Here is a 228,912-nt window from a genome sequence, read left to right as displayed (position 1 = left end):
GTGAGCGCGGTGTGGAGACGCCAGAGGTATTCTGTCCTGCCGCGGTATTGACGGCGGGCACCTGAGCGCCCCAATTGCCTTCCGTCCCCTCCACCCCCGCCAAGGAGCGGGCTCCTAGCGGGGCCTTCAGCTCCCAGCGCCTCCGCGGCCCTCGAGGGCCCGGGCGGCCGCCGGCCTGTGCCAGCTGCGGGGAGCGGTGCCCGCCGCGGTGCCGTCGGGCTCAGGGCCCTGCCCCGGGACCCCACCAGAGAGAGGGGCCGTGAGGGCAGTGCCCCCGGACCGCCCCTCGCAGCAGCGCGGGCGGTGCGCGCCTTTCCCCGGCCGCCTCTTCCCCGGCGGCGGGGCCGGGGCGCCGCACGCGTCCCCCCGCGCAGCACCCGCTCCTCTCCGCCTCCCGCGGGCCCCTCCGCGGCGCCGTGAGGGCTGTCCCGGAGCCCTGCCCGGGGCTTCCCGCACCCTAAATAACCCACGGCGAGCTCCCGACCCTCCTTCCCCGCTCTCGGCCAGCAAAAGCCGCCCCTGCTCCCCCGGCCGCCGCCAGTCAGAGGGAGCGGCCCGAGGCACCGCGGCGTTCCCGCCCGCGTCCCCTCTGCTGCCGCCGGGCCGGGGCTGCTCCCGCCGGGCAGTCACCCCGGACACACCGCTCGCTCTTCAGGGAGCCGCAGCCAGGTTTTATTTAGCGGGGGGTATCCAGCGGGTCTGGAATAAATACGTAACGTGTGACAGGTCTGAACAAAATTCTTTCCTGTGCGTGAGTGGCTGATGTTATTCCATAACTATTTCGACAGGATAATTCCATAACTATTTGTGCAAGAGACTGGAAGAGATAAGGGCTGCAGAAGTTAAACAGGCTATTTCCTGTCGGTAGGTTACTTTATTACTAATATAATTTTTTAGAATAACAATTTTAGAGGGGCACCTGTATGTCTGCTAAACATATGTTTACCAACCCGTTAAATTGTTTGCGTTCACTGAGGAGCGAATGCGCGGGTTTTGACCCGACATGTTTAAAATGAAGCGTGTGCAGTTTAGTTGAAGCAAAGCCCCGTGTATGAATTTGTTAGAACAGCAATTAATTGCACGAATTTTATGTGTAGTTTGTATTATTATTCCAGGCATGTTGAATGGGTTTTAATTTAATTATTGTGTAAAATGATCTATTCAATTTCCCTCCCTTTATTTAATATAACACAAAATCAAGCTTCAATCTGTAGAAAGTAATTCAAAGTTCCTATTGGTAATACTTTCTGTGATGTTTCACATTAATACTATATCAAATGTAATACAGTGATTTACTCTCTACAGATTTTGCACGAGTACGCTATGCATATTTGATGACACATTGCATATTTTAACAAGGTTTTTAATGACTGATTGAAATGTTTGCTAAGATATTTTTTAAGAGCTGGAGGAGAAATGGTTGTGGAAAATGTGTGTAATAGAATAGTGATAAGGATGGGAGGGTTTTGATTGACAGTATGAGGAAGCAGATGGATGACTAGGTAGGTCAGAGGTAAAGATGCCTTTGACAGCTTTTTAAGTTCCTTTGGCCATTTTGGTCCAATGAATCATGCAAAACATGTGTACATTACCAAACTGATGTCTCTGCATCGTTTACTGTTGGAATCCTCATCTTTTCAAACCCACCCTAACCTTCTTTCATCACCACTTGACGTGCTATGTCTAAACTAGATTGCAAGATCCTAAGAAGGCAAGAATCTGTCTTGTATTACTTGTCAGCATAAAAAAAAGAAAAAAGAAAAAAAAAAGAAAAAAAATTAGGGAAAAAAATCATGTAAACCTATGGAGCTAGAAGAACAACTGAGACAGATTGGCAGAATAGGCGTAAGGTGGGACACGTTCTTCTTGATTTTCACTGTCTGGTCATCACTTCCCTCCTCTAGGTAGTGCTGAAGGGAGATGTGGTGAACAATGATTTTTCTTTTTTTTTTCCCCCCCAAATGGCATAGTCTGAATTTTCATAAGTCTGATAAGAGACCTAATTGCATAATTTTCCTTTTAACATTATGCAGTGAGTGCTGTTGCTATAGTTAAAATGGTTTTCATTGCAGTCTGTTTTTTCAGGTGCTTTGCATGGCCCTCACAAATTACTTTGTCAACTGGAAATGCTCTGATTTTTCCCTGTAAAAAAGGTTACTGTTTTTGGAAATCTTATTTAAATTGCATAAGACAATTTTAAAATCTCCGTGATGCAAAAAAAGAATGTGTGTGTATTGGGAAAAGCAGAAAGAAAGGATTTTGCATGGAAGTACACTTTCCAGGTACTTTCTGTGCAGAATGGACACAGGTTTTCATTCCAAGTATTAAAACTTGTCATAAATGTGGTTTTCAGTAGGAAATGTGTCACTTGCTAAGATATGGGGGCAAAGTCAAAGAAAAAATATTGAAACAGCAGAGTGATAAGTAGAGGGAAGGCAGCAGACTGTTTGCATTCAGTACCCAGCTCTTTCCAGATAATATATTTGTGGTAGGTCTGGAGAGCCACACAGCTTACTGGTAACGTTTAATGCTTTTATCAGAATGGGTATTAATCTGGAAATGCAAACAAAAGCTTCGCTTATTTCAGAGCATGGTCCCTTGAAGCCCATTTGTTCAAATATTTATGCCTGAAAAAGTCACATATTGTTTGAAATATATATATATTTAACTCTAAATTTTTGAGCATATGTAATATTTTACTTCTTGGATGTAGGATAATTATGAATCTATTAGAAGCCAAGGCTGCCATTGCTGATTAGGTGTATTTTGATCTTATAAAATATATTACACAATAAAACCAGCGATGTTTTATTCATGCTATCACTGTGATTTTTCATAGTTGGAGTGTTTCTAATTCTAAGGGGCTGATATGAGTATAAATGATCTTCTTGGTCTTAAGATGACTTTTTAGGCCAATTTTTTTTTTTTAAATTTTGAAACCGAAGGCAAAAAGGATGAAAAACTTCAGATACTTCTGTGTAAAACTGTCTATACTAGTACATGGATATTAAGCTTTAAATAAGAAACAGCTGGTAATGACTTTGAATCTGTTTTAAGAGACATTTTAGGTAAAATGTTGATAGCTTGTAAATGTGTATTTCTGCTTTAGTCTCTGATCGTGCATACGAGTTCATATGTGTGAACAACGTAAAGTAAGAGGTCAGTCCTACAAAGACTATTCACTTGTCTAAAAATTCACAGACATAAATGTTTTCAGGATCAAGGCCTTTTTCAATAATTGTGATAGTCGTGTACCTTGAAGTGACTGACTGATTCAGGATACACTTAATAATTTGATTTTTTTTTAATATAGTAGAAACATTGATGAGTTACCAAAGCACATCATCCAAGCTCCCACTTCAGTCATTTGAAATATAATTTTTTGGCTTGTTAGAGTAATTTTTTTTAAACTGATGGCACTGGCACATAAATTAAACTTTCTAAAAGCCATGTCAATTTCTGTGGGCCATGCTATGAAATTCAGTTCTGCAAGTAAGCTTCTTTCTTTAACCATATTTGGTTACACATTGGCTGCTTTTGTTTATCCAGAAAGCAGATAGTGGCCTGGGACTGAAGGGTGAAAGAGCAACACGGATATTTTGAGTTGAGAGAAATTTTATGCTGCTGAAAGGTGTCCTAGTTTAGATGAAGACACCCACCCACCCACTAAGAATTAAACTGAAATCATAAATGTAAGCTAAAAGATGTATTTTATGATTGATCAACACCCCAATTAAAGCTTATTTCCCTTTGTGGAAATGTTTGCTCTCACATTTTTGACTTCCAACTCAAAAATATCGGAGTTGCTCTCTCACCCTGCAGTCCCAGACCTCCTGCTGGAGACACTGCAGGGATATGGCGGCTGCTCTCCTCTCTGGCCCTGGGGAAAGCTGTGGCTCACCCTGCATGGTCTGGGAAGTGCACTCGAGGGCCTGGCAGGAGCAGCTGCTGTTGCTCTGTGGTCGGTGGTGCCTGCACATCACAGCTGAGTGACAGAGACAGAGCGGCTCCTCCTCGCCCTGCAGCCCCCTCGCAAACCCTCGGGGCATCTCCCCACGTTCCCACTGCTTCCCCACTGTGCCTTCAAAGCATGAGGGTCTTGTACATAGGTGTTACTCTAAGCTTTGTGTGAACCCTCTCCTGGAAGCTCAGTTTGCTCTTACATTAGGGGAAGGAACCTTTCCCTTGAATCAGATGCAGGCTATTGAGGAAGAGGGAAAGGGCTTTGCTTTCTATTATTGGTTCCTGACTTTCCTATGGAACCTATCATGCATGAATGATGAGGGTAGGGACATTTTCAAAAACCTCCAAGTGGTTTAGTCACCCGTGTTTAGAAATAATGAAAATCTCACTGAAAAATCTCCAGTGCTTGTGGTTCTAAATGGCTGTTCTTGGGCACATCATTGAGCAGCTATTTCAGCTATGCATTTGTTGCAGAGTTAGGGTCAGAATAGCATGGATTAAATCCTCATCTGGTGCATAGTTATGTTCCTTCATGGGCTTCAGTTGTTCAATACTGCTTTGTATTGAAACAATCTGATTGTCTCCTCTTGTGGTTTAAGTACTAACCTAAGCAGGTGCTGCTTGATGGAAAGAATAGGACCAAGTACTAATTGATAAACAACCTGATATACAAATTTGTTTCTCCCGTGGTAACACAATTATGAAATCATCAACAGATATCTTACTCTACTTACATTTTTGTTTTTCACTGTTTAGATTGTAAGAATAATTGAAGCTTCCTTTCTGCTTATTGTCAAGGTCGATTCTGATGATTTAATTGTCTTAATGATTGAATCAAAAGCAAATTGTTTGGTGTGTATAATACAAGAACTTGCCTCCTTTTGGGGACAATATTTAGGTCAGCTATATTCTTTTAATTTAAAAGTGTTGCTCAGAAATTGAGTGGAAAAGAGTTAACCAGATATTTCAATTCTTCTTCTAAGTGTTTAGGATTTTGTAATGCCCAAATCCTTTTCACCTTCTTTGAAGTGCTATCTAGTGTAGCTCATTTTTGCTTTGTGTTTAATACTAAAAATCTTCTGATGTTAACATTTATCATTGTATTTTTAAATATTTCAGTGTTTCAGTTGCTGTATTTCTACATACTGTTCACTTATAACTTCTTTCTCATCACTATATAAATAAAAATTATTTAAAAATAATTAAAAAAAATTGCAAATGGGTTCATTTGTATAAGCTGATATAAACTGAAGTAATGTAAAATGTAATGGCAGAAATGAAATATGGGCCTATAAAAAATGAATGTAATTAATTTTAATGGCATGTGGAGGGAAGATTTCTTCAGGACTATATTGCCCCTTAAGCCATTTGGTCAGACGTACCCTAAAAGGCCAAACCCCAAAGCAGTCCATTACTGATATTTTTCAAATACACTGTAACTGGAGAAGCAACACAAATGATTGTCCTGTAACAGTGTAAAGTTTAGTGTATATGTGCACATAAGTTTTTGTAGGATCAGGGCCCGAGTCTCTTCTGCTTTGGCAGTACTCTCTGTTGTGGGTTTTGGGGCTTTTTTTTCCTCCCGGTAATTAAAATGCAGTTCTGTCACTGCGGTCACATTTCCCAGTTATAGAGGGACAAGGGCAATGCCTGTGCTAAATACACAATGTGCTAAAGAGTAGCTATATTTAATTTTGACTTTGTTTTAATATCTACAGTTGCCTCAGGATAAGGATCTAGGAGATTTCAAGTGTAGTTCTGTGTACTCAACCCTTTTCACGAGGGTTGTTTTGCTGTCAGCTCAGCTCTCTGAAGTCACTTGGATGGTGACGGTGCTATTGCATGGAAAGGCTGCCAGGCTGGTGGGTGCAAGGGCAGGACAGCAGGAAGCTGGTGATCCCTTTCACAGGCAGGTAGGAGACGGGCTTGTCGCTAACCCCAAACCTGCTCTCCAGAGCTGCTCAGGATAATGCATGCGGGCGCTGAGCTCCTGCGCGGGGAAGCAGCACAGCTCCAAGCTGATGCACTACACCAGTAGTCCCCAGGCAGCCTCTGGTCTCTTCCCCTGCTCGATCTCCGAAGCTTCCCAGGAGCTCCAGACCCTGCCTTTCTCCCCACCACCCTTTTCCTTACTGGGGGCACTGCACTGGCTCTTCCATGCTTGCTGTGTTTAGAACCAGGGCGTGCAGACGAGTGCTTTCTCCTGCAACTCCTTCTGTGGAGGATGCTCAAACCAGGAAAGCCTTGCTCAGGATTACTGAAGAGGAGGAGATCCATGCAAGGCTGCTTTCTTTTGCACCCAAACTTCTAAATTTGCATTTACATACATTTATTTTGTGATTGTAAAGGGTTTACCTCATATAAGACATTTAACATGACATGTTTAATAAGAATCTACAATGTAAAACATTTTTAGCATTTTCAGTTGTATTATCAATGTCCGTTTCTGGGTTTTTTCTTCAGCAGCATGTTACAGGTGAATTCCTAGTTTTATGGGTGTTGCATTGTAATTTATGGGGCCTCTGCTGATCTAACTTTGATTTGTAATAGCTTTTTGACTAAAAAAAAAAATTAGAATTTTAACACCATTTTCAAAAAGGTTACTGGCAAGAGAATATCTTAAAATAACCTACTTAAAATTTATTATTTTATAAAAATGTTTAAACTTGTGAAAAATTGTCATCCGCTCTGTAATTGCAAGAAAAGTGTGTCATGTTAAGCCAATACAGAACCAATCTATAGGATTAAATATTGTCTCAAATAATATTATTTCTGAATGATAGAAGAACATTCTATCACTATTATGCATATTTTTTTGGTTACACATATGTGCTGTTTTGCCTGAGAAACACTGAGGTTCATGTTTTTTGGTTATTTTTTTTTTTTTCCATAGAAAAACAGCATAAAGCAGCTTCTTCTTCTGTATTTTTCCCAACTTGTTGTCCTCTTATTATTCATCAGAGATTTAGGAGCAACTCAGCTAGTGCTTTTATTCCATGCCATCATATTTTTCTTCCTTTTTATTTTGTGCAAGATTAGGTTGCTATTATTATATTTGCAATGTCCTTTGCAGAGTTTAATCTTGTATTACAATGCCTGCAATGACAAACCACAGCTAGTCTGAGACTGGGAATATTTTTCTTGAGTGTCTCCACCATCAGTCTATGGTGTGTGTATGTCAGTTTTACCGAAAGCTTGGATAGGGTATCAGCTGTCACTGAATCTTGTCTAGATTTATATTCTAGCTGTAAACCTCACAACTGTGTGAAGACTAGCCTCTGCAATCTAGGCGATGAAAATTCGAAATTCTTCCTCGCGGCTGTTACTAGTGGCTTTGTTTCTGACAGCTTCTAATTTTCTGTACATAATAAAATCAATTATTTTGCATGTATATGCTAAAGCTAGAGGCTGTTTTTTGACTGTGCATGCTACAATTAGTTATGTAAATAGCAGCATATGCTACAAGTTTTCAGTGCTCACCCTGTCTTTACAGAAGTGTTGGCTCAGGCTCTGCTTCGAAGTTAGTTGGCAGAGGTGTTTGGTTCTCCATGGCTCAGGCTTTGAAGACATTGCTTTCTTCGGCAGCTCCCTCTCATGTTTAGTGTTTCAGTCTATAGTACCTGTGTGTGCACCAAAGCCAAGCATGCCTTGAATGCACGAGGGATTTTGGTACTCAGACTTTTAAGCTTCCCCATATTTTCCTTAATTCATAATAGAGGTGGGCTGGTAATTGTGTGCTATTGAACATCTCCTGTTTGTGTACATCCATCTTCTCCCTGTCTCACTTAGACTATTTCTTCAAGTTTGAACTTACGTTTCTGCTTAATGATTTCTAAACCAGACCTTTCCAGAGATTCTGGGGTATTTAATGAAGTTAAATTATAATTTATTCCCATAATAAACTCTTATTATTGCTGTCTTTTCAATATCATCAAACATTTTTGTTTATATTTGCAAAATACTTCATCTGCAGAGTACAGTCCAAAAGGCAGGTTGCTCTCTACAGCTGCTTGAAAGGAGGTGGTAGTGAGATGGGGGTTGGCCTCTTTTGTCATGTCCCAAGCAAAAGGATGAGTGGAAATGGCCTTCCTTTGCACTGGAGAAAGTCCAGATTACATATTGGAAAAGAAAAAATCACTGAAAGAGTGGTTAGGCATTGGATTAAGTTTCCCAGAGAGGTGGTGGAATTCTTTTTGGAAACGTTCAAGGGGATTCTGGATGTGGGATATGTTTGAGGGGTGATTACGGTGGTGCTGGGTTGGTGGTTGCAGCAGATAATCTTGAAGGTATCTTACAAGCTTGATGATTCTGTGATTCTGTAGAGCAGGATGTTCCAAGTGGTGTTTAAAACATGCTCACATGCAATTGGCTTTCTCTGGAAGATTCTTCTGGAGCACTGATGAAGCACCCAGTGTGGAGCAGGTTTTGACCTCTGAATCTTAAATTAGAGACTTTATGAGTATGAGAAAACCAGACAAGTTTGTTAAAGTCTATTGTCTACCACTTTTCTGGTAGCTCCTTGTATAGGGGCGATACTATTTAAAGACAATTTAGGTTAAGAGTTTATGTTGTGGCACCTACTAATAGCGGATATTTGTTAGATAGGCACATTCCTCCAGAATTCATTATAAGGTCAACTTCTCTCTTAAGTTACAAGTTAGCACAAGTTAGCTCTGTGCTAGGACTTTTGAGAATTATGTATCTTTTGCATTTATGTGATAACACCTTACTGCTGAGGGCATATGACAGTAAATCCACTCTGCAATAGTAAACAGGAGCTTCATGGCTGGTGTCAGACTGAATTTAGGTGCTGTGAAAAGCCTCTGAAAAAATAATTCCATCAAGATGTGGGAGAAGCCAAGCCCCTACTGTGGATTGACCAAAGAAGTCATTAGATATTTTGAAGACTAATTGATATGCTCATATCTAAGGAGTAAATTATTCAGAGTCTGCTGGGGGTGTAAGACTGAAATTATGCTGAGTCAATATATCTCATCATAGGTGAGGAAAGATCCTAAATCTAACACAGCAAAATAATAAATTTTTTTTTCTAATAAAAGGAGCTGGCATAGTCTGAAATGTGAGAAAGAAAATGCTATAGCACAGTTTAATTGATGAGCTGGGTTAGTAGAATTGCAAAAGGAGAGACCAATCATAACCAGTACTAGCCACTGTCTTCCATCAAAATCCTTCATCTGCTGTCTTCTACCAGGGACATCAGCTAATGATTGTGGCATGGGGCCTCATATTTTAGAGAAAGACAAGGGTTACTCCTTGAGCTGAAGATTTTAATTCCTGCAAACTGCTAAACTGTTGCATTTCTCTCTTCTTTGAGGGAGGGTTTGTTAGCACACGCCTTCTACTTTGTCATATGTAAAGTATTCACATCTTTCTATTTCTGAATGTGTATGGTGGGTTTTGAAAGAGGAAATTCCAGTGACAAAGTGATCTGTTGGTCTAATAGCAGCTACTTACAAATCACAGAACCATAGAATATCCTCAGATGGAGGGGACCCACAACAACTCTTGAGCCCAAATCCTGAACCCAAATCCCAAATCCAGGGCAATCCCAAAACACACATCATTTAATTAAGATGTTGATAACTACACTTCTTAAAACTCCTTTTTTAGCCCTTTGTTCAACTTAAATTTATCTTTTAAAACCCATACCATTAAACATGAGCAACATCTATGCATGTGCAAATAGTTAGAAACCAACTATAATTATGTTAATTATAATATTGATAAGGTAAATGATAAATGTAGAAGTCAGTACATTAATTTGGTCTGATAAATGGCTTGAAATGCTGCTTTTGTAAGTATTTTTCTTCTCTGAAAGCAAACCTATTCTCCAAATGTATTTAAAATGTTAATAAACTATTAAATGAACAAGTAACACTATATTCAACATTTTTACACCATTTCTACAGTGGGTAAAATTGTAGTATAAAGTTGGTGTATACTCGATAACAATTTACATGTTTATTTTACCATCTGGTAAATGTGTAAACGATATTTTGAGAAGCACATTTCAAATTCACTTTAACAACTTATCCCCGACAATATGTATCCTATCTCATGTACTGACTGGAAGGATTTTGAAAACCTCTCAGAGAGAAATGCAGTAACAAAACATTTATTTTTTTTAGTGATGAGTAAGATCAAGCTTAGCATCAAGTTGGAGGTCTTTCAATATTTAGGAAGGATTTTAGTGCATTACTGGTGTCAAAGAGAGATTTCAGACTGTTTTACACACTATGGTATAAAGATATCATATCATCTTCCCTAAAGAAACCATAGGGTGCATAGGTAGTAATAACAAAACAAATACAGTTTGCTATGTTGTTGTATAACTGTATTGTATCCTTTCCAGGGGGTTTGAATTTGCTATCTCTTGTGTCTAAATATGGGAAGCTCATTATTAGAAGTGTTACATTGAACCCCAAGTGAATTGCTTTTCTCATGTACTTTAACAGCACTTTGACACTGCAGCCTTCTGCCTTTTTATTTTAGTCTTCTGTTTATTGGTCTCTCTGGATTAAATTGCAAGCACTTTCTTAAATACACCAAACTAGAGAATATACTGTTGTAGCTCAGATTTTATTCACCCTTTCCTAGCTGTTACTAATCTTAACTGAAAAACAAAAACTCAACAACCCTCCCCCCCAAATGAAAAAAAATCCAAACCCCAAAAAAGATTTCCTTTTCTGCTTCCCCAACCCCCTCCAAAATTTAAAAAACCCTGCCCTGAAAGCAAGTCTGCCTGGAGAACACCTCCACACTAATGACCATCTGGCCAATCTGCAAATGAGGTTTGAGAGCAGATTTCAAATGTAGGCACCAGCTAGTCTGTGCCTTGCATTAGTCCATTAGAATTTAAAAGATTTGAAAGCATTTATGCAGCTAGAGAGCAGGCAGGTACCCTAACTTTGGGAAATCAAATCAGGCACCTCTTTGTTCCTTCCAGGGCCTAAATGCCTGGTACCTGATCAGCAATGCTCCTTCAGAGTTTGTGGCAGCCCACGTTATAATGGGCAGCAGTCTTTGAAAAGCACTGGTGAAAAAACCCATAAAAATTATTTGTACAATTTCTAATTAACTTCTGTACCAAAGTTAATGAATTACAACTGTCATATATTTTTATTTATGTGTTATTAAAAATCCTGAATAGTGCAGTCTAATCCAGTCCTGGTCTTGAGTAATCTGAGAAACCTGTGAGCTGCTCTGATTTTATGTATGCTCCTAAAGTCAGGTTTTAGCCCAATAATAATAATAAAACCAGGTTGTCATTAAACAACAACTTTAAACTTGAAAAGATGTTTCTATTTTTGAGGTTTATTAAGCCCACTAAATTTAACATTACTGTTTTGTTTCATTTGGTATTAAATATTTCACTAATGAATTTTAGGCTTAACATTTTTCTCTTTTTGCTTGCAGATATTAGACAGGACCTTTACCATTTGTAAATGAGCACAATCAAAGATAATCTACTTCTTAGCAGACTGTTAAAGAAATATTTTTACTGTTTACCTCTCTTCCCTTTGCTGGCTTCTTGTTTTGTCTCAGCTCTTTGATAAGTGCTGTCAACCTTATGTAAAGAATAATTTGTTATTGTGTTTCCAATGATAAAAAAATGGATCCACAAACCCTTTAAAGAAAAGAGCAGTGGTTGTTAAGGACACCTACTGCTACAAAAGAAGTTACTACAGGAGCTAATTATTCGATAGGTAAAGCCTGAGCTGAGAGCACCTGGAAACATGCAGAACTGAATCTGGGGTTTGTAGGACCAATAGAAGTTTTAAATATGTACTGAATTTGTCTTTCTTTTAAGATTGGCTGCTGGTGTCTATATTGCAGAAGCAGGTGTTCACAGAATTACTCAGATGCTTAAAATGGTGCATAACTGGAATCACCTGGAAAAAATGAACAACACTTGGAAAATCTACTTGACAGAGATCTGGAGAAGCATCCTGAAATGATACAGGTTTGAAGGTAGGCAGTAAATAGACAAAGCTTTGAATAGTGGGTAACATTGCTTCTATTGTTCTCTATTAGAATTTTAATATTGCAAGTTGTAAAATGGAAAGTAGTTTAGTCGGTAGCTATTTGCTGTCAAACATGGTGCTTGCAGCCAGGAGTGCCAACACTAGCAAGGAATCTGCCCCTTATCCCATCATCACACTTATCATGGTGCATTTCAAGAAAAAGGTCTCCTGGCTTGCAAAATGTAAGCTGTTTCCCTTTAAGTGAAAAAATATCCAGGCCAATAAAAAATGACCTTTTAAAAAAGTAAGTTAAAATTAATATTTAGTTCTTGTATTGTTAATATCTGGTATTCGTTTGCCTCAGATAATCCCCTTTCCCATGCTTTTCTATGTGTCTGCTTATTTAAAAAAATTGCAAATATCAAACTATATATTCGGTTCTCAAACTCTTTTAATTACAATTTTAAAATTAAATGTGACATTTTATAGATTTTGATATTGACTAAAATGGACCTTTTAAAGTGACATAAATACATAAATTGAGATTGATAAATTTATTTCAGACTACCATATGGGAAGGCTGATTACAAGGGCATGTGGAGCACAAAGCCAATTAAAGATATTCTTATTTCTTACTGTGGACCATTGCTGCCCATGTTCCTTGGAAGCCAAACTGAATAGCATTTACAAAAAATATTAAGCTAAAGGTATCATAATAAATTCTTCCTTTATGTAGTCCTGTTCTCTATTGACAGTCAGATTTGCATCAAAGAACATGACACCAGTGACTTGCTGGCAGCTTAAGTAATTGGGGAAAAAAGTGGTTATTCATATGGAAACAGGAGTTGGCTCATTACAGCCAATCACCTGAATAGCAAATGGTATGGTTGCCAATAGATGGAGAAAAAGGCAAGTCTAGTGGAAAATAGGAGCATTTAAAGGCCAAGAAAAGACATATGGTCTGTCTATGCTTGCCTTATACGCCTGGAAATTATAAATTAAGCTACAATATAGCCGACCACCTTAATGTGAAAATTTTCCATTTTTTCCCATCCTAATCTTAAGAAATTTATCAGATTTGGCTAGTAAGATTGACTGTCTCTTGTGTCAGCATTTAAGTTCCATATGAAAATAGTAGTTGAATTGATACTTACCTAGTATTTAATTATGTTATGACATAAAGGATGTACTTTTGAAATAAGCTCTTTCATGGCAATTGTAATTGTGGATCTGTTTTGTCCTTTACAGATGTCTATATTTCCATGAGGGTAGGCAAGAAAAAAAGAGTGAATAGTTCTTGGCAGCCACTTTTTGTAAGGTAAATACTGTGGAGATGACCGGAAATTTGTCTTCAAGCACTGTAAACACTTCAATGTCTATCCTTCTCATTCCTTGTTGGTTGCAGCAATAATTTATATTTATTGTTCTAATGCTCTCCTGTACTCTGTTATTCCTATAATGAAATAGGGGCCCAAATTTAAGGAACACTGTCAAGGTGGCTACCTGACTGCTTTTCTGGTAAAGCATTAGTAAATGTTGAGAGTATTAAACCTTCTTAAATGTGCTTGTAAGGACACATTTCACTTGAGACATCAAGTTCTTGAACATCTCAGGGCAGTCTGAGTTTTAACAAGATTTTTATGGCCTCAAGACTATGAAGGCTTATAGCCTTTTTTTAATGTGTTTTTTTTTTAATAGATGCCTTACTCTAAACCGTCCCATGATATTCTAAACCATCCCATCTCACGTGGAGAACAGATGCTGAATTCTGCCCTTTTTTAAATGCCATGCTCTGAAACTCTGATGGTTTCTCCTTTTCACTTAGAAATAGTGACAAAAAACCAACGCAGGACCGTGACATGACCTTCCTGGCCCTTATTTCTCCATTTAATGTACCTGAAGGACTTACTAAAATTTTATTTCTGGTTTCCATTCATGGGCTCTGAAAACTTAGCATATTTTACATATTCCAAAGTTTCTTTGATTGTGGCTGAAAAACATACAAACCTCTGCTTAGCTGTTAAGTAATTTCTGCCTTCATTGTAGTGCTATAGGAACAATGAAGTTTAAATTCTCTTTTGAGAAAACTTCAGATTTAATGGAGGAAGACTGGACAGCAAAATGATTATAATTAACATGCATTTAAGATTTTTCATGTGATAGGTCTTCCAAAGCCATGGAATTTGGAGCTGCATAAAAATACATATAAGCTTACCTGAAGTAATTGCATCTACAGTTTCTAAAATGGGTCCATTGGTGACAGAGTACACTTGGAGTTCTTACCCCACCCTCACCAGTGTTGGGTCCCTTCTCAAGTGCCTCTGTTCTCCTCTTTCTTGCTCTTTCTCTGCAGGTGAGTGGCCTGATGGCTTCATTTCAGCACAGGCACAATCAAATCATCCCAACTGGTGACCCTTCTGACAAGCAGCTGCAGAAATGAAGACTTTTAATGCACTTTAAACCTGACACACGTCTCACACAGTTATTTTGGGCTTTTTGAGGTGCAGGGCAGAGTAAATGTTTGCACAATTCTGAAAAAACACAGCTAGGGGAAAGTTCTTAAGAAAATATCTCATTATTCTGGGATTACCCTGCAAAAACTTGGAGAAATTTTTATTTCTACAAGTTCTATCTTGGTAACTTATTTATATCCATTAATTATCCCATAACTCCTCAATGAGCCCTTACCAGGTAAGACCAGACTAGGTAACAAGAGTCTTTCCCCACCAGTGTGCACTGGCATCACTCATTTACTGTAGCTCCAATTAATGGTAGTAGAAGTTACACTTGTAAATTCCCCCACGCATTAATGAGTGAACAGACCCCCTCTGTTTAGTTAACCATCTTCCAGTTACCTGGCACTTTCCCCATCCCTTGTGAGATCTCAAATATTTAATTAAAGCCTTTCTTTTTTTTTTCCCTTTTTCTTTTTTTTTCCTCCCCCCACTCTCCTTCATTCAGTTTGTTGAGTTGTAATTCTTGTTGGCCTGATGCCTTGGCAACATTCAGCACTTCTAATTGCCTGTATAGTCTGGCCTAGTCATGGAGCCTTTTAACTTTCATTCAGGCTTCCAGCAGTATCAGCCTCACTGGTCACAAGCTTCCCACTCAGGTTCCGTTCACAGCCCTTTTGCTGATTACTTGTTATGTATTTAAAGAGCTCCATACTGTTTATTTCATTTCCTGTTTGAGATAGTCTGTTTGCTTAATTTTTTTCTATGCTAATTTAATTTTAAACATATAGGGCTGTCTTCCTGGTCAAACAAGCCAGAATTTTTCATCCATATGTTACATTAAATAATAATAAAACAACAAATAATAGTCAATGCTTTCTACTTCTATAATGTCTACCATTCAATGATCTCATAGCATTCTTATTTTACAAGTGGTAAAATGGTGTCAAGAGACATGAACTACTTGTTAAACAATATGTATGACATCTGTTACAGAGCCAGACACAGGATTGAATAGTTGGGTTTTCACTAATAGCAGTTATTCTAAAAATTGCAATATGCTATAGGAATTATTAGGTTAAAATATGCTTCAACAGAGTGGGCTGTACCCTGGTGGAGACACGTATTGTAGAGACTTTTGTTCTCAGAATATCATCTTTATTGGCATATAGGGTGCAGAATGGACAGGGGAATCCAATGGATATTCATGTGGACTCTGTAAAGGTTAGTAACCCATGTAATTATAATTCATGTTGATTTTAGAGGCACTATTATTAATCACAAATAGCCTGATGCATTTTTGTTTCATTTTGTTGTCTGTGTGAAGATCTAGCGTTCCCAATTCCCTTTGATTTTAGCAAAACTATGGCTACAATAACTCATTTTTGTCTCTGCAGAGATAATATGCTTATGTTGTGACATACGATATTATTTTCTGAATGTGTCCTTTTTCAATGCCAAACAGCACACACAGATAAATTGAAAATGGTCACTGTAATTCTTGGTTTTTAAGGTTGCCCATGCCCAGCAGCTGATCGTGGCTCTGTGCTGTGAGGGCTGCTAGGACCTCATCTCTGGCAAGGTCAAATTCCTTTGATCACTCTGCAGGAGTCAATAGCTGATTTAATGCCTGCACTTCATGTTCAGAAAGTGCATACTTGTATTCATTGTTTAAGTGCACTTAAAGGAAGATATTACATATGTGTGTTCTTCTTCCCAAGGTCAGAATGCGAGGACAAAGAAGAGCCAGCACAATTGTTTCTGTAGCAAGTGTGAGTGGAGGCCAGCCTTGAAAAGAAGAAGGAACATTCCCTGCTGGCTGGGGTAGGTTCCCTAACACGGTGGTAAGCATGGTGAAATGATCTTTCATAGTTTTCAGGAGTGAAATCAGATTAGTTCTTCTGGTGACACAAAGTTTACCAGGGGCTCCATAGAAATAACAAGGTGGACTAGAAAGCTAACAGCTGAGATAAGTGGAAGTAAAAAAATCTTCAAATGCTTAAATGAAATCTGATTGTTTCCTTAAGAACAACTCAAATTGTGATCATGTCTGAAAAGCAGTAATATACCAAACAGCTTGCTCCAAATTAAAAAGGATTTAATTTGTAACAAAAATGTATGTCCAATTATTTATATATTTCTACTTGTTTGACCAGCATGTATTCTGAGCTAAATGCTAAGCATAACTTGGTGCCCATGGCTGCATCTGGGCTTCCTTTGGATAAGGACTGTGTGGGCTTCTGAACAATAGTGTGCCAAGCAATGTATCATGAATCCTAATTGTTTTAGAAAACAGTTGTTCTTTTTCTTCAGCAAATACTGTTGTATCCACATTATTAACATAGATATATATAATCGTTTTGAAAATCATTCTGGGTTTGAAGAATTCTAATGCTTCACACAGTGATTATGCAAAAGTCTCATGTATAAGCAATACCGATGTTACTGGAAGCGCCTCTTACAGAGTCCAAATATAGCAGATCAAATCAAAACTGTGCTACATCTTAAGCAACTGTTGACCCATTTCCATATCAAATTGGTTTCTGTTATAGAAGACTTTGCTTTTTCTTTTGGAGATATTTACTTGCGCTGCTGTAGCTCAAGTATAGTAACAGCACATTTTATTCTAAGGTCATGCAATAGTCAGTCAATTGTTTTGTTGTTTTTAACTTGGTTTATTAACAACTTACTAATTAAGAGACTGTCATAATAAAAAGCTTGTTTCTGCTCTGTGGTATATGAATGTACCACCAGCTCCTGTAAATTCAGTTGCCATGATTCAGCACACGCAGGAAGCTGGTGCTAGGTGCTATGCCATGTGCAGGATGCCCACCAGTTGGCTTGATAAGCTCAGTCCTAAATATCTAACTTAAATAAACTGAGGCGAGGAAATTCTATTTTAAATTTTTCACTTTGCCCCTTGTTTATCCTGCTTTTTTTTTGGGAGGTGAGGGGTGGGGGGATCAGCACAATTAATAGACTATGGTATATCAGTCAAATTCGAGAGATTGCTATAAATACCTAGAGTAGGAAGAAGGTGAGTTGTTAGAGGTGTAACTTGTTTGTGTCACTTTGTTAGAACATTAGCAGTACCTCAACATAGATTTCTTTTTCGGCTTCTAATGGTCTATTCATTTTACCAGGGAGAGGCTGGGGGGAATGTGCTGCTGCTGTTTCTCTGGCATGAGCTGCCATTCCCTTTGGTGGCTCCTGGAGTGTCCCTGGGCAGCAGCAGTCCCTCGGGCAGGGATTGCTGCCAGAGCTGGCTCTCTCTGCTGCCCTGTTTCCAGCAGCTGTGCCATTGTGGGTGGACATCGGTGTAGGCGACATTGCTGAATAGTAAATCTCAGGCCCAAGTAATGTTTTAAAGCAGATTTACTTCTTGCACGAAAAATTTATAGCCCAGGCAGCAGGCCAGCTGGGACTGCAGCAGGCTTGCCAGTGCCTGAGCTCCAAATAGTCTATTATGTTTTAGATGATCAAGCCACACCTACAGAATTAATTACATAGTATGAATAATATTTCAATGTTACTAGTAAATTTTCCTTTTTCCAACGGTTGGTATTTTTTTATTTTTATGTGTGCATAAAAGTCTAAGCATCTTAGACATCAAGATGCTTGTTTAACATGCGAGTGTTATTCACACTATAAATACTACAGTAAATAATAGTATTTGAAGAATAAATGTAATAGATTATTTAGGTGATTTTGACACCTTAACAGCGGTTCTTTGCTGAGGTAATGGATATTTTTTGTCATCAGTGACCGTGCAAATATACAAGAATAATTTCTAAACTTAGTATATTTGTACTTTTGCAGTCTTTCCTTTGAAAAGTGTTTTCTAGTAATTTGGGAGAGCAGTGCTAGCATCAGAGTTTTTAGTAATAACTAAACATCTTTTCTGGGGATATGGTTTTACATGCCACCTCTCAAAAGACATTTCTGATCTATGCTAGCAGAAGCTATTCTTTCCTCCCCAAGCTCCACATCGGTATGTTAAATATAGAAATGACAAACATGTGTGGTTTCATGTCTCATGTCAGAGATGATGCCTTCAGAAAGCACAGCCGTTTCCATCACAATGCCAGGGCAGGGCACAGTATTAGCTGACAGGCATGAGAGTCTCCTACAGGGTCTGTCCTCATGGCAGAGCTGGCAGGTTACAGCCTGCTCCAGCCTCCCTGCAGCTCCCGCTGCTCGCTGGGCTGAGCTCTGTGTCCCCACCTCTGCAGTGGGCCTCCAGGAGCATGGTGGGCCATGAGGAAAACTGACAATTGTCCTGACAATAATCTGTAAGGGAATATTTTCATATCAGAGAATGCAGTTTTTTTGGAAATGGCTTTTTAAATGGAGGACGTTTGATTGAAGAAGCAAGCAGTGTGAAGAAATGCAGCTGATTTTTGAAGGTTGCTATCCAGGCTGGCATTCCAGCTTTATGTTATCATGTGTATCAGGTTGCTCTCATAGCTGGACAGTTTTAGATCCTCTCTGTCTTACTGATAAGCCTTTTAAGGCAAAAGGACTCAAGTTTGTTGTTGAATTGTTCCTGTTAGAAATCCAAACATCCTGATGGAAACTCAAAACCTGTGAGGCTTTGAAGTTACTGTGCAAGCCAGGGCTTATTATCTCCAAGTTTCTCAGAGTAAGTGGCCTATTATAATTCCCTTCACCACTGATTATCAGGCCTATTGTAACTATGAATGGCCATGATTAATTACAGTATTGAAACTGTAATTTTACAGCGCCAGAGAAACAAACCCCACCTTTGTAATCATGCTTTAGGTTATCTCTGGCTGCAGACTGTGAGTATGCTAGATGAATTTGGGAATATTAGGGCAAATGCCACCTAAGAGGAACCTGAATCTAGGCTTAGGTATCCAGCATTTTGTCTCTGTGGATAAAAAATCTATCTGAAAGCAGGGAAAGAGAAAGAAATGCTTTTGTAAATCAAAAGTGGTATTCTACAGCTGGAATCCTGTTATAAATCATCAGACACTAAAAATACTATTTTTAGTGAACTCCTCAAATTAGTGTTTTTTTTTTAAATGTTCCACTGCATTTGGCAAAATGAAGAAAAGAATCCCATGTAATTAAAAAATTCTTTGGAATAAATAAAGCAGCTGTTATTAGCATTTAGCTTTGTATATCATAAAGCATATTTATGTTCAGGTTTGGTGATTATGCAACTTGAGTCATTCTTAAATCAGAGACATGGGTCTGAATCATAACTAAACAACTCACTTTTGTTTTCCTTCGGGGATCTTCAGCCTGGCTTTGTTCAATGAAACTGAATATGCCACATTAGAGCACAAGCAGATGATTACCAACAATGTTTATTGATGCTACCACTAAGAGAAAATGGCAGACTGATATAAAATAAAGAGACTTAGCAGATGGGATATTGGCATTTGAATTGGTTGAAATAGATTACTGATTTTACCCCAAACCTGCCCTTTTATGAGCACTACTGTATCATCGCTTGTTGTAGAACTGTAAATCATATTCATCCTGATAAAATTATTTCCTATTCCAACCGAGAGTATTTATTATTATAAATGCAAACAAGATTTTATTATCAGGGGAATCTAATGCAAGGTTCCTTGTTAGAGCTCCTGTCAGCACTGACTTGAGATATCAGCTGCCAGCAGAGAAAGTTAGATTAAAAGAAACGTTTATTGTTTCTAGGCATTCCCTTAATATAAAACCAGCAAAAACGGATCTGCAAACATAATTAGACACATGGCTCTGATTGAAATAAATGGGAATTAGAAGCAACATCAAGGAGCCTGCCTTTCAGTAAGCTTCTGTGACTGAGCAGAGCTGAGAACCACATCAGTCTGAAAAGGGATTCAGACAGCCCAGCTCAGGGGCAGAGCTGAGACCTGCCTTGAGTCTGCTAGAAAAAAAATGCAGATGTAGCATAGGCTAGGATAATTGTAAGAAATTAGGGAGTTTAGGTTCTCTGAATGTGGGTCTAGGCACCTAAATAAGGCTGTAAGGTCTTGATTATGATAATTCTCATGGACTCCAAGCTTGTGTGAGGAGCCATGTGATGATTGATTAGAATTTTGGTTTTAATACTGAGCATTTTGTGCTATGAACATCCAGCAAGCCCTGCAGGCTTCATTACCCTTTGTTGTGGGTCAAGACATGTTCTTTGCGTGTAGGTCACCAAAACAGTCCGGACTCATCAATATTTGTTCTGGAGGCTTTTTGCACTGGATACGGCTCTTGATGTATTTGAATTAACAATGACCCTTAGTACCCAGGATGATTCATCACAATTGCCAATGCATATTTATAGCAGCAAAAATTCATTCAGTGCTAGTCAAGGAAATCGTGTGTGAATTTAAGTCCAGTTGGCAAGGTAGTACAGTATCTGAAATGTTGGCTGTGCAGCAGCTGTCATTCTATGCCAATCTATTCTATCATACAGTAAGCAGGTGGCTCACACATATTGTTTTTACTACATATCATTTTAATTTTGCAATGTCTCACTGAAATAGGAAATGTGTGCTACTGATTTCAATAAGATTTTCTTTATTGAAGCCAGGAGAGCATGTTAATAGCATGCAGCAATTTACAGTGTAGTTAAAGTAATACAGCAGCTGGTGAACCTGTTTATTCCCTATGGCTGTAGTTGTGTATCAGTCTTAAGTGTAGCTAATTAGCTTCTATTCATTAGAGATTTTACATAAATTCAAGCAGAAAAGAGAATACAAGCCTCAAACAGTTTGTGTTCCTTCAGCACCCTTTTGTGATGCCATACTGCAGCAGCCCATCTCCTCTGGCAGACATGTGATGTCCTCAGGCCAGCCGAGGGGGACTTTGTGCTCTTCCGTGTTTCTGGGGCTGGTAATTTTTTGAGGGCTTAATCTGCTAAAGGAACAGGCTTTATTGTGGTGCTGCATGCTAGCTGCTGTGTATGAGGATGGTGTCTCCACGGATTATAAATAACATTTCTCACAATGCAGCCCTTGGGTGATTTGCCACTTGCCAGCATTAGTGCTGGTGCAGGTCAGGTGAGGCTGGCAGGGCAGGGTGTGACAGCATCCCACCATGGGCAGTCTGAGCATCCCTGTGCAAAATGTTTCTGGGATTTTATGGTCACCTTGGCTTGCTTGATTCTCAGGACATTTCTTAGCCTCATCTTATTTTGTTTGGGCAAATAATGTTTTTCTTTTGCAATAAGCAGGAACTCCTACTCAGCTTTAGTTTCTGCTCGTGATTTTAGCTTTTGGATATTTATTGGCCTGGAAGAAAATTTTTTTTTTTGTCTGATTGTAACTTCTATTTATGTTATGGAAACTTCTTGTAAGACATTTCTTTTTGTGGAAATTACTGTTGCTTGAACTGATAATTTTTTTCTTGGCTAGTTGTTGGTTTTCTTTTTATTTAGAAAGGATATTGATAGCAGAGCCCTTATTTTGGCAAGGTGTTTAAAAAATTTATTATCTGAGGGGGTTTTAGGTTAAAAAAAGAGAAAATACCCATTCTAAAATAACAAAAATAATTAATGTGAATCAGGAAGGGGAAAGAGGCAGAATAAAGAAATATACTTTATGGGCTTGCTTCCATATCTTAGGTTAAATTCAAGACACATATTTTGGCAAAGATGAGTTTTTGCCCAGGTGAGCCACAAAGCAGTAATAGCTTACCTGACTTCTCCTAATGTTTTTTTACATTGTCCCATTCTCTTTGTGTTCACTTGGTCCTTCTCCTGCTGGCATGTATTTGCTGAATGCCTCTTCTTGCTTCCTCCGACTTTGTCTTGTCTCCTGTGTCCTGCAAACTTCTGTCACTCTCCCCTCCTCTCTGCCGCCAATTTCCTTACTTTTCATGGCCGTGACCTGCCATTTCAGGCTGAATGCCCATTTCCTCTGAAAATCCCACTGCGGCTTTTAAACAGAAGCACTGAGGCTAAAGATGCGATCAGAGGAAGGCTCAGCATCAGCCTCATTTCTAAAATCCGCGATTCTCCATGAATCAGTCAGGTACCATTCCCCTTCCTACGGAGCTGCCGGGCGCCCTGGCGGAGCAGCTCCTGCAGTTGCGCCGTTTGAACGCTGAGTGGCGCTAAAGCCCACGGCACCGGCAGCGCAGGGCAGCCCGGAACGGGTCTCACACTCAGGAGCGCGCAAAGACAAGGTAACAGCTGAGAGCGATTTTTGTACGACCGGGAAGGGAGGTTTTGTAGATAAAAACTTGTAACAGGCACATCCTACATATCTTAGACATGTTGCTTCTCAAGCAACTTTTGAGGAGAAATTTATCTTAAGCTTTGCTAAGGGATCATTCCGGAACTGCTGAAGAATTCTTCTGAATTTTTTTTTTTTTTAATTTGTTGACCTTAATTCTTAGCTTCAGGCAGGTGCAGTATATTAAAAACAAGCCATTCTTCTGGAAATATTATATAAATGTGAAATTAAAATACAATTTCTCAGTTTAGCTCAGGAAAATCATGGAGAAAAGTCTAATCCTGTAAGTACTGTTGAAGAACCAATATGTTGTTTTTAAAAATTACTTGTGGTCAACAATTCATGCAATACCCCATGGTTCTGGGGAAATTTGGTACTATTTAAAGTTATCTGAGACCCAGCTCCTATCTGCTTTAAAGGCACAGTTTGATCAAAGGCTTTTAATCTTCCTTCAAAAAGAAATAGCTCCTGCTTTTATTGTAGGAGCCCTGTTTTTTTGACTAGGCCATGACATGAATGTTACATTCCGTTTTCTTGAGGTCAAGATCATCTGTGCTTTACTTGAACGAAACATCTGGGACTTGACCTTAGACAGCATCATTTTGTGTTTGACAGTTTTCACTGGCACTTAAGTCACGGCTGGATTTGGCACTTGGCCCTCAATCACTGTGCTGAGGGCAAGACTAAATTCCCAGCTCTGACCTGAAATTCTGGAGGTGTAGTTGCAGTATGTGCTTGAAAGTGTGACTCTGGGGAAAACCATCAGTTTTAGGCATAGTGTGATGGTCTTCTTTCAAGGTGTGACTTAGATGCAGCAAACATATGAGGCAAATCAAACTAACTATAGAAATTGCTTCTATCCCTCCTTTTATTTTCCATCTTTCCCTATGATACTGCAGCCATTCAAACGTATTTAATCTTAGTGCACTTAATCAGTTTGAGTGTCACATAGAATTGGCTGTGTCTTCTAATCCTGTCTGAAGGGGGACAGGACACACGGTAATATCAGTATCTTACTGTTTTTCTTACTCCATCAAACTTCAGGTATTTATTTGTGTACACAAGTGCCACTCGCTATTCATTTAGTTACTAATCAGACTGTGTATTACTAATTGGAGTGGTACCTCATTTCTCTTCATGGCTGGCAGATAGTTGTTAGCTACAGAAGGATTTTAAGTGGGTAGGGAGTGATGGTTGGTGGCACGCATTACTTTTTGTCACCTTTCACTGCCTTGCTTCTTCACACTACTTTGAGGCAGGTAAGAACTTCTTCCATTTAAGTGAAAGTGGGTCAGCTGGATAAGGTCTGGCATCATCTGGAAAAGTTAACAGTTTGCATAATTATCTACACCCACTTTGAGAGGAAAACCCTTAACTTTATGTCTAAGTTTGAGGTGACTCATTAAAAAATATTACTGTGTCTTGGGTTGATTTTATCAGGGAAGGGTAAACCAGCTTCAACATACTGCAGGGTTTTCAGCTCTGTTACCTTTTTCACTGTCTCTGTGTTAGAAATAGGGGAAGGTGAGACTTCAGAATTCTGCACCCTGTTCAGCAGTATGGAAGGAGCCTGCTGACACCTCCTTTGCTGTGTTTGGCCACTAGCTAGCAAATATCACAAGCACAACCAGTGACCAATATATTTTCTGTTGGAAACCTCCCATAATAAGGCCATGGAAGAACAACAGCTAATATAACCTCTTGCATTCATACACTGCAAAGATTTCATGTTTTTACTGCAATTTGCAGTAATGAAAGAAAAAGCTGTATATATAGATACATATATCTATAAAAATAAATAGTTATTAAAATAATCTTGAGTGTATGTAATGGCAGATGAGATTTACTGCAAGGACCCTCAAGGACCCTTTTGTCAAGTGTTCTGAACCTGTCAGGCCTCCATCTGTGTTTACACAACCAACTTATTCTTGTAGCTCAAAATGCCATATTTCCGATAATTCACCAATATATCGACTTTCAGACAAACATGGAATTGCCTTTTGACATGACTCTAAAGCTCTTTGCTCTAAGGTTCATGGCTTTGCACAGTTACCAAAAGCTGTGGAAAGTACATTTTGTGAATTGAGACAAGCTGGTTTTGTGATGTACTCATTATTGTGTTAAATGACCATAGATGGTGGCTGTATCCCTGTGTCTCAGAGTTCTTCATGTTTTTTCTACAGATAAAATTTGGATAGTGGATTCTTTTTTTTTGACAGCAAATTCATTAGCAGTTGGAAAATCTTCCTTACCTCCTTCTATTTAATATCCCCAGCAGGCATTTACTACAGTGTGGAAGGTTTTCATGTATTTAAGCCAGCCTGGTGATCCTGAATGGTCCTGCCTGGAAAATGGGCAATTTGTTACAAGCACTTCGCAAGGGAGAGAAAAATGTCTTCCATTAAATTGTTTTTTACTACCTGTAGGCATTAAATTATATTCTTTTCTGATTGATAGTAGCCTTGTGATTTGGACAAACAAGAGCAATTGGCTAAGGTGAAAATGTACTCACCTGAGGGTTTGTGCACAAATGAAAAGAAATGGCAGAACTTGTGACAATTACTCACAAGGGTATCTTGGGCTGGATTTACCTTTTTATACAAGCTGTTTTCCTTTTTAACTATTAGAAAATCTGTTTAAATTTTGTTATTCAAATTCAGTATTGAATAAAATATTACAATATGGGATTACACATTGTCACACCCTTATAATTTTTCTCATCATAGACAAATGTCAAAGCTTCCATGTTGAATTTGCTAAAACCCTTGTCAGTAATTTTTTGAAGTTTTTGAAGATGACCTACAGAATCGTATGGAAATGCATTGATGTGATCTTCATTGTGTTTGCTCCTTTTGAATGTTCCCGAAACATGAATAATCATGGAAGGTCTTACAGGGAGTTGCTCATCAGTTAGGCTGTCATGGCAGCTATCAGGGAAATGGAAGTTAGACTAATTCCTTCAGAGAGGGATAGTTTACAGTGTGCTTGGTGCTACTGCAGTTCCCTGCCATGTGAGTAATTTAGGTGTGGATCAGATATGATTGAGTGTGCTGCAGTGAAAGAAATAGAGTTATACTTTCTGATAATACACCAAGAATAATATAAATATAATATGTAATAAATATAGACTATTTCCAATGCTAGGAGGACTGGCATACCAAAAAACTGCTCCTCCCCTAAACATGTCAACCTCCTGCAAACCCTGAATATGATTCAAGTTGTGTAGTTGGACAGAAAACACCTCTCAGTGTGGTAGGCAAAAGTATTCACTGCTGCACGTGTTTTCTTTTCATGAGGTCTAGCAAAAGGCAGCAAATTTCACACAAAATACAGGTTTTGTGGAAGTGTTCCAGGTGTGTTGCCAGACATTAGAGATGTGACTATTTTACAGCTGAGACCTGCAGGGTTATCCTGATGACCATTGATTCTTAGGGTAGGGCAAAACAATTTGTTCTCCTGAGAAGACTCTGACTTCCATGCACTTTCCAGTCTCTCTGTTATGAGTGCTTCTTGAGGTAACTGGGATCAAGACCTGCACTCTTGGTGTCCCTCTTCTCTTGCCTGTGATGCACTACAGCTTCCCCATGACAGTTTCCTCTTTTTGGGAATGAGGACAATGAGGGGGAAATTGTGCCATGATCTTGTTTTGATATGGATCTGTCAGAGTGGGAACCAGAGGAGATGACAAGCTATCTTTGTTCCTTTAGCCAGTTTAGATACCAGTGTCCCACAGTCTGTTTGAGATGTTAAGGACAGTTTATGTCATAATTTTGGTCAAGGCTTTAATCAGTCCATCCCTGTTTTCTCAACATGCAGCCTGACACCAAGGCTGAATTATGTGGCAGTGCCTCAAGGCATGTTTGCAACAGTGCAGTTGTCTCAGCGTGATATTTATGTCTGATGCTTCAGGTGGTCCTGATAACCTCACACTTTCACTTTAATGTGTTTTCATGTCTGCAGTGGGAGTATTAGAGGAATTCTGGAAGCTTTGATGGCTTCTGGTCCTGCTGGCAGGTGGTAAAATATTTCACCTGTGTCCACGCATTGGCCATGAGTTTTAGGAACAGGCAATGATTCCTCAGATTAGAGCATTGCTGTGTAATGCAATGGCTACAGAGTGGATTTGCAGCTGGGTCCTGACAGTTACAAATCTACTAATAATGGGGTATTTGCAGAAATGTAAAGAGATTGCATGTACTAAATTGCATCTGTCTTTAAAAAAAAATCTATTAATGGTTTTAAACACCCTATAAATAAATAAGATACAGAAACCCTAAGCTCACTGTCTTAGAAGTCCATAGACATGCAGATAAGATTTCCCAGAACTTGGATAGGAATTCTCTACTGCTCTGGTAAAAGTTCATATAAACAATTTTGTCTATACTTTTAATGTCACAAAAATAATTCCTGAATATTGTTAGTACTTCTCAGTTTTCTTTTTATAACTGGAATTTTAATATTATATTTTTTCATCTCAAGGAGGAAAGTACAGGGGTACTTGAATTTAAACCTTCTTATCATAAGCACAAGTTGTGAACTCAGTTCTGTGGTCGATGTGTTCACCTTTGGTCAAAATTGGATAAACAATTGGAGTTCAGATGTTATGCTGCTGCTATTTACTTTGTAAGTAATCTCTCTTTTTTCATGCATAAGGCAAGGCAGCTTGGAGCGGGTTACTCTGACAGTGTTAGATGACTCAAATGTGGCTAAAGGTATCTAAAAAAATTTGTGTGAAATCCTTTTGAAGTCTTTGGAGAGGAACAAGTACTCCTAGGTCATGAATCATTTTAAATGTTTACCTTAGGGAGATGCGAGTTATTATAGCTGAGAAATGCCTTTTTCTGTATTTAAAATATACATTGTTCTTGTAAATTTAGGCTGACAGTGCTGTAAGTGTATAATTTGAACAGAAGTTTGTTGATCTTCCTCTGTGTACTGGAGGCCCAAAACCAGAGCATTTTTATTTCAGATGTGGCTTTGTGAGTGCCAAGGGGAATAATCCCATTCCTGCACTTGCTGGCTGTGATTTTGCTAATTCACCCCATAGAGCTGGCCCATCCCAGGTACAGGACTCTGCACTTCTTACTAAACTTCATGAGGTTCCTGTCAGCCCACTCCTCCAGTTTGCCACGAACTCTCCATGGGCATCAGGAGGGCTCATTCTGTCCCATCGTGGAGGTCATCAGTGTTAAAAACTTGAAGCATTAGACACAGGATCCATCCCAAAATTGACTGGCTGGAAATGAGAGTCACTTACACACTGTCTGCAGTTAGGTTTTGAATCACTGATCACTACTCTTTAGGCCAAAAGTGTCATCTTAATGAGGCAAAATTCTTACAAAACCAAGGAATTGGTATCACTGGCTTCCATGAGGCGAATAATTCAATGAAGATTTCACTTTCTGTGTCCCCACTACTTGCCTACTGGGGAACATGGGTGAATTTATTCTCTTTGCACAATCTTCAAGCTCAGCTTTACAGTATTTATCTTTAAAAAGAATAGTTACTTCTTTGTAGCTATTCATTTCAAATAGTTCCTTTTTAAATTCCTGCTTTTGAATTGAGTTGGCTACTTCAGTAAGGAATGCACTTTCATCTCATAAACCCCATTTGACTGTATTGGAGCTCTGCCAGTTTATGCCAGCTGCTGCTCTTGTGAAATGGCAAGCCAGTCAAGATCCTGGATTCTGGATTTCAGGTAAGATTTTTTTTGGTCTGGAAATGTAGCATGTGGAAAATTAAGAAGACATATATTTCTATTTCATGTATTAGCAGGTCAGTATAAACATAGCAAAGGTTTTCCCCTCTATGTAGGGGGTTTGAGCAGGAAAACTGACAAAGGTGGTATTTTGAAACAAAAGAAGCACTTGTAAAGCAAACACTGTCATTTTTATTAGTAATGCACTACATGTGGATCTAATTTTTGTGAAAATCTAGTACAGCACTGCAAATTATGAAAATAGTAAGACATGCTTACAAAGAACAATTGTTATGTTTTAAAAATTTTAAAATCATGTGCATGGCAAAAAGGCTTTTCATGAACAGTAATATTTTGGGTGTAATGAATGTGTGCTTAGCAAGTATGGTAAGTATAGTTCATTTAATTTTATTTGGTATCTCAGAGATGCTCCCATCCCAGAGATGCTTAGGAGGAGAAAATGATCTCACCTCCTAAGCAAACTTCATGATACCAGGTTTGGGTTCCTATCAAAGGTGATGGATAGAGAGGGAACTATATTGTCAGCTCCATAAATTATCTGTAGCACTGCTTTGATTTACTGAGGAACTTCAGGGTTATATGCAGTCTACACTGGGATTTTTATTTAAATATTTGTAAATTTTGTAGCTTTGTTTTCAAAATTGTATTTAAAAGATAATTTTCTATGCAGCTTTTTTCCTCTCTCCTTTTTTTCTATTTAGATTTGAATTGATTTGAATGAACTTTGTATTTGGAAAACCTGAGGAGGAGGTGGATGCTTTTTCTGCCAGGAGTAGTTGATTTAGCTGAAGTAAGAGATTGTTGCACACAATCTCTTCAGTTGCCTGCAATTCAGGACAAAGTTGAAAATCCCAGCAGCTGGGATAATGCATCTTACCCAAGATGTAATGAGAAAAATGGGTACAGCATGACACAGCGTAGTGCTGCTGTTTCTGGGACTAGCACAGATAACTTTGCTGTCTTAGGTATATGTGCAAAATATTATTGTTCATGAATTTTATACAGTTATTTTTCATGAATTTTATATAGTTATTTCTATAGTTCAATGAATACCTACAGAAGAGCTTCTGTCTGAAGTTTCGTGCCTTTGGCTCAATCACAGTAAGGCCACATGATCAGTCTGGTCTGCCATGGAGGCTGATAAACTCTCTGCTGAAGTGATTGCAGTCTAAGGCAAGCACCAGACAGAGAGTATGACTAGGATTGAAAAGCTGAAAGTAGATATTTGCACTTTGTAACACTTACTGTAGTGCGTACTCACAAATTTCAGGTATTGCAAACAAACAAAACCGCAGCCAGCCTCATCCATCTCTCCCAGTAACCATCATCTGACCCTGCAGATGCCCCAGTCAGGAGCTCTCCTCGTGCTCAAGGGAGCAATCACGGCTCATGAAGTGGAAAACAGGGAATGATCCGCAGGTCAGAGGCCCATGGCCTGGCTTCCTGATGCTGCTCTGTCAGGCCAAGCTCTGCAATGCTGTGGTGCTCCTGTGCAAATTGGAAGCTTCAGAGGAGCCCTGACAGTGGTGCAGAGGATTTCAGGAGCAGAGAATTAGGAGCCCCATAAAGGAAGAGAAGTATTTACACAGCCCTCAACTATAAAAGGAAACCATTCCTCATGCAAGAGGACTTCTTGGCTTCAAAGTAAGACTTGTGGGAAAATCCAACCACTTGAAGCTTAATCTAGATAAATGTTGTCTTACATCTAAAAGATACATGTTTAGTTGTAGTTTACTGTTAGAGTAACTGAGCAAGAAACAATATATTGTCCCCCCTTGCAGGTTTTAAATTAAGATTGCTTAATCTTTTTGAAGGATTATTTAGGTCAGTGACTAATCAGGGCCTGATTCAACACATTTTATTTACAAAGCAGGATTAAATGGATGATATGTCTGAGGAATTTCTTTCACTTGAAAAATAAGCCTAGAAAGAGTGGCTATCTTAATAATTAGCAAATAATATTATGATTAATTACATGTATTATTTTAAGAGTCTCGAACACATCTTGATTTTAGTTTAGATTTTAAAATGGTATTCTCTTATATTGACCTTATAGCAAAAGTCAGAGGCCTAGCTTAGAGTCAGAATACCATAAAATTCATAACCTTTGGTAGAGGATCCATTTTAGGGAAAATTAAGAAAGTAACAAATATTTGGTGCTCTTTACCAACACAGATTGTCTCCCTGTGTCATAGGAGTTGTAGGATTGGGCTGTGGACACAGACATATTTCATTGGCATTACTTCTTTTGGCTGAACAACGTGAGAAGTTATATTAGTGAAACAATTATTAGAGTACTCTTTTCTAATTTGAATGCCAATAGAAAAAAGAGATTATGTTGCAATTGAAGAATGCATCCCAATAGCACTGAATCTTTTTGGATCATATTTCAAATGAATTAACTTAGAGTAAATTATTTCAGGCAGAGTATATTAGCAAAGGAAAGAGTTGCTAAAGAGCCATTACCACTTTCCAATCAAATGAGAAACATAACTGAGTACCACCTGTCACAAAGGCAGTACAATGATCCAGATGGTTATTTATCTTCACTTAGGGAGGAAGAATGGAGAGAGGAAACATTGCTGCCAGAATTTGTGGTTTTCCCCTCCCCCTTTTTACCTTTTTGTCAGAATAGTTTCTCTAATTACAGAGAAAAAAATGCATTAGGAATAGTTTATATTGGTGGGCTGTTCCTCTCCATATGTAAGGGTAGTTCACATCTCTATTTTAGTAGTATGAAATGCACTTTGAGAGGTCCACCCATTACTATTTCATCTTCTACGGTCATTCAGACAAAAATAGAATGAAAAGGATTCTGACTGCTTGATAGTTATTTTGTTTCCCCCAGAAGCTTAGGAATTAATTCGCTGGTTTACTTGAAATAGGAATAACCTGTAACAAGCTGAAAATAATTCGCAGTTTTTAAAAAGGTTTCCCTTCATTAATGAAATATGTTTATGATAAATATGCACAGTATGAGCATTCAAATTAATGTGTATTGTGCATGCATTTTATTTACCAGTGAATGTGAGGCTCGAGCTTAGGCAGGAATCAAGAGAGGGCAAACTGATCTAACCCCAGTCCTTTCTGATTCTGAATATTGTGTGAAATTGTTCACAATGTTGCTAAAATCTACTGGCAACCACATTAGGTCTGACAGAGTGCAGGTTCTTTTTGGAATTAAGAACATGCTGAGACTATTGGACATATATGTAAATGAATGAATTAGGCTTCAAGCATATTCCTGCTATGGGGACATTTAAAAGTAAATAGTTCTCATGTTCAGGTTTGTAACTAACAGCTCTGCAGAGTTCACTCTTGCTAAGTAGCAGTTCCTACCCCCCTCCATCCTGGTAGAGTGACATATTTTATGGCTAAACTGGGAGATGAGCCAATACTCCCAGGATGTTTTCCTAGAACAGGAATTGTATTCAGAGAAATGGTTTAAATAAAGAATTTCTTTTAAATTATAGCTATATATTGATCACAAAATGAAAACTGACAGAAAGGTATGACAGTAAAAATGTGAGTGGTACTGGGCTAGTAAGTGATGCTAGGACTCTGTGACAGCTTTTATGAGCATATAAAAATACACCCATATATATAGCATCACTTACTATATCAGAATACCTTCTAAGGACTTAGGTGGAGGAAGTGATAATTCCTCCACCCTCCTGATAATTTGGAAGTGCTCTTTAGGCAAGAAAATCTCTCATGGGCTTGAACTCTGTGATTTCTAGGCCTTCATTATTGTTTCTTACCACATATCTATTTTTGTATTATCAGGGCTATGTCAGTGATGCTCAAGACAGTGGGAATTATTCACACCCCTGAGCAGTTTTATGTCAAGCCCAGATAGACGGGTACATGCCTACTAAATCTATGCTATATGCCTACAAAGTACTTTGAGAGTGTTCTGAGCCTTTTGAATGTAATTCAGCTTATACACAAAACATACCCCTTGTGAACATCTTCTGAGGATCAGAACCTCTGTTCAGTGGGGTTTAACACATTGACTGTGACTTGGGAGAACATCTGAGCTATTGGCTTGCCGTAGGCCAAAAGGGCAAAAGGCAGCTTGAGGAAGGAGAATAAAATTCAACTTTTACTGTCTTTAATTTCTTATGAAAGCTGACACCAGGCAGGGATCAGGTCAGTTTCTGACATAAATTCAGAATGTTATTGAACAAGAACAATATTTCTCCTTTTTTCCATTGATGTTTGCTTTAGGAGCTTTACCACTGTAAATGTAGAAACACTCACTATTTCGTTTATCCAATGCACTAGAAATATATATATATATATAAAGAAAAAAAAATCAGTCTGGCATAAATATGCCACAAAATTATTTCTTTTTATAGCAAATCCTAAGTATTCTTTACCTTACAACTGAAGTGGATCTGCTTGTCATGATTTCACACTTGCTTTTGTGATGAAGCTTCTCCAATTGTTGATGATTTGAGAATTATTTTTTTACCCTTCATGTACAAAAGCTTGAAAATAACACCTAGTTGTGTACTAAAAGCTGAAACTGGAAACTAAGCCTGCTCTATTTTAAAATTTCACAAATTTAAAGCTTATTCTTTTGGGATGAGAAATGAAATTACTACTGTAATAGAGTAATACAAACATAATTTCTGGACATGGAAGTATGGCTTACAATCAAATTCAATAGTGAAAGGAGCCAACTTGAAGTAAGGGAAAACAGAATTCAAATTCAATTATGAATCAACTAGAGAATACATACTACTTTCTCTTAATTCTCTTTTTGGTGTGATATACTGCTGTAATGTTACAAAAATAGCTTAGTTATGTTTGATTAAAAAAATTTTCAGCCAAGTCCATTATGTTCTTCCACTTTTGTATCTGCCAAACCCTTGGCTTTGGAATGCTGGATTCAATAGTTTGGACCTTCATACTGAAGCAAAAGAATGACTTGCACTTTGGCTATCAAAGTGTGGCTTTGCAGCTATGGAAGTCTGTGGTGTTTTTATGTGTGTGAAGCAGGACAATACAGAATAATTTGGAGAGGTTTGTTGTTTAACCAGCTTTTTCCATATTTTATCTATTATTCCATAATGGTGAGCTCCTCTGACTGTAAAGCACTCTGACAAAAAACCTTTGGAAAAACAATTACATGGCTGATCCTAACTCTCTTTTGATGGTCCATTCAGTAACTCCTGAGTGCGGTGCTTGTGGTGTTGATCCTGTTTTTCACTGTGAAGAGTTGGGGAGCAGTGTCATGTACACAGTGTCTGAGTTGGTTCTGGGCTTTACGTTTATTAGATGTGTCTATGCGCAAGTGTGTTTTGAGGGAATATTTTGGGGAGTGAAAGATGTATGAATGCCATTGAGCTTGAAGAATTGCAGTATCTATTGAAAAAATGCTCTTGGACAAGCTTGAGATATTTAGGCAGAGAAGACTAAGGTGATGAAAAAGATTAAGACTAATGAATATTATACTAATATTCATTGAAATAGCTGTCTGTAGACTGAAAGCTTTTGGTCTTCCTGATTTCACAGGTGGCATATTCACTTTAAATCTATTTTCCGTAAAGGAGGAAAATCACTTTTAAACACACTCTTTCCCAGCTTCATCATGACTTTCATAGCTTAATTATAAGCTCCTACAAATAGGGTTTTACTGCGCAAATGCTGACACAGCCTTACCTCTAGTGACCTGAATGGCCTCCTGTGTTAATTACTGAGATCTGTAATCATGTTATGAAAATACACATCTTGCCTTTGTCCCAGAACCTGGACCATACCTGTTGTCTGTCTTTCTGTACAGTGTTAAATGTATGTCTCACTTGAAAGAACAAAATCTCAGTTGTAACTCAGAAAAATAGCCCCCTTCTTTGTAAGAATCAGCTTTGACTCCCCTTTCCTTCATACTGCTCCCCCAGCTCTGCGTCTTGCTTGGCTGATGAACAAGTAATTTAACCTGGAAGATCTCTGGGAGACTTGAAGAACATGTCCCATGGCAGAGGAAATTAATCAGATTTAGTGAAGCTGTTTATTGATCTACTTTTAGACTGCAAAGGATATCCAAAATGTAGGGCATGGCCTGCTGCTTTGGCAAGGAAATTAATTTAATAGGGAGAGAGAAGTTACTTGCTAGTTCATTTTTCATAATCAAATCTCTGGCAACTTTGATTTTTATGCACACAGGTTTGAATGGGCTTGGTCTTTTTTTGGAAGATACAGTGGGAAGTGATGAAAATATAAACTTCTCTAGATCAGTTGTTTTGGTAGGCAGTGTCACGCTTGTTCTTAGTAGTACAAGTATTGTGGGGACTCAACTTCTTATTCCCATTTGTACAGCAAATTCAGGCTTTGACAACCATTTGTGGAGCTTGATGGGGTTTTGGTAGAGCTGAATGTAACCACTGAGATGCAGAGCCAGATAGACTAGGAGAAGCCAAATGTGTATCAGGCTTGAGTGATAAAATTGCGTGAAAAAGAGGGTAAGAGTCTTATACCAAAAATATGATATTCTGATATGTTTGTGATTTGCCGGTAGAAGAGGATGGTAGGGTTATCGTAGTGGGGAGAAGGGGAGAACTCTCTTTGGAAGGTGCTGTCTGTAACTAAGGGCCAAAGTCGGGCAGGACCGAGTGAAGGGTCACTGTTTTCTGGTACTATTCTGGTGTTGGCTAAATCAAATCTTGGCCCAATACTGCCCTGAAGCAGCCGTGCTGGGGAGCCTGCGGCTGAAGCTTGGTGTGAAGTGCTAAACTTCTGAGCCGTGTGTGGTGTTTTCCACAGTCTCACCCGGCGCTTAGCGGGGCCCGGTCCCTCCGCTCCCCGCTCCCGTTGCAGCGCCTGCGGGGTGCCGGTGTGCAGGGCGAGGCGGGCCCGGCAGCATCCCGCATCCCTCATCCCGCATCCCTCATCCCGCATCCCGCAGGTGGCTCCGGCTCTGCCCCCCCGCGCGGGGCCGGCGGTGCGCGCGGCCATGTGACTGGCGCGCGCTTCCTGCCTGCGCGCCGCCTGATCCGCGGCGGGAGCGCGGAGCCGGGAGCGCGGAGCCGGGAGCGCGGAGCCGGGAGCGCGGAGCCGGGAGCGCGGAGCCGGGAGCGCGGAGCCGGGAGCGCGGAGCCGGGAGCGCGGAGCCGGGAGCGCGGAGCCGGGGAGCCCCGAGCCCGGCGCAGCCCAGCGGCTCCCGCAGCGCCCGGGGAGCGCCCCGGCCCGCGGGCGGCGGGGAGGGGGCGCCGCCGCAGCCCCGCCGCCGCCGCATGGAGACTCAGGACCAAGGGGCGCAGATGGAGCCGCTGCTGCCCACGGTACGGCTGCCGCAGCGCGGCCCCGGCCGGGGGGATGCGACGCGCCCCGCGGGGAGGCAGCCGGGGAGGGGGCGCGGGGGCCCGTGCCGGGCACCGCAGCCGGTTCTCGGTGCGCGGGGACACAGGTTGGCTCGCTCCGGTGCCGGGCGATGCCGGGCGGCGGGAGTGTCTGGCGCCAGGACGCTCGGGGATGGAGCGGTGTGTGTTTGTGCGTGTGTGTACGTGTGTCCCTGCGGGGCAAGCACCCTGCCCTCCGGGCCCAGGCATCCCCTTGCTCTCGGTACCCCCTCTCTTCGCGTCCCCCTGCCTCCCACATCTCCTCCCTCAGGCTCTCCCGCCCCCTGCTCCCCGCGGTGGGGCAGCGCAGGGCAGCGGGCACCTGTGGGCAGCCCCGCGGGGATCCCGCTCCGGGCCCGGGGCAGTGTCCGGGGGTCCCCGGCCCTCCTCGCTTGCAGAGCGCAGAGGAATCTGCTGAGGGCTGGCTCTGGCACGGCAGGGTCTGCCTCCCGCCGGATCCCGGGCTGTGCTCCGTGCTGCCGTGTCGCAGTCCCTTGTGCTCAGCCGTGGAGCTGCTGATCCGGGGTTATTGTTGTCTGAGGGGGACGCGGTGCCCCCTCTCCCCGGAGCACCCTGCGGCTGCACAGCTACGGCTGGGCAGCCTTTTCCGTGCAAGAAGGAAAGAGATCACTTGATGGGGGCTTTTAGATCTGTAAGGACCCTTTTTCCTGCCAGGCCTTCCCCAAACACAGGGCTGCAGACACACAGAAGGTTTAACTGTGTGAATCTCATACTGAGATTCTGTTTGTGAATGGTGGTTCCTGCCTTGCACAGGAAATCTGTCTGGGGCAAGGAAAAGTCTCTCATGTACATACACAAGTGTCTGACTGTGCGTACACATCCCTGTCAACACACTGCATAGGTCTGTGGAGGCTTTGCTGCTCCTGAAATGGCTGTGTGTTAGCACGGCGAGCTGCACAACATTGACAAAGCTTGAAAGAGACAAGTCTCAGCTGCTGCAGGTTGATGGGATGCGCTCGTGGCAAGCTCGTTTTTCATAGGGTCTGTTCCCATCATCTGTTGACGTGGTCCATTTTGCAATCAGGTGGCAGGTTGCTACACAGTGTGAGGTTATCTCTCTTTCTCCTTGTGGCAGGGACAGTTTTTTCCCATTGCTTTCTGGATCCCTTTTATGAATCTTACATCCTATTACTGGCTGATCTCTCAGTTTCTGACAGTGGAGTAGAAGGTCCTGTTGCTTTCACTGACAGACTGGCTGCCGAGTTCCTTTCTGTAGAGAGACAATTAAGTGTAAACCAAGTTTCCATCTGTAGTTCATGACAGTGATTCCAGGGAAGGTTTAGTCCTTGGTGTTTCACAGGAATGCAGCAGTCAGTAGCAGTTTTGGTCTGGCTCATACCTTGCTGGCCTGTGTGCAAGTCTCACTTTGTCACCGTGTGCTGTCCCTGAGCGATGGCCACTGCGCAGGGAGCCAGAGGAGTCAGCTTTCAGAAGGCACAAGGTGCAGGATTGCCTTGGGCTGTCTGGCTTTAAATTTTGTTTCTCTGGGCTGTGCCCAGAAAAAAAAGGCTGTTGCTGTGGTTGAGAACACCTAAGAAGATAATATTTCTTGTGTGCTGATGAGGGGACAATTGTCCCTTGTTCTCTCAGGAGCCCTGCCCTGGTGCAGTACCTCTCTGAAGAGCTGCAGGCCCCTGTCCATAGAGCTGCAGATCAGTGCTTGCTACCTTTGTGTCCTCGTTCCCACCTCCATTTACTACAGCTAATTAATTCAGTTGTGTTTGCTTCAAGTGGGGGCAGGAGACAGGTAATATATATATATATACACTGTGGCATGTACCCGTGTCCCCTCTTGTGGTTTCTGAGTGGGCCTGTGCACCTCAACAATGCAACATTGATTTCTTGTCACAATCATGGCAAAAGGCACAGCTCCTTCGAGATTTCTGGTTCTGGTGATGTTTTCTCTGTGTGTCAGGCAGTAAAGTGTGTGTTTGTGCTGTGGCAGTCTCAGCCTGGCTGCTGTCTGGGGCCCTATAAGGCAGAAATGCCTTTTGCATGCTGGGACTCTTGTACCTGGGGTCATGGCAGAGTTTGGGGAGCAGATAGGTGAGAACTGATCAGTGCCAAGGTCTGTTAGGCTGGGAGGTGATGTTGTGACACAGCTTTAGAGGACTTTGTTCTGGGGATCCATCCTCATCTTGACTGGAAACAAACAGAGCAGGAATGCAAGCTGTAAGATGAATACAGGTCTGTTCCCAAGCCTTGTCCCAGTCCAGTGGGCTCTGGGTATGAAGAAAAGGCTTCTAGCAGAGCTTTTTCCCTGCAGGGGTTAGTCTGGGGACTTTGCTATACGCAACAGTTAATTTTTTTTTTATTTTTTGTGAAACTGTAACATACTATATAGTTTAATTGTTATTTCTAGTAAGATTGAGAATGTAGTCCTTTATTAATTTTATCTACTAATGGTGCTCAAAGATAGTGAAGCCCCAGTGAAGTTTCCCACCAAAATCCCACAGTCTGTACAAAGTGGAATCTACTTTTATTCTAGTGTTAGTCATGTGTTATTTATTTATTATGCAAGCTTTTAATTGAAAACCCCAATTCCTAGCAATCTGAAAACTAATAAAGTGCGTTGTTACCTGTGGTTCTGAGGAACTAAATAATTTCCTCGTAAATTTCCTGTCCCTTTTTTTGAAAACAGGTCTTATACAGAGACAATAGCCTTGTTAGCAGTTATGCTAATGTGTTTTTTTTTTTTTTTTTTTTTAATTTTTTTTTTTTTGCAGCATGGACAAGTTTTGGTGAAAATTGTTAGAAATCTATTGCTAATTTACCATAAGTACAATACTGTATATATAAACAGAAAATTGTTGAAGCTGCTCTTGGAAATGCAAATATAGTCTTAATTTGTATTGTTCAGTAGCTATACTAATATGGTAACAAAATGTAGTTGTATGCTTTCAGAATCATCTGGTGATTTATGTATCAGTCATCAAGTATGTTTTTTTCAGTGATTATTCAGAATGCTTTAAATAGTTGTGAGTAATTGAAAGATTTCTGAGGAGTCATCATTTGTTTACAGAACAGGGGAAACAATCTGCAGACCTTCACAAAGATCTTCTGTTGATTTCCTAACAAAGAACTAAATATTGCGAGTTTGTTGTGTACATGTATACCTGATTGCATGGAAATTATTTTGAAAATTGTTTGCTGTATTGTGACTTTATTAGCAATTTATTCATAGCACAAGTTGTTCATATTTGTTCCTGTAGATTCTGGAATCCTGTAGATTGCGTATCTCTCATACACAAATCAAAATTGGTTTTTAAAATAGGGTTGCTATTCGGTGGAAGTTTGATATTTTGGATAAAAGGAGGATATATAGATAAGGTGCAGATATTTTTGCTAACTATTTTTATGTTTGGCATGTTGTTTTCCTGTGTTTTCTGAAAGTAGCAGTAAAACTAAAAAAAAAAAAAACGAAATTAACTTTTTCCTTTCTAAGTTTGTGTTCTCTCACCCTCCTCGTTCAGTCTTAAAATTAAAGAGCTATTTTGTTGTATTTATTTGTTTATTTATTTTTAAATTTCTTGCTCCAATCTGGTAGATGCAAGGCCTTAAAGCATGATGTTGCTGAGCTATATGTGGGTGCTGCATATGCACACTCTACAGTGTATGGTGTGTGTGCTCTAGGTAAGACAGTGTTTGTATCAAGAGCACTCTGGTGCTGCTGCAAAAGGCACGCAGTTATTGCTGCTTGGGACTCTGTATGTGGGAGAATGGTATAGCAAGATCTTGGGAAGCAGCTATTTTTGATGTAGCAGGTGAGTGTGGGAAGCTGCTCACGCTAACAGGCCAAATTCTTTTGCTTTTGTTAAAGCTGAGTGGGCCCTTGGATGAGCCGTGCAGATGAAATGTATTGCTCATTGTGAGGAGGGGTGTCAGAGCCTGACCCCGTGCTTGGTGTAACAGTTCTCGTTCCCAGTTCCCTTCCCAGAGCGCAGCATTGTAGCAACACTGAAGGCAAGTTTATGGAGACTGCAGGAATGCTGAGATTCTTTTGGAAAATACAGAGGCAGTATTACATTTTCAAGACAAGAGTGCTGAGATAATGGCAACATTGAAATTAAAACCCTAAAGCTTAATTGGAAGTATAAATTTAGGACTGAATTTCTGCTCTTGGTATTTTCTTTATTATTGCCCGATTCCGAGATCTAAATAAAAGGAAAAAAGAAAACTTTCCCCAGAAAATGCTAGAAAGAAATGAAGTAACAATCACAATCATGTGTTTATTTGAGTCCCCCCAAATTCTCCTTTATATTTGCCAGTGTCACAGTTAAAAAAAAATACATCTGGATCATATGGTGTTCTCTGGTGTTTCTGTTTAAAAATAAATGGCAGCCTGAGATATATTTGCACAAAAAAAGTACAGTGTGGAAATCATCCCACCTTAATGCATCTATAACTTGTTTGATTTCTTCCCACAAATTCTACTTGTTAAATATATGCTTTCAATTTCCTCTGTTGATAATTGTATCTTCTCTCTACATTTTCCTTTGGAAAAAATACGGAATGAATTCTCAAACAAAATACTTCCACTGACATCTTTTAATGCTTCTTAAATAAGTAATGTTTACAGTTTCAATGGTTGAGAGGATTTAAGTAGGTGAGGGAATACTTAATCCACTGTGAAGTGTCTTAGACAATTAGTTGTGTGTCTGATATGAGGGAAAGCCATAGGCATTGCATGTTCCTTTCCTAGGTTCAGGTCTGCCTTGTAAAAAGCCCAAATATTGAAGAATTGCAACTATCTGACTCCTTTTGCAATAATAATGTCATTTTGATGTCATACAAATGTATTCACAAATTTTCAATGTTGGTGCAGTTTAAAAGTTCTTCTCATGAAATGAAAAAAAAAGTGTAGCATACTTAAAGATAATTAAAATCCACCCTTGTTCTACAAGGTTGTTTATTAGGATAGGCAAGGTGAAAGTTGGAATAGATGATAAAGGCTATTGCTAAATATAGAAGAAATATCTTGGGGAAAAAAGAAGTTGCAGGGTGAAATGAGGGTAAATGAGGTGTGGAGTTTTGTGCAAACTTGGAAAATTGAGGGCATTATGGCTGACTGGTATGAAAGGCAAATGGCAGCTGACTGAATTTCATGGGCAAAGTGTAGGGACAGAAGCAGGAAAACCAGGGCCTTTGCCTCCTTGTACAGCAGGCACAAAATAGTATCTTGAATTCTGTCTTCGCCAATTTCCCTGGTTTCCTACTTAGAGCCTTTCCGCTTTGTTTAATTAGGTATTTATGAGACATCACAAAGTTTATAAATAAATACATATGGAAATTTAGTGGAAATGTGAAAGATAAGGTCAAGATTTACAAGATCTCAATTTTAATCAAACTGACCCGGAACTTTCTGCAAGAAAACTGGCGCAGTAGTGTCACGTATTTAGGAGAAATTCAGTGTGCTAGTTACATGAGCTAATATTTGGCATTTGTAAGGTATTAGTTGATCAGAGCAGTACTGTATGTGTGTTTTGAGAAAAGAGTAGCAATTGTAGAACAGTTCAAGAACAACAAAAATGAGCATGGGCCTAAAAATGTGAAAGAGCATTGGAAAAAACTGGGTTTCCTTAGCATGGACACGCATGTTTGGTATGTAATACTGATGCAAAAAAGATCAGCCAAGGGAAGGGATCCCTAACCAAGAGAAAGGTTATGGGACAATTTTAAAAGCATGTTAAGGAAAGCTGTCTAATGCTAAGAGTGGTGTAGTAATGGGACAAATTGTCTGGTATGTTTGTGGAGTCTATTACTCCATATTACCATCTGCAGGAATAGGTAAGACAGTTATTGCTGCTTTAGAGCTGAGTAACGGACAAGAAGACCTCATGAGATCTCTTTCAGTTCTATCATTCTGTGAAAAGAGCTCACTTTTGTCTTTTTGGCACAAGCATGTTATAGATGGATGATAGACTAAGTGCAAACTAAAGAGAAAGAAGTAGTTTATCTGGATTACAAATGCTGATGCCCTCAGTTAAGTCCACCTAAATAGTGAATTTACTATAAACATTTACATTTACTGTAAACATATTCAAAGAGTATCTTGCAATGATAAATGCTCACTGTTGATCCATTTTGTTTCAAGCAGGTTTTAAAACCGTAAAATGCAACATTATTTATTAATTTGTGTCTGCAAAATGCCAATAGGAAATGTAGATTTTTAAGCCTTTGTGGAATCCTCTTGACTTTTTAAAGAGTGTAGGACTCTGTCTGCATTAGTGAGGGCCAAGAAGTTCAAAGACAAATTTCCCTGGGAGCAATTACTGTCACAGCAATTAGATGTGATGCTCAAAAATGACAGAAAATATTGCATGTTTGTGAAGCTTTTGGAGAGAGATTAAAAAAATTCTGCACCTTTTTCTGGAAACTTTTATTAATATTAGTTAACATGCTTTAAATTCAAAATACCCTTGATCTGAAGCCACTATTTTGAAGAATAGTTCCAGATACCAGTCACTAGCAATTGTGCTAGGTTATCTCTAGAGCCATTCATAGTCACTGAAACTATGTAAGGATGGAAAAAAGACCCAACCCTGCTATTAGATCCTGGCAAGAATGAAAAATGGGTACTTTAACTGTAATTAGTCTGGCAAACAGTGCCATTAAAGTTGAAAGCAAAATGCCATGTCTTTTCCAGAGAGAGGATGGTAGGTACACATAAACTTCCCTCTCATATCAATGTGCACAGGGGTTTTACTTTAGAGGTAAGCATGCAAAAGCAAGAATGTGACTTCATGTCACATCTGAAAACTTTTGAATTCTGAATACCACTGAAAACTTTGTGGTGGTTGTGTGGTATCAAGGATATTCATAGTGTTGTAAATATGATTAGGAAATAAAGGCACAATGAGGCAGATTGTGTGTAAATTTTAAGTGCTTTAGATGTTTTTTTCCTATGGTACTGACTAGTTGTCTTGAAGTTTTTTATTTATAAAGTCAAAGAAGAGCATGCACAGGGAAATTAAAATTATTCTCCTGCTATACTCTATAATATGAAGAATGTAACAAAAATTAGAATTTCCTTTTTCCTGTGGAATAGTGGGCATTTGTCTACCTTTGAATTAATGAAAATGGGATAACCTGTATCCATTTTCCTAAAATGCATTAAACATTTCTTTTAATCATTTTTATGACCTATTTAAGTAGCTACGAAAATAGAACCAGTGTCCCAGAACAGTACATTATCATGTCAGCAGAAGGGATATTAAATGTATTGGTATTTTAAAAGAATTTATAGAATAAAAATTAGTTCCCTTCTGCCCCCTCATCCCCCAGTCTGTGCAGCAGTTGCTGCCAGCCTTCTTAACGCTGTTCCTCAGAAACAACTTAGCTTCCAGTTCTTTTGAGACTATTGCTACTTCATTTGAAGCTTGTACATGTTTCCAAGGTACCATCACCATGGCAAATCTTCATGCAGTATCTGCAAATCTGCTCTGGGCTGAGATTTTAACATACTTTACTTTTTTTTTCAGTAAATTTCATAACTTGGATTGTAACTCATGTTATCCATCTCCTTCAATTGGTGTTATCATTTCCCTTTATTTGAAGAGAAGATAGAAATGCTCAAAGATAAGACTTCACTGACTGTATAATTGTCTTTTATAAAACTTCCACTTTATGATGTTTTTCCTCTTTGTAACTGTGCTATAGTGAAATACTTAACTATGTCCACTTGTTTTTATTGCAATCTTATAATAGCTTTTGAAATTAAATGTAGTAATGAGCTGTGAAAGCACTCATAAAGCTGTGTTTCATACTCATCTGAGAGTCTTCTCATGAAAATTCTAGTAATAAGTGAATTCCTTGTTTTGGGAGAAGCAGCTGAATGATTTCAGATCAGGTGAATATGCTCTCAGAAAATAGCATTGAGAAGTGTAGAAGCCTTTATGCTTATCCTCACCAATTTTAGAAGAAGGAGTTTTTTCTGTAGTGATCTTCTGGATTTCCCCATCAACATCAAATGTGTCTCTTGCTTTTGGAATAACCCCTCACCTTCAGTCCTCCTCTTGTAGGGGAATGGATTGAGAAAAACCCTGCTGTGGAGTATACGCTGAAAACTCATGTAACTCATGTGATTTTGTCTAAAACAACCTGGGCAGAAAAAGGCGCTGAAAGAATCTTTTAAAGAAAAAGCCACATTCAGCTTTAGAGAGGATGAAATGTTTTTTAGTGAACTGTAGTTTGTGCCATTTGATTGTGTTCATTTCAGATTGTCTTACCTGAAAGTTCAGAGCTTTCTGTCTGCTGTATCTGAATTGAATTACTTTGGCCAGCAAATATGTGAATATTTTTTTCTATTTGCCCAGCTCCAGGTAGATGAGAGGTTTCTAAATGTTAGCCAGTAGGGCCCAGAGCAACACAACTGCAGCTGCCTCTGGAGTGATGACCATTTGAAAAGAAGCAAGTAACTCTCCACTAAATATTTGTGAATTATTATTTTTTCTCCCCAGTTCTCTGTCCAGTGCTGGCCAAATTTGGGCAAAAATAACAGAAGCAGCAAAGCCCTTTTTGCCTTGAAAAATACCAAGCTGTTGAAGAATGTGCATGCTTCACCAAGGAGTGCTGCTGACAAGCCAGCTTTGGAGGACAAGAGATGTTTTTGAGAACTGGGTGTAGGATTTGCCTTGGTCTAACTTCTGCTACAGGAACTGTGTTCCCATTAGCAGATACTGTGCACATGGTAACAGAATTAGAGCTTGCAAACCCCAGTAAATTATAGCCAAAACCCACCAAATCCCAAAGATATCTTATCCTGTCTCCCTCCCCCTAATTTCTCCATAAATATGAAACTTGTTAATATATGTATGCCTATGAAAAATGTTAAGCTAGAAAGTCCAGATTGAACTATGTATAATAATCTTCTGAAGAAAAATATGAAAATATTTAAGCTAACTAATGAAAGTTATTATCAAAACATTTGAACGTGGAGATATGTAAAACCTGACTAAATTGTTTTGTTTATTCTTCTTTGAGTGATTCAGACTTATACAATCCAGTCTGTTACACATTCATATGACTAATGTGTCTCGGGTAGCTCAGCACAAAGGATGTAGGTTTTGATGATGCATCCAATGCAGGATCTGAGAAACTCTGCTGGGAAAGTAGCATTCTTGCTCTGAAATAGCTGTTTTGAAATCTAAAACAGTAGAAATTATGTTTCCAAAAGTGGTCTGGTATTAAGATCAGCTCATCATATAAAAATTCTGAGTAGTGTTTCAGTGGCAATATTAGAAACAGCTATCTCTGCAAAACCAATTCTTGGTGACTCTTAGACTACTAAAATTGCTAACTATGACACTCATCAGAAGTTATTAACTATTTAATATTTATTTGCTTGTGTCTGTCTCTTCTCTCTTGGATTGCATATAAAGGATGTTTGTACAGAAACACTGCTGCAAGGCAGACAGAATCAGAGCCTTCTCTTCCAGTCCCTTAGTTGTGTGAGCTGACCTTGCATAAATGCCATGTTTACCCTTGAGAAAATTGGGCTAATCTGCTTTGTGCTTGGCATCCCACAGGAATAAACATGGTAAGAAGAAAGAATATTAAAGCATGGATAAGATGCTGTAAAAACTTTAGGTTGTTATATTTTATGTTTATTTGTTTGGGAAGAAAGTGGTGTGAACTTTTTGGGATGCAGACTGTGTGGGTGCAGGGTCTGTCACTCACTGGTCCTGGTCTGTGACAGGGGCTAGGACAGCACACATATGAACAACAAGCCTGCTTAGTAACATGATTGCAAACAAATTAATCTCTGGCAGTACAAAAATCTCCTTATTTTCTCTAAGTTTATTACTCTCCAGACTGCTCGTGGAAATTACTGAGCTACTGTAGCATAATAATTTTGACTGTAATCACATGAAGTGCTTGCTCTAAGAGTTCAAATAATAATGGTTATAAATTGTGAATGGACGGAGTTTACCTCTCAGTTTGTATTTTTTCTTTTTTTTTCATTTTAGAATAAGAAAACTTCCAATTTTCATGCACAACAAATATAAAATTTTATGGAATAGGGCAAATGCTTTTTTATGGACAGAAAATAATAAGAAATTATAAAAAAACAAAGCAAATTTAGTAGCAAATCATTATTATTAACTTTTTTGTTTCTGCTATAATCTTGCAATCTTATAACTTTGACACCAAGAGCACTCCCATATTCTAGTTATTTATTTGGAAGTTAAATAAAAAAATAGGCAAGATTTTGGCTCTCATGGTAGAGATTAAAAATGTGAAAGCATCAATCTTGATAATCTAGAAGGCAAAAAACATCCCATGTGTGCTTCTTTCTGTATCTCATTTTTTGAGGCAATATCTTGATTTTTAGGTGCTACTGCTGGCTGTCAATATGCTTTGTCTGGAACAAACTTGCTTTTCCCCTGGAGTGGTTTTCTCTGTTCTGGCCAGCGTGCTCATTGTCCAGGATACGCCTCTTTCCAGTGCTGTGCTCTACTCAGGCATTTCTTCTGCTCTTCTGTTTCTTGTGCTGCACACAAGTGTGTGTGAGTCTGAGTTAAGTGCCTGCTGATGGGGACTCAATATAAATAGATATTTCAGAGAGCTTTCTTCACATTTTTTTAAAATTTCTTCAAGAAAAAAAAAAAAAGGAGAATACTAGATGTTATCTGACCTGTCTGCAGCTTTCATGGGGTAGTGACAGTGACCATCTGGCATGGTCTCAGATAATGTCATTGATGGCAGCCCTGAGGCCTGGCAACCTGAGACTGAGCTTTCAATTTCAGGACTCTAAAGTCTGGATCATATTTTGGTGTTACATGAATCAGGATTTCTTGGATAGTGGGGAAATGAATTCTGTTCAAATTGAAGCTCTTTAGATTAGGAGTTGTTCTGGAAATAAAGCAATTCAAGAGACAGAGGATGTGATACTGTGAAAAATAAAGAGTTAAAAGTGAATACAGAATAAATCCAAATAATTTCATTATAGCAGAAATAGTAAATTTCATTAACATTTATCAAGTACTAAGTTAAAAATGAGAGAAATATTTTTGAGAAAGTATAGAGTTCAAGTGCAGAAATTACAGTGTTGAAGGGTATTGTGGAGGCCATGCAAGTAAATAGGTTAAAAAGGAATTAGGTAATTGAGCACAATGATCCTAATTCAACAGATGCAATCACCAGCTTAGGAAAACTTTAAACTGCTGATCACCAGAATGAGGGACTGAATACCAGAGGAAAGACCATTTACTAGTTCCCTTTTTTCCCCTGTGCAATAAGAACCAAATAGTGGGGTAACCTGAGGCAAGATACTGGATTTCAAAGATTTCTGTGGTTCTGGTTTTGTTTTCCTTACTGGGGTCCTTGAAATAGCTTTGCAGGGATGGGGTGTCTCTCAGATGGTTCTGTGTAAAAGGAAATAATTCTCTTTGGTCTTACCAATTACTCATTCACCTGAAGATGAGATAATTTAAAAATAGCAGGTTATCCAAAATGAGCCTTTCTTGTGCCAAAGAGTTAATTTTCATTCTTATCAGTTACATTTTTTTGTTGGATTGGATATTTCAGGAGAAAGTTCCTGGTTGAGAGGTCCCAAACACAGGAAAAATGCAGAACCTGCAGAACCTCAAATGTTTTACTAATGAGCAGCAGTGACCTGGGAGAGGCCAGTCAGACTGTGTTCTTGCTCAGTTCAGTAGCAAAGGGAGGAGAACACTGGTCTGCTCTGCTTGTGCGTTCTCTATTTCACACAAGCAAATGACACATCTATGTGGAGATGTCTTCCTGGGCTTGCAAACTGTTGTCCTTCCCCAAAGCACCTCCCTTTGCTGAATTTTGGGGGTTTTGTTGAAGCCATAGCTCTGGTATTTATCATGGATCTGATTTTTGAAAAATCCACATTGCTTGCAAGAAGGTTCTATGATTGAGAATATGTTGGCCAGCAGTTTATAGGCTTCAGCTGCGACAAGACTCGCTTTGTATAATAAATAAAATACTTGGTTTTTACAATGGGCAAATAGTTGTATATTCTTTTGCAGATTCAGGCATGAGCTTCAGAGGAGGGCACAAGGCTGCCCCTGAGCCAGGCAGGAGCTGCTGATGGATGCCAAGAGCTTTCAGTGTAATTGCATTAATGTCAGGCTGTGGCCCTGGATGTTGCTGGGACCAGCTGTGTGTAATTCAGCTGCTGGGCCCTAGATGGTGTCAGCCTTGCCTCTGCTGTTCGCTGCTCTTCCCTCCGGTCTTCATTGGGAGCTTTGCTTGGCAAATGAGGAGAGGAGAGGGAGAGGAGAGCGCATTGCAAGCATGGGGACAGCACATGGCTCTTGAGGTGTGAAACCAACGCTGAAGAGTTTCCAGGAGTTAGAAAATCTCTTAGTTTCAAAGAACCCCACTAATTTTGGTGCTTCAGTATTTGGATACTGAAACAGCTAAGTTTTTGGTCTCCTGTTACTCTGCAGTTTCACATAAGAGCATCCTGGTCAGTAATATCAAGCAATATGGTCATGCATGCTTTCAGAAAGATCTATTTTTCAGATGCATAAACACTTAATATGTTGGAAAATCAGCAATTATTTTTATGTATCATTGTACATAAACAGTAACACTCCATGCAAAAATCCTGTATCTTCAGATGGATCAGAATAGACAAAAAACCAGGTTTCTAATTTACACCATGGCAAATATTAAATAAATTAAAATTATTTAAAATATTGAAATTATTTAAAACAGTGTTCAGAAGTGCTAGACTAAAAATACAATGCTCACATCTGTAGTAAAGTGATGTTCATGAAATACTTTTCTTGCAGGACTAGAAATTAGATGCTGTGTTGAAACATTCATAAGGAAATCTTACAGAATACTTTCTGTGTCAGGATTAAGGAATTATGTTTTCAGTTTTGGATTATATTTTGCTGAGAAATAAAATTAAATTCTATTTTAGATATTAATTTTTCAGGTTTGAAAGTCTGGGCTTAAAAAAAATCTCAAATATTTTACCAATATTTTGGTCTCAATCTCTAGGTTTGGACCTGACCTATAATAAAGAAATGACCAGATACAGAAGGTTCTCCATACATATTTTTTTGTTTAATGAAACTGTAAGACTTCACAAATTTTATTTAGGAAGGCACAATGCATTGTAACTTGATTGAAACTGATGAGGTTGCCCAAGATTGATATTAGAAACTAAAAAAAGCATTTCTCTCTCTCTCAAGTATTTCTGTAGTACTTTTAGAGTCTACACAAACATATTTTAGCATCTTGTTTTCATATGCAAACATCTTCATGCTTTTACCTTTGTTTTCTTTCTCCATTTCTTTGGTTCTCTCTTTATCCATTGTGCCCCACCATCAGGAGCAGATTACAACGCGATTGTGTATGTGGCTCTGTACAGAACCGGGTTTTGAATCCTGTCAGCTGAGAGCTACAGTGGCAGCAACCTGAAATTAACTTAGAGACTCAGGATCCTAATCACTGGGTTTTGTGCTGCTTCAGCTGTCTGCGTTTTCAGCCAGCTAAACCAAGTCTGTGTTACTTGCAGATGTGTGATAGAGCAGATGGGTGGGTCAGCTCAGGATTCATTCAAAGCTGAGAACCCAGCTGGGAGTAGAAAAGGCAAGAAAGCCTTTCTTCCACACAGTACATGGATGTACTAGAGAAGATGGGTTCTAACTTTTGAAATTTAAAGGATACGTACACAAAGTTTCAAAGAAGTTCAAACATCGAAAATCCTACTGAGATTTCAAAAAAAGACATGTAACTAGGTTTGGTGTAGTGTTTTCACTGAATTAGACTCTCGGGAAGCTTACCTGATTAAAAGTCCCGCAGAAACAAAACAAACAAACAGAAACCCAGCTATCCTTTAAATGCTGTAATTTTCTGACAAAATAATGCAAAATTGACACTGATCAATATGTTAGTGCACATACAGCCACCAGATCTAATACATCTTGCTTTCCTCTTCAGTACACCTGCATTGTTAAACTAACAATTGTGAATAGATCTCTCTTTTTTATTTTGAAAATATCTAAACATCTGGCTGTAAAGCAAGATTCAAAATAGACTATTTAACTAAAATGGCCTAAAAGCTAATTTAAATAACGTTTATATGATTTTTGTTTTAAATTGATCTGCTTTGCTTAGGGCACGGTACAACGGAGCAGAACCTGGAGACAGAGAGCTAGGCAGGCAAGATGCCGGTGGCAAAATCTGCTGTACATTTGCTTTGTCAAATGCTTAAAGTTGTTTATTTCTCTAGGTGCCTTTTAGCTTTCATCCCCTTCAGCAATGCTGAATCTGTTCTCAAACTGTATTTTCTTTGTGATCTCTCTAATGGGAGTCTTTCTGCTACTGGTTTTCTTTTGGAGGAGACAAAAAAACCCCCCAACCCTGTTCTCTCATTTACTTCTTTCTGTTGCAGATGGGCATAGACTAAAATAGGAGTGCACTCTCAACAGTCCATTTATGGCTTGAGAGCATCTTCTGGATCACTATAGCATGAATAGACTAATATGATATACCTAAGGTTCTAGGTAATCAGTCTCTGTATTTCATAATTTGGATTCTTTGCAGAGTGTAGGGAGTTTTCAGGTCATATTGCTGAAACATAATATCTGAATTGCTGCTATGATTTGTGCTGGCTTCCAAAATCTTCTTATTTTCTAAAACAAGCAGGGAAAAAGTTAGAGGGACTCTATTTTTTTACCTCTCAGTATTCCCATAAAGCATTGGTGATATAGCTGCAGTTTCTCTCCAGCATCTGTGAAAGCACTTGTTATATATATATATATATATGTATATGTATATATATATATATATACACATATATCTATATATCTGTTATATATATATATAACTGATATATATATATATATATATCTGATATATAGATACTAACTGATATAATAATAACTGATCCACCCCAGTGAATTGCGGCTGGACCTCTTAGTGGGCCTTTGACAGGGTCGTGCAGAAAATAGGGATTGCTAGTGCATTGCAGAGGTTTCATGAGGCTTCATGAGGCTTCATGTTGCATTTGCTGAAGGTTCATGTTGTTGCATTTATTGAAAAAGTTCTTTTCTTCTTAATTTGCTAAATTGGTTCCTTTTTAATATATGAAACTTCATCCAGTTCCTATAGGAGTTGGTGGAATCTTTACTTTTTACATGTTTAACCTTATTTTTTAACTGATTTTTTTTTTTTTTTTTGCTGTTAAGAATTTGACAACAGTTTGTTGGCTGTTGTTTCAAAATAGAAATGAAATGTTGGTTTGCTTATTATTTACATAGGGGAAATGTGGTCATTTTGGTGGCAGATATAGCAATACTTTAAAGGCAGAAAATCTTTGCATACTGAAGGAGTTTTTTCACTTAAGGAGACAGAATTTTCTCCAACTAGTTATGATCAGAAAATGGATTCAATAATCTTTTTCTCCCTCTGGAAGAGATTTTTTAAGGTTGAATGATATAAAGTTTCTGAAAATAGGGCAACTGTTATTAGAATAAATGACAAAAAATGTAGTGAAAGACATTTATCATCTGAATAATGTATTTTTGCTTGGAGTCTTACTTATATTTAGTCTGTGTTATAAATATCACAGTTGTAATATTTTTTTTTGGTAGAAGAATCACAGCAGTAATAGTTCTTATACATAAGTAACACAGTTTTGGGCATATTTCCCAGCAACTTGTTATAAAATTTAGATGACTAAATATAAAGATGGACATTTTTGTGATGTTGCTGAAGTAATTTTGCTGCTCATTGAGTTTTACTGACATCTGATAATCACCTGAGTGTGTATCTTTATTCCCTTGTTTCTAAATGTTACGTCCATTCAAAAATGCTTCCAAATTTAATTTTGTTGTGAAGTTGTAAAGCCTCATATGAATCCCTGCAGCAATGTTTTATGATTTTTATTTTCGTGTCTTACTGACAAGATAAATTGGTTTTTCTAAGTTAAGTCACCTATCAGGAAGATTTTTCTCTCCTCATGTCGTTGTCTCTTGCTACTAAGGAATGAACAAAAACTTGATTAGTGTGTGATTAGGTCTATGTACATGATTCCTTTAGGCCAGAAATGTTCTTACCCTTTACAGTTAAAAGCTAATTTATCTGTGAGCCATTATCTGGGAAATGGCTAAGATCAGCAAGGGTATTTACCTCCTGACAATGCAAATAATTTCATTATTGTTTCTAGCAACTGTACTAAGAAAAAGCCTGTTACCTTGTGTTTTTTCGGTCTAGCACTTCTGGGTGTCTGGAAAGTTGCATATTTAATTTGATTTAATTTTTTGAGTTCTAAGGGCATTAGTAATCCCACTTTTAAAAGGATCTTCAAGCTTAACTTGAATTTTACAGTGGAAAACTTACTCCTGTACATTTGAATTATGCCTTCCTAAACGATAAACAATTCACCTCAATGGTCAGTTTAAGTAACACCTTGTTATCGTATCTTCTTAAGCCATTTAAGCTTTATGTTCTTAATCTCTTTTCTATGTGAACAAACTTGTTGACAACTTTATGGATTTCACAAAGCTTTTGGGAAATACACCTCTATCTCCTTGGTTAGATTTTTTTCAAGTCAAACCCAAAAGAAGAATTTTAAGAAATTAAATCCTGGTGTACAACCTAAATGATTCAGATTGTAAAATGCACTTAGTACAGTTAGAAATAGTTAGCTATTAAAGCAAAGGTAGTGGTAAAATATGAACAGAATGGGAATGATCCATCCTTTTCTGGAAAGATTATTTGCCACATTTCTAAATTTTTAAGGCATATTATAATGCTTATTATCTTTGTACCTGTGCTCCTCAGACACTAAAAATGGTGGTGTTACATCATTGTCTGTCAAAAGCAGGAGCAGCATTGTTCTTTCATCTATTTAACTTATTCCAGAAAGGATGCTGTGTGATTCTGTTGAAAGACTCTTGAATTTCTTGGAGTCTTGATGTTTAAGGTGATTTTGAAAATTAAAACAAAAATATTTTGCTGTTATTTTGCACTGCTGAGCAGTCAAATAGTTACTCACTGTCTTTTAATTTATATGTAATGGAAAATGCAGGGGGGAAACACATCCTGTGGAATTGGTTCAAGTTCTGCTGTTCGTGAATCTACAGGGCTTCATTAAATCAATACCCTTGTTTAAAATAACTATATGCATAATTGGACTCACTTATGATAAATCCCTTGCAGATGACTGTGTGAGGCATGGAGTAAAAGGACTGGAAAGGAGGGTGCATGTGCCAAGGGAAACACTCAGCCAGCAGAGATATGTGAACTCTGGTTAGAGCAGTTAATTGCAATTGATGCCATTCATGTGTTACAGGAATGTTGCAACTTTCTCCTGACAAAAGCTCTGTGGTTCCAATGCTTTGAATTATTCTGGAGAACAAATCATAACAAAAACACAAAAACAAAACAAAACAAGCTGTTTCTTTAGACACCTCAGTGAATTTTTAGGATAAGAAACTTTACACAATAGTTCTGGTTCTTGTGAATTTGAGTGCTGCTTGTGTTAATGTGGTCTGCCCTGCATACTTAGTGTGTTATCCTCTCTAAGTAGGTATTTGTTAGTGCTGGGCAGTGGCATGGTATGTTCTTGAAGGAACTTGCGACCACATTTTCTCACAGAGGTCATTACTAGGTAGAGGTGAAAGACCTTGCAACTGAGCGCTCAGAAGTTGTTTTTAATGAGCTTAGGGTTAAGCAGGGAGCATTAGGGATAATAATGTTTGTGAACCTTGTGGGCCATTGTGAGTTTGAGCCAGTTCCAGAAGTTCTCTTCAGGCCTGGCATGAAGCATGGCTGCCATCTTGATGTGGGAAAACTTTTTGCACTATGGCAAAATTTGAGAAGCTGGTTCACATATTTTTGACCTTGTGTGGATAAAATATACCCAGAAGTGGAGGCAGTTTGGCCACAGCAGCATGGCACTGTGCCTCTGCTCTAGCTACATGTGTCCAGGGCAGCGCCCCATCAGCCTGACCACAGCCGGACGCGCGTGCGGCTGTGCTGCCTCAGGGCTGGCAGCCGATGCACTGCTGTGCCTTTGCGCCACTCACCTGAGATTACCCACACGTCTGACATTTGACAGGACTAAAGCTTCTAAGTTTCCTGGTCGTTTATGAATGTTTTAGCCTTATTTTCAGTAGAGTCTCCCGAACCTGGGGCAGGTGTTGGTGCTCAGTGTGAGGGTCTGGGTTAGGTGCCTCGACAGGGTGTTGGGTGTTGATCTCCTCCCACAGCTCCCTGACCTTCTCTGTGGGCAAATGGTGGCTATGCTCATGGCTGTGTGTCAGTGGTTCAGTGATTAGTGTAATTATGGAGGACATGAGACATGACTTCAACTCCTTTTGCTTTTTTGGAAGGATAACCCACTGTTTCTGTTGTCTCAGGCTCTGGCTGCTGTTGGGCTCTGGTGAGACCTCAAGTTTCTTGGCCCCGTGAAGACTGATGTGTCTCACAGCAGAATTTTAGCCCTAAATGAAACTTTAATATTAGAAAACCCAAACAGAATGGCCTCTAGGCAAGGTGGCTGCTGGTCTTTCTGAATTGTTTTCCAGTTCATAAACTGGTGTGTGTGGTGTGTTTTTTGTTTTAGCTTAAGACTTGCTTTGAATTTATCTAAGTTCTCTCCAAATTTCATTGTAAGCTTTTTCTCAATATGTCTTTCTTAGTGCTTTATACTAGGATTCACTTTTTAATGACTGCCTAATGATATCCAAAATGTATGCTGCTGAGCATAAGAAAGAACTTAAGTACTTTGCTTTTATCCTGAGTAGTTTGAGATCACCAACATCTGTCCTCTTTGTTACTGTCATTATTCCAGTCATCTTCTGAAGACAGTATAGGCCTTTGTTATATTGAGAACACTAACTGGATTTTTTTTCTTTCCAGTAACATACTTCAAGAGGCTTTCTAGATTTGATTAAGCCTTTTCAGATCAAGTGGAAAGTAGGGAAATAAGATATGGAATGAGAAAAAAAATGTTTTAAAATAAGCCCAGAGTATTTTTTAATTGCATGTAGAGCATTACATGGGCTTTTTTTTTTTTCAGTGCCAGACATATGCATTTATATTTCCCACCAGCATTTGCCTGGTGTGAGTAGGAGTTTAATCAATAAATTCTTTCTTCTATTTTTTTTTTCTCCTAGCTAGAGGATTTGATATGAAAGCCTTACTCTGAATTACCATAAAGCAAATGTGAATCTAAGAAAAACTGGGAAAAATGTTTACACTGTACAGGGAGAACAGATAACTTTTGCAAATAAAATCAGATTTTTGTCTTTTTATTAACATCAGCAATTAAGTATTACTTCCTAGAATCTGATTATGTAAAATTCCCAGTGACAGCATGTTGTTTATAAGTTTTGAAATGATACTTTCTTTGTTAGAGTGCCAATTCCTTTGGTACGTATTTCCTCTGTCACCTGAGGCTATTTTTCCAACACATAACACATGTGATTTTTTTTTCTGCTTTCTGAATAATCAGCTTTTCCTTTTGCTCATTAAGCATAAAATTACAGCCAAGGTATTAATGCGGTACAATACACACTGTATTAAAATTGACCAGTCTCTACCACATACTAAGTTCTTTTTGTCTATTACCTAATTATCATTAATTAGTTCACTACATTTAATGAATGTTATGTAAAACTCAACATTTTTTACCTTTAGGATAACTGTGACATACAATCTAATGTGTCAGACCGGGCTGTATGAATAATTAATGCACTCTGTATTTAATAGTGTACGGACTACCTTGACAGACTGGGTGCAGCCACGGTGCTGGATGTGGGGGCTCTGCTGGGAAGGGAGCAGCAGGAGCCCCCTGTGAGAGCTCTGCTTGGGGAGAAAAGAAAGGGTGAACCTAAACAGATATCAGAACCTTGCTGATGCCAGGTACCCCTCAGCATGGGTTCCCAGCTGGAACTAAGAAAAAGAGATGCTTGTCTCTGACTTCTGCTTTTTGCACCTTTCACCTCCTTTCACTGCTTTGCTGGTAGTCCCTGGTTCAAATCAGAAGTGCTAAATACTACTATTCCTGCTAATGTTGATGATGAGAATTAGTATAAAATAAAATAGGTGTATTTCTTAAGAAGAACCTTGCACTTGGGCTATGAAAATCAGGAAGATAATGGTTGAATTCTAATTTCTTAAGTTGCTTGAAAAATTGGTTTTACCAAGATCCTGCTGTTTTAGACTAATTCTGTTTTAATACTTGTGATAGCTGCCCTAACTTGATTATGTCTTGGGTTAAGAGAAATGCAATTACATATAAGAAAAATTGCCTGAAGAAGAGGTCAGGTTGAGTGGAGATCAACCTTTCTCTTGCAATCAAGTATTTTCAAAGTGTTTTCTGTGACCAGCATGACCTGTTGTGCTTTGGTAGCGTATGAGAATTTTTGGCTTCCTGAATATGGGAGAGGCTGGTGGTCAGCCTTTGGCATTGCCTTGTGCACCATCTGGGGGGAGTGCCCAGTGCTCCACACCTTCCTCTGTGATTGACACACATGAAGATATTTTTACAAAGATTAATATTGTCAAAAGCTTCTTTTTAGAAGACCCAAAGTCTTTGCTTACCTCACCAGTACAACAATAATAGACAGTTTTAAGTTTCCATGTGGGCATAATGCCATCCAGCTATAAATCCCACTGGCTGCAAGGCTTTGCACAAGGTCATACTGATGACCTGGAAAATAGGCTTAGATGTAGGAATGCCAACTTGGTAGAGTGGCTTGAGAGTGTGAGTGAGGGAAAGCAAAATGCATTTTTCTTGGAATGGATTATGAAGGTGCTAGGAATTACAGATTCAGAATTTTACTTACTGTGTGGTGGTAGTCATTGTATTCTTGGGAGAGGTAATAAAGTGAGTAAATGGAGCATCTGTTTGAGTAGAGAACTCATTGATTCTAGTTAGACTAATTCTGTTTTTCCTGATCGTGGAAGACATGTTTTGGTTTTCAAGGTGAGAAAGAGGCAACAGGCCCAGATACAATAGTAACTTAAATTCAAGCTCTGATTTGGTTTCCCTTGGTTTCCTGCTTTTGTTTTCCTTGGCAAGTGATTGAGTAGTTTCTGAAGTTAGAATAGGCTATAGATAAGCCTATGGTCTATCGACTGCTGGAGGCTAAGTGAGGTAAGAAAGTAATTTAAAAAAAATGAAACATTTATGAGAATTTTCTTTTTATGACATGGTCTGAACTGCTTTTCTTGGCTTATAATGCTCAGTACTGTCTTTTAAATTAGTATGAATTATTTCTATTGCATTTAAGTACTTCTCCTGTTATCATTGAGTGAATTTTTAAATCTTTTGTTGCTAATTAATTTCTTGGATGAGTTATTTATAGTGATTCATGTTACAGCTGTAATATTTAAAGTGAGTTATGGTAAACTTGGTTTTTGTATGAGTTGTATGAATAAGAGCTTTAGTGACAGGAAGAATTGATGAAATAATAGATAGAGGTCTCTGTTCACCTTGTTACTAAGTGTGTGCTGACTGCCACATGTTTGTTTTCAAAGGAAGTTTGTTTTCTTTGTAGTGTAGGAAGAAGGCTGCATTTAAGATTTACATTGCCTCTGGCCAGCCATAGCAAAATACTGTAGATAGTTGAAATATTCAAAACTTTTACTAGTAGTGTGTCAGGTGCCACATTTGAATTATTCTTTTCATGGTTCTCCTTTTGCACACCATTCTCCTTTAGGCTGGCACACAACAAAACATGCTAAACTGTAGAATTCATCCTTGAAGGCAAAAATTGGGTTGGTGACTTGAAGTGAATCATTATGTATAATGATAATACTATAAAAAGTAAGTACTATATATGAACTTAAGAATAGCCAGACTATTGAAATAATACATATGTTATTATAGAAATAACAATAATAAATTGTTCTTGGATTATATCTGACGTAAATTTTTTGGTGTAATACATTACATTGAAAGGTAGTCAATAACTAACTGAAAAACAGTTTTTGGGGAACTAACAAAATTATTATTCCTTACAGGTACTTAATGAAGTCAGAATCCCAGTTATTTAAAGCTAACTGAAATCTTAATATATTTTTTAAAAATATCTGCTGCTTCACTTCAGAAAATCCTAACTTTTAGTAATTTATCCTTAAATTCATCAAATTAATGGATGTGTTCTATAACATTTCATTACCTTTTGTTTATACATAATAAAAGTAGAAGAGAATCCAGGACTTGGAGGTCATCCATTAGAATGTAAAATGAAATCAAGCTTGACAATTGCAATTCCACTGCTGCTGCAAATGATGTCTCCATGGTGTTACCTCATTTCAAAATTGCAAGCAGCTGGCAGTTAAAACTTGTATCAGTTTCCTACAAGTTTTTTCATAGTAAATACATTTATTCTTTTTACTTAAGACTCTTCATCTTAAGCCAACCCATGGAGCAAAATAACTTAAAGAGTTGTCTAGGTTGATGTTATTAACAGTGATCACAGAATCACAGAATGTGCCCAGTTACAAGGATGTGGTCTCATATTCATATGAGGTATTTATCTGGTACTTGTGACTTCAGTGTATGGCATGGTGCAGCTAAACAAGCCATGAAGTGTGATACTAAGTAGAATTTTTTAGTGCATTGATAACAGAAAGTGAATCTGTGTAGGAGATTTACAGCATTTTATCCAGCTGAGTTTGGAAAGCACCATAGCAAAGGTAGCACTGTTTCCTGTATGAGACTGTTCTACAGGTGACATATTTCAAAGTCAGTTTTTAACCATATCCTATCATGAATTTCATGGTATTAAACGTCAAATTTCTTCTACAAAGAGGAGGCAGCACAACATTTTTGTATCAAATTTGGAAACAGTTTTTTCTGAATCTTTTTATCAATACTTTAATGTTTCTCCAGGCCTTCATTTTGTTCCTGAGTCTGGTCTGAGAACCCCGTGATCAGGCTTTAGTTCAAGAACATCTGCCATGTCTTTCAGGACACTGGAGATAGCACAGGCTGAAGCTGTGTAGCTTCTGAGGAGGAGGCTGCTGGACAGCTGTTTTGTGAGGAGAATGCCCTTGCTTTTTAATTACCCTTTTCTCTGAAATTTCAGTGGAAATGGCTCACAGTTGTAATTCAAGAAGAATCCTAAGAAAGGGTGTTGAGTAGGAGAGATTTTCTTTCTCACCTAGCCTTGTATTTGTTTACAGACTCTCCTGACTTTTTTCTCATCAGCTTTGAAAACGGTAACACTTTAGGAGAGCAGGAAGGCCTGGAATAGGGCTCTGCTGGTGGTGGATGTGTGGTGGTTCCACTGATGTTCATGGGGAGCAAGTGAGAGCAGGAAAGAATTGTCCAAGTTGGGAACCTTGTGTCTGCCATCCTCACCCTCTGGGGAGCTGGTCCCAGCGCTGTTTTTCTTCCTGATGGAGAGAGAGGAAAAAGGTGAAATTGGCTGCTGCTGGCTTTCTCTTTCAGGACAAAGGGGAAGGTTTATTAGCCTGGGTATATTTAGTCATGGTAGATCTGATCATTTAGGGTTTGGGCTCTCTAGCTCTATTTTTGTGTGTAATGCACAAAAAATCTTTTATGCTGTCCAGGTTCATGTGATAGTTTAGGATGCAAGTGATAAGCTTTCCTCATGTCTGTCTGTATGGTGTGTACGTATAAACTGGAAGGCAAATGGCTGCTATTCATAGGAGTGGACCTTTTTGCTTTGTTTTAGCTGCTGCTTATCATCATAACACAAGCAGTTATGAAAGCACCAACTCCCCTTCAAAACCAGGAAAGTCTCCATGATGGGAATCCATCTAAGTTTTACATATTCTTCATTTTAGTATTCTTGTATCTTTCATTGTCCTCTACACCTTTACACTTTTGCAAGTATCTTCTACCTAAGTAGGTAGCTGAAAGGCAGTTTAAATAGAAAAGCAGGCAATGTCTGACTTTTTAAGCTCCTGTGGGAGACTCTGTAGGTTCCAATGACCATTTTGTCCCAGTTTTCTATCTTTGAAACAATCATTGGCTTTTTTTTTTTCCTTGAGGTCTTAACATTTTTATCTCTGTCCTTGTGCTATTGAGCATAAAATTTGCTTTTAAATATTCAGAAAACCCCATATAGGCAATTTAAAACATTTTGAATTGTCCCTGGAAATGATACCTTTTCTCCCATTTTAATCCAAATATATATATGAATTTGTCTTGTTTAGATAGTTTGTGTCTCTGATTTCATAATTTATTCTAGAATATCCCAACATCAGGCTATGCCCTGCTTCTAGTTTTGGGGAGGGGGCTGTTCTTTCTTCTCTCCTTTCATTATTCTTACATAAAGCAGAGGAGGGCTGCCCCCAGCCCAGTGCCTGTGTAGGCTGTGGATGCCTCACCTTGCACTATCATAAATAAGAAGCTGAGCTGTAAGTGAAGTGTGTGCTGCTTGAACAGCTTTTCTGTGTCCCCTCCCAGAGAAAGATGGTAAAATAGATCAGGTGCAGTTAATCTTAGCTTGTTCAATCTCCATGTGAAATCCTTTGTTAACTTTGTGAGAAAGCAAATGTTTGTGTCAGAGATCACCTTTTAGAATTGATTTTGGAATAAACTACTCGTTAACTTTTTTTGGTAGCTATAAGTGTGATAAAATTAGGTACTAGTCTTTGTGACAAATGACATATTTTTGTGATAAATTGAATTCATAAAGCATTTTTTACTGTCTTGCATTTTCCTGTTGTATGGCTTTCTGTCAAAACTAACCTAATCCTAAATTATGCTTTAGTAATAGCTCCTTTCTCCCATTGCCTTCTTTCAAAGCAGTGACCTTGCCTCCCAATCCTTGCAATTCTCAACCCACATTAGTCTTTTAAGATTCCAGAGGGTATTTTACATAGGAACAATATTAGGATTGTGCTCCAATATTTAAACATACAAACCCACTTGTTTCACATGGTTGAAATAAACAGTTAAAACAGCCTGGAAATTTTGGTGCTAACTGATATATCCAGCAATTTTGTTTTTGGATGAGCTTTGACTGAGGAATATTGTCTAAAATCAATCTTTATTTATTGTCATTCTCTTCAGAATCAGTATACTTTACAGCAAATGAGGATTTTTGAAATCTGTGCATTGATAGACGAGTTTTTAAAATATCTGTATTTGTATCTATATTTTATTGATAAAAATAAAACTTTCAAAGGAGCATGATGTAAAAATGATGTGCAAATAATCTGGTATCTGGGGTTTGGCAGAGGTATTCAGACATTTTGATTGTCTCGAAGTATAGGTGAACTAATGAGTAGTGCAAAGCTGAGTTTGTATTCAGATTATGCCAGTATTTTTTTAAACAGTGTCCTGGCCTTTCCCCCCTTTGTTTGAACTGAAGCAGAGGTTTTATTCTGATTTAGAGCTAGTGCTGAATATGTTGTAGTTGGACATAACCTTTATAGAGCTCTTCCTTTAGAAAATGTCTGGGTTCTCTCCTCACGATGGGTGTACTGCTGCCACGGCTCAGCAGTGTGTCAGGGTAATTCTCTCAAGCTCTACACAGATCAAAAAGATTATTGAAGAATGCACAGGCACTTTTCTTTTTGCTAAGTCTGAAATAGAAGGGGCTAAATCCCCAGGGGATAGAAGTTATATAATTTGGTGATGCTATGCTGATTTATGCCTCTTGAGAGTTTGCCTGCAGCAGAAGCTGGAGGTGATGAGAAGAGATTGGATGAGAGAAAGACCATCCAGGAAAAATTCATCAAATTTGTCATTCTTGAAAGGACCATCATAACATATGGTAAGGCATATCATTTACCTCAGGCTCGGAGGAAAATGATTTCTTCTAGGAGAATATTAATTTTATTTCTTAGAGAATCAGCTGACAGGGTAGGCTTTCTCCTGGCTGGTCTTCCCCTTCTGTTTTCTCTGAAGGGAAGGATGGAAGCTTGGAAATGTCTTATCTGTAGCAGACAAGCAAGTTGGCATTTTGCCATCATTTTCTGCTAGCAGAGAGGATAATGGTAATCATATGTCAAAATTTAACATTTCTCTTCTTTGAAAGAGAACTTTTTAATGCAAAATATTTAGAAAAGTCAGATCTATTCTGAGGCAGATAAGGAGCTAGGATTAGTGAGCTGACAAATTTTTCTTATGCAAAAGGAGTTTTTCTTCCTCTTCAGGCACAAGGGGAAGATGAAAAAGGATCAAAAGAAACAAACATATGAGGTGTGTAATGTAACTAGGCTGCAACTTCGGTATTGTGTAATATCTGGGAGACACCCAGAGCAACATCGCCTCTCCTGCTGCTCCTTCTGTGGGAAGGCTGTTAGAACTTGCTTTGCTAATGAGTTCCAGCCTGTGTAATTAAATTGGTGCTTCTTTGTTACCAGGAAAGTAAATTTCTGTTGTGCTATACAACATCGAGTCCGAATTCCATCATCACCTTTTTGAGGAAGGGAAAGTGTTTTCCTGTAATCAATTCCTATAATCAACATCACCAGTGGTTGTAAGTTAAGCCCTTGGTCAGCCATGTCTTAGTCAGTTAATAAAAGTAGAAAGGTTTTCCCAGGCTGTGGCACGAGTTACCATACTGGTGAGATGCTTAAAAACGTGGAAAGCTTTGCTTTCTTTTTAGTCAGAAAACGAAGGTATCGTTATTTTAGATAGAACCTATTCACACATTTAAAATTGGCCATTTCAGTCTGATTTTACAGATAATTTTCTAGAATACATGATTTATATAAATATAATTTTGCTTAGAAAATAAATGTATGATTGCAAGCTTTGAGATTTGTATTCTTTATTTTCTGTATTTTTCCAAGAACAAGTGTAAGCAACCATCTGTTATATACATTATAAGATTGCTCCTCAGCAGTCTGAGAGAAAGGAGATGTCAGCCTTCTCCTACATTATCTTCTGGGAAATGGGATGCCAGACATTTTAAAATAGTTTTTGAAGGTAAAATATTGGAAACAAATCTTGGTTTGAGGCTGTTTTTTATAAATTTATTTGAATTTGTCAGTAATATGTAACGTAGTGATCTGGATCATCAGGGACTGGCCAGAGGTACAAGCTTGGGTTTAAAATTTAGGATTCAGCCACACTACCAGTGGGATATTTGGGAATACAGCTGCATTATCTGCTAGGCAGATTTGGAACCAGGCAGTTAATTTGCAGCTTTTGACTTCACATCCACAGTTCAGGTCTGCCTCTACTTGTTTCTTATTTTGTTTTATAAATGTTTTGAGTTTCCTTTAACCACAGTCATGGCTGTCCACAGATGAGCTGATTAGACTTATATAATGCCTGCTGACATAATCCCAGGAGAGTCTTTGGACAGTATCTCATTTGAGATGTCCATAAAGTAAAACAAGTTTAAACTGAGTTAATAAAAATAAACCTCAATTTCCTAATGATCTTCCTTTTTCCCTAAAGAAGGATATTAATACTTTATCCAAACCCCAGTAATATAATGGGAAAATTGAATAAGAGAGACATATGTAGACTAAAGAAAGGCAATAGATATAGTCTTATCATCAGGATTAAAGGAGAATGGCTATCATTAATTACTTTTCAGCTTACTCCACTCAACTGCAAAGATAAAATTTTAACCTGATCTAAGCAATCAGCTAAAACTTTGAATTCTTTATTTATTTTGGTTAAGAGAAATTGCTGAGCTTTTTATATTGTTAATACCATTCTATGTATCGAGATGAAAGTTTGGTGTCTTTAGTACCTGAGAAACCAACTGTTATCATGTCTTTTTTTTTTTTTAATTCAGGTTTCTAAACCAATTAGTGTTGAGTCTCATTGCAATCTGTGCATTTTCCATTAGGTCCCATCCTTGATACCAATTCTGCTGTAACTTAAATTTCTGCATTTTTCATTTGTCAGTGTTTTCATATCTTTTAGAAATAGAGGTGTGCAAGATACACTTTTGTGTGTTTTCTAATTTTGACTTTCTCCACTTTTCAGGCTTCCAGCCTCTGATAGTTAAACCACCCAAAATTATTAATGCTGTAGTATGGATTTGTGCTTGTTACAAATATGTACTGGAGTTTCTTTTTCCTTGGCACTTCTTTCTTGACACACCTATGCAGATCTCTCTTGTAGTCTTTTGTGTGTTAAACTAAACAAAGTAAATGTTTTCAGTTTCTTCTCAAATTTTCCCTGACCATTGTAGAAGTCTTTCTCTTCCAGACAATAGATGATCAAACTCAAGAACAATAGAATTTTAATATAATTTATTTTGCATTAATGTTGATATCTATGTACTAGAAATATATTACCTGATAAATTAAAAATTTCATTTCATTTCCATAGGGTCATCATTTTGATAGCTCATAATTATTTGTGATCTACTTTGTATCCAAAATTTCACCCACTGTAATTTTCAGCTGCCGAGGTCTCAATTTTCAGCAGAAACTTAAAAATCATCAAGTTCACGTATTTTCATTTTTCACTGTTAAATTTCACCTCAGTTTGATTCTTGTGGTCATAGAGGTAATCCATGTCTTCCTGGTAATGTTCCAGTCTTCATATGTATTAGCAGTGCTTTCCCATATCAGAAATTTCTGAACTATGATTTTTTGGCTGTAATTCATCCTATGCTCTGGTAATTTATAAAAATATGTAGTAGAACTGATCCCTCAAATTACTGCTGAGAAATATGCATTTGTATTGTTCTTCTAGCTCTTTTGGTGCAGCACTACATAATTTCACCTTTCACAGTCTCCAGTATCTTGCACTAATTTCAGATGTTTTTATCATGATGATTAGTACTAGCAAACACAGCTTACACTTAATTTAAAAAGCTGAGTGACAGAGCTTCTGTTGCTTGCTCCCTCACTGCTTAGGTCAGCTCTATTTGATATGAAACTGATTTGTGGTGGATTCAAAGTGACCATTATCTCACCTTGCGTAATTGACAAGAAATGAATTTTCTTTCTTTTTGTCCTGTGAAGAAGAATTAAATAAAAGCAAACTATATTTGTGAGTAATTTTTTGTATGACATAAAATGGTACTTGTTGATAATCTAAAGGGGATGGGTTACAAGACTTTTGCTTTAACACCTCAGAATAAATATCTATATTTTTTTAAATGTTACTGTATTTCTACCCTCCCTCTGCTTTAAAATTGTTAATGAAATGTTAAAATTTTCACTTTTGCAAAAAGGTAATGGTGTTGACATGAGGAAATGCATGGAGTAAGTTCAGTGAAAGTATTCCATTAGCTGGGATAATGTGCACAAAGAAATATTATATTTCTGAGTGCATTTATAATTTATATTGAGATCATAACCAAATTCAGGAAAATAGTCTTCTACCTTGTGTTTTGCTAGTTTTTGAATTCTTCGTGTGCCCAGCTGGAGGAGAGACCATGTGCTCTTTGTGGGCAGAAACTCTGCAGTGATGTGTTTGACAGCTGTGGGGAGAGCCCTGGCTGTGCATTTTTCACTCTCTGAGTGGGAATCATCATGCAGTACAAGATTTGCACAGGGAGATCCCACATAGTATTTATGAAAGGTTGCTTGGCAACCCACATTTTTATATCACTTCTTACCATCTTACTGGCCTTTGTATCCCAGCAAGCAGCTTTTGGGGACTTGGAAGTGGCAACTTAGAGATGTGGGGTTGTACTCCCTTACATAGTTGTGAGTAGATACTGGACAGAATGAATTCAGAGCTCAGGGTTTGTACAGGAAAAAGTAACCTAATATATAGTGCTGGTGTATCATTATTTTTGTAAATTACCTTTGGAAATAAGAATATTACTGTTGGGGATATTCCTATTCCATACTGGTGCGGGGAAAGCTGTTTTCTCCTCTTATTGCTAAATTGCTCTTTGTTTTTTGAAGGTCCTTTTGTCTTCTTGTGCATATGCATTTATTTTTGTGTGTGTAGATTTAGTAATATTTTCTGGTTTGAAAGTGAATTAATCAGTTAATCTGGAGCAAGTTGAAAAGTGGCAGCTTTTGAGAACATTCCCAATGTTCAGAAGTGCCTCCCTGACTGCCACTGCCAGCAGCAGTAAAAAGACAGTGTCAGGTTGTTGGACATCAGGATTAACTCTCAGAGAATATAAAAAGCAGCATCAAGTTGGGCCTTATCTGCTTCTCTGCTGCACTTCAAAGCTTCCCTGCCTGGCTCTGCCAGGCTGCTGGACACTCCACTGGAGACCCTGCACCAGTGTGTGGCAGGCAGTTCCCTTTCCCTGGAAATGTAGCGTCCTTATGTCAAGGCAATTGCAGACTGGATAAAGTGGAACCAGTTAAAAATGGTAGCAGGAGGCTTCTCCCTCTAAAGGGAAATATATGATATTAATGGATGAGACCAGTTTGCTTTTATCAGTGCCATAATGTGAATTACTGTAAACTAAATTTGATTAACTCTTCAGTTACACAAAGGAGCGATTACCACAACTGTACAATAATAATGCTTAACAGGATAGGATCTGGGTGAATTAATTTACAACTACTTGCTTCTACTTTCAGCTTCTGCTTATATTTTAAAGTAAAGAAGGACATCCAGATTAATTTGAATAACACTTGAAGCAAGCTGAAGTTAAATTACGGTAGAGTTTTTTCTTCCAAGTTTTATTTGTCAGTAAAATTCAATTGGTAGCAAAGAGTTTCAGTATGTCTGGAGAGAAAATTCCTGCGTGTTTAAGTAGATGAACTGAATGCTTCAAAATTAGTATCTCACTAAGTGAACACAAATAATTGTTCTATGGGTCTGGAATTCAGAGAAATTGCAAAATGATACTTTTACCAGTTTGGTGGCACTGTTTCATCTTAGGTTTGTGAAATTTTTTTTTGTTTGTTTGTGTGTTTGCTGCCATAATGCTAGTAACAGCAAATATAAATAATGGTTTATAATAATAAATTCCACTAGGAAATTTCACTTGGTGTAAAACATATGTTTTAATTAAAAAATCCAATTATTATTTTGTAGTTCTAATAATTTTAAAATTATTAAGGAGGTTACTGTACATTGTTTGCTTTTAAGGTCTCTCTTATCAGAAGAAATTCATGCATGATTGTTTTGTTTGATATCAAACCACATTTTTGCTGTCATAACACTGGCACATTTTCAAGTCATGCTGTTTTCTGGCTGCTAGCAGGGAGTAATGGAAACAATGCAGTGATCATGCAATTTATTAAAAATAGACACTAAAATACTAGGGAAGTGATGCTTTTATTTTATTGGGGACTAGGATTCATAAGGCTTCATAAAAATAGCTGTTTCAGTATCACAGAGGAATTAAGATACCTTGCTGCCTGTGAGCTGTTTATAATTTATTTCTGGTGATTTTCCTTTAGATCAGACTGTGATGCTTCTTGTGAATGGTGACTGTGCTTGCTGAGGAGTGGTCATGCAAGCAAAATCTGATAACCTCGATATGTCGCTTCATCTGCCGTTTTTCTTTCGTTAATGCAAAGCTGGTTACATAATATCTAATTTCTCCTTTAGCTGACCAGAGATGAAAACAAAATCTATAATGGCAGTGCTAGGTTTTATAAAAAACGCGAGTGAGGAGTTGAAGGATGTGGCTTGTTCTGTTTGGACGCTGCAGGATTGCTTTAAGCAGTAAGCTTACTGTTTTCAGATGGCATTAGCAGCATCAGTGATATAGCTGTGTCAGCCTCCTCGACTGCTGGATGTCTGTAATCGCACCGAGGAAACTATATTTAAGATCTGATATCTTGAGGGTAATGACTCCAGCACTTACTGATGGACAGAATGGCTGTTAATGCTTTCTTCACTAGCCCAGAAGATTTTGAAAGATAGATAGGTCTGTGATGTACTTTGATAAGACAGGAAATGCAATTTTTGGGGGTCTCTGGAAATAGAAAGGTCATGCAGCTTGGAACCGGTGAGACATTACAGTCCCTAAGTCATCAGGTACGACCTCATGATTTATACGAATATTTCTAACACAGGGTTTGTTTTACAGTTTTAGGTCATTTGCAATCTCTTTGTCTGTGTAATTGCTTCATGTTGGATTTGCGACAGGATTTATAGGCTAGACTGTTTACATAAGCAGAGCAACGTATATGTTGGAATTCTAATGTGCTCATTTATATTTGAAAAATGTAAGATTATTCTCTATATATTTTTAACCTGTTTTATTGTGAACATGTTTTCTTTTAACTAATTAATGGTGAAAGGTTATCCCTTTGCTGTAATGTAAAATGACAAGATTGTATTGCATTTTTATTTTGCTTTATCTTTGCATGACACACAAAAGCTATTGTGATTGTGTTTGTTTGTCATATGAAATGCAGTAAAAGGCAACTGTTTACCTACAGTGCCAGGTTATTTAAAACAACGTATCACATTGTGTAACAGGACAGGGCTATTCTGCAGGCACAGATCTTGCTTCATTTTGCAGCAGTAGATTCTTTTTCTTTTTGCTTCATTTCAAATCAGTTTTAAAAATAGCTCATGAAACATAACAGTGAAAGTTTGGCAAGATAACTGTCCTCTTTTTAATTATTGCACTCAGTGATCCATACTAATACTAATACTAATGGGTTGTAGAAGATTAATATCTTTAAAATTTAGAATGTTATTAAAAACCAGAATAATTTTATTGAAGCATGTCTCCTTGTTTTGTTTTGGTTTTTTTTTTTGGTAACTGCTGTCAACTTTATTGCAAGAGTAATACTTGTGGATCTGCTAATGTGTTGTGATGATGTATAGGAAAGTCAGAGTACATGAAAGAAAGCAGATATATGGGTATTTTACATAGGAAGATAGTGGCCTAATTTCATATATGGAACACAGAAGAGATTTGGAGATACTGTTAGCACTTTAGGTGTTATAGATGTTAGATAATGGCTGATATATTCCCTTGAATACATCATAGAGCAATTATATTTAAAATTGTAAGAGAAATTTATTTTAAAAAGGGATATTCGACTCCATCTTAAGAAATTCTACATATATTTGCAGAACATTTCCATGGCAACATGTTTGACCGTGTGTTTTAAAAGCTCAGCTGAAGCCTGAAAGTAGTGGCAATTTTCTGTCTCTTGCTTTACCCTGTGGAGCAGCAATTTTCACATATAACTGGACAGCAGATTGGCTGGGGTGAGAGGTGTTTTCTGACCACAAAGCACAGGATTAAGTGATCAAGATTTAAAAATATTTTCATGTATCCACCTAGAAATGTAAACATGTAAGTCATGGATTTGATTTTGCATTTGGAACTATATTCTGGTTTCACCTCATTTAATAACATTTTGGTGAAGCCGTATGTGTGTGGGAGGCAACAGAAGATCAGACTTAAGTTTGTGCAGCAATGGTAAAAATGTCTTTTAATTTTTAATTAAAAACATATTTGTAGAAAATATTGTATTACTTGCACTGATCATAAATTCCAGTTTCACAGTCTGCTTTATTTATCTTACATTCTTCTTAATAATGGGCAAAGACTGCCCTCCTCTTAAGCTTGATTAAGTTTGGCATGATTTACCTATACCTTTCTCTTGCTACAAGATCCTTTTAATCTGTTAGAATTTATTTTCAGTATTTTGATGTATTAGCCACAATGAGTACATTCTGTTTCTTGGCATTGGAATGAAATTCCTGAAAGTATTGGTTTCATGGTATTTTGGTGCTTTGCAGAGTATTTATAGACCTTTTAATAGAACCAACCCTCCCCAGTTCTTTGTTTTCCTTATTCAATTTACAGTCTTGACTTAGCTTCATTTTGAAGTTGCTTCTTTGCTCATTTGAAATAATTAGATCTCCATGGAATTTTGCATCTGGAAGCTACAGCAGTAGGTTGTGCTTGTCCTGGACTCTCATCACTTACACTAATTCTGCAAACTGCATTCTGTGGATGGTTTTGGAATGTATCATTGATATAATCTCCAGTAGTGCAGTAGACATCCATTGCAGCCTGTTGACAATGGAAACTACAGAGGAAAATGAATTGGTGAAAAATGCTTGCTTGAGGAAGTTTGTGCTTAGGTCATTCTGTTTTGAAGCAACACTATTACTGACTATTGCAAGTGAGTTTGAATATGTTTTTTCACTCAAAGGACATAGTCCCATTAGGACATAAGCCCTTGTCCATTTGGAGGGGCGAGAGAGTAACACCCCAGAAGAATATATTAAGAAAGTAAAGCTGTTTTGTAAGAGAGGAAATTGCAGCAAGATAGAGTTAGACACATGAGAGCACGGAATTGGACTGAAGTGATCTGAAAACTTAAAATTACAAACTATTTTGCTTCTTTTACTTGTTTAAGTCCCACATCCAGCCTCCTAAAAAAAGAAAAGTTTGAAAGATTGCTGATATTTTATATTTGCTCTTGCTGCACAAGAGCAGAGTCATTGAATCCAGGGCACTGTGTTAGTAGCAATTTAACAGGAAGACATTTTTGTGCTTTCTTCAAAACTGTATCATCTCTCTTCAAGATGATTGGTACTGTCAGTATTTAAAGAATGCTGTGTAAGGAAGGATCTCTCTAAATAGAGAATTCTTTTCCCTTCACTGAGCATAATGAATGCACATCCATGACTATGAGTTTCCTTATCTTTAAAACATTGCAATTTACAGGACTCTGATAAAGATCTTGTAGCGAAACACTATTTTAAGAACAGATGGGCAAGAAGCCAAATATTTGTGTAATTTACCAACTTTAAACATGAATGCTCTTAGTCATGCACTTACACAGTTGTGGTGCTTTTACTTGTTACTGGTTGCTGTCCTGATTCCACAGTGCTGACTTTTTTTGTAGGTTGTAGTACCAGTTTTTAAGGAAATGAGAACACTGGGACAAATGGGAGATTGTGACCAAACATTTGCAAAACATTAGAAGCAAAAAGTACTTTCAGAGTTTGCTGAAAGATTTCAAGTGTTTTTGGTGTACATAAGCCTCCTTCCTAAGACATGACCCTCTTCTCTGGTCAAATTCTTCTCAGTATTTTAATTAATGTTTCAAGTCATTGGGCCTAATGACCAGAATTAGGGAAGGCTTACTATAAGCATATCAGAAAGGTGTAAAACATAAAGTAACAGCATAAATATGAAATAGGTAACCACTGCATGGTCACAAAATACATAGCTACACAATGAGTGGAGTGTTCTAAGAATGTTCCAATCTATTTAGTGTTGCAAGAATATCATCACATGGTCATTCTGAATAAAGATTATTCAAAGGAATTTTGCTAAGATGCAGTCTGAAAATGTGAATAAATCAAATAATAATAATCGTAATAACAAATTATACTATGGTAATATGTTAAAAAATTAGAATAGAGTCATATTTAGTTTCCAAAAATTCCTGTAGAGGTGGAACCACCTAAGATGAAGTAGTAGGGAAGCTGAGCATATTAATGCAGTAAAAGAGAATATGCATTACTTAGAGTGGCATTTTTGAGAGAAGAAACTATCACAGTTCATTCTCTCTCTCTCTTTCTCCACCCTGTGCCTCTCCTTTCACCCTCCCATCCCATAATGAGCCTCCTAAAGACTATGACTTATTCATGTTATTTCTTGTTTCCTTGCAGGACCATATTTGTTTTGCCTTACTTAAATTTTCAATAAATGTTTTTAATGGAAGAACCCCATTAACATGAGTGCTGTTACATTACTGCAGCCAGTGGCTTTGCTGTCAATATAATTTCTTTTAAGTAGAAGCTGATCCATAATTCTGGTAAATTTGTATAGATTGCTTCATTAATAAACTCAATATTAACTACAGCTCACACAGCATAAACTCCACAGTGCTGGCCATACTGTTCTCAGTGTGACCCTAAAATCGCTTTCCTGGATAATTTAAACAGTGTAGGTACCAATGAGGAGACCACAAGATGTGACTGGCGATAAGGTGGCAAAAAGCTGCTATTCCCTCATTATTAAGGGCACCAGGTTTTTTCTTATGTTGAAGTGATCCTTCAAATATTTCATTTGTATCCATTTGCTCTTACCCTGTCCCTGGGCAGCACCGAGTCGGGCTAGGTGTTCTCTACATTGCCACCAGTGAGGGAGTTGTATGTTCTGATAAAACACCTCTGAGCCTTCTCGTTTGAGGCTGGAACAGTCCCAGTGCTCTCAGCCTCTGCTTTGATGGCCTTTGTGGTCCTTTACTGGCCTTACTTCATTATGTCCATTTCACTCATGTAAGAAGGGAATCCAGGCCTGCTCAGAGCTCTCCAGTTATGTCTCAACAGGGCTCACTAGAGGGACAGAATCACATTATCTGGTAAGGAGTCTTGGATTGTCTGTTAACTAGTCAGTTAATTACAGAAAAATTTGCACAGAAATCCTTGAAAAATGAGGACTGAATGCACAGAAAATTATAATTGGTAATCTTGTGGGGAAGGAAAGCTTTGAAAATAGCTTTGCTTCATTCATAGCAGTCATTTTAGTAATGAAACCTCCTGTTGTTTTGAAATGTCTTATGTGGAATCTACACCCCCCCAGTACTAATTGACATAAGCAGGGAATAAATCCTGAAGAGAAAGGCTAGACTAATATTTTGAGCTGAGCAAACTTCAAAGCAACCGAATAAAAGGATATTATCTAGTATGATATCACTAATCAAAAAACCCCAAAAAGGTAAACTAAATTAAATATGACCTAGAGGGATTCAAGAGTTGTGGTTTTAGTCAACTTGACAAAAATAATTTGTTAATTTCTAGTTTTGCTTAAAATTCAGAGTAAACTCAGAGTTCTCAAATGTTCTCGAGCAGCCATTAACTGATAAAAAATATTCAGCTTGGTATATTGAATGATGTAAAAAACGGAATTAAGGGACATGAGGGAGTGTTGAGGTATAGAAAATATTTCTCATTTTTATGATAGCTTCCCTCTGTTCCCCCAGGCTGCTTAAATGAAGCAAAAATTTATATAGGAGCCTTCAGTGATTTAAGATCCAACCGTTTCTCTCCTGCTAGCATAATGAGTTCACTTGTTTAAATTTTCTTTATTAAAGATTTTATGCAGGCACGCAGAGTCATTAAAATCCATGCAAGGAATCATACCCATATGGTTTGTATCCACATTTAACGCAATTAAAAGTATTCTAGCCAAAGCAGTATCAGTTTTATGTCTCAATCCTGTGATTAGAACTTTCTGGGAAAGGCAGTGTCATATTTATATCTGAATCCTGCAAGTGGAAAAGGAGAGAAATACCTTGTCCTTATACTGATTAGGAGAGTTCCAGTTATGCATGACCATTTAGATGTTTAGTTCTGTTTTGGAGATGGGAATTGGTGTGGTGGAGAGCAAGGTTATGATACGAGGGCATGAACTACACTTCAGGTGATTTTCTGTCTGAGAGGTAAGCATGTAGGTCAGTTATACCAGCTGATGTCTAATTTTGGTTCATTTTAAAAGGATATTTAAATGTTCTTTTTTCCCGCTAAGGTTATCTGAAATACTTTAAACTTGAAAAATAGCAGTCCTTCTCTTTCCCTTTTTCCCTTCCCATCGTTTTCTAACTTTTCTAGTCTGTTTTGGTGAATAAAGAATTTGAGACTCCATACAAATACATGTGTCTTAAGCAGTGGTTGTGCACATCAGAACTTGTAATTATAAGATCAGACAACTTCTAATTTATAAGAAACTTGAGATTGATTGGTGTTACCTTAGTGTTGTCTTCCAGGCAACATTTGTAATGGAGTTCACTGAATGATCAATAGAAAAATCTAATACATATGAAAACCACAAAATGATAATTTCATAGCAGTGACAATAATACAGTGATTTTTTATTGGGTTTTATGTGCTGCTGAAGATTACTGCTGGGTGCTTAGGTTCCACATGACAAGCATAGGCCTAGCTCTGTGAGGACTACTAAGGATGAAGCTCAGTGTCTGATAACTGTGGCTTGTCTTTAGACTCTCAGTTAAGGTGGTTGTACTAATACATGTCAAAAATAAGACATTTTCGATTACCTGTGCACAGGATTTAATGGCAGTGGCTGGGTAATGCCAGTGAAGTTTACCTGACATATGAAACTTGAACCGTATGGAACTGGAAGTTGTGTTGATGTTCTTGCCTTCCAGAAGGAGCTGAAGACCTCTTTCTTTCTTTGGCAACTTGGTTTCTTTGTTGCCTTCGGCAGACTGGATCCTCTGCTGGATCTCAGTGTTCTGTCACCAGTCCTTCTGCGCGTAGTCATGAGTGAATTTCTCATTGCTGCTCAGTGAATGTCTCACAGTGACTCACTGGGTTTTGTTATTGCCCAGTCTGCCTTCTGCTCCCCTCCTCCTCTTTCCTGAGTGATTTTCTAGTTTCTAGGGTGCAGATGTGCTGAAATTTCTCAGCCATTTAACTTCTAATGCAAACACGCATATTTGCCATGGATGTCAGTGAAAGATGTAATTTGTGCTGTCAAGAGCAGTTACTAGCACTGCCTTGTGTCCTGAACATCTACAGCAACAGAAACCTCAGCACAGAAGTGAGACATGTTCTGAGTCCTTTTCTTGCCTCCTTCAAGAGATAAGAACTGTTGTTTCCTTTTTAGTATCATTTGCAATTGCAGAGACAAGAATTAAATATACATTTTAAGTGATGTCTGTATCATCAGCTATAAACAAATTTTGCTGGTAATTGCTTAGACTTTATTTCCCTCATGGGCTTCCTTTCATGTTCATAGAAGTGTCATTATCAATTTCTACTTTAATTTCCATTTAATTTTCCTGTCTTTGCTTGGCTGCACTGTATACACCTATAGTTCTCTAATTTAATTTAGGAATGTAAAGAACGGCATCTTTCTCTTCTCAGAGAACTGAAAAATCTCTTATTCTGTTTATTTAAGTCATAGCAAACAAGATTCAGGCTCTTTTGCTTTGGACACTTCTGGCAGCTTCTTCCTTACAGAGCTGGGCAGCAGGGATCCTGTAAAGTAAATTGGTTAAGGCTTGGAGCCAATGCTGTTCCCATAATGGATGTTCCTGCCTTCCCAGCACGTTCATCACCAAATATCTTCCTCTCCTGGTTTGCAGTCTGCCATTTGGGACAGGCACATACACTGAGCCAGCAGAGCACGGGGAACAGCACCACACTTCTCAGAGAACAGCAGGTTTAAGTTCAAAGGTATGAAGGGAGATTTCAAATAAGGATGTTACACACCAAATACAGTGTTTCACCTGTAGAATTTGGGATTATAAGCAGCCTTTGGTTGACTAAAATATATTCTGTTGGAAGGATATGCAAATTTGATACTGCTTCTAGGCTGGCTAGAAATATAAATCAGTGTAAGAGTAAGAAGGAAACTGAGCAAGTAGGGACATTCAGAAAGTGTTTAAAACAAGACACATCAAATACAAGGTAATAATATTACAGAATTTCATTTTTTCTCATTGACAGATTAAAAACGCCATCACATCTTTGCTAATATTTTGTCATAATTTGCCATAAACATTACTTTTGTGATTCAGGATGATGGAAAATCAACAAGAATGAGAATAATAATGAATAAAATTTTCAAGGAAATCATAGCAGTATCTATTAATAGAACTATGCACAAGATTTATTGACTTGATCCTTTGCTGTTGAAAAGGAGAATTTCTCATCTATTACTTAGTAATTAATCAGTAGTCTCTTGCTACTCCCCTCCTGTCCTCCCGGTACTCTTTTTAGCAGATAAATAGTAAATGGGCATAGATAGAGTGATAGGCTAAATTTGATGTTCCAGTGCTTGTGAGGTTGGATGATCAAGCTTCCAGAGTGCCCTTGCAAGTCAAATCCACTTCTAAATGGAGAAGTGGGGACATTTGCCTTTTTTGGTTATCTTTTATTCCTCTACAAAAAAAATTACTTCAGTTTAAATGTAGAATGTACAGGGAGAAGCCATTTCAGTCTTTAGTGGTCTTATAAAAGCCTTGGGTCTTCTTTGTTTGAAGGACGGACAAAGATTTAAGGAAGACATCCTTCTGTTCTTCTGGGTTCCTGGTGTTGCTTCTCATCTCTCACAGAATTTTTCTCTGCACTGTGCCAGTTTAAAATAAGCTCATTCTAAGCAGAGCAAAGCTCTTGTGATATGCACAGTTTAAAGTGTGCTGTTGCAGTCCATGGCAAGGCTGTATTTCAAGATAATTTTTATCTGGACTCTCATCTAGCTCCCATAGACTACATAGGAGTTGTGCAAGGTGCAAGCTAACGTAGGATTTCATACTCTTTTTGAAAAGTAATGTCTTTGTGTGTTATGTTTTCATCTACTGAGAATTCTGCCACTTGTAAATGGATTTGTAATCCTGATGGGTTACAAACCTACTTCCTAGAGTCTTGTATTCTGCCATATTTATATCAGCAGATGAAATTATCTTAGAGAATTAATTTTTCAAAGAAAAGAAAATTATTCCGTATTTCCATTTCTAAGCGTGTGTGCCTCTGTTTTTCAAGTGTGCATACTTGTGACTATAATAGCATATCAGTCACAGCAGAGGAGTGGTTTTCAATTAACCTTTTTCCTTTTTTTTTTCTTTTTAGATGAGTCAACTCCTATTTAATGTGTTAGCTGAAATCTGTGGTTGCTGTTTAGCAGATCTGATTACACCCTTATTTGGGGACCAAAAACCCTGTGCAACTTTCTGGGATATGTCTGGTTTAAAATACATTAGCTGGCCTTATTCTCTTCACAGTCCTTTGCCTTCAAAATCTACTTGAACATAATCATTGGTAAAGTTATGTATCACACAAGCTGTGATGTTCAGCTTGGAAAGAAGAAATACGCTTAAAATAACAAAGCAAGCTCCTTAAGAAAACTTTTAACATTCCTCTGCAAGAACCCAGACATCTGTATGTCCAAGGATGCATAAGAACCAGTGATGCTATTTACTCCCAATCACTGGCAAATGATCCATAAATGTGATTAAAATTCCAGTGACAATAGGACTCAGATTAGTCCAGTTCCACGTTACAAAAGATTTATTAGTGTACATTGGCATGAACTTTTTATGTGGTTACAGAGTGTACAAGTATAAAATACTTTGACCAGTACTGCTTATATGGACTTGGCATGCAGTAAAAGCTTCAGGGGATTAAATCTTTCCTATTATAACTATGTCACAGCAAATCATCCTTATCAACTAGCATTTGAAATCATCATGTTGTTTGTTAAAACAAGTAATGTATGTCAGAGGGTATATGTGTAACAGCTCCAGATAACAGAAGTTTCAGGGTATATGAAAGAACAACAATTATTATAGTGCTGTTTCCTTTCTCTTGAGATTTTTGATTACTTTGTTGGTGCCAATTTATCTTTGTGTTTTCTGATGCTTTGCATGATCTTGTATCAACCTATGTCTGGGATTACACTTTGGTGTAATGTCCTTCCCTTCCTCCCTTAAATTACATCTGCCTCTTGTTCAGCTTGTGAAATTCCTGTAACTCCCTTGCTGCTTTGAGTGCAAAACTCTTTATCTCCTCTATTATTTGGTATTGTTTTAATTTTCTTGATGTTTCTAGAATGTTACTGATCTCAAAGAATCTAGATGTTTTCTTTCTACCTCCTGCAGTTCCCTCCGGCCCACAGAGATTTTTCCCCTTGTTTATTAACACTGCCTCATCTCTGGGCCTTTCTGTGGAGATTGTTACCTAAAATATTATCTGCTTTGAATTTAGGTCAAAGAATTAGGTACTTCTGTGCTGTTCTGAGTTCTTTCTGCTCCTATTTATTATTTATTTATTTAGCAATAGAATTTCCTTCTGCCTTTCTAATATTTTTATGGTGTACATGCATACAACTATACCTGTTCCTATCTCTGTCTGACTTTGACTTCCAACTATATTCCATTCATAATTTCTCACCCTTCAGTCTCTATATGGATAACCATCCAGCTCTGTAGCTGCCCTGGTACTGTTTCTCATTTGAACTATATAGCATGTGCCAAATCAGCCTCGTGCTTGAGTTGGTCTTGTCCCTGCACTGTGTTATCCAAGTTCCTTTTCTGTGGTGACTACTGGAACTTTAAAAAGATTTTTACTCTTTCTCTCTTGGAATGAGACTTCGTAAAACTTCTGTTTTATTGATCTTGATGATCTGGATTTCCTTTATTCCTCTTTACTTTCTTCTATCAGCTTATCAGTTCCCTTTAGGCACTGTTTTTTGTTCTTCTCATACAGTTCCAAACCCTTCTAACATTCATGGTCCTGGCTGACTCCCAGTATCCATTTTCTCAGTTCCTAATACCATCTGCAATGCCTCAAAGATACTGCTGACTATCTCTGGTGAAAATCTTTTGATTCTGCTGACTTTCCATATTTCTTAATCTCTGGGATTTCTGTCATCTGTTATGAATATTTTTGCTTGCAGTTTTGCCTGTTCTGTATTTTTTATTAGTCATACAGCCCTCCATTTAGTTCATCTATTACCCCATATTTCCATGTGAATTTCTTAAAACTAACAAACTAAGGTCAAAATTCAAGCTTCCTTTTTGTTTCCTGAAACAGAATTTTTTGTTTTGTAGTCTTTGAACCTGTTCCAATTAACTTTTTCTAGTTCCTTTCCATATTCTGACTTTTTAAGAATTTTTGCTTCTCTCTTTGCATTCCTTCCCTTACACAAGAAGTATGTCTGTCTCTTAATATTGAAAAAAAGAACTCAACACAAGCCAACCCTCTACTCCAGAAGTTTCTATTCACCAGATTAATGTCCTAACCCTTGACCTTCTTCATCTGCTCCCACTCCCCACTCTTCCTATTCATATGCTTTGTACACTTGTCTTAACTTTTTGACTTCTAATGCCTTTCTAGAACTGCTTACTTCTGGTTTCTGTCTTTTGCACTGAAATTTATGTCACTAATGTTCCACTTGACTTCTTCCTGGAGGAATTCCAGTCTAATCCTTTATTCTCCTCCACTCCATCTGTCATCTCTCTGTGATGCTATGTTATAGTCTTCACTAAATTTTGTTGTTCTTAGACATTTGTCATTTTGTCCTTGTTGATTGTTTCTCTTTACAGACTCAGTTTTTTATTGGGTGGGTCTTCCTCTCCCCCTTCTCTTTCTGTATGTAGGTGTATGTTTAGATCTCTCAGGAGTTCATACTCAGCTTTGCATCCTCCTCCACACCTCACTTCAGATAATTTAGCCATGAGCATAACCTTTATGAAGGCACCACTGCTTTTTTTTTTTTTTAATAGTTTTCCCCCAGTCTAGTTAAACCCAGCTTAGCACAGAAAATTTGCTTGGTCTTCAGTGATCACCTGAATGTAATCGTGTCAGAAATAATCTTGAATTTTCTTTCCTTTTCTTTCCTGATGTGCTCCTTTTGGTCTAGGTGGCTCTGAAAGCTGATAGCTCCTATTTGGTCATGTAGCCACAAATCAGATTGAGGTCTGGCTCCCCTCAGCACTGTGACTGTTGTGATCTCATCTGTCTGGCTGACGTTAATACTTACAGCTTTCCTTCACTTGATTACTGCTGTTAATATCATCTTTGCTTATCACTCTGCCTACATCACTTGCTATTTAAGGTCTATTTACTCATCTACTCAAATACAAATACAATACATCTTTTTGTCTTTCTTTTAACAGCTTTTCAACTGGCCTTGTCCTTTCCCTTCCAAGAGAGAGATTTTACCACGAGGTTGAATCTTGTGTTAGCTGTACTGGCAGTATAGTATCAATTTTGATTTCCCAATTGCTATTCATGTTATAATCATTAGTGAACTTTCTTTTACAGCACCCAATCTTTGAAGATCCTCATCAAAACTCTTTCTGCAGTCTGTAAAGTGAATTATAACCTTTTAGTGACTTGGCAGATGTGCTAGTTGTGTTCATCTTATTACACTTAGGTTGCTAAGTACCCTTAACTCATGGCTATTTGTTGTTTGTATTCCTGTAAGCTGTTAGACCTCCTTTAAGTGATGTGAGTATTGATTTATAAATTAAATAATTTTTTTGACAAGAACATCATGCCTGTATTTGCAGCATGTGTATCAATGGAGCCCATAAACATTGTTTTTATTTCTCCACATATTCATACACATACTTATTTAATAACAATGCTAGTCAAAGTAAAAATAGGAAGAACTTGCAGGTCTGAGGAAGAATGCTTGTATGAGTAAATATAGAGCAGCAGGTTATTATTATTTTTTAATACCTACATTAAGATTGGGCTTGAAGAGGAAGCGCCTGTTGCACTAAGTCTGAAAGAGTATTTAATACTGAAACAGACTCCACAGAGAAGTAGTGGAGTCACTGTTCTTGGAAGTGTTCTAAAAATGAGTGAGTATTCAAGAGCTTTGTGTATAGTTAAGTGGGTATGGTGGCGTTAGGTCAAAGTTGGACTTGATGATCTTGGAGGTCTTCTACAACCTCAATGATTATATGATAAGCCTGGTACAACTTGTAATAAATCAAAGATTCATCCAAATATCTTGTGGCATCTTTAAATTAGAAGAATTTTCTTTTTGTGTTCACCACAAAAGAATCCATGCTTTAATAATAGGAGATGGTGTTATCTTGACAAGGAAGGGTATGAAGGATATGTGTTGGATATTATTTTTTGTCATCGTGCTTGTAACTGTTTTCACTGTAGAGCAGTACTGAGATAGAAGCAATGATATGTAACTCAAAAATTTCATTACCTGTGATGTGCCAGTAAAACTTGATATCTAGTAATTTCTGCTGTTTTCCTAAAGTACTGACCACTGGGGCCATTTAGATAAGTACCCTTCAAAACTCTGTCTGATGGACATTGTTGTGTCCTTCCTTGCTGTTCTCTACATTTGCATAGGAGTCTGTCAATTAAGTGGCATTATGAGAAAATTCAAAATGAAAATAATGGTCTTTTCTAAAAATAAAACATTTTCATGTAGAAGCACTGACAGAAGATGTACTGCCATGTTCATACCTACTTTCTACTCTATAGTAATACTTGTCCCTTTTCCTTTCCAAAAGTTACATTCTATAATTTCAATATGAAGCACACTATTACAGTTATATAAGGTGTTTTTAACTTTTAGCTTATTTTTATTTTCAAGTGTCTAGACTTGTGTAGGACAACCAGATGTTGTTGTCCATCACATGGAAGTGATGATTTTAAAGCTTACAGATTACAACAGGTGGGCAATGTGTACAAGTTTAATTCTTATATCTGAGAGGCAGGAAGACCAGTTCAACTGCTACTTAATTCATATTTATCTTTGATTCTTTGGCAGCACGTTTCAAATTCCTGATTATTTATGTTGTGCTGTCTAAAGTTGTAAGCTGTATAAATCTCTTCTTATCTAATCCACTGTCATGATCATTTTCCCAGTATATTTTGGATGAGTCTTCGGTATGAAAATTTTCCTTACAGTGCAGTGTTTCATTGCCAGGGAAGAAAGGATGCAAAAATGACTTGGCATTTGAAATCTGTTAATTTGTCCTGTTATTTCTCAGAATACCTTATCAATTTCCCCTATTTCTTTTCTACCTTTCCCTTCCCTGTCCTCACTACTTCTGTACTGTTTCCTGCTTTTCTTAATGCCTGTGTGAATTAAGAGAAGACCACCTGAGCTTTCAGATAGCTGATAGTATTGTAAGTGGCTTGGAGGATTTAATTATTTTTTTATCTTCTTGTGAACAAGGGGCTCCTAACTCTTTTCTCTGGGATTACCCTTCCTGGTCACCATGGTTCACTGATGATCTGCGACAGATAAAGAGGGAGAGCAAAGATAATCAGGATATCATTGTCTAACTATGAGATGAAAAGTTTCTCCTCATGCTCTGACTGTATTGACAGTGCAAAAGGTCTCTTCATTTCCATGGTGGTAGCTGTTCATTTGCATGCAGCAGAACAATTCTCAGTGATACAAATTTGTGTTTTTCAGTCACATAAATTACACTTGCCTTGCTAAAAAATTTACTCATGACAACAAAATCACATAGATCAACCTAAATCTTTGGAGAGCAGAAACACTGGGTCATCAGTTCTAGATTTTCTGCTGAAGTTACTCCCTGAAAATATAGATGACTTGGGAAACCTTTAGACTAAACCCAACAGTTCAATTTGATTAGGAAATCTGTCAGTTTTATTCAAGGAAACTATTTACCAATTTCCTTTTAAAAAAGCCAAACAAACCAAACACAATCTTCTTTTCTCTTCTGGAGCACAAATAGCTCATATAGAAGTCAGGTCTGAAGGATCATAAGGGATCTGATTTGATCTTTGGGCTTGTAACAGAAAATTTTATAGTATTGGATGTTAATTTTTTCCTGAAAATGAATGACAAAATGGCAACATTATTTTTAACACTTCAGTTAGATTTGGTTCAGCCAGGCTACCTCCACTGCTGGAAGGGAAGCAATATCACTGGTGTTGGCATACTTCTGTGGGAGGTCAGCCTGAGAAACCTTCCTGCTGCCTTCACTAATCCTTGTGTTGTGTTGGAAGAAAGTGTTTGTCAAATACAATTGAAAGTGGTTTGAGAAGCAGAAGAATTGCTGAACATCATATTGGTGTTTCTGAGAGAGTGATTTAGTTTATTGTTGATCTTGCTGGCTTATAATATCAAAAAAGGTGGTTTTGAAATGTGGTTGGCATATATTTGCATCTAAAAGATGCAGTTGCCAAACAACATAATTTTTGTGGCTGGCTGTAAAGGAAGACAAAAACTCGTGTCTCCTGTGTTGTAGTTGTTGTCAAAATGGGTTCTAAAAAGTTGGTCATGACCCTTTTTCTTCTTTGCACTTGCTATTTCCACATGAGTAGCTGCTTCAAGAAGACTGTCTTCTGTGATTCCTCTCCCTGACCCTATTTTGAGCTGAAGAAATCTGAAAACATGTCATAATTTCTGAGGCTGAAAGGAGACCCCTTAAGCTGGGAAGTGTATCCAACTTAAAACCAAATACATCTTACTGCTGATTCAGAAACTAGCAATGACATGTTTTTTCCCCCTTTGCTGCCAGGCAGCTAAAATCCTATTGCATAGTGGGCTAAAGTCTGCATGTTCAGCTTCTAACTACACCTAAATAGGGCTGTTGTGCTGGGTCTGTCCTCACCTGGCACTGGGACAAGAGAGAGGCCAGACAAGCTAAAATTAAATCTCATTTAGGCTTTGGATAAAGTCTTCACATCCATCTTCTTGCTGCTAGACTTCTCTGTAGTAGCTGACATCTCCATTGCTATGAATTGAGAAAAGAGGATTTCAGCTAATGGCACCACATCAGAATGACATAAGAAATTGAAATAATAACCACAGAGGACAAAACAACCATCTATGCTGTTCTCCTCTCTAGAACTTCTAAGTATTTCAGTGTAGTAAAAAATATGAAGTAAAAGGAATAAAATCTCAGTCATAAAGATGTTACCCTACTTTTACATCTACATAGCAGCAAGGAGTACTGTCTTTTATTTATTCAGACATCTGGCTGAAACTAGCAGTTGAATAAAGATTAGCTTGCAGATCTGGCAGAAGTGATAGGGTGGAAGGAAAGGGAGAAGTTTTGAGACTCTGAATATGAGTGAAAATATTCAAGGAAGCACAGTAACCTAAGTGCCTTGTTCAGGTTTTTTAAGGTGCTTGCATCGCTTGAGCTGTCCTGATAAATTTACTCCAAGACATACAAAGCATGATAAGCAGCTGCAATTAATTTTACGTGCTTTAAAACAGTTTCCAGAAGCCAGAAAGGATTTAGCAGTTGATTATTCTTTTATTATATCCTCTGCTCTAACAGGTTTATCAGGCGTTTTAAGTGGGGAAGGTTTTTGTCCATGTTCTGTTGCAATTGTCCCCACTCCCCCACCCCACTGCGTCAGGCAGACAAAGTGGGGCACCTGGCCATTGCAACAAGCCAAGCTCCTATTGTGCCTTGATTTTCTGTTTAATCTTTTTAAATAGAAATGTTGTCTTCAGTTGGATAGGTGTATGGAGAATAGATAAAAGAATGTATCATGTTTACCTTGCAAATGGAAGGATGTATTGTTCCTACCTAAAATGGCTTTTCTAAGAAAGAAGATTTCATATCAAATGTAAAGGAAATATTTATGTGTCAGTTTATAGCTGCTCTATTGTGCACAATGATATATAACAAGTACAGGATGCTTCAATGCAGATGAACACAGGAATTACAAGTATTACTGAGTTTTAATTCTGTGTAAAACTGCTTTGGTTTATTTTCTGCTTGTGTTTTGTTTTATTTATAGCAACACTTTGTGCTTAGAGTTAATGTCTGAAATGCTTCTCTAAGCTTATATGTTACAGAAATTGCATTATAACATTAAATATGTGTTCAGTCTCAGGCCAGTAGCAAATCAGTTCTTTGAAGCCAGTGCTGATTAGTGCAATTTTTAGCAGCATTGCAGAACATGACATTTCATTATTGAGTCATGCTAAACATTATCTTGGGTTTTGCTATAAAAATAGAAAAGAGGAAAAAAAGAAGACAGAGAAGGATGCTTTTATGCATATGACATGCAGCCCTGGGGAAGATGCAAATCTGGGATGAAAACTAATTGCTTCTTACTTTGTCGCATAGCCTGAACTATGTGGAGCAGAGCTGACCAAAAGGAAAGCTGTGCTTTATGTTAACCAGTAGTGATTATTCCAGAAAGCTGCCATAAAAGCAGTGCCATTAAAGGGACGCTTAAAAAAATGATCCTTCAGACCTTATAGAACAGACCTTGTTGCATTATAAATGTGTTTTGATGGGTCTTCTTTGATAGGTAGACAGAGAGGAAAAGGATGATATAATGTAGCTAGTGGAATGGAAAAGCAATTATATTTCATCTGAAAGATAAAATTCACTGTATTTTCCACCCCAGAAGATTGCTGTATATGGTTATATATAATATAAGCAATTAAACATGATAATATTAAAAAAAGGTTGGTTTTTTTTTAAACCCTGTGTGCTTGTCTTCAGAAAGAGAAAAGAATTATAGCACCTAAATTGTGGGCATACACATTGTGCATTAAATCAGTTTTGTGTGAGCCTGTTTGCTCAAGGACATTTTAAAGGACGAGATTGAACATGGCAGTCACCAGTGATTTTCCTCCTGCAACAGGGAGGCAGGCTTCTCTGTGTGCCACAGCTTTTTAGCCATTTAGGCTAATTGTCTTTGCAAAATATTTCCAATATGCACTTGGTAGCTCTTGAGTTCAAGTAACTTCGTTTTCCATATCTTTAGTAATGCCATCTTTATGAAATGTTAAGATGAACTCAACCAAAATGACCTTAAAAATACAAATAGTGTGTAATTATTCTGTAAAATGAATACAACACAAAAGAGTAGTGTTGGAACTGAGAAGATAATTGTGTGTGTGGTGTCTGCAGAAATATTTAGTATTTCATTACAGGCCACTGGAGAAAGGTAAATACACAAGTTTTATACCACTAACTGTATGATAATAGGTATAAACTGAAATGAACATATTAAGGTTCCGTCTTTTAGGCATATGCAGTTATTGATAATGTAAAATAAAAGAAATAATTGTATGTTTGTCATGGTTAAACCCCAGCCAGCAGCCAAGCCCCACGCAGCGCTTGTTCACTCCCACACCAGTGAGATGAGGGAGAAAACCAGAAGGGTAAAAGTGAGAGAGCTCATGGATTGAGATACAGTTTAATAGGGAAAGCAAAAGCCACCCACCCAAGCAAAACAAAACAAGGAATTCATTCCCTGCTTCCTGTGGGCAGGCAGGTGCTCAGCCATCTCCAAGAGAGCAGGGCCCCATCACAGGTCACGGTGACTTGGGAGGACAAATGCCAGCACTCCAGATGTCCTCCCCCTTTCCTCTTTTTCGCCCCACTTTCTATGCTGGGCGTGATGCCACGAGGTCTGGCATGTCCCTTTGGTCAGCTGGGGTCCCTGTCCCAGCTGTGCCTCCCAGGCACCCCCAGCCCCTCTGCAGTGCGGCCGTACAAGGAGCAGAAAGGGCCCTGGCTCAGAGCAAGCCCTGCTCAGCAATAACAAAACAGCTCTGGGTGATCAACCTGTGCTCAGCACAACCCAAAACACAGCCCCTACCAGCTGCTGTGCACAAAGCTAACTCTGCCCCAGCCAAAACCAGCACAACATTACAGCTTTCTATTGTTTATGGGAAGGCAGTGTTTCATGGTTTATGCTGACAGGTGTTCCTGAGTTCCAGATGGCATTTCAGAATTATGTAGGTTGTCTAATCATCAATAAGGGGCTTATATGGAGAAGCAATTAATACCATGATTACTTTCCTTATGAGTCAGCAGGTGTGTCATATGCATAATTTCTAGTGTCTGAAAAATCAAAATGGCTTCTGCTCTGTTATATATTTCACAGGAAGAAAGATGCTGGAAAAAAGGTTCTTTAGGTTATATTGGTATGATTTATTCTGTGAGTATATTAAGAATGTAATTTAAAAGGGACAGGATTTGACTGAGAGTCTTAAAAACTGTGAAAAAAAAAGGTAGAATATTAATACTCTTTGTAGTTGCTTTTTGCATTGTATTTCAAAGGGAAAAAAATCTTCCAGTTTATTGAAAACACTGAACAAATACCAGGACAGAAAATAAAAGTAGCCAAGTATGAAAAAAAATAGATAAGAAGAAGGATCAAAAATTTTTTTGTAGTTTTCCATGTAAAATAAAAATTTCTGTTATCCATTTTGATTTGTCTACTCAAAATATATTAGGTACAGATGTCATACTAGTGGATCACTGTACCTACCAAGGGAAAGAAGTGAGACACACTCTTTGCAAGTATTTAATACTTCCTTGCTGTCCTAATTTCCTGTTTCTTAATGTATATTTATTGTTATACTAATATTTCATTTGCTATAGTGATTAACACAGATGATCTTTAGTAAATGTTTGCCCAGTATCCAAGTTGTTTTAATGATGTATTCAAGTGCTCTTTTAAGAGAATATATTGATTTTTCTCCTGTAGTAAATACATATAATACCTGTATAGATAACTTGAAATCAAAGATTGTCATCTGGACTTCAGCATACCTTGTTGTCATCCAAAAGATGTGGAATATGTCCTAATTCCATCATCGGGAAATGTACTGAAGTTCTACAAGAGTGTGTGTCTACGTTAGCACATACATATTTAAAGAGGTTTGTCGTGTGCCTTTGTACAGATCCACCTTTGAAAGTAGTTAATTTCCTTTTTCTCTCCACCCAGTCATCTACAATGTGATGAAAGCATAGACAGTAAGTAAAAAGGCACAAAAACATCTATCATAAAATGATGCTTCTCAGCTTTTCTAAAAGTGTGTTTTTTCATCAACTAGGTTGTTCTGAGGTGTGGAAGGGCAGTGCACAGTTTTGGAAGGTGGCAAATTGAGGACCAACCTCTTTGCAACCTGTTAAGAATTGTAGTTAGGGCTGTATCATAGCTAAAGAGGGTCACTTCGGGAAGTTTTCCAGGAGGTCATTTTTATATTGGAATATCCTGGATGCTGAGCTTTATCCATCCATAGGTGGAAAGGGCAATTAAGGCATTTGATTTTCGTTACTAAGTCATGGGCCTTTTGATTCCTTCTACACAACACGCTTAAAATTCCTGGTAACAACTGTAGTGTCACTTTATACTCTGATAAGCAGGTTGTTTATCTAAGGGTTGAAAATCCATACTCCAAGACTCATGATGACCTTCTTCCTTTGTGATTACTTACCAAAAAGTAATGTGTTTGAAGGTGGTTTATTTCCTTTATTTTGTTCAGCTTCAAATGCATATTTTCAGTATGTGGTTGCAACGTAAAGCATGCAGAAGATGACTCTATTGTCTGCTTTTCTCTACTTGCCACTATGTTTGAACTTCTAGTATGTAGAGACAAATATAGTAACAACTGTTTTTATAAGACTTTCATTAAATAGATGTTTTCTGTGAAATATGCTGCTGCTGCATGTTGACGGTCTTTCCAGCATTCATTTGGAAAATGTAACACATGAAAAAAATTATGGACTGAGTATGGTTGCTGGGCCCTAGTCTCTAAAGATCATGTGGTTTCCATGTAAAAAGCTTTGGCTTTTTCTTGCTGTTTTCTATCAGATACATTATTTCTTCTAATGTGTGTTTGCTGGTATTTTATTACTGTAGGGAAATAAATTTTAGATTAACTATTGTGTGATGACTATGTAAAACCATAAGATATAAACAAATATTATGAAAAGGAGAGTGAAAAAAATGTTCTGTTTTTTATGAAAAGTTTATTACACTCTGATTATACCTTTACTGAAATATAATTCCACTGGCTTCTCCAACATTGCTCTTGAATTAGGCTGGCAGAAAAAAACCCCTTACATTTATTCTTATATATTTTTGTTGTGCAATGTAAAATTATTGCAAGGTATTAGTATACATTGATTTGATGTATAAAAAAGAGAAAGTTTATGTCTTAATGTTTTTTGTCAGTTTCTTATTTCCTAACATTATCTATTCACATGGGTAAAATTTCTTAAATTGAATGACTTGGCACTTCTATAGTGCCTTGCAGCTCTGGAATGCTGTGTGAAAATTTATTTGGTACAGAGCAGCCCAGTGAGGAAGGTAGATGAGTAAGTATTATTATCCCTATTTTACAGATGGGGAAGCTGAGGCACAGAGATTAAGTGACTTTCCCAAGGCCACACAGCGAGTCAGTGGCAGATCCAGGATTAGCGCTCGGGGACTTCCTGGATCCCTCTTCCATGCTTTAAGCAGTAGACCACAGTGCTCACTGGACTCAGCAAGCAACTCATTGCAGTAATGGACAGTTCCAAGGACTTGCACATGGTCAGTGTGTCCACACATTTGTTTGCAGACTGCTGCAGTATGTCTGTATGGTTTCACTACTCCAGTCCTTGCAGATTTGTGCCCTATGTAAAATTTTGTACCTTCATCATCTTCAAATGGTGTAAAAGGAAGAAGAGGTAGAATTCTGACATAAATGTGGCATGGCAATGAGGAGCTTTTAGTTTTCATGCCTTATTCTGAGCCTTCTAAAATTGATGGGCCAAGCTGCAGATTGGCCCAAGATTCATGGCTTTGAGGATGCTAGTATGGAGTTTGGTTGGCATGAATTCCTTCTTCCATGAAGAAAGAATGGTTAGTCTTGCCTATACTTTCAGTTTCAAACTCTAATTTACGCAGCACTTAAAAATAATAAGTTCTTAGTTTTCCTGAAATTCTAATAAAAACCAGAGCCTTACTAATTGAAATTAGGTTTCCAGTCCCTATTAATCCAGGGGAAAGTGGAGTGGGATCTGTTTTTATTTGTGTTGCAATAGACCTCACCGCCCAATGAGTTTAAGCACGAAACTGCAAATGAACCTTTGTCTCACCTCTCCCCTACTCCAAGGGGGCAGTTCAGGAGTCAGAAATTACTTCTAGAGGAAATGCAGTACAACTCTTGTGCTGGTAAATGTGAGGTGCCTCTGATGCTGCTCCCTGGGAAGTCAGCATGTTCAGTGCCAGGCCTGTTTAATTGGACTTTGCTCAGAGTTTGACAAGTGAATTGCTAACAACACAGCACTCCCAATTAAGCTGTTTTTTCTGTAATATTAATGGAATAAACCCACTTCTGAGAATGAGGCAAGGCTGAGACTTGCTGTGACATTACAGGAAGAGGAGGCAGAGAAGTAAAAGTCTGCCAGAAGCTGAAAATTGAACACATGGGAAAGGAGAAGTCAAAGTGTATGAGCATATTTTGATAAATATTAATGAATTAATTTGTATTTAATTTACTTAGATAATCAGTAAAGGCTTTAAACTGCCCAGCAATTTATTATTTTCCCCACTGTAAATTCTCCCTAGCATTGCTTCCTTTCTGATGTGAATGTCTTATGCTAGAATAGCATTATTTATGATCTGGCTCTAATACTTGGACTTTGACATCCTGCCTAATCACTCACCCAGAGGCATGGCATTGTTATGTCTAACTGCTTTAAAATAATGGATTCATTTTAGTAAAATGATCAAATGGCTTGGGCAGAGTTATACTTTCCTGGTACATCTTAATGGGTTATTATCTAATTCTAAATTATTAAAAGAAAAAACAGTTTCAATAGAAGCCCATTTCTTATTGTCATATTTTAGTTATGTACTATTATCTATGGGAAAGCTCTAATAAAGACATTTTAACACTTGGTCTTTCTTTCTTTAACAGCCCAGATGCTTGGTGCTGACACATTCGTAGGATTTTTCTATGTAAGATTGCTACAGCATGACAGCTATTTTTAAAAAAGAAAGGAGCCTGAAACAAAAACTCACATCCAGAATGTACCACATCCAGCTATATAAGTGAATCTTTTTGCCTGGGGCATCTGATATTTAAGGAGAGGTGCTCAAAGACTTTCATTTCTCATTATATTCCATTGCATTATATATATAGATGTATATTTATCATGCAACACTGGTATTTAAATCCCCTTGCTTCAGACTTGCATTAAGATACCAATTTTATGTATAGAAATCAAGTAGTTCTAGTCTAATATCACTTGCTGAAACCCCTCTACTAATGACAAGTAAATATATTAATTGGTACTTTTGTATAATGCATCATTTTTAATAACAATTTAATGGAAATTAATATTTCATGTTGTGAAATATAGACTGTATTTAGTAGCTGGATTTTTTCACAAGTGATGTCAAACTCGTAGTGAACCAGATACTCATTTTAGCACAGCATCTAGTGACTTGTTGCTGAACCCCCAAAATATTTTTCTGTTCAGGCAAATGAGTTGGGTTTTTCTCTTCATGTCAGAAATGACAAAATGACAGATTTCTGTACCTTACCTGGCCTGACTACAATACACTTATTAATCACATACTATGTTTACAGTGCAGTGGAGAGTACAGTTTAAATGCATGTATGAATATAGGGTAAAATTAAACATGAAATATATGTTCCTGAGGAAGAATAGCTTTTCTGTTTTCTGCTATTAGTATATGCTGCCCGCTTTATACTAAATTCAGCTCGGTGTTTGTAAAGAAAAGCAAAGGCTTTGCAATTCACCAGTAAGTGAAGTCAGTTGATTTCATGGTATTAGTTTTATTCCTTACCATATTGTCTCTGAGTGTTATTGTCTAGCTTTGGTGAAGTATAAGGAATTTTAGTAGTAATAGTTAGGGAATTGTGCACGTAGCTCATGATCCTGATCTAAAAACAAAAATACATGTGCCACCCCTTTCCTAACGTGCGCGAGAATAAAGCTGCCTTGATCAGACATTTCTTCTCTCATCTCTTTCATTGTCCTGTTGGCTCATGTTTTTCTTGGTTTCCAGTAACCAGTGTTTACTCATTATCTTTCAGGTTTTACCAGAAGTTTTGCATGTCACAGTTAGCTGTAATCATACCTCAGTAAAAACTGATGCTAAAGAAATAGATTTAATAAGTAAAATTAAATTCTTACACCCCTTTTTGTTCTTGAGTTGGAAAAGATGAAATAATAAAAACATCTTTGTTTTATATTGCTGTACAATCTTGCCAAAAGTTTCCAAATGCAAAGTAGCTTATCTGTCTTTTTTTCTGTTTTGTAGAGAAATGATGAAGAGGCTGTTGTGGACAGAGGTGGAACTCGCTCCATTCTCAAGACACATTTTGAAAAGGAAGATCTAGAAGGTGAGAGATGATTTTTCTGTACTTTATGTTGTCACTTTCTTCTGAAAGTACCGAAATGCAATTCCAATGTGTAAACGTATTGATTTGAGCAGGGATGCAAAGAGACAAGAGAGTAGAATATTGTCATTTATTTTAAAGAAATACTGTTTTCTGCCACAGCAGTGCCCAGAAACAGATGATGGTGGAAGGAGTTTGCTAGTTTTTTGTGATCTGTGGTCGAGTCCTGTGAATATGCATGTGTGAGTTTAGATAAGTCTTTTAAGCTTTCGAATATGCAATTGCAAGAAGGAATGCTGATTTAGTACTTATAAAGGTTTCTACATTTGCATTACAATCCTCATGTAGTTGCCTAGCCACATCTTCAGCTGAAGAAAAGCATTCTGGAGTGTCAGAGATTGGATACATATTTACTGATATCCACTGCAGAAACCACCTAACTTGACCATGTAGAAGAAAGTGAGAAATTATGAGAACTGTTTAGATACTGGTCTAATGAGGCAGTTGCATTTCTGTTTGTGTAGTGTATCCCAAGCTTTGGTTGCTACTGTACTTAAACTCTTGTATTGAGTTGTGTGAGCCCCTAAGTCATAGCTATAATGAAAATTAGTTTCTGTTGTATATGTGATATCCCTTTCCTGAGACTGGAAATGGCTGATTTTGTTAGCTTCTTGTAAAGGGACATGGAGGTTCCTGTTTTTGCCACACAGATCCATACATGAACTAGCCCAAAAGAAATACTAAGATCAACATGCAGGAACTTGAGGTTTCTAAATGCCTACCATTGATTACTTCATTTTTTCTTTTTTTCTCTGTCTGTATGAACTTTGTGTTATCTGATATGTGTTGGCCATATTGATGGTTTCATTGAAATACTAACATTACACAGCAACTCTGTTGCTGCTTCCTTCAGCAGTGCCTCCCTCAAAAAGCAGATGTAGCTGCATTTGAGAGGGGCCTGGCTGTGTCTGTGTGAGCTTGTCTCTCACAGAAGGATGCTAGATGTTGTGCAGTGTGGCATGGCTGAGGTAGGTAGCTCTCTACTCAGCCTGGGGGAAGTCTGGGTGTGTGCAAGGATGGATCTCAGGTGAGATGTTTCAGGGTGGCATTTAGAGTTTTGGTGTCTCCAGTGGGTCAGGCTGGCAATGCCAGTTATGGGCATAAGCACAAAACCTCCTATTTTAAATCTCACATTTAATCCATGCTCTTCAGTCTCTTGATTGCATCCTTGATCAAAGAGAAACCACTGTATCTGGTGTCCTCAGAAAAACACCCAGTAAAAGAGTGGGAGCTTCCTGTCTCCCTTTCTCCATGGTACTGACTCACAGAGATTTTGGGGGTGAGTCAACCCACAAAAATATCCTTTTGCTGAGTCATTTTATTGATGATAGTGAGGTGGCATTTTAAAGATGGACAGCTTTCTGCAGAATGACATCTTTAAGCTCAGTCACATAAGCTTAAGTCACATTAAGGTTGTCAGAATTACTGTGATGTTCCACATGTAACTTTGTGAAACATAATTTAAGAACTGTTAATTTAATTATTTTTCCCCCACCATCCTATATGTGTAGAGTTGCTCCTGTGAAATATCAGTGAAAATATTATTTCAAAGATATGGTCTTAAGATGTTATCAGTAGAAATTGGAACATGGCAGTGACACTCCCACAATCTTCCCATCAATTTAAGCTGATTTAAGTTCAGAATATTGAAAAATTCTGCAGTTATCAAATGAATCTACTTTTATTAAAAAGAAAACCCTATTGTTTCATAATGTTCTAAGAAAACTATTTTTCAGTGTAGAATCAATCCTTCATGATGCAGTTAGCTTTCTCAGATAATGTCCTGCTCACTCTAAGCTCAGATCAGTTTGTCCTTAATTTTATAATCACTACATTCAAAATACCAGGTGACATAATAAGTTTTGAAGACATTGCAGATTTTAATATCCAGTTGCTGTTAATAGCATGTCCATTTGTTTTGCAGTACATCTAAGCACTTCTCCTGCTGCAAACAGAGAATGTGACTCACAAATACTTGTCTCATTCACTGACATTGTGTTGGGTTCTGCTGAAAAATGTACCTTTTTCCTAATGACATGACAACTATGAAATATGAAATTAAATAATCAGGTGCTAATTGCATATCTTAGAAAAAGAGTATAACCAGGCTATTAATACATATTACGTAATTAGCTTTTTGACAGGCATTTAATTTGGTTTATGTTTTAAAATGTAAATAGCTAGTTACTGAATATTCTAGGGAAAAATAGGGTGTAAGTTTCAATGTCAGCAAAATTACAAAAATTGCAATTCATATGAAGAGCTGCAGGTTTAAATATGAAAATCAGTATTCAATTTCTTCTTATTAAATCTTATAATTTTAAGTATTTTGTCTTTTTTAAAAATATTTAAACTATCAACATTCAAACTTCAGAAATACAGATTTAAATGTGTACTAAAATTTCCATCTGAAATTTCAAAGCCTAGTAAATATTTGGACTTGCATATTTTAGGCAGTCATTGTGCAAGTGTATTGCAAGTACATTTCTTGCTGAAAGCATGAAGATATGGTGTTTAATCCTGTCTCAAAGAATGGACATAAGAATAAAGAATAGATTTTTGCCTTAGACTCTCCAGATCAGTATTTTCTTTCCATGAGCAGTATAGTAAAACTTTGAGAATATAAGACAGGAACTGCAGTACCTATGGGAAGAGAAGAGATGTGGTGCTCATCTTAGTGCAGTAAGTGCTTCAAATTGTATCTTTTTACTTAAGTTTTGTAGTGCTTCAGAGGTGAATTGCTGGAGAGCTTTGGCTTTCAGATTTTCAGCACAAATTATTTTTCCACAGTTAGTTTTTTGTGAGTTGTAAGGTCAGGATCAGTCGCTAATATTGGATAGGTTATTTGTCTGACTATTGCTTGATTGAGGGACTGAGAAAGCATTTCTAAAAGCAAAAAAGAGATTATATTTCCTGGTTATAATCACCTGTTTTGCATGTAATCTTTGAATGTGTGTACAGACAAAATCCTACTGAAATAAATATGCTGTCATTTTTATCAGTGGTGGAGTTCCTAAATGAGAATTGGGCACTGATTCTGGCTGCTCAAGTATTTAATTGCAAAATGACAGGTTGTACATGTGCCTGTGCTGAGGGCAGCTAGGGAGGTTTTCCTGGACAGATGTGCCCTTCAGCAGCTGCTCTCAGCTCATTCCATGGGGCTGTCTCTGGCTGGCTGCCATTGCTTCAGTGCATGTTGAGTGAGAACAGTTTCTGATCAGATGGATGTACCTACTGCTTATCTCATGGGTCAAAAGTACTTGGATTGCTCTGGGCTGGAGAGCTCAGATTCTCTCAGGTCACAGGCTGACTTTTGGGCTATGCAGATAGGCAAAGGGATTGACATTAAATACACTCTGGCCAAGGTCTTTTCCTTATGGCCACTCTGTTAGCTGAGGGGAAAAGTGGCCATTCCATGGACTCCTTGCTGGAGGTGCCCAGCTGCAGATTGAGGATTTTTGTGAGAGTATTTCAGAACTGCTCTGGGTAAGATTGAGGATTTTTGTGAGAGTATTTCAGAACTGCTCTGGGTATTGCTGTGACCTGGTTTGAGAAGCAGCTTCAACAGGGAGATGGGTGGAGATCAGATTGTTAGGTGAAGGTCCCAGCATGAATCAGGGATGAATTCTGGCTCTGTTGGAGAAAATGGCAAAATGATCCTTGATTCAGACAAGTCAAGATTTTCCTTAAGCTTTTTATGTTTCATTCATTTAATCTGCCTAAGTGGCATGGGAAAATTTGCCTCAGGGGAAAACAAGTTTGCCATGTTTCATATCTCTGAGGATACATAAAACACTATATCCAGTATGTGCATGAATATGACTCAGGATATGCCTCCTGACACTTTTTACAACATTCAGATTACGTGGATTGCTTACTGAAAGTTACAAAAAACCTTCAAGCTTAATTAGAATATAAATATCTCTAGCACAACACAAAATGATGCAGAAGCCGAGACTTTAAACCTAATAAACCAAAAATTAATTGTAAATTTTGTAGACATATTTTGTAATTAACAACCTGAATGAAGGATAATTTTGATAGTGGATACTGAACAGAAACAGTGAAACTAGAGTTTCCAGATTTAATTATTCTCTTTTAAAAGAATTATTTTAGTTTTTTTTCTCCTTTTTAGATTTGTTCCAGCTTGTGACAATAATTTAAAAATCATTTAAATGAAATTTTGATTATGTACTGTTAGGGTTAATATATGAAAAACCTCCTTGTGATTAAATGCTAAACTCCATATATTATTACTTAGTAGAAATTTGAGTTTTAAGCAGCCTTTTATTCTCAGAGACTGGACCTTTTTTGTAGAAATAACATCATAGCACACCTGTCTGCCACTGACATTATTTACCTGAAAATTAATAGGACCGAGCAGCTCATAGGACTGAAAGAATATAAATTTTAATAACCTGGCCTTGATTCACCCATGCCTCAATGTAGAAACAAGTCAGACACTGGCTCTGCTTGGTCAGACAGGAGCATCAGCTGAGATTTCCCTTCCCCTTGGCTCCCAGGATGCTCCAGCCTACTGCAAATAATTTGTTAGCATGTCAGCACAGATCCCCTGCTCCCAGCTGCCCTGCCTGTGCTGCCCTGGGGTGCCCAGCTCATCCTGACGTGGGCGCTGACCCCGCTCGTGCTCCTTGCAGCGACGCTCACTGCCCTTCGATGGGGACAATAACAGCTGTGGAAACACAGGCCAGAATGATTTGGCTTTGTCTGTACCTAAAATGTTGCTTTCATTTTGTTGCCTACCAGGTATCACAAGCTCAAGCTTGTTCCCTTTGTGATTCCTAAGGCACATGTTTCTGTAGTGCCTCTCGTCTAGTTTTGTTTTCCTTTTCCTACATAATTCAATATTGCTTGAGATCTCACATTTCTCCTCTTGTCTTGGCAGTCACCTGGTTTGATCCCTTTGCTCCCCTTGTCCCTCCTCAGCAGTTTCTGTGGTAGTGGAAGGTGGTTCACCTTGAACAGTCATGAATAAGTCTGAAGCACGTGTTCACAGAATCTCTTTGAAATGATGAATAATGAAATAATGGAAGCAGACAAGTGCCACAGTGTTGGTTGCACACCACAGTTTTTAGCTGATGATAAGGTTTGGTTGTGAATTTGGTTTGAATTTTGTCTGAGCTTCACAGACAGGGAACCTTTTCAGTATTTGTAGGGACTAATATATTCAAATGCTTCACTTTGCAAAATCCCAGATGAAACTGACATAAACCAATTTGCCATTGTTGGTGAAAGCTGCTAAATTGCAGCATCAGAAGATAGAAACATTCATTTTTTAACACACGATTGTACTTGTACTGAGGTTGCTTTTTCTTTTTCTTTTTTTTTTTTTTTGGCTTGCTGCTAATTTAGAAATATAGGTCAAATTCTTCCCTCCAATAACCACAGCTTCACTCTCCATCAGTGGAAAGAGTTGTGTGTCTGAGCAGGTTTTTTTATATTCTGTGTCTGCTGGCCTTTTTTCTTCTTTCCGGCAAGGACATGATCTCATGATAGAACCATACGTACAACACCTCTGAATTCCTCTGGAGCAATCTAGGAAATTTGAAACATAAGTGCTGGTAAAAAAGTATATTTTAGCCCACCTACAATCTGGAAAAATCTTTTGTTAAAATGCAAGGTTTTTTTGGGAGGGCAGTGAATGATCGAAGCTCTTTAAAAGGTCCTTAACTTTAATGACTTCAGTGAGATACTCTTATGCTCCATATTCAATGTGTCCTTAATGTTATCGTGGGTCAGGGATATTGTTTTTATTTTTTTCTATATAATTTTTGTTGTAGTCTACGCTAGAAAATAAATTACATGTATAATCTAAAAGTAATTTTGAAGGTTTTCTTGTCAGTTCCTCCAAATTATGGCACCGCAAAAAGGTAAAAAATGGGTTTTGGGCAAGCCATAACCACAAACAGCAATGTAAACTGTTGATTTTGGAAGGATTGCTTTTGTCCTTTCTGCTTTTTCTCCAGCTCTGCCTCCCTGCAGCACTACAATAACGAATCATGAGTCACGTACTTCTACTCCTACACAATTCACCATCATCACTTTCTTTCCTGTAAGGAAAAAGGCAATTTTTTTAACCCTACATGGGCTGATGGTTTTCTGTCTCTACCTCACCATTCATTTTTGAGAGGATGAAACATTGCATTTGGTTCAGCTCTAGCTGTCAGTGCACAGGGGAGGCTTCAAGCACTGAGTGTTTTCCAGAGGAGGGAAACTGGTCCTGCTGAGGTCAGCACTCAGCTGAGGCTTGGCTTGAGCTGCTGGCAAAGTGTTCTTTCTCAAGGCACCTTGCCTTTGCAGTGTGTTTCCTCAGTAGGTCACAGAGCCTGCCTTTGCTCTTTCTGGAGGTGTTTCGAGACCCATCTGTTCCCTTGTCTGCCCCTTCCCTCCATGCCTGTGAGCAGGGATCTGAAAGCCTTGGTGTCAGCAGGTGCCTCGGGCAGATTCAGATAATCCCAGGTGGAAGGCAGCACAAGCACACGGACCCTGAGCAGCTGGTGCCCATGGATGTTTGGATCCAGGACAGTCATTATTTTACACAGTTGCCACCAACTGGGCTGGCTCACTAAGAAGCTCTAAAGTATCTCATTGAGTTCCACATTCCTGGTGTAATATGGAGACCTGAAAGAATTTCCATGCTGAGAGAGGATCTTCTCCATGGTTTATGCTGTGTTTAATTTATGTCACAATTTAAAAACTCAGAATTGGTTTAGATATCAGTTAGCCATAGGATTTATCTGATCTTCCTGAGTTTTTCTGTTAACCTTACATTAGCATCAGTAGTGTTTTATCATAGAAAGACTATGATTTTGTCCTTGCAAAAACACCCTCTGAACTCAGGTGTTGATTTATTCCAGATGGGCTGCTAGGAAAGCGAAGCATGAACACTTGCATTTTTTTTCAGTATTAAGATTTAGGACCAAGTAATTTTATAAAACAGACCCACTGAGAAAATACAATAATACATAAAGATTATTTACAGTGTGAAAGCTTATTAAAGAAATGCAATGCACTGAATTGGTCTGCTCGGCAATGACGTTTATACAGAGCTATACATCCACTGGTAAATTGTAAAAAGATTATTTTTAATAAAAGACTATTCTGAATCAAATTGCATATATCTTGGGAAAAAAACCCAGAATATAAAGTTAGTTCAAATTTATAGCATAAGAAGCTTGTGGTTTACCTTCAAAGCAATAAATCACTCCTTGGCTTAAAGTATTTAAGGATTGAGAAATAATAATCCTTGTTGTGAATAATTATTTTTTAATTTTTATGGGATTACATTAAACACAAATGATAGTATAAAATATTTAAGAGGAGTCCTATTAATTATTATTAGCTTTGTGGCAGATGAAAATACGTACAAACATGTGGAAAAATCAGAATCTCCCCATAACTTTTGAAGCAAAAATATATTGTGCTGTAAGTGTCTTCAGTTTGTGGAGGTATGAAATCATTGCCCTAGAAAAGACAGATATGAAACATATATTATTAATATGAATACGTCTCTGCATTTCTTAGAATAAAATCTAAGTAGAAGTGTTGTTTGAGGTTGCTGAAAGGAGAAAGGAGAAATTATTCCTTTCTTAAAATTTTTTAAGAACCCAATAGCAAATTAATAATCTAAAAACCCAGGCTCAGAATAGGAAGAATTTTCTGCGTATCCCTTTAGAATGACTGAAGTAACATCTAGAAATGGTTTTCAGAACCTGGCATTCTGTGTCTTTAAAACCAGAAGCTTATCCTAGCTACCTATCTTATGCCTTAAATAAATGGAAAGAAAAAGAAATGTAGTGGGATTTCTAGAGCTCTGGAAACGCATAACCCATTATAATAGATGGTGCTTGATGACTTAACTTAGGTACTTCTGGAAATCCCATTACAATTCTTTAGTGATATGACATTTCAAGGGGAAATGGAGATGGAGAGAAAGGATTTGTAAATATTTCCCTTAATTTAGTAGAAGTAAGATATTTTTAAAGGAATTCTAAGAGTACAGGCTTTTTTGCCCCAACACTTCCCATTCTTCCAAAACCAATTTTAACACAAAAAACATACCCATTTGGTAGGGAGAGCAATGTGTTATGTTCACCTCTTAAACCATATGTCAGGTCTGTGTGAGAATGGCTCTTAAGTTGTACCTGATGTCAATGGTTTGTACCCTGATGTAACCTGCAGTTGTTACTATTTCCCACACTATAGTGTCTTTGTAGCCTTGCCAAAAGAATGAGAAATTATAATCTAATTGAGCTAGGTCCTGTGAAAATGTATGGCAGAGCAGAATTATTTTCCAATATTTGTGCAATATTCAGTCATTTTAAGTTGGCATCCTGATGAAGTAAGTAATAAAAGACACAAAAAAGTTTGTAAAGATAAATGAAAGAAATGCCCATATATGATCAGTTATAATCTATAAGGATACCCTGGATAGTGGATATCCTGGTTGATCCTGAGTTCACTCAGTTGTAGGGGCCCTTTCTTGTTAGAAATTTTAGTCAGGTTTTCCTGAGATCTGCCCTGCTCTGTCCATGTTTGACCTTCAGTCTTGGCAAATTTAGAGAGCTTTCTGGAAACTCTTGTTTAATAATGCCTTGGACAATTTGTACAGAAAAACGTACATTACATTCTAGCTCATAATACTTACCATGAAAAGGTTACTTGAAGTAAGGTAATACAGTAATTGGATTTCTTTTGTATTTCCTCTTTCTTTTTTTTTTGCTGCTTCTATCATTCATTGTCATTTTGTCAGCAATTCAGAATTCATTACTCTTTTGTTCCCAGATGGTCTCTTTTTGCTCCACAGTTGTGATCTTTTAATAAACCAGAACTACTTAACTCTCAGATTTTTTGCTTTTTGCTCTATGATTTTTCTGTAGAGAACTATTGCTTTTCCCCTGTAAGTTTCTTTTCCTCTTATTTGTTTGAACCTTGTAACAAGCACCTACCTTTCTCCATGTGTTTATTGAAATTATGCCTAGGTAGCACTCTGCTGGTCTCAGTAGGTTCGCATGGAAAGAGTAAAATCCACTTTGCTTTTTCCTGATGTCTATTTAAGTTTCCAGGTTCCTGTTTTTTTTCCAGTGAACTGATTTTGTCTGTATAAGGAAAATTGTTGTGGCATTCAGACACACACACACACGAATGTTCTGGCACTGTATCTCAGTGTACTGAATAAAGAACAGTCTGGACTCAAGTACTGCTTTCAGCCCTGGAAATTAATTGAAATGTGAGTCTCAATCAGCATTTCCTGATGCAGGTACAATCTGATCATTGATGTGGGAGAAAACTAGGATAAGCATGCCCACTTCTATCACAAAGCAGCGGGAATGTACTTAGTAACTAAATTAAAAAAGGAATCTATTTGCACCTCTGGAAATTACTCAAGTCTTAGGAACAGTAAACCTTTCAAAATGTTGTTTTGCTTTTTCTTCTATCCAAGGAAGGAGATAAGGAAATGTAAAGTACTGCATTACTCACGTCCTTCAGTATTTTTAAACAAATTTTTCCTTGTGTCATGCACTACTGACTGCAATGCATTTGAAATGCATAAAAGTCAGCAGTTCTCTTTAAACCATTTCTTGGGTTAAATGTGATAAGCAAGAAGAAAGAGGTATATAATAAATAAATAAATAAATAGTTTTCAACTTGTGGGCATTGTATTAGGAAGATCTCCTGACTCTACAAGAATAGTCTTTCAAAAATCGTTGCCTCTGCTTTCTAGCCTCCTCTACATGGATCAGTGCTGGGGAAGTAATTAGTGTGGTGTCCAGACTCTTTTCTCCAGGATTTTTAGCTCTGCCTCTGCAGAGAATTCCTGTCAGTATTGAATTTCTTTGAAGTTTTGTGACACTTGCTGCCTTACTGTTTTCTGCCTCCTCTGGAGTATCCATGGGATTAAAAGATCACGTGCTACCTTAGCTTAGTGTTCTTGACCTTTTTGGATGATTGGCACTGCTGAATGATTACAGCAAAGCAGCAAATATCCATGAGCTGTGTTATGTTCATTTCAAGGAGAAAATAATGTTATTTGAGATGAGTAATCTGGGCTATGTCTTTCTGCTGAGTAAATGTAGATGACCTGCCTGTAGTGAGTCACGATTCCTTTCCCATTTGTTCTGGTTAGTGCACATTTCTGCTGTGCTCTCCCCCTTCTAAATGCTTTACTGTGCTCTGATCCTGTTAGCCCACATAGCTAAGAGACCTAAATATTTTGGGCTTGATCAGCAACATAAAATTTGTCAGGCTTGAAGGCAGCAGGCGTGCAATATGTACCTTCTTATGTATTTAAAAAAATGCAACAGAAGAAATGACAGCACCCTAAGATACCAGCAATATATTTATGATGTGAGCATGTAAAGGGGTATATAGATTTTGTGCTCTTGCTTACAGAGTGTTTTATTGTTTTTTTCAATTTCTTTTTTTCCCCCTTTCTTCTTTGTATTTTATTCAATGAATTTCCCACAAGAATTCTGTCAAGGTTTGGCTCATAAATAGGAATGAGTTTGGTAAAGTTCTTGTACACACAAAGCAAACAGCAACTTTACCAAATGTTCAATCCAAAGAGATCCATGTGTCTCTTTATGTTACTGTTTTGGAAGACATTTAACAGAACACCTGTCTGGCTTTAATGAAAGTTCAAATACAAAGATGCAAATTTGGAGGAAAAAAAAAATTTGGCACTGCATCACAAGGACTTCAGTACTGGAATTGCTTCCTGTATCAAGGGGTTGTGTATCTGTGATGCTTAATCATCATGATTTAAGTCAGTACTGTTATGACTATTGACATTAGAATAATAAATATTATATAACTTCAAAATTATCACAAGAATGATACCATTAATGCTATTAAGGATATTTATACTGTTAAATATCCTTGTGAGGATATTTATACTGTTGTGATATTTATACTGTTGTTATACTGCTATTTTTACTGGTTTGTTGCCATTGTTCCTTTCTCAAAGACACCTTTTTTTACCTGTAGGCCATCGAACATTGTTCATTGGGGTTCATGTGCCGCTGGGTGGAAGAAAAAGTCACCGACGCCATCGGCACCGCGGGCATAAACACAGAAAGAGAGACAGAGAGCGGGACTCAGGATTAGAAGATGGGAGAGAATCTCCTCCTTTTGGTAAGACAAATTTTATTTTTGGGTAGGTCTTTAAGTAATAAATGTCAGCATGATTGTGCATGATCTGTCCTGTTATCACTTGCACGTGATTAGCAGCAGGGTTTTGGAGAATCCACCAGAGCCCCTGCCGGTGATTGGTTCCTTTGAACGAATCCACTGAGAGGCAGCAGCCAGTGGCAGTCAGTGCATGAGGAGGCTCAGTGGTTTCCAGCACTGCAGGAGCACTGTGGGAGCTGTTCCTAAGTGTTCTCACAGAGACTGAGGGGGAAATGCTTTATGGCACCAGCTGCCCTCAGGGTAGGCTCTGGAGTATCTGCCCCTAAAACGTGACATAGAAGAGCTGTGGTCCTTTACAATTAGTTTTGTAATAATGTTGATGTTACTGAAGCTGCAGTGTTTTATCAGATTCAAACCATGCTCTAGGTTGTGTTTACCTTTTTCCTAACATGACACTGTAAATGTGCCATTGTAACATGGATCTGCTAACTGTGGACTTGGGGGAAAAGCAGGGAAGAATACCTTTCAGGAAACAAACCTGATATGAAACTCCTGAAGTTCTCAAAATTTTAAGTTAGAAAACATTACAGAGGAGAGAAGAAGGTAGTCATTAATAAATTAGTCAAGATTTATCTCAAAACATGAGAATGTTACATGCTGCTTAAAAATATAAAGTGCATGTGATGAAATGTCCAAGGCTATGGAAAGTGTTTAAAATATAATGGAAGCATGTGTACAAAACAATTTTCTAGTGTGTTTTTAAACCATTAGGGAAATGTACCACTGCAATTTCAGGTTACAGAATAGTAATTATAAGACTTTCTTTTAATCAGAATTTTGTATCATGTGTGTGGAAAGCTTTTGAGCAAGTATATTCTAAGTGATGATGGGTAGAGCTTGAAATTCTCAAATCTTGCACAATGGTTTATTATACTGAGAGTAAAACAAAGTCAAGACTTTTTCAAACTTAGCAGATACAAGTTATGTTTTTAAGACTGAACAGTGAAGAAAAAATTGGCTGTGGTGGTTCTGTCTGGAATGGATTTCAAATGTACAAAGACCCAATACTATATTGAAACCAGTTTCTTGGAAAAAAACAAAGTTCATAAATTATTAAAACAGTTTTTAAAAAGAATATGCATATATACATATAAAGTCAGATTAAAAAGAAACAATTGAAAGTTACATTAGCCAAGAAGTGAGATATCTTGAACTATGAAACAGTGTCTTCTGTTGAGTCATCTGGTTTTATTTAAGTGCCAGTACGTGACACATTTTGGCTGAGAACTTAGCTCTGTTCTTTCAACTTCTGGAGACCTAGGCTTGTGTCCTTCTTAATGTCAAAAGTAAAAAAAAAAAAAAAAAAAGAAGAAATTAACTGGCTGAATCTGTTCTTAATAGTCTTTGACATTTGTGCATGCAATAAAATTCAGTGTTCAACATAATTCTGTGTTAGGTAAATCCGCCTATGTTCAAAGGATCTCTGAGGTGAAATAGCAGTAATATGAAAAAAGATAGTCTTGAAGTAGATTTGTAGCATGATGGTCACTGCACTCATCCTCTAGTGTACCTCAAGAAAGGAGTAGAGATCTGCAGTTTTTAACGTCACAATTTCATTTTTAAAGGTATTATCGTTACCAGTTCAAAGATGTGTGTAAGTGGTGTCACTTGACAGACAAGTTACATGCCGGAAACATGGAAATCTTTTCTGGATTCAGACTGCTGAAGATATTCTTCAAAGGGCTTGGTTGATAAGAATTCAAAGAATCCAAAGATAGAAGCAGAAATCTGGAAATATCTGGTCTTTTCACCCTGAATAATTATCTGAATAGTAAATTTTGAGGATTTTCCCCTTTGTCTATCCGACTCCTGGAAGCTGGGCCAGTGAAACAGATTTTGAGCTTTGACATTGGTCCATCCAGGCAGAAATGACAAGAGTGAAAGGGATTTACATAATCAAGGCATGTCTGAAAATACTAAAGTGATGGTGAGGTTAAGCACATACAGAACAGGCAGACAAAATAATACAGAGATTAATAGTAGTCAGTATACGCCTCCTTCTTTCACTGTAGTTTTTCCTTACAGGAGTTTCAGACAATTTGCTGTGCTGCCTGGGGCAAAGCATTGCCTTCAGAGAGAATATAAGCATGATTTTTCTGTGCTTTATTTGCACAGAGGGAGCGACTGATACTTCCCACACTAAATCTGAACCTACTAAACTATAAGCTTTTTAGCTGTTCTTCTTCATGCCTCAAAATTTCTAACAGTAACCAGAAGTGAAGGAAGCTCAAAGGAAGGCAATACACTTCCTTTTTTTGATGTGTAGCTCAATATGAGGGACAGTATTACCTGAGAGAGTAGATCCAAACTAGTCCCTTAATTTATAAATCATTCTGATTTAATTGAGCAAGCAGAAATGCTTAGCTCCATCTTTCTATTGACACCTTTTAATGCTTTTCTGCCAAATAGTAGAAGGCTGTATGCTTGGGAACTGTGAAGGAGGAGGGAGGGGAAAGAAAAAAACATTTTGATGAGCAGGTGCAAGAAGAAAAGATGGAGAAAATAAGCACTGTGAGACCAACTGATGGAAAACAGTGCTTTGAAGTAAGTCAGAAAAATACATAAGGATTTTTATGATACAAGAGAATAAATTAGCAGTGTTTTGAAGCAGTGAAGTATGAAAGGAGATATAATAAAAGATCCAACCACTGAATAATAGAGATTCTGGAACAAGTAAAGACCTGAAATATTCAGACATGAAGTGCTCCACAGTGCTCAGCTAACCCAGCATGGGATAAAGCATTATTTTCTGTCATAATCTATAACTGTATAATTTATAACTTTTTCTGTGCAGCACCATCACGTGCAGCCCTTGCTCTGCTGTCACTGCTGCAGGAGCTGTGCAGTGCACCTTGTGCTGGGACCGCTGTGGCTCCCATGCAGAGTCACAGGTGCCACCTGGTTCCTGTCCAGTAAAAACCAATTCCTTTAATGATGTTTTCTGTGTATCAGCGTGGGTAGAAAACACCTCTAGTCAGTGCAATGACAATAGGGGGAATCTTCCTGGTAATTCCTTTGAATCCTGGCTGGGAAAGCTGTAACAGCTATTTTCTGGGAAGGTTTCTGCAGAGAATAGATTTTTTTAGAACATTCTGACATTGACTCATTAGCTTTTTTTTTGTCTCCTACTGTCATTTTTAAAAAATAACCCAAGCGTTCTCAGTGTACAGATTCAGAGATAACTCCAGATTAGACAAATAATATGCAGAATATGTACTTAGTGGGATGAAAGAGAGTCCTGTCATTTAGGGGCACAGATCAGTTACTCAGGTTTGGGTTTTGTTTTCCCTACACCTTGTTCTTACTCTCTGTCTGTTGCCTCTTAATGAGATGAGGTTGCAAAAGGTGTTTCCATTTTGCAATAATGATGTGCCTGTAATGGCACAATTTACAGATTTGATGGTTTGCATATTGGGAGGGTTTTTGGGTAGTAAAAATTGTAAGCTAAGTGATTTCAGTGGTCTAGGTTTTCACCATCTGGTCTCTTAAGTTTCTTCTTTTTGAAGAGAAGGAGAAATTCAGTGCATTTATCCACTCTAGTTAAAAATGCAGTAGTGCTGTTTGTTTTACTGAAGAGGTTTACTCTTCTCAGCTGAAATGCTGCTGTTGTAATTAAGGCCCCAGTTTCATTTCTGCCTTAAGCTCCCCTTCTCCACAGTTTTCCTTGTGGGGTAAAGTATTGCGACTGCTTGGGAATTAAATTAGGAATTGATGCAAATTAAAACTTATTTGGTAAAAAAAAAGGCTCTTTCTAGCCTGGGGCATCTCCGTGGTGCTGCTTGTGAGGGCAGGGGGTGCCAGCCCCTGTGAGCTGCAGGGCCACGAGGCTCCATCAGTGCCGTGGGTCGTGGTGGCACTGAAAGCCTGCTGCACATTTCCCTTTGGCTGGTGGGGTTGCACTTGCTTGTGTGCATGTGGATTTTAGTGACAGTTTTCTTTGCCTTTTTTGATGTTTGTTGTTTGCCTGTAGCCAGTGAAACAGCCTTTTGGTATTCATCAGTTAAAGATATTTAATAGATGTTTTAAAATTGTGGAATAGGGAGACTTTGGCTCTGAACTGGGTGTCTCTAAGGACAGGTTTTGTCGAGGGTTAAAGTGAACACAGCTGTAAGAGTTGGGGTTTGATTACAGCCTCATGTGTGTCCTGTATGAGTAGACACTGTTGAAGCTTGTGGAAGGTTTGGTTTGTTCTTTTAAGAAATCTGGATTTAGTAATCCCTCGTTTTAAAGAGGCTTAAATTTGTAATTCATGATATTGGACGTGGCAAGGCAAGCAGAGGTGAGCCTGACACAGGACTGCACACACAGCTCAGGAAAGGCTCTGGAGGCAATGCAGGCAAAAAAAGTGAGTTGCCAAGTGGGGCTTCTTTTGGTTAGTAGAAGGACCTGAAGAAAGTAAATCTAAAAGACTCAGCAGGATGTATTTGGTACCTAAACTCAAGTGCTGAAGGGCTATTAGTGGGGTAAATTTAATTATTTGTGAAGAGTATGGCTGTTAAGAGATTTCACCTACTCTTAACTGTAGGCTTGTATGAGGAATGATGAACCCAGAAATTTGAATCTCTGGGCAGCTGTGGCACAGATTGCTGCAAATCTGGATTAAAATAATGTATCATAACTGCAGTTTTAAGAATCTAGCAAAAAAAGAGGGTAATTAAAGCTTGGGAGTTGTCCATATTGGCAGATCCAAAAGATATGATTATTTGCCATAGCCCTGGGTTGATGGAAATAATTCATGTCAAGAAAATGGATAGTTCCCTGAAGCAGATTGTACCTGCAGGGATAAAGTGCCAGAGCATGGCCAAAGGAATACTTTCTCCCAACCCAACATGTGATTTCTAAGGTCTGTGAAGAGACTTTCAGAAGTGTCCTGTATGGCTGTTTGCTCTTTTATGTGCACTTTAGTAATGCAAATTTAGTTTAAACTTTTACTAAGTTTTCTAATTAATGAATTCATGATCCTTACCTGTACTGATTGCTGAGCTAAGGGCAGGGTCCAATCTGCAAAGGAAGGAGGTTAGGGGAGAATCCCCATCCACCACTTCTGTGGGGAGTGCAAGCAGGAGGATGATGAATGTTTGTGTCTGAAATGATCCTTTCTTTTCTCTGCTCCTGTGAATTTCCCATACCATTTCCACTTGGCTTGTGAGGGATTGTTATTAATGTCAACTGTGCTACACTTGCTAACTCCCAGTCTGCTCTTTGTCCTGTACAGTAAGTAATAAAAAAAATAGTTTGCATATTTATTATTATTTTAATGTGGATGAGAAGAGCACAAAGCATGGATTAAATCAATCTTGTATATGTTGCTTACTATTTTATGGGAATTTCTATAATGAAAGTTTTAATTTAATAGTTAGCATGTTTTCCAATGTGGAAAAATTAATCTCTTACTTGTTCATCTGCTGACCCCAGTGAGAAGTATTTGGCTACTAATTCTACCCTTTAATGCAGGTTTGGCAGGCTAAGAAATACAGGGAGTGTTACTAGACATACATTTTTTCACTCTTTCTAGAGTTTATCAAGAACAGAGGACAGAATTTAGGTACATTTTCTATGTACTGAAAGCTGTATTTCTGCTTGTGACATCACCTGGTGGGTTGTGTGCAGTTCTGCCTGATGGCAGGGAGGTTTGTCCCAGTGAAACCCTGGCACCCACTGAGGAGGTGTGGGTTACTCTCACTGGTGTAGTGGAACAGAATGTTTGCTGAATTTACGTGAAGGGACTGAGAGTGATCCTCCTTTGTTACCCCAGACCAAGTCTTGATTTTCCCTTATTCCCTTAGGCAAGAGGGAGCAGCCCTGACCCAGAGTTGTGGTTGCACTTGGGGATGTTCTGAATGGGGAAAATGCCAGTTATGGCTCCTTTCTACTTGTGTTTTGCAAGGTGGGAAGGTGTTGTGGGACACTGTTTGCCACTGCCTGCACTCAGCGCTGTTCCAGGGAACAGCTCCTTGTTTCCCTCTGGGAATTAGGTTATTAGACACTCTAGCTTTCAAATCTGCTCTTTTGGTGTGTCTGTGCTCACATCTTGCATTTGTTGTAGGGTTGTTGATGCCTGTACAAGGAGTCATAAATAGATCAATATATCAGGTTTCTGCAGGGTCACTCCCTTTCTGCAGCACTGAGTCCCACTTTGGATTTGTGTGTACAACAATAGCTTAACCACCAGGTCTTACCCTTTTATTAGGCAGTGGAATTAGCCAGATTTTTAAATGTGTAATACTCAGAATTTTCATGCATGCAATGAATTCGAGGTATCAGAGGTAGTTTGGATGCAAGTGCTGCACATATGAAATGAGCACAAGCCCAGAGAAACCCAGGGATAAAACAGAGGGGCTGGTGGAGCCACAGGAATCAGAAAGCTGCTTCAGTTTTCCTGACTGAGACTGTTCATTGGCCAAGCAGGAGTGTTTGTTGATGGTACCCCAGCTCCTGTTGTGCACTAGGCTTTCTACCCAGTTCTAGCTGGTCGTGGAGGGTTTCCTAAATTGGTGATGAACAAGTTCCTTGGGAGAATCATCAGCTGCTTATTGTGATACTTCAAGTTCATGTTGCTTCTGATAACTCTGATATAAAATAATTACAGTGATAGAAATACTACTGTAACTGATTAGTCTCACTCATTATTTTTTTTAAAGTGTAATCTAGATTGTTCTCATTACTTTTTAGAAATAGCAATAATAGTATGAAGGATTTTTTTTATGCTGGCTGCGCTACTTGAAGTAGGGATAGACAAAAATAATATTCAAGCCAATTTCTGTTTGCCTAGACTGCAGAAAACATTGTGTCCTAGTTTGCAAATATTATGCTTCTGCACTGAGGATTAAGTTATCACAGTTTGACAGTCAGCAATTGAAGTATTCTTCCATACTGATTTTGAATCACATATTACTAATTTTCTATATAACATATTAATGGCATATTTGGTATTTATTGCTCCTATGAATATGAGCCAAATCTATCTGGCATTGCTCATGAATAGTCCTTTTAATTCGGTTTTGCAAGTGGAACCAACAGATCTGTTGTTTTTATTATAATTTTCCTATTGTTTATGTCTTTTGGAATTTGGTCCTTGAAATAAAATTATTGTATCATAAAGCAAATGATAACTTTTTTTCAGTTTCAGCTTGTTGTCTGACAATGAAGCTGTGACTTGCAGGTTTCAAATATCAATAGAAATCACAGCAGTAAAGAAGGACAGAATCTAGCAGCTTTTTTTACTGCTTTGTTAACAAGGAAGAAGATAATTTAGTGCGTATTTCGTCATTTCTATAAATGTGGTGCTCAGGGGTGTGGTTTGGTGGTGGACTTGGCAGTGCTAGGTCCCCATGATGTTGGATGTCTCTGAAAGATTCTGATTCACTGTTGTCAGTCAAGTACCTTGTTACACAGAAGACCCAGCAAGAGCAAATTACTGCAGTGAGGTGACTCCTTGTTTCTGCTCACCTGACTTCAAGAGGTTTCTGATCCTCTGCTCTCCTCCCACGCTGAAAGCTTGTACTTGCATGAGGATCATGACTGTCACAGAGCTGCAGCTCTGCTGTGCAACACTGCTCATTTATTACTTAACAGTAGCAGTTGCTGTAAATCAGTTCTAGGGCTGATTTTATCAACAGTACAGGATGTTCCTGGCAATGCTTATTCTCAGATGCTAGCTGCAGTCCAGCTCTCTACCAAAGTAGCTTGTTTTCCATGTTCTCTTAGTAGTCATATGCACTAATCCATGGTAAATTCGTATCTCACTGAATTTTGTCCTTCTGGAAATCAGTTTAAAGAAGTTGCACACTTCTTAACTAGAATGTACTTTCTCGTCTCTGATTTAAAGAAAAAAGTGAACATTTTAAAAGAAAATATAAGAGGGCTGAACAGTAAGAGAGATGAGAAAGCAAAGAAAGGGTGAAGTGGAAGAGTTTGTTGCTGTTCTTCAGGGATTCACCAAAAGTAATTGCTTTAGCTGTACCCCTTGTAGTTCCATCCTCTGGTTCTTTGTAGTACCTGAACATCTCTTCCCTCTCTCCTGTATTTCTCCTTGGGTTTAATTTCCTTGCTTTGTGAAGGAGTAAATAGGCTTTACTGCACTAGATTTTTACACTCTGTTAAAGCAAATAGACCTCAGGTGGAAACTGTCGTGTATTGTTTGTGTTTCCTTGCTATAGCAAGTTTAGTACTGCTATCAAAAAGGTATCTCTATTGATGAATTTCATTTTCTGTGTCAGTGGCCCATTTAATTTGTTTGGATCAGAGCTGTGTTTTCTCTTTAATTAGCATTCAATGGGTGCTATAATCTCATTTTTTTCCAATATTCAAAGAGCTTTAGGACCCTGTGCAGTGATGCTCTTTGCTGTTAGATGGAACACTGTAGCTTGTCTTACAAATATGTTATAGAAGTGAACTTCATTTAGACAATGTTCAAGGAGTCACTGAGCTGTTCTGCTGGATAATCAGTTTTTCAGTTCACTGGCAGCCTGGCCTCTCTCAGCTCTCACAAAGGACTTTTGGTTCCTTTCAGAAATCTAAAATACATTAGCAGAAAAAGCAGCCATGGATTGCTAGAGAGGCTGTGCTTCATCAGAGTTTGTTCATTGAGATTTGCATTTAAATAAGCAAATAGGATATAGGACTTTTTTAATACAGCACTTGAGCTATGAACATTGAATATACATGTACTTTAAGATGCTCTGTGAATTTTTTGAGTGAAAAAACAATAGTATGTCTTCAAAAATATATTTAGCTATCTGCACTGAAAGGTTATGAAGGAAATTAATCAGTAATAGTATTGAAAGGGAAATCAGGAAGAATAAAATGAGGAAGCTGGGACAGATTAAAAAGTTGTGTATCTCAAGCAGCCTAACGAAGTAGAAAGAGTTAACAAAGGAGCAAAGATCAAGTCTGCAATTGTATATTCATGTTAGGCAGGTTTCATTTGGTGTATTTCTCCTACAGCAGAGATTTCACATTTAGTATTCTATCTTTATGACCTGAGCTGGATCTGCAGATGTAGACTTATGAAGTGGTAAAGTAGATTTTCCTAACACTGGAGTAAAAGTCTTTTATCAGCTTTATTCAGCTTTATCTGTGCTTCTGTGCTGCTTCTGTATTTTTTTTTTCTGGGAGATACCATTCCAACTTCCAATACACCCTGTTTCTATACATCAGGTCATATCTTTGGAGGAGTTTTTTGAAAAGTGGACTTGACAACTACAGTAAATGAGGACGTCTCATTCTGAATGTGTTTGTGTGTAATTGAATGTTCTTACAGAAGAACTGTAAATTTTTTTGTGTGGCAGTAAGTGATATGTAAAGAAAACATCTGGATAATCTCACACCATTTGTTTTCTCAGGGCAAGAAAACTGGTGTTTTGGACTTGATATTTTTATTTTTCTCCAGATACCCCATCACAAAGGGTGCAGTTTATTCTTGGAACAGAAGATGATGATGAGGAACACATTCCTCATGATCTCTTCACTGAGCTTGATGAGATCTGCTGGCGTGAAGGAGAGGATGCAGAGTGGAGAGAGACAGCAAGGTGAGCATTTTCATACCTTAAAAATTGTCTGTATGTATTGGTTTCTGGTGTATTGAGGAATGATTTCAAAGCTGTAGCAAGCTCAGGGACAGATTTTGGATATAAAGCTTAAATAAAACCATAATTTTAATCCTTTGTCTGCTAGTATTACTACAGCATCCATTGTTTCCCTGAGCCAAATATTTTCATTTGGATTTATGAATATAGGTCAGAGTAAACACTGATGGACAAAAAAGGTAAATGTACCATATATATGAATTAAAATAATTGGGTCAGTTCATATTTTATCTTCTAATTTAAAGAGTCTTTCAAACTTCATATTATGTTTGAATACTCAAGAAAGTGATAAGGGAACTATTATTAAGAGATTAAAGCAAGGAATGAGATTACTTTTGGAGCAGTAGAACTTTTGCATATTCTAAGTCTCCATGAGCAGTTTGAGAATGACTATTCAATGTTGGATTATTTTATTTCTGCAAAATTAGTGGGAAAGACTTTTAGATTGCATTTCTGCTGTGAAAAAAAAAATACTGGTACAGAACTTTTCTTTTAATTGTATATTTTTTTTCCTTGGGCATTTAAATGGGAAATAATTTGCTTAGTTTCATTAAGAATTTACATTTTACAGGAATCTTTACTTTATTTTTCATCTGGAAACCTTAGTTCTTCCTCTCCCTCTCAGTTGTTGACAGTGTTCCTCAATGGTGCCCAAAAGTCTGTGTAATATATATATTTTGTAGAACATAAATTGCAAAATTTCTGGAAGGATTTTGTGGGTAACTATGTATGTGGGCTGTCTGACATGAATATGGCTGGTAGTTTTCTTTCTAATTTTACTGCAAATTTCTGCTTTCCCAGAGGGCCAAAAAATTGTCTATGACCTTCCCTTCCATTATCTGTTCATAGGCAGCATAGGCAGATGCTAAATATAGATTTTTATGTGTAGAAAATTCTCATATGGGGATTATACTGCAAAAGGAAGGCAGCAATGTTCCTAAATAATCTTATTAATATTCAGAGAGAGAAAATCTAATCAAGGTAATCGTCTGCAATGTTCTCATACTGATTAGGAATACATAGAACTTCTCTAGGAGGGGTATCAACTTCTGTTGAAATTAAAAAGTAAAAATCACTGTATGTTACGTTATTTTTAAGCAGGGAAATAACAACTTCTTTCGTTCAACTTAAAAAAAATCCCTTGGCAAATTATTAAAGAATTGTGTTTTTGAAAATTATTACAATTTCTGTCAGCAAGTGGTTCTGATGAAGATAAAATTCAAAAGGAGTAGGTGAAATAAATTTCTGTTTCAGTTGATCTGTTTATATGTACAGCCTTCTCAATTGTTGTTTGTGAAATGAAGAATTAAAAATGTTTAATAAAAAACGAGATCGTTAAAAAAAGGCAGGACAAAATCGGCAAAGAAAAATACATTTTTGGAGCTCAGAAAATACAAGAGTGACATGATAGGGGATAGTAAAATTTTCATTAGCTTTAGCTGTAAGATGGAAAGAAAGGAAGAGTGGGGCTGCTGTGTGGAAAGAACTGGCCAAGATAAATGGTCTTTTTCAGTTTGGATCCCCAGATTTCAGACTGCATTTGGCATGGGGTGACTGGTTAGAAAAGGAGGAGATGGCAAGGAAATTACCAAATTCAAAATGAAGAGAAGACTCAAAGTGCCTCTCTGTGCAAATAAGAGGGTGCAATAATTTCCATCCCAGAAAGGTGAAAAAACATGTATTTAATGGGTAGAGCAATTCCTGTCTCTGTGAGTCTGTCAGGTGTGCTGTGATAATCCAAACACAGCAATAGTATTTAAGAACGGATAAAAATGGTTGGGGCAAACAGATCCCTTATAGTCCAATCTCAGAGCCATACAATGCTTGAAGGAAAGAAAAATTATAGACTTGGATATAAGTGGGAAATTGGATAAAATGCAATACAATGGTATGTCATGTCAGACTAAGTTAATAATGCTCTTTAATCAGGTAATTGGTTTTTGTTTTTCTGACAAAGAAAAAACAGTGAATCTCAATTTTTCCAAGTAAAGCATTTGGTATGGTACAGCAGTGGGAATGTATTACTTAAACGGCATTCTAGTGTAAAAATGCTATTAGCAGGTCAGGAACTATTTGAAGAGGTGCAGCAGGCCATGCTGAGAGATTATACTATTAGTGTGAAAGGTAGTGACAGCTAATTTCTGAAGAATGAGGCTTAATAAATAGATTTATTATTGAATTTAAAAATGGGATTATAATAAGGAAACTTGCTGATAATAAGAAATTAGGAGGTATTACTCCTCTAGAAATAGATAAAGGTATCACACACAAAGAACCAAGTGGCTTTGAGTAGAGTAATAGAAATGGGATGGTGTTTAATATGCAAGATTCTGTGCTTAGAAACTAATACAGTGGGTCACTTTAAATACCTGTGGTTGATTCAGAACTTCAAAATTATTGATTTGACTAAAAGCATGGTATGGAGAAGATACAACCTGATTTTGTTGCTGTTCCGGGCTTATTGTATGTTTTTCATCTGTTTGAAAAATGTCACTTGGAAATATTTGTAAATCTTACTGTTTGGCTTTGGATGTAGTTTCAGGTAGAGATTTATTACATTTAATGAGAGTGATAGCACTAAGTGGGTATGCATTCATTTCCCCAGGCTCTGCACTTGGTGCACCTGGACTGAAGTGTTGGGCTGGTTCTGATGAAGCACATCTGTATCTTGGTATTTTCAGTTTGATTGAAAGTGCACTGGACTTTTCTGTTCCAGAATCTGATTTAGACTGTCCCATCCATGGAATTAGTTGGTGAGCAGAATGGAATGAATAGCTTGGTTATGTTGATATAGGGATAAGTTTTTTCTCCATCAATTGATTTCAAGCCAGAAGAAACACATACCTTTTAAAATCAATAGTCATTCTTACAACAGTTTTTGTATGTGGCCCAGCTGTACAGCTGTGCATTCTCTATGGAGATGATGCATAGTTTCTCTTCTGGAAAAAAAAAAATTCTGGTAAGTTTGTGGAGAAACGTGCTGAAGTGTAACAGTTGGATTTATTTTATGCACCAAATAGTGTAGCTGCAAGTTGCAGCTGTTGGGAAGGCAATTCATGTGTCATGGGTGGAAAGTGGTGCCTGGTTTGTAGCAAGTTTTACCCAGACTTCTGGGATTCTTTTGTGTGCTAGTATCAACCAAAAATATCTGGAAAATATCACTATCTTTATGGAGCAGAAGAAATTATGTAGTAAGGAAGAAAATACAAAGAGCCTTGGAACCAGGAAGAAAGTGCTTAAGCTTAAATTTCAATGCACAGTTAGGAAAATAACCCCGTGTCCATAGTTTAGAAAGTAAATTGTTAATATTGACTGGAAAATGGATGGGTGAGGGAAAGTTAGGAAGTGTAACTTTCCCTGGATCAAAACTTTCTTCCAAAGAAAGTGGGTCACAAGAAACATAAGTTTCTCACCGCAGCTTTGTTCCTGACATGCTTGTATTCTTTGGTTGGTTTTCAAACCAGTGTGGGCAGGCACAAGCTCATGTGGAAATTGATACAGATTGAAATATTACATTCAAACCATTAACTGTTGTGAGTACATTCTCCATCTCTCTGCTGCAGGCATACCACACTACAAAACAGGTAAAATACAGTCACCCACTTCATATTGTGCAGAAAATGCAGTAACTATGTCTAAAATGAAGCATGTGCACTCTTTTATTGATGCCTAAGAAAGTGATGAAGCTGGTGTTAGAAGCTAGGACATGTACATAAGGTGTGTGTACCCACCCTAGCCTGAGTTGTATTTTTCCTATAGTAACATGCCTTGCTGAAACTCGTGCTGGCATGTTTTTTCTAGCAAGCACTCTATCAGAGGAACTAAACTGTGTTATCAATAGACTTGTGCCAGTCTGTAGCAGTAAAAGAAAGCTGTAGGGATGAAAGTGCTCTTCCATGCAATCACACACAACAGAGATAGCTCCAGATGTGTTCCAGTCGCAGGGGATGCGTGTGACATGAGCTCGATAGGGGCCAATGATGTTGCCCAAGAAACTAAGAAAGGCTTTTATCTGTCAGTCATACCAAAATTTAAGGGGTTAAACTGCAAAAGTAAATATATTTAAATTTCTCTTTGAGAAACTAAAAGGAGTACAAAATTGGCAAACTGGGATCTATGCCTGAGTTTGTATTTCAAAGCCACTTCTGTCATGGAGCCTTGCTCACGAATTCAGAGGATTGTTCAAATGGTATTATGATTTTTAAAACTACTGAACACTTAGAATTGAAAGGCTCTGCATAAGATTAGAGTTGTTTCATGTTTACTGCTACTCTTTCTCATTTGATATGTTAAATAAGGATTCACTTACATAACAGACATATTTCTGTAAAGACAAAAGGTGATAAATAGTATAATGCTGTTCCTTTGATGAAATTAGCAAACTTATGATATGCTTATTAAAATCAAAATAGAAATTTATTTCAAACACAGAATGCTCTCAGCTGGACATGATTTAATTCCATGTCCTGGCTTGTTGACTCATTGAGTAACAATGTATGATAATGTGTTTCAACACCTAAGTTTCAGCAACAGTAGGAAATGGGGTGCAACCCATACAATTATACTATTCCAATTCATGGAAATGCAGAGGATCACAATGACAAGTAAAATTATTTGAGCAATAGTTTCCTATGGATTTTTATGCACCAATGGGTAAACTTTAATGTCTGACAATATAAACTCCAATTAAAGCTGTTTTCATGATTTAGGCTTCTCTGTGTCCCTGGTATGGTACAAGCTCTGATAATAAGCCTGCCTCTGTTCAGTCACCTGTCTTAGATTTTTAAGAACATGCTTGTCTTTTATTGCTCTTTTAAAATCTATTTACAGCTGGTCAGTAGACTTAAATTAGGAAATATCAAGGACAGACTGCAGCAGCATAATCAGATAAGCAATGTTGAAGACTGACTTACATGAACAAAAGGTAATGACAGTATGAGGTTTCTGATGATATTTTGTCAAACTCTATGCTTGGATAATTTTTTTTAGACTATAGGGAGCATGGTTTTTAGGTTTTTTTCTTAATCAGCATAAAAGATATAACAAGCTAAGCACAAATAATAAGATATATAATAACACTATTAATAATTCATAGTAACAGAAATAATTAAGAATACTCAAGCATAAAGATCTTATAAATCTCCTAAAGAGATTAGAAACATACACGAAGATGGAAGTATGAGAAGAGAAAAAGGTAGGTAGTTTGCAGAGTCTTGAGAGACAATAGTTTAAACAGGACAATAAATGCACCGTATTTGTGATGCTGTGGATACAAATAGGTACTGCACATTTTTCAGCTTGGAAACAAGAGTGCCATTAATAAGACAGAGCATCCTCTTCTTAGGGAGTTCAAGTATAAGTGCAAAATGAAAAAAAAATTAAGAACTAGTTTTCTGCTCACATGCTTCTTCCCTGAGGTGTTGTAGGCCTTCCTTTAATAGTATAGCTTTGAATTTGATGGGGATAAGTGTGTTAAATTGATTTTGATGTCCCTTTGGACATGGATTTGAAAATTTATTTGGAAAATATCATTTGCATATGCAAATTCGATTTCATGGTTTGGCTTTGTGGAAGCAAATTTTTGTGCTGTGTCCTCCTTGCTGCTTCTCTGGAGGAATGCAAAGGTGAAGGGGATGGGCTGAGAAGAGAAAACAGAATACAGCAAAGGGAGTGGGGAACAGGTCTGATGAAGAGCAAAGAGTTCTTATGGGCAAAGACCAAGTACAGAAACTGGCCCATTTCCTCACAGAGGAAATGGAGGGAAAATGTTTCGATACAAAGAGGAGGAGAGGGCTAGACATAGGAGACTGGAGATTTTGAAGGACCCAAGGCAAATTGTCTCTATGAATAATGAGAGGATGATTTGAAGGCAGCTGGGACAGTTCCATCGGGGGGGAGCAGGTATGCTGCTGATGAGTGAGTCAGTGAAGCGATGGCTGCTTGCAGGGTGGCAGCAAAAGGGGAAGAACTTGGTACACAAGGACTGAAAGGAGAAAAGTGTCTAAAATGTGGGTATACTTGGGTATTTTACAAGTAGGAGCAGAGCATGTGTGGCCCAGGAACAGAGGAGGACAGCTGTGATAGCTGCTTTGCTGGGCTGTGAGGCTTGGTAAAACTGGAAATTCCTCAGCCTTAAAGGTCTTAAGGCTTTACATTTCCCTGCTGCCTGGAAATGTGTGAAGAAGCTGTCCAGGTGTGAGGCTCTGCTTGGCTGCTCTGCTGCCATGTCCATATAAAAGAGCTGAGAGCTGTGGAGCCAAGCAGTACAGGCATGTGCTGTGCCTGCAGCTGTCCAAACCTTGCTAGGCTGGCAGGTTGCAGGGCTCCACACAGTCCCTGTGTGACTTCTCAGATGTTTGTTTGTTTGTTTAATATTCTTTTAACATTTTAAGTGCAATATTTATCAGTAGAGAATTCAGTCTCAAGCAAGTTTGTCTGGCTGGATGGTAACTAAAGACTTGAGATCCTTTCATGCCAGTTTCTTATATCCTTTTACGTTTTTGAGGTTTCTCCAGACTCCTTTCCACACAACTTGTTATTCTATCACAGAAATATCATTGTAAGCCAAAGAATCAGTCAAAGTTCTTGTAGAGTACAATGATAATTGCTCAATATATTTATCTCTTCATCTCTGTGGTCAGAACTTAACCTCAAACATGATATAATACAGCATTATTAAAGAAGTAGACAATGGAAGTTTCTCATATTTCCTGAAAAGGAAGAATAAAGTGAAATCTAAAGACATGCTTAATGTCTTTGTACTTTCAGCATTCATAGAAATAATTAATTTTTCATTTCTTATGCACAATGGAGTTATAACATTGATTGTTTGTATAGGTGGTTGAAGTTTGAAGAAGATGTAGAGGATGGTGGAGAGAGGTGGAGCAAGCCCTACGTTGCCACACTGTCACTTCATAGCTTGTTTGAGCTGAGGAGCTGCATCCTGAATGGCACAGTTCTTCTGGACATGAGAGCTAACTCCATAGAAGAAATTGCAGGTATGTGTCAATGTTTCATTTATTGGTTATAAAAATTATTTAATAAAAATGAAATGCTTACCAAGAAAGTTGTTGCATAATAATCAGTTCCGTTTAGAAACTCCTCGGAAGTTTTTTCTCAATTTACTAGAAAAGAAACTCATGTCTGGCACAGTTAATAAATATTCTATTTATATTTTTTATGTGGAATCTGCTGCTTTAAGAATCAATTTTGAATAAAGAAGAGAATTAAAATGGAAGAAAGAGGGTAGTTTGGTTAGATTTAATTAGAGCTGGCATGTTCTCTGCTCCTGCCATGCTGCCTCAAGTGAATGAGGCGTGTGCTAACTTTCACAAACTTAATCTACTGCTATGCTAATTACAGGCAATCTAGCTTAAAAAAACCCCAAAACATAGGGAAGTATTTATTGCAATTAAATTACATGAAAACAGATATGTCTCTGAGTTGAGAAGGAAATCAGGAGTAATGATAGAGTGTATGTTTTTAAAAGAAATTCTAGGTACATTAACTTAAGATAAAGTTGAGTGCATTTTTTCCAATAGAAGTTAATTTGGTAGTTGCAGTTTTAGAGCTTGTGGGAGCTTCTGAGCAAGACAAAAATGGATGAGTCTTCTCTCCCAAAAGTATAAGTGAGATTGAGACTAAATGCCATTTCCTGCTTTCCTGGTGTTTCCCTTAAAGACTGTAACTAGTTTAGGAAATATACAAAGGACAAAGCAATAACATTTTCTGACACTCAAGATTATCAAGAAAACTGCTTTGTGAATGATGTATAAATCTATGTAAGTCCCATATAAATTTAATTTTACTTATTTTAATTGTAGGGGAGATATTGTTTGGTGGGCTGTATTTAACAATGGAATTAAAGTTGGCTTAGATTGTGGTAGCTGCTTTTTGTATTTACTTTTCCCAAATTGTTTATGTCAAACTGATGCAAGATATTATTAATATAAATCTGCAGAAACTTGTGTGGGTTTCTACTCTGTGCCGAGATCTGATTCTTGCATGACTCATAGTCTGAATTAGATCTTCAAAATCTGTCATCATGAGAGATAAGCATGAAGAATAAAAAGCAGCTCATTTGAAAGAACAAAGGTGTCTATCAGTATGGTGCTTTATTATTTATTTATACGTAATTAAGGAGTACTTCGGTCAGCTGCATAGTGTTCTTGTATCATTTCTTTGCTTAAATAGCACACTGGGTTTTTCAATCTTGAGCTTTACATTCTTAATCCAGAAACCACTCAATTTAGTCTATAGTCAGCTAAGAAAGCCCTTCCAGAATTGTTTCTTTTAGTAGGTAAAAAAAGTAAGGATGAATGCAAAAAACCCCCAACTTCAGGGAGCATCCTTTTTTCCCCTGTTTTTGAAAAAATACAGTATATTTTCCAATATAGTGAGACCCCAATTAATTACTGTTTATAATCTCAGAATTTAGTTATAGTGATTTGGGTTCAGTTAATATGGCCAAGGATTTGAGCATTTGTAATGCTAATCTTGGAACTCCCCACAGATGTAAGTTGTTCTTCAGCAGAGAATTTGGGGAGTTACCCTCACCCTATTGTAAGTCAGCCTTAGTTGTGGCTTATCCTGGTTTGTTGATTAGGAAAACCTATTCTGAGAAGAGGCTTTAGGATGATTTTCATTAAATGAAATGTACCATTTTCATTTAAAAAGTGTCTGTTGTTGTGGCAGATTTGGATGCATTTTATTTGTTGTATTATTTGCTTGAAGTCCCTTACTGATAAGGTGACCTGACACATGATAAGGTTTGCATGAGTTGTGCTTGGTCTTCAAGAGAAGATTATATTTTTCCTCCTTTTCAGGTTCAATAAGCAATGAACTATTCTTTTTTAAAAAAGCTTTGCAGCAGGTGCTTCAGGCAAGTGAATCATTCTGTAAATTACTTGCATTCTGTCAGGTTTCTTTGCAGACATTTAATTTTTTTTTGTGTTTTCTCCAGAAATAAAGTTGCTACTCTGGTTGCTTTTCTCTGTTGTTATTATTTGTGCAAGTTTTTTCTCTGTTATTATTATTTTCTTTGTTAATATTATTTGCAGCAATGCTATTTAACTTTTCTTCAATCAAGTCCCTTTGTAATTTGTTACTTTACTGCTGTGTGTGTAATTCCTGGTCTCCAGTGATTAGACAATGTTACCTAGAGTATGGCACACAGTAGGCAGCACTGCAAGAAGGAAAGGCTGATAGTAGTGGTGATAAGAACACCACCAGGGCCTGTGTGCTGGGTATCTTAGAAATATGACAATTCCAAGTAATATGACAGGGAGCTCTTTTTACTTGAAAGTGACTGCTGGACGTGGAGATTGGGCAGGACTGGTATGTCTCAATGTGTTGGTTTTGCATCATGGAAGTGATGCCACACTCAGGAAACCCTTTGTTGTCTGTTCCAGTCAGTTGTTATTCCCTGTTAGTAGTTAGAATCCTACTTATCTTGTGCTATAGAAGGCAAATGCTGTTTTCACCAGGAACTGTTATGTATTCCATTTGTATCTGACAGTCCTGACGCTTTAGAATTTGAAGAAATGGCTGCTCTCACCTGTTGGCTTCAAATTTTTTTTCAATATTCAGCTCTTGCTAATTGCCTTGCCAGCCATCCTCATGCCAGGCTTGTCCAGCAGTCCTGGTGATCACTTTTGGTTTTGGTTCCCTGTTACTGTGTATGCCACCTTTAGGAGAGTTTGTGAAAACAGGTTATGTCCTATGGCTTTAAGGGGTACTCCTGAATTAAATTTGATTCTTGTGCTTCTGATTCATAGTTTAATGTTTTGGTTTTTTAATGCAATCTTTTGATAATTTTACTGCATTGCTATAATGCATCATCTTTTGAGAACAAATACATTATTTGTGCACATGCACTTTCTTCTTGCCTTTGTTAGCAGGAAATGTGTGCTGTGTATTTATTGGTGATGTCTTGCTATCTGGGCTATATTCCAATATCAAATTACATTGCTATTAATGCAGTGCCCGTCTTCATATCCTTGAAAGATTTGTACTTAAACTTTATTGCTAAATTGAGACTAAGAATTCCTATTTGTTTTAGTCAAGGCTTTTAATCTATAAACACTTACTCACTAATGCATTAAACTCTTAGCACTTAGCCCTTGAGAATTTCTGTTATTAAAATCTGTATTTTATGACATTAATGGGCTTGTGGTAAAATGTACAGATGAAAGCCACCTTTTGTAGTGTTTGCATGGTTTCCAGAACCATGTATTTTGTATTTTATCTCTAGAAACAATGGCAGTTCTGCATAAAAATATTTTGGTACTGTTTATGTGGTGAAAATTTTAAAATCATCCTGTATTCCAACATGTCCATTCTCTATTAGGTCTTTTTCATTCCAGCTGTCATATTTAAAAATTACTTCACCTACAATATTGTATATTTCTTTGGACAGGCACACAATTTTCCTTGTTGCAAAAGAGCTTATTCATACCTACAATGCTGAATTCACTGACAGCATCTTATTATAATAGAGACTTCTGAAATGAATTTCCAACACTGTCATCATACATCAGAACAGCATGTTTGTTCCTGAATTTCTGAAATTGTTCTTAATTTTTGTAAGATGGATTTTGCTTGTCTTGCAAAGAGCTCAGTTTCTCTGCTGAACTTTATCCTGTTTAAAAATGCAATTTTTATTGCACATATTTTGGGGGAGTTATTACTGTTTCTAACATGTGATGTTATTTTTTCATATGTCTTTGCAGTGACTCCTGTATCAGTAAGTTAGCGCTCCCTGCACAAGGAATTCCTCTGAACATTATGTAGTAATATTTTATCGATCACTTCTGTATAGAACATATGCTAAAAGGAAGTCTGAAAAATCTATGTAATCAAAACAGTTTATTTTGGAACTTGTCTCTTGAGGATGTATTTGCCAGAATCTGGCGGTACCATTAGAGAGCAGCTTCACTGTGTTGTTCAAGTTGGCAGATGAAAATGTTCTCTTTTGATATTTTCATTTAGTTCCTTTGAAACCATGTAGATTCTCAGATTACCATCTGGTTTTTTGATTATAACCACTGAATGAACCCAAAAGGTTTCTCTATTTAACATATGATGCCATTTTCTGTTGTTTGGTTCAAAAACTACTCAGTCCAGCCTTTAATGGCAATACTTTCTTTACAGCATGAGCCACAGAACTTGCACATTCTTGTAGTTGTGCAGAGTGTTCTGTGAACAAATGTCAAACCTTGTCAAATACAAACTGTGGCCTCACAGTGGAGCTTTGGCGACTTGCACATATTTGAAATATTCCCATTTATTTTAAATGGTTTAATTGTAATAATGGTTTCTTTTTAAAATTGAGTTTGAAGTCTACCCTTCCCTTCCAATCCCAAGATCTATTTTTTCCCAAGCAGACTTTTGTATGTTCCCTACGATTGAATTTTCAATCTGTGTAACAGCTTAATCTTGTGATTGAGGTCACCAGACTCTGTGCTCAGCAACTCAGGGCATTACATCCCAAGTGTGCAATTTTATTGATTTCGGTAACATCATGTTAAGCTTTCAATCTGAACAAGTCTTCTTTTACCTTTGTTTGCTTTAAGCTATTTTACTCCATAATAACCATATATTTTAACTGGCTCAAGTTGAGATTTTATTTCACTGGAGCCTTTTGTTTCATCTGCAGCCCTCACACTGTGTTATGTTTCTGACAGTGCTTTTATGGTACATTTAACTTTTATTACAAACACTGTAATAAAGCGTGGGATTGCCTGTGAGTAATCTGCTTCTCTGCTTGACCCTACACCTGTCTTTTGTTCAGCTTTCACCTTCTCACTTACCCAGGTTCCTGCATTTGTTTGCTTTATTTTCAGCTTAGCATGTGGTAATAACCTCTGCAGAGAAACTGTCAGGTTTTGTTCCTTTGGCTGTGGCTAAATTGTAGATATTCCAACTTCTAAGTAGCATTGTCTTTTTGTGTGGTTGTTTTGTGTTTTCCCATGTTAGCCACAACTGTAGGAATCCTTTTAGATTGCACAAGCCAATCTCTGCTTGCAAAATTTATTTTTTATGAGGTATTCACTATGCCTGCAGTTCTGAACTGCAAGCTGGGAATTTTGGCCTCGTCTCTGCAATTTACAGTTTTGTGAAATACTTGCTCTTGTTCCTCAGTAAAATTACACACTGTTATTTTAAAAAGCAGACATTTTTCATTCTTTCTTTCCTTTTCAAGTATTATAGACTTGAATATTTGAACCAAATAATTTCAGGTAAAGCTGGAAATAGAATCTGTGTCTCGAAGCACTGGAGTGCTCTGCCCTCCTGGATGAGCTGCTAAATCTGCCAGCTTAGATAGCCTGTTTATAATCACCATTGTAAATGATGTAAATGGGTCTTGGTTCACAAGTGCAGCCCAGGAACCCTAATTGCTGGGTTTATATTGCTCCTCCTTCCTGACTCACTGGGGAAGGATACATTTGTGTTCCTCTTTAGAGACCCATGAAGACAAAGGACGATGTTCCACCTGATTGTCTTCCATAAAGTGATGAATTAGGTTTGCTTGGTTTCTTCTTCCCTGTCTTTAAGGGCAACAAGCATAAGCCAGAAAACCTTTGACTTTTAAATTAGGCTTTGTAGTCAGCTATCACTGCAATCCTGATGCACACAAAAGCCTGTGTGTTTTATATTTTGTCACTAATCTCTCATTTTGTCCTACAACTGTGTAGTTATAAAATTTGTAAGTCTGAATTCCAGCACCCTCGCTGTTATACACTGAATTCAGTTTCTGCTGTAAACTGCTAGTGCTAACCTACATCAGGAGAATATGAGCCCAGTAATTTCTTTTAGGACTTCACAGGTATTTTGATAGAAATACAGAATGTTTTCTATGAATTTATTCTGTGTTTCACCTGAGCATTCTGTGTATTATTGCACATGAGGTGATGAGCACTGTGAACCTGGTGCAGCGGGGAGTGAGCTGTCACCACACTTGAAGCCTCCTTATTGTCCGTTTTCCTGGACCCGTGGGGGCTCCACGTGGGTCTGGCCACGTGTGTGTGTACAAAGCTGCAGAGTGTGACAGACACCTCCAGAGTGAGTGGAAGCAGCCAGCCTGCTTCTGCATCCTTGCTGCTCTAGAGGTGGCACAGATGGAATTTCCTCTGCTGGGCCACACATGAGCCATGCTGCATTTGAGCTGATACAAATTGTCTGCACCCCAGTGCTGTAATTCACAGCCTGGGTAAATTGTTCACAGGTGGTGATGAGTTATAGCTCAGTTACTGTAATAGCTTGTTAAAGTACTCACATTGCTCACATTTACTCACAAAATTAATTTTATACAGATGATATATTTTAACTGAATATGAATGGAGAAAACATTCTTGAAATACATGAAACCCCAAGTTTCTTTGAATTCTTTTAAATGACCAGGTCAGGGAGAATATCAGTCATTAACAGTTTGAGAATAATATTTCATGGTTCCAGTATCAACCAAGATTCCTTACTGAAGAAAAATCCTGCTTTAGTGTACTTGATGTCAACAAGTACACTGTCACACTGTCACACTGCAGGGTGAGCATTTTACAGAATGGGTAACACTGTGCTGCTGGATATTCCACAGGTTCCACATCCTTCTGAAAGCTTCATATGGTAGTGAAGTATCCTTGAAAAAGGGAATGGTTAGCTGTGTCTATGGCTACAAGGGGTCTGTGCAGAATTTAAAAGGGCATTCAAGAGGAAAATTCTTTAAAACAAAGATTCTTTTCTCCTTTTTTCATATGGAGTGTGAAGAAATGGCTGCCTGTTCTGGATACAAAAGTGCAGACCAGGGCTTTGGAAATATGTACAGCTTCAACTGATGTGACCATGTAGGCTTTTCTACTCACAGGATTAAGTGATTACAGTCTATTTTGAAAATTAAATGTTTAAAATGTTCCTTTGGGCCATTTAATGTTGGAATTAAACCATTCTGGTCTTGTTTTCAAGACAGTCTTTTCAATTAAGGGTGTTACTGATATTGCAGGGGCCTGGGCTTTTAAAAAATATTTTGAGAAGCTTGAGAAGAAACTGAAAAGGAATCCCATAATGATAGGGGTGGATGGACACAGTCTTTCTTATTCCAGCTCACATCTATACAGGGCTTGGAAAAAAGGGTCAAAATACAGCAATCTGTCAGAAATTTGACTGTATTTAAGCTCCTGCAGCGACTACTGCAATGGGGTCTATTTTAAAAGAATGACAGCTGGAGGGAAATACCAAGGCAAGAAAGCACATCTTCACTCTTTCAAAAACTGAATGCATCTTCCCTTATTACATGTGCCAGCAGTGCTACAGTAAAAGGGAAGTCGTTGTAAAAACCCAAAAATCTCTAGGTAAGCCACTTTCTTCTTTCTGGCAGGAAATAAAAACTGTTACTCACCACACTGGCACCAACCCTGTGGCTTTTGTGGCTGTTAAGAAGCCTAGCAGAACATCCTAGGGAAAGGAAGCGGATAGGGATTTGATTTTCTTTTTCCTGTAATTTTCCCTCCTAAATGGATAATCTTAAATATTGAGATCATCCTCAGCAGTTAATATATTTTAATATTTTGTTTGAAATATACTGTTAGTCCACGAATGACACCATACAAGTAGAGTTGTACTTACCTGTAAGCAAATAGTGTTGAATATGAATATGTAAAACTGTTTTCTGCTAGTCCACTGCAAAAATGGTTGCAATTTCTTAGCAGGGGGTTCAGTTTCGCTCTCACCTGCTCGAAATTATCGTCTTGCAGTAACATGTACATCTGGCAGTAGAAATAGATTCTATTGGAATTGACAAATAATGCAGCAATTTTTCTGTGTTGTCTTACCTGGACTTTCTTTGCATTGCACTGAAGGTATTGTAATTATAGCTACAAGAAAGAAAGACTGTGATCTCCTGTGGTAAGTACAAAAGGAATAAAAAAAATGTTTCCTCACAGCCAGTCCTTTGTAGGAAATAGAATAGGGGTTATTTGAAAAAAAAAAAAAAAAAAAGACATCTAATCCTCATCATAACCCTGAATTTAAATATATTATATCTAAGAGTGCTTAGGAACTGACTTCAATGACATTGCATAGGTGACCTTAATTTGTGAACAGCACAATTTTTTGAGGATTTTAAAATATAAATAACATCTTTTTGTCCCTGCCCTTCCCCTGTCTCTCTCCCCCTGAAAGTGAAAGACTTCTAGATAAAACTTCCATTAAATTCTGTTGCATTAAAGGAACTATAATGCAACAATCCTATAGGGTACTAATCATTATTATTATTGCAATTTAAGAGAAATTGTTTCCTCTTTCCCCTCTTTTATTATGTTTGTGTATGTATTTTCAGATATGATTCTGGACCAGCAGGTGGGTTCTGGGCAGCTCAGTGAGGATGTTCGTCACAGAGTGCATGAGGCATTGCTGAAACAGCATCACCACCAGAACCAGAAGAAGCTGAGCAACAGGATCCCAATTGTAAGATCCTTTGCTGACATTGGAAAGAAGCAGTCTGAGCCCCATTCCATGGATAAAAATGGTAATGCTTTATTTTGCATTTTGAGCCTTCAGTAGCATCTGCCTGTTTGGTATTGCATGTGCTTTGTTCCCACAGGTTAACAGTGTGATTCTGCTCTGAAAACTACCCTGTAAAAATGGTCCTTTTTGCATGAGAGTGGCTCCTCTTATGCATTCAGAAATACACCTGCTCAGATTTGAAATCTGGCTACCTTGCACAACTCAGGGCTGGGCAGAGCTATTCAAGGGAGCTCTCTGAGGTGTTGGAAGCTGTGCTGGGTGTTCTGGGTGGCTGGCAAGGGGTGTTGTTCCCAGTGCAGCTTTAGGCGTCCTGTGCAATTTGTCAGACTGAGCTTGAGCATCTTTGCACAGGGTTGTTCTGAGCTGTGGACAAGCTCCATCAGTGTCAGGAATGTGGTAGGACTATTTTTGACTTCTGTTGACTAGCCAGGACCTATTTATTTAAAATGTGGTGGATTGTTGAATCAGTGTATGCATTAGCTAGTACTCAACTGCTGCTTCAGATTTTATAGGTGAGTTTGAGGGCTTGCAAAATGAGGCAAACATTTCAAGATAACACTGTTGGAGAGATGTCACAAAAGCTGTACCTTGTTCTTTCAAAAAATCCCTTTTGGGAAAATCAGGATAATGCAAATGAGAAATGTTTGCAGAATGGCTCTAGAGTAAAATGCTGGCATAACTTTTTTTTCCCCTTGCTTTTACAGAAGACCTTACAAGGTGTATTATTGTTATAGGTCATCATAATGAAAGATAATTTCTTATTTCTCCTGCCTTATTTGCATAAACAAAGATCTGTGTTATGAAATTTGCAGCTAAATTTTGCAAATATTTTTCAGTTAACTCTTATTCCAGAAATCAACTGTAGTGAAATCCTGGTCCCTTCTGCTGTCCCTCTGTTTCAGAGCCCTATGAGCTCCCCATCACCTTGGGAAACAGGGAGTGAGGAAACAGTCATAGCACAGGGAAGGTCAGGATTGCAAGAGGAATCTGTGTACTCTGAGGCACAGGACAGAAGGCAAAGATCAGTTGTGTGGCTGATTTGGGAAGATGGGGCTGCTTATATATAATAAAGGTTAACCTTGATTTCAAGGAAGAGGGTTTTTTTCAAACATTGCCATATAAAGTTTTAAGAGATCTAAATCTAGTTGCTTCCCTGGGGAAGATTCTAGGCCTAAAAGGCAACATATAATTTCATCTGATGAGGATGTGAAATTGAAACCTTAATTGTGGCAAAGTGTCACTCTAAGAGTGAGGAAAAAATTAATATTTACTAAGATGTGTGTGATCATGCATACGGATGCACAAGATTAAATGTAAGTAGGATGATTGTCCATCCTTTTTAAGGCAACTTTCCTGTTGATTTATACAGCTTTTGCTGATGACTTTAAACAAATATCCAGGAGACACTAGAGAAAGTTAATGATATAATGATCCTGTACTTAATTTCCACAGGATGTAAGATGGCAGCTTGCATTCCATTAAGCTTTTTGCACTACATCCTATGTAATAAATAGACATTAGTTGCTTTAAGAAGAACCTTCAGGGCAAGCTGTGAAATTATCATAAGCTCAATTTTGGTAACTTTATGTGTCTGTGAGTGGAACTGAGGCAGTAATTCACTCCAGAAACATGTTACTTTTGCCTAAGTTTCTTCTGGCAAACTTCCTAGCTCTTCCTAAATTCCCCCCCCCAAAAAATTCTCATCAGGATAGCTTGTAAGTCCATATTAAACACACTAATTTTATATACTGAGTGGTTAAATGATTCTCTTAAGTAGGGAGACATTCTTACAGTTTTTCCTTTGTCTGTCCCTATTTTGCAAGATGAAAAAATGCCAAATGCATAGTTCATTTGCTTGTGTAGAAATGTCTCAGAGTGTTCTGACCTCTGTTAAAAAAATCTTGGTCACTTTTACTGTGTTAATTTAAAATAAATATACCAATACACAAAATAGAAATTAGATATGTTTGTAAAAAATAGAATAACCTATAGAGATTCAGGAGTTTTCAGGAAGCTTATGTGAAAGTATATCAGATTTCTATCTAAATTACATTGAAAAATCCTAAGCATGAACTTTTTGGACAGAGATTTTTAAAAATCAGTTTGTGGCATTGTTCTACTTGCATCCTTTAAGTGCTAATGCACGTTTGGCTCTCTCCTGCATTGACCAGGAGCTTTGGAAGGGACACTTGTTTGTTCCTGCTGAAATGAGACGTGGGAACTTGGACACTTTTTCTGCACAAAAGGAAATTGTCTCTTTGATTAAATTTGGGGTTAGTGTTAGACAGTTGAGCTGGAAAAAAACCTTAGCAGTTTGTTGATTGTTAAAAAGGTGATTCAGAGCCCTAAGTCCCTGATCTGTGGGTTGTGTGGTACAGCTGAGGATTCAAACTCCCTTCTTTGTCCAAGTTCTTGACAATAGTAGCTTATCAATGTGTCAATTTTCAGATGTTCAAGAGCAAAGTCTGAAAATGAATACATAAATTAATTCAATATATGGCAGCACTACTGACAGGCCATTGTGATGTCTTTGCTGGAAGATAGTTGTACATATGTTCTCCCTCCATTTTTCTTTGTTTATGAATCTGTCAGACCATCTAATTAATTTGCTTTGTATTTAGTAGCATTATCTTTTGTTTACAATGGCTTTTCTTCACATCCTCTGCAGGGCTAAGATGTCAGGGTGCTATGGATTTACCATGCATTTTTAATGCTGCCATGCTGTGTTTAACTTTCACTTTTCATTAGGCATCAAAACTGTGAGAATTAAAAGCCTGCTTTTGATGTTCCAATAAAAAACGACAGTCAAATTTGGCATAAGAGCAGAAAAAATGATTTTTTTTATGGGCTAATTTGACACCAAATACCCAAAATAGAGGGTGGCAAGTGATTTTAGCATAAATACTATAAAAGGCAGGTAAAAAAAATGAAAATTTTCATTGGTAAATCATCTTTAGAAAGTTTGCTTTATAAATCAATTTAACCTATTTTTATTGAGATGAGTAGGTTTCACACTCTGATACCTCAGAGCTGTGTTTATAAATTCCTATGATGTGGGCCTAAAAAGCCAAAGACAACTGCCAATATATGATGCCTCTCTGTTTTATAGGAATGCTAAAATAATTTCATAAGCCTCTCCCCTTTTATAAAGGAGTTCTGAAATTCAGAGTTTAAGCATGTGTGGTATGAAAAAATAACTGATTCAGTGAAAATGTAGTTAGGAAAAGAAGTTTTAATCATATAAAAATTTAGAAGTTTTGACTGGCTATTTCACTTTTAGTCTAGGGATGTATATATGTTATTCATTTATACATATATATATATTTATAATGAAATCTAGTAGACATTAAACTGGTTAAAGCTCAAGAGGAAGGAACTCTGGAGAGGACTATGACAGGCTAAGTTACTTTTATATTCATGCACCTTGCTGAAATGTGCTTTACCCAAAATAACATGATCTTATGCATGTTTCCTGTTCCATACTTATGCCATTTATAAGAGTTTCTTCTCCCATGACATCAGAGCAGGCACATTATTAGTGTAAAAATTGGGTTGCACTATGCGTCATATCTGATTCTGAGAAATTCTGAAATTCCAAGCAGATGTTTATTTGTATTCCAAAGAGCTTGAAGGAAGCAGTGGCATATGAAATTTGGGATCTCTGGAGTTAATAGCATGAGCTGCTGAAACTGTTCATTTTGACATGTTTTTTTAAACCTTTTCCCAGTTATTTCAGTCAGTACGATGGGCTGGTTTGGACTTCATTGTTCTGTGGCAGTATGAGCACAAGCAGAGGTATTGGAGCCTGTGCTTGTCCTCATTTAGGATAGCATCCTTCAGCATTCTGGAAAGTCAAAATTCTCAGTTATGTTATGGTGTTAGTTACCTTCTTCAGTTTCCCAATCTTTTCTGAGGATCAGTTCAAGGCTTTATGTCATAACTCAGAGTGAGCTTACAGCATGTGAATCTATGTCAATACGTGGAGAAAGCTGGATATGAGCTGGAGCACCATGAAGAGGGTGGGGAGGCATTCCTAAATATATGACCATGCACTTTGATTTTGTGAGTAAATCACAACCAATGCCATTGATATACTCACAAGTTTTCTGAAGCATTGGATCTGGATCAGAGGACTTGCTTCAGCTTACCTTGAAGAGAAGACAAACTCAACGATAGTTAATTCTGCCTTAAGGTTGCTAATGCTGTATTTCTTGTTTTAGATTCTTCTCAAATGTATATATTTTAATCAGGTTTTGTTTTCCAAGGCTTTTATATTACTAAAATATAACTTGTATTTATGAACATTTTCATCTGATATTATTCTTTCTCTACATTTCTTTGTACCCATGATAAGATGTGTAATCTGTATGTATAAAACTGTATCATTCATCTTTGTATTTCTTTATTTTGCTCTGTCTTTGTTGTGTCTGTCTCTAACAGGCTCATCTCATCTCTGTACCTTCCTCATCTCCTATCCTTTGGGTTCTGTAAACTCCTGAAGGTTCAGAGGTAGTATAAATACCTATTCTTGCTTGGGCTTCAGACCATTTCAAATGTACACCCATGTCTTCATATCAATTTCCTCTCAGCATGCAACTTCTTGCTATAATGATTTTAAAAAATACCTCAGGCCTTTGTCTGCAGCTGTGGCACACTGAAGAGAAGTTTGTGTGAAATTTGTTGTTTTGATGGGGGGACAGTGCCATTTCTTTATTAAGTTCATTTTCTTGCATCAATTTATGAAACTGCAAATCACAGCATTTTAGTTTATATTGCATGACTTCACGTGAATTATGCTTGAGATATTCAGGCCTAGCATTAGAAAAACAGCTAAAGTGACTTCTTCCTCATTCTCTTAAATTGTATAACATCAGTGAATACAAAATCTCCCTGTAGTTACTGAAGTACAGTGGGAGTGACATGATTCCCCACTGATTAAAAATGTTCATCAGGAGGCCTAAATGCACACGCACAATTCAGCCTGCAGAGATGGTGTCACTGCTCTGTTATATAGAATTTTATCATATACTGAAGAAAACGTGCTGTTTTTTCAATCTTTCAGTCAGACAGTGTTGTCCATTTAGATTTAGAAAATTGGTGACTAGTTGCAGTGAACAGTCTGGAGATTGAAGGAGTTTGAAAATGAGGATTTTTTTTTTTTTCCTGAATGGTAGGAATATATATGGTTTAGAAAAATAAGCAACTTCTTTTCTGATTTAGTTTTCTTTGATGTGTTGGTTGCATCCAGTTTGTTTCCATTAACTGTGATTTGTGTCTGACTACATTGTTCTGCGTTTTTATCGTTGATGTTCTGGAGACATTTTGGATTTTGAATAACAGCCACAACAAACAGTTAAATGTCTTAAGTTCTAAATTTTAGGGAGGAAGAATATGTTACATGTGAGATTAATTTACTGAGATTATTTTTTTTTAATTTGCCAGAACTGTCTCAAAAATGGCAAACTGTATCTACAAATGCAAACTTCTATTACTGTAACAAATGTGGACCTTATTTTGATTTATAAGTCTATTGACTTTGCATGCAAGAGTGCTTTTTGTGTGAATTCCTGCTCTAGTCAAAGCTCTGGCAATTTCACATTATCTAAAAAAGACGCATATTTTTTATATATGCAATTTTTTAAAACATGAATTTAAAACTGTGTTGATATTGACTTTTTATTACATAGGAAAGCTGTTACACCAATTATAGCATGGTTTTATCTGTTATGTATTAAATTCCTTTGTATGTACCCTGGATATTTCAATTATACCACACTGTGCATTTGATTCCTAAAACTGTGTGAATGGCTCTGATGAATTCTCGATGAATGCAGCTCTTCACGTGCTTTATGTAGGTGGACTGCAGGAAAAATCCAGGCTTCAGCTTTATAGTGACTAAAAGTATTACATTGCACTCTTGAGGAACAAAATTCTGTATTTACCCAATACTGTGTGCAAATAACCATTTTGCTTGGAGTGTTGAAATGGAGCTGGTGAGGAGAGGGCAGCAAAGAATGGAATGGTGAGGCTGTTGCTGCTCTTATTCCCTCTTGTAGGGAGTTGATGGTTTATGCCTTCACCATTTGTAGCAGCCTAAACCCCTTATTTTCAGCTCAAACAAAAGAAGTAGTAAACCATGACAAATGTTTAAAATCTGGCTAGAGTTTGGGGTTACTTTGATGGTTTTTTTTGTGAAAAGAGATTACCTGTTGTCTCTGCCTTGTATATTTGATTGCTACTCAATACAGTAAAAAACCCAAACTTGTTGTTCCATGATCCAGAAAGCTGTCCGAAGTTGTAGAGCTATTTAAACATGTCTTTCTGCCTCAAGGTAAAACTTGTGTTCTTTCAGATTACTCCAGCATATGGGTAAATCAAAGTTTGAGGTCTTCTGTTGGCACAGAAAAAGAACATATGCTATTCTTAAAAACTTCACATACTTACTGGTGGTGGCTTTTTATTCCTTATATGTATATCTTTACATATTTATCTCCTAAAAGAAATGTGGACACAATGTTTAAAAGTCCTCTGGACTGTTATGCTTGATTGCTTTTGACACCTCCAATTATGATGTTAAAACTTCAGTATTTAAACAAGTGGTCCATGCTTTGACTCCTTTGTTGGTCAATATATTTTTCTCTGGCAGATATTTCTGCTCTCATTTTCTTGAATTTTTGGGTCCAGAAAAAAAAAGTGCAAGTGCCTAATTAGCAAAAGAAAGATAATGAACTACTATTTCTGTTACTTTCCTGTAGCTTCTTTCTAATGTAATATGTATATTAGTATGAGTAATTATTACAACTATTTCCCTTTTCATACATCCTTGGGTATAGACGAGTGTTTAAAAAGAAAAAAATGAAGAGTCAGCAGGTTTTCTATTACTACTAGATTTTAAGTTTTTTGTGAGTAACTGAAGACAGAAGCTTTCCCTGAGCACTTTATGCCTTCTCTGTTTGAATAAGGGGAAGGATTATTTTTGTCACATTAATAAAATCTCCAAAATAGAATAGAAATAAATTTTATATAATTTTTCTATTAATGATTTTTAATAGCTGTAATACTGCAGGATGATTCCTGTGAAAATAATTCAAGGACTGCTAAATAAACAAACAGAAAAAGAATTACAATGTGAAGTAGTGCCCTGGAACACATATTGTAAAGATGATGGTGTAACAATGATGGAACTCTGTTTTTCTTTCAGTTCTAATTAAAACAGACAAATTGAATGACTGTTTGTAAAGACCTTGCATATGTAATAATTTCAGGCTTCTGTTTTGCAAAAGATTTCTCCCGTGACATGTAGGAATTAATAGCCTCTTTTTATATTCCTTTACTTTACATTAATATGTGGATTTCTAAAATCAATCCTTTCTTTTTGTCATATGTAAATTTGAATCCTGACTTTATTTTTATTCTACTTGCTTAGATTAACATGCTTGTCATGTCTGTTTGTCATTCTCTGTTTATTTCACTCTAGAGCTGAACAAAAGCCCTGATTTCTATTCTTATTTTGATCTGTCCTTGCCCTAAATCAGAGAGAAAAACGGAAATACTTGCAGTTTAAAGATAGGGTTTCTAGCAATATATTTTTAAACATTCTGTTAATGTACTACCTAATCAAAGTGCAATATCTGTCTATGCTGCCAGGATGCACACATGAGTCTAAAACCTGTTTTGTGTCATGCGAGATTTGTCTAGTGGAAAATGACATGTTGATTTTCATGAAAACCAGCATTTTCCTTGAGCAAGTGTTTCAGCTGAGAATTCATGACCAGACTCAGGGTTCCTGTATTGCTCAGCTGTGACAGAAACTGGATCCTTCAGCATTTTGGCAGGGGCTGACTGGCCCTTGTGAGTGTCTGGTCCTGCTCAGGCTGGGGCCTGCTCAGTGCTCAGTGTCCAGGCTGGATCCTGCTCAGTGCTCGGTGTCCAGGCTGGGGCTGGATCCTGCTCAGTGCTCGATGTCCAGGCTGGATCCTGCTCAGTGCTCGGTGTCCAGGCTGAGGCCGGGGCCTGCCTGGGCTGCAGGAGTGAGCCCCAGCAGTGTGAGGGGCCACACTGTGGCTCCTGCATTGCCCAGACAATGTGCCGAGCTTAGGACTTCCTGACTGCCTTCATCTTCAAATATCATGAACATATGGTCTTTGTTACTGTGCAAGTTTAGGTTGATTTTCACCAGAACCAATGTTTTCACATCATCATTTCTCAGTCATATGAGAGACTTTATTCGCTATGGAAACAAATATATGCTGGGCACGAGATGCTGACTCTGGGCCAGCTGGACTCTGTAGTTATTCCTGGGTATGTGTTAGGGCAGTAAGAGATAGTTGGCTCATATATTTGGTACTTTCTCTTGTACTTGATTGTGGTGCTCAGAGCTGTGTGTGGCTTCTGACATGCCAGAGAGGGAGAAAGAGTGAAGGCAAGCAGGGCATGACCAGTGCCCCCGGGGGCTTTGTGCCCTGTGGGGTTTGTGCCAGCCCCACACCCTCGGGTTGTGCATGGTGGGCTCTGGCCACGTGCAGGGGCAATGTTGGCTTTAAGTAAAAATATGCTTCATTTGACATAGATTTATTTGACTTTGTTTTTTTCTTTTTGAGCTTTTTCTGGCAAAATTCTGTTTGCCAAAATACTTGCTCTTTGTTTCCACAAGACTGAGGTGTATTAAAACATTTCTCATCTTGAGAAATTTTTAATACTTCTTTTAAAATATTTTACTAAATCCTCACAGGAATTTTTTTGAAAATGTGTTTACTGAACCATTTGTTTTATACATGTCCATAATCACATTTTTCAATACTGAGCTTATAAATCAGTTATTTTCCAATATATTTATCTTTATACCAGTCCACTTTTATGTTGTTTTTTTGTAGTTGTTATAATCATGACATTCTTATACACATGAGTAACTTTGTGAAAATTCGTAATCCTATTAGGTCAATGAGGATTACTTTTGTAGACAGATATTACCCAAAATTGGCAGCTCCTCAAATTATTTACAAAAGCTGTGTGAAGGCAGGACTTTCCCCAAATGTATATCTTTAGAACTGTATCCTTTAATTGGTATAGAAATTTTGTCTTCTAATATCCAACAGTATCTTTTATATTTTTGAAATTACCTTCTCACATTCCTAGCTACACATGATGAATGTTCTATCTTTTGAGAATGTGCTATTCTAAATAAGTTTTTAATTAAAATGCCATGTTTAGGTGCATCATATATCTGTGATATGAAGTGTATGCAGAGCTCTAATAATTGTGTCATTGGATGTTGCTTTATTTATAGACCTGTAATAATGGTACTTTTTTTAGCAGGTCAGGTTGTTTCCCCACAGGCTACTCCAGCCTGTAATGAAAACAAAAATGATGTCAGCAGAGAAAACAGCACTGTTGACTTCAGCAAGGTAAGTGTTCACTGATGGTGAAGAGAGCTTCCTGGCTGCCAAACAGATATTTAAAATTAAATAAAATGAATCTGTGCAAGTCAGGAAAATCTGTAAAGTGTAGATTTCACTTTAGAATTGAAGTTTTGTGTGCACTGCAGTACAGTTTCTCTTTGACAAAACAGAATCTTACATTTTCTTTCTAAATTATATGTAAGAGGAAATCACAGATTAGGAACACAGATGAATTTAATATCATAGGTGTATATTTGTAGGAGAAACATTACAAATTAATAGAAAATTATCTAAGTAGGAAAGTAATTCAGAATTCCTATAATTCACATTTACCTCAGATTTTTACTTTCTGTAGAAGTGATGTGTGAATGCAAACTATGCTTTTTATAACCTGAACTCGTGGATTCCAGATGTCTCAAACAGAATGTGTTTCTGTAAACCTACAACTTAATTCTTCTGGCAAGCCAAGATCTTTCAGTACACTTCACAAAAGATGTTAACTGTTCAGTAGTGGAGATTGCAATGACAGTTCAATGTTAGATAGCAAAGAAAAGCAAACAGCTCCTCAGCTTTAATGTGAAGGAGAATCCTAATTTGTGTAAGAAGTCTGTATGTACCTAAGGCAGTCACAATGGGGACAGATGACAGGTCTGACAGGGATGGATGACTTCAGCTGACACATTAGTGCAACAAAGGTTGAGTAAGTGAAGAAAGGTGATTTAAACCAAAATTCTGAAGAACAGCCCTTTGAGTCTGTTGAATTTTAATGTTAGTGCAGCTGAGCTAAAAGTAGAGTTATGTGATTGCTCCATCTGGTGCCAGACTTATTTCCTAGCAGCAGTAGCTATTTGCATCATTTGAATTTTTGACTGAACATTCCAGACTATGAATTGTATATGGCTGAAATGAGAGGGGAAACTATTCTTTCTGTCAATGACAATGAGAAAAAAGGAGGCTGGCTGTGAATGTATAATGAACCACATTTCTGTAGAGGATGCAAGAACATCTATAAACAGTGGCAGGTTGTTAAAAATCTGATATTAATCCTTTAAACACATTTCAAACTAAAATTATGCTTTAAACAGTCAAGTACAATATTGGTTTCATGATATTTATATTAAAGTCTTAAGTAAAACTAATTGGTTTTGCAAGTACTCTAATATCAAGATGTAAAATTTGTAAAGGTTATAAAATATAAATAAAATTATCTATTCAAAATTAATCTATGCAGAACTGAAGGGAATTACTTCAGTTTCAGTAGTGCTTTTCTTGAACATTTCTCCAGTTGCTTTGAGTGTTTTAGGATCCAAATCCCAATCAGTTCTCTAACTGAAATTCTGTTTGTATTAAACAAGAATGGGAGTTGCATCATTTGATCTTTCACTCATTATTTTTGTAGTGCTGCAGCTTTGCTGATCAAAAGAGCCATTCCCATTTAAACTAGCTGGAAGAAATCAACATTTCATCTTTTCCTAACCTCAGCAGTGATGGATACCAGCAAGGAAATCAGGAATATGAAAGGAAGAGCTTTTTTTAGGAGGAATGAAATAACAGTAAAGGATTGTAATCTAATACCTTTCTTTTTGACTGACTTTAAATAGATCCATTTATCCTTTTGAAGATGCATAAGTGCAGTTTCCCCTTGAAATGTGCTATTGCAATAACTCCCAACGGTTATAATTGGAATTATATGCACAGATTGAGAGGAAAGTAGAGCAGTACAGTAATTTTCTCTTGAGTATTGTGATTTCTTGCTCTAATTTTGTTCCAGATATTAATTTCATTTATCTTCTACAAAAAAAGCACCTTTGACTACCTCACATATTCTCTCTTTGCTAATCTGTCTCCCTTGGGCTATGTCTAATATTCCAAATTTGGAGCTGATTCAAAAAGCTGACTTAATCTGGAAACTGCATTGAGACTGTGTTGATTGTATTGGTATTTATCTATGAAAAATGTGAGACAGGCACTGCAAGTGTCTTGAGTGTTACTTCAGGAGCATGGAGAGATGGTTTGTGCTGTTTGTAAATGTGTCACTGCTCTTCCTCTGCTGCCACCGCCAGGACTTTGTGTTCTCAGGGTGAGGTGGAGGTGATCTGTCCCAGCACCACTTTAGCCCCTGTCTGAGCAGAATGGGGGTGATGGCTTAAGAACTTCAGCTGGCTCATTTCTACTTTTTATGCCAAAGAATGAAGGGAACATTATTTGTCCTGAAACACAAAATTGATAAAGAGACTGTACCCACATCCCTTCTCTCAGCAGCATCCCTGTGCTCTGTCTGGAAACATTATTTCTGAGACAAACCCCTGTCCCATACTGACAGAGTTTGCTCTTTCAAATACCATGTGAAGCAACTGACTGGTGTTGAATGCCAGTCAACCCTGCTTATAAATAAATTTGATTAATATGTTTTACTAAGAAGGGATGTTGGGTGTTAAATTTGTCTTCATGTTTATGTTTGATTTCACGTTAGATGTCCACCACTCTTCAGTCTTTGAGTTGCCTTGGAGGGACATGGTCTCTGCATTAGTTATTCAGTTTTATATTTCATTGGAGCTTGCCTGGACTATTTAGGGTCGGGTCAGGAATGTGACTCAGGTTAGGGTGCACATTAACGTGCACATCAGGTTTCTCCAGCTAAATACCTGGGATAAGAGATGCCTTATGCATAGGTTAGATGAAGCATTCTACATATGTAGCTTCTGCCACTGCCGTGAATTCACTCCAGGACCACCTCCACTCTCATTATGCAGTGAAAGCAGTGCCTTTGGGGTTTGGGTGTGTTTGCTCATTTTGCTCCTCTGCTGGCTACTTTCCTTTTAATGGGGTTCTCTTCACTACCTAAACAATGTTAGACAGTATTAGAATCTCAAGCTGAGAAATAGTGCGGGAAGTATCTGGAAATACTTACTTGTAGACAGGAGACAGAATGTTTCTTTCAAATTTGAAGCTTGTGATCTGCATGTTAGAGGACCTCAATGTCACAACTGTAGCATATTGTATATGGGACATTAATTATTAAATGCTAAAAGCATTTAGATGTTTAATCCATCCATTCACAAGGTAAACTCAGCAAAGAATGCAAATTTCTACATGCCTGAAAGACTGCTTTCCTCCTCTCAATTACAAATAACCTGTGACACCAACATTAGGTGCAGAGTGAACCTTAGTTATGAATTTAATCAAGAAGAGTTATTTCATTATTTGAGTGGAGAACAGAATTTACCTCAGTTTTTCAATTTACCTTGAAAAGTACTTGGTTTCCAACCTTCCAGGTTGATCTGGTTCTTGTTTAACTTTGTGAGGTGTTTATTCATCTTTGTAGCTTAGGGAAGCATTAGATATCTCTTTGTGATCTCAGCAAACCAAGATTTCATTACACAGGCAACTGTGTTATATCTGAATTCTGATTTAGTGCCAGAGCCATTTGCAAGAAAACAATTTTCTAAATATTACCAAAAACTATGCAAACTAGTACTGACAGATGGCTGTAAGATAGACATTAAAATGGTCCACTTTAACAGTTTATATTGGATTTGGTTGCTGTTGTTGTGTTTAGATTAATAAAAGGAAAGCAAATGACAAAATTCATGCATTTTGAAATGTAGACAATGCTGGTGCATAATTAAATCAGACATACATTATATATCTTTATTACTCCATGTCAGTCTTTGTTACAGAGAAAAGTCTAGAGTCATACAATCCTTCACAAATACCTTGAGCTTATTATAGCAATATCATGATGAAGCTGTGTCTCTGTTTTTCTATCATCCTGCAAAAATCAACATTGCTGCCTAAAATTCCAAAGTTTTTCTTCTGCTTTCTTCTTGCTCTTGAGGCTGTCAAAGCTCATGATAGCTTATTTTGTTACTTCAGCAGAGGGGCAACTGTCTTCTGTTAAATCTGAAAACAAAAAAGCATCTCAGAGTAGAAAAAGGAAAATTGTGTGTAGTGGAATCTATTGTTCTTCTCAGTGAGATAATAACACGACAACTATGAGCTATGAATTAATGATTTCCAGAATTGATAATTATGGAAAAATAAGGTGTCTTAATTTCTTCTACTGTTATGATTGTTATTAAGTATTCATGCTGTTATGAGTATGGATAAAAAGCATTACTAGGGGATTTATCCTATATTCTGAAAAATATTTTGAATTTTATTTGTTATCTTTATAAATTAATTCTGCAATGCTTTGTTTCCAAGAAAAATCAGTCAAATAATTAATGTCTAGTTTGGTTTAGAGAAACATTTTTATGAAAAGAAAAATACTCAACAGATGAGAGCAGTGAAACTGCATAACTGAAATAGCCAAGGTTATAGTGCAGTGATCAGAAAGTCTCTGTCAACAAAGCAGGGAAAAGAAAAACCCCTGTGAGTAACTTTTAGGTTGTAATTTAATATACTTTCCCCAGGTTGACCTACACTTCATGAAAAAGATACCACCTGGAGCTGAAGCATCAAACATCTTGGTTGGTGAGCTCGAGTTCCTGGACCGCGCCGTGGTGGCTTTTGTCAGGTTGTCCCCTGCAGTGCTGCTCACAGGCCTGGCTGAAGTTCCCATCCCAACCAGGTACAGCTGGGCTGATCCTGCTTCGTGTTCCCCTGAGGACCCTCTGGGGACAGGGTGATGTGACTCTTGGGTTTGCCATTTACTGAGAGAGGAATTTGGTTTGCTCTTTGACAAAGACATCTCTCAGCCTTCCGCTCACCCTGTAAATGATGTGTGGGTACATTCAGACACATACGAGTTTTGAGTACTTCAGATGTAGAAATGTAGGTTATAACACACAGTTTATCCTAGACAAACTGGTATTACTCCAGATGAAGTATCTTACTAAGGTAAATTTCATAGAATATTTCATTCAATTTCATAGAATATTTCATCTGGAACTGAAACTACTTGTGTGATACTGCATAATTATGTACAGAACTAAAACAAAATGAAGATGGAATTGAGAAAAGGCAAAAAGCAAACTTTGATTTGGTTGACTAGGGAAAGTGAGTGAATGGATGGAGAACATGCTGTAAATATATTCTTAAAAAAATTTTACTTCTTCAAAAATTTACTTTGCTTGGTACAAAATGAGACTTTTAACCATAAATTGTTTTTTAATTTATTTTTTCCAAGTTAAAACTTTTTTTGATGGAGTACTTTGATTCTGAAAACAAATAGAAGAATTAAAAAAAAAGTCTAAAATAGACCTTGTATTCAAATAGAAGAAAATTGGGATAGATCTGTGGTTACATTGTGTCCTGCTGATGTTAATTCAGATCAAAACTCTGGAGTGATTCTCCCATATCTGTGTTCACTAACTTAACTATTATTGCGGAATCCACCCCCCATCTCCCCCTTTTTTTTTTATATTAATTTGTGCATATGTTTCTACACACATTCTGTCTTTCTTTCCCCTTCCCTCTTTTAGTTTCTATGACAGTAGAATTCCAACAGTAGCCGGTAATGTATTCCAGTTTGTGATGCTCAGGGCACTCACATATCACACTCGTGTTGTGCTATGAAATGCAATGCTGAGACTCAGATCCTTGCTTCTAACCAGATAAACATTTTCTTTGAGCTGTACTTTGTAGTTACTTTGGATGTTACTTTTTGATGTTTTCTAGTTTTTGCATGTGTGTAAGAAACACTGAGGGAATTGGCTTTAGAAAAAGCTTTTCCTTGTAATCTCTCTCAAATTCCGACAAGAAAAAAAACTACGAAGAGGAGAATAACAGATTTCTTGATTTTTGGTCAAAATAAAAATAGTTACTAATTAGGACAATAAAATGTTTCTGCAAAAATTTGTGTGCAATAATAAAAAAATAAGTAATATACATCAGAGTACTGTCTTTTGCATTTTAGCAAAACTGAGAGTTTTAGTTATTTTGTTTGAACAAATCCTCTGCCTTTTATAGAACTTTACTTGCTTACAGCCTCAAGTAGAGACTGTCCAGAGCCTTAATGGGAGTAAAAATTATTTTAAAATTATTTTATTTGGGTTAATTTAACATCTCCAATATTGCAAAAATTTATGTAACCATAACTATTCTGTTGAATTAACAGAATTAAGTAAAATAATGTGTGCTGTACATAGATTGGAATTGCATACATTTATTATGTAAGTTAAGGTTTATTATGTAAGGAGGTTTTGGTAGCCTCAATCAAGACTGCCTGTTAAGCTTATGACATATTTTTGGAAGCTATTTTCATATTCTTTTTCTAAGCAAAGCTTCATGTTTAAATGCATGTGTGAGGATCTTGAAGGAGATTATATATAGTGTTTATCTGAGAGATTCTTCTAGTCCACATTTTAGATATTTCTGTAATATTTATATTCATTTCAACCATCTATGCTTTACAATTTCTCAAATTTACTTTTAATTTGCAGATTTTTGTTCATTCTTCTTGGACCACTGGGTAAAGGCCAACAATACCATGAGATTGGAAGATCAATTGCAACACTAATGACAGATGAGGTATTTTTATTCATGGTTCAGTTTTGTACTAACTGAAGAGGTGTAATAGGGAATCTCCAATCCTTCAGATGAAATGTGGCTAATCATTCTGGTGATGACAACGAGCATTCTAACTCATTTCATGATCCTGTGACAGCCCAGATTATACTGCTGTAAGGGGATAACAAAATGAGAAACAATATTCATAAGCGAAGATGTCTTCACCAATAAGATTCCATTTCACACAGTTGCTTTCTAGTGGATTTAATTTTGTTTAAACTGCAAAATCTCTCAAATATTTAGCAGCCATAAGGATGTTTTTCTGTAGCAGCTGGAATATCTATGAGAGCTAAGTACCAGAAGCTATTTTCAAATGAAGCTGAGATTGTTCAGTGGGAACTTTACAAAGTGTGTTCTGTTTCAGAGAAGTGGGGCCATTATTTTAGAGAGAATTCCTTTTCAATCTCTTTTTCCTCCCACACACGTCTCAATTTTTCACAGGTATTCCATGATGTTGCTTACAAAGCAAAGGACCGCAATGACTTGGTGTCTGGAATTGATGAGTTTCTTGATCAGGTTACTGTTCTCCCTCCTGGAGAGTGGGACCCAACAATTCGAATAGAACCACCTAAAAATGTTCCCTCTCAGGTCTGTACAGTGTAAAATTCAGATACTTTTAAAAGTTGTGGTGAATTTTTATTATGAAATTTAAGTCTCATTAATTTAGCATTTAACAAAGTCGCTATGTTTTGCATGCTGTTTTTATTTTAGGTTGATTTTCTTTAGAAGAACCCTTGACTTGCAAGCACACAGTATAGTGCTGACATTTGGTTTAGTTCAGTACTAGTTCTCTCCTGAGTAAATACAGGCAGTTGTATTTAAAGATACTGAATTCAGGGATAAGTGGTCTTAAGCATCCTTGATTATTCCAAATAGCCATTGTTTGCTTTTGTTCTAAGCTTATTGCAAGAATTGATCAAGGCTTGTTACTCTTTAAAATGTTTTCTGATACAAGATTTTTTTCTGATCAGTTCTTTAAATTTCATAGAATCACAATTCTTTTCACTATTAACTGTCTGGTAATAGAACTCCTTTACAGCTTATGAGAAGGTTATGCTGACGAATCTTAAAATGAAATTTTTATGTTTAAGCTTTTAACTTTCAGAGCCTGTTTCAGTACTAAAACCCACGAGAAATATCTTTTCCTTCTGGTAGGAGAAGCGTAAGATCCCAGGAGTGCCAAATGGAACTGCAGCCCATGGGGAAGCAGAACATCCTGGGGGACACTCTGGACCAGAACTGCAGCGCACTGGAAAGTTAGTGAAACATATTCCAAATCTTAAGTGTTCAAAGTGATGTTCAGAGGGAATCACAAGGGTCTGGTTCTCTCAGAAGTGTCTTGGTGCATAATTTCTTTCAGGCATTTGTCCTGATTTGCAAGTGCCACATAGCTGAAGAGCACAATACATGCTCATTTGCAGAGAGCAGGAGAGGGCAAGAGGGTTTGAGTTTTCTCATTGTATTTATTGCAACCTCCTTTCTCTAATATTTACAAAGGCCAGACCTTTCTTAAACTTGATTAATGTTTCTTGGTTTTGTACATGATGAAGGGAAGCTTGGTATAGTGTTGTGCCGTATATTCTGAATAGTTACAGCTCTTTTGTAGTTGAAGTTTCTGGGTTGTGCAGCTCTAGCATTTCTTTTTTACCTCAGTAAGCCATGATATGTCCTGGTACATGAGGCTGTGGTTATCTTGGTGGCTGCAGGATACAGAATGAAGAATTTGCCCCAAGGAATACTTGTTTTCTCTCATCTAATGTGGTGTGGTGTAAGGGCATCAGCTGTCAGTGGCTGCCTTAGTGCAGTGTAGCTGGGTAATAGGTGTTTCTTTTACTTTGCTGTCTCCTGATATTTAAATACTCTCCCTACCTTTAGCATAAGGTAAAGATTCAGCTGCAGTGCTGGTGTACACTGGGGCAGGGCAGGTGATGGCCAGTCTGGCTGGAAGTTGTTCTCTCACCAGAGAATCTGCTAATTGACAGCTTGAAGGATTGTTTTAATATTTAGGAGGTAGTAGCACCACACCTTCTCCTTTACCTCTGCAGCATCTGATACATTGTGTGCCTGTGAGGAAAAGAGCATTGTGGGGTTATTTACTTTAGCTGTATGGTATTTTGTAAGGGACCGTCTGTTCCTAAATATTTGATTATACTTGACACAGTGTAAATGACAAAAGATGACAGCTCTTGTCCTTTAAAAATGGTAGCATATATTCATTTCTGTCATCAAGTGTATTTAGGAACAGGTTCTCAAATAAAGAATGTGAAGCTGATGTAGGCAAATAGGCACTGTGATACCTCTCTAATTAATGTAAAGAGTTATTTCATGTAATAAACAGTTTGATTTAGTGCATGGGAGCAAGCAGCTGTTCAGAACTTTGGTGTCTGGATGATTAGTTGAAGAATTTATAAAAGTGTTTTAAAACCACAATAATTTCCTGGTTGAAGTTAAAAAGACAGACTTCCTATAAACTTATTTTTTTTGAAGGGTGAAGCGTAAGAGTATGAATCATTTGATCAAGGAACAGTAGCATCTCTGCAGTGTGATTGAAGCAATATTGTAAAAGAAAGTTTTGTGTGCCACCTTAATTGATTTGAACTCTTCTGTGTTTTCTTTAGATTTTTTGGAGGATTAATTTTAGATATCAAAAGAAAAGCTCCCTTCTTCTGGAGTGACTTCAGGGATGCTCTCAGTCTGCAGTGTCTGGCATCATTTTTGTTTCTCTACTGTGCTTGCATGTCTCCTGTCATCACATTTGGTGGTCTGCTGGGAGAAGCAACTGAAGGTCGTATAGTATGTGTTAAATCTGAACTTTTAAAACAAACTTATAGTCCTAGTTTCGTGGTTTGTATTTCCTTACTGTTGCATGAATCACCTTTATATATTGGTGTTTCAATGTTTAGAAGGCTATGGACTAAGACATTGCAAAAAGAACCTGTTTGAAAATTTATGGACACTTCTCTCTCTGTTGTATTCAGAGTGCAATAGAATCACTGTTTGGAGCATCCATGACTGGAATTGCCTACTCTCTTTTTGGTGGACAGCCTCTCACTATTCTTGGCAGCACAGGACCAGTTTTAGTGTTTGAGAAGATCTTATTCAAATTTTGCAAGTAAGTGAAGATCATGATACTCCTCATCCTTCATTTGTTTTTAGGTAAAAGTAGAGACACCTATCCCAAAGTTGAAATTCTAAGCAATGCACTACAAGATAAATTGTTGCCTTTATCATGTTGCAGAGTCCAAAAATTATGCAGTGAATTGGTAAAGCAGAAAGGTGAATTTTCTTAAATTTAGGGCTTTTGTTCCTTTTAAAGCCTTCCCTTCCTTCCCTTCCTTCCCTTCCTTCCCTTCCTTCCCTTCCTTCCTCCCTCCCACCCCTGTTTTGAAGGGAATGACTGCTTCAGGATGTTTGTGGGGATTTTTTTGGGTTTTCTTTTGAATATTCTCATTCTCTGCTCTGAGGTAATATATTTAAATCAGTGGTTTATCTCATCCCTAACTTGAAAGGTGTTGTCTCTCACCAAGAAAGTGCAGGCAGTAGAAGTGGTCCCTCTTTCAATAGTCACTAGCACAGACAATGCCATTCCCTCACCTGGACAGAGAGGGGGTGAGGTGTCAGAGCCACATTTAGGCTCGTGTGCTGTGCTTGTCACGTCTCTGCCACAGTGTGGGTAAAAATGATGTCTCCATTTGGAAGCCATCATGCTTCTCTGCTATCCAGTCTGCTTTTCTGCCTCACTGCTGTGACAGGGACTTGTGTGGCAGGATCTCCTGCACAACACAGAGTAGGAAACCCCGCTTAGCACTCAGAATTTCTCGCACCTTCAGACAGACCTTTCAGTTTGCTGTGATAATGTCACACGGTGTGTTTGGAGCTCTATTATCATATGCAGTAGGCTTACAGAATTTTGATGAAAGTTGTTATAGCTACTCTTTCACAGCTTAAAAAGAAATTGACAGGTGTTGGCTGTTCACAAAGCAGGATATGGGATAAAAAGTGAGTGGACCTTATACACTTTGTGTGTGACTACTCTCAAAGCTGCTCATGTGATTACTTTAATAGAGATAGAACTCTTTGCGTCCTGTTAATTGGGGGAAGAACTCTGGTCAGGAGGTGACTTGATAAGATCTTCTGTTGACATTAAGTACATAATTTCTGATTCAGACTGTCCCCAAAAAGGAAATTTTGGAGCTGCCTTGTCTCCATTTACTGTGGCTGGACAAAAGGTTGAGTGAGTTGGTGTTTTTTTCTCTCCTTTTTAGGGAGTATGGGTTGTCATACCTTTCTCTGAGAGCCAGCATTGGGCTGTGGACTGCAATCCTGTGCATCATCCTTGTTGCAACTGATGCCAGCTCCCTAGTCTGCTACATTACCCGGTTTACTGAAGAAGCCTTTGCTTCTCTTATCTGCATCATTTTCATTTATGAGGCCTTAGAGAAGCTGTTTCATCTCAGTGAGACATATCCAATCAACATGCATAATAATCTGGAGCTGCTGACAAAGTACTCGTAAGTAAGATTTCTTCTCTTAAACTGTTAGGGTGTTTTATCCACAGGTTGTTTTCTCTGCAAGGAACACAGCAGGAAGAGTTTGCAGTAGTTGCAGCATGTAGAAGCTACTCAGTCACTATGGTGTCTTATGGAAGTAGTAATTACTGGGGGGATGTGTACAAGCAGGACACATTTACTTAAGATAAGTAAAAAAATTATTTCCAGACTTGAGGTTTGGAAAAGCTTCAGTATAATTAACCTGGAAATCCTAGAATTAAAAATAGGACTTAAAGGGACCTCGGTTTTAGGTCTCTATTCATTCTTATTTAATGAGACTTAATTCATGGTCTCTTCCTGTAACCTTGTACTTATGATTTATAATCTTTAAATGGCAACAGGATATTCAGGTAATGTTTGTATATCATATTTATCTTGTTTTGTTTTGGTTTTTTTTCCCCCAAATTGAAAGGTTCACCTTTCTAAAAGGTTGTAAATTGATGTACCTCCTTTATTTTTACCTCCATGGCATTTAGCTCCAAGTTTAATTTACAGGAGCTGAAGTGGATTTGGAATTGTTAGATGGATCTCAGTAGCTCATAATCAATTTGTTCTTAATACAAAGATTTTTAACCTAGCTCCATTTAAACAGCTTTACTTTATTGTGAAGTTTAAACAGGTAATAATCTACTTGGGGAATAAAAAAGTGAATTGCTTTTATCAATATTGTTTCATTGAGAAGTAAACCCTCATAGACCTGTTTCTTTGATATGAGAATAAAAATGTTGTTCTAGTAAAGGACAAGATCCTAGTCTGTCCTGAGGCCAGTTAAGCTTGGTCACATCAGTAAATGAAATTTAATTAAAAAGCATTTTCAATGAAAATCCCTCTCCAGAAATGTCTTTATTTCATTGAACCCATTTGAACCCTCTGCATGAGCTGGGTGGGGCCCTAAAGCAACAGTGCTTGAACAGTGCCACATCTTCTGTTCACTGGAAAAACAGGAGTGTCTCTACCAAATGTCTCATTTGCATTTTAAGCTGGGAAAAACAGAACACAGCAACAGAGAAAACATTTGAGCTTTGTGTATATTATCACTAGAAAAATAGTTAGCAAAGCCTGAATCTGAATGTACATTATGTACCTTAATACACAGAACAAGTTAGAGAAGCCATAGTTCTGCTGTGACACACTCTCATTGTGCTGAAAGTATTATTATTCCTCTCTAATAATTTAATCAGTAGACAAAGGAATATTAATTTGAAGAGAAAGCAACAGGCATCAAGACCATGCATGCAGTTGAGGTTATATGAGTTTGACAGTCCTGCTTGCAGGGGAACAGTCATAGTTATGTCTATATTTTTTCAAAATGTTTTCTCATAATAATCCTTGTGTTAATCAATAAATGTTGCTGGTTTTGTTTAGAATGCCATGCAATAATCAGAATCCCAGACTGGTTTTTGAAGGGTGGTGTTTTATTGCTGCCTGCTCTTGGTGACTGAGCAATGAATGTAAAATGTGCAGAACGCACAGAATGATAAAAGAGTAGCCTTTGTTATCCTCCAGTTAAACCTATTGACCTGTCTTGGTATACAGTGTTGGAATACCAGCACAACAGTTTTAGATTTTTCAAACACAACTCCTGAAAGATAAGTGTCTTCCAGATGTTTGGAAGAAAGATTTCACCTCTGCTTGGTGTTCAAACACATGTATCAGAATTATTTGATATCACTGATATGAAGCTTGAGATAGTATTTTTGTAGTTATTTGAGTTTATTATTTCATACCTATATTTTCAGTTATTCTTTCACTCTGTGTAGATAGTACAAATAGATTGCCTTTTAAACTCTTGTTTTAAATCTCACATTTGGCACTTACATTGTATCTTCTACTTGCAGCATGTTCCTGTTTATTATCAATGATGCATGTAGCAAAAGAGCAAAATGCCCAGCTGTAGACATATAGCTCTTATGGGATGGAACTTACATTTTTTTAGCTTTGAAACTGATTTTTAGAAATGGCAGTGTACGGACAATCAGTGCATGATTATTACCTTGTAAGAGCTTATCTGCTGCTGTCCAAGGATCTGTGCTGTGAACACAGCAAAAGGCTAATTCCAGCCTCTCCTGATCTCTCCATTCCTTTCTCTTTCATCTGAGATTTCATAGTTATTCAGAGCCAGTCCCAAAAGATTGGGAGAATTGAATGTGGTCAGTTGCAACAACTCTGCATCAGGTGCCCAAATCAGCTTTCACAGCAGACTTGATGCAACCTGAGCTCCATGGGCTTGCTGTGCAAATGTGCACATATTAGTGTTACTCTGTCCACACACAGTGGCCTTTTGCCCAGAAGGTGAGATATCACAATTTTTATCCCCATGGGGTCATCACGAGGCATTTCAAGTACTCTCAGTCTCTGCTCAACTCAGCTGAGTTCTGGAAAGATAAACTAAAAGATGGTAAAGCATGAAAGTTACTCAAAATAAAAATCTCTCTTTTGTGTACTTGAAGCTGGGAAATACTGATTTCACAAGGAATTAGCTTTTCCTGCTGCATTTGATTCCAGTCCTTCTACTTATAGCTTAAATGGGTAACAAACTCGGGCTGAAACTGGTCCTGTCCTTAAAGGACCAGCATACTCTGTTACAGAAGCTAATTAGTATCTGCTGTTTTGCTAATTAAAACAGCTGTTTGCATTTTCCTCTTTGGGGATTTTAAAGACAAGTTTTTAATTGTTAGTAAAGCCTTGGCAGGTCTTTAATTAGCCATGGGTGATCTTCAAAAGGTTGAGCAACTCATTTCTTTTTGAATGCTCAGCCAAAGCTTATGTAAAACTTTATCTTGGATCTGCAATTCTATGCTAGAAAACTTGGGTTGCGTTGTAAAATTTCTGTGTTTTCTATTGCCCACTACAAAAGTTGATGATAAAATGGTCAGAGCACTGAATGTATTTGAAATTTTTAGTGAATGCTGTGGCCCAGGTGTCCTCTTTTCTCCCATGGGCTTTCTGAAGATGCTCTGATGTCCACAGGTTGTCTGTCTACATGCCGGTGCTGTTCCTTTGCCCTGGTGAAGACATGAGTCTGACCCAGGAAAAGTCATTGGCATTCTGTTAGTGCTCTCTTTGGAGTACTAGAAAGACAAAGAAAGCAGTAATTTTAAATGGTTGGTGTTTCAACCAAATTGAAACCATATTTCAAGTGAAAAGAAAACCCATTCTGTATTTTTGATGGGCTTCAGTTCTGTTACAAACAGTCTCTGTTGCAAGGATTTGATGTAAAATACTGCACTGCATGCATCTCTTATATTTGAGAGTACAGGAGTCATTACTAATATCTTCCATAATACACCTTAGATGAAGAGAACATTCAGAACAGATGGGATTTTTTTTTTTAAGTTTTTAATCAAGCACACCCAAATATTTGAAAATCGATTGAAAGTCCTCCTAAAAGATTTCTTAAAAATTGCATTTAGTATTTTACCATTTAAAGTAGAAGGCAGGTTTTGAGTTTATTACAGAATTCTACCTCAAAATGACAAAAATACCTTTTTGAATGATCTTTTTGCATGATGCATTTTTTACTAATTTTTAAATTTTATTTTATACTCTGTATTGAAATACAGAATAAATACAGTGGTCTACTTACAGGCAAATCCATTCAGCATTTATATGTAACTTTTTCCTAGATTGTCATATTTTTAATATGGATGATAAAGAATAATGCATTTTAGTGATAAATCAAGGGCAGGACAAAGCCTGATTTCCAGTGTGGTACTGTGCTGTTTTTTCTTATTTTTAAACTGTATTGTTTTGAAGGAACTTGAATAGAGGAGCTACCTTGTTTATTAAATTAAGTACAAATACTTCTTGATCAGAGCATTTCTTTCTATTTTTTTTTAATGTGACCTTTTTGTATTTGTCATGCCATTAGCATTTGTAGGTTGGCATAGCAACTCTCTTATTTCTGCACTCTCCTCCTCCTGTTTTTATCCTACCCTGGTAGCAAATATATCTCCAGTTAGTGAAACCTGTCTGGAACGCTGATGCCCATCAGTTTTAAAGTGTATATAAAATATTATTTTTGCTAGTAAAAGAGAACCCCATATTGGAGCAGATAAACCCCCCTGGTTTTAAAAGGAAAACAGAATAAGCATTGTGGATGAAAGGAATGTGATTTAGAAAGCAATCCAGTAGTCTTTAAAATACAAGCATTTTAAGATAGTTTTCTTGGAATACAGAAGTTCAGCTATTTCTCAGGGTGAGGTTGCTTAGATCTTTATGTACCTTTTTGGTATGTAAATTAATTTTATATACCTTTTTGGTTTTTATTAATTCTTTTTTCAAAGTGATGGATTCATGTTGTTTTAATAATTCTTTACCAGAAGTTACTCAATTATTAACAGATTACATTGAATAATTTTAAAGTGATTTCTTGGCATAGTAATATGCATATTGCAATCTGTCTTGGTATTGACATGCACTTAAGCATTAGGAGTAGAAAATCCCACTCTGATGTAATTAGGGAGCCAAGATCATGTCAATCTCAGTATCATTTCAGGCTATAGAAACTACTGCTTCTAGAAGGCATTGTGAAGATTGGTTTTGTGCATACCACTGTTTGCACAAGCAAGTTTTAAATCTTCCATTATCTATACAAATTAATCTAAAGACATCATTATTGGATGCAAATTAGGTTGGTTCTTACCCTGTATCCCTTAAGCTGCAGGTGGAATGAGAAGAGTCAGCGATGATGAGCACAGTGTTGCTCGTTATGGTCCCAGGCATGTAATTGAATTTCAATTCCTGTAATGATTTCTTTGAGGTTAGATATGAAAATAGATTTTCTGTTTCCCTTCTTTATAGTTTTTTTCCTACAGTTAAGTAACTGTGCCATATACTGTGTGTCCTTCCCTAAGAATATCCCTCTTTTTCCCAGAATCATGCAAGTACCATCACTGAGTTTAACTGCTGGTTCTCTTTTGCTTCTTGAGAAACCTTGGAATCCAGGATTTCTTTTTCTTTATTCTGTTTTTTCCAAGACTTCTCTATGCCTGCCCAACTCAGCTGACTTGTTTGTCTCTTTCTCCTTCATTTGAACCCAGAGAGTGCCCACCTTGTTTTGTTCTTTCCTACTACTTGTCCCCTCCACTTTGGAAATGGATCTCCTTGATAAGCAATTCTCCACAGCGAGACCCGGTCTACACAATGCCTTCAAAATCTAGGAAGGCTTACATAAAATCTGTGGGTGTTTTTTTACAGTACCTTTATGTGTATTGATGCGCTGCACCTGCACAGTTGAAACTCAAGCTGACCATGTAGCACTGCAATGTATTGCAGTAATTATTTCTGTACCAGCATTATACTGAACCTCTTCTCCTCAAATATATGCACTCTTAACTTTGGAAGTGGGGTGAAGGGATATCCTAGAAGTGTTTCACAGTGAAAGCTTTCAGATGAATTGTCAGTATCCCCAGAGTCGCACTGCTTTTCTGCACAGGAATTTCTGTGTATGGCAGTTACACACCATAATGCTGCTGCAAATGCAGTGACTGCATATTGCAGCAGACAGCTAATAAAACTCAACCTTCAAGGTTAACGAAGGTACAATATGATTATAAATCTGTTTTCTAGACTTTCCCCTTGAAAAAACACTATTTTCCTCCTGATGTGCTATCCAAAAGAACCTGATTCTTTGAGATGTCTTCAGGCTAACATTAGTTCCCCTTCTCAGATTTATCTTTGTTTCTCTCTCTGTGAAACTATTGTACTGCTGAGTGCATTGTTTGGGTGCTTCAATAGGCTTTTCTGTTTTCTTCTGAGCTTAACCAACTAAACTTATACAGCCTTGAACCTTAGAGAATATTTGCAGATGCCTACTGATGTTCGTGACTGTCAGAGATGGGCCACATAACAGTGGTTGTAATTCAGGATGGCAGAGCTCATAAATAAATTAAGAAAAAAAATCTTGTCTTGCCATGACAGCTGTGCTGTGAAAGGGTTTCATGATACTGAGAATAGAACTTAACTGACAAGTCCATTTTCCATCACTATTAATTATTTTGTTTCCAGTCTTTTATCCACTGAGCCTTTGATTTAGTTGGTATGAAGGTTGGCACAAGAAGGAATACATGGTAAATAAAATGCCAGGGATCTGCTGGTATTTTCAGTATGAGACAGCAGAGAAGGTATTATTTTATCATACTGTTGTTGTCCTTTTCTCATAGAAGTTGTTAGACAAACAGAAGGATTCTGTGAATGCCCATAATTCCCATGAAAATGGTATATTTGGAGGAAATCTAAACATGCATAGCATAGTGCTATTAATATACTTCAGCTTTGTAAATGCAACATAAAGAATACCTATACCTTACTTTGAAAACAAACCTGGTGATATCTTTCATTTCATGCTGTCATCTTCCTCTGTCTCTGTTATGTGATCAGTGCACAGCACGCTCAGAGCGTCCTCTGTGCTAGGGGAAAACCTTCCTACTCATACTACCAAATATGTGCTCTGATATTCAGTGAGACATATTGTTTAAACAAGCACATTTTGCAACTTATTTGTCATACTTGCCTGCAGTTTTTTAAGTATTATACATATTCATATAGAGCAAATCTCATTCTCAGGCTATCTTAAGTGAGCCAGAAAGGCATTTTTCCCTTCTAGCAAGGGGAAACGGTACATTGACTAATCAGGAAGAAGCTGCAGTTGCATCTTTTATAGATCATATCCTTATCTAGTACAGATAGGTGGAGCATACAATATGTAAATGTTGGAAAATAAGAGATCCAGACCAATGCCTGTTGAACTTTAGAAAATCATTGATAGTAAGCGCCTCCTAGTTTTGAAAACCCGCTGCTGAAAAATGGCAACTGCCATGGGATGAATGGCCATGGGGCTTTCAACGGGAGCTGCGCTGTTTAAGTGTGGTTTATTTACTCACAAAAACCCTGTCTGAGGCTCTGTTTTGAAGCTGGACAGGCACCATGCTACATTAAAGTCTGTGTAGGGAGCAGAGCATGCATGACAGAGTAAAGAGAAGAAAATGGTGAAGAAGCAATCTGAAGAAGCAGGAGTAAGAGGTGGATATTGTAAGGATTGGAAAGACTAGACTGAGGTTAATTTGAAGTGAAAAAATAAATGTAGGAAATAAGTTTCTTGTTTTTCAGTTAACAGAAAATTAGAGTCAGGATGCAAGTGGTTTTAGTAAAGAACGTTTTAGTGTTTGAGCAGCCATGATATTTGTATTTTATTGCTAATCTAAAAAGGAGGGGGAAAATATTCCCCAGCTTGACATATAAAGTGACAGGATTTTAATTTGCTAACTAATATTTCCTTTCCCATAGTCCAGAGAAAGAGGGATAATACAGACAGTCTTTTTGGTGCTATTAAGGATAGTAATAACTGTTCCTTTTGTGGAACAAAGACCATTGATAGTTGTCTGAGATTTTCTGAAGTTGCTCTTGTGGGATCCTAGCTCTGCTCTCTGAAAACAGGACAAGTTGTAGATGTTGCATGCAGCAAAGTTAGGATGGCTGCCTCTTATTAATGAGGAACGAGACTGAGACTTATGAACCAAACCCTGAAACAACTATGAAATTGTGGGGAGTTAGGGGGGACAAAGAAGGGAAGTGGGGAGTGACCTTATATGGCCTGTATGTTACAGTTGAATTGGTGCTGAAGATTAAGCTGAAATTTTGATCCTCCTATAAAAGGGAGAGAGGTACAGGCTCCAGGGGATACCTGTCCGTCATGCAGTCCTAATTTTTTTTATTTCTAATCTACTTTTGTTCTCCATTCTGATTTACCTGAGATTTCATGGGTGCTTTGGAAGGTGTATGGGCAATAAAGACTCCTTGCTCTGGTTATTGTTTCTAGCTAGCAGGTTCAGGTTATTCTTTGTTACATTCTCATTTTGTCAGTTCTCATCTTAGAACAGTTCTGAGTTGTCTGAAGACTATCTTGTCTGAAATGGTTTATTTACCTACCTCAGAAGTGTAATCCGCTTTCTATTAGGCTGTATTAGATTTTTAAATACCATGAACGAAAACAAGCTCCACTGATACCTGTCTAGCTGCAAAATATGGACATTTTAAATACAGGTAGGGGCCTGTGACTGGGTATCTAGTGCCACTTTAGATCTCTCAGCCTCCAGCTGCTTTGAAAACAAAGGCATGAGTCAAGGAAGATCCTCTCATATGTGGTCACTCATCATGGATATCACAGACACCATGGAGTGTACGGTCACCCATGCTAAACATCCGAATTGCTACCAGGAGATCAGAATATCTTGCTATATCCAAAAGGGTAAAGATGAAAAATTATTTATTTCTGTCATCGGTGTGATGGAATGGATGTGTTGAGATTGGCAGCAAAGATTGCCCCCCCATAGTGACACCTATGCTTTTGTTACCACAACCAGTGTCAGATTGTTCCCTGCCTTTATTCTAACCAGGATGAAAGAGAATCAAAAGAATCCTTTTGAATCCTTTAGTATCAGGAAGATGATTGCTGACTTATCATTCAAAGACACAAGAGTACACTGCTAAGTTGGTACTGTATTTAAAGATGAAAAGGTTTCTTAGAAAATACATACAGGTGTTTGTATAGTCTATAACTCATTTGGTAATACCATAAACTCCCCACAGATCCCTTGTCGTGGGCAAGTGCTCAGCACTTCAAACAACTTTACAAGAATGTAAGGGCATTTGAACTCCCAAGAGGAAATTTTTTTTTTGCTTATTCCAGCATTCTGAGTAATATTTTATCAGGAAAATAGAAGGATGTGTTAGTGTTAACTATTCAGCGTGTTTTGCATTTTCTGGCAAAACTACTCAAAGTAAAAATGGCAATGAAAGAGACTAAAATACTAAAAATATTAAAGTAGAAAGCATTATTTCATTAATGTGAGATTATCCTTGAAGGTCAGTTACATTGGGAAATAGTTATCATTGAAGCAATTAAATCTGTTATGAAACAACACATTTTGGTAGATAATGTTTTTATGTTTTGGCACTGAATGGTACCTTCATTTGTGTTTTCTGGGACGGACAGGGAATGTTTTGCTATCTCACAGTTCTATAATGTTAAGCAATTAGTGGGATGCTGGAAGACAGTAATACCATGATACAATCTCACATCAAAATGTCAGTGTTGCCAAAACACGTACAATATTGAAAGCAATGCAATGTTGTGTATATCAAAACACTGAGATCATTGTTTGAATGGTCTTCTGAGTAGAAACAGGATCTGGTCTCCACAGTTAGGGCCTAGCTCTGCCCCCATTCAGTGACAGAAGCACTGTGCAGGGTGACTTTTGTCTGTGTGGGTGTAGTTTGCACAAGTCCCTTATTTGCTGATCATCAGTCGGCCATTGCTAAATGCCTGTGAAACTTGGTAAAGACCAGACTGGAATGCTGTGCAGGAGGAAAGTGATATTGCTATAGAAATAAACAGATTATCTCATCTGAAGGTGATTTACCTGAGCTGTATGAAACTATAGCTTCAAGTGTCGCATTTCTGAGAAAATAGGAATGTTGGCTCCTCTAACCTAAAAATGTAATTTTGCAGTTTGCAGCAAGTGTAGCTGTACCCTGTAGTGCTGGTGACAGGCACAGTCTCCCCTTCTAGTGAGGAAGTGTCTGAGTGAGCAGCCCCTGCCAGCCTGGCCTGCTGTAGTCAAAGCCTGGCCCGGCGTCCAGCTAGCTGGATCGGCGATGGACACAGGGCCAGGAGCTCCTGTGCTCCCAGAAAACAGCAGTAACCTCTCACAGCCACCTCTGACTGCTGCATGAGCGTCCAATACTCCCTTGCAATACATGATGTAGCCATACTGTTTGTTGGCTTTATGCTGCTCCTGTAGCTCACTGGTAGTGATGTGCTTCATTTAACCCATCCCGTAATACCTTGGACTACGCATTGAACACGCATTCATGCTGCACTTAGGGCCTGATCCAAAGCATATTAAATATGTTTGAAAGATCCAGTCAAGGACTTTTGGCTCAGGCCCTCTGCTTCTCCGAATGCAGTTGCTTTTTTTTCTTTTTTTTTTTCCCTTTTTGTTCATGGGCTGTGGGGGTTTTCTCTTTCTTTTGGAAATAGCTGCATTTAAAATACAATCAAGGAATTGCACAAAGACAACCTGCATCTTTTCTTCTCTATGTATTAAATGCAGCTGTTGTCACATGTATAGTATTGTAATTGAAATAGAATGTCAGTGTTGTGTCCTCATGGTGTAGATGGTAGAATTTAATATATAGAAGATCATACAAATCTAGTTGAGTATTGTCATTTTGTGGAAAGATAAACAGTCACATAAAAAATAGATAGCATAGGTAAGTGAATAAACTGATATTCTGCTACAGCTGTAATGCAGTTTATGTTCAGTGGCTCTGCGCGTGATAGTCAGATGTTATCCTGTCCCCAGCTACTCCTGAAAACTTTATCAGAGAGTACACAATTTATTTAAAGCCATCATAAGCACATTAAAATACTAGCAGACTCGATGGTGCTATAGATTATTAAAGTAGAATTAATTTAAAGCGTATTGCAAAGCACACTTGACATCTTGGATCCTACAGAGTATCCTGGATGTTTTGAAGGCTTTGTCAAAGAAAAAGCCTCCCACAGTTCCTTCAGAGGCTTTAAAGATTTCATTTTGATTTTAAATTACTTATTTTTAAATTACTTATTGTCCTCCTACACTGCCTCGTCACATTTTGCGTGTTAAAATACACAATTTAGAATGAAAAGTGTGCTTTTACAGCAGCTCTGGGAAAGGAGAAACAAGGCACACAGAGTTCAGAGAGCTTTTTGTGCTGGTGATCCTGACATTCAGAGCCCTGACAGCTGACTGGGTAGTTGGGCAATTTTGCATGCAAAGGCATGTTTCCATCTAGGAAAGAAAGAGGACACGGAGAGTTTGTTATTTGGGAAATGGATCAGCCTGGAGCTGTACATAGCACCTAATGTCCATGTAGAGAAGTGTTAGGTGTAAGAGGGTGGAACAGGGCCAGCATATTCTCAGTATTTCAAACTGTGCTCAGAAGTATCAATAGATGAGGAAGAAGACAGGTGGTAAAAGTTAATGTGATCAGTGGTTGGAATATGTCACGTTACATACTATATATGCATTTGCACCTCACAGCAAATGATGCTCCAGTAATAGCACTGGCTACTGAACTACAAACTGCTTCAAAGCATGCATTTACTGAACTCATTTGAACTAAAATTATCTGCCAATGTAGAGCATAATTTCAATGTATCTTAAAAATGATAATTTAGATTAATATCTGATATATCTTTCATTATTAAGGAAAAATATATTTCTTTTCAGATGCAATTGTGTGGAACCAGAGCATCCTAGCAATAAAACCTTACAATACTGGCAGGACTACAATATATCTGCATCTGATGTGCCATGGGGGAACCTAACTGTGTCAGTAAGTAAATTTGGGAACTTAATAAATAAAGGCATAGGCATAAATAAGTCTGTCCATCTTACTGCAACAAAAATATTTTAAAAATTACCAATTTTCCTGCTCATATTTGTTCAAATAAATAATAAAAGATACTTAACAAAAATTAACATGAACTTTATAGTGTTATCTCATTTTGTAAGCTTTTTGCAGCAAGTGTGTGCATTTTATGCCCTGCTTTGGAACCTTCTTGACACACTAGCACAAGAGCTTGGCTGAGATTAAGTCAAACATGTCAAATGACAATGAATTTGTCCTAAATTCTGCCAGATGGCAAAACCAAAGTTCCCTTGTGTAGAAAGAATCAGAAGTATTTATTTCCCCTAAAACACTCTTGCAGTAGTTCAGGCTATAAAAAAGAGGATGGGGAGAAAATTTCTCTTCAATGACCACTTTTTTCTCACCTTAAGTTCTGTAATTTCTTTTCCCAGGGGAGGAAGGGGATAAAGCTGCAGTTTAGTGGGGCTTGCATGAATGTGTAACAAGTTTCTTAAGAGTACACTTTTCTATGTTTAAAGGATTTTATAATTCAAGTTTGCCTTTTTCAAAGTGACATCTACAGCTTGATTAAAATGTTGTGTTGAGATTGGGCCACCACTTTTTCCTGCAAAGGGATCGTTTCATTACACAGTCAAAGAGAATTGAGTGCAAAAGACACCAGACTGAAGAGATAACTGAATTAACCAAATCACAGGCATAATCAAATTGAATACTTAAAAGCCAATCCAGTGGACTGTCTCCAGAAGATACTGTTCTTTTTTTTTTCCAAAGGCAGGAATGCAGAAGAACTCGTTTTAAGTTAGAGCTGTCTTTCATGGCTGCTCTGTCTTGCTTCCATGCCTTCCTCTGAGCAGGGACTGCTCCTCAACTCTGTTGGTGTGGCAACAGCAGAAAGAAAGTTGAGAACTGCTGGCCTGAGGGATTCCAGCAGTCCAGAATGAATATTCTCAAAATTGCAGCACACTCTAAGAGCATCTGTGCAGGAGCAGACTCCTCCTCTCACTTTCTCAGATCTCTGACAGTGTTTTTCAGAGTACATTTGCAGCTGAGGAGATTTAAAATAACAGATTTTGTTTTAACTATAAATGTAAAAGACTGGCTGCATTATATAAAACCCTTCAAAACTTTTGTGAAATCTTATTACCAAAACTTGAGTTTACATAGGTAGCAGTATAACTGACCAACTTTTCCCATAAGTCCCTGTAGTTGTCAAAGAAATAACTGATTTTTTTTGTACTTTTGTGTCTTTGGTTCTTGCAAGCACCATCAAGAAACTTCTGCTCTAGAGAACTGCAGTAAGAGATTAGACATTGCTGTCTGTAAATATTTGGTCAGACTCACCCCATTATGTCTCTTTTACTGCTCATATCTTCTTATATCTAGCTGAAATGTTTCAAGTTTCTGAAGTTCTGGATTCTCATTCTCTCTTAAAACCCAATGATTATTTTTTGCTTTCAAGACAAACCAAGTGTGAGCAAAGGATTTTGGACCAAGTATGAAGAGGATTTTGGACAAGTGTGAAGAGGATTTTGATGGTGACAAAATCCTCTTCATGAGGCATATGATCAACTTCATCCCAAGTTTACTGCTATAGCAGTATAAAAAACCTTGTGCTCCTTTGTCTCACAGTCATCAAATAGCAATTGTGGTTTTTTCCAAGACAATCTTTTTTCAAAGCCAAAGTTTCCCATATCAGGATAATTGTGCAGTGAGTGTGATGAGCCAATGACACACTTGATTTAATACAAAAAGTTCCTGATCTGGCAGGATGTTTCTTCCTGGAATCCCTGATACTTGCTGCTGCATTTCATTTTTCCTGGAATCCCTGATACTTGGTGCTGCATTTCATTTTTCATTTTCTTTTTCTTTCTGTTCTGTGTGGATGGATTGGGAAGAAGGAAAGGATTCTGAGTCCAGAGCTGGTAGCTCACATTTCTAGAGCTACTCTTTACGATTTTAGATGACTAAGGATAGCAGTCAAGAAGTTCTGGAAATGCTTTCTACTGTATCTGCATATTGATAATAAATTATATTAAATATAATTGATGTTAAATATTTAGGGTTTTCGGGCATTTTATCAGCTCTTATTGTAAGAGAAAGACAATTTACAGGATGTGCTGCCCCCGTGTGGTATTAAATGTATTGGGCTCCTTTTAGCCCAATGCCACGCGCCCTAAATAGCTTTTTCTTCAATTGCTGGGGCTGTGAAGGGAAAACAAAAAAAGCAGTTCTTGAGAATGCACCAGGAGCAGACTTTCTCTTTGTGCCTTTTGAACTTTGCTTTCCACACTTGGAGAGTGTTAGTAAGTGTAAATCTGTATTTGTACACAGAAAATAAATCAGTGTACTTGCTGAGTTTGAAGAAACCCGGTTTTTATGTTTATGACTTTATGGTATGTCTTAGTGACTTCATCATGTAATATGGCTAAAAAAGAGATTCCTTTTGGAATTTTCCATGCAGACTAGTGAGTTTTAAGTTTTAAAAGAATAAATATCTAGAAATTGTTTTACTATTTCTAGTAATACAATTTAGGAGAGAGATTGGGAAGAAAATGTTAGTGTAAGCATGGATAATTTTTAGAACAACACTATTTTTCTCTCCCTGATAGGAATGTAAAAAGTTTCATGGCGAGTTTGTTGGGCGAGCCTGTGGTCATCATGGCCCTTACGTTCCAGACGTCCTCTTCTGGTCTGTCATCCTGTTCTTCTCCACAGTAACGCTCTCATCCACCCTGAAACAGTTCAAAACCAGCCGGTACTTCCCTACTAAGGTGTGTGCCCTTATTCCAATTCCAAATTTGCCATTAGTCATGTCCAAGTATGAATTCCATCTGCATTGCAAATGCAAACTGCTGGTGAAGTAGACAGGGCATCTTTTCTCTGTTAGAAACTCGTGTCAGAATAAGCATGGTTTTAGCTGTAAGCTAAAACTCTAAGCTGTACTAAAACAGTGATGAAAAATCTTAAGTCATAGCTGAATGTTTTAGTTAAAATTGTCATTTCTCTCAATAATCATAGGTACGCTCTGTTGTCAGCGACTTTGCTGTCTTTCTCACTATTTTGTCCATGGTTTTAATTGACTATGCCATTGGAATTCCATCACCAAAACTTCAGGTTCCAAATGCTTTTAAGGTAAGTTGTTGATAAATTGCACTGCTTTATCATTTTGCAAAATAATCTACTATGATGGGTTTATAATTGTTTATTATCATCATCAGGGAGTAGTGATTGTATTTTAAATTTTTTGTGTTCACAAGCAATTATGCAACCTCTCTGATTTATGGATCATGTAAGTGAACCTCTCCTATCAGGCTCTTTCATGCTTCTTAATGTTTATTTCCTCTTAGAAATTAACAGGGCTTGAATCACCCAAATTCTAAACTGCTGTAATGTTCTGGGGCTTCCCCCAAATTTTGTGTTTACTGTATCAAGTGTAACCTGTAATAATCCAGATGATTTTATTATATATTTTATTATATGTAATTTCTTGGCTTGGCATCAGAGGAAGTCTAGTATGTTTTTTAGTGCTCTGTATAGGTTGGTTTTAAAGGAAGTAATATCCTAATAATGTTTTGTATGTATTCTTGTGAAATTGAAATGTGAATAATCCTTACAGCTCTGACTGGCCATGCATGACTGTTTTTGTAGCCCACCAGAGATGACCGTGGCTGGTTTATTACTCCTCTGGGGCCGAATCCTTGGTGGACAGTGATAGCTGCTGTAATTCCAGCCCTGCTTTGTACTATCCTTATCTTTATGGACCAGCAGATCACAGCTGTCATTATCAATAGAAAAGAACACAAACTAAAGGTATTCAGTCAAAATTTATGCTTTCACTGTTTTTTTCTCCTTCAGATTATGTAATGTGTATCCATCTACTTTAGTATACTAGTTTGTAATATATTATATAGAACCCCTTTAAATTTTTATGCTTTTTTCTTTGTTGGTCTGTGTGGTACCTGTGCCCTGTGTCAGTGATCCACTGCCTGACAGAGGACTTTATGAATGTTATTTGGAATACAGATTCTGAGTTAAGAAAGTGATGCCTTCTGTGCTTTAGTAAAAGGATTCATTCACTAGAAAAAACTCCCTTCAAGTTAATAGTCTCCTTAAAAACCACAATCTTAATGGCCTCTTCAGGTATTGACAGTATTGTTCTACTGGATGGATTTTTAAAAACTACTCAGGGGTTATTTCATAATATAAGGTTTTTTTCCTTCTCTTCATCCTGCTCTCTGTGGTTCTGCCCATCCTTTTTTTAATGCCCTTCCTACGTTGAAGGAGGGAGAAGAATAAAACTGAGCCTTAGAGCACAATGGGTTCTTAAAACAACATAGGACATCTTCCTGCTCTGTTCTCTAACACTTTAGTTGCCTACAGATGGAGAGAGAAAAAGGGACATCACCCCTCTGAAAAACTGTTGGGCAAAATCTAGCAGCAGGTTTCTGTACATGTATATGCAGCAAGCTTAGGCTTTTTTTTGACATACTTTTAATAAGCAGCAATCCAATCCCAAGTTGCTTTAGCAAATGCATTTGCAACCTTCACTTTGCATTGCCTCTTCTTGGATGATTGTGACATTTGATATGTTCTTTTTTTGCCCTCTTTGTCAGCCTGGCTCTTCATGTCAATCCATAGCATTGCATGTGGTTAACTTGACAGATGCAGGAATTTGCTGCCAAGCTTTGGAATGTGTTTTTTCAGCACTGGCATCTGGGAGTCAGATGGTCCTCCTGGCTGCCCCCTTGTCTTGCTGCGTTTTAGTTTTGCTGGGGTCTGGTGTAGCATCACCTGTTGCTATGCTTCCTTTTCTTCCCATATGTCAGGTTCCTCAGATCATGTATGAATGTGAGGAAATGCTCTCGGATTCTGTATGCATTAGCAGATACATTCCTCATAAATGTGTCAGAAGGTAAAAAAAGGTGTCTCTGTTAGGATTTAGAATTAAACTCTTTCTTTGAGTGCATTGTGCCTGTAACTAATATCTGTGTTTGACACATCTCTGAGTTTGTCAAGATGTGTCTTGGAGATAAGACTCATAAGCACTTTTGGGGAGTGAGGGAAGGTTGCTACAGTTGATTCTCTTCATTTTCTTTACTTTTCCCCCTTTTTAAATAATGTAAGCAAATAAGATGGCATTTTCATTTTGATATGTGGCTTACATTTTCATAAACCCAGACGCTTCCCATTTTAGAAGTAAAAGTTGTCTTCATAAAGAAATGATTTGTTTGCTTCCAACTCATTTTCCCCTCTTTTTTTATACTTCCCATAGCAAATTCTGGATAGTGCACATTTCAGCTTTTGGCAGTCTCTGTAGCAAACCCTTCCAAGTTTAGTTTAGTTACTTTTTTTATGTCAAAAGGCATTTGCATGGGTTTACAGGCAAAATTATGGTTCAACATATTCACATTGTTTGCATGAACATCGCTGTTTCATCAGACCATGACACTGGATTTGTTGCCATATTGCAAAGTTTTGTGGAGATGGCGAACTACCTGACTTTTTAAAAGAAAATAGCCTCAGCTGCTGCTTGCAGCTGTGAGGATGTCCTGGATACTTGCTAAAATTGAAGTGAAATATCCCACTCAGCTATGGTTCAGCTATGGTAGCAGATATCTATAGAACCAAACTTGATGCATTTTTCTTTTTCAAGTGAGGGTAGTCATTGGGTTTTAATCTTATCTAAGATTCAGCCAAAGGGTTTTATGCTTGAAAGCAAACCATTATCCACCTGTTGGTAAATTTATGTAGCATTTGACCACTACAGAAGTGATCCAAACCCAAAGGTTTTGTATCGACTTTTCCTTATGGATATTATGATGCTATGTTTGAGTAAGGAAACCAATAAAGCAGTTTTTATATTTTAATTTAATTTTAATTTTTTATATTTTATTTTAATGTTTTAATTTAATAGATTTTATATTTTAATTTAATGTATCTTATTTTCTAGCTATCTGCTCTTATTTAAAATTATGTTACGGAAAATGTGTGTCATGGGTTACCATCTTAAAAAACTTCAGAAGGAACACTGTGGTTTTATGGCCCCTTCTAGCATAAAGGGACTTTGCAAATGTTGTGGATTTTTATGTAGGGAGCAATAAAAATACATACTTTTCCACCTCTTTGTAAGATCTGTGGGAAGTTGGCAGCACAGCTGGATGTTCTTCTCACTGTTATCCACAGAGGAGACTTAGTTAAAACAGAAAATGTATGTATTTTCCAGTGTCTTACCAGTATCCACTTTGTAAGCAGGAAAGCTGTTTGGTACTCAGTGTAGAGTGGATTTGTGGTACACTTAACTCACAACTGGAAGGAGTCCAGTGACATTGAGCAGTGAGTGTGAACCAGTAGGAATTCCCCTGAGATAACCAGTCTGCATCCCTACTGACCCAGCCTGGATAACACAGAGAAGGAAGCTCTATTTTTCCTACAAGTCTCAAATTTTCAGTTGTCTCTAGCTGTTCATTAGGAATGCCTGCCAGGAGCGTTCTCCTGAATTCAGATGTCATTTTACATCTTTTTTCCATCCTTACTTTTCTTAACAGAAAGGATGTGGATACCACCTCGACCTACTCATGGTGGCAGTGATGCTTGGTGTGTGCTCTATTATGGGATTGCCATGGTTTGTTGCAGCCACTGTCCTCTCCATTTCCCATGTGAACAGCTTAAAACTGGAATCAGAGTGCTCTGCTCCAGGGGAGCAGCCGAAATTTCTTGGAATCCGGGAGCAAAGAGTCACAGGGCTCATGATTTTTATCCTTATGGGCTCATCTGTCTTTTTGACAAGTATTCTAAAGGTAATTTGGGGAAGTAAGGGAAAGGTAAAGAATATTGCACTGAACATTTCACTGTTGTTACTGTATTATCTAATGAATGCTCTTCCCAGGCACATTACTAACTAGCATAATGTTACACAATGAGAGTTTCAAGTGGAATTCTAATTTTGCTTAATAAAGTGCCTAGCATTTTTAAAATAAAAACCTTGTAATGAAAATCTGGTCTGACTGAAGTCAAAGGGAATTCTGCCACTGAGCTGTATTCACACTTTGTCAGTACTTTGGGCCCATGGCAAATTACCATGAAACGGTCTCGTTATACCAATTTAAAATTTATTTAGATAATTTAAAAACATTTTGTGGTTTCCAAGTAATTTAAAAATATTTTCACAGTTGCAAGAGAAGTTCTGTGGTTTTTTTCTTGGAAATGAACAGAAAAATTATCTCATGCTTCCTGCATACTCAAGACAGCTCACCAGTGTCCTGAAAAAGGGTCTCTAGTTACAGTCATATATAATACCCTATATACATGTAATATAATTCTTTTAAAAGAATTATCTGGCCTCTGTGAAATCAATGAGATTTTTGGCACTGGCTTTAATAAAACCAGAACTTAGTCTTGAATATTGTGGCAGTGAGGGCAATAAGTCCTTAGAAATTGTACTTCCCAGCAGTATTTTATTGAGTATATCATAAAGCCTTCACTTTGAAAACACAGAGCATGCATTTTGTGTATTTAATATTTCTAACAGATTCCGTGGACATACCCATTTGCCTACACAGTTTATGTTGTGAACCTGAACATTTAAATTGTCTCTTTAAAAATCATTCCATGGAATCATTCACCGATTTCTAAATGTTTATAGCACAAAATATTATTTTTAGCAGTGAGAAGTATTTTATGTCTCTTGAACATTTTTCTGAGCTGTCTTTAAAGCAAAGAATTTAAGTATAAATTAAGGCCTTAATTTTTTTTGTGTAGTTCTGTTAATTGTATTAATAGGGAATTAAGTATATTGTAATAACTGGCCATGAGAGGAAAATAAAACTACAGAGCCAGATTCTTCTTTTGCTTTATGCTCTGAGAAACATTATTAATTTATAATTGAGTGACTCTGAATTTACAACTTGTCTGATTAATGCAGGCATATGGCACTTTGTATTTCAACTGTTTTGAATGTCTTTCTAGAAGCGTTTAAAATTGTTAAGTAGTGTTTAATATGCTCTTCTCTTTCTCTCCTTGTTTGTGCAGTTTATTCCTATGCCAGTGCTTTATGGAGTGTTTCTTTACATGGGTGCTTCATCTCTAAAGGGAATTCAGGTAAAATGGATTTATGATGAGTGTGTTATTGATGATGCTTTCTATAAAAAATATTGCCGTTCTTCTTATATTATTGTATTAGCTTTTGTGTATAATCTTAAAGGAATGTTGCCAACCTTAAATTTTTGAAAGTGACTGCTTAAAAGGAAAAGGGATTCTCTCTAAATAGAGTATTCCCTTTAGGCCATGTGCTCCATTTTTTCTCCTATTTTTTGGCTGCTGATTTTTCTGTTCTCTCTTGTTATCAAGACAATCTTGCAGAGCCTAAAAACTGAGTAATAACTATCAGGGGCTCTTCCCTCTCTGCTGCCTGCCCATTCTCTTGCTTGCATGCTGCCTTTTCAAGTTCCTTTGCAGGGCTACCCTTATCTTGAACTTTGCCTTTAGGGCTAGCTTGCCCTAAAACTAACACAAGTGAAATTTTGAAGGTCTTCCCTGTGCAGATGAACACTCCAGGCAGGGAGGGGGAGCTCCCAAGCCACAGCACTTCAGGGTGAAGGGTCGAGTCTAGTGGAAGGGCAGGATTCCTGCAGTGGCCTCAGGGAGGAGTAGCTGGCAGAAGTTGGCATTCCAGCACTCAGGCTGGGGTGGTGCTGTGCTCTCTCTCTCCTGGCTGACTGCAGCATGGAATGGCAGAGTGTCAAATCTTATAGCCCACGAGGCATCAACACACCTTGTGACACAATTGAGAAATCACACAGTGAAAACACAAGTTACATGGTGCAAAAGGTCAAATAGAAAAAGCAAAGAAAATTTCTGATTTTTTTCATTACATTTGATTGCAACTTACCTCCATTTATAGGCAAAACTGGGATTTTATTTTTTTTTGACTGGTGGTCTCTATTCAGAGACTCTTATTTTATAACTTTGCCTATCTCTTATCCTTTGGGTTGATATTCTCAGAAGTGTAGTTTGGCTTTTACTGAGGTTTAAATAATTTCAATTTAATATGGTTCAGCTGTTCCTCAGAACAGGGGTATGAGAAAGTACACTACACTATTGAGGAGTGTTTTTAAGACATGCTGAAATCTGGCTATCTTTACTTGGAAAAGTGATAGCATCCCCCTCCTTATCTTCCTCCCCCATGCTGGGATAAGGAATAGAGATTTGATAAGATGGCTTTTGTGGGAGGATGTGCTTTTTGCTGTTTCTGTGAAAAAGGAATATACTCAAATCTGACTAAATTAAAAGCCTTTAAAAAAATGCAGTTTGTACATGCTCAATAAAAATTTCCAAAACTTGACATTGCTGAAGGCTATGTGAATATAGTATGTCTCATCCATGCAGGAAGAATTGGTGTACCACCATAATCACTGTGCCATGACACAAATGTCTCAGGTCAGTATGGAGCCAAATAGGCCTGAAAAATAGGAACCTCTCACATACATTCCTAGCAGCTTTCTGGCATTCATTCCTCTTTTTTTCTTTTTCATTTTCTGTTTCTGGTTTTGTGAATAAAGTGAAACATGGAGAAGGAAACAGCCTGGGATAAAATGTCTGGTGAAGTAAAAGAAAATTGTTCATTTGCAGGAAATAAAAGACTGCAGAGGTCCCTCCATGAGCAGCTTTTTATGTGGTAAAGGAGGCAGAGCTCAGTGGTTGACAAAGGAATCTAGGATGTATTAGGAAAGAGGTGTGATAGTGCACATACCCAACAGGATCAACCAGCTTCCATTCAGTGGGAATCATAATTGATTCAAGACCATTCTGGAGTCTGACTTTGCCTGATGTTAAGAGTTCACAATTTCAAATTAACCACCTTGTTTGTGTGTAACATCCAGTGTAGTGACAACGTGTGTAACATCCAATGAACAGGGTATTTCCTGCAGCATAGAATGGATGGGATGTAATTCAGCAGAGTTCAGAGTCTCAGCACAGCTGCAATACAACCTGGGGAGGCACATGTGTATTCAAATGGAAGGCACTGAATGATGACTAACCAAGTGATTAAACTCTGCTTAGTGACACGTTTCTCGTCCGTACTCTGGTGCTCAGTGAGGCGAAGACAAGTCCTTTGCACTGCTGGACTGGTCTAGATTAAAGGCTTATGGTTGTTACTGAGGGACTCTCTGTGCTGCTGAAATGATGTAGTTTTTGCCTTTAGAATAACAAGCCAGATTCTTTGGATATTCAGGATCTCTTAGGCAGTGTGTGAATGCCAGCATAGATGATCCTACACCTCATTTTGATCCAAACGTGTAAAATTTTCTCTTTCAGCTTTTTGACAGGATAAAGTTATTCTGGATGCCTGCAAAGCACCAGCCAGATTTTATTTATCTAAGGCATGTTCCTCTTAGAAAGGTCCATCTCTTCACTATAATTCAGCTGAGTTGTCTTGTACTTCTCTGGATTATAAAGGTTTCAAGAGCTGCCATTGTCTTTCCTATGATGGTATGAATTTTTTTATTTCCTCTAAAAATCCCTAATTATTTTCACTTGTGGATAATTATTATTGAAGAAAAATATAATTGTGGACAGTTAATTATAATATTGCTTTGATTCTGTGTTCAAGGAAAATTTGTAATGTATTAAGTAGTGAAAAATTTGACATTCAACCTCTGCTTCGAATCTTGTGTGTGGATATCCCAACTTATATTCTCTTAGGGAAAAATGTTCTCTTAAAGAAAAAATACTAACATTTATTTGACATTTTTTATTTAAGGAATATTACTAAATCCTGTTACAGAAAGAACATTCACTCATTAAGGAAGATTGCTTATTGAACTGAGGAGCCTAACAGTTCTGTGTCTTGGCATAAATAATGGTGGTCTGCTGCTTAAGGGATTTCTCTGATGATAATAGAAAATATTTACTGACCTCAGTGATTGTTATGCTTCAAACCATACTTCATTTGAACAAAGAAATAGCAGCTGTTAGCTTATTCAAACTAAAGGATAAAATTCTCGCTACAAACTGGTCACTTTTGAAAGAATTCCTCTACAAGTCTATTTGTCTGTTTTACTTGTTTAATTTCCTAATTCTTTAAATTAATATCTTTTCAGGTCCTAGCTTTAGTATTTGTCCGAAAACTCATGGATTTCTTCTTTACCAAGCGGGAGCTCAGCTGGTTAGATGATCTGATGCCTGAGAGCAAGAAAAAGAAACTGGAAGATGCTGAGAAAGAGGTGGGTCATGGTTTCAGGTTTCTTTGTCTGTAGCAATTTATCAATTTCTCCTTCAGACATTTAGAGAAAATTCTGTAAGGCACATTCCATGTACCAAGCAGACTTGTTGGCAGTATCTAAGTGTAACATTGTCATATTTTGCATAAGTGCTTTTAAGGTTACAAATCTGATAGGCTTAGGTGAGGATATAGATTCTTAGGCTGCCATACTGTCATATAAAATATTATCCACAGTACTCCTGGGGATTGCTTCTGAGACCCACTCAGATGGTGTGCAGAGATGAAACCATGCCTGTAGGAAAGCCCTCAGATCCCAGATGCTGCACTGGGCTGGGTCTCATCCCTGCAGGAGATGCTGAGCAAGGAAGTGCAGATTTTAAGGTGTGTGGATGTCCCAGCTGCCTCTGAGCCTTACACAGGGCACAAGACATCACTCTGTGCCCTTTCTCAGCAATGCCATGACCCTGTGCAGTGTCCCAGTTACACTCTGGGCCAGAGTTGTCCTTCTGCTCCTGCAGAAACAATTCACTTTGTAATGAAAAGTGAATTCACTTTGTAATGAAAAGTGACCCTGCTAACCCCGTTAACCAAATGCTCAAACTCACATCCTGTGGCATTACCACCCAGGTGGCTGTTTCAGATCTGGACTCCTCATCTATTTTAAAGAATATGCTTTTCAGGTAATTCCTTACCAACTTGAAAATTATCCTTAAGAATGCCCTGAGATATAATCCAAGACCAGTGAAATGTGTGTGTTAAGGGTTCCCATTAGTAGCTTTATTTGCAGAAACAGAACATTAGCTAATAATGGGTAACTACACAAACTAGATTACTCTGCCTTTAGGATTGATTCTTCTGTAACCTTTGACAACTCCCTGCCTCTGTAACCTGGTAAACTCTTACCTTTGATTTCCTTGACACATTCAACATATTGTCATGGAATATATTTTGGGGAAAAGATTTTACCTATAATAGAAAAAATCCAGATGATTATTTACTATTTAGTATGTGCCTGTAAAACTACCAGGCTGAAATTAAAATATGTGAGTCATTGTTTTCTGCCTTGAATCAGAGCAGACCAGAGAGATGTTTCATCACGGTGTCTGTTGTCATCACAATTCAGAGTAACCAGAAGTAACCAAGGTAGCTCTCTTCATGTGGGTCTGGTTATTGGAAAGAATTCCTTGTTATACTTGTGTTTTGCTTATATGTCACTTTCCTTCCCTTGCTTGATAGGATGGCATCAGAAAACAAAACTGGGAAAATCTACTGGTGTTACTTTATTTCATTCACTGTCTATTTTGAGAGGTTATTTTTACATATTTTGGCATTTCTAAATATTTAGAGCTATTATTAAAACTGTTCAACTGTCAAAAACTTATGAAGCTGTGAAGCCTGGAAATGACAAAATTAACTAGTAATAAAAAACTTCTGACATGTAGCCTAAGGAATTAATTGGAGAGTTGCTATCACACAGCTTTTAAAAATAGAAGTATTCTACCCACAAGAATATTCAGAAATGTAGTTGACAGGATCTGAAACTTACTTGATTGGTTCCTAATTTCATCACTTAAGTTGTTTTTATATTTTTAGGCCATGTTTTTTTCAGGGCTTTGTACATTTATAGTGGATATGATACGTGCCTTACAGACCTCCTTTGGAAGCCACTTCGATGTTAATCAATTAAGTCTTTCTGAGACAAGAATGAACAAAGAACGTTCACATTTGAAGAAAAAAAAATTGTGACTTTTGAAATAGTTACAATAATGAAACATTGAAGAAACAAATTTCTGAGCAGAGAGAACTTAAATTCTACTATTTTGGAAAATTGTACTGGCTCTTGCTGCTGATAACAAAAACCAGTGTTTGTGATGCACATGGGCCTTTGGTGATCTGCCAGAAAATGATAAACTCTCTTTTTTAGGCAACCCTTGCTTTCAGACAGGCAGTGGTGAAAACTGTTAGAAAGGGAAACTGTTAAAGGGAAGGAAGCTGCGGAGGTCTCTGGGTGTCTGTTGCGCTCACACACACTGCAACAATTTAGAGCAGGGTTTGATGGTCACCTTCCTGCCAAGGCTTTTTAACCTCCTAGCTGTGCTTATCCTGACCAGGGGTGTGGACATTGGGAATCCTCTTCTGGAGGTTGTTTTCCTTTGTTCTTGCAAGTAGGACATGGCACTTGAGAGCTGCTCTATTCTTCTCCCTCTCCCTAAAGCAGATTTGCTGAATTTGCAATTTACATAGGGGATTTTTGGTAGATTTATCTCCTAATTCTCTTCCAGTGAAAACTAATTTTGGGTCTCTTGTTTCACTACCTTTCAGTGAAAAATCAGTATTAAAATCAGTATTATCAATATTAAAACTGTGTGTGCAAACTTAAATCATCTTCCCTAATTTTTGCATGTAAAATCAATGCATATATCCTGTTATCAGGGTTATTTAAAATTAATCAGATAGTTGTTCACTCACTGTTAATAATTCTCTTTATTGTTATAAAACAATGCTCTATTTGGCATTGGAAAATACCATTAAGTGAAGATACAACTTTTAAAATAGAAGGTTTTAAATATCAACTATTTAAGTAAAAGTTGAAAAGTATCTCACTTTAAGAACTTCAAATAAATACTTGAAGAAAATGGAAAGATGATTAAAGTACAGAAATTTTACCTTTCACTATTTCATATCCTGTCTCATGTCTAAATTCCTTTGTTCCAGGAAGAGCAAAGTATGTTAGCAATGGAAGAGGAAGGGACTGTTCAGTTACCACTAGAAGGACATTACAGGTAAAATATACCTTTCCTCTTTTAGGTGAGTTGCAATTAAATAAATGCAATAACAATATTTATTCATAATTCTTACTGAATATCAGGAGAATGTTTGTTTGGTACAAATAGATGAACTGAACCATACACTGCAGCATTTAACAAGGTTAGCTCTTTTCTAGTGTTTCCACACGATCTCACATTCCCTAATAAAAAGACACACTAGTTGGAAATCTTCCATTGGACTGCACTGCAGGATCAGAGTGTTCACAATGAACTTTGGCTTCTGACATGCACAGTGCAAAAGGAAGATGTAGAACAGGTCAAACCCTTCACCCTGATGCAAGCAGGGATCCAGGAAGGATTTTGAAAATGCTGCAGAAAAACTAGGTTCTTACAATATTACACTGTAAAACATTCTGATTCAATCGTGTTATGTAAGATAATGAGTGAATCAAGAGCTGTCCCGGGTACATAAAGCATAATGCAGGGTTGACACAAACTGAAAAAAGCATGAATATCTATGTTATAGATATTCATGCCAGCCCATAAGGAATGAATATAATTTAAAGTTTTCAGAAATAAATTCTTAATAAAAGATTTGAAATATCTGGTGACAGTAACCTCTGCATGAATGTGAGTTCATAGGAACATCATCTTTGAGTGGCCTTCTCTCTAATATTTTAACACAAAGTGACCATAATGTCTCCTAATGCAAATCAGGAGATTTGTAACTGTGTCTCTGAAAAATCCCAGCCTATTCCTTTTGACTCATCACACTACTAATGGTCTGGTTCTTTTCTTGTTTTGTCCATACCTTCTTGTTGTAATTTATATTAGCAATATGTAGCTTAATTATCTTGCAGTGTGATCTCTGTTGGTCTCCATTGTGTGTTGACATTGGTAGAGTTGCCTGGGTAATACCTGACTCTGTACTGTAAGGGTTGCAGTCCTGCAGCTAAAAACAAGAGTCAAGATGCTGGTGATTAAAGTGGTTCCCCAAAACAAAGAGCAAGTTTACTGAGGGCTTACTGAATGCCAAGTAACCATGAAGTCAGGAATAATGTACAGGCAACCCCTTAAAACACTGAAGTGTATAAATACATGTTTGGAGCAGTCCAGGTAAAGCAAAAGAGCATAATGGCTACAAAGGGCCACTTAATACTACTGATTTGTTTAATTTGGGCATTTTTATTAGCTCTATTAAATTAGATATCAAAAATATTTAAGCACTCTTAAATATTTTATTTTGTTAAGGCTTTTGATTGCTTTTAAAATAGTTTTAAAAGTAGTTGGAGTCTCAGAGCATAAGTAGGACCTTTTGGGATCGTGTTTAATCCAGGGATGCCGCTTTCGTGCTATGAAATCTTGGGCAATAGTTAATTTCACACTTCTTTATTTTTCTCTTCTTTATTATTTGGTAGTGACACAATAAATTTTATTGATGTTACCGTGATTAATTGCTTTTGGAGGAAGAAAATACTTTAAAAGCTAAGATGTTCTGAGAGAGTATTTAAGTAATTGTTCAGGACTTCTGAAGTTTAGCATAGTCTCTTAACTTACACTGCACTTACTGTCATCACCATCAGTTTTCAAGGACTTTTATTGAGTTAATAAGTAACAAGACTGATTGCTGATTGTTTTATTGTGTATTTACTTTCATTCTTATCTAGAGATGACCCATCTGTGATAAACATTTCTGATGAAATGGCAAAAACTGCTGTGTGGAAGACATTGTTGATATCCTCAGAGAATGCAAAAGATAAGGAGTCAAGCTTTCCTTCTAAAAGGTCTTAATTTTTTTAAACTTCATTATACTTTATATATTGATGTCAAACCAATATTATAATATTTTACTAGGGATTAGAAAGATTTTTAGCATTTTGCAGTTTTATTTCTTATGTCCAGTCGTAATATTCTGAGCTCAAAACACAAATTCACTATTTATTTAAAAACATAAATCACAAATATTTGCATGGTACTTAGTTATGCTCCAGTGGAAAATGAAGCTGAGCATGCGTGATGCTTGTGTAATGAACCACCAGCCTCCACCTGGATATTGCATTTGTTCTGCTTGCTTTTGTACTTTCCTCTTGAAAAAGAAGTGATCATCAGTGCCCTGGAAATAGCTGTATGAAGAACCCACTACTCTGAATGCAATCTAATAATATTTGGAGTGAAAATAATTTTATGATTGCATTATTTCTTTACACATTTCTGCCTACTTCACTTGTACTCAAAACAGTTAAATAATTTTAGAATTTAGTCCAGTAAAATGAAGACACATTATTTTATCTGTGCTACAGAGTTACGACAGGAATAAGAAAATATTAAATTCAAGCACAGTGTGATTTTCTAAGACAATCTTTTCTGCTGCTTCCATAAATTTAAAATGTAACTATTTTCTATTTAATTGTTTTGTACCACACTTCTGTCATAAGCTCCCCTTCCTAATCACTCTAGAAGCTGATTCCCCCAAGGTAAGACCCCAACCCCAACCTTTTCCTTGATTGTGTCTTCCCATTCAAAATGGTGTCACCTTGGAACACAAATGAGTTGACTTTGTGGAGTTTTTGGGGAGACAAGATGAGGAAAAATTTCAAATAAGAATGTAAAATGTCTTCATTAAAGTCCCAAATACTGGATTTTGAAATTTAGTCTGTATTTAAAATAGTGTATTTAAATAGTGTAGTGTATCACATGTATCAAATGTAGTGTGTCAAATGCTCCATTTATTCCTAGTCATCTTTTCTAAAATGCAGAATTATATTCTGCCCATTTCTAAATATCCTTTTCAAAAGCCCATGTTTGAAACAGCTAGTCGTTGTTTCGAGGTGAACAGATGCAGTAAGAGAACACTTGTACTGATAGTGTTTTTTAAATTTTGTTACCCCAAAATGGCATGCTGCCTTTCAGAGTTGTTCCTTTCCCTGTACTGCACAGACAAGGCTGAGCAGTTGATGACCAGAGAACCTTCATTTCAGACACCCATGGAGCAGCCCACTAATGTGGTCATTTTGATAATATTTCACTCAGAGTCAAAATAGCCTAGTTCTTGTTTGCCTTCCACCCTACACATGGACTGAAAAGGATCACTGAAATCAGTGTGGTGCATGGGAGGAGGATCTGCTGCAGGGTTTTCATATGCCAAGTGCCTCTGCTGTCCAGGCTGGGAAAGCCTGGAGAAAGAGAAGAACCTGATGTGGTACATTCACAGCCCCTGGGTACACAGGAGTTTTAATTTTCTTGGGGGATGTTGCTTTCTCTGGTGGTACAACAGATGATATAAACATAAACCTCTGAACAAAGAACATCCACATAGATTGTGGCTCAAATAAGAGATCTTCCCTTTAAACTGCAGTGAAATAGAAACTAATGAAATAGAAAATAATTTTCTAAAGATCTAATTTTCTTGTATCTTTGCTCTTGAAAATGAAGACTCAGGAGAAAGGATTTTTCTGGTTTTAGATATTAGTGCCCTATTATAAACAACAACCTTAAAGACTCTGAAATCCTGCATTTTCAGGTGCTCTAGCTTGTCTCAGGTTCTGAGAGAGGAGTAGATTCAACGAGCTTTAACCCTGAAAGACTTTTTTTCTGATAAGCAAAGCCATAAGCAACTTTAGTCTTAAGTCATATTAGGGATAGAACTACAAAAATATTATAGAACATAATGCATGTACCATTAAATGATGATATAATTCAATCCTAGATAATTAGTGAGGAAAAAAGCCCTCTTGGAATGGTAGCAGTTGTAAGGATAAATTTTGTAAATGATCAAGATCAGCAGTATTAGATTAACAATTTCTGCAGTGAAGGGTACCTTATCATAGAGGGGGAAAAAATCTCATTTTGAAATAGATTTTACTGATACTTTGTGAAGTTCAACTACATAACATTTAGTATTCCCTTTCTGCTGTCAGTTCTGCTTCCTTATATCTCAAAATATTATAAAATGGGGATAATTAAATTATGATAGTATACTATGATTTTATGGAATGCCTATTATGCAAGGCATTGACAAGTTAACAAGAAGTTACTCATAGTAATTAAATGCTGACTTGACTTGGCCAATTATAAACTAAGATCATCTACAAAAAGAGATTTTAGGAAGGGTTTATACAAATGACTTCGCAATCTGATGCATGGATAATTTCTATCACAAGATGTGCCCTGGCCCTGAAGTGGCATAGTGTGAGAGCTCTTACATCCCAGGCTCCTGAATGCTTTTACCTGGCTAGAGACAGAATTACGAGGGATTCAGTCAAGTTGCCTATCCATAGAGGCACCTGAACTTTACAATTTTCCAACCTTTGTTTATTATTGAAATTCTCAGGAACCTGAAGGTCTGCCTTTGAGCCTTTCTTGGTAGAATGGAACACGAAGGCACTTATCTGAAGCACAGCCCTCTTTGGTACATGTAAATAAACATTCCTCTGTCTTTGCTCACAGTATTAAGCCCTTCAGAGAGCAATTTCAAAGCATACGCAGATCTGACCATGGACAGGAGATAGACTGGTTTTAGCTGATCTTTTAAAGTATTGGAGAAAGAGGCATCTTTGTAGATGATATGAGTGAGTTTCCTTTTGCACCTGAAGGTATGAAAATCCCACATCCCAGACCTTCCTGCTCAGCGTGTTAGGCTACTCCCTTGGCAGGGAGGAAGAGAGCTCCAACCCCTTTACAGATCCACCAGTGACGTGTTTTACTGGAAAAAGACTGGACTTGTCCTTTTTTTTTCAAATTTCTCAAGGCATTAAAGCCCACATCTGCAGGAGCTGCTCAGAGATGTGAATCCTAAATAGAAGGAAGACTTTCCTGGTATCACAGAGGCACCTAAAACGTGGAAATATTGTAGACTGTAAGGCACACAACACCTCAGTGTTTGCTTTTACTAAGCACAGGTAACTCCCTGCCTGCTGTACTGCTGCACTTGCAATTCACCCTCCCCTGGAATTTGTTTGCATACCCTTTGTGTGCAGAAAGTGTAACGTACCCCCAATTCTATCACTGTTCTACAGAAGGTGACAGATTTGGCAGTTGAAGTGGCAGAAGTTGGTATTCTTTAGCTATTTCCATTAACACCTCTGGAAGCTGCCATAGGCATAGAAGTAAGCTTTGGCTGAACTGAATTGTATCCTTAAAGCAATTTTTACGTGAAGAAAAATGTCAAATGATTGTAGAATTGTGCATGAATCGCCGTAAGAATTTGAGAATTGATCTTGCTTTCTTTAAGCCTTGCGTAACTCAGCCTATTTCTCATTCATTCTAGTTAAGGAATTATTCCCATGAAACCTGGTAGGTTATGTGCTTGCTACAGGTTTGTTCTCAGAACCATCTGGTTTTCTTTAGATACCCTGCCACTCTTTGTTGAAGGCTTGATTTGCCTGTGTTGTGGAAGCCTCTTTGCATTTTCATGCTGTGATTGAGACTCATTGGAAGAACATGACTTTATATTTATTTACGCTGTTGTAAATTAGGACACTCACACACACAAAAAATCATCTGCTTTGCACGTATATTGCTTTCTGTAGGCAAATCAACATTGTTTTAACTGGAGAGAAAAAAAAGCTGAATCAAAATTTGAACTCTGGTTTAGTGTTCTGAATGATACAGCTTGTGTCTGATCTTTCAGGCTTTTTTTTTATTTCCTTATAATGTATACATGAGGAAGTATGTATTATACTCCACATGGGGAATATTTTCTCTCCCCATCCTCCCCAGACTTCTGCTCTCCCCAATCAAGACTGAAAGCCAAATATTTGTTCGATATTGGCTTGCACCACTCTAGTTCAGAAGCATTCCTCCTAAATGTACAGTTGAACAAGAGAATACATTTTAGAGACAAGAAATACTAACTGTGACCTCTTGTTTGTTCCATTTAAGAATGCCCTGGTATTGTCTGAGAACTGTACCATTACCATTATTTAGTAAATTAAGTTGTATTTGCCAAAAAAGTAAAAATAAGTGGCTATCTTTGCTTGCATGCTGGCTGTCTGTACATCTTAAGTTCTTTACCTACCTTGTCACTAAAACGCTGCCTGATGTCTTCTACACCATTCAGCACAGAAATTTTCACCTGCTTTCCCAGTTTGTGCCATGAAGCATGAAAAATAAAGTATCTGTGCAATGTTGGTTTTCAGGTAGATTATATATATAGTTGTGTGTGTGATAGTGCTACCGTAACTCTATTTTTTTTGTTTCCCCTTTCATTTCCTAGTGCTGAAATCAGAAAAGAGAAGAAAGCTGACTCAGGGAAAGGTGTTGACCGGGAGACTTGTCTATGACTTGCTCTTCAAGTAATTTTTTGCAAACGAATTAAAGGAGTGCCACAACCACTAAATATAAATTATTTACCTTGTAACTTTTGTCTTTCATCTCAAACTAGCACAGGTAATGTAGTGCAATACTTGTCTCATTCCACCTTGTCTACCTTGTCTAGTATCAATGTAAATGTCTGCAGTAGCCAATGCAAAAAATCTTTGTGTTCGTTGCTGATCTTGGCCATTTATCAGTACTTGTATCAGAAATGTAAGAAGCAAATTTTCTTTCAAATTCAACTTTCCTCTTAATAGGTTTGTACTGTATTTTGCTACTTTTTCTGTGTGAGAATACTTAATAATCTTGATTCAAGATGAACTTGAAAACCCTTGTTCCAATTTTTTTTTTTTAATCACCTAACTAGTAAATGATTTCAAGAGACCCAAATTGATGAGCGAACATTAAGAAGTTTATAAAATAACAAGTGATCTGACCCTGTGAACAAACTAACAAGGATAATACTTTCCTCCTTAATCCGTCCATTTGAAGTCATGGATTCAGTTTTGCAATGTGAATTGCAGGGTCAGATTCTGTATTTGTGAAGTTTTCCTTGATTTAATACAGTGTATTTAATATTAAAATTTGTATGTAACTGGAACATAGTCCTATATATATATAAATATATATATATATATAAAATTATATATTAAAGCATTTTCTCACCTTAGCTAAAGAACACCACCACATCCTTTGATGTGAAACATGGGTACAGTATTTCTTAAAATGCGATTTGTGATTACGGTATCTTATCTTGTATTGTATGAATGTTGCCATGGTGGGCCAAACAAATGCATTTTGTCATTAATCAATCCATTACTTTATAATAGGGAAATTTTTGTAGATACAAACTATATCCCACATGCAGTTTTATCACCTGCCCAATGATCTTCCTTTTTATTGCCTAAAATTCAGCCACATAAAGGACATATTAATATTGTCTTCTCTCCACTAACAACTGTAAACCTCTTAGTTTCAGAGATTGTGTATAATAATTAAATGGGTATCCTGCTGTTGTTTTGTTACAGCTCTTTATTATTCCATCAAGTACATACTGATTAAAGGATAAAAACAACATTGCAAAGTAAAATGTGGCTTTAAGGCTATTACATTTTTTGTAATGGATTTTGTTACTGCCTGATCCTTCAAGCTGTTCTTTTGTGTAAAAGACTGCGAGATTAGGTGTTGAATGAATAGGGATGTAGAGCTGAAGTTTTATTGTGTTATTTGGAATTCACTGATTTTTAAATTTTTTAAGATAAATTTTTAAATTATTAAAATGAAAGCTAACTCTCAGTATTATGCTGTAACTTTGAATCCTAAAAAAAAGAATTGTAGTCTTGCAATCTTCGTAAGAACTCATCCATAGGGCTCTAACATTCCCCAGCTTTCCCAAATATGCAAATTTTCTATACACCTCATGAACAAGTTTTCCCATTCAGCACATTTAAAGTATTCCAATGTTTTTGTGTGTGTGAGTGTGTATGTTTTAATACTTTAGCCATAAATAATTGCATTTTGCTGCAAACTTAATAGGGTCACTGTTCTAAATTTACCTTAGCATTATCCAAGCCCATTAAAAGCCATTTTTATGGAGAAAACAAAAAAATCTAATGGACGCAAAGAAGAATTTACACCTAATTCAATGTTTTGTATATGTAAATTTAGGAAAAAAATGCTGATGCATTAAGGTTAAATGCTTTGTTTTGTGTACTTGATGATAAAATTGTAAGATTCCAATTGTTTTAAGGTTAGTATAGAAGCTCAATACTGGTTTGTCCTGAAAGCAGCCTGATGGTGTTTTAACATGTTGCTGACTTTGTTACAGATAATGTATACAATCAAAATGTATTAGCTTCACTTGACCAACTCTTAGAATATTAAGAAATCAGTGTATTCAATGGCATTCTGTATTTCTGTTCAGTATTTCAGAGTGGTTTTATTTTAAAACACTCTGGTTTTGCGTGAATTTAAGTGCTTTTCCAATGTTAATCTTAACGTTCTGAAATCACACACAATGTAAAGCAGATGTAGTGCTATATTTACTTCTAATTTCATATTCCTGCTCAAAATTACTCAACTTCTTGGATGTAATTTATTACAAAAGTTTATGTGTACATGTGAATAGACTATTGTGTTTTTCACAATTAAGATATGTTATGTGAAAATAAATATTTATCCTAACTAATTTTCAATTTTATTTTTATACTGCAAAACCCAGAAGAGGTTTACAATACCATGCAATATCTGAAACGTCTACCTGACCTGAACGGGCCTCACAAATTAATGAGTGGTAGAGCCCAGCATGGCTCCCTTTCCAAGTGGAATCTCACAGAACCGTGCAAGGCTGTGAGTGTTGCTCCCTGGGTGGAGCTGGTGGTGATGTACTGGGTCTGACCAAGCACAGTAAGTGTGACACTGGGGACAGCTCAGAGCTCACTGTCCCAGGAAGCGAATGGGAACAAAGCTCAAGTTTACTACTCAAGAGTTGGTCCCCTTTCCTCCTGAGAGAGATGATGCAGACAAAGCAGGAGTAGTTGGATCTTTTTAGAGATCAGTAGGTAAGGTCATACAATTTAAAATGTTTCTGTTCTTCTCAGAATCCTAAATTTCTGCTACTGAAAAATTTAAGGCCATGAATCGCAGTACTACATACAGTATTGACTCCATCTCACTAAATCCCTTCTGAGCTTCTTCACCAATTATTAAACCAAAGACTAGAAGTCTCCTAGCCTAAGAATGGTAGCAGTGACACCTCAAGATTCCGCTGCTTCTCTTAGGATTTTACACGAAGTGTATTGTGCAACAAACTTAAACATCCTTTTCACACAAGAAATAAATACAGAGAAAACCCGTAAACGGTAGATGTGCAACTGACTAGCATGTTGCAATAATTCAGGCACAACTGACTTCTAGCTTTGGACATTAATGAAACGAGCTAGATATTTTCTGTGGCCTCACTTTTAGTTACTTACCTGTGCTCCTGCAGTTCAAGCAAGTTGTCAGTTCCCTGAGGCAGCTCTATCATCCTGTTATTTTTGGAGCTGAGGGAGTTCTACCACAGTGAAAAATTAGACACTGAATTGATGTTAATTAGGACACTTACTATAGAAATGAAGTTTTCTTTTGTTTTGTAAGTTGTATCATTGTCTATTAGCAGCATATCTTAGAAGCTGCTTTCCAGACAAAGTAAGATAATTAGCATTGCATTATGCAATGCCTCCCAGGTAAGACAGTTAAAAGGGGATGAGGGATAGAGAGTACAGAAGAGTTTGCCAGTGAGATGCTAGAATCATGTAGGTCAGATGTAAAGAATTGCATCTTAATGAAAGACCATATAATTTTTAGTTTCACTGTTTTTTTTTTAAATGTTTCTTTAATTATACTAATTCTTGCACTTACCTAATGAGAGCCTGGTGAAAGTAGTTTTTTGGATTACAGAAACACTTTTTTTTGCTTCTATGACAGTGCGAGTGATAACATTAAAAGAAATCCTAATTATTTACCATTGCATACACAAGCCATATCATAATGATAATCTTTTCTTATAACCTGTCTCTATTGCTGGGATCTACCTTATACTGATATAAGTTTCTTTGCCTTGACTCAAAAGAATGAGGGATGTCATGATAAAACCTCTTGAAGATAACTGACAGCCTGTAATCCTGTAGAATTTAAACAGTGGTGCCAGTCTAGATTAGAGCCACTATTCCCTTGAACCCAAGATGGTATTTGTAAAACCCAGCTCCAATGTGCTTCAAAAAAATGCCAACAAACAGAACAAAACCACCCATCTTATTTTCTGAGTCAAGGAATTGTTAGTTTGTGAAAACAAAATCTGATTTTCTACTTGAGACTTTCTCATTTAAGGACAAGCTGCACAAAGTGCCTTAACATTCTTCCCCATGCTTTATCTGTCTGCATGAGTACTTTTACATTCACACCTAATGTCACTAATAACCCACAATACAGACATAATCAGATGCTGGCATGTAATACCAAGAAGCTAAGTGTTAGATAATCATGTCACACTCCATTACATGATACCATTACACAAAATCAGAAGCTTCACTGTAAATCATCCTCAAAATTAATGGGATTAAAAAAAAATCCAGTGTTCTTTTTCTGAAGCAAAATTTTCAATGATGTGAGCTACACCTCCTTTCATAAATTAGTATCTTTATTATTTTAAAGCAGCACAATTTTTAGTAGAAGTGGATTGCATTTTTTCTATGTAAAATTAAGAAAACTAATCCTCAGATTAGATGGAGAAGCCTACCTGGAGTGCTGTAAAAAAAGCAGATATTTATTGGTAGGCTGTAAGGTTTTGCCAAAGAGCACATTCACAGGAGAGTAACAGTCCAGCCCTTGCTGTAAGTGACTGCTAGTTCACATTGTAATGTTTTATGTCTCAGTGTAAGAACCAGTTCCTATTCATCAGTACATGAGCAACTTCTGCATTAAAAAAATAGGGCTCTTGTTCCCAGAGGAGATTTTGCAGTGCATATTCCCAGTGTAGCAGCCATTTTTACTGTAAAATAAGCAAAAATCATAGTACTATATGATAGCACACAAAGAAATTGAGTGGCACTGGTTTGATTAGGTGTCATTCAAAATCTTTGGTGAAAGCTGGTTATGTGCTTGCCTTGCAAGAGTTCTGGAACTGTAATACAAGAGATTGCAGAGCAAACACACTCACTTCAGGAACTGCAGTGTAAAGTATTTCATTCTGCACATACTAACATTGCAGTATTCCTGGTAACAATTCTAAAATAATAATTATCAAGCCTTACGAATTCCTGCAAAAATGTTTCTTCATTATTTTCACAGAAATTACCCCAGGGTTCATTTCATTTTTGATGGAAACATTATTTTTTTTTTTATTCTGTGATGTGACATTTTTATCATTCCTTTCTCTAATACACAAACTGGATTGTTCCTCTTTTAGACTGAAATATCAAAAGGTAATTACTCAAGCAAGTACCATGCTTCCTAGAAGTCTGCAACATCATTCTGGTGATGTTAAGACCCGATTAAACAATCAATAAAAATGCAATAGTTGCTTGGCAACAGGAATCATTACAAAGATTAGCACTTCATTGTGTACACTGGTATCCCAAGAGCTGACTCTTAGCTCATCTTGATTTATACTGGCTCAGAGTACATTTTGTGAGAGTTTTCTGGAGAAGTACCATCACTAACGAGCACAATGCTGGTGCTAGTGCAGAGAGAAACACTGCTTTATGAAGTGGCTCATGTGGGTATAAATATGCTTGTGTGCTTGACCGGAGATGGAATGGTCTTTGTCAGTGTACCACTGTGTGAAAGAGAAATACAGAGAGTGTTAGTTGCAGCTACATCTCAATGAAATAAATCAAACATGACAGACATAAAAACCTGTGCAGCCATTTAAAATGATCCTAGCATGAGGCTTTCAGCATGGAGGCAAAGACATGATGGGGTAGGAAGCTGCTATGACACTTAAGCTCCTTCTTTGCATGTGGGACATGCTCTGTTCTTATGCTGAAGGTGTAAAAACAACATGTGGCTTGTCCACATGGAGGGTAGATTCAACTGTTCAGTTACAAGGGGTGCCTCACCTCTCCCTCGGTATGTCCTTTGAGTTTGGCTGAAAGAAAACCATGCCCTTGGCCTCCTTCTATACATCATCCTCTCTGGCACTGCTCCTCTAGGGCTGAGAGAATGTAGGAAAGGAAGAGCTTGCACCTTAGTCTGAGAACTTCCACACACAACATAAGAAAGGGCAAATAACTGCTTGTCCTACAAGTACAGTAAACACCAGACTTGATGGACAGGCTATCTGGGATTTTGCTGAAGCCAACCTTCCCTTTTACCCTATCTCTAAGACACTATTCACTGCACTTGGGTATATGCAAAGGCTGGGCCTGGCTATTTGTCTGATAACACAAAAAAATTAAGAAAATGAAAGTTTAGGTAAAAAGGATCAAATATGAGATGGTGTTGCTTTACAGTTTTTCTTGTGCAAAAATAGAATACGTGCTTTATGTTCACATTTCAGTTACTGAACATGAAATGCAACTGTATGAACTTTCATTTAAGAAGGCAATGAATTTATACCTTACCACAGGGGGCTTATGTTATTATTCTCATTTGTATAACGACAAACAAAACAGAACCATACCATTGCCTGAAAATCCACTTCAGCATCAACAAGAGCTTTGGAAATCTGTGCTGCTTGCTGAAAGTGAACATTATCTGAAAAGTGGAAGAGGAAAAAGGTAAACAAAAACTGCTTCTGTAATACTCTGGGGGAAAATCAAAGCAATGTACACACTAGACTCCCCAGCACTGCTGACTGAAACACAGATTAGTTGCAGAAATCGGTATTATTTTATTGACGCAAATGTAACAGCCTTGCCCCTTCATGCTTTTGTTTTGTCAGTAGTAGAATTGCGAACCTGTCTGTAATACTAAAATGTCTAATTAACTGCAACTCACCATCTGCTGTTCCATGAATAAGGAGATATTCAACTTCCTTGAATTTTTCAGCTCTGGCCATTACTGTTGAACTCTGAAATTAAAGGGAAAAAAAAGAAAAAAGGTGCTATTTATGAGGGTATGACTTGCTACCAACTGAATTTGATTCGTGTTGACACTGTCTGGGTTCCCTCAGCTCAGCCCAAGCACAGCCCTGCCTACCCCCCTCTGAAGTGCCAAGGGACACGGTCACACATCCAGGGCACGGTGCCCCCACTCCCAGCACCCCACACCTGCCTGCAGCTGCTGCCAAGGTCGTGGTGCCAAGGAACAGGGGCTGCAGAGGGAAGAGCTCTGCAGTGAGGCTCACATTCGATCCATGGCCAGCATGGTGGGAGCCTGCAGCACACCGTGTGCCATAGGTTTCCTGCTTGACTGCAGACAAGTTAAAAAAAATGTTGCCATGGCAACAGTGCACCCTGTGAGAGCAAGGAGTCGATCTTGCAGAGGCTACACATGTTATCTTCCCCACAAGGTTCACCTGCAGGTAAGGCACCACAGCTAACAATGCCTCAGTCTCCACTAAAACTGGGAAACAAGAAGTTTAGAAAAATGCGCTCTCCAAATATGAAAGATAAATGCCTGAGTGAAAATCACTAGACCCAATCTCTAAACAGAAGTCAAGCTAAATTTTGGGAATGGAAACACGATAGTGATGAAAAGATGAAATAATCAGCAACTATGATTAATCAAGAAATTTAAAACATAGTAACAACATATTCCCTAGAACATTCTAGCCCACCTAACTTGCTACTGTGACTAAAGAATGAAGACAGTGAGGATTGCAGATAAGATTTTTAATTTGGGCAAGGAAAGGGAGTAGGATGGTGCTCTGCTATGAGCAGAGAAAGAAGAGGAACAACAGGGACAAGACATTTTAGGCTTGATAAGACAACCAGTTAATCTGGCAAGAAAAAAACTACTAAAAATTATGAACAGAAGAATTTAGTGACTTGCTTTTCTTCCTAGTTTTGTACTAAGGCTGTATCCTTACACAAGGATTAGTACCCCAAAAAAGTCGAATACATTGTACTGCCAAGACAAGAAGTGTTCCGACTTCCTTATGTCTCTTGTACACTCGTGAATCTTTAAAGCAAGTACAAATATTAAATTTCTTTTGTCATGGCAGAATAGTGTACCAGAACCCTTCCATACATGAAGTAAGTTCTTTGTATGTATTCAACCAAACTAAAAACCAAGTTCAGCAGAGAGGGCAAAAAACCCCCACCCTGCAGTCTGTAACACTGCAGTTGCCCTCTTTTGATAGTCAAAGGCTAGAGAGCACCAGAAATCCAATATATGGAAATCCACCAAGAGTGGAAGCATGATACTTTCCATTTAGATGATTTGGTATCATGGAGTAAGAATGAGTGCCAAAATATGGAGAAAGCGCTGGCCCAGTGAGATTAAAGATGAAAAAACCACCAACAAGCAAAAAAAACCCCAAACCAACCAGTATCCTTTGAGTAAATAATTTCCCACATGTGCAGAGGGAAAATGGATAGACCACCTTGCTAGGCTTTCTTGCAGAAAAACAATGCTGTTTTAAGTAAACCTTCTGTGAGTGGAAGCCTGATTTAAGCTACACTTCCGAGAACTTGACTTGGCAAAAGCAGTTTTAGAAAGAGGATGTCACTATTTTTCCTCTTCAGGCATTAAATAAAATAAAGTTATTTGTAAAAATACTTCAGAAAGAAGAAGCATATGAGATACTTTCTCTGCTTTTTTATCACTGGTGATAGTTCACTTGCTGTACTCACACTTGACATGAAGAGTCCCTTCCCTAAAACAAGATTTAAGGACACAGTACCTTTGTGTCCTTAAAGAAGGTTGCAAGATAGGGAGCACTCTCAGGTAGGCACAGTTAGACAACAAAGCAACAGCAGCTGAACAAACCTTAAGTGGACAGCAAAAAAAATACAACTCTATTTACCACCTCTGTTTAACAGTTACACTGCTAGGACAAAGGCTCTGAAAAGGTAACGTGAACAAGTACTGAGAATTAGGCCCTGCTGAGTGTAACTGGCTTTTCTAAAGATCACACAGCAGTCAACATTTTATCAGCACTCCACAAACAAGTTAAGGTTTGGCTGAAATTGAAGGTCTCTCTCCCTTTAGCATATTCTCAGATAATAGAACAAATGTCAAATCAGTACAAGATGGCATATTTACAAAATTGTACCCTGTTTTGCATAACCTAATGATGCAGCAGTTCTTAAGGACTGAACATTTCAAATCTGCTAGAAAAAGATTGCCAAATCTATGACTGTTTCAAACACTTGCCAAAAGCATATCAAATTCAGAGTGAACTGCAAAATAATGTTCTCACAAGTTGAACAGTCTCTTCAGTATGCTTTACATGGCTACTGCGTCTGACCTCCAGAGCTCTGCCCTGATTCAGTCTCAATGAAACATCAAAGGGATGTTTCTTCCAGGCCACCAGATTCTCTGCCATTCAGTCTAGGATTATATTAGGAGCACCACCCATGCTTGTTTCTCTCTTTTACAAAGCTCTAATTTTTAGTAGTTTAGAACTACATTAAAAGATACTGAACATACCTAATTAGCCCACTTAGGAGCGTGAGTCCTCCCTCAGCCTTGATTCCTGACAAACAATAGTTAACATCTCACATTCTCTGCCTTCCATAAAGTAAAACCTAATGTCACAGTAGCACAAAGGCAGGATGTACCCCTCTTACCACAACTAGTTTCTTGAGTCTATATATTCAGTCATTAATAATACTCTCCATGTTAGGGAAGTGCTCATCTTCTCCAAGCAGGTGTGTACAGCATCTCATTTCTTTTAAATCAGGGTGCATACTACAGTTTATGCAACTTTTCACTTTTCCTGCCAGCTTTACAGCAATGCAGCAGGATAGAGAATATATGATGCAGCACACAAACCTGACAGCACAGAGTTAGCAGTGCAAGCTTTAACAGCTTCAGCTGTACGTACTAGCTTTCAGTACAGATTCTGCATTCACCTCAAAAACCATTGATTTCAGCAAACAGCTCTTGTCAGTGTCAAGGGGCCAGGAGGCTGGCTATTGGGACTGGGACATGGATCAAAGGGGCTGTAAGCCAGGAACATACTGGGCTGAAGTCAGCAAGGATCTTCAGCAATAACAAAATCCCACAACACGGTCACTGAGCCTACATGAAACAACAAACTCACTTCTCAAGCCACCCCACCCTCCAGGTTAAAAGTAAAGTCCAAGTACCATATTATTTGGAGCTTTTAACAACAAATGAGGATTTAAGTTGCATTTTCCTTTCTCTAGGAGCAGCAGCGAAGTGTGACAATCTGATCTAGGCAATTACTCCGCCTCCATCTAGCCACCATTCTCCCCAATTAGTCCTCTGAGTAACACATTTGAAACCTTTAGCTCTTTGGTACTGGCAGTTTCAACGTGGCCATTGCCAGCAATGGATACCATGCCAAGAAAATCCGACTCCTGGCTTGAAAGGATTAAACAGTCCTCTGTTGCCATCTGTGCCGTGAAGCTGGTGAGTGACTTTGTGCACCCAGAGCGTTAACGTTCGTTCTGCACAGCGACAGGAACTCGTATTTACACTGCTACCTCGCAGACCTCCTACTGTTCCCACTGCCTTAAAGAAACACATTTGGAAAAAGGCAGGCAGGAGGCTGCAGGCTGCTGGTCAGTTCCTGCTGTGCCCAAGAGCTCAGTAGTTAGAAGAGGGAGACAGACACAGTACCAAGTTGTCCAGCAGTCACTACCATTGTCCCCAGTCTTGACCAGAACATCTCATATAGCAGTTGACAACACTAGAGTATTGTAAATATATGTCAAACCACATGTTTCAGTACATATATGTATGTATTTATATGTGTTATGATACTTTTAAAACACTGCAACAACCCCCACCCTTTTTTCTACCCATGACACTTTTTTAATGCACACAACAGTGCTACCCGTCTTCTACCCTGCTTACCAACCCAAACACAGAGAATGCTCTATCTCCTCCTCTAACATCAATGTTTGGTTCCAGTATCACCATGGCTGGTCTGTGAAACAGTTTTCTGTGAAACATTCCAATAACCAGGGCACAAAGTACCCCTCAGATTCCCATAGTTCTCCCATAGCCACTGTATTTTCACCTCAGCCTGAAGTTTCCCAAAACCTAACAGAACATTCGGCTGCTCTGCCCTATGCCCAGCTACCTGTGACTTCAAAAAGCCCTTGAGGCAACAGAAATCATCTAGCACATGGAAGAGCAAGTCAAATTAGATTAGAGCAAGTCAATTAGATTAATCACGCTGCAACAAGGACGAACAATCTACATGAAATTTGCTTTCAGCAGGACAAATGCAAATTCCCTCACTCCTGTGCAAACACTGGTCATTTTAGAACAAACTTTGGACACCCTCTGTCTATGGAGATGGGGCCAACATTTCAGTCCTGACAATGCTGGCTTTCAGTTGCTCTGCAATTTGATATCATCATGGTACAGACAGATTAGCCTACCTGTCAAAGTGTTCTAGTATGGAGGGGATTTTGCTTTCCCTGCAAAAAACCTGCAGATTCCTAAAGCAGGGAAGTTCACATAATACTCATTAAAAAAAAAAAATAACATTTCAGAGAGAATGGGAGTACATTTGGTTTTGTGAAAAATGTTTAAGATAAAGCATATTTTGCTCATGAACATATAAATTTTAAAACAAATTTGTTTCTTGGTAGTTAAAATAAAAGTTTTTACAGCTTGTTTTACAGTCTGCAAAGTAGTCAAATGGAAGTGAATGTAAAAATAAAACCCAAAACACCAACAGACCAAACAAACAACAGAAACCCCACACCATACACCAAGAGGAAGCTGCCTTGTGCAAATTCAAACACACAAGATTACAGCCTGTAACAGAACAAAGCAACAGTTCTAGCAGGAAAGAAGAAAAAACTTATTTCTCCCCACAGGGAAAGAACTAAACTGTTTAAAGAACAACATACCAGTTTAGAAATGAAACAACACACAAAAAAAGTGATTTCTTTCTTACATTATAGTTCTTCAGATTATCATTTTCTGTAGGAAGGCCCATGTATCGCTCTGTGTATATTGAATCTGAAATTAAAAAAATCCCAAAATTAGAATCTGCTACTTAATTTTCAGTCTGTCTACCATCAATTTTACCATCAATACAAGCAGTAACAATGCGTACTGGAAATCAGGTTTTCCACAATGAAGGGTGTAGGTAACCATCGTTATTCAGAATAGTTAATCTTCTTGTTGCCATGGACACCTGAATGCTGAATATTAATATAGCACTTTGTGTCAGTGTTTCCTTATTGTTATTCTTTCAGTAATCCTAAAAAATGACTGAAGATGTTGCAGTAAATAACTAGCATCTGAAAAAAAATCTTATTTATTTTATCTAATTGTTTACCACCAAAAATCTATACTACGAAAATATAGCAGTATATTAGGATTCAGCTTGGGTTAAAAAAAACAGTGGCATTTTTTGCCATTTTATCATTTGCAGATTTGCAGCTTTGTTTTAAACCCTACAAATTAATGCTCTGCTGCTGTATTCTAATGTCCATTTGACTTCTCAGAGTTGTTGCACTAGAGGTTTTTTAATGATGAATATGCCTCCATAATCCTTCATTTAACTAGGTAGAAGTGGAATTTTAGAGATCTTGATTATTAAAAAAAAATTTTTCTGTCATACTGTAATATTCATGTCCAAAATATTATGAGGACATTGCTATGTCCCCAGTAGACTACTGCTGCTGCCTACCAGCATGATCTGATCTGCTGAATTAGCTATTATACAGCCTCTGTGCTAGTTGCAGAATGATAAATTATGCCTTCTTTAGTAGAGGTTTGCCAGAGAAAGCTTTCCCTTGAGTGTTTTTGGATAAATAAAAATGAGGAAAATGTTAAAATGTGTTCAGATTGTACCAGCACCGATTCATAACTTCATATAATTTTTTTTAATCTGGGAGGAGGGCCCCTATAACTAGCCCATTTCTAGCCTCCTGCAACTACTTGAAACCTCATGCTCTAAAGGCTTGAAGCATGTAGACACTTGTCCACTTGATCAGGTTTTTCTCACATCAAGCTATTCTCAAGATGAATTAGATTTATAAAATCCAAATTTTACACGCTAAAAAAGCCCCTGACGAACCAACATAAGGCAATTCAAATCCTATTCTGGTACTTTGAGAGAGTAAATTACAATGGAAGTTCAAAGTTAATCCTCATAGTTCATTCTTATAAGTGAAGTTTCATTTTGAAGACACAAAACTTTAACTGCGATGGATTTCTGACACACAATACTGTGTGTCACCAAAGCAAACGCAGACACATTACAGCAGTGCTACCGATATTACAATGATTTAGCCTTCATTAATGGTTAAAGAGATTACCTGAAGTTATGGATCTGACTTTTTAAAATGGGAAATAATATTTAGCAAATTGGTTTCATTTCAAAACGCAGTGGCCATGAGCTCATAAAAACAGACCAAGTGGCATTTACGTGGCATCTAGTAGATAACCCAAAGTTCTGCGCTACAAATCCACACTTTGCAGCGTGTGCACTGGAAGACATATGGGAATCCTTGTAACGAGGAAGCCCTCACATACCATAATATTGCCAGCGTGACACGGGGGCAACCGCTATTCCACACTTGAACACGCCGCTCCCAGAGCCAAGCACCATGGAGGTCGCATATCCCCCATAAGACTGAGAAGAAAACATTGCTGTTATTTTAGTCAGAAGGGAAAGGATGGGGCCCATCTGCTACACAGTTCATCAGGCATTTATAGGATCAGCGTTTTTCATATTAATGAACTCCATGCTGAATTTGGGTCAGATCTGAGCCAGCCTGCTCGGTCGGGGAAACAGGCACCAAACAGCGCATGGCAGCTGTGGCACTGATGAATGAGAGCCTGATGGGGAACAAGGGCGCAAACGCTGCCGAACTGTGACTCAGCTGAGGATGACTGTGCTTGGTAGCACTGTAGGCAGCAGCAAACGACAGGAAACGAGACACTGCTGAACCGCTGTGTCCCTTCCCGTGCTGGGGGAGTGGGTGGAAGCAGAGCTCTGGCCCACAGTCTGCTCTGATGAGTAGTTGCAACAGGGCGTCCAAAAATTTCCAGCTCCCTTGGAGCAGGCCTGTGGCAACTCGCTCCCTAACTCTCCCCCAAAGTGTCAGGAGCAAGACTGTGACTGGGGAGTGAAGGATCTGCTGAGTCTGTGGGAGGAACTGTGCAACAACACACTCCTTGCTATACACAAAAATTTACTCACAGTCTAGCCTCATACACAGATGAGTAAATATCTGACACACTTGAATATCCAGGCAGCAAGATACCTAAACACTGTCACCAACCGCCCAAATGACTGCCCTCACCAGAGTTTGAATGGGTTATTTAGGAAAATGTGCCCACCCACATTCAAAAACAAGAGCTATTTTTGGATCTCATTCCTGTCTTAAAACCAGATTACAGGCACAGGGAATTGCATCTTATTTCAAAGTCCTCAAATATTTGCTCCAACTTCAATTCCTAGGTCCTTCCAATGAGATAAGCAAAGTAATGCATGCTCTTAGTGATTAAACACTGTTTAAATGCCTAACCTGGCCACAGTAAAGGTATCACTGCTGAATTTATGGCAAACAAAATTCATGTCCATGAATTCATGTACAGGCTGACAATGAGAGGCTAACAATCTAAAAACTCAAGATTTAAAGAAAATCTGTTTGCCAACAGGTTCAATGTCCAGGATGCATAATCCCAACACAGCTCCAAAGAGGAATGTTCTACTATTCATCCTGAGGGTCATAAGGACTTAAGATGGGATTGCATCAAATAATCAATTTCTGCAGAAAGAATTTTCCTTTCACTACAGTTAATACCATTACATGTGATTTCATAGAACAGAGATGTTTACCCCCAGAAGAAAAGCTATTAAAGACACCATATTGCCATCAAGCAATTTATTCATTTGTGCCTTTCACCTGCAGTGCCCAAATTTCAGTTAACAATTTAATTCAGCACTGCAATCACTAACACTATGCACACATTTAGCTTTTTAGCTGAGGGTGCATGCTATTAAATGATTAAATATTTCCATCTACTTTGCCAGGTTTAAAGATGCATCAAGTTAGAGAAATCTGGCCTGTGGTTGCAAATACCACGATAACCATCCCACACAGCTGGCTCGAGTGTAATTTCACATCTTTTTTAAAATCAGTCATGCAACTGAAGAAGTGCTGTTGAATACATACTTGGATTTTTTTTTCTTTTTAGTGTAGGTTCATACTGTACACAGGAACTTGGCAGCATCCATTTAAACTGGTTTTTAATCCCTCTAGTAGTCCTAATTTCTTTTACAAAGGCTCCTGAGTGATTGCAAAAGGGTAATGTGTAAACACACTTTTAGATGAACTTCATCAGCTCAAGTACTGGATTGTGCTGTGACCCCAGAGGTGCCTCACATGAAGCACTACAGGATCTCACACACGTGACAGCACAATAAATAGTTGTTAAATTAAATACTACTCCAGCCAAAAATTTTGAGTACTTACCCAACCCCAAATAGCTATTCTGTCCTTATCAACGAAGCTCATTTCAGAAAATTTTCTGAAAGCAAACAGAATAATTAAACACTTAACAGACAGCAAGTATTTGCCATTCTTCAGATGTGTCTATTTCCCATCAAGTCTTCCTCTTTCTATTGTACATTTCCCACTTCATCATAGTAACTGCACATGAAAACATATGATAATTCAGGCACGTGTGTCTTTAGGAAATTTAGAAAAATTTAATTTAATTTAAAAAAACATCTGTACATATAACACTCTGAAACCCCTCAATCCATAATCACTGCCATTTGTATTGTACTAGGTCAGATTTCACTACCTGCCTTGGTTTTTTTTTAGAAGATGCACTAAAATCAAACTGCAGCAGTAAGGAACAGACCAACACATGGAAATACAGTTAGCATAAAAAAAAATTTAAAAAAAATCAAGAAGATTGTGAAATTGTTTAAACTCCTTAACATTTTAAAATCCCACATAAAAAACACTGTAAGATCAAATTTCATTGCAATTCTGAGAGATCTCTACTGAGATTGTTTGTTTTAGTGAGGTTCTACAAGCATAAACCAAGTGACAAATGTGAACTACGGTTTGAAGGCTGAGTATTTCTCATAATTCTGTGACAAGACAAACTTGCAAATGCTTGAAGTAAAACTTCCATCTCCAAGTTCCTTGGTAGTGTGCTCTTCTACTATGATACATTATCATCTCTATAAAATCAGAGATATGGTTAACTGGTGTTAGAGCATTAACTGTCCTCTTTTTTTAAGCATAAAATGATGGTTGGCATATAAATGACACACTTCAGAGTACAAAATTAAGCAGAATGCAGTTACTTTTTGCCAGTATTTTCCCGATGACCATTTGAAACCTTCACCTTTTTTTCCCCCTTACACAACAAGCACACAAAGAAGGAGCAGGTGTTGACCTTTCCCTGTGGCTCACCTGGCTGCTTCTATCTGATCTTCCACTTCATATGTTCCCAGCCTCCGGTTTATGGCGTGCATGATGCGGTCGCCCTGGTAGCCGCTGCCCCTGCCGTCGAAGCTGGCCACGATGACGCGCTCCGTGCTCGCCAGGTACGTGGCCCAGCTGAGCTGGAACGTTTGGTCCACTTTCTGACTGCACGGTCCTGCGTAGCTAGGGGAAAAACGTCACAAAATCCAGGCATTTACTCTCCACGTATTCTCACATCAAGCATTTGAAATATAATTACTGCTGACAATTCTGGCCTTTGAAACAGGATAAACTTTCAAATGAAATGAGGAAACAAGGAAAGCATCACTGACTGACTCCAAGGTGCCACTAAAAGCAATGTGATTTTTTGAAACTTCAGCTGTTAATCAAGAAAGCAAGATTTTTGGTTTTGTTTTAATTCTTTCTGCTCTCTAATAAGAAACCTTCATTATTTTGACTTAAGGCAGCTAATCAGAAATCCAAGCCAAGTCTTCTGTTTTGGCATATCTAGTCACCTGAGTTTCAAAGTGATGTTCTCTATTTCTGTTCCACTCACCCATGATTTATTTGGTTTAAGTCTGAAATCAATGAATAGCCTTCAACTGGAAAAATGAAAAACACCATTTTCTAGGTCTCATCAGTCTGAACTATTTCTTATGCAGGCTGAGAAAAAGGAAGAAAAACTATAATTGTAACTTTTTACTTGAAAATATTTCAGAAGCACTTGATCATTATGAAATCATACTCTGAGTGCCTTGATGATAAAATTCTGTGCAGTGCACTTCTCTAGCCACTGTTCAACACAGTAAGAAATAGAAGAATGGCTCATATGGCTCTATAGCACACTTTTATAGCACATTTTTAAAAGCACAGAAAAAACTACTGGAAATTTAATTGAAACTATGGATCCATATAATTCCAAAGTAATTTCTGATATTAAGATCACTGTGAACCAGATGTGATCCCGACAAACATCAAGGTAAGTCAATAAAAATAGTATCATAATCAAAACAAGCCTTAAGAAGCCAAGAGCACTGGCAGTTAATTAAAATGTTCAATGACACACCAAAAAGTGCTACCAAATTGCATTATATAAAGATGTATCTAACAACTAACAGCCACTTTCCTTACAGAGTCACCTTTTAGTAAAAAAGGAATAACTTAACATTTTTCTTTTAATGCACACCTAAAATTCAGTAGTTCACATTTAGAAGAAAACATACCAGGAAGAGCCTGAGGAAGACCAGACCAATCAGCACATGCTCATGGGCTTGTATTTATGAAAAAAAATACACAGCAAATGCAATCCTGACCACAGGATGATGTCGGTCAACAATGACTGACAGTTAAATATCACAGAAAAAATGCAATGTCAAACACACTACTTCAGCTTTAGAATACAAGACTTATTCAAGGTTTCATCCTGCATTGTGATTTCATCAAAGATTACTCCCAAGGAACATCATGAGCAGGGGAGGAGGTAAGCTACCATGAACATCCTGGCTGTTAAGTCACATATCTGCCTCGGTACCAGTGCCAGAGCTGTGCTCATTAAACATTACATCATCTTAGAGCACAGGAATCCACCATGAACTGGGATAAACCCCTATTTTCCATTCCATCTTAAAACTACTTCAAGAAGTAATTAGAAAACATTCCAGTTTTGTGTTTCCTTATTAAGAACATTTGAAGTAGATGAAAGTGATTATTAACACAACACTGCCATGTGGTTGAAAACTTACACATCAAGGAGCAGAGGATGCTTCTTTGATTCATCAAAATGGGGAGGCAGAATCATTTGATACCACAGGTCTAAAAGTGAAAAGAGTTTTGACTTAGGTCAGCTCTCCAGTGAAATTACTTGACATGCATTACAATTCATACAAGAGAACACTTGAGCACCCCTTAAAATGATAGAGCAGTTTCAACTGGACTGTCCTAACATACACATGTAGAAGTTCCTAGCTATTCATTTTAAAAAATGTTTTACAGCTAAACTAGCAGAAAGTAATAAAATCTGGGGAATCAACATGCAGTCTCATGACATTATTCTAAGCTTACATGTGAAACTTGTTATGTCTCTACAGTAGTAAATCTAACACAGGTTCAAAAATAAAATTTCTCTCCCAGCAGAGAAAAGAAATTCTACATTATTTTGAACCTGCCAGATAGACTTTGCTTGACAGTTTGTAAAGCATCCCAGAAACATATCCAAGTATCTATTATTTTTGAAGCAATATTGATTCCAGTTCCATTCATGTTATTCGTCCTACCCAAGCTGGCTGTGAGCTGAACATTTTAAAGGCACACCCTGTAAGTTTTGCAAGCTGAATGACTCAATTGTTCACTCATGAATTTTAAGTGAACTGATGCTGCAATGCTGATGGACTGCACTGCAGTAATAGTCAGAATGCAAATCTTACAGAAACTTGCCCAGATACAAATATGCAACGCATCAGAACACTGAAACAAAAACAATCTAAATGGAACACATTAAAATACTAATTTTAACTTTTGCATACTCTATAGTCACAGATATACTCACTCTAATAACCTACATGGATTTGTGAGCAGACTTGAAGCTTTAAGTAGGACTACATAAATGGATTTGCTTCTCCTATTTTTGATATTAAAAATAGATTCCCCTTACCCAAAAGCTTTTACCCTGAAGACATGAAGTAGTAAGAACAAAGAGGAATAAAAAAATAATGAATATACAACTGATAGCATGAAGAACATCTTTAAATCTCCATCTTGCCTGGAAGATTTCATCTTTAGCCCTAGTAAAAACGTGACAGAAATAAAAGACAGAAAACACAAAGATAAAGAGAGTTATTATATAAATAAGGTAACAGTGAAAGAAGGGAGGCATCAAAAAGAACAGTTTGCAATGACTGACCTAACTCAGCACAGTTCGTAAAATGGAATTCCATTAAGAATCACTGCTCATTTTATCAGGAGGAAGTTTGTAATGAAGAGAAAAGCTAGTAGCAAAGGCTGGAGCAAGTACAGTTTAGACAGGTACCAGGCCTCCCACTGCTGGGCTCCTTGATGTTGCTCAGCCTGAGAGCACACCACGAACACTTCTCTACCCAAATTCTGAGGGGCACCACTCACAAGGCATTAACAGTTCATTTTCTAGCATTTTGTTCTGGTCTGTACCAAGGTTTATGCAGTCTCAGCCCATGAATGTGCTTTCAAGAATGATTATTCAATCCAAATCTATTCAACCTATTCAACCCCCTATCTATTCAACCTATTCAACTCTATCAGAGGTGATAGAGCTGAAATGTTGCTTAAATGTTTTTTTCAAGATTTTTTCATTTAGACTACGTCTACTTTTTCATAGTAACTGAACTTCTCCACTCTCCCAACCTGCTAACACAAACCAAGGGGACTTGCACCTGTAAATCAAAAACACCTACTTGATTTTATAATGTAATTTAAATTCAACAATGTTAAAAAGCTTTGGGCTTGTGCCCCAACCTCATTTCTCGTATTTATTTATTGCACTGTTAGAGACTTCTGGTTTCTAGTTTATTATAAAGGAAAAAGGAGTTAAGCCACTTCATCATGAAAACATGAAGATACCACACTACGGAAAAAGCACATTTTAGATAAGAACATTTTGGGATTTCAAAAAATAACTGAGAATATTTGGAAATCTCAAAAAAAAAATCACCTTGCCTCTAAGTTCTGAATAACTGCAAGAATTCCCATTACACCCATCTGTCCTGTCCTGCTCCTCAGCAGAAGACCTTGAACCACTTGGTGAAAAGGGGGGTGGGGGTGGCAGGGGAAAAGTAAAAGACATTTTTGAACTTACTGTATCCACCTATATTAAGGGAGCCAAATTTTTTTGAAGGCATCTGAATATCTTTCAATGAATTTTCCAGTTCAGTGTTTTTTTCCAAGTATCTGAGGACTAAATAACAGAGTAAGATTCAAAGACTAAACAGATTTTTTCAAATGCACCGCTCTTTAATTATGAACTACTTTAAATATTAAGCCTGAGATGATGGCAACTTATATTGCAGCTTTAGTTTACTGCAGTTTTTGTTTTTTCTCTCAGATTCAACGTTTACAATATAGTTTTCCTTCAGTTCTTTTTCCCCTGTTTTCCACCTAAATATCATTTCAGAAAAACCAAACAATTATTCAGTAAATAGGTCATACACTACTTACTGTATTCTAGCCCTGTGTAAAATAATGTTAAATAAACTCTGAATAAATATATATCAAGCTATATAATTTATTCTTCTGGTAATTATTTGAAATTAAATTTACCCTTTATAAGTGACATTTTTATTATTATACTATGCAATGAGAAGAAAATGAGAATAAATTTACAGTGCAATTTTCTGGCATAATATAAATTAAAGACAATCCCATACCTTTGTCATCAGTGCTTCTGTGCAGGGTAGACATGGGCAGGCCAGGACCTGTTAACAGGGCACAAAACCTTCATGTTTGCATGCTGGCTTGAAACACAGCCCTCGTAAAGTAACTGGAAACGGGTGAATCATAAAAGCTCAGAACTTGTTTCCTTCCAGTCTGCTCAAGCTAAATTTTAGGTTAGCAGGGCCCAAATTCAAGGATCCCACAGAATGTTTAGGCTGTCTCAGAGATGAGCCACACGACTGCGAGGTGCTGAAGAACAGAATTTCCCCTCTTTAGCGAAGCCCATGCCTTGGTGGTGGACAATGGTTTGGCCATCAGGAAGCTTTGTCACAGGGACCACAGCAGCTGTCTTCAACCACTTTTACAAACTGACAGAAAATTCTGTCTGCTGTCTGTCCTCCTAGCCCATGGATTAAGGAAGATCTTGGCATGTTAAAAAACAGCATACACTTAAATTTAAAGTAATTTTGGAGACAGTTTTATTTTTCCCAGCCTTTGATTAATTTAACCCTTGTACTACGTGGCAGGAGCACTTAGAGGTCACAGACAGACTGCAGTCCCCCTGCTTACCCTATGATTACATTACTTGGATTTTCTTCTTGACCAGCACTATCTTAATTTTATTCTCATACATAAAGCACTGCTCTTTACCCAGTCTGTTGCTTGTCACACTTTCAGAGCCTCCAAATTCCTCCTGCAGGCAGAGCTCCCCATACATCTCTTGAGGAGATGCACAGTGGACAGGAGTGTTTTGCAGCTCTTTCAGGTCCACTGACAGATAGAACTAACAAGTTTTATCCCAGTTTTATCCCTTTTTGTCAAGGTACTTCTGAGCCTAGGAGGCAGTATGTTTTTCCACTGCCAATACATTTATCCAATGTTATCAACACATATCATTGTTACACAGTACATATCAAGATCCTGACGAAGTGAACTTCAGCACCCAACTAATCAGTGAGTCATGTTTATGTCAATTAATTCGGGGTATACTCACCGAGACAATTTAGCTGATAATACTGTGTGTCTTTGCTGAAGGACACAGAATAATACTGGCATCTTTTTTCATCCAGATTACAGCTAACACATTTAGGCAATTTTGGACTGCTTTCCAAGAGCACTCTGCAAAGTAAATGAGTTTTATCTCAGAGATATTTTTTTTAAGCTATGCTAAAGCAGTATATGGTTTTTAAGTAAGATGGCTGAATAAAAAAAGGTAAAATTTGGAAATGATAGAAACTGATTCAAAAACTAGAGAAAACAGAGTTTCAGCTTTTGGGTTCAATTAATACTGAAATTATAGTAATAGGAAAAAAAGCATGAAGGTTATTTTTAGGGTATTTTTGCTTGAGGATTGGTTGTTTGTTCTCACAATTTCCCTTTATTAACTGAATTTATAGAAAAATATTTCCATTATTTTTGCAGTTTATACTCTTACACTGATTTTCATTGAATATCTTAAAGATGACCACACATCTGAACATACGAATCTTTAAGTTTTCAGTGATTTTTCCTTAAAGTTTCTCTTTTTCGTTAACAAAAATTTTACTCATACTGCAGAAAAAAGAATTTCTTACTTATAAAGATTTCTTCCTCCTGGCATTCCATTATTTTCATTACTGATGTAGTATCTATAAAAGCAAAACATACTGGTTTTAGTAAAATATTTACAGTATAATTAAAAAATTTATCTGACATGTTTAAATCAGATTTTTAATAAGTTAAAAGCCTTCTCCCTCTTCACTCTCCATGCTTGCTTAGACCCTTGTTACCAGCCCTTAGGGAAGAGGTACCTTATTTACAGATACTTACAAAAATTGATTGGTTACAGCTTCTATGCTGATTACTTCCCAATTTCCTGTAGTAATAGCTACTGGAACCTGGAGCAGGGGAAAAGGCAAGGCAAGAAGTAGGACATGAGACTCCTGGATCACCAGGAGCAGCACAAGCCAGCAGTGACTGTCCTAGACAAGATTCCTCACCTGTGAGCCATTTATGTAATGGATGTGCTTGTAACCTGCTGTGTCGCTGAAGACTTTGTAGTAGGAAGCCTTGTCGGGTGCAAAGTGAGGGACAGATGGCTGAAACTTGAACATAAGAGAGATGTCTATTAAAGCAAAAAACAAAACTCCAGATCCTCAGCGATAAATTTAGGTTTTAATATCTCTAACCAGGACTCTCAATGCTTACAACAAGGCATCAATGAATATACTGCAAACATTTTTGCCTTGTGACTTAGCAGGTAGAACCCCATAGCCATCACTCTTAAAATAAGCACACTTGAAATATTTTCCTGCTCCTTAAGCAGCAGAATTTCCTGAGTATTAGTCCTGGCAGTGACCCATGCCCCCCAACTCCCTCCCCCCCCCGAATTTGAAGTACTTTTGGTGGTCTTAGTTTTCTACAATTTTAGGAAACAATATGTGCATCTACTTTCAAAAGCACTGTTTTATTTAATCCAATGCAGCTGTAACCTATAAAAATGCAAATTTTGCAAATTCATGTTTTTCTTGAATTTCCCATTTTAAAACACATACTTGTGAACAAATTCTTTGAACTCAATTTTTTTTTTAGCTTAACAGTGAAAAATGTCCTGCTCTATTCAAAAAAACACAAGCTGCTTTCCAAGAGGAAATTTTGCATGCAAGTAGGTGATTACAGAATGACAGAATTCAAACTGGAATAATATTTTCATGAAGTAATGATCCATTTATCAATTGAGAGTGACAGAAATGAATCAATTTCTTCTATTGACTGCCATTTGAATGTGCTACATATGGTAGAAAAAAGGAGAGGAATGAAATTGAGCTGAATGAAATAAAACTTATTTCTGTGACAAATGCCCAAAGGATCTAAATGCTAATTAGGCAACTGACACAATGTAACTGCCTCGGAGATGTTGCACCCATCCTGAAATGGTGAAACAAAGCTGAAGTGATTTGCCTCCGGTCATTCAGAAAGCAATGACAGGAATTAAGTCTTTCTAACCATGTGCTCCAAATAACCTCTCCTTGTTCCCAAGCAATATTTCTGCAAAAATTATTCTGGCAAATAATTTGCTAGCTCTTCCCTTATTCTTCAAAGTGTGACTTTCCTTTAACTCAACTGGCAAGCTCTAACAGCTGATGACCTGGAAGCCTTATACAGCAATGCAGGCTTTTCTGAGCATTCTTCATTTAAACATCATTTCATCTCTATTAAAAAAAAAACAAAACCAAAGTACCAAAACCCCAAAAAACCCCCAAACCAAAACCACCAACAAAAAACATAAAAAGCTCTCCCCACCAAAACCCATAAAAAATATTATAGGTACAAAGGGAGGACTATATGTCTGTATTCTACCCACACAGATAATTTACTTAAATTTTTCTACACATGAGTATGTGCATATATATATATATACACCTTTCAAATGTATAAAGATATTCCTTATCAGTCAAATATCATTTAATCATCCCTAAGAGGGTGAAAAAAATAAAAAAGGAACAAATATACCTATCCTATCCTCTCTTCAGTCCTCCCTACTCTCTATTTCTTTCTCAAATCCAAGAATCGTACAGTGAGATTATCATTTCTTCCAACAGCTCCTAAGAAGTGGGTTGTCTCTTTAAAAGAAACAAAAAACCAACAACCTAGTTTAGTGGCACAGACTTGCATTTTGCCCTCTCATTTTGCACAACTGTTTACAAAGTCTGCAGCTTGATCATCACATTGTCTAATTGTGAAGCCTTTGCTGCAGAGAAGCAAAATGTGTCAGCGTTAAGGCCTTCCTTTCCATATCAAATTTGACAGCAGGTGGGTTGATCTCTCATCTTCATACTGCGGATGATTTCATCCCTGCTGTTGCCTCCCTCTTTGCATTTCTTTAAACTTTCATTTTTGACTTCAAAAGTGAATTAGTGACTAAAGCATAATCAGTGTGTGGAAAATGCGGGAGTGGAAAGTGTACTCTGTGTTCTCATCAAAAACTCTGAAACTCATTTCTCCCTCCAAATCTGAACTTTTGCATCTCTGCTTCACTTCCCCCAGATCTTCTGTGTGGTTCATTAGGTGCCTACTCCCTACCATGTACAAAAGGACTGAGAGGCAGCTTGGAAAGCATCATCCAGACAGTAGCGGCTGGTTTGGCAGAAGTGCATGAAAATTTTAATCTGGCCAGTTACATTCATCTTGTCCTCACTTCTCTTCAGTGGATATTTTATGCAGGGGAAAAATAAATAAATGAGTAGCCCCAATTAAATCCTGGAATGGTTTATTGCAACCTGATTGACTAAAAATTACCTTTGTCCTTAATGCCTTTATTCCAATACAATTCAAAGCTTACAGAATACACTTCTAAATACATTTTATTCCCTAGATCTTTCTGGAAGTAGTAGGAAGACTAGAAAGCAGGTAAACCAGAATAGCTGGCAACTCCCCAGAACAAAGGGAATTCTGAATTTGGGCTCCTGCATTTTCCCCTACCTACTGCTACCAAAGCAGCAGGTCAGAAGCAGAAAGGAGCCTGGAAATGGCGCTCTGCTTTTGGTAAGCTGAACATAAAATCACAGAATCATAGAATGGTGTGGGTTGGAAGGGACCTTGAAGTTCATCTTGCTCCAACCCCCCTGCTATAGGAAGGGACAACTTCCACTAGACCAGGGTGCTCTAAGCCCCATCCAACTTGGTCTAAAACACTCTCAGAGATGCGGTATCCACAGCTGCTCTGGACAACCTGTTCCAGTGCCTCACCACCCTCCCAGTGAAGAATTTCTTTCTAACTCCTAATCTGAGCCTACTCTTTCAATTTAAAGCCAGAACCTCTTGTCCTGTCAACAAGATGCACAGGTCACAGAGGGCATGATTAGAGCTCCAGCTACACTGCCCTGTCAGCCCAGCCTTTACCCACAAAAAAATTAAGCTTAACCCCAGGTGTGGGGTGACATTTGAGATAATTTTTTCCTGTACATGTAAAACACAGCAAGCAAGAGGATTGGACCTACACAAAAGAGGCACTGCAAAATGCAACAGGCTCATATGAAATTTTCATAATTATCAGAATTATTTAGCATGTAGCAGTTTTAGAAATTGAATACTCACTCTGCCAATCCAGCCAGTTGTACTTTCTTCAGTAAATTGTTTTTCCTAAGAACAAGAAAAACAATCCCACAACAATTATGTTTATTTTACATCAGGCTTTATTTCTACAAAGAAACACATAGAGATATATTCTACTCTTTTCTAGTTTCATCAACCATTGCAACTCTCCCACCTAATTTCTCTTACCTTCGGACATGACCAAGTAGCATTTTCAAAGTCACAGACTGTGAGGACTGAAAAATTCTGAATTCTTCTAAGCCACTGCAGACAAATCCTTTCATCTGTCACCCATGTTACAACACTCAAATAATGATCACTGAAAACAGCAACAACATAAGATATTTAAAATCCTCTCTATAATAGCATACCATACAATTGCATTCAGCAATTCACTGAATGAGACTCATCTGGCTATTTTCATTTCAATCTACTCTTCAACAATAAACAATGATGCAAATGTAATTTAGCCATTTTTTCAACTGTTTTTGCTGCTAGTAGATGCCTTGGTTATTTTCAGAGATACAATAAAGAATTAGATGGCTCATACAAACCCACATCCAGAAAGACTGCAATTAAATTTTAACAGCTATTCTCTAGTGCATAAAATAATAGCTACTCCAGGCTGTTCATAAATCTTGTACTGTGTGCATCTAGAGGAAATTCTTCTGAATATTAAGCTGTATATGCCTTAGATTAAGCAATTTTATCCTTAGCTGCCTGAAGTTGGTTGCTTGTAATTATTTTCTGAATGATAGATACATTTTGTTCAATTTAGTAGTTATTTCTTTAGTTACAGTGGAGGGAGAGATCATGCCAAAACCAGATATGACTATTTGAATATTTTACTTTCATCTTGAGAATACCACCCAGCTGACATGAAGGATGAAATATCAGAAAAAAAACCCCATTTTCATGAATATTCCTGCATATTAATTTTAAAAATGCACCACATAAAATTTAGTGGCTTTGTTTACCATAACGATCTGTTAGATGTACTGTCTTTTCTTATTTTAGATCTTTTCCTATCTCCTTGAAGCCTTATGAACTAAAATAAAACAAACTTCCCCTCCAAGGCAAGTATACATTTTTAACCGTAATTTGCACATTTGACTTAGTTCCAAGTTCATGTTCCCTTTTCCCCCAAAGTTAGTTAACAAAAATGTGTGGGAAGTCTTGTGATAAGAGTATCTTTCTGATCACTGCAGTTTGGGGAAGGAAACACTACAATTAGTGTGGATGGATTAAAAATATGTCAGTTGGTTATCAAAAACCTTCAGATTTATTCCTACATGACAGTTTCAAATTCATGTTTGTGAAAGGTCTATTTCTGCATGTATATTTGACTGGGATGTCAGCAGGTCATTTAATTGCTACTGCCATTGAGTCTGCAGGAGCTTGTTGGTGAAAAAAAAATAAAAATAAAACACCACTCTTCCTGTACCTATAATAGTGGTTTCCCTTGTTTTGTATAAGGGGAATTAGTCCCACATTTATCATCCCTTCAAAGTGAGAGTCGTCAACAATTCTGGTGACTATAAATCATTAATCAGACAAGATGAACATTACAAGGAAAACAAACAAAACAAATACCATTTATCGAGCTATTACAAGAACCATCTCTCCCCTGTGAGAGTGGGAATGCACCTTCAGCACTCAGCAACAAACAAAAGGTTAACTAAGCTGCCATTAACTCAAGTTTAAAGTACAGTAGTTTTGCACTGCCCTTTTCATTTTTTGCTGAAAAGGGATACTCTGCAACTACTCTACTTAGGAGTCAGCCTAATCTAGGATAGATAATTTCAGGCAAGAAGGATCCATTCCCTTCATCCTCTTGCTGGCCAATAGGAACCCCCCGTATCCATTGTGCCAAAACCAGTGTTTAAATGCTGGATGGATTTTACGCTGGTCATTCAAGCAGAGTGTCAGGTTTCAAGTACCATCACATGGCAAAGCACTGCCATTCCAGATTCTGGCAGTTTTTCTTGACAAATAAAACTCTTGCTCTGCAACATAAGTGAGCTGTGCCCCCTTCATATGTAGGGGTAAAATTGGTGCTCATCCAAGCTCTGGATAGTGCTGTAGCAGGCAACCATTTGCTGAGGCATTGCCCTTCAACATCCCCAACTAGGCAGGTGGAGTGAGGTATGCCACCAACTCAAACCCAGTTTTGCTCAAAATGTAGCTCCTTGGAAGTAAAAATAGAATTTTCCATCACAAAAACTAACCTTTCCTGTCATACAGTGGTGTACATATAAATACAATGTAAATATTAAATACTTTGTGCTTCCAACAAAAAAACCCAACCAACAGCAGCACTGCACATTGCTCACCTTTTCCTACTTGTATACTTTGCTCTTGCAAAGTTCCCCAAGATTTGTTCTGGCCACCTCAGCTTTTGCAGGACACATAAGGTGAGACTTGACCATTATTTGGATCAGCCAATGGGAGAAAGAGTGAATTTTGATCCTTGAACTCATCATTCAAGATTTATATTTGTATTAATCCTGACTAACAGAGTGGAAAATCAATTTTTAAATGGATGAACTCCATGTAACTCACACCTCTGTTAGCCAGATGGATGCGAGGCTGGAAGGTAGCTGATGATTATTCTCCTCATATCAAATTCCATAAGGTATTAACAAAAATTTTAAAAACCCTCTAAGACAGCAAAGATCTTAATCAGTAATGAGCAAAATGTAAAGGGCTTTTAATTCTGAGGCACTGGAATACTGGAGAAAACAAGGCACGACAGCTATCTAACATGCAGCTATGGCAGTGTGACTGCAAGGGAAGGATAAAGAACAACATATTCATAAGAACTTGCATCTCTGTTAACACATGGATGTTACACTGTGGTGAGGCTGAAATGAAAGAGCACTGATTTTCCAGTTATAGGCCCCCATGTATAAAATGCTGGTTTTTGCATAAGCTAACAGACCTTTGTTTTTTTCTGGTTTATCAGTAAAACCTGTGCTTTCATACCCATCATGTTTGTAAGTGCAAACCTCTAAAACATTTCCACAATACTGTTAAAAAGAAAAAAACAAACCCCAAGATTTGGGATAGCAAATTGTGTGCATGCACTTTAAACTGATGTAGCTGCTCTTTACAAAATACATTTATATCATGTTGTGCATTTCCAGTGGCATTTTGAGGAATACAATTTTCCATTTACTCTGAGAGGTGCTGATTTTCACCATCTTCCCAAAGAAAACAAACATTTTAAGTATAAATCTGAAGACAACCACGATACCTTGCCTTAGCAAGGAGTCTGCTTCCAATGAAATCAAATCTTCACTTACCATTAAGGTTTTGTTTTGTTGGTTTTTTTTTCTCCAGTGAATAGAAATACATATATTATAATTTGATTATACGAAAACTTGCTCATATTAAAGTTGTACTGTGAAATGACTTCACCATAGTTAGACTCCACTGAATGTGATGAGCCAAGAACTTGTCACATTCTGAATATAACATACATGGAATATGCCATCTATATATAATCACTAGGAGGATAATCTCTGTGCAGATTTTCTCTGGTAAATCTTGTTGCTATCAGAGCCACATTACACGGAAAAACTGCCATATACACTGAATACAGGGAGGTCACCTATAAAAGCTCCTCCTCTCCCATCAAAAGAAACAATCGCATACCAAATATTTAACCTAAATGTCTCACCTTGATTTTATTTCTGCAGGTGGAAAAATTTCAACAGACTTGAAAGTTGGAAGTGATGTGGTATCCACAATAAAGAACTGTACAGTTGGATTTGTAGCTCCTGCCTAAAAATAAAATTTTTCATTGTATTTTTGCAGAGAGAATATTCTTTGTGAAGCATTTGAAATTATAGATGAATAAGTCACTACAGACAGAAAGGTAAAACCAACCAACTGCAAACATGTGAGAAGACAAGCTCCTAAATGCAGTTTTATGACTGGTACATAAATTATCCTTTGTATTTTTCACACAGAAGTGTTGGTTATTGGTTTCTAGATTAGAAAGACTACTACATTTAGAAACAATCACAGGGATTGCTGTATTTGACCACATCTCATCCTACACACCCCACACAGTACCTAGAGAGAACCAAATCCATTGCTAACACACAGGAAAATGCTTCTCCATGGAAGCAGCACCTTACATGAACTAATCATATCACAGCTGCCTGTATCACAACCAAAGCTGTGACTGCAGCATGCACTGCACTATCTCTGGTGTAATGCTGCTGACAGCAAAAGAACTCTGTCAGCAAGGGCTGCTTCTCTTGTGGTTACCCAGCCAAGTCCTTGTGGTGACAGCTAGGTAGCTAAACTTGATCCACCTCCAGAAGTCAGCAATATTCCAAACAAAAGGGGTTTGTAATAAAGTGTGTAATTTAGATTGGCAATTCATTCTACACCTTTGTCTCTTCTCAGGGGCCATGCTCAGGACTGCAGCTGTCAGCAACCCTTCTGGGGGAGGCTCCAAGGGCACAGGCCATGTGCTCCAGGACCTTGGGGAAGGGTAGGGAGCGACCATGGCTGCTGCAGAGAAAGCTGAGCTGGGCATAAAGAGGGCAATTTCTCCACCAGACAGCTGTACCAGATAAGCAATAGCTGGCTGTATCATCTGCCCTGCTCCATTATCAAGACTGAAAATATCTTCCTGGGATGGCCAGATCATCATGGATTGGGGCAGGCAGGGCATGCTGATGCCTTAAGCCAACACAGAGTATAAAATACCAGGGGTGAACAGAAAGAACCAAAATGATGGACTTGAGAGGATTTCAACCCATCTATTCCTTCCCAGCAATGGGGATGCCCAGCAGTGTGCTGGTGAGTGTATTATGGAGGCCAGCTATGAGAACATGCTTGTATTGACACTCAGCAGGGTAGTGCAATTGTTGTACTCTAATTTGTACTTGCTTTATGTCTTAAGTGCATTGCTTAGATAAATCAAAATCCTGCACAACACCAAATAAAAGGTAAATCCTGTATTAAATACGAAATCCTCCCCACATGGAGCACATGAAGGAGCACTCTGCACTCTGACTCTCATCCCATTCAGCCCAGTGCCAGCTGTGCCATGAGCAGTGGGCATAAAGTCATGTGGAGAGGAGGGGGAAGGAGGAGGAGCTCCTTGCACTAAAGCTTTCACTCTCACAGCTAAAACTGGAAGAGCTTAAGGTGTGGGCAAAGAAACTCCTTTAGCAGATTCCTACTCTTCCTCTCAATACAGGAAACTGAAAATTCTAGATTAGCTGAAGAAAATTCCATTATCAATACCATGCACAACACTAAGATAATGTACATCTGCCTAATGCCTTGTACCAGCTTAGCTCCCTGAGAGATTTTTTATGTCAACATCTACTCACTACCTCTAAATTTTATAGTGAAACAACAAAACCTTAAATCATACTTTTTTCCCTCCCTCTTTTTTCTTTCCCCTGGAGATAATAAAATACTTTAACATTGCCAGATGCTGTTGACTTCAGAAAGAGTAATCACAGCAAGCTGTTGAGGAGAGACAGACAATATTTTCATTAGCAGGAACTGATTAAATGAGACTACTCTCTTAATGAAACTGCAGAACAAACATGTTTAATAAATAACACAGACCTTGGGATATGGGATTTTAATGGTCTTTGGATACTGCAAGGTGTCTTCAGAATAAAAGGAATACTCTATAACAGGGACTTCTGTATCATTAAAGGATGCATATGCCAAAAAATTGCCATTTGGAGACCACCACAGAGCAGAATGGGTGCCAAACATTTCCTCTGAAAGAGATGCAAATGTATTTAAGTTATAATTGATAAGTCGGCTCTTCTATCCTAGGTGCTGTTCTCATTAGTTTTTAATAGGATTTTTTAAAATTGAAGTTCAGATACTGAAATGCAGACTGTTTGTTGGAGTTCTGAAATGAGACATTAGATCAATGTTTATAATCTATCATGTGAAGCTAATTCACAGTAAAATTTCCAGTGACACAATGCTAATGAGGCAAACTCATATATATTCTTAGATCACACTAGCCAGGCATTAAGCCCAGGTAAGAATGCATGTTCTTTTAAAATACAGAGTTTGATTAATTTGAATTTTTCAGTGGTAAGGAATGAGATAACAATTACAATAAACCAAAGTTTTTACATAATAATGGAAAGTAAAACTTGCTTGATGTAGTTACCTTCATAAACCCAGTCTGGTATTCCATTGAAAATTTTATTTTCTTCTCCATTTTTAGTGATTTGCACTGCTTCTTCTGTTGGTGAAGCTTTTACATAAACATTATTATTCCAAACATATGCCTGCAAAACATCATTGTGATAACAATTACTACTACAGTAAATCTTACTTCCTTTCTTTATTTCATCTACAGGGCAATTTACAACAGATGACAAAAAACATCTTTAAAAGCTGCATTTCACCAAACAGCCTTGATACTTAACAAACTTGGAATTACTAATACAAATCAGGGTGAGCAGTATAACTTCAGGCCAAGATGCAAAAAACCAAATCAAATATGAAAAGTGATATGAATTCTCTATATTGAGTTTTGAAAATCTTGCAATTCATTTTCTCCCAAATACAAACTCATTTTCCTTCATCAGGAGTTTTCCACTAATTTTTCTTTCAAGGAAAACTACCAGGGCTTTGGTAAAACATTCACTGGGGTCTCAGTGCTGCCAATAGCTCTGCAAAGCTGGTACATTTCTTCAGCAGCACTCAGAATTCCAGTTTTTGGCACCCGTCTGCCTCTCTAATCACCCCTGGTTCTCGTCTTCAATAACTGAACAACACAGTTTTATTCCAGAACTTTGCTCCAAGATGCAGAAACTCTTTTTTCATCTTCCTTTGCTTCTGTTGCTGGTCTTTATAATTGACATACAAATTCACTAAGCAATAAGAATAAATGAACACCACATTGTCCTGTGGCAGTCTAACACACAACACAAGGAAGGCACAAGCCTTGCAAATGTCGTGGTTGGCACCATTGACATGGACTGAAGAGGAGAGGAGGAAGAAAACAGCAGTGGGAAAGAGTACAAGATGGATTTTAATCCTCTAATCCCATTACATGCATCCATCAAGTAAAACTTCATCAATTTTTGTGTAATTAGGAGATAAAAATCACAGAGTGACGATTAAATAGACAGTTGTAATGCTGCTGTCTTTGAAAAGGATGAGCTACTGTCTGCAACTGTGAAAACACAAAGTTCCTGTGCATTTGTGCATTTCATGACTGCTGGGGCTACTAGTTACTTTCAGGAATGCATTTTCATCAAAGAACAAAAGAAAACACACAGAGGAACTTTGGAGTCTTTCCAGCTACAGTAGTCAATTTCGAGACTAGTTCAGCTACTTTACCTAGCAGCAGGAAAGTACCAAAACTCCAAGGGTACAGACAACACGAGTTTCCATGTCATGTGTAGGAAAATGACTCTATATAAAGTTTTATTTTTCTTTACTAACCAGCTTATGACCAACAGGTGACCAGGATATATACTGTGTATCATTAGGTAGTAGTCCATCATCTAAGATAGAACTGGAAAAACAAAAACAAAATGCAGCCAAGAGAAATCAGTGAAATGACATTTTGAATGAATGTTAAAACAACATTTTATGTGCAAAAATTACTGACCTGTTACCGAAATCATAGATGTGATACGAAGCTGTAAAGGAATGCCTCCACAACTGCAAAAGAATTATTTTAATAGTAAAGAAAATAAATTCCACCAGGTTACACATCTCTTGCAGCTTGAATTCCCCCTAAAGCTCTCCTTGTGATTTTTATTAAGATATTTAATATTATTTTCATTAAGATTAGAGATATTTTTATTAAGATGAGAGAGAACATAAAGAACATACAAGGGTACTAGATCCCTAACAAGTTTAAGGAAAGACTAAAGAATTTCCACTCTTCTGGGGCCATCACTTAAAAACTCTGACTAAGGCCATTGACTGATTAATGACAGAACTACAGATGCCATAGATGCTGCAGATTTTCAGAAACCCTTGTAGCTACATGGCAGACTATCATCAGTGTGCAGTTAACCCTCCTCCTTGTGCTTTACTGGCTCATTTCCTGTTTCCTGTCTCATTTTTCATGTTGTATTATTTAACTTGGCATCTTATTTTATAATAGCTCTCACAAGTCCCAGCAGTATGTCTGCAGCATTTCCTCCACTACCAGGGTGACCTATTCCCATTCATACTGTCACAGAAATAAAACCCTTTGAGTAATCTGCCTCTTGAAATCTGTATTGCTCTGCGGGCACTTAACTGAGAGAAGGACGATGATGATAATGCACACACATTTAAACATGTTCACTACGTGGGGCTGGAGAGGTTTGATTCAGCCCACAGCACTGACATATTGCAATAATGCTCCCTTCTAAGAGGGTTCTTGGATATTTGTATGAAGATATAAACCAACAACTTAGTACTACACAGCCAGATGGCTATTACATAACAAGTGTCTACATCCTCATGATTCATTTTGTTACTCTCTTTCTTTGCAATAAAGATTAATAATAACAGAACTTTCAATCACACTGTTATATAAAGGCTAAAATATCTTGCTTCAGCATTAAAACAAAATTAACTCTTATGAATGCAACAAGTAAATACTACAGAGCAATTAATTACAAGTAAAGGAGATATGTAGGGTGGCTGTAAAATATTAGGCATTTTGTGGCCTTTAATGATGAGTGAAGAGCGAAATAATTCTGAACAATTCAGAAAAACAAAAGCTAGGGGGCTTAGGAGGATCCAGCATGGAAGCTAAAACTGAAAAAAATTGATGCCTGAGTGCACAGACTGCATCTGGCACAGCTCAAGAACCACTCTGGGACTGCAAGGCCCAGGCATGTAGACAGTGTTCAGTGACACAGGGCTCAAGTATTTGCACAAGTCAGCGCTGAACTTTTTACAAACAGAACAGGCACCTCTCTAGAAAAAGGAAAGAACAACAAAGTCAGCGGTTTCTCAGCGCACAAACTGCACAGTAAATGATCACCACCATTAGGCTTCTCAATTGGCACCCAGAGCCAGGTTTTCATGCCACCTGGCATAAATGTGGGCTGACCTCTGTTGCACGGCTCAGCGCCGTGCCAGGATGAGGCATTCTGCTGCAGGCTTTTCATGTGCTCGCTGACAGGAGGCAACAGGGACACACAAGCCCACTCCAAGCACAAGCCTTCTTTGAAGCACATGCAGATTTTCATTCACCTCAGTTTTAAACTCTTACCTCCTACCACCACAATGTAACAACCACATATATATATATAGCACACATATACAAGCAGATGTATACCAGCATATCTACTCATCACTTCTCCTTACCCACACAACTCCTGGGACAGCCATGCCTATCTACTCTCCTAGATTGTCTTCCCAGATAAACCATCCAGCCTTGTTCTCCTTGCAATAACTCTACATCAAATTATTATCCAGATGATTTTTCCCTTGGGCAGTCAGCTCTCTTCTGCCAAGCTCAGAGATAACACCAGTCTATTCTCCTCCTGCCTGCTCAACTTGACTGTTCCCTTACATTCATCACATTCATCCATCCTCCTGCATTTCCCTCATGTTCTCTCAGCCTCTCAGTTGTTCCCAAACCTTTCTTTTCCAGTTTCATCCTCAGTTGTAAAGTGCACTTGTACCTTTGTATAGCTGTATTGCAGAAGAGCAAACTTTAGGTCAGGAGACAATATAACAGTGCTTGCCTGGTACTTATCCTGTCAACAAAGGAAGGGCAAAAGAAACACATTAAGCACTGATTCCAAAGACTATGCAGAACAAAATATGAAATCCAACACCTTTCCCAATGTCTGCATATATTACATATAAATCAACATACTAAAGTTGTATTTGCCAGGATTAATGTGAATGTTCCGTTCTCAGCACTGATACACAGGATGTTCCCATTATCTGTTTTGTGAAGATACTGATTTCCTAAAAGCACAAGAGAGATGACAACAAAAAGTAAGTAAAATGCTCATCAGTTGCTTCTATTTGCCCTTTATGCTTTTAAGCAGGAAATAAATCCCCAAAATCTGCTTAATGCTGTGTTTCTCCATTCTATAACAAAAGGATGCCTATAGCACAAGAATGTTCACAAAACGTAGTTGTGGAGCCCACAGCATCCACCTCCCAGCACCCCTTTCCCTTGGGGCACGAGGCCTACTCAGAAGGAAGAGCAGCCTGCATCTCCCTGCTCTCTGGCAGCCCAAAGCACAGGCAGCTGACACACCTCAGAGGGCACCATGCTTCTACCCTAAAGCACAGGAGCAAGTATGCTCTTTTAGCAGTAGGAGAATATCACTTGCCACGAACATGAGCACGTTTCTAAGGGAAACAAGGAATCAACCCTTTGAGCTATGTGCTGTTCTATAATGGCACAATTAAATAATTTGACTTTTTTTCAGAATACAGAAGTCACCTCAGTATGAGATGACTGCAGGTGGTACATTGCTGAAGGTAGCACATTTTCTTGACATTCAAGTTGTATGTATAAATGAATTACCTGAAATCCACTCCAAATTATGTGTTTTGTACTTATATTCATTGTTCACGTAATTCTGTAGAGTGTACGTTTTTCCTGAAGGGGTCTCTTCTGAAAGAAACAGATAGAAGAGAGATTCTGATTTTTGCTGCAAATTGTTCCACCCCAGCTTCTTAACCTGGCTACTGAGTGGATTTTTTGTTGCTGGTTATTAAAGTGTTTTAGCTAACCATCTCTAAAGTAGTAGCAGTGGGAAGACAATAAAACTTTATTGCAAGGTAAATTCAGCAAGCATAAAATAAAGGAGCGTCAGCAAGGTCACTCAACAAACTCATGGAAATGAAAATACCTTTCTGACAGTGAAAAAAATTACCAGAAGACCTCTGGCTCTCTTACCTCAGCAAACATGTACTCCTCAAAAGCTGAAAAGAAGTGATCTTTGTCCTTTCTCCCCACGCTCACTCTAGGAAGCTCACTGCAAAGCCCCAGTTGTTAATAGTTGCAATTGTGAATCATTTGCTAATCCTTAAGCTCAAATTTCAGAAATGCCTCAAATAAAAAAAACCCTAAAAGTCTGAGAAGCAGTAAAATATTCAGGGAAGGTCTAATAAAAAAAAAAATAAATAAATAACAAACACTTCCTGATAAAATTATGATGAAATTATTGATTAAATATTTATCCCTCTTTTGATGTGATTTTCATCAAGGTATCTTTAAGTTCATTTTAGTATTACAATTTTGATGGGAGAATTAAAGCCAACTAACTGCCTTAGTCTGAAAAGACCAAGTGAAACTTTGAATCTAGTTAAGCTAATGAGTTTGGTCATCAGCTTCAGCTGCAGTCAGCTTGTATGTAAAGTATTTCTTTCTTACAGGCTGCAGTGCACAAGCTACTTTTTCCACAGTATGACAAGTAGTAACAACAAAAACAACGCAGTCTGTGAGTCTTTGGGATTCTTTTCTTCCAAAAACAAACACTACAGATTTTAAATTCAGGTGTGCAATTCTCTCCCTGCATCCTCCCTTTCTTTTTAATGGAAACCTAAAATCTACCTTCCTCTACCTGCATATACCCTTTTACCTACAGGGTCCAGAAAGGAAGGAATTTTAATTTCAATTGGCTAAATCAAAAGACTAGAATAAAAGCAACTGATAAAAACAGTCAAGTACAGACCTGGTGACTGATCAGCCAAGGTGCTAACCTGCCCCATCAATTCTGAGGCCCCAGTCTTTTGGATACTTTTAAACACACTGCCTTCACTTTCCTTATGCCGCAGAAGGAAAAGACACCAAAGTCCTTGGGGACACACACACAGAGAAAAACACCCCACAACAGTTTCTGCAGGTTCTCTTCCTGCAGGCTGGATACCTGTGACATCTGGAATAGCACATGAAGATATTTATATCAGCCACTACAGCTTTACTCTCATTTCCAAACAATATAAACTGTATATATATAGCACAGACTACCACTGCAAGAGAGGTAACAAACAATGATTTTAGCCTAAAACGCTCAGAAAAGGTTAAAAAATGCTTGCCCCATTCCGTTTGAAATGTGACTCCTTAAAAAAAAATTACTAGGCTGGATTTATTGCTCTTGAAGTTTCTGTGAGAATATTAATTTCTCAGGTTATTTATTTAACTGAATATTTAATTTGATGGATTATGAACAAGTGGGTATTTAATATTCATACACAGTTGTCTAGTTGGGAATATGACTTCTTCCTAATCGAGAAAGTGTCATTTTCAATCAGAGGGGCTTCAGAAAGCAACAAACTCTCTCTTGGAAAAGGAGAAGCAATTTAAGACAGGTGGCTGATGAACAGGTTTAGGGATTTTTCCAAACTGATGAATGTTTTTCTCCCTGGTGACATACATATTTTGCTAAGGTCTCATTACTAAAAATCAGGACACTATTAAGATTTGTTGGCTATGTATAAAATTAAAATTTCATTTTCTGTCAACACCTTCCACATAGAATCTGAATATGAAAACACACGCCAAGCTGTAAGGGTACAGTCATAGAAGTTCTAGTGGAAGCATTTTCTTTATCTACAAGGTAGGCCATTACCAGTATATTCTTACTTATCCATTTTGTGCCACTGACCAAAGATATTCAACATACATTGAATTCCAAATTTTTGTTCTTATTGTTCAGATTCCATTTGAAAAGAAAGGTCAAACAGGATTATTTTGACAGAATAAATCAATTGCTGACATTCAAGAGCATTTTATTGGCTTTGAAGATGGTATACAGGTCAATGGATGTTTATATTTTAGCAAAACTGCTTCTTTCACTCTTAGGCTCCTCAGAGAGGCTGCATTTTCTTGTTATTTTTCTTTTTCAACAATTCCACATGCAGACTTATTTTTCTAAACTCCAAATGATGAGTTTCCAATGCTCAGTACTGGGGCCAGTTCTGTTTAATAATCCTTATCCATCCATGGATGAGGGGATTGAGTTCATCCTCATTAAGTTCACAGACAACACCAAGTTGGGCAGGAGTGTTGCTCTGCTGGAGGGCAGGAGGGCTCTGCAGAGGGATCTGGACAGGCTGGATCAATGGGCTAAAGCCAACTGAGGTTCAGCAAGTGCCAGATCCTACACCTGGGTTACAACAGCCCCAGGGAGTGCCACAGGCTGGGCAGAGTGGCTGGAGAGCTGCCCAGCAGAAAAGGACCTTGGGTGCTGTCAGCACCAGGCTGAATGTGAGCCAGGGTGTGCCCAGGGAGCCAAGAAGGCCAGCAGCATCCTGGCTGGATCTGCAATAGCGTGGCCAGCAGGACAGGACTGTGATTGTGCCCTTGTACCTGGCACAGGTGAGGCCACACCTCGAGCGCTCTGTCCAGTTCTGGGCCCCTCAATCCCAGCCAGACCTGGAGGTGCTGGAATAGGTCCAGAGAAGGGGAATGGAGCTGGTGATGGGTCTGCAGTACAAGCCCTATGAGGGTGGCTGAGGGAGCTGGGAGTGTTCAGCCTGGAGAAGAGGAGGCTCAGGGGGAATGGTATTGCTTTCTACAGCTACCTGAGAGGAGGCTGGGGTCAGGTGGGGGGCAGGCTTTTCTCCCAGGCAGATAGTGACTGGACAAGAGGAAATAGCCTGCAGCTGTGCCAGAGAAGGTTCAGGTTGGACATCAGGAAGAATTCTTTCACTGAAAATGTTGTTAAGCATTGGAAAGGAGTGCCCAGGAAAGTGGTGGAGTCACCATCCCTGATAATGATTAAGAAACGACAGGATGTGCTATGCTTTAGCTGATAAAGTGATGTTCAGTCAAAGGTTGACTTAATGATCTTGGAGGTTTTCCCCAATCTTAATGATTCTGTGATTCATCACCACCCTGATCTGACTGCTGACAGTACACTGGTATTTCCACTGTCATAACGATATACTAGATATAGTTACTTCATAACACCCCTGTTACAACAGTAAAACTATAACTGCAAAAAACTTCTGCAATGAAGTCTCTCAACTGTTTACATAAGCAGTACTCATACGAAGTTGATAAACAATTCTGTTTGAATTTTGAAATTTCCTATCAACATGCCACCCTCTCTTAAGAGAAAAATTGAGCTGGTTTCTGTAGGTGTGAGGTGTTGACATTGTTTAACCCAAGTTGGCAACTAAGTACCACTCACTTCCTCCCTCACCCTCAGTGGAGATGGGGAGGAGAATCAGGAAAAGATAAACACATAGGTTGAGGTAAGAACAGTTAATGATTGAAATAAAAAGAAATACAATACTCCTAATAATAGTAATAATATTTGTAATGAAAAGGAAAGCAAGAGGAATAAAACCCAGGAAAGACAACTGATGCAAAATAAAATTTGCTCACCACCCAGTGATCAATGTCCAGCCTGTCCAGGCAGCAATGGGAACCTGGCAGCCAATCCCCCAGGTTATGTGAGGATGACACTCTGTGTTATGAAATACTCCTTTGGCCAGGGTGGGTCAGCTGCCTGGCCATGCTCCCTCCCAGCTCCTTGGGCACCTCTTTGGCAGAGCCTGGGAAACTGGTGTCTATGATTTAAGGGTAAGCACTACTTAGAACAACCAAAAACCATCAGCATGTTATTCACATTATTCTCATACTGAATCCAAAACAGTACTGGACTAGCTACCAGGAGAAAATACCTGATTCCCAGCCAAAACCAGGACAGGGGTAAAGCAAACAAGAAGTTAACAATTGTGTAAGGTTTATGGTATGACATATTGCCATACCAAAATGGAACCATGTTGAGAAATTACTTTTGGCATATGTTTTGGTTATTCTCCTGTGTCAAGGTACATTTTCCTAATTTCCAAGTGTAATTAAAAAAAAAAGGGGGCAAGAAATGAACGGACTTTAAACCATGGTAAACAATAAAAGCAGTAATATTGGAAGCTTTACTGCATGTACACCACTACCTAGAGAGACAGGGAAAATCACATACAGGGAAAGACAAGTGCAAGCATGATGTTCAGTAATAACAAGAAAGGGATAGAGAAATTATAAAAAACAGAAAAGGTGAATGGTTATTGCCATTTTAAAGTGAAGGCAGAAGAGCAAGAATGATCTGCAATCAAAGCATGTAATTTAGGAGCAGCAGGAGAGATGCAAGGGAATCCTGGCTGATTCAGTGGTCAGAAAAGTAAGAGACATTTCAGGCCAGTTTTTCCAAATCTGCTGCATCCCCATTTCTCCTCCAACCTGTAAATTCTTCCCCCCTCCTGTATACTCCAGCCCCCAGTTACTATGTGACAGTTAGAGACCTGATTTCCAGCAAAACAAAAGTAGGTAGAAACTACTGTGCTGGCTCAGGCCAAAGGCTCACTTAATCCAGAATTCTATCCAATACCCAGGGGCTGATACAGGACATTCAGGAGAGACCACAACTAAATGTGAGTGCTGTGACACCTCCTGGAGCAGTTTATCCAAAAGCCACTCCACGGGGCTGCAGAGAGCCCCCTGGAGGGATTTCATCATTAACTTGGTAAATCATACCTCTGGAATCTCTGTCAAATTTATCCCATCTCATGCAAAGCAAGGAAATAACAGCAGAAGTGCTCTATAAATAGCAATCTACTGTTGATAAAGAGGTTTTATATTGTATTACTCAACATTTGAATGAGGGTAGATAACTGAGCTAAATGACAGGCACAGAAGTCAAGGACATGTAGCAGGAAAACATGTCCATTCCCTATCTCTTCACACTCACACAGAACACTCAGGCACCTTAAGGTCATTAACTTCTCCAGGACCTGCTGTGCTCTTCCAGCCTCTCCTAGGCACACTTCTATCAAAAGACCACAAAAGCTTCTCATTTAGTGAATATCTCACCCTTAGAGAATCACAGCTGTGAGTAAGAAACCTGGTTTGTGGACAGGCAGCTGTCTGGGACCCTCCCTCTAAGGCTGCCTATGACTTGCTCATGGCAGCAGAATAATAGCAAATACTGCACTGTCTCCTTGCTGCTCCCAGCACTGCCTGCTCGTCCTCCCACCCCTGGTGTTCCTGCCCAGATGCAACAAGACCTGCAGTCAGAGAAGTGGTAAAGGTAAATATAGACATGGGATGTTTCAGCCTGCCTTTTGCATGGAAGGTTATAGAAGAAAAAAAACCAACAACTGTGAGAAGTGTAAGCAAATTGGTGAATCACGAACAAACAGACCAAATATGTTTTTATAAAATACTCATCCTTTAAGGGTAACAACTTGTTGCTGTAGTCACCTGTTGGATAGTTGCTCAAAGCACAACAATGCTTTGATCAACAGACTTCAAATACAAACCCCAACACTGTTTTGAAATTAAACTGTTTGATGAAAGTAGCCCCATGTGGTTATTAAATATAAAATGAAGTGTCAAAATAGGCATAAATGAAATATAGAATTTTGTACAGAGTTCTGTCAGCAGACTCTCCAGGTAAATGGCTGTACCTCAAATTAGGGAACTACTCCACAAATTTAAGTCGTCACTATTTGTCCATGCTAAGTGTCTGCAAGAAAAGAAGCAGAAGTTCTCCTTGCAAGGCCTACAGGCCAGCCAAAAAGCCAGAACTCTGCTGGAGAGGCAAAATTCCACTACCTTTCACTGCACTGGAGACCACATCTCCAACTAATTATGTGCTGCATCAATACTAAGCTTATGAAATGAAAATACATTGAGAAGCATGGCAGGGAAAACAGCTGCAGACCAAAGGTAAGAAGTTCAAACTCAGAATTATCTATTTATATCATAAACTGTCATATTCACTTCCTGTACAATGCTTGAACCACTGGGATGAAATGAAAACTATTTGACTGCAATTACAGGGATTTTTATCAGAGCAGACTTTGATTTCACATAGTCACAGTCACATGAGCTGCTCCTTCCCAAAGCAGTTTTACCACTTTTCATTTTTTACTCAATCACCTGCATGGCCCAAGAGGCATCCCTAGCTACTCATGTCCTGTGGTTGTTCATTAAAGCCATATAATCAAAGTAGTGATTAATTGCCCTAACCTATAAATGACTACTTTATGAGTATATCACCTGTACACTCTCAGCTAACAGGAAACATCTGTTTAGCACCCTTCAGTCAAAAATTCAAAAGAACTCTACAGTTCCCAAACTACAATGGTCACAGTTGCTCAGATGTTACTGCTGGCCTGATTTGTGAAGAGACAGGAATTCAAATTTTTGAACTGGGACCACTCCATCTCAATGTGTATTTTACACAGAGGGACTTAATGAACCACCTGGGTGTGTTCTCTATGCCTTAATTTGAACCAACAGTAAGAAGTCTGACACACTGTTCTACTCTTTTATAACCAAAGGAAACAAGCCAAGGCTGACAGCATGGTGGTATTCTGTGTATTGTAGAACTGAAATGCCTCTTTGAAGTAAAATTAATTTACTATGTAACTGAATGACTGATCTTGAATTGCAGCCACTTCTAGAGGAAAAGAACTCCTATGCTACAACTCATGAAAGAAGAAAACCCACTTTATTTACAGAAAGACATAGCATTGGCATCAAGATAGACAAGTACGAACTCTTCAGCAGAGTTCAGGCCTGCATACTGAATTCTTTCACTAGGTGTTACGCCTGCACACATCCATCTGATAAGTTATCAAGACCCTTTCTCTTGCTCTTCCCCACTTGTGAAATTCAGAGTATTTTTTGTCACCTCAAAAATCTGCTTTTTTTTGAGATAAGTGGGAAAAAGCTGCCCAAAAATAAGAGAAAACAGACTCAGCATCCACTGATGGAAGTTTCAGCCTAGAAGGCATGTAACTCAGATATCTGGACTTAGAAAATCCAGTTCTGAATGACTATGATATTGATATTAATATTAATAGAGCTGAACTGCAAAACAGTTTAATGTAAATTATGCCACAGGAGCACCAGTGACACAAGCTCCACCTCTTTAACCAACACAACAAAACCCCCCAACTTGGTGCACACATAAGCAATTTCCAAGCACATTGTCAAGATCCACTTACACATCACTTTTTTTGGGGTGCACTTCTCAGACCTAGGTTAGTCTAGAAACCCTTCCTCAGAGTGTGCTGTGCTGGTTATACACACCCCGACTGCTCAGCTGTTAATCACAGGAACACAAAACGAGAGCAGCTCTGTCCTAGCAGCTGAAGCAGTGCACTGCTTGATCAGGATTTAATGCTGTTTCACATTAACCTCCAGAGCGACAAGGGCGACCTGGAAAGTGCTAACTGGTCAGAGTCCAAAAACTCATTCAGAACCTTTCTGTACTTTTCTGACCTCTGTAACTGTGCTGTTTATATAATTTCACTCAGCGGTGTTAACAAAAGTTGTGCAAAGAAAGCAAATGAGAGGGAATATAATATTTTCAATACACTCTAGAAAAATCAGTAATTGTCAATTTACTGCTGGTTCGAGAGCCTTTGGCAACAATATGACCAGAAAATGGTGAAAACGCCAATGTTTCTGATTATTATCAACAAACAAAAAAATGCAGAGACTTTTTAATTGTCCCCGCGCCCCCCACCCTCTCAGGTGAGACGGCCGTACCTCCCGGGCTCCCGGACCCCGTTCCCTGAGGCAGAAACTTTCCGCAGAACTTTCCCCGCCCCGCTCCCCGCTCCCGGCGCACTTACGGCGGGTGAGCAGCACCAGGGGCACGGTGATCACCACCACAACCACGGCGACCGCCAGGATCCCCAGCAGCCACTTCAGGAAGCTCTGCAAGACAAGTCCCGTCAGCCGCCGGCGGCGCAGGCCCTGCCCGCGCTGCCGCCCCCCGCGCCCTCACCCACCGGCATCGCGGAGCGGATCCGAGCAGAGCCGAGCCGAGCCGATCAAAGCCGAGCGGATCCGATCAGAGCCGAGCCGAGCTGAGCGGGGCGGGCGCAGCTCCGCGCTGAGGCGAGCGCGCTGTGGCTCCGCAGCCCCCGCGCTGCCCGCGGGGCTCCGCTCCTGAGCGGCGCCTGGGCGGGGGCTGGGGGCGGCCGATGGGGAGCGGCAGCGCTGGGGGTTGTGCAAGATCCCGGCTCCGCGCTGGCTCCGCCGTGGGAGCGGCGCTGTCCCCGAGCGCTCCCGCTGACACCGCTGGACGCGGCAGGAGAGGCTCGGGACAGCGCGGGGAGTTCTGTCGGAAATCAGATAACGGCCCAGGAGCTCAATGCCTTCAAACGCTGATGGAATACTCCCAGCGTTTTGATAACGCCAGCACTTCTTGTTAAGTTTCTGCTCTTTGAACTTCTTTTTCTGGCAGTCATGAAAAAACAGATAAAATTGCAGGAAGGGCTTATATTTATAGTTTTTTGGCACTGGAGATAGACGTGTAAGTCTGCTAAGTGGGTCTTTAAATTAAAATCAGAAAATGGAAATATAGGACAAAAGTTTAAAATTTAGTGGTGAAGATGACCCTTGTTTATGACATAAAACAATTCCCTTTCCAAGGAGAGTTTTGAGTATGTGCTGAGAAAGTAAGACAAATTGTTGGAAAAGACAGAATAACCTGTAAATCAAAACTGTAAAGCTTTTGATTGTTTAAAAAGCTGAGTCTTACCAGTTACTCAAAAAACTGAGCTTGTAAATTATTTTAAGAGCTCTAGCCTCCAAAACAATAATTGTAAGTCGTGCTTTTTATTTTATCCGTGTTAGCTTTTCCTCCTCTAATTGCAGAACACTCATAGCTACCAGAGACAGATGCAGGTATTTTACGAGTTGCGAAATGTAACAGAAAAAGTATGTGATCAGCTGAAGCAAGATTTCAAGTCAAGGGAAATAGCAAATGTTCTTAGTCTTGCCTTCAAAGAACTTGTCAAAGCTTTCAGAAAGGTTATGCTGCTTGCTCCTTCATTCTACTTCTGCAGACGGAGAACAGCATTTAATATTTTACTGCTGTTTCTTAAGCAAACTGCGTCTGGAAGTGGGAAAATAGCTTTTTGTGATAAAAAAGTCTCCGTTAGTATAACCAAAGTGTTTACAAACATTAAGGATGTGTCTGTCTGGGAGCTAACAGACTTCATCTAGGGACAAACATGCTCTTGCTCATTGTGGTATAGCATGCTCCTTGAAGGCAGCAGCTGGTACTTGTTACAAATTTGCGCTGTGCTGGATTTATTGGGTTACCTTGGGAAGGTCATTCATGTGCCCTGACAGTGGTTCCAGGTAGCACAGGGTACATTTACCATGCAGCATCCAGCCTGCTGCAATTTCACAGCTTGCTAATCACTAATCTCTGAGTAGATGAGGCCACTTCTATAAAGTAAAATCACAGTGAAATAATAGTGCTTTACATTACTTTTCAAAGTAGCATCTCATTATATGCTGTAAGATGCATGACCAATGTTTCAGAATGTCTTACAGCTCCACTTAAATATCAATCTGCTATGCTGTGCATCTCTTTGTCTTATCAACAATTAAAAAGGAAAATAAAACACCACCACCGCTCACCCCAGGGTGAATTTCCCTTTTCCTAGTGAGTAGGAATCACAATAGGAATCAGCCAATCTGTGCTTTTCCCCCCCCCAAACATTTAAGTAGCTATCATCACAATGTCTCAAAATGCAGCACAGTCAAATTATGTCAGTCTTGTGTAAAAAGGTACCTGAATGTTTTGTAGCTTTTCATAGCCAAGTTGCAGTTTAGTAATATTTTGGGATTATCTACCATGATTTAAAGTTTCTCATGGTGAATTCTAAGGAGAATAAAGGAGCTGTACTATCGATGCATATGGCTGGCTACTGCTGATTTCTGTGGGAACATAATTAAGTGCTTTTGGAAATCTGGGTTCCTATGTCTAGGTCAAGTTTTTAGTAACCTACAGTGCCTCTGACTCTGGTCATGCCAGAGAGACTTACAGACCCAAACCTGTAGGCAGAACCACCTGAGAGATTCAGTAATAGTAAAGCAGAATATGTTTTCCATTGAATTGTAACAATGATTCTGGAACATGACTATGATTCTCTACAACTCGAAAAAAATCTCAAGTTCCTTCTGACTGATCAAAACACTCATGATCCCAAAAAAATATTGTTATGGTCATGCTTCTGGTTCTTGGTCAGATTGTCTTTTTGATAGCCTGAGACTTAAAAAAGTTCTTCCAGCTAAGTATTTCAAGTTACTTTATACTGTGGTGTTCTTTCGTAATCAGATATGTACCAGCACCATGCCAAGAAATTAAACAAATGACTCTCCAGCAGTGGCTGCTACGTGATGAAATTTGAGAAGCTGTAGCTTCATATTGTATGTTCAACACAGTGGTATTCATAAAGGAGTTGCATGATTGCAAGGAGCTACTGACTAGGAAAGAATGAAAATACAGCTTTCAGCCTGAGGCTGACCTCCCAAACAGCTGGGGGACGTGCCAGGTGCAATGTCTTCCTCAGAATTCTAGCCTCAGTAAAACTCAAGACTTTGTTAGAAATCTGTTTATATCTTTGAGCCCTTCCTCCAGAAATATTTGGAAAAGTCAAACTGCAGAAATGGAAAACTTAAACTCTCTGCAGATTAAAAAAAAAGGGACTAAAATGTGTACAGTTTACTTTGCAGGTGCAATGATTTGAAATCTGATATTCCAGATTTCTCAGTGTGTTCCTGTGAGAGACAAAATATGGGCTGGATAAAGTTTTGTATGGATTCAGTGGCTCCAGTGAATAGTGGAGTTTAATTTTTTCTTTGCCTTAGAAGTTGAAATGGCATGACAGTTTTGTAGCACATCTTTGCATTGGTTCTATTTGAGAGGATTGTGAAGAGAGTGTTAACTGTAAATCAACAAAGAAAAATCCCTATTTTATGTGGTTATGTCACTGGGACATCAATTTCAACGTGGTTAGTAGCAGTTGTCACTTAGCTCTTTCAAGTTTGTATGTTTCTCTTTAGAAAATTGTCTTGGGAACTACAGATTCTTACATGTCCTCTGAGCACAGTTGAATGATTAGAGTATCTGTTTCATTTTTGTTTTTTTGGTTTGTTTTTTTTTTTTTTTTTTTTAAATTCCAAGTAGTTGTCTTGTTTTAATGCAATATGCTTATTTTTCCAGATACTTAGTAAATAGTATGGAAGAGAAAAGGTGCTGCACACTCAGCAAATAAAATACAGTGGGGACACTTTTAAGTATAAGGCCGCCTGGAAGTTCAAGGCAGCACATGTGCAATACACAGAGGACTCCAGCTATTGTAGTAAAGACAAAGTAATTGTGACTTATTTTTCCCTGTATTTACACTTTTCACTGAATTTCATGTAGCATGTGTGAGAAATATCCAGGGCATATCTTATTACTGTTGCCATATAGACTTGCTCTATGATTTCAAGATATGTAAATCCTAGTCCTGTTGAGGTGAAACGTGTTTGATATTTCTGATTATAAGCTCAACCTGTCTCATTTGTGAGGAAAGGGTTACTTTTGATTCATGCTCTAGATCGGGACTTAGAAAATTAGAGGTTAAATGTTTTTGTTGTGTTCCAGAAAAGCTGCATAAACTTGAGAAAATAATTAATATCCCTCTGTTCCTAAAGCATATAATTTGTAAAAGTGTGGAAAGCCCAGTATTTTCATGCCCGACAAAGCCATCACCAGGAGGGGCTCAAAATCCCTGGTGACAGACCCTGCAGAAAAATGGATTTGTAACTGAGGAATCCTTCCTTCAGAACAGCAAAACATCCTGGACAAAGTGAAATAAAACATTTCAAAGGCAATAGTTCAGTCTGTGGGAACAGAAGAGTTACCTTGTACAGTTTCATCCTGGGCCATATGTATCCAACTGTGTATAACTGAATCTTTTCCAGTTCCACTTGAACACAAACCACCTTCCACAAATGGGATTAAATAGACAAATAATATATATACACAGCCTCCACCTTTTTTCCCTTTTCCTTCTCTTATCTCTAGTGGTATTTTGGATGTTATGATTTTATATTTTTTTAAGTGCAAGATTCTATTGAATTTAAATTGTTTAAAGTTGGGATGTTAGAAAAGCTTTCTGTTATTGCCAAGAAGCTGATCAAGATGCAAGCTGGGTATGATCTGTTCTGATCTAAAATTACAGAATATTCATTCCTATAGCACTTTGGAAGAATGATCTAATATTTTCCCAGAAATTTTAGATTATAAGTGGAAGTTTCAGATGCTTTTAAAAAACTTATTCCCATAAAAATGTTATTCCTAGCAAAATTATAGGTACTAAGTCTGAATCAACAATGGTCCTATTTTATATCCATTTCTACTAGATACTTGTTAAGACCATTGACTTTCTCTTAGACCACTTGCCCTTTAGGACATTTTAATATAGATCCCTGGTATACTGCTAAAATAGCAAGGGTAGAAGAGGGGCTTTGGGTAGTCATTGGAAGGAGGAGACAGCAGCTCAGGAAGGGAGGAAGGAAGGAAGGAAGGAATTAACAAGATAGAGGCCTGGCTGGATTGGCAATCTACAAATTTGAAGGAGTCTGGGGAGTTTCTACATGGAATATATTGCACAATTCAAAGGTCCTCTGTTTGAGCGAATTGGATAATGAAGAATAATTGTCTCTTAGTCTGTTTCCTAATTAATGATTATTTTCACTAAGAAGAAGTTAAGCTTTTCTGGAATATGAAGAGAAAACATGACAAACAAGGAAGTTGTATCAATAAACATTAAGACAGAGAATAAAAATGAATAAAGGAAAGGAAAAGGAAGGAAGTGAACAAGAAGGAAGTAACAGGAAGAAGCTGAAGGAAAATATAGGAAGGAAGGAAGGAAGGAAGGAAGGAAGGAAGGAAGGAAGGAAGGAAGGAAGGAAGGAAGGAAGGAAGGAAGGAAGGAAGGAAGGAAGGAAGGAAGGAAGGAAGGAAGGAAGGAAGGAAGGAAGGAAGGAA

At 37.8% G+C, this 228,912-nt stretch overlaps 2 protein-coding genes across 9 annotated transcripts; one reads left to right on the top strand and one right to left on the bottom strand.

Moving 5' to 3' along the window:
- Nucleotides 1-35,374: 35,374 nt before the first annotated feature.
- On the top strand, nucleotides 35,375-181,797 carry SLC4A10 (solute carrier family 4 member 10). Of its 8 annotated transcripts, none has more exons than XM_064718544.1 (26): nucleotides 35,375-35,604; nucleotides 88,042-88,231; nucleotides 90,977-91,058; nucleotides 102,123-102,269; nucleotides 111,718-111,856; nucleotides 118,751-118,911; nucleotides 127,242-127,430; nucleotides 136,742-136,833; nucleotides 141,243-141,400; nucleotides 143,214-143,301; nucleotides 143,782-143,928; nucleotides 144,496-144,596; nucleotides 145,959-146,133; nucleotides 146,319-146,452; nucleotides 147,606-147,851; nucleotides 159,167-159,272; nucleotides 161,918-162,079; nucleotides 162,327-162,440; nucleotides 162,957-163,118; nucleotides 165,854-166,105; nucleotides 167,337-167,405; nucleotides 169,623-169,796; nucleotides 170,408-170,530; nucleotides 173,245-173,312; nucleotides 174,965-175,081; nucleotides 179,512-181,797. In XM_064718544.1, exons 2-26 carry the CDS (start codon nucleotides 88,205-88,207, stop codon nucleotides 179,576-179,578), a joined length of 3,300 nt encoding a protein of 1,099 aa, XP_064574614.1. In that variant the 5' UTR covers nucleotides 35,375-35,604; nucleotides 88,042-88,204; the 3' UTR covers nucleotides 179,579-181,797. The 8 variants fall into 8 exon arrangements, with proteins under 8 accessions (XP_064574614.1, XP_064574612.1, XP_064574610.1 ...); XM_064718543.1 differs by lacking the exon at nucleotides 35,375-35,604 and adding an exon at nucleotides 67,140-67,492; XM_064718547.1 differs by lacking the exons at nucleotides 35,375-35,604; nucleotides 88,042-88,231 and adding exons at nucleotides 67,141-67,492; nucleotides 178,564-178,589.
- A 1,971-nt stretch (nucleotides 181,798-183,768) lies between these two features.
- DPP4 (dipeptidyl peptidase 4) lies at nucleotides 183,769-224,268 on the bottom strand. Its single transcript, XM_064718552.1, has 26 exons — nucleotides 223,865-224,268; nucleotides 223,706-223,790; nucleotides 215,631-215,720; nucleotides 214,965-215,059; nucleotides 214,768-214,842; nucleotides 212,745-212,797; nucleotides 212,576-212,648; nucleotides 211,290-211,410; nucleotides 210,722-210,882; nucleotides 208,803-208,906; nucleotides 205,310-205,439; nucleotides 205,124-205,168; nucleotides 202,027-202,131; nucleotides 201,857-201,924; nucleotides 201,622-201,675; nucleotides 201,042-201,166; nucleotides 200,041-200,088; nucleotides 199,473-199,571; nucleotides 197,389-197,458; nucleotides 195,635-195,829; nucleotides 194,678-194,732; nucleotides 192,729-192,828; nucleotides 191,140-191,204; nucleotides 186,090-186,162; nucleotides 185,773-185,846; nucleotides 183,769-184,926 (listed from the first exon to the last, which is right to left on the bottom strand). Exons 1-26 carry the CDS (start codon nucleotides 223,868-223,870, stop codon nucleotides 184,828-184,830), a joined length of 2,268 nt encoding a protein of 755 aa, XP_064574622.1. The 5' UTR covers nucleotides 223,871-224,268; the 3' UTR covers nucleotides 183,769-184,827.
- Between the last annotated feature and the right edge of the window lie 4,644 nt (nucleotides 224,269-228,912).

This window comes from Zonotrichia leucophrys, chromosome 7 (genome assembly GCF_028769735.1).
Source record: "Zonotrichia leucophrys gambelii isolate GWCS_2022_RI chromosome 7, RI_Zleu_2.0, whole genome shotgun sequence".
Classification (NCBI taxonomy): Eukaryota; Metazoa; Chordata; class Aves; order Passeriformes; family Passerellidae; genus Zonotrichia; species Zonotrichia leucophrys.
This window is presented reverse-complemented; position numbering and strand designations above follow the sequence as displayed.

Excerpts from the sequence above, each read along its gene's own strand:
- SLC4A10 (XM_064718540.1), top strand. The coding sequence starts at position 67,412 with ATGCAATTTTTGGGGGTCTCTGGAAATAGAAAGGTCATGCAGCTTGGA. Across the intron at positions 111,857-118,750 it reads GAGTGGAGAGAGACAGCAAG|GTGGTTGAAGTTTGAAGAAG; the intron begins GTGAGCATTTTC and ends TTGTTTGTATAG. Across the intron at positions 162,441-162,956 it reads AGGTTCCAAATGCTTTTAAG|CCCACCAGAGATGACCGTGG; the intron begins GTAAGTTGTTGA and ends CTGTTTTTGTAG.
- DPP4 (XM_064718552.1), bottom strand. Across the intron at positions 202,132-205,123 it reads CAACTGGCTGGATTGGCAGA|TTTCAGCCATCTGTCCCTCA; the intron begins GTGAGTATTCAA and ends CTTATGTTCAAG. Across the intron at positions 201,167-201,621 it reads GGAGGAAGAAATCTTTATAA|AGTGCTCTTGGAAAGCAGTC; the intron begins GTAAGAAATTCT and ends TTTACTTTGCAG.